Genomic DNA, 241,176 nt, shown 5'->3' with positions numbered 1-241,176 from the left:
TATGGAGATACTTGACACTATTTTTCCGTCATATTACTTCGCAAGTCTTCGGTTGGGATTAATGTAACATTGAAAACATTGTCCCGAGAAGGCTTAGATTACGAAGGCAACACTTTTTTTGAAAAGAAGTAGATGAAGCAGTCAGGGAAGTACGTAACCCGAGCCTACATTCGATGACAAAAAAAATTAATGTTCCTAGGCGCTACATAAGCCGAGATTCTCTTCCAATTTCCGTATTGCTAATTTTTAAATTTTCGTTCAAATCTTCAAGCAGATGAAGCTTTTCATAGCAGAAAAACAATTGAAGCTTTCCCAAACCACTGCCGAGTGGCGGCCTCGCTCAGAAAATTGGGTTTCGAAATGAAACAGTTTTTTTTTTAAAGATTTTAATGTTGTAGCAGTGGCCCCATCCAATAGGTGCGGCCGATCACAAATTGTCACCAATATCCTCTAACGGGAGTCCAAGGAAACTTGCTGTTTCAACAGGGGAGGACCATAATGAGAGGGGTGTTAGAGGCGTTGGTTTCACATTACAATTAAAGAGATGGTATGTGTCATGTGAGGACACATTGCAAGCGGGGCATGCATTTTGTATGTCATGGTTGATTCTGGATAGGTAAGAGTTTAACCTGATACAGATCGAAGTTGCGCTAGAGTGACTCGTGTTTCCCTGGGGAGTGTGCGTTCCTCTTCCGCAAGTTTTGGGTACTGTTCTTTGAGTACTGGATTCACCGGGCAATTCCCGGCGTAAAGGTTCAACGCCTGCTTGTGGAGTTCACTGAGGACCTGCTTGAGTTTTTTGGCTTCATACGGCTGAGTTCTCAGGTCCGTATTTCCTCATAATGCTTACGGAGATGTCTCCTTAAGCCCCTAGGCGGTGTTGGCTCATTAATCAGATACCTGTTGGGATGCCCAGGTTTCTGGATATTCAACAGGAACTGTTTGGTTAGCATGGGATGGGGAGTTTTCGTGCCTCATTATGTAGATGGTGCTCTGGGGACATAAGAAGACAGCCCGTTGCGATTCTGAGGGCAGTATTTTGGCAGGCCTGTAGCTTCTTCCAGTGAGTAGTTTTAAGGCTTGGCGACCATACAGGGGACGCGTAGCATGCAATCGACTGGCCAATTGCTTTGTAAGTAGTAATGAGCGTTTCTTTATCTTTTCCCCAAGTACTGCCAGCAAGAGATTTGAGGATTTTATTACGGCTCTGGATTTTCGGTACAAATGCGGCTGCATGCTCTCCAAAATGTAGATCCTGATCAAACGTCACACCCAAGATTTTGGGGTGTGGGACAGTCGGTAGCGTAGTGCCATCGACGTGAATGTTCAAAATAGTCGACACTCGGGACGTCCAAGTTGTAAATAAGGTCATCGATCTGTGGGCCCCGTTCCTGTGGCCATTATTGTGCAGTTATCGGCGTAAGAAACGATAGTAACTCCTTCCGGTGGCGAAGGTAGTTTTGATATGTAGAAATTAAACAAAAGTGGAGATAGGACACCACCCTGTGGCACCCATTGTTTAATTCTTCTTGGCTTTGATGTTTCGTTTCTGAATTGCACCGATGCCTGCCGACCACCCAGATAATTTGCGGTCCACCTTTTAAGACATGGGGGAAGAGTAGACCCTTCCAGGTCTTGCAGTAACGTGGCATTGTTGACCGTATCAAAAGCTTTTGATAGGTTTAGCACAACGAGTACTGTTTAAACCACAATTTATCTGGGTGCTAATGGCTTTTAGCGCGGTGGTGGAGCTATGGAGTTTTCTAAAGCCATGCTTATGACAGGCTAGCTGCAAATTTGCTTTGAAGTAGGGGAGCAAAATGAATTCAAGCGTCCTGGCTACTATATCTATATCGGGGGATATGACTCTCCTATGTTAGCTGGTTTCCCAGGCTTTAGTAGCGGGACCACCTTGGCCATTTTCAATTTTTCGGGAATGACAAAGGTGGAAAGAGACAGGTTGGAGGCATGTGCTAAATATTTGAGACCCTCTTTCTCTAGGCTTTTAAGCATCGGCATGGCTATGCCGTCTGGGCCCACTGCTTTGGATGATTTAGCATGACCGATGGCATCCTCAACCTCTTTGGCGGTGATGGTAATCGGAGACGCGCTGAATTTATGCTTATGTGCGTGTCTGTTGGCCCTCCGTCTATCTTTGTCGACCGTAGAATGCATTATATATTGTCGGCAGAAAGCGCTCGCGCATTTTTTCGCATCCGACAGCACTTTATCGCCAAAGGCGATGGAAATTTTGTCATTGTGCTTAGACGGATTTGATAGGGACTTTACGGTGGACCAAAGTTTACCTACACCGGCAGAGAGGTTACAACCACTTAGGTGCTCCTCCCATTTCGCCCGCTTGTGTTCATCCACAATCAGTCTGATGCGTTGGTTTATATCCCTTATTTGGGGGTCGCCGTGATCGATCTGTCTTATAAGGTCACGTTCCCTCGCTAAATTTGCGGCCTCCGCCGGAAAGTGAGGCCGAATTTCGGGAATTCTACCGGCAGAAATGGAGCGAGCCGAGGCGGATTCAATGACCTTGCGGAAAGTACGCTCTCCTTGGCGAGCATCAGTCGGGATTGGGAGGGCAGCAAAGCGGTTGTCTTTAAAGGATTTGTATTCGTCCCACTTTCCTTTTTTAAAGTTTATGAAAGTGCGTTTTTCTGTGACAATGAAGTCGGCGGTACGCTCGAGCGAAATAAGTATAGGTAGGAGGTCGGATGCTAATGTTATCATCGGCTGCCAGTTGACGCAGTTTACGAGTCCTGCGCTCACGATAGATATATCCGGCGAACTGTGACAGCTTCCTACAATACGTGAGGGGGCATCTCCGTTTATTGTGCAGAACGTCGTTTCTTCTATTTGATCCGCCAACATCTCACCCCTACTGTCTGACTGCAAGTTTGTATGCCATAGATCGTGATGGGCATTGAAGTCGCCTAAAATAATGCGATTATTGCCAGTGAGTAAGGCGTTATCCACTGTTGCAACAGGTGGCAGGAGGGATGTAGATGATTTCTAGGTTTGCATCGCCTGACCGGACAGATAAGCCTTGCCGTTCTAAGACACTGTCTCTGCGGCCGGTGTTGGGATCAAATAAATGATATTGCACTACGCTAGGCCGCTTCCATTTCTGCTCTCACGATCTTTTCTGTGGACATTATACCCAGAACAGGCATGCAGACCAGATCTTGCTGTGAGTTTAGTCTCTTGAATCGCGGCGATGCGGATGTAGTGCCGCTTCATGAAATCGACTATCTCCGTGATCTTCCCAGTTAATCCATTGTTTAACTGCAGAATTCTGAAGTGCAACGGGGAGACGTCGTCACTTTAGGAGTAAAGCCCCCATTACTGATAATTAGCATAGACTTGACTTGACTTGGCGTAAACTTGGCAACTTAGCCACGATTATACTCCACTTGGCGCATACAATCTGGCATTATAATCAGCGTTGAAATTTATTTTTAAATAAATGTCAATTTGCATCGCAAAATGTAAACGTCACTTAGAACTTACATAGAAAATCAAAATTCAACAGACTTCTTCACTTCTTAAGTGTTGCCAAATTTTGAGTAATCAGTAACATCCAATGTTCATTTAACAGAACTGTAAGTGACAGTTCTCAAGTCAAGTCAAGTCTATGCTAAAGGCTCCATTACTGATACTTAGCATAGACTTGACTTGGCTTCCGAACTGTCACTTACAGTTCTGTTAAATGAACATTGCATGTTACTGATTACTCCAAACTTAACTTGACTTAGAAGTCTGTTGAATTTTGATTTTCTATGTAAGTTCTAAGTGACGTTTACATTTTGAGATGCCATTTGTTTGTTTCCATTTCATTTTGACATTTTGTCATACAAATTGACATTTATTTAAAAATAAATTTCAACGCTGATTATGATGCCAGATTTTATGCGCCAAGTGGAGTATAATCGTGGCTAAGTTGCCAAGTTTACGCCAAGTCAAGTCAAGTCTATGCTAAGTATCAGTAATGGAGCCTTAAGTATCAGTAATGGAGCCTTAAGAGATGTGTTTGCGCCTAATTGACATCTCTATATGTAATCATATCAAACGTCAATTAGTGGCATTGACAGCACTGACTGTCAGCTGTCAATGGCTACTTCCGTTTATCTTCAAAGTAATTAAACAAAGACACTTCGTTTTGTAACGTCGTCGCGTCAAGTTCGATTTTCCCCACAGCTCAACCGTGTGTTATTAAAGGACTATATTCATGCGGTTCAGAACAAAATGGCGGATAGTGTGGGAAACGAAATGGCAGAAATCTAATTAAAAATACTAAATAATTGAATCAGAAAGTATAAGTGAAAGCATTTGAAAAATTGGAATTTATAACCTGGCGTGGGCCACATAATACCAAATCGATTTACAAATAACTTAATGTCGGAAAAATGGCGTGGTACCAATAAAAAACCTAACCTTAAATTTTAACATACATAAACTAACGGAATATCTGGCATGACTCCATAAAAATTAAATGTGTTTTATACAAATAACGAAATTGAAAGATAACCTGGCAGTATAAGGGCTCTTTAAAGCACCTTGCCCACCGACGCTTGCGTATGCGGTGTCAATTAAAAAAAAAAAAAAAAATTAAACAAAAAACAACAAGTGCAAGTGTTTTTTATAATCGGCTATAATCCTCGCGTAAATAAACCTTACAACCCGCAACCCGCATTTTAACGCTAACATTTTGGTCCATCGACCCGGATCGCGCAATATTTCCGCAAAATACAGTCCACATCGCTTTAATTAAAACATTTCATAAAAACCCGCAAATAAAAAATGTCTTCGCTGAAAGTTCGCGATTCTGCTTTAAATGCATTAAAGCGGCATTTGCAATCGATGCAGAGGCTGCAACCACATATTTGCAATTGCTAGAGGAGCAGTGGGAACGTTTCTGCAGAGCACAAGAAGAAGTGGAGGTGTCGTGTGGCGACGAAAACACAGCAGTAAAAGAGCAGGCACGAATTCAAGGTGAGGAGTGGTATTTGATCGCTAAATCAAATTTTAAGCGCATTCTTGCGCCACAAAAGCAACCAACTCCTACAGTAACTCCGACTGCACCTGCACGCGTGCCGCTACCGAAGCTTCAGTTACCATCCTTTAATGGCGATCCAACAAAATGGATCACTTTTCATGGCGCATTCTGTTCACTAGTGAATTCCAATGCAAGTTTGTCGGACGGATAGAAGTTGCAATACTTTCGCAATTGTTTAAATGGTGAAGCATTGGAATTAGTTAGTAGTTTTGTTGTAAGCGACAGCAACTACAGTGAAACTTGGGATATGCTGACAGCACGCTATAAGGTTATGCGTATCATAGTGGACAGCCATATAAAAGCATTATCATCGATTGAAAAGGCATCGAAAGACTCCACAAAAGCAATTAAATACGTTTTAAATTTAACATTGCAGCACGTTGGTGTGCTACGTGCCCTCAAACGCCTGGTTAAATTTTGGGACGATTGGCTTGTCTATTTAACTGTTTCGAAATTAGCATACGAAACGCGAAAACAGTGGGAATTATCGCTTGTAGCCGACGATGTGCCATCGTATACATCGCTTCGTGATTTTTTGGAAACGCGAGCCCGCTCTTTGGAGATGGTGCCCGCTGCCGCAAACGCACGTACAACTGCAAAGAACGCTTTGCATACAACATGCAACCAATTAGTACCAAAAAATCATCCATCATCAAAAACCGCTAAACCACATCGTGTACATACTGCAAAGGTGAGCATCGAATCTACACTTGCGAAAAATTCAACCAACTCGACGCGAGAGCAAAGCTATCCACAATCAAATCAGATGGTGCATGTCTAAACTGCCTTAGTAAAGGACATGTTTTCGCTAACTGCCGTAGCTCGTCATCGTGCCGCATATGCCAACGCCGCCACCACACGCTTCTTCATGCTGGTCTCATTACAAAGGAGGCAGCTCCTGCTATGCAAAATGCCGTTCAAAACAACGTAACGTCGCACTACGCCGATGCTGAACGCGTAGTATTACTAGCTACTGCTGACATTTTATTGCAAGATAACTCCGGCCGCTGGCAGCCAGCCAGGGCACTGTTCGACAACGGCTCACATGCTTCGTTCATCACGGAGCTCTGCATTCAACGACTTCGTTTACCACGAAATACGTCATCAGCTTGCGTCACGGGTATTGGATCCGTACAAAGGGTGAGGTCAAGTTATCCATAGCGCCAAGTCACTAAACTCTAAATTTCACGTGAGTACGCTTATTTTATCTAAAATTACTAACGACCTACCAACAAACGCCTTGTCCGAATCACGGTGGCCGCATGTCAGTGGCTTACCGCTTGTTGGCCCTAACTATTTCAAACCTGGTCCGATAGATGTCTTCATTGGCATGGACGAAATGGACAAGTTTTTACTCGACGGCCTAAAAAAGGGTGAAAATGGCACTCCGATGGCACAGAACACCGTGTTTGGGTGGGTGCTGTTGGGCAACTCGACTCCCTTACAAATAAAATCCCGGGTAATCCCAACGCATTATTGTAATACGCAACTAACTGACCTCCTCGCTAAGTTTTGGGAGCTGGAAGAGCTACCACCTAGAAAGTTTTACACGCCCGAAGAGTTATATTGTGAGAAGTTATTCGACGATACAACACAGCGCGCAACTGACGGCAGATTTATTGTACGTTTAGCGCTAAAACCCGAGGTGTTGATTGGTGAGTCGCGTAACGCAGCCGTTCGGGCATTGTTGCGAATGGAAAGTAGGTTCGCCACCAACAAAGACCTTCACGAAGAGTACTGTAAATTTATGAAGGAACTTCTTGACTTGGGTCATATAGAGCTAGCTACTCCAACAACGCAAACCGCATACTATATGCCACATCACGCAGTGGTAAAAGACACAAGTTCCACTACTAAGCTTAGGGTCGTATTCAACGCGTCAATGAAGACGTCGTCAGGGCATTCGTTAAACGACGCGCTAGTGGTTGGCCCTCAGCTCCAACAAGATCTCTTCCCGATTTTAGTCCGCTTCCGCACCCATCGCAATGGTATAATTGTGGACATCGAGAAAATGTATCGACAGGTCTACGTCGATAAACGGGACGTCGACTATCAACGCATTGTATGGTGTGAGCATTCATCGCAGCCAATACGCGACTATCGTCTATTAAGGGTTACCTATGGGGTAGCATCCGCTTCTCATCTCGCTGTCAAATCGTTGCATCGCGCGGCACAACAAGCTGGCGAGTTATATCAAAATATCGCAAATATCGTTACGTCAGATTTTTACATGGATGACTTGCTCTCCGGTTCCGACTCTTTCCAAGAACTGACAGCGCTTCAAGGTAACATCTCACACGTCTTATCTCAGTGTGGATTCGATCTCCGGAAGTGGGCAACAAATTGCGAGCCATTGAGACAACAGATGCCGCATGCGTCTACACAGGTGTCTCATCTCTTGGCTGATGGAAGTGATATCCGAACTCTAGGATGTATTTGGCACACGGATACCGACTCTCTTGCGATAGCCTTCAATATAGAGCCACTTCAGTGCGAATTAACAAAACGCATTTTCCTCTCCGATACCAGCAAGATTTTCGACCCTCTCGGCCTCATATCTCCATGCACCATTCGCTCAAAAATTTGGTTGCAAAGAATTTGGCGTTGTAATGTCGATTGGGATGAGTTAGTTCCGCCTGAGATAGCTACAGAGTGGTTAACGCATAGAAAGGAGCTCAAGCTAAATCGCTGGCTTGGTACTAGTCCAAACGCCGACGCAGAGTTCCATGTTTTCACTGACGCATCAGGGGCTGCCTATGCAGCCGCTATTTACTGCCGCACTCAGTCATCGGACGACGAGATAAACGTCGTGCTCATTGCTGCGAAAACCAAAGTAGCTCCGCTAAAAACAACTTCGTTACCTCGTCTGGAACTCTGCGCAGCTCATCTAGGCGCTAAACTCGTCCGCCTAATTCAACAAAGTTTTGGTCACAAATTTGAAAAGCTGTACGCGTGGGCAGACTCAACGATAACGTTAGCATGGCTGCAATCAAATCCAAATCGTTGGGCAACGTTCATTGCAAATCGTGTAGCTGATGTACAAGAAGTCTTGCCATCATCGCATTGGAGACACGTCATCTCAGAGCATAACCCTGCAGATTGCGCTTCTCGGGGTCTCACACCTGCACAGCTCCTCGATCACCGCTTATGGTGGCAGGGGCCACACTGGTTGTCCGAAACCGATCGTTTTTGGACGCAGCACATAACGAAACATACTACGAATTTGGAACTGAAATCAATCAAAGCTAGTTCTCATGTAACGCAAACGCGCGAAGATTTGGATTTACTAACGAAATTTCACTCTTACAACAAACTCAAATGAGTAACCGCACATATACTTCGCTTCATAAACAACGCTCGCATATCTGCTCAGAAGTCGAGTGCACACGAACGGCTGTCCGGACCGTTAACATGCTCTGAAATCCGCAAAGCCAAATTATCTTTTGTAAGGTATTCCCAAGCTAATGTTTTCCAACAAGAAATTTCTAATTGCAGGTCAGGGAAGCCAATACCGATACGTAGTAGACTCGTTCGTCATCAGCCGTTTTTAGATGACGTAGGCATTTTACGAGTAGGAGGCCGAATTAAGAACGCATCGTGCACGAACGATATAAAACATCGGATTATTTTGCCTAAAAATTCACCGCTCGCTAAAGCAATAGCCGCTGAAACTCACATCGGTATGTTGCACGCTGGCCCGCAAATGATGTAAGCTGCTATACAATGTAAATTTTGGATACCTGGCATTCGCAATTTAGTTCGAGATACATACCGCCATTGCGTACGATGCAAACGCTTGAACCGCAAACCGCTACAGCAGCAGATGTCCGATCTACCACCTAGTCGCGTTACGATTACGCGATGCTTCCTTCAAAGTGCGGTCAATTTTGCCGGCCCATATAACGTAAAATTTACTCATGGTAGAGGCGCGAAATCAACAAAGGCGTACATTTGCTCATCTATATGTATGAGCACAGGTGCCATGCACCTAGAATTGGCCGGAGGCCTCACGTCTGCAAGCTTTATCGCCGCATTCAAACGTTTCACCAACCGAAGAGGACATTGTCAGCATATGTTCTCCGACAATGGCACGAACTTTGTCGGTGCCAAAGGGAGCGACGTGCCGCGTTTGAAAAGTGCGTTAACGACGACAAGTTGGCATCTTACTTCGCCAACACCCAAGTCACCAGGCATTTTAACTCTTCAAGCGCTCCACACATGGGCGGCTATTGGGTAAGCAATTAAGCGCATAAAGCATTATTTAAAACGCGTACTAGACTCCGCGTTACTATCTTACGAAGAGTTTTCAACAGTCCTAACCGAGGTGGAAGCATGCGTCAATTCTTGACCACTCTGCTGGATACCTTCTGACATATAAGACTTCGAAGTGCTAACACCTGGGCACTTTATGATCGGCGAACCAATAAAGGGGTTACCGGAGCTTGACACAGAACCTTTCAAGGGCACAGAACCTTTCAAGGACGAACAGCAAGGAGCCACAAAAGATTTATAAAAGTTACGTGGACGTCGGGTTTTGGGATCAAGCCTAGAACAACCTGTCCGATGCAACCATCCCTTACACGAGACACACTGAACAGAGTATGACCGTCCTAAAAAGATTCTTTACCGGCAGATGCAGCAAAACCATTTCTCAGGACCGGGGTCAGGAGATGGACCCGGATTGGGTTCGATACCTTCCCGGAGCAAGAGAATATGGAGCAGTCCCGCTGCAAGGAGCTGCTGGGAGGATGAAAATTTATGGGAGGGATGTAACAAATTAAATGGCGTTACACTGAAATGACAGTCCTTGGTCGTGAAAAATCCCGAGTCGCTCCGGTACATAGAACCGACTGCCTTGGGAAGCGATTTTAATGTTGTTCTTCCCAGGGCTTGAACTAAGGACCTTCGGTGTGGTGGGCGAGCACGTTACCACCACACCTGCCGCACCTGCACCTGCACCACAGCCGCCCCAAATGTCTTTATAACAGGAAAGCGGGCGTGGCATCACCCCTTTTTTTTTGACGGAACACGTATGTAGCGAATTTCGGTACACGGATTTAAATACTTTATAATAGCAACTGTTTCTGATAAAATTGGACAAGGTTGGATAGATTAACCACGCCCAATTTTATGAACAGGTTTTTAAAATAACAACTATTTCTGATACAATTGGACAAAGTTGGATAGATTAACCATGCCCAATTTTTTTAACAGGTTTTTAAAACAGTCGCAGATTTTCTGCCAAAGAGTATCAAAGAAGTGAAAGAATAACAAATTTAGGTGTGGCGCCTTATCTTTTGTTACTGTTTCGCGAGCTGTAACTTATCATTTCAGAATTTGGTACACACATACATACATATCTCCTGGAATGGAAATTGCTTTATATTGTGAAGAATATTAGCATCACTATGCTGTTAGTAAATAATCACAACACAAAAACATTAGAGCAAGCCACACTTGTGTACATGAACGAGTCAATCATCATTTACATACATCAATGGAATGCAACGAGAAGTACATGCACACACTTAACCAGCAGATCGAAGTGAAGAGGTATCTCACACACACACGTGTAGTCATCAGCCAAAGTTCTTACTCACACATACATACGCATATAACTAAATTACCAAGCAGGAGAAGGTGAAATGTCTAGATCTTTGGAGAAATATGCGGACGAGGCAATAGAGGGTATAAAAGCAGCACAAGCTGAGTAATAACTAATCAGTATTTTTAAATACGCATTAGTTGTGAATTACGTGATATTGAAGTATTATTGTACTACTCCCAAAGTAGAATAAATAAAGACCATATTGCAATACTGAATATTGGAATTATTTATTCGACAGTTCAGCAATACGAACGTTAGCAGAAGGTGCAAAATAGCTGGAATTCCCCGAAATTCGTTACAATTGGTGTCAGAAGAGGAATTGTTGAATAAATTCCAAAGGACAACAACCACATGGCCAAGCTAAGTGATTTGAAGAGCCAGCAGCTCAAAAAGGAGTTGGAGAACAGTGGATTGAATACAACCGGCAATAAGATCGAACTTCATGCACGGCTACGAGACGCTATGGAGTCGGAAGGAATTAATGTTGAACAGTACGTCTTTCATCTTGATAGCGACGAGACAACAACAAAATGGAAGAAAAAAACAAAACACCGCAGACAGTGACGAACACAGACTTGAACATGATATTGGCTGCAATATCTGCACAAACATCGACAATGGCATCTCAACTAGAATCCCAGGAGAACCGCATAACATCCAACATAGAAGCATAGGAGTCACGTATTTCAGAAATTTCGTCGCAAAAATCAACTCAACTGTAAGAACAGAATACATACATATATGGCATCCCAACTGGAATCTCAGGAGACACGTATAACCAGAGATGTCGTCAGAAATAAAATTTAAAATCGAAGCACAAGAGGCACGTATATCCGAAATATCGGCGCAAATTTCACCACAGGTATCATCGCAGATCTCTGCACAACTGGAAGCACGTATGGAAGAGAAACTAACGCAGTTTCAGGAAGGGTTCAGTGGTCGACAAGATAAAATAGAGGCCGAGATTGATGCTTTAAAAGATCGTATTCAGGAGTTACAATTGAACCGTCCAATCACTTCAACGTCTTCTATGAAGGTAAAATCCCCAACGTTTAATGGTTCCTTTCCAGGTATTTAAGCTCCAATTCGAGAAGATGTCAGCAGCGAACAACTGGAATGCCGAAGATAAAGTTGCAGCATTAACCTGCTGCTGAGATCTTACAGACCATTCCAGAGGGAAAGGAGATACGGAAGCGAACACAGGAAGCAAATACGCCAAATAGAATTGCAAAACCAGTACTAAGCTTTGCCAGTGTAGCCTATAACATTCACGAGCTTACAAGAAACAATAAAGTTTTGAATGGAAGAAGGAGCAAGAAGTGGCTTTACAAACATTGAAAGAGCGTTTGTGCACTGCCCCAATGTTGGCATATCCGATTCCAGGAGCAACGTTTATTCTAGATACAGATGAGAGCGGATATGCTATAAGAGGCGTTTTGTCACAACTGGTCGATGGACAGGAGAAGGTAGTTGCATATTACAGCCGATCAATTGGAAAACCAGAGAGGAACTATTGCCTTACACAGAGAGAGTTGGCATTAACAGAGTGCATTAAACATTTTCACAAGTACCTCTACGGCCAGCGATTCCGCGTCAGGACAGTTCACGCAGCGTTGAAATGGTTTCTTGAGTTCCGTAATTCAGAAGGATAATTGGCACGGTGGATCGAGCGACTACAAACCTATGATTTTTCCATTGAGCATCGAAAAAGTAGTACCCATGGAAATGCCGATGCAATGTCACGAAGAGCACGTAATTTGGAATGTAAACACTGTTCGAAAGCTGAGGCTAAGAAAGACATCATAGCTGTTCGGCTTATGACTACGACGTGTTCGGATGAATGGGACATGGAGCAACTAAGAAGTGTCAGACAGAAGATGCAGATCTGTCACATGTTATGCACGGGCTCGAACGAAACGAAAGACCAAATAAAGAGATGTCAGTAGAGAGCCCTATTGCGAAGTCATATTGGGCCCAGCGGAACAGTTTAAAATTGATATCCGGTTGCCTGCATCGAATATGGGAGAGTGAGGATGGCTCGTGCAAGAAGAAACTGCTAGTTGTTCCCAGGAAAAGGATTCCTGATGTTCTCAGCGAGCTACATAATGGTCTAAGTGAAGGTCATCTTAGAATCACGAAGAATCGAGAAAATTAGGCATGGGGTTGGTTGCCGTCAGTCGGTCACTGAGTGGACTTCCAACCGCGAGGTCTGGAGTAGATCGAAAGGGCCCAAAACCCGAAGTCATGGCCAGATGAAGAAGTATAACTCAGGTGCGCCATCTGAAAGGATCGCTATGGATGTCGCAGATACATTTCCTACTAGCAACTGCGGAAACAAATATGTACTGGTAGTTATGGATTATTTCAACAAATGGCCAGAGGTATACCCAATCCCAAATCAAGAAGCGGAAACAGTAGCAGAAGTGGCTACAAACGAGAGGGTTGCAAGGTATGGTGTACCAATGGAGTTACATTCTGACCAAGGCAGGCATTTTTAATCAGTGGTGTTTCAAGAAATGTGTAAGAAATTGGGCATTCGAAAAACACGGTCAACTGCATTGCATCCTCAGACCGATGGTATGTTGGAACGGTTCAATAGAATCTTGGAGGAGCACTTAAGGAAAGTAGTCGACAAGTTCCATAAAGAGTGGGATACACACATATCATTATTCTTGATGGCTTTCCGATCAGCAGTGCATGAGACAACAGGCCAAGAGTCCGCAAAGGTAATTTTTGGCAATGACCTTCGACTTCCAGCTGATTTGAAGTTTGGGATAAATGCCGATGCGGAGACAAATGCCAAGAAACCCACTGGTGTCTTGGAGGAAGAGATGAGGGAAGTACACGATCTTGTTAGACAACGAACCAAGATTATGAGTGACAAGATGAAAGTCATTACTATAAAGCAATTAATTCGGAATGTTTTCGGGAAGGAGATTTGGTGCTGTTATATAACCCACAACGAAAGAAAGGTTTGTCCCCGAATTTTCAGTGTAACTGGGAAGGCCCATACAAAGTCGTAAAGCGGATCAACGATGTAGTTTACCGCATACAAAGCATTGGCAAACCACGAAACAAAATGGAAGTGGAAAGGCTGGCAGCATTTAGATCGGAAAATTTGTCTGATCGGGGCGATCCGACTTAGGTGTTACTAAATAATCACAACACATAAACATTAAAACAAGCCACACTTGTGTACATGAACACATCAATAATCATTTACACACATACATGGAAGGCGACGAGAAGTACATGCACACACATAATCAGCAGTTCAAAGTGAAGAGATATCTCACACACACACGTGTAGTCATCAGCCGACGTTCTTACTCACACATACACGCATATAACTAAATTACCAAGCAGGAGATACAACAGTTCTAGAAGGTGAAACGTTTAGACTTTTGGAGAAATATGCGGACGAGGAAACAGAGAGTATAAAAGCAGCGCAAGCTGAGTAATAACTAATCAGTTTGATTTAAACACGCATTAGTTGTGAAGTACGTGATATTGAAGTATAATTGTACTACTCCCAAAGTAGATTAAATAAAGATCATATTTTCAATACTGAATATTGGTTCAGCAATACGAACGTTAGCAGAAGGTGCAAAATACTTGGAATTCCCCGAAATTCGTTACAATATTAACGATTTAATGAAAGTATTTAATGGGTGGTTGTAGCGTGCTCCGCCTACCACACCGAAGATCCCGGGTTCAATTCCCGGGAAAAGAAACGTCAAGAATTTAGAAACAAGTTTTTCAATGAGAAAAACGTTTTTCTAAGCGGAGTCGCCCCTCAGCAGTGATTTGGCAAACACTTCGAGTATATTTCTGCCATGAATAGCCCGATCTTAGACTCCCTTACTGTTTTAAATAAGTTTAACGATGAAACATTGAATTCAAACACAATTTATTATAGTCGCTCTAATTTGATACATACCCAAGTACATTACTAAAGTGCATTTTTACAACTTAATTCAATATTCACAACTAATTTATTGAATTAACAATTCGAATAATTACACTCTCCATAAAATTAAAAAAGTTTGTTGATTCAAATCGGTGTTCCATATGTAAAGTAAAAGTTTCAAAACTAAAACAAAATGGTATGTAAAAGATTCTGAAAGTGATACTTTTCGAATGGCACGTCGAAATATTAAAGATTTTAGATTAACAATATGTGAATACGAGTCATCATAAAGCGTTAATGGTTATTATGGGTATAAAATGAAAGATATTAACGTTATGCGTTTGATATCACAGCAGGTTATGTGGATTTTCGCGTCTGATAGCAAACAAAAATGTTTATTATATATCGACACCTCTAAGCAAAGTCGTTATTTTGAAACTCCTTGGACTCCAGTTAGAGTAGTTCGAAGCGTATTCGTGAGTGGTTGTGCCCGTTGGATGTACTTATAGCAAAGAGGATAAATATTTATCCTCTTTGCTTATAGTACATAAATACAACAACAAAACCTTTGAAAAGCTGTATCTCAAAATTTTGCTAAGGAATGCCTTGTCTCAAACTATTTTCAAAATACCCCGTTTTAAAATTTGGTTGACCTACCTTATGAAATTGCGAACGATTAGGCTGTTCCATCGAGCCGTTCAGCTCCGGATCACGATCAAATCTCATTGGAACCATCCGGATCAGTACTATGAGGGTTGGCAACACTCAACCAATGTGTACACATAGTATGATGAGTGTTGTTTTCAAACTTTTTTTCCGAATCGCTCCATAAAATTTTACTCAAAAACTTAAAACAAATTATCCAACTAAAAAAAGCGTAAGCTTGCACTTAAAACAGATAGAGTACTAATGCTTAACAGTTAAAATACATCCAAAAATGTTGGGACAGCACAGTGGTCGGTCTTATATGGAGTTGGTGGCCAAAAATACTTCCAGTAGAGATATCAACGTGAAACTTTGGTCACGGCTTTACAAATATGTCAGAATTATTTTTTCATAAAATTGGTGCGGGTGATACCTTCATACCGACCCACAACCACCCACTTTCACCGCATGCATACAAAAAGTGATGATGTGTCTATCGCAAATACAATGTTTAATAGGATTAAATAAAGAAACTAAAGTTATTAAAATATCTTGCATACATAAAAATAACAAAACAACAAACACACACAAAAGTCTACATTTGCATATCGTCGACTGGATGAAATAATATCGTATTGTTACGAATATTAGCAAAACTAAGGGGTGCTGCTAGTTCTAAGCCGATGCTAAACAGTGATGTCATGTACATCCATAGATCAATCATTATGTATCTACATAAACGCAACAATAATTGCGTCTACACCTATGTACCATGTACGTATACGAGCAGCGGAGAAGCAATGCACAAACACATGCATATATCTTATCTGAATTGCTCACAAGAGAGGACACTAATTTGTGCAAGTATTACTCAAATGAGAAGTTATAAACGTAGTTGTGGCTGGCGATTTTGTAGCTGAAACTAACTAGTAAGTTCTGGAATGGAAAAGCCTGGAAGTATCAATGAGAAATCAAAAAGTATAAAAGGCGCGACAGTAGAGGCGAGGAGTGAGTTTCATTTGAGCTATCAATCAGTTGGTTGTTAAGCAAGCTAGTTGCAAAGTATAAGTGTTATTGTGAAGTACTTTAATAAAGGCCATTTTTTCCATTATTCAATATTAGAGCTATTTATTCAACAGTTTAGTGGTTCGAACTTAGCAGAAGGGCAAATAAGAGGATTTGCAAGTAAAATCGTTACAGTATGTTACATGTGAGCACATATAATAACATACGAAAATAATTTATCAGGCTGACGCTATCAGAAAACTGTCGCAAAACATAGTTAAGCTGCAGACATTGGTGCTTTATCGGTAACCGTATCGGTAACCTTATAACAGCTGATTCGACCAAACTTATGGGAATCAATGCAATCGATTATTGGTGCCGCTAAGGTCGTAACCGTATCGCAGCCAACCAATTGGTTTTTGGTTTACCGTCGTAACTATAAACAGCTGATTACGTTAGGGATACGACTACAGCGATACGACATACGGTACCAATGACTCCCGCTTTAAGCTAAGGCCACACTGAGCTGCACTACACTGCGCCTCAAAATATTATTTGCATGTATTATTATGGAACAATTCACACCTAGCGGCAGCAGCACTACGCGGCGTGGCCATGAGCGGCAATGTTGATCAAATAGGCAAAAAAGTGAAGCGCCGCTGCCGCTAGATGTCGCGCCGCTTAGTGTGCACGCACCTTTAGTGGCAGAAAGTCGTAGCTGATATTAACACTATAGAATCTTAAGACTTTGACTAATAATAGGATATGAGTCCCAACGTTAGGATCGGTGATAAGCCTAGCTAAAACTTTAGCTGAAATTGAAATATTTGTGCAAATAAACACTAATAAAGGCACTGGTGAAATTTTAAATAAAAAAAAAAAAAAAACACAACAAGCTAAAGACACTAAATTATTTCAAAATGAAGTACCTTGGACTTCAATATTCATTTTTACTTATTTCAATACCATGATATTTTATGTATTTTTAAATAGCTTAAGCTTGCACTATATTTCTAACTTGCTCATAAACTAATACCATAACCTCACTTTTGAAGCTACTCTTAAAGAGTACAGTTCGAATACAACAAAAACAAATATAAGTTTTAAAACGATATTATAATAAGAGATACTAATGACACATTTGGTGACAAACTTTTCACTTTGATTTTTTTATTTCTGGCCTATGGAACCGACCACTGTGGTATCAAAAGAAGCATTTTGAACTAAACAACTATCTTCCCAAGGCTGATATTAAACATTCCAAATTTGATCCAGATAGATATCAGGATAACAGCCAGTGGTGTCAGAACTTTTCAGGTTATAGTTAGACAAAAAATAAAAACTAAAAAGGGCCAAGAAATTAGCTTAAAGTTTAAGGCAACTTTTCAACGGTTCTATTCATTTTTTCATAAAAAACATAATAGAATAAACATTTCATACATCTAGTAAAAAAAAATTAAAAGTAATGTTAACTTCAATATGATAAAAAAAATAAATAAAATAATTTACAGATGCCATCCTTGTTTTATAAAAAATGTTTAAAGTGACCACTCTTCTACTACTTCAATTATTTCAGTGCTAGCAACAGTATATCTACATATGTACATAGAAGTTAATATGCGTAAGATAATATTTAAAAAGACCCTAACCAACAGATTTTTCGAAACTGCGTTTCTCGCAGAATTTTGTATGATATATTACATATTTTTGCTCCTCCTGTAAAATTTACATTTTTTAAGATAGGCAAATACCAAATGAGATCCACCACCAACAGAAAATAAATATGGCCAGACTATTTCTATCACATCTTTTTATGATGGAAATTATATGATAGAAATTAGATGGTTTATTGTTTCTCCTTATCTAAGTTATAGAAATATGATATCAAAAAAAGGTTATTTCGGTTTTGTTAATTAGACTGTTTTACTAAGAAAATATAACACCTTTGCTTTACATAGTTGCGTTGTTCAACCTAAAACTATATTTGCATTGAATAAAATGTATAAGAAACTTTGGAAAATGGAGTTTTTATAAATTGCCTCTACCAGAACACTGCACAAGATTTTTTAATAAGCAAACGGGCACTTGAAATTCAAAAACCTTTCGGATGTTATTTATATTGTTTGTACTTCTTTAAAAAAAATAAAATATTTTTTCCTGAAATAAAAAACAGTGTATATAATAAATTTTATTTCGCTGCTTAGTATTACGTTATTCATAGTACTTAAAATTTGCTCCACTCCTGGAAAAACTAAGCACATCTGGAAAGACTGGTAAATGGATTATTCCCGAAGGCATTTTTATATTCTCGAACCTGTCCCCAAAACTCAAATGTGGAATCTGTGTTATCCCATTAGATGCAATAGTCCTAACTGGTTATCTGAAATTTCCAAAATTTTGCAAAAAAAAAGCTGAAAAAAAGCTTAAAGGTAAATCGCAATTTTTCAAGCTAAACGGATGAAAAAAGAGATAAATTAAGTTTGAAAAAACTAAAATGACAACACTGACCACAGCGTTTTTGTTGCATTTGCATGTTAATTGGCATGATATGTGCCAATAAAATAGTCGAACTGAAAACTATACCCCACGTGAACACTTTCGCTTGATACCCCTATTGCACATTAATATCTTTTTTTTAAGATAGCCCGAGTCAACGTATCTGAATTACCTTTAATATATATGAATGTACAACGTCGCATTACTGAACTTGGTCAGTGTTATGAAAGGCCTTATTTTCTAACAAATTATTGTTTGTTACGATAGTTATAAATATATAACTATTCCAAGGTGTGTATATAACATTCTATATGTAAGTATTGTAAATGTAATTTTTACATTAATTGTAATAAATAAACTTAACTTTTAAATAAAAATACATGTACAGTATTCAATTTATGTCTTCGTGATAATTTAATTAAAAATAAGTTACAATTATATATCTTATATATATCTTATATATGTATATATATATACTCACTTAACGACTAGTATTTATGTATGTATATGTAATACATATAAGAGTTCATAACATATACTTAAATATAATCTAAATAATGGTTTATATTTTTTAACAATATCTCCTCATTGTTAATACCAAAAGGCTACTGACCTAACTCTTGATTTTTCCCTATACATCAAATTACAATAGGAAAATCGCCGCAGCGCTTGCAAAAATTGTGTTTTTTTGCCAAACTATTTTTTTTTGCCAAGTTTTTTTGTTTTTGTTTTTTTTTCGTATATGCCGTCATCCAGTGAGTTTTACAGCTCCGGCTCACGCTCAATTCTCACGGGAATCCTCTGGATCTTTGAGAGACTTGAGAAGCAGATGTCGTGATATTTTCGCACACGTGAAATGTGATGGGCAGATGTTGCCGCTATTTTTCATTTAAGTCATACGGCGAAAGGCTAAGCAGCGACATCTATTTTGAAAAAAGTAGGTTTATTAAAGGCAGCGTTGCCAAACTAAAGACAAGTAATTAACAAATTATCTGGCTCACAAATTGAGCCAGACTTCTATCTGGATTTATCTGGCTCAAATCGTTGTTGTTGCATTTACATGCAAAATTATTTATCTGGCTCACGCTCTTTGCCACCGGATGATGGCTATAGTATTGCACATTTCATCATTTGCAACGTTTCGATACATTTTTTTTTATTTGGAAGTAATCAAAGGTTAAAGTATTATAAAGAAAACAGCTTTTTTGATCTCTTGAAGAGTTACTGAAAAGTAAAAAGGTATTTTTATTTAAACTGCTGAGTGGAATAACGCCCTATACCAGAATTCGTTTGAAGAACGCCCTTTTTCAGAAGTCGGTTGAAGAACGCCCAATCTCAGATTTTTTTTCATAAACAGCCCAGCTTATGTCAAAACGTATTGAATTTGAGTTCAGGTAGGGCGTTTTTGAAACAAAAGGTGATGTTCCACTCAGCAGTCGATTTAACACATGGGAAAAATTGAAACAACGCACTTCTGCGATAGTTGAACTGTTTATTGGCTCAGCGACGACATTGTGAATGATAACTAAGTTGATATCTTCTGTATAGACGTCAAAATTCCAAAGTGATTGGATCACCTGATTTGTAATTGACTATCGCTGTCTCATTCTGTATCTCTTTCTATCACCCGCTGAAGATAGGCGCCGCCATATTGAACACTCTGTCAAAACGCTTAAAAGTAGCCATATTGAACATCCTATGAGGCAGTTGACAGATAAGATATCACACTTAGTCATCATTCACAATGAGCGACGATTTGTAGGCCAGGCGGATTGTTAATTTAAGACATTTTTTTAATGTTAATATTACTGTTATTTAATAGATTAAAAGTAGAATAACAAATACTATGAACTAGGGCGTTTATATATATTATATTTCTATGTATATATTTATGATCCATACTATTGCGCATAATTTGAAATTTTCGACATCGTTATTTCTTCTTTCAGACGATTATCATTTGGATATTTAAAAAAAATAAGTTCTTATTCCCGAGCATTATATCAACGGGGTTAAGTTAGGTAAGTGTGTTGGTGGTATGCTATTTTTTATTGTTTTCTACAAATTGGCGAATCTATATGTTTTATTGAAACTCCTATCGGCATCTGCTAAAGGAATGCATTTTTTGCTAGGAAGATTACTTGGATCTCGTACCTTCGGTATAAACTTGCGTAGGTTAAACTAATTGATTTTAAGACAAATCACCTGCTCAATTAAAATTATAGAGCGAAGTTACATAATGTAAATTAATTCTGTTTTAATTTATGTACAAATTCTGAATCGAGCAATCTCTACGCTTATTGAAAATTGCCACTTGCAAATTTTAACAAATTGGTAGAAAATAGGGTCTAAACTCAAAATTATTGCTCTCTTCTAAAAAAATGCATGCATGGAACCTAAGCTCAAAAGTTTTGTTTAGATGCCAAAATATTTCTCTAAAATTATGAGCCGCTGACATTGAGATTGTTCGCAACACTGTTATCACTTTCCCATACAAAATGTATGGGCAATTTGGCTTTACATCTTCTGCTTTGCATTACTATCTAACGGGTTATTAACAAAAAAATAAATCTGTTGACATATTTTTATAAAAATATCTAAAAAGATTTTTCCTATAACAACCAGTTTGATAGTTATAAACCCTAAAGAACAACTCTGAACTTAATTCCGATGAAAAAACAAAGATATTTTTTTTTGAACCGCCCCATTGGGCTCCCTTGGACGTATCTGAGCTCAAATTTCACCGAGATTTTAAGGAAGCTAACTACCGAATTTCAAATTTGAACCTACATATGTAGCGAGGATATGTTAATAGTTACATATCAACTGTTGAATGGAATATCAACCTATCTCAACTGCCGTTAGAAAACTATTTCAGAACTTTTTTTTATGAACGCCAAAATTTGTTTCAAGGCATAAATTCAATACATTTAGACGTGGAATAAGACTTTTATGGAACAAATTCTGAATATAGCTATTATACTCAGCTATCGACCGCTGAGTGTAATGTGATTGTCTCTGCCAAATATAAAATTTGGCCCTAAGCTAAAGATTCGTATTTGGTTCGCGAATGTTCTGTTTTACCGTGTCTATATGCACGATGTCGGTAACATATTTTGCCAAATGCATGGCGAGAGTCGCGCTATCTCCCACAAGTCGGAAGAAAAGAAATTTGTTGGCGCGAATTTATATCCATGTATGAACAGGGACAATCGAAATTATATCGAAAATCAAGAGGTTCAAGTTGCTCAGTTTTTTTGTCAACTGGTAATTTAAGTCGGCTCATTTGTAACGTTTCCAATATATTAGTATTATATAAATTATTAGTATTAACGCAACTAAACATTTGATAACGATTTAGGTTACAGGTAACTCACTTCTGCTCACTCTCTATCGATCAACATATGTGACCCGGCCTATGAAAAGGTGGCTTATGACTCAAAAAAGAAATTGGGAGAAACAGCTGTTAAAGATAAACAATGAACTTCTTCAGTTTCTTAGTAGCAGTAGTTTTTTTCGAGTCATAAGCCACCTTTTCATAGGCCGGGTCACATATTTTATTGATTGAAAAATATCCCCACTACTCTACATACAATTGCTTGATAAAAACATACAATTCCACCAAAGTAGAAGATATCAGCTTTTCGTTTTTTTCAAGCAACATGTTTTTTGGAGTTAATCGTTGCTTAAGTCGAGGTGAGGTATATATACCTACCTATACCTATGTATACATAATAACAGCTGAAGTAGACAAATGCATGCATACGTAGATATCTCTTAAAAGCGTTAATTATATTTTTTTACAACTTTTCTTTTGAGCGGATGCACTTAGATAGAATTAAATGTAATAATTGATTATTATTAAATGATTTCTAAAGAACGAGTTAAAATATCGACTTTATGTTATGCCCACTTAAGCTGTTACTACAGACGGACACATTTATGAACTACATATTTTGTTCTTAATTAAATACATACATACGTACATAAGTAATTAAATTCATTTCACATAATAACTACTTGGAGCTCTTCCTGACGTGTATGTACTCATCGGTATTCCTTGTGGTCCTGGTATATGATTATTTCCACTGTGTGAATGCGTATGTGAATGGGAAGATGACTGATTTTGTGATCCATACAAATGATCTACACTGGTATTGCCAATGCCATTGCCAGATGGCTCATAGTCCACATCATAATAAATGCCTGATTGATTCTGTGTCGAAAATTAAAGAAAAACAATTTATTGATGTACCCAAAGAGATTTTTCTTCCTGACGCTTATTTATTTCAATAATGAATTTTCTTCTTGCATCTTTAGTTAGTGTCTCTATATAAAAACCTTGGCTTGGAGGACTTGTGTATATTTATTTGTTTATTCAAACGCTAAAATTATAATGTAATTTTATTACATTCACATATCAATTGCAGTTCAAGTCGCGACTAGTCGATTAGCAACTTTAGCATTGATTAAAATTCGACTAGCTTGTATTCGATTTCAACATAGTGTAACGAATATTAGCAGCACTAAGGGATAATATCATATCTATGCCGATGCTAAGCAGTGACTGGGATGCACATCAATAATTCAATCATTATGTCTACGCATATGTACATACACGCAGCGGAGAAGCAACGCACAACCACATGCATAAATATGAGATACTCCCGAAAGTATGCAATGGTTGTGCTAGTGTCGCTCACACATACAAACACATGCAGATATCTTATCTGAGATGCTCCCAAAAGTATGCAATTATAATTGTGGAAGTGTCGCTCACAAATACACGCGCATATGAGAGCTATACACGTACATCTGTAGTTATATTTATATAGCACTAACTAAGTAAATTCTGGAAGAGCCTAGAAGTATGTAAACGAGAAATCACAAAGTATAAAAAGCCGCCACAGTAGAGGCGCGAGATTATTTAAGATAGCTATCACTAAGCGAAGTATAAGTGTTATTGTGAAATACTTTAATAAAGGTCATTTTGCATTATTGAAGAGTGGAGTTATTTATTCAACAGTTTAGTGATTCGAACTTAGCAGACGTTTGCAAATAAGGGGAATTGCAGTAAAATCGTTACAATTGGTGTCAGTAGAGGAATTGTTGAATAAATTCCGAAGATTTCGAATACAACAAGGACATGGCAAAGTTAAGTGAATTGAAGATCCAGCAACTGAAGAAGGAGTTGGAGAGCCGTGGATTGAATACAAGAGGCGTTAAACTCGAACTTCAGGCACGGCTACGAGAGGCAATGGAAGCAGAAGGAATTAACGTGGAAGAGTATGTCTTTCATCTCGATGTCGACGAGACAACAACAAAAATTGAAGAAAAAAAAACGATACATCGCAGACAGTTACGAGCACAGACTTGAACACGATTTTGGCTGCAATATCTGCTCAAACATCGACAATGTCATCTCAACTGGCAGAACAGAAGATATATATGGCATCACAATAAGAAACACAGGAGGTACGCATTTCAGAAATGTTAACACAGATAACATCCAAGATGGAAACTCAACTGGAAGAACAAAAGACAAGTATAGCATCCCAACTGGAATCACAGGAGACACGTATAACATCAAAGATGGAAACACAACTGAAAGAACAAGAAACACGCATAACAGTGCAACTAGAAGCACAAGAGGCGCGTATATCATCAAAACTCGAAGCGCGCATGTACGAAAAAATAATGCAGTTTGAAGAAAAATTCGAGGCAGAGGTGGATGCTTTGAGAGGTCGTATACAGGAATTGCAACTTAATTGCCCGGCTGCTTCAGCGAGTAATACGAAGGTAAAAACTCTATCTTTTGACGGTTCTGTTCCTTTCCAGGTCTTCAAGCTACAGTTTGAGAAGACCGCAGCAGTGAACAACTGGAGTGCGGAATATAAAGTTGCTGCACTGTTCGTGGCATTGAAAGGGCCTGCAGCGGAAATCTTACAGAGGATTCCAGAGTACGAACGGAACAGTTATGAAGCATTGATGGCCGCTGTCGAGAGACGTTACGGAAGCGAGCATAGAAAACAGATATACCAAATTGAGTTGCAAAACCGTTACCAAAAAGCAAATGAGGCATTACAGGAGTTTGCTTCGGATGTTGAAAGATTGGCCCATCTTGCAAATGCGGACGCACCCGTGGAATACACTGAAAGGGTAAAGATTCAGAGCTTTATAAACGGCATACGGGACGTCGAAACGAAGCGAGGCACATACGCGAACCCAAAGCAAACATTTGTTGAAACGGTATCCCATGCATTGACTCAGGAAACGGCGTCACTATTGAGTAAACCAGCATACAAAGTTCATCGTGTGGTAGTAGAAAGGACAGAGTGGGTAGACACTATTTTGGAAGCACGGAAGGGATCACAACAGAAAGATGCGGGAGTTATGAAATGTTTCAAGTGCGGCAACCCAGGTCCCATTGCACATCATTGCAACACCGGTCCTAATACTTCCAACAATGTGGGTGGCCGTAAACGCAGAGCTGACGGAGATGAGCAAATCTCAAAATCCACTCAATCGTTAAACTAAAGCGAGTCAGCCGCAAAGGCCGACAGCTGGCTCCCTCAATTGAATGCCCCATAATCTCTATCTCGCAAATTGGAAGAAGGTCGAACAATCTTACTGTCGGAGGATATGTGGATGGAAAGAAACGTTTACTGACTGTAGATACGGGTGCATCCCATTCCATCATTCGATCAGATTTAGTCAACAAGAAGATAAGACTATTGCTTGGAGCAAGATTACGTACAGCCACGGCCGAGGACACCCAGGTAATTGGAGAAGTAGCATGTGAAGTAGCAATTGGGAACGTCACGGCACTACACAATTTTACAGTGGCAGAGATTGTTGATGAAATCATAATTGGAGTAGACTTCTTAATCGACCATCAAGATCAATATGCAAAGCAAGACGATGCCATATAAGAACATGGATGTGCCACTTAATTTCAGCTACGAGAGAGGCTACAGCAGTAAACGAGTGCTGGTTGAACAGAGTCAGGAAATACCACCAAGATCAGAAGCAGTAATCTGGGCAAAGGTTGATGGAGATTGTGGGACAAACAAATTGTAGGTTGTCGAAGCAGCAAATAAATCAGCACCGAAAATACTTGTAGGAAAAACCCTGGCTATGACAAAACAAGATGGACGTATTCCGGTAAGAGTACTCAATGAGTTCAAGTCACCACTCAAACTGACCAAAGGAGCTATTTTGGGAAGATGCCAAGAGGCTGAAGTAGTTATTAACTGTGAACAGCTCCAGGAACACGTTTCAACTAGCAAGACTGATCTTTCAAATGACATCACGGCATGGACGGAGGGGCTAGATCAAGATTATCAGAGTAAGGCAAAGCAATTGCTCCTAAAGCACGCAAACATATTTGACCAGGATGGTTCCAAACCAGGCCGCACCAATGTTGTGAAACATCAAATTGACACTGGAGACGCGAGGCCGATACGTCAAGCTCCTCGTAGTGTTCAATTGGCGAAGCGGGAAGTTGTGAGTCAAATCTTACAAGAAATGAGCGACAGCGGCGTCATCGAACCATCAGCTAGTCCATGGAGCTCACCGATGGTATTTGTGAAGAAGAATGATGGGAAAATGAGGTTTTGCGTGCACTACCGCAAGTTGAACGACGTCACGAAAAAGGATAGCTACCCATTGCCAAGAATTGACGATACTCTGGACTGGCTATTTGGTACGAAATGGTTTTCCACACTGGACTTGAAAAGCGGCTACTGGCAAGTTGAGGTAAAGGAGGAAGATAAAAAGAAAACAGCCTTCAGTGTCGGCGATGGTTTTTGGCAATTTGCAGTGATGCCTTTTGGACGTTGTAATGCACCAGCTACTTTTGAGAGGCTCATGGACCAGGTACTGAAAGGACTACATTGAAAAACATGCTCGGTGTACCTGGACGACATCATCGTATTGGGCAAGAACCTTAATGAACATCTTAAGAACTTGGAGGAAGTTTTCCAGAGAATAGCTGGCGCTGGCCTGAAACTAAGTCCCAAAAAGTGTTCGCTGTTTAAAAAGGAAGTAAATTATTTGGGTCAAAATGTAACGACAGAAGGCATCTGTACTGCGAATGAAAAGATAGAGGCAGTAAAGGATTGGCCAATACCACTGAACCTGCATGAGTTGAGAAGTTTCTTTGGGCTGTGCACATATTACCGCCGATTTGTGCCAAACTTTTCCAGCGTAGCCCATAGCCTCCATGAGCTTACAAGAAAAAATGAAGCTTTTGAATGGAAGAAGGAGCAAGAAGTAGCTTTCCAAACATTGAAGGAGCGATTGTGCACTGTGCATATCCGATTCCACGAGCAACATTTATTCTAGATACAGATGCAATTGGATATGCTATAGGAGGCGTTTTATCACAACTGGTCGATGGACAGGAGAAGGTAGTTGCATATTACAGCCTTTCGATTGGAAAACCAGAGAGGAACTATTGCGTTACATGGAGAGAGCTATTGGCATTGGTAGAGTGCATTAAACATTTTCACAAATACATACCTCTACGGCCAGCGATTTCGCGGTAGGGCAGATCGCGCAGCGTTGAAATGGCTTCTGCAGTTCCGTAATCCAGAAGGCAATTGGCACGGTGGATCGAGCGGCTACAAAGCTATGACTCTTCCATTGAGCATCGGAAAGGTAGTACCCATGGGAATGCCGATGCAATGTCACGAAGACCATGTAGTTTGGAATGCAAGCACTGTTCAAAGGCCGAGGCTAAAGAAGACATTATAGATGTTCGGCTAATGACTATAACGTGTGCGTATGAATTGGATAAGGAACAACTAAGGAAGTGTCAGCTAGAAGATACAGATCTGTCACATGTTATGCAAGGCCTCGAACGAAACGAAAGACCAAATAGAGAGAAGATCTCAGCACAGAGTCACATTGCGAAGTCATATTGGGCACAGTGGAACAGTTTAGAATTGATATCCGGTTGCTTGCATCGAGTATGGGAGAGTGAGAATGGTCAATGCAAGAAGAAACTGATAGTTGTTCCCAGAAAGAGGATTCCTGATGTATTCAGCGAGCTGCATAATGGCCCAAGCGGACGTCATCTTGGAATCACGCTCGAGAAGACTAAACAGAGATTCTATTAGGTTGGTTGCCGTCAGTCGGTCACTGAGTTCCTACTAGCAAATACGGAAAAAAATATGTACTGGTGGTTATGGATTATTTCAGCAAATGGCCAGAGGTATACCCAATCCCAAATCAAGAAGCGGCAACAGTAGCCGAAGTGTTTATAAACAATTGGGTTGCAAGGTATGGTGTACCAATGGAGTTACATTCTGACCAAGGCAGGAATTTCGAACCAGCTGTGTTCCAGGAAATGTGTAAATCATTGTGCATTTTAAAAACACGGACAACTGCATTGCATCCTCAGTCTGATGGTATGGTGGAACGTTTCAATAGAACCTTCGAGGAGCATTTAAGGAAAAAAGTAGACAAGTACCATAAGGAGTGGGATACCCGCATACCATTATTCTTGATGGCTTACCGATCAGCAATGCATGTGACAACGGGCCAAACCCCTGCAAAAGTAATTTTTGGCAATGACCTTCGAGTGCCAGCTGATTTGAAGTTTGGAATAGATGCCGATGCGGAGAGAAATGTCAAGAAATCCAATGGTGTCTTGGAAGAAGAGCTGAGAGAGATACACGAAGTGGTAAGGCAACAAGCAAAGATTATGAGTGACAAGATGAAAGCGAGATACGATAAAACAATTAATTCGGAAGGGTTTCGGGAAAGAGATTTGGTGCTGTTATAAAACCCACAACGAAAAAAAGGTTTGTCCCCAAAATTGCAGCGTAATTGAGAAGACCCATACAAAGTTGTAAAACGGATTAACGATATAGTGTACCGCATACAAACCATTGGCAAACCACGAACCAAAATGAAAGTGGTTAATTTGGAGAGGCTAGCAGCGTTTAGATCGAGAGATTTGTCTGATCGGGACCATCAGACTTAGGTGGAGGTCAGTGTAACGAATATTAGCAGCACTAAGGGATACTATCATATCTAAGCCGATGCTAAGCAGTGACTTGGAGGCACATCAATAATTCAATCATTATGTCTACACACCACCGTCGTGTGATGGTAGCGTGCTCCGCCTACCACACCGTATGCCCCAGGTTCACACCCCGGGCAAAGCAACATCAAAATTTTAGAAATAAGGTTTTTCAATTAGAAGAAAATTTTTCTAAGCGGGGTCGCCCTTCGGCAGTGTTTGGCAAGCGCTCCGGGTGTATTTCTGCCATGAAATGCTCTCAGTGAAAACTCATCTGCCTTGCAGATGCCGTTCGGAGTCGGCATAAAACATGTAGGTCCCGTCCGGCCAATTTGTAGGGAAAATCAAGAGGAGCACGACGCAAATTGGAAGAGAAGGTCGGCCTTAGATCTCTTCGGAGGTTATCGCACCTTATATTTATTTATTCTTATGTCTACACATATGTACATACACGCAGCGGAGAAGCAACGCACAACCACATGCATAAATCTGAGATACTCCCGAAAGTATGCAATGGTTGTGCTAGTGTCGCTCACACATACAAACACATGCAGATATCTTATCTGAGATGCTCCCAAAAGTATGCAATTATAATTGTGGAAGTGTCGCTCACAAATACACGCGCACATGAGAGCTATGACAGTAACTAAGTAAATTATGGAAGAGTCTAGAAGTATGTAAACGAGAAATCACAAAGTATAAAAATCCGCCACAGTAGAGGCGCGAGAATCAGTTTGAGTTAAGCAAGCTATCAGTAAGCGAAGTACAAGTGTTATTGTGAATTACTTTAATAAAGGCCATTTTGTATTATTGAAGAGTGGAGTTATTTATACAACAGTTTAGTGATTCGAACTTAGTAGAAGTTTGCAAATAAGGGGAATTGCAGTAAATCCGCTACAATAGCATGCAATCGACTAAGTGTCATTTCTCGCATGCTGATGGTTTCATAAAAAGTTACATCTAAAAAAAATTTCATAAACTTAATTTTATGAAAAAAGAAAAAAGAAATTGTTTAAAGTAATTTGTTGGAAAATGAGTTTCTGGAAACGTAGCCGGGTATGGAATTACTTTTCTAGTTCTGAGGTTGTCAAAGAAGCAAAGTGCAACATGCATATTTGAGCAGCAGATGGCTAAGAATAATTCCATCACGCCTTACGAATCGCAGAACTCATTAAAGATTGCAAATAAAATTATTCGTATAGTCAAATCTGTCACTTATTGAATGCAACAACTATTCGATTAGTGATAATGGGACTTACGTTAAAGGTTATTGATGACATTTAGGGAGCGATCGCACCCATTGGATAAGGCCAAGCCTCGTATAGTCGACTCTGTCACTTATTGAATGCAACAACTATTCGATTAGTGATAATGGGACTTACGTTAAAGGTTATTGATGACATTTAGTGAGCGATCGCACCCATTGGATAAGGCCAAGCACTCCCTTTAGGGAAAATCTCTAGTTCAATGCGCTTCTAATGCATTCGGAACCACTACTAGTTCGCCTTTTATCTCTTTTACATGAGCCCAGATCCCATCGAAAAATCGATGACTCGATATCGGTTAATAAATCGACCCAGTCTAACATACATACTCAAATTTAGCAGTACTAACCCCGAAGGGAAGTCGTCCTAGAAACAAAATGTAGAATTTCAGTCCGGTTCGTAGCCAACGAAATAGTACCAGGAGACTGCGCTTCCCAAGGCAGTCGGTTCTATGTACCGGAGCGACTCGGGATTTTTTCCGACCAAGGACTGTCATTTCAGTGTGACCCCATTTAATTTGTTTCGTCCCTCCCACAAATTGTCATCCTCCCAGCAGCTCCTTGCAGCAGGACTGCTACATATTCTCTTACTCCGGGAAGGTATCGAACCCAATCCGGGTCCGTCTCCTAACCCCGGTCCTGAGAAATGGTTTTGCTGCATTTGCCAGAAAAGAATCTTTTTAGGACGGTCATACTCTGTTCAGTGTGTCTCGTGCAAGGGATGGTTGCATCGGACAGGTTGTTCTGGGCTTGATCCCAAAACCCGACGTCCACGTAACTTTTATAAATCTTTTGTGGCTCCTTTCTGCTCACGCCCAAGGGCGTCCCGTAGTCTACGCCTAAGCGTATACCCACTACCTTCCAGCAGCTTCGCTGCTCAGCAAGCCACAACAAGTACCCGCTGCTGCTCGCGCCCCACGGCGCCAACAACTCAAACAGCTGATACCACTCATAACTACTACCTTCGTAGTAGAGCTGGTAACAATGCTGAGCATCAGCCCCTGCCCCCGTCTTCTTCTCCCCCCCTCTTTTCTGGCAGCAATCGTACAGGTCAGGGAAACAGACTCTTAGTCCCTGCCTCCGTTTGCACCGTCTGCCAGCACAGAATATATAGGTTTGCGACATCCGCTCAATGCAGCTCCTGCCTTGGGTGGTGCCACTTTCCTAGATGTTCTGGTCTCCGCGACGGCAACCCCCCAACGGGTTTCATCGCGGCATGTTGCCAGGTCGCAAATCCAAATCATCCGGGTACCCCAATGCTTGCCCAAGGATGCCCAGTCCCAGGGCCACAACAGCAATTGCCTCCTGGCCTTCCACAACCCAGGCGTAGTCACCCGTCACTTACCCCCAGAGTGGCGGCGTCTCCCCTTATGCACTTCAGAATTCTGCAGTTAAACTGTAATGGACTAACTGGGAAGATTACGGAGATAGTCGATTTCATGAAGCGGCACAACATCCGCATTACTGCGATTCAAGAGACTAAACTCACAGCAAGATCTGCATTGCAGACCTGCTCTGGGTATAATGTCCACACGGAAGACCGCGAGAGCGGAAATGGAGGCGGCCTCGCGTTTATTATACACCACTCTTTGCAATATCATATATTTGATCCTGGCAGCGACCGCAGTGACAATGTCTTAGAACGTCAAGGCCTATCTGTCCGGTCAGGCGATGCAAATCTAGAAATCATCAACATCTACATCCCTCCTGTCACCTGTTGCCCCAGTGGATACCGCCCTAATATCGAGGCCTTACTCACTGGCAACAATCGCATTATCTTAGGCGATTTCAATGCCCATCATGACCTATGGCATTCAAACTTGCGGGCGGACAGTAGGGGTGAGATGTTGGCGGATCAAATAGACGAAACGACGTTCTGCACAATAAATGGAGACGCCCCCACACGTATGGTAGGAAGTTGCCATAGCTCGCCAGATATCTCAATAGTGAGCGCAGAACTCGTAAACTGCGTCAACTGGCAGCCGATGGTAACATTGGCATCCGACCACCTGCCCATACTTATTTCGTTCGAGCGTACCGCCGACTTCATCGTCACCGAAAAACGCACTTTCATAAACTTCAAAAAAGGAAAGTGGGAAGAATATAAATCTGCAACAGACAGCAGCTTTGCTGCCCTACCTATCCCGACTGATGCCCGCCAAGGGGAGCGTGCCTTCCGTAAGGTCATTGAATCCGCCTCGGCACATTTCATTCCCGCCGGGAGAATTCCCGAAATCCGGCCCCACTTCCCGGCGGAGGCCGCGAGCTTAGCGAGGGAACGCGACCTTATAAGACAGCTTGATCCAGGCGACCCCCAAATAAGGGATATAAACCAACGCATCAGATTGCTTGTGGACGAACACAAGCGGGCGAAATGGGAAGAGCACCTAAGAGGTTGTAACCTCTCTACCGGTGTAGGTAAACTTTGGTCCACCGTAAAGTCCCTATCGAATCCGACTAAGCACAAAGACAAAGTTTCCATCGCCTTTGGCGATAAGGTGCTGTCGGATGCGAAAAAATGCGCGAGCGCTTTCTGCCGACAATATATAATGCATCCTACGGTCGACAAAAATAGACGGAGAGCCAACAGACACGCACATAAACACAAACTCAGTGCGTCACCAATTACCATCACCGCTAGAGAGGTTGAGGACGCCATTGGTCGCGCTAAACCATCCAAAGCAGTGGGCCCAGACGGCATAGCCATGCCGATGCTTAAAAACCTAGGGAAAGAGGGTTTCAAATATTTAGCGCATGTCTTCAACCTGTCTCTTTCCACCTTTGTCATACCCGAGAAATGGAAAATGGCCAAGGTGGTCCCGCTACTAAAGCCTGGGAAACCAGCTAACGTAGGTGAGTCATATCGTCCGATATCTCTCCTATCGCCAGTGGCAAAGACGCTTGAAGCCATTTTGCTCCCTTATTTCCAAGCACATTTGCAGCTAGCCCCTCATCAGCATGGCTTCAGAAAACTCTATAGCACTACCTCCGCGCTAAATGTCATTAGCACCCAGATAAATTGCGGTTTGAATCAATATCCCCACCATAGAACAGTACTCGTAGCGTTAGACCTATCAAAAGCTTTTGATACGGTCAACCATGGCTCGTTACTGCAAGACCTGGAAGGGTCTACCCTTCCCCCATGTCTTAAAAGATGGACCGCAAATTATCTGGGTGGTCGGCAGGCATCGGTGCAATTCAGAAACGAAACATCAAAACAAAGGAGAATTAAACAAGGGGTGCCACAGGGTGGTGTCCTATCCCCGCCTTTGTTTAATTTTTACATATCTAAGCTGCCTTCACCACCGGAAGGAGTCACAATCGTTTCCTACGCCGATGACTGCACAATAATGGCCACAGGCCCAGGCCCAAAGATCGATGAGCTATGCAATAAAATAAACGGCTATCTCCCTGATCTCTCCAGTTTTTTCGCCTCGCGAAACCTGGCATTGTCACCGACTAAATCTTCCGCAACCTTATTTACAACATGGACGCCCCAAATGTCGACCATATTGAACATCCACGTCGATGGCACTACGCTACCGCCTGTCCTACACCCCAAAATCTTGGGTGTGACGTTTGATCAGGATCTACATTTTGGTGCGCACGCAACCGCAATTGTTCCAAGAATTCAGAGCCGTAATAAAATCCTCAAATCCCTTGCTGGCAGTACCTGGGGAAAAGATAAAGAAACGCTCTTGACCACATACAAAGAAATTAGCCAGCCGATTACGTACTACGCGTCACCCATATGGTCGCCAACCCTAAAAACCACCCACTGTAAGAAACTACAGGCCTGCCAAAATACTGCTCTCAGAATCGCCACGGGCTGTCTTCTTATGTCCCCAGAACACCATCTGCATAATGAGGCGAGAATACTCCCCATCAGGGAGAGAAATGAGATGCTGACCAAACAGTTTCTGTTGAATACCCAGAAACCTGGGCATCCCAACAGACATCTGATTGACGAACCAGCACCGCCTAGGGGCCTAAGGAGTCATCTCCGTAAGCATTTTGAGGAAATACGGCACCTGAGAACCCAGAAGCGGAAAAACACAAGCAGGTCCTTGGTGAACTCCATAGACAGGCGTCGGACCTTTATGTCGGGAATTGCCCGGTGAATCCAGTACTTGAAGAAAAATATCCAGAACTCGCAGAAGAGGAACGCATACTCCCCAGGGAAACGCGCGTCACTCTTGCTCAACTTCGTTCTGGATACTGTAACAGGTTAAACTCTTACCTATCCAGAATCAACCCCGACATACAGAATGTATGCCCTGCTTGCAATGTGTCCCCACATGACACCAACCATCTCTTTAATTGTAATGTGGAACCAACGCCTCTAACACCCCTTTCCTTATGGTCCACCCCTGTTGAAACGGCAAGTTTCCTTGGACTCCCGTTAGAGGATATTGATGACAATTTGTGATCGGTCGCGGCTATTAGGTGGGGCGAGCATTGCTACAACAACAACAACAGGAGAAGAACCAGATCTTAGCTGTAAATTTTTTACACCGGCTCGGAACTATTGAAAAAGTGCCAATAAACAACTAGTTCCAAAGTGGAACCTTCATCTGGCTCGGAACTAGAGAAAATGTAATGCGGCGGCTACAATTTTGATCGCCTAGGACATCGCCATGTTAAATTCGCCAGTTGAAAGCATGTAAAAGCGATAGATGGCAAACTAGTAGTGGTTCGGAATGCACTATAAGCGCGCAAGTTTTGAACTATAGATTTTCCCTACGGGGTATTTTTTACGCGATACTGCTAAAGTACATACGTATACAACAACACAGCTTATTTGAACGGACGGCAATAACAATGCATTTGTTATATTTTGAAATCAAACACCGTGACATCATGACGGTCAATGCGACAGCTGTTTCGATTATAACACTTCAAATCCTTTCCCCCCAGGAGTGGGACTCGAACACGCACTCCGGCGATAACTGAATTGTTGATAAGCACACTCGCCCAAAAACATACCTTTGCTGTTGTGCTACTTTTTCCAATTTCCTTCTTTGGATAGATTTATTTTTTGAACAGTCATACTTTGTATGTTAGTTTGTATCAAAGCCACGTTTTTGTTGCTGCCGGTTCATTAAAAAAACTGGTTTGGTTTGTTGTAGTTGTAGTAAAACAAATGTATTTGTCAACAGTTCAATCATCGCACGAGTGCGAGTTCGAATCCCACTCCCGGAAGAAAAAATTCACAAGGTATAATGTTGTTGTTGTTGTAGCGATAAGGTTGCTCTCCGAAGGCTTTGGGGAGTGTTATCGATTTGATGGTCCTTTGCCGGATACAAATCCAGTACGCTCCGGTAACATAGCACCATTAAGGTGCTAGCCCGACCATCTGGGGAACGATTTATATGACCACATTAAACCTTCATGCCATTCCTCCCTCCCCACCTCCAAGTTCCATGAGGAGGATGGGGTCGCCAGAGCCTCGTCTGTTAGTGAAACAGGATTCGCCGCGGATAACAACAGTTGGGTTTGGAGAAGCTATATATTGCGCTGGCAACCTGAAGGGTTGCGCCACACAGACCCCTGAATCTGGTATTTTAGTCGCCTCTTACGACGCATACCTACCGCGGGTATATTCTGACCCCTAACCCGCTGATTGTCCTGATGTCACGTTGTCTCAATTTTTCCCAAATTATTAAACTAATTAAAAATAAAAATTGTTTAAAAAAAATGTTTTCATGCACTAAAATCAATAAAAAGCACTCCCCGCTTACAATAAAAAAAAAAAAAAAAAATGGATTTATTTTATGAGTGAAAACAACAATTTTTAAAACTCACCGCTATGCTTCCGTTACTTCTACTCTTTGGTCGTGGTACTTGAAAATTTCGTCCAAGTAAATCAGCCCGATCCTCTTCTTCACTCGAACTGGAATTTTCCAACGTTCTCATGCCATTCGATCTCGAACTTAATCCCAGCCTTCTAAAAAAAGTACATTATTTTTTATTATGAAGTTATTTGGATAGAATTAGAGCAACTTTTTATATGTATTTGAGGAAGAGTCTGAGGGGTAAACGCACTCATACCGTGGCAGGGGAACCGGTGGTGCCATACTACCAGACTGATGCATCTGCATTGTACTTTGCATCGACATGCCACCTAGGGTACCAATACCCATTCCCTGTAAATTTGGATAGGCAAACATTGCCGAGGACGGACGTGTGGGTCCAACTGGTTCGGCCTGAAAAAAATTGAATGTCTTAAAAACTATTTTGTATATACAAATATAATTTGTTTTCAATTACAGATTCAGCCTTAGTAAACCTAAATACCATCTTAACCCTTCTTTGAGATATACTCACAATCGAACTTACCCCGTAATGGTTTGTTTGTGCCATTACATCGGCGATTTGCGCCCAACGCATACGATCTTCCAAAGTCATGTGATAACCCGACTGACCCGGCATACCTGCCGATTTCATTGGTGCTGCATTCATATATCCAAAGACCGGTGAGCCCAAAGCATTTTTTTGTTCACGTTGCCAACGTCGTGACCACATTATCAAACAAACCAAAGTTAATACGATAATAAGGACAGCAGCTAATGAGGCCCCAATCGCCACACCCAGCACTTCACCGTCAATTTCACATTGTCCACCGTAATAGCTTGAATCACAAACGCAAACCTGATTTGCTTCTTCATTGTAGCTGCAAGTTCCACGATTATTGCAATATGAATCCGGACACGACTGACAATCGCGTCCAGCACGTGATGGCTGATCCGCCCATGGATCGCGAAGACCACTTTCACAAGTGCACCGGAAGGTACCCCATGAATTTGTACAGCTGGCACTCGCATGGCAATCATTTAACTCACGTGACTGACATTCGTCCAGATCATGTAATGCAGTTACTGCTCCCTCAGGAGACGTAACGAATAGAACCGAGTTACCAATGTTATTGTTTCGTCGATGAAGAACTCCCAACAAATGTTTTTGTACATCTGTGCGCAAGTTCGGTCTAAGAGTTTCAACGCTTTCGTCGAGCTGGAAGAAGTTTTGTTTAACGGAATGCCAGCTTGTCATTATATAAGTACTTACTTTTATTGTCAAATTTACAAATACGCCGCTGCCTCCGAGGCTTGGATCTGCGGGATAGATATTGTTTACTCTGGCATCCAAAAACTCATCTGAATATGGTGTCATCGACATGGCTGAGTCGATCTAAAAGTAATAGAAGGCAATAGTAAATCATGATTTGCATTGTGTAGAAGTAAAATGTATGTATGTATGAACGATATTTACAGCTCGTATAGATTCATAGCTCAACTGTCCATAGGGCTCACTATGCGTATCCATCAACTTGTTGTCCCATACAATGCGATGCTCATAAATCCGATCCACACGCATGCCCAAATAGAAAGATATGACTCTTTTGCAAGGTTCCCGATGTTTACGGCGTGAATAACCTGAAATAAAAACATTTAAAATTAAAGGAAGCTACGAGAACCATGTTCCGATGGGATACGGAAGTATATCACTGAAAGCGTAGTGGAGTGATATTTTAGGGAATGGATCTCAGTTGGGATCCTTATAGATTGGAAAAGCTGTTTATGAAGTGATCAAATAATATCACAACGCCTTATCGTTCCACAGGCACCTACAAATATGCTCTTAGTGATATTTCCTAACTTAGTTTGAGTCCCGTGTTTGAACAGCCATGCCAGTGGGACAGCCATTCTCAGTTCCGACTCTGTAGCGGTCGTGGCAGAAAGAGAGGGCAAGGTTAGATGTTTTTGTTGTTATCAATATCCTCCAATGGGAGTCCAAGGAATCTTGCTGTTTCAACAGGGGTGGACCATAATGAGAGGGGTGTTAGAAGCGTTGATTCCACAATACAGTTGAAGAGATGGTTGGTATCATGTGGGGACACGTTACAAGCAGGACATATGTTTTGTATATCGGGGTTGATTCTGGATAGGTAAGAGTTTAACCTGTTACAGTATTCAGATCGAAGTTGAGCTAGAGTGATTCGCATTTCCCTAGGGAGTGTGCGTTCCACTTCTGCAAGTTTGGGGTATTGTTCCTCCAGTACAGGATTCACCGGGCAATTCCTGGCATAGAGGCCCGACGGCTGTTTGTGGGGTTCACTGAAAACCTACTTGTGTTTTTTGGCTTCATAAGGCTGTGTTCTCAGGTGCCGTATTTCCTCATAATGCTTACGGAGATGACTCCTTACTAGGCGGTGTTGGCTCATCAATCAGATGTCTGTTGGGATGTCCAGGTTTCTGGGTATTCAACAGGAACTGTTTGGTTAGCATTTCATTCCTCTGCCTAGAGGGGAACATTCTCGCCTCATTATGTAGATGGTGTTTTGGGAACATAAGAAGACAACCCGTGGCGGTTCTGAGGGCAGTATTTCGGCAGGCCTGTAGCTTCTTCCAGTGAGTAGTCTTTAGGCTTGGCGACCATATCGAGGGCGCGTAGCATGCAATTGGCTGGCCAATTGCTTTGTAAGTGGTGATCTTTACCCCAAGTACTACCAGCAAGAGATTTGATGATTTCATTGCGGCTCTGGATTTTCGGTACAACTGCGGCTGCATGCTCACCAAAATGTAGATTCTGATCAAACGTCACACCCAAGATTTTGGGGTGTAAGACAGTCGGTAGCGTAGTGCCATTGACGTGGATGTTCAAAATGGTCGACCTTTGGGACGTCCATGTTGTAAATAAGGTCGCCGATGATTTAGTCGGGGATAATGTCAGTTTTCTCGAGGCGAAAAAACTGGAGAGATCAGGGAGGTAGCCGTTTATTTTGTTGCAAAGCTCATCGATCTGTGGGCCTGGGCTTGTGGCCATTATTGTGCAGTCATCGGCGTAGGAAACGATAGTAACTCCTCCTGGTGACGAAGGTAGCTTTTTATTTATTTATTTATTTATTTATTTATTATTTAAAGTCGACGACAAACTATGGTCGACTGCATAATATAAACGATATATAAATATACAACTCAAAAGATAAAATTTAAGATATATCGAGCTTTCAACAATGTTATATTACAAACAAAGAAATATTAATGAACATTACTATTTAATTTCAGAATATAATAATAATAAGAAATATGAGCAGAAATAAGATCTTATGCCGAAATCTTATACTGGCGGAATGGATCAGATTCCGCTCAGCATGATTTCGGAATGCAGTGGATTCCAATCTCCCTGTTGGAATGCAACAAGATTCCAATCAGCATGTCATGGGAATCCGGCAGTGCTAAGAGTAGTGTAATGAGGATACGCCATCACAAGGCATAAAAAAGTAACATGACCTGTGTTGTTGGAATGCACCGGATTCCAATCAGCTCGATGCCTGACCCATAAGATTATACTGCCGGAATGCATACGATTCCGGTCAGTGACTCATGAAAAAGCATGTTTTTTACGTTGTTGGAATGCACCAGATTCCAATCAACACAGGATATGTAGAAGTTAAACAAAGTGGGGATAGGACACCACTCTGTGGCACCCCTTGCTTAATTCTTCTTGGTTTTGATGTTGCGTTTCTAAATTGCACCGATGCCTGCCGACTACCCAGATAATTTGCAGTCCACCTTTTAAGACTAGGGGGAAGGGTGGACCCTTCCAGGTCTTGCAGTAACGTGTCGTTGTTGACCGTTTCAAAAGCTTTTGATAGGTCTAGCGCAACGAGTACTGTTCTGTGGTGACGTGCTGTGCTATAAAGTTCTCTAAAGCCATGCTGATGACAGGCTAGTTGCAAATTCGCTTTGAAATAGGGGAGCAAAATAGCTTCAAGTGTCTTGGCTACTGGCGATAGGAGAGATATGAATCTCCTATGTTAGCTGGTTTCCCAGGCGTTAGTAGCAGGACCACCTTGGCCATTTTCCATTTTTCGGGAATGACAAATGTGGAAAGGGGGCAGCTTGAAGACATGTGCTAAATATTTGAAACCCTCTTTACCTGGGCTTTTAAGCATCGGCTTGGCTTTGCCGTCTGGGCCCACCGATCTAGATGGTTTAGCATGAACGAGGGCATCTTCAACCTCTTTAGCGGTGATGGTAATTGGGGACGCTCTGAATTTATGTTTATGTGCGCGTCTGTTGGCCCGCCGCCTAACTTTGACAACCGTAGAATGCATTATATATTATCGGCAAAAAGCGCTCGCATCCGACAGCACTTTATCGCCAAAGGCGATGGAAATTTTGTCATTGTGCTTAGACGGATTCGATAGGGACTTTACGGGGGACCAACGCTTACCCACACCGGCAGAGAGGTTACAACCACTTAGATTCTTCGCCGGATTGTGTTCATCCACAAAAAATCTGATGGGTTGGTTTATATGCCTTATTTGGGGGTCGCTGGGATCGAGCTGTTTTAAAAGGTAACGTTCTCTTGCTAAATTTGCGGTCTCAGCCGGAAAATGAGGCCGAATTTCGGGAATTCTTCCGGCGGGAATAAAGCGAGCCTCAGTCGGTATAGTGAGGGCAGCAAAGCGACTATCCGTAAAGGATTTTACTCTTCCCACTTTCCTTCCTTAAAGTTTATGAAAGTGCTCGAGCGAAATAAATATAGGCAGGTGGTCGGACGCCAATGTTGCCATCGGCTGCCAGTTGACGTAGTTTACGAGTCCTGCAGTCACGATTGATATATCTGGCGAACTGTGACAGCTTCCTATCATACGAGTGGGGGCATCTCCGTTTATTGTGCAGAACGTCGTTTTTCTATTTGGTCCGCCAACATCTCACCCCTGCTGTCCGCCTGCAGTGTTGAATGCCATAGATCGTGGCATTGAAATCGCCTAAGATAATGCGATTATCGCCAGTGAGTAGGGATATGATATTAGGGCGGTATCCACTGGGTCAACAGGTGGCAAGAGGGATGTAGATGTTGATGATTTCTAAGTTTACATCGCCTGACGGGACAGATAAGCCGTGACGTTCTAAGACACTGTCCCTGCGGCCGATGTCGGGATCAAATATATGATATTGCACTGAGTGGCGTATGAAAAACACGAGACCGCCTTCATTTCCGCTCTCGCGATCTTTTCTGTGGACATTATACCCAGAACAGGTCTGTAGAGCAGATCTTGCTGTGAGTTTAGTCTATTGAATCGTATGCTGTGCCGCTTCATGAAATCGACTATCTCCGTGATCTTCCCAGTTAATCCATTACAGTTTAACTGCAGAATTCTGAAGTGCAGCCGGGGAGACGTCGTCACTCTAGGAGTAAGTAACGGGTGACCACGCCTGAGTTGTGGAAGGCCAGGACGTAATTGCTGTTGTGGCCCTGGGACTGGACGTCCCTGGGTAAGCATTAGGGTACCCGGTGTAGTTGGGTTTGCGGTCTGGAAACATGGCGCATTGAAGCCCGTCGGGGGGGTTGCCGTCGCGGAGACCAGAACATATAGGAAAGTGGCACCGTCCAAGGCAGAAGCTGCATTGGGCGGATGACGCAAACATATATGTATATTCTGTGCTGGTAAACGGTGCAAAAGGTGGTAGGGACTAAGAGTCTGTTTCCCTGACCTACACGATTGCTGCCGGAAAAGAGGTGGGAAGAAGACGGTGGCGGGGGATGCATCTCGGCATTGCTACCGACTCTACTACGGAGATTGTAGTTATGAGTGGGAGCGGCCGTATGAGCTGGTGGCGCCGTAGGGCGCGAGCAGCGGCGGGTACTTGTTGCGGCTTGCTGAGCAGCAGAGCTCCTGGAGGGTAGTGGGGGAGGGGGGGCGCTGAGGCGTAGACTACGGTACCCCTTGGGCGTGAATAGCAAGAAGCCACAAAAGATTTATAAAATTTACAAGGACGTCGGGTTTTGGGATCTAGACCAGCACAACCTGTCCGATACAACCATCCCTTGCACGTGACAAACTGACAAGAGTGTGACCGTCCTAAAAAGATTATTTTCCGGCAAACGCAGCAAAACCATTTCTCAGGACCACAGACGGACCCAGATTGGGTTCGATACCTTCCCGAAGCAGGAGAGTATGGCGCAGTCCCGCTGCAAGGAGCTGCTGGGAGGATGACAATTTGTGCAAGGAACGCAATAAATAAAATGGGGTTACACTGAAATGACAGCCCTTGGTCGGGAAAAATCGGGAAAGGTGCTCCGGTACATAGAACCGGCTGCCTTGGGCAGCGGTAAGGTTAGATGGAACTGGCCGGCCAATAAAGACCTCACATAGACTGAATGTGTCCACAGTGTTACCAGAATTTGTTCGACGACCAAACGGAAGAACCCCAATCAGATGCCAGTACTAATATTATAGAATAACTCCGTCCTCTTGCAAAATACTAGAAGTTTTCTGTGACCTTGATTAGATGGCGCTATACTATTAAGGTCATATGGCCTGCGCTCAAGCTGCTCCGAGGCCTTAGGCCTTGTTGGAGTTGCTAACGAGAAAGAGGGGGAGTCTAGCGGCACCACTGAGTTTCTAACTTCTTATCAATCCTGTTATTGAGATTTGCACCGTTCTCAGAATCCGCCACTTAAAAACATTTCCGTGGTAGAGAAGCCTCGAACAAGAACTTTAAATTCTGATGTCGGTAACGTCAGTCGCCTTAAGGACTATGATTCCAGCATATTTAAATTTTAATATTCGAACTCTTCCGATGAAAGGTAGCAATGCCTTCAAATTACTGCCTTACTGAAAACACAATGGCGGGCCAAGGCAGAAAGACAATAGGGATTTACGGCATCTATCACGGTGGCTTGAAGGAGCTCAAGATCTAGCTACGGTATAGATTTCTTGATAGGAAAGATACTTCATGGCAAGGTGCTGTGTACTGTGAAAGAGCGCCTCAACGCCACCCACATCAAGGCAATTGAGATACAAATCACTCACGTCGTGATAGAAGAGAAGCATAGCACCATAACAACATAAGAAATGTTTGCCGTCGAAAAGCTGCTAACGCAACAGACAGTTGATGGCTATTCCTCTGACGAGATAATCAGTGCGGAGGACCTAATCTCTATAGAAACCAGCATTATCAGTGAAAACTATATAAGCTTAAAAATCCAACGGATAATCACTTTTGGTCACAAGTGCTATTTTGGACTAAGTAGTGGGCAATCGAACGAACATCACGCTCGGAATCACGGACGGCATCGGGAAGAGATGGGATTGAAAAAACTTGGCAGGGCTCCAATAGATATTCTGTTTAAGTGTAAAAATCTCTGGAGAGAGTAAATACTTCAATACTAAGTTTGAAAGCTTCTGTGCAAGACCGAACAATCTCATCTAAATAAAAAAGTTTGATGAATGGACAAACCTGCATCAAAATTGCTTCGGCAGTTTAAAGTTATCCAATTCCTTTGCGATTACTAAGAACGAGACACCTATTGGAGCGGAGCCCTGCAAAAGAGCCAATGGTTTGTAAAGGCAGTTCTGACTGACGTCAAAAGTAATATTTTCATAAAAAATACTGGGAACTCTTCCATATATGAAGGCAATGGGTGGTTTCGGGACTACATCAAGGTGCAAGGATGGGAGCTAAACTGTGAGATCCTGGAAAACCTGCTGAGGGCGACAGCTGAACCTGTAGCACTTTATTTCGGCATTGTAAGTCACCTTGCTACTTAGGTCGTTAAAAAACTTCGTTATATATATCGATGTGTTCTCCCCTTCAAAAAGCACTTACCCGGTCGACAATGACAACTGGAGACACCATTTTCCGTTTTACAACGCTCATGTTGCGCTTGATCGCAGGTCGAGTCATCTCCCACAATGCAAGTATCTATCCGTACAGGTGGCTGCGTCGGTCGCGAGCGATAATGTGGTCTCGTTGGTCTAGCATTAGTTGTAGGCGACTGCGTTTTAACACTATGTGACTTTGTTGACTCCAATTCTACAACTTCCGTCTCCGGTATGCCGTATCCTGAGCCCAGGCCAGGTATAGAGTGTTGAGTAACTGCATGACTACCACCGCTAGCACTATTTCCACTACCACCACTTATTGTCGTAACTCCACTACCAGGTAATTTTGGCAACACCGTTGCTGGTGTAGTGGAGATCCCAGTTGGCGCATCTGTTGAATCGCCAAAAAGATTGATGTAAGTACGCTTACCATCTATAGAAACAAAACCATCATCACCTGTAGCAGAAACTATTATATCGCCTTGTTGACCACCACCGTTAGGGTACGAGCCATAAGGTTTGATTTTGATCGTCTGTTGTGAACCACCCACCGATCCAGGTCCTTGTATGGCCGAAAGTGTTACATCGAAGATTTCACCATAGCCAGGAGGCAAATGTTGTCGTGTGGGCTGAATAATAATTGGTGGAATATGCTGCTGATCAAGGGGTCGGGTTTGCTGTGGCCTTGGAGGTCGTGGACGCCCGCCAGGTTTGAATTCAGGATCATCCAGAACTATGCCTGGACGTGGTTGATAATCTGTGGGAGGTTGGGGTTTTGAAGATGGAGTGGTTTTAGCTGAGGTCAACACTGTCGTATTGACAGAGCTGGAGGTAGTTGAGTTATTAGTTGTGGCATTATGATTACTGACGTTGGAGGTGGTAGTGGAAAGTGGTGTTTGGGTGGTATTGGATGGAGTGGGTTCAATAGTTGCTAGCAGTTCGATGCCATTTGATGGTATTAACATATGTGAGCTAGCAATTGTGCTTTTTGACGCTGTCGTCACAATTGAGCTCTGTGCCCTTGTTGGTGTAGTAGAAGTACTTGCATCTATTATATTAGTGCTAGTTTCTAATGCTGGTGTTTTACTTTGGGTTAAGAATATTACTTCCTCTCTAGACGGGTCGAGAGTTACACCCTCATTATGCATAGGCATTGGCACATAAGAAGAAGACAAGGGCATTTCATTTTGGGCAACGGAACTTGATGTAATTGTTGTTAAATTAGCTTCTTGAGCATGCTTCTTCTTCTCAACTGTTTTATCTGTTGTCTTATGTTTCGTGGGTTTCTTCTTGCTGTTGTGTTCGTCTTTTTTCACAGGGGGCGGAGATGCTAGTTTTGGTGCGGACTCTTCCTCGTCCTCAGGCTTATCAACAGCCGTTGGGGATGTCCCGGCAGTTTCATTAGATTCTTGATCGGAAACCTCAATATATTGAGAGTTGGTATCTTCGTTTGAGAACTCGGAATCATAGGAAGCGTCCGTTGGTTTTGGTACTTCCCCATTTGCGTCGTTGTAGTCAGGAGGCACAGATATTTCTGTTTCTTCAGAATGTTGTAAAGTAGGTGAATCTGGAATCTCTTTTTCTGCATTCGTAGATTCCTCTGTAGATGGCGGCGATAATTGAGGATTAGGTAAAGGCTTATACTGCGGAATTGGTCGTCTTCCAGCGACGGTTGTTGTTATAGGTGGTCGAGGTTTTTGCAAATGCCACGGCGGCCTTTGGCTTATAAATCCTGGTCTCAAAGGTACAATTTGCTCTGGTATAGGTACACCTGTTATAAAAGGTCTCTCTGGACGATCAAAAGGACCCGTATAAGGAGGTGGGCGAATTGATGAGCCCAATGGTTTCTTTTGTATTTCATATTCAACTGGTAGTGTCTGTACATCAGAAATACGTGGTGGTCCTCGATTATTGATGCGACTAGCAGAAGGCCGACGTAGTCCCTGTGTGTTTGCGTGTACATTGACATTGCCATTTAATAACTTCACTATACCGGTTATAATATCCTGTATATCAGGATTCGAGTTTTGTCGCGGACTATGGGGCGATGTCGTGGCAGAGGCTGTCTTTAATGTAGCAATGCTGCGCGACGGATTGATTGGGGACCCCGACATAATGGGTCGCAGCCCCCCTTTCGCTAAAAAAGACTCCGATGGTGGAGCTATCAATGCAGCAGGGGTGGCTGAGATACTATCGAGAGACGATTTAAATGTTTTTCCTGCACGCTCGCGTGGCGTACGCTCTGGTATTTCGGAAGCTGCACTCATAACTGTACTTGTCGGCTTAATATTATATTGAAAGTATCGTCCAGCGCCAGCCTCCTTCTCTGTATCACTCGAAAAGTGCACATCATTCGGACCAGCTTTAGGATAATTCTCATTTAATATGGGAAAAGCAGAGCGTTCAATACGATTATGTTTGTGAATTTCGTTATCGTCGTTGTCCAAATCTTCATTTGTGGGAATTGCATTATCTACATTGTCGGATATTTCGGGAATTGTGCTCTGAAGGACAAAATTTGACGTTGTGTGCAGCAGAACGACGTCATTAGGTGATGATTGACTGCTGGATTTCGGTGATATTTGCGAAATGGATGGATATGCGAACTCGTCTTGCCAACATTCTAAAAATGAAAGGAGGAATTGAGGAATGTTAGATTGATTGAAGAAACGAAAAGATGAAACATAAAACTTGCTGGTATGTATATTTCTACCCAATGCGGAGACAAAAAACTATGAGGTAGTAAACTATCCTTTAACCGGAAGTAAAGACAAAATTAAGTAGTCAATGTTATATCCAAATCAGTTTTAGATAGACAGATAAATACTTAGGTTTCCGTGTTGGCAGACCCTGCCACGGAGTCAGTACTTTCTCACCCTAGCAGGTTTGCGGTCACAGATAGAACGGTTCGAGGGGTCGAAAAAATCGTAGCTCAGTCGCGCTAGTACCATATTGTGCTAGTAACGGAGAGTACCGGATTCGTGGTGGCAACGGATTGTCCAAATCTATAACACTACTAATGCCTGCGAGGACTCGTTTTGCAGTTAACACCATTGTACAAATATAAACAACAACAAGTAGCATCACACGTTTTCATCCTCTAATTATTAGACTTAAGTAGCAGTAATTCACTCGGCAGGTAATCGCTTACCTCGACCACCTTAACTTCCAAAACAATCGTCATTTATACACATACATACAAGGCAACGAAGAGATACTCACAAATACATGTAGTCATCAGCCAAAATTGGTTCTCATACATGCACACGCCTATAAGTATGTAGCTCATTTACCAAGCAGGAGATACAGCAGAAGGCGAAATGTCTAGATTTTATTAGAAATATGCCAATGAAGCGACGGAGAGTATAAAAGCAGCACAAGCTGAGTAGTTAGTATTGAGTTTGATTTAAACACGCTATCAGTTGCAAAGTATAATTGTGAAGTATAATTGTACTACTCCCAAACTAATCTAATAGATCATTTTGCAATACAGAATATTGGAGTTATTTATGCGAAAGTTCAGCGATACGAACGTTAGCAGAAGGTTTCAAATAAGCGGAATTTCTCTAAATTCGTTACAATATTCATTTACACTTAGTTTAAAATTGCTGCGTTGATCCAAAAATAAACAGACCCTACGAGCTGCCAGAACACTGTAGTGTTTTCAGGCAGAAGTAGTAGCCATAACCAAAGCAGTGAAACACCAGGGAAAAATAGCTTAAATTGTCGACGCGTCAATTTTTATATTGACAGCCAAGCAACAATTAAGGTAATAAACCCGCACAGCACAAAATCTTAAAATGTATTAGTAATCACTAGAACGACTCGGGATTGGGAAAAGTATACATCTATATTGGGTCCTCATATCCAGAAAATAGATGAAAATGAAAAGAGTGCATACCTCGAAACCTGTACCAACGATGTCTCAATCAGATTAGCCGAGATTAAGAGAAGACGAGAGTTGCACATGATCCATCAAGCAGGAGTGATTTCATGGATCATGATTAACAAAGCGTTTGGCTGCAAGGTATAGAAGACCATCAGCAGGTCTTAAAAACTTAGACTCTGCCTTTTGGCGTCATCATCAACATAATTATTAACTGGCGCTTAACCGCCTAAGCGGTTTTGACCGTTTTGTAACAAGTCATGCCAGCTGTCCCTGTTTCATTTGCGAGCATCAAGGTCTCCCCCTTCCTTGCTCCCAAACTGCGGCGATTCTCTCTTTGATGACTGCAAGTACTTCGTTTTGTCCTCATTTAAATCAAGACCCACTTTTTTTGCTTCTTTATCTAATGCCGAGAAGGCAAAACTCACAGCGCGCTCTTTCAGGCCAATAATATCATTATCATCAGCATACCCCAGCAATTGCACGCTCATATAATAGATTGTACCATCACGGTTTTGTTATGCCGCTAAAACTATCTTCTCCAGCATTATCTTAAAGAAATTGCACGAAAGGATGGCGCCTTGTATGAAACCTCGTTTGGTTTCGAGTGGCTCGGCGAGATGGCCTAGTCAGGGGGCTTAGGATATACCCGCGGCAGGTTTGCCTGTCGTAAGAGACGACTAAAATACCAAATTGATTCAAGGGGTTGTGTAGGGTTGTGCTCCTTATCGCTACAACAACAACAACCGTTTTCCGATTCCACCGGAAGCTTTGGCATTATCTACAGACTCCACTGTTGTTCGCCCGTTTTCCGGTGCCTTATTAATATCTGGTTTACCTCTCCACCAATCGGACTACTCACAGCTCTCTACCGCGGTGAGTTTTTGTGACTGACTCAAATTACACAAGTTAATTAAGGCGCCTCCTTAGTAAAGGAAGTGATAACCTTCCCCATTATGTATTGGATGAGTGCTACCCCAGCATTCCAATTTATACGATACGTTCCGTTTGACCTTATACAATACTGAGGTTGCTCATAGAAATACTGACTTCTTTGTAGCTAGCGAATTTTACATTCCAGTATACACTCAACACTGACTTAAACCGTGGAACTGCGGCATATTGGCTTTTCTCTCGCAGGCTTTTCTCGTTGTGCCTCGCTTTTTCCTAATTACGCTAGGACCATTTTACAGCTGGAGTCTGCCGTGGTTTAGTAGGTGATGTTCTTGCCTGGCTCATAAAAAATCTCATCGATGAGGCAATTTCGATCTAAAAGCACATTAAAACCGAAGGTCACAGAAAGAAACATTTTAGGTGGCACACCGTGAGAAGCTCGGCCCAAATCTTATAGAAGGAATGTCAATTCAAATAGACATTACTACATACATAATTACCAGAAACGGCTGCAAACAGAAGGGACTACGAAGCACATAGGACTAGAATTTGTTTTCCGATCTTCGTTATGTGGGCCAAAAGTCGGGGCAGCAAGACGAAAGTGCGAGTTGCTAATGGTAATCTTATTTCGCATGAATTTGACTGCCACTAACTTTGACTTTTGGTTTTCATTCCCGCATCCCGCATTCCGCATTCAATCCAAATATAACAGATCTAATGCCAGTCTGTACTTCTTGCAAAGTTTATACGGCTATGTTAAATAACGCTAAGAAATAGCAAAAGTTTCATGTCAAGGATGTCTGCTTATCTTGCCGAATGCACAAAACAATCTATTAAACAAAAAAAAAAAAAAAAACATTGTCGAAAGAAGATGAGTTGGCACTTGTAGTATTTGAGAGTAAATTTTTCCAAAAGATTTATGATCCTCTCGTCCGTGAAGCCAAAGGCGTATATCGAATAAATTTTAGTATTGATCTGTCCAAGCTTTATGCACGCATAAACATTTTGAATCGAACAAAGGCCTAAAGATTGCTTACTTAAGTCACGAAACTCGAATGCGAGGAAGACAATCCGTCACAGAAAATATGTCTATTAAAACCAGAATTCACTATCAGAGAAAGGAAATACCTTCTCTTAGTTGAGATAAACAGGTGCAGATAGATTTGTTCTCTCTTGGTGCCTAAATATCTTTGGCGGCTTAGCCAATTGATGATGATGATGTTAGTTGATAATATGCTTTTCGCTAGGCCTTAAACTGCAAACTATGCAACATAAATTGTCATCTAAAGCAAACACAATCACCAAAGCTGTAACCTTCCTCTTTACTGGGTAAATTAGTAGAGAATTTCACGGTGTACTGCTTCAAAACAAAAAGAGCTCCATCAACCATTGCTACACGTACTACTTATTCTCACTGAGTTTCACCTTGTATCTTACGTAGAATTACAAGCCGAACATTGAACTTGATATCCCTTTTTCCTATTGCTATTGGGACCTTGTCAATAAGTTTATTTGAAAAAAGATTTTTAGTTCAACTAAATTGTGTCTCGGCCAAGACTTTGAAGCACAAGGAAAGTCACGCTAAAGAACTCTGAATGAGTTGCGTTTAGCAACGAAAAGTGAAATTCGATGCTTAAAAGAATGTAATTTTTACGATTCTGCTTTGTACATACATTTCTATTTATTAAAGAAAAAAGTCTGCAATTTCGCTTTTGCAGATACCGATCAGCACAAACAAGGTTTCTGTGTAGTTCTGGCAGGTATGTCATTAGCGTTAAGATAAGTTTACTTATATATTTGAAAATCTACATATGTACATACGTAATAAGTATAATTATAGCCTTTACTTTCTCTGACTGTTCTGGACTTGGTTTGCTGTTTATCTACGCGATACTCTGTTATGTGCATTAGGGTGAGGCGATTTGCATGTCGGCCAATTGCAAAATCCAAATTAAGATTCCTCTTGTTGGTGTATTTGAGGTTGCGCAAATTTATTTGGATGTGTAAATATTTTTGCTCACGGTATGGGGGAATCCTGAATTCAAGCTTAATATGTAAATGTATGCAACAAATTAAATGGGGTTGCACTGAAACGACAACCCTTAAAAAAATATATAAAAAAATGTAAGGCGCGATAACCTCCGAAGAGATTTTAGGCCGAGCTTCTCTTCTAATTTGCGTCGTGCTCCTTTTTAATTTTTCCTACAAATTGGCGGGACGGGACCTACTTGTTTTATGCCGACTCCGAGCAGCATCTGCGAGGCAGATGAGCTTTCACTGAGAGCTTTTCATTGCAGAAATACACTCGGAGTGCTTGCCAAACACTGCCGAGGGGCGACCCCGCTTAGAAAAATTTTCTTCTAATTGAAAAACCTTATGTATAAATTTTGATGTTGCTTTGCCCGGGGTGTGAACCCAGGTTGTTGTTGTTGTTGTTGTAGCAATGCTCGCCCCACCTAATAGCCGCGACCGATCACAAATTATCATCAATATCCTCTAACGGGAGTCCAAGGAAACTTGCCGTTTCAACAGGGGTGGACCATAAGGAAAGGGGTGTTAGAGGCGTTGGTTCCACATTACAATTAAAGAGATGGTTGGTGTCATGTGGGGACACATTGCAAGCGGGGCATACATTTTGTATGTCGGGGTTGATTCTGGATAGGTAAGAGTTTAACCTGTTACAGTATCCAGAACGAAGTTGAGCAAGAGTGACACATGTTTCCCTGGAGAGTATGCGTTCCTCTTCCGCGAGTTCTGGATATTTTTCTTCAAGTACTGGATTCACCGGGCAATTCCCGACATAAAGATCCGACGCCTGTCTATGGAGTTCACCAAGGACCTGCTTGTGTTTTTTCGCTTCATACGGCTGGGTTCTCAGGTGCCGTATTTCCTCAAAATGCTTACGGAGATGACTCCTTAGGCCCCTAGGCGGTGCTGGTTCGTCAATCAGATGTCTGTTGGGATGCCCAGGTTTCTGGGTATTCAACAGAAACTGTTTGGTCAGCATCTCATTTCTCTCCCTGATGGGGAGTATTCTCACCTCATTATACAGGTGGTGTTCTGGGGACATAAGAAGACAGCCCGTGGCGATTCTGAGAGCAGTATTTTGGCAGGCCTGTAGTTTCTTCCAGTGGGTAGTTTTTAGGCTTGGCGACCATATGGGTGACGCGTAGCACGTAATCGGCTGGCTAATTGCTTTGTATGTGGTCATGAGCGTTTCTTTATCTTTTCCCCAGGTACTGCCAGCAAGGGATTTGAGGATTTTATTACGGCTATGAATTCTCGGAACAATTGCGGTTGCGTGCGCACCAAAATGTAGATCCTGATCAAACGTCACACCCAAGATTTTGGGGTGTAGGACAGTCGGTAGCGTAGTGCCATCGACGTGGATGTTCAATATGGTCGACATTTGGGGCGTCCATGTTGTAAATAAGGTCGCGGAAGATTTAGTCGGTGACAATGCCAGGTTTCGCGAGGCGAAAAAACTGGAGAGATCAGGGAGATAGCCGTTTATTTTATTGCATAGCTCATCGATCTCTGGGCCTGGGCCTGTGGCCATTATTGTGCAGTCATCGGCGTAGGAAACGATTGTGTCTCCTTTCCGGTGGTGAAGGTAGCTTAGATATGTAGAAATTAAACAAAAGTGGGGATAGGACACCACCCTGTGGCACCCCTTGTTTAATTCTCCTTGGTTTTGATGTTTCGTTTCTGAATTGCACCGATGCCGGCCGACCACCCAGATAATTTGCGGTCCACCTTTTAAGACATGGGGGAAGGGTAGACCCTTCCAGGTCTTGCAGTAATGAGCCATGGTTGACCGTATCAAAGGCTTTTGATAGGTCTAGCGCTACGAGTACTGTTCTGTGGTGGGGGTATTGAGTCAAACCGCAATTTATCTGGGTGCTAATGACATTTAGCGCGGAGGTAGTGCTATAGAGTTTTCTGAAGCCATGCTGATGAGGGGCTAGCTGCAAATGTGCTTGGAAATAAGGGAGCAAAATGGCTTCAAGCGTCTTTGCCACTGGCGATAGGAGAGATATCGGACGATATGACTCACCTACGTTAGCTGGTTTCCCAGGCTTTAGTAGCGGGACCACCTTGACCATTTTCCATTTATCGGGTATGGCAAAGGTGGAGAGAGACAGGTTGAAGACATGCGCTAAATATTTGAAACCCTCTTTCCCTAGGTTTTTAAGCATCGGCATGGCTATGCCGTCTGGGCCCACTGCTTTGGATGGTTTAGCACGACCAATGGCGTCCTTAACCTCCCTAGCGGTGATGGTGATTGGTGACGCGCTGAATTTGTGTTTATGTGCGTGTCTATTGGCTCTCCGTCTATCTTTGTCGACCGTAGGATGCATTATATATTGTCGGCAGAAAGCGCTCGCGCATTTTTCCGCATCCGACAGCACCTTATCGCCAAAGGCGATGGAAACTTTGTCTTTGTGCTTAGTCGGATTCGATAGGGACTTTACGGTGGACCAAAGTTTACCTACACCGGTAGAGAGGTTACAACCTCTTAGGTGCTCTTCCCATTTCGCCCGCTTGTGTTCGTCCACAAGCAATCTGATGCGTTGGTTTATATCCCTTATTTGGGGGTCGCCTGGATCAAGCTGTCTTATAAGGTCGCGTTCCCTCGCTAAGCTCGCGGCCTCCGCCGGGAAGTGGGGCCGGATTTCGGGAATTCTCCCGGCGGGAATGAAATGTGCCGAGGCGGATTCAATGACCTTACGGAAGGCACGCTCCCCTTGGCGGGCATCAGTCGGGATAGGGAGGGCAGCAAAGCTGCTGTCTGTTGCAGATTTATATTCTTCCCACTTTCCTTTTTTGAAGTTTATGAAAGTGCGTTTTTCGGTGACGATGAAGTCGGCGGTACGCTCGAACGAAATAAGTATGGGCAGGTGGTCGGATGCCAATGTTACCATCGGCTGCCAGTTGACGCAGTTTACGAGTTCTGCGCTCACGATTGAGATATCTGGCGAGCTATGACAGCTTACTACCATACGTGTGGGGGCGTCTCCGTTTATTGTGCAGAACGTCGTTTCTTCTATTTGATCCGCCAACATCTCACCCCTACTGTCCGCCCGCAAGTTTGAATGCCATAGGTCGTGATGGGCATTGAAATCGCCTAAGATAATGCGATTGTTGCCAGTGAGTAAGGCCTCGATTTTAGGGCGGTATCCACTGGGGCAACAGGTGACAGGAGGGATGTAGATGTTGATGATTTCTAGATTTGCATCGCCTGACCGGACAGATAGGCCTTAACGTTCTAAGACATTGTCCCTGCGGTCGATGCCAGGATCAAATATATGATATTGCACAGAGTGGTGTATAATAAACGCGAGGCCGCCTCCATTTCCGCTCTCGCGGTCCTTCCTGTGGACATTATACCCAGAGCAGGTCTGCAATGCAGATCTTGCTGTGAGTTTAGTCTCTTGAATCGCAGCAATGCGGATGTTGTGCCGCTTCATGAAATCGACTATCTCCGTAATCTTCCCAGTTAGTCCATTACAGCTTCACTGCAGAATTCTGAAGTGCATGAGGGGTGACGCCGCCACTCTAGGGGTAAGTGACGGGTGACTACGCCTAGGTTGTGGATGGCCAGGACGCAATTGCTGTTGTGGCCTTGGGACTGGGCGCCCTTGGGCAAGCATTGGGGTACCCGGATGATTTGGGTTTGCGACCTGGCAACATGGCGCGATGAAACCCGTCGAGGGGTTGCCGTCGCGGAGACCAGAACATCTAGGAAAGTGGCACCACCCAAGGCAGGAGCTGCATTGAGCGGATGTCGCAAACCTATATATTCTGTGCTGTCAGACGGTGCAAACGGAGGTAGGAACTAAGAGTCTGTTTCCCTGACCTGCACGATTGCTGCCAGAAAAGAGGGGGGGAGAAGAAGACAGGGGCAGGGGCTGATGCTCAGCATTGCTACCAGCTCTAATACGAAGGTAGTAGTTATGAGTGGTATCCGCTGTTTGAGTTGTTGGCGCGGTGGGGCGCGAGCAGCAGCGGGTACTTGTTGTGGCTTGCTGAGCAGCGAGGCTGCTGGAAGGTAATGGAGGGGCGCTTAGGCGTAGACTACGGGACGCCCTTGGGCGTGAGCAGCAAGGAGCCACAAAAGATTTATAAAAGTTACGTGGACGTCGGGTTTTGGGATCAAGCCCAGAACAACCTGTCCGATGCAACCATCCCTTGCACGAGACACACTGAACAGAGTATGACCGTCCTAAAAAGATTCTTTTCTGGCAAATGCAGCAAAACCATTTCTCAGGACCGGGGTCAGGAGACGGACCCGGATTGGGTTCGATACCTCCCCGGAGTAAGAGAATATGTAGCAGTCCTGCTGCAAGGAGCTGCTGGGAGGATGACAATTTGTGGGAGGGACGAAACAAATTAAATGGGGTCACACTGAAATGACAGTCCTTGGTCGGGAAAAATCCCGAGTCGCTCCGGTACATAGAACCGACTGCCTTGGGAATCGTGTGAACCCAGGTCATTCGGTGTGGTAGGCGGAGCACGCTACCATCACACCACGACAGCCCTTGGACGGGAAAAACCTCGAGTCGCTCCGGTACATAGAACCGGCTGCCTTGGGAAGCGTACACTGCTACAACAACAACAACATTTAAGTGTAAGCGTAGTCTTTCGAAGAGGTACGCTATATGGGGAGAATATGCAGAATGTAAATGCAGGCGTAATATGTAATATTGCTATATGTACTGTACGGAGTAATAAAGAATGAGAGCGTAAGTGTTCTCACAACACTGTAGCGTAGTATGGGAGCAAGGTACGTGGTAGAGTTGATATGAGTTGGATTACACAGCAACTTAAGGCAAACATGGCACCGACATATAACGTAAAACTTCTGAGTATATACATAATTTTTGCATGCAAGTAGTCGAACAGTCGAAATTAAGATCCGGATAAAACGAGATTTCCGCAATTTTTTATTACGGAAAGTGTTTACAAAAACATAGCGTGTGTTTTCAGGTTGAAGTTGAAATTAGTTTCCTTATATAAAGAAATAAAATGCAAACATAGAAAGAAATAAGGTAGTTAAAATAAAATAAAATCAAATTTAAGATATAAAATAAAAAATTTTAAATTAAATAAATTAAATTAAAATAAAATAAAATAAAATTAAAAAAATAAAATTAAATAAAACAAATTATAATAAAATAAAATATGATAAAATAAAGTATAACTAAATTTAAAAAAATTAAAATGAAGTAAAATAAAATTAAATAAAAAAATTTTATATTAAGATAGCATAAACGAAATAAAATGAAATTAGATAAACAAAAATAAAATGACAGAAAATAGAATAACAATAAATAAAATAAAACAAAATAAAATAAAATAAAAGTAAGTTAAAATAAATTAAATTAAAGGAAAACGATTTTATTCGATGAGATATCCGTTTGTTATTGAACAATTTTGGACTTATCATCGAAAATTTATGCATATTGTCACGGATATTACCATCACTAAGCTATACCATCACTAAGGCGATGCTAAGGCCATGCCAAGCAGTATTTACGTCAATAATCAAATCATGTATACACATATATAAGGCAGCCGAAAGAGATGTCACACACAGATGCATTTACTTATGCCTATGTGTACTCGAGAGACTGTAAACTACAAACATTCACATCAATAATTCAATCATTATGTATCTACATAAACGAATAAATAATTGCGTCTACACATATGTACGTATACGAGCAGCGGAGCGGCAATGCACAAACACAAGCATATATCTTATCTGAGTTGTCACAAGAGAGGGCAATAATTTGTGCACGTAGTTGTGGCTGGCGATTTTGTAGCCGAAACTAACTAGTAAGTTCTGGAAATCGAAGAGCCTAGAAGTATGCAGCGTAAACTATAAAAGCGGGGCAGGCGAATAAGAAGTAATTCAGTTTGATTTAAGTTGTCAAGCAGTTGGGATTAAGACGATATCTAACGAGCAATAGCAGTATTATTTTGAATAGTAGAGTTTCATTGAGCTATCAATCAGTGTGGTTATTAAGCAAGCTATTCGTTGCACAGTTTGAGTGTTATGTGAAGTACTTTAATAAAGGCCATTTTGCATTATTACAAATTTGAGTTATTTATTCAACAGTTTAGTGATTCGAACTTTGCAGAGGATTGCAAATAAGAGGATTTGCAGCAAATTCGTTACAATATGTAATCGACTTACAATTGAATTTTTACCAATCTGTTATCGGAGGCAAAAAATTTGTTATCAAAAAGCTATCGATTATTAATTGAAAAGGATATCAATTTATTTTAGGAAACTTATAGATTTCTTATCGGAGTGTTACTGATTTGGTATTGGAGTGTTATCAAAATGCTATCGATTTGTTATCAAAAATTTATCGATTTGCTCGCGAAAAGTTATCGGTTTCTTATGGGAGTGTTAGCAGTTTGTTATTGTCATGTTATCGATTTGCAAACGACGGCTCATCGGCTTGTTATGATACAGATACCCATTAAACTTTAATAAAACGCTTCTATGGCATGCCAATTACAAAGCGATAAGAGGACGATAACTATTCGTTATCGATAATAAGCCAATTGTAAGACCATATGAGTAGTTATCAAAACGAAACCGACGACGCTCCTCTCAAAAAGCCCGGAACTATTTGTTTCTGCTGAAGTTTCTTCTGTTGTGGGTTAAATTCAACCTCTGGGCGAGCTCTAGTTATAATAAAAAAATAGTTTTTAGATGTTATCAGAATATAGAAGAGACTCGATTCGTATTTGCGATGCAGTCAAATTTTCGCTTTTAAGTCCAAAACAGAGATTCGTTCACCTAAATGGGTTCATCTATATATTTAGTTGACATGCTTTAAACTATCTTACGAATTTCTTAGTTCAATGAAGTACCCTTAGCTGCAATAGGAACCGCTCTCCGACACATTTGGAAGTTAAATGTTGAAGCTATTTGGTTCCAAAAAACTCCAGTGAATGAACCTCTCTCTGTTTTGGGCAAAAAAAAAAAATAAAGCTGGGTTAAAGGTAGCTTAAAAACCACTCCAATCTTCAAACAACGTAATAACATATTTAGATTCGGCATTAAATTCTATTTCATATGTTTATTTTTTTGCCAATAAATGCCATGGAACAATCTAAAAAACATTGAAATTATACCTAAAAATGTATTTGGGCAACTTTTATTATAATATTTTATGCATAAGAACAACTTTTAAATACGATGTCACGCTTTTCTAATCAGACCAGCCTAATGTGTATAGTGTACACTAGACTGGGTCGGTCCCCATACAAACAAAAAAAGTTGCTAATGTCCGCCCCTAAATTTAAAGATTATGTTGAGAGGATTTCGGAAAAATTTTTTTTTATTTTTTTTTTATCCTTCGAAATACAGCCGAAAAGTTTTCTCGTTGTAACATGGTTATTTGATGTCTGATTTTTTAAATTTATATGTCATTATTTTGGCATTGATAAGCTTCACATTTCCGTTTAATGCCCTTTTAAGCTATGAAGTCGTTTGTACATGATTAGGTCGGCTAACAAAAATTTACTCCACGCTGTGTGGTAAAAGGCAAAAGAACGGAGGTAGCCCTTGCTATAAAGGTTATAAGACTTTTCTTGCAGAACTATTGGAAGGTGTTTTGAACTTCATTATATGCAATATATACATAGCTTTCATCGTAATTACAAAGATATCAATAAAGTATACTGGATAGTTTTAATAAAGGTGACATGATATGTATAAGTCGAAGTAGTATAGTCCCAAGAAAAAAGAAGCAATCCGAACGCATACTTTAAAGCTGTAATTTGTCAAGGTCTTACTCCTGACTAAAAGATCCAAAGTATTTTCAAACAAAAAACCTTTCATTGTGAGCGGTGCGCAGATAATTTTTCGCACATGCGATTCCTCAGTGCTTTCAATGCCCTACTAAGCCCTCTTCTTGATCGATGGCCGGCTACGCCCATGTGTACTCACATATTTACATATACGTGCGTGCAACTCGAAATGTAATATTCTCAGCATTCCATAATAAGAAGATGAAAGGAATAGCTTTAACAATAAAAAATTATCAAGATACGCATGTAGCAGGTGAAATATAAATATGTAATACGTAGGTATGTATGTATATCTAATTAGATTGAAAGAAAGTGTGAATTGTTTGGGTTAAATAACTTGCTTAGATCACGTTTACTTGCCTGACTTTCACTTAACTGTAATTCTTTTATTTTCAAATGTACACATTCTAATTGACGTTAAATATTTAAATTGGAATTAGTTTGATTTTCGTTAAGATATTTTATAGGAAATTTAAGACTTTGTTGCGGAGAAATCATTATGACTGTGACTTCTGATCAATTAAAAATAAGGGAATTAAGCAGAGTAACCATCTCCACGCAGAAGTTTAATGGACTCACAATTTTTTTCAATGAATGAATAACACTGGTGGCCAAAGGTTCTAGTGAATTGGATTTTATGCATGATTGTTAAATTACATTTTACTTTAATTTAAAATGTAGAAGCCGTTTTTTCCTAGCAGGTCTAGTTTCCAAAATATTTAGTAATAAAGTTTTTAATAAACATAATTTTTTTTGTTCAACAAATAAACTTTATTACTATCAATTACAGTGCGAAAATTTTTTTTAGAGTTTTTTTTATGGGTTGATTCAGGTGCACTACTCTGAATGCTCTAGCAGTAATCAGCTAACATATGCGCGTTCCAGTGTCCTTGATGTAGCCCTCCCATAGTGCGGACATCCTGGTGAAAACGCTCGCCCTACTCTTCACTGAGATCGCCTAAATTTTCTGTAAACAGTCCAGAAAATGTATCTTGATACCCATGTTTACATCCAGATCTTGAAAGTGATTATAGCGCATCCATTTTATATTTAAGCTTAATAACAAACCGATGAGTCTTCGTTAACAAATCAATGGCATCGAAAACTTTTCGATAGCATATCGACACTTTTTCGATAACTTTATGATAAAAAAATTGGTAACACTCCGATAACAAATATTATAACTGCCGAAAAAAATGATACCATTTTACATATATCATTTTATACAACACATCAATAAATTTGCGGTAAGTAATCGATTACTTTTTGACAACGAATCGATAAGTTTTGGATAACTCCTATAAGAAACTGTTAACTTATCTGATTGCCAAATCGTTGGATATATTGATAGCACATCAAATAATTTTTCGATGAAAAGTCTAAAACTTTCCGATAACAATCGAATAAGTCGGCCGTTAAAATATATTTAATTTAATTTAAACTAATTTAATTTTACTTAAAGTAATTTAATTTAATTTAACTTAATTTAATTTAATTTAATTTAATTTAGTTTAATATTATTTAATTTAATTTAATTTAATTTAATTTAATTTGATTTAAATTAATTTAAGAATTCAAATTAATTTATGAATTCATGTTTTCTAAGAGAAACTGAAAAGAAAGAAACATTTACTGGCATATTGCGATGGACCCATTTCGAAAACCGCCAACGTAATCACACATCAGGCAATTTTGTAATGTTATCAAAGGTTTCATCGGGACTCGAACCGTGAATCAAATGGTGAAACTGCAGTAGCCTTTAACCACCTGCTGGTATTTGTTTTCATGCTTAATTCAGTTTTTCTCATTTCTACACTAACAACACAATTGAGACATTTTGTCTCTATATTGATTTGTGTGCCATGTAGATTTGTTTTTGTAAAGTTCTTCTTCGTTGCGAATGAGAGGCTTTGGAAACTCGGGCTACAGCAGGATGGCCTAGTGGTTAAAGGCTACTGCAGTTTCACCATGTGATTCACGGTTCGAATCCCGGTGAAACCTTTGATAATATTACAAAATTGCCTGATGATGATTACGTTGGCGGTTTTCGAAATGGGTCCAACGCAATATGCCAGTAAATGTTTCTTTCTTTTCAGTTTCTCTTAGAAAACATAATAATTGAAATTCAATTATTATAAGCCGGTGTTAAGCTAGTGAATTTTTATACTCAGTTGAGCAGAGCTCACAGGGTATATTAACTTGGATTGGATAACGGTTGGTTGTACAGGTATAAAGGAATCGAGATAGGTGTATGGAAGTCTAATATATCAAAATCATCAGTATAGAAAAAAAATTTGATTAAGCCATGTCCGTCCGTCCGTCTGTCCGTTAACACGATAACTTGAGTAAATTTTGAGATATCTTGACGAAATTTGGTATGTAGATTCCTGAGCGCTCATCTCAGATCGCTGTTTAAAATGAACGATATCGGACTATAACCACGCCCTCTTTTCCGATATCGAAAATTTCGAAAAATCGAAAAATTGCGATAATTCATTACCAAAGAGGGATAGAGCGATGAAACTTGGTAGGTGCGTTGAACTTATGACGCAGAATAGAAAATAAGTAAAATTTTGGCAATGGGCGTGGCACCGCCCACTTTTAAAAGAAGGTAATTTAGAAGTTCTGCAAGCTGTAATTTGGCAGTCGTTGAAGATATCATGATGAAATTTGGCAGGAACGTTACTCCTATTACTATATGTATGCTTAAAAAAAATTAGCAAAATCGGAGAACGACCACGCCCCCTTTTAAAAATTTGTTTTTTTTTTTTAAGTGAAATTTTTACAAAAAATTGAATATCTTTACAGTATATAAGTAAATTATGTCAACATTCAACTCCAGTAATGATATGGTGCAACAAAATACAAAAATAAAAGAAAATTTCAAAATGGGCGTGGCTCCGCCCTTTTTCATTTGATTTGTCTAGGATACATTTAATGCCATAAGTCGAACAAAAATTTACCAATCCTTGTGAAATTTGGTAGCGGCTTAGATTCTAGGACGATAACTGTTTTCTGTGAAAAAGGGCGAAATCGGTTGAAGCCACGCCCAGTTTTTATACACAGTCGACCGTCTGTCCTTCCGCTCGGCCATTAACACGATAACTTGAGCAAAAATCGATATATCTTTACTAAACTCAGTTCACATAATTACCTGAACTCACTTTCTATTGGTATAAAAAATGGTCGAAATCTGACTATGACCACGCCCACTTTTTCGATATCGAAAATTACGAAAAATGAAAAAAGTGCCATAATTCTATACCAAATACGAAAAAGGGTTCAAACATGGTAATTGGATTGGTTTATTGACGCAAAATATAACTTTAGAACAAAAACTTTGTAAAATAGGTGTGACACCTACCATATTAAGTAAAAGAAAATGAAAAAGTTCTGCAGGGCGAAATCAAAAGCCCTTGGAATCATGGCAGGATTACTGTTCGTGGTATTACATATATAAATAAATTAGCGGTACCCGACAGATGATGTTCTGGGTCACCCTGGTCCACATTTTGGTCGATATCTCGAAAACGCCTTCACATATACAACTACCACCACTCCCTTTTTATTCTTCACCTTCTTATTAACACCTTTAATTTGACACCCATATTGTACAAACACATTATAGAGTCACCCCTGGTCCACCTTTATGGCGATATATCGAAAAAGCGTCCACCTATAGAACTAAGGCCCACTCCCTTTTAAAATACTCATTATCACCTTTCGTTTGATACTCATAATGTATAAACGCATTCTAGAGTCAACCCTGGTCCACCTTTATAACGATATCCCGAAAAGGCGTCCACCTATAGAATTAAGGCCCACTTCCTTTTAAAATACTCGTTAACACCTTACATTTGATACACATATCGTAAAAAAATTCTAAAGTCACCCCTGGTCCACCTTTATGGCGATATCTCGAAAAGGCGTCCACCTATAGAACTAAGGCCCACTCCCTTTTAAAATACTCATTAACACCTTTCGTTTGATACCCATATTGTACAAACGCATTCTAGAGTCATCCCTGGTCCACCTTTATGGCGATATCTCGAAAAGGCGTCCACCCATAGAACTAAGGCCCACCCACTTTTAAAATACTCATTAACACCTTTCATGTGATACCCATATCGTACAAATTAATACTAGAGTCACCCCTGTTCCACCTTTATAACGATATCCCGAAAAGGCGTCCACCTATAAAACTAAGGCCTACTCCCTTTTAAAATACTCATTAACGCCTTTCATTTGATACCCATATTGTACAAACAAATTCTAGAGTCACCCCTGGTCCACCTTTATGGCAATATCTCGAAAAGGCGTCAACCCATAGAACCAAGGCCCACTACCTTTTAAAACACTCATTAACACCTTTCGTTTGATACCCTTATTGTACAAACGCATTCTAGAGTCACCCCTGGTCCACATTTATAACGATATACCGAAAAGGCGCCCACTCCGTTTTAAAATACTCATTAACACCTTTCATTTGATACCCATATCGTACAAACAAATTCTAGAGTCAGCCCTGGTCCACCTTTATGGCGATATCTCGAAAAGGTGTCCACCTATAGAACTATGGCCCATTCCCTCTTAAAATACTCTTTAATACCTGCCATTTGATACGCATGTCATACAAACACATTCCAGGGTTACCCGAGGTTCATTTTCCTACATGGTGATTTTCCCTTATTTTGTCTCCATAGCTCTCAACTGAGTATGTAATGTTCGATTACACCCGAACTTAGCCTTCCTTACTTGTTAAATATAAGTATAAACTGAACACACCATTAAACAAACATACATAATTATGTAAAACTGAGCCCGAGTTTACAAAGCTTCTCATTCCCAACGAAGAAGAACTTTACAAAAACAAATCTACATGGCACACAAATTAATATAGAGACAAAATGTCTCAATTGTGTTGTTAGTGTAGAAATGAGAAAAACTGAATTAAGCATGAAAACAAATACCAGCAGGATAGCCTAGGGGTTAAAGGCAACTGCAGTTTCACCATGTGATTCACGGTTCGAATCCCGGTGAAATCTTTGATAACATTACAAAATTGCCTGGTGATGATTACGTTGGCGGTTTTCGAAATGGGTCCATCGCAATATGCCAGTAAATGTTTCTTTCTTTTCAGTTTCTCTTAGAAAACATAATAATTGAAATTCTATTATTATAATCCGGTGATAAGCTCATGAATTCTTAATATAAGTATAAACTGAACACACCATTAAACAAGCATACTTAAATTAATTTAATTTAACTTCATTTAATTTAATTTAACTTAATTTAATTTAGTTTAATTTAACTTATTTTATTTTATTTTATTTTATTTTATCTTATTTTATTTTCTTTTATTTTAATTTATTTTATTTTATTTTATTTTATTTTTTTTACTTTATATATTTATGTTTGTTTCTTTTAATGGTGTGTTCAATTTATACTTATTATTAAGAATTCATGAGCTTAATACCGGCTTATAATAATTGAATATTTAACTTTTTTTCTAAGAGAAACCGAAAAAAAAGAAAGAAGCATTTACTGTCATATTGCAATGGTACCATTTCGAAAACCGCCACGTAATCATCATCAGGTAATTTCGTAATGTTACCAAAGGTTTCACCGAGATTCGATACGCGAATCACACGGTGAAACTGCAGTTGGCTTAACCACTAGGCTATCCTGCTTGTATTTGTTTCCTTGCTTAATTCAGTTTATCTCATTTCTTACTTTCTTTTCATTTTCCTTAGAAAAACATAATAATTGAATATTCAATTATTATAAGCCGGTGATAAGCTCATGAATTCTTAATAATAAGTATAAATTGAACATACCATTAAAAAACAAACAAACATCAATATGAAAAACTGAGCACGAGTTTACAAAGCTTCCCATTCCCATTGAAAAAGAGACTTTACAAAAACAAGTCTACAAATAAACTGAAATAAGCAAGGAAACAAATACAAGCAGAATAGCCTAGTGATTAAGGCAACTGCAGTTTCACCGTGTGATTCGCTGTACGAATCTCGGTAAAACCTTTGATAACATTACGAAATTGCGTAATGATTATTACGTGGCGGTTTTCGAAATGGTACCGTCGCAATATGCCAGTAAATGTTTCTTTCTTTCTTTTCTGTTTCTCTTAGAAAAACATTATAATTGAGTATTCAATTATTATAAGCCTGTGTTAAGTTTATGAATTCTTAATAATATTTTATTTTATTTTAATTTAATTTATTTTAATTTAATTTATTTTAATTTAATTTAATTTAATTTAATTTATTTTAATTTAATTTAATTTAAATTCGTTGAAATTTATTTAATTTGATATCAATTCACTGTACTTTATTTAGGTTTTTTTATTTTATTATATTTTATATTATTTCATGTTTTTTTTTTAATTTTACGTAATTTAATTTAATAAATATTTATTTTTTAATTTTTTTGTTGCTATTTATAATTTCATATAAATCTAACCAAATAATATTATAAGATTTGGTTGTAACACCCAACCCTAAAAAGGGGAAAAAACTGTCAACATAAACCTAAATACCTTATCGTGTGCTTTAATTTTGTAAACATTTTGTGTGTCTGAAATAGAAATCACGCATTTGATCTTGCTCTTTATTTTCAACGAAGAAGCAGTGTATACATCTCTTCACGCATTTGCCTGCAGGAATATTGTTGCCAACAGCCGCACCTGTCAAATAGAGCTACGGCCCACGTCACGCAATAAAAACGACATATACACATACACATTTTTGACGAGTGGCACGAGAGATTGAAAATTTTGAATTGAATATAGAAAACGCACGACGAACTTGATTGTGATTCCTTTTGAAAAAATAAAAATGAAATTGTGAAAAACTAGAATTTTAAAACTTTTTAAATGGGTGTTTGGCGAATAAGACCGCCCCACTAAGAAATCCAAAGCAGGATATGGCCACCATATGGAGGAGGCGCCCTCCAAGGTCTAGCAGCACGTGGGGTAGCAAGACGGCGTACCACATCGGTAAGTCGGAGTTTATATGGCGACCGTGAGGCTGGAGCCTCACTGCGTTCAATTTTGGCAACGCAACGAATCGGACGTCTTTTTTAACAGTGGTGAGTGGAAACATTTTTTTCAAGTGGACGAAAAGCGAAAGTGTGTGTGGTGCGAAAAAACCTACGGCGTAATTTTCTAAATAAATTCAACTAAATTTCTTCTAAATAAATTTTCAATAAACTACAATGCAATTTTCCAAATAAAATTCAACAAAACCTCAATATACAATTGTCTAAAATAAAATTATACTAAACTACGATATAATTTCCTACATTAAAATTTAACAATAAAAGTACAATACATAATTTTCTAAATAAATTCTACTAAACTACGATATAATTTCTTAAAATAAAATTTAACAAACCTAAAATATGTTTTCTAGTACAACTTTAAACAATTCTACGATTCAATTTTACAAATTAAATTTAAAAACGACAATACAAATTTTCTACATTGAGTTTAATAAACCCTAAAACAATTCTACAAATCAAAATTTAACAAAAGCAAAATTCAGCAAAATTAAAATACAATTCAACGCAAAATTTTATAAATTCCATAAATTTTACATAACGGCACTCGCACCACGCTACGCCACGCATAACGGCGAAGGTAACGGCACCCAAATACATACACATACACAATTCCAAAAATTGTCCACCACCACCAACTCTAACATGCGAAGACACATACCAGCAGCAGCAACAACACCAGCAGCAACAACACCAGCAGCGATCCAGGTCTGCCAGCGCAGCAGCAGCAGTGACCAGGAAAAATAAGTATAAATATATGTATTTAATATGTTGCCTACGGGTATTTTTCTTACGCTTTATGTATGCATATTAAAATATTTATGAAACTTGTATAAAATTCGGTGTTTTCGCATTTAAATCAAAAATTTTAAGTTTCAAAATTAAAGGAAAAAGTAATTTCGCATTCATATAAATTTTGGATTTTGATAAACGGTGGGTTGTTAGAAAACCAATTAATTTTTTTTTGATACATACGGTGGTTTTCGAAAAAACCAATTAATTTTTCGGTACATGCGGTGGTTCCGTTAAAAACCAAGTAATTTTTTTCTTTTTGACAATATGCGGTGGTTCCGTTAAGAACCAATTCAATTTTTTAATACATGCGGTGGTTCCGTGAAAAACCAAATTGAGATTTTTTTTGAATAAAGCGGTGCGTCCGTGAGTACATTTTAAGACTTTTACCAATTAATACTTACATGCTTTTGAGCCATTTTGAATTCAATTACTTTTTACAAATTTTTCATAAAAATTTACTGCAGTTTCAATTAATTCTTCTAATAAATTGTTAAATATTTCTTTAATTTTTTCCTTCGCTCTTTTTCCTCGACAATTTAACTTCAAATATAAATTCAACATTCAAACAAGTGCTTTAGTAATTTCATATGTAAAACCTTAGAAGTGGTAGACAAGTGCAAAAAACTTCAGATTCAGAATCCGATTCAGATAAATCAGGCTCAAGCTACGAAAGTTCAGCTTCATCTTCGACCGAAAAAGTCACAAACCAGGAAAATAGATTTTCTTTATTAACAGATTTTCCAGGCTTCGAAAATTCTTCCATTAAAAATTTAACTTCTAATTTAGTTTTAAATCTTAACGATTCAAATAGTGAAATTTAACTTCTACTCTAAAATCAGATCCTAACGATCCAAATAGTACAAACTTAGTTAACCCTTCTTCTAACGTAAACCCAGATCTTAACGATCCAAATAGTACAAACGTGGCCTCATCTTCTTCTAATTCAGCTCCAAATCTTAACGATCAAATCATGTCAACTCCAGAGGAAAAGAGAATTTTTATTAACACATGTGCTAATTCTATTAGAGAAAACTACAGTGGTGATCCACTAGCACTTGATTCTTTTATAGACAAAATTGCATTACTTGAACAATTCGCTACTGTAGATTTAACCGATGCTTTTATAGCGTTCTTAAAATCAAAATTAGAGGGTAAAGGTCGTGAAGCAATACCAACACAAGTAACTTCAGTTAATAAAATTAAAACAGCTCTGCGTAATAAGATGAAACCAGACAACTCGAAAGTTGTAGCAGAGAGAATCGCAGCGTTGCACGTTAACGGTAACAATTATACAGATTTTGCCAAAAAAGTTGAAGATTTAGCTGACTCACTTGAGCGGTCTCTTATTATTGAAGGGATCACTCAAACAAAAGCTCATGAAATGGCAGTCGAACAAACGGTTAACGTGTGTCGTTTAAATGCAAAATAAAATTTAGTAAAAACCATTTTATCCTCAACGGCATTTACAGATCCGAAAGACGTGGTAGCAAAATTAATTGTAGAACAAAACAATGAAGTAACTGAGCGTCAGGTTTTAGCTTTTCGATCACGTGGTAACAGTACATTTAGAAATTCACGTGGTAGTTATCGAGGTTTTTACCCAAACCGCGGCTATACTGGTTATAGAAATAATAACAGTTCATTTTCATACAATAGTAACTATAACGGTAATAATAATCAAAGATATAGGAATTATAACGGAAATAGATATCAGAATAATCACAATAATAATACGCGTCCAAATACCAATCCTAATCCAAACAATAGTAACAATAGAAACAACAATTCAAGATCGTCAAACGGTAGAGGTCGAAACGCAAACGTTCGCGCTTTAAACGCCAGTGCCCCTCAGGAGCGAACACTGAGGGAGGACGAATTAAGCGAGTAAGCGAACTTCCCTCACCAATAGCCATCTAATGTTTAAATTTAAATTACTCAGATTTTATAGAATTACAACTAAACGAGTCAAAAAAATTGTGTTCTTTCCTAGTAGACACTCAAGGGGACATTTCCTTAATAAAAATATCATGTCTAGACAGAAATATTTCCTTAAATACGAACGACATTATTAACATTACCGGTGTCACTTCAAATTCAGTTTCCACTTTAGGTAAAATTACAGTAAATTTAAATTTTTCAAACTTTTCTATTAAACATACTTTACATGTAGTAAATGAAGACTTTAATATTCCATCCGATGGCATACTGGGTAAAGATTTTCTGAAAATTAACAAATGCATTATTAATTATTGAAGAAATAGTATTTCCTTTTGGGTAGGTAATGAAAAAGTCGCGATACCAATCCTACACGGAACAGAAGGCGACAGTTGTATCATTCCACCAAGATGTGAAATATTCAGACTCTTTGATTTAGGAGATTCACCCGAGCCACTTTTCGTGGACTCGCAGGAAATTGAAAAAGGTGTTTTCACAGCTAGGTGCATTGTTAATTCCAGTAACCCAATTATTAAAGTTATAAATACCACGGATGATATAAAGTATGTCAAAAGAAAAAGTATTTGGACAGAAAAACTTTCAAACTACACGTTTATACAATTAACAAGACAGAAACAGAAGACAAACGTACCAAAAAACTAATTTCGATTTTGAAAAATCAAATACCTCAACATGCTCATAGTAAATTAATTGACCTTTGCATAGATTATGCCGACATTTTCGCTCTTGACACGGACAAAATGACTTTAAATAACTTTTACGAACAAAAATTAAAACTGACAGACAACGAACCGGTATATGTTAAAAACTATAGATTGCCATACTCTCAACGCGAAGAAATAAATCGACAAATAAATAAATTGTTAGACAATGATTTGATTGAACCCAGTTATTCAAATTACAATAGTCCTTTGATTGTAGTCCCAAAGAAAGATACTAAGGGTCAAAAAGCATATCGTATGTGCGTAGATTTTCGCGCAGTAAACAAAAAACTCATTGCTGATAAATTCCCACTAGCTAGAGTTGACGATATTTTAGACAATCTCGGTAGAGCAAAATATTTTTCCACATTACGTCTTTCAGCACTGACCGTGGCGCATTTAGATGGAAAGTGCTTCCATTCGGCTTAAATATAGCACCTAATTCATTCTCGCGAATGATGCCCATAGCTTTTTCGGGTATACCACCCAATGTCGCATTTTTGTACGTCGACGATATTATCGTCATAGGGTGTAGCGAAGCACACCACATTAAAAATCTTTCAAAAGTCTTCGATACTTGTAGATCTTTTAATCTCAAACTTAACCCAAATAAATGCAACTTTTTACGAGCAGAAGTTACATTTTTAGGTCATAAATGTTCAGCCAAAGGCTTGTTGCCAGACGACTCTAAGATAAACGCAATTAAAAAGTATACGAAACCGACTGACAAAGACGCGGTACGACGATTCGTCGCGTTTGCAAATTATTACAGAAGGTTTATACCTAATTTTGCGTCTCTGGCAGCGCCTCTAAATCGATTAAGCAGGAAAAGAGTTGAATTTGTATGGGATGTTGAGTGCGAAAGAGCATTTTTATCTTTGAAAGCAGCGTTACTTTCACCAAAATTACTTCAATATCCAGATTTTACTAAACAATTCATTATTACCGTTGATGCCTCCACAACTGGATGTGGCGCTATTCTGAGTCAAGAACAGCAAAGTAGTGATTTACCAATTTGTTTCGCTTCTAAAGCATTTAATAAAGCCGAACAGAAAAAACACATTATAGAATTAGAGCTTTTAGCTATTTACTTTGCAATCAAGCAATTTCGACCATATGTGTATGGTACCCATTTCTTTGTAAAATCAGACCATAGACCTCTAGTATACTTATTCAACATGAAAGACCCATCTTCAAAACTTTCAAGAATAAGACTGGAGCTATCTGAATATAACTTTACTATTGTATATATAAAAGGTAAATCAAACGTTTGTGCTGATGCAATATCGCGTATAACAATCGATGAGATTAAAGAAGCTAATAAACAAATTTTGGCAGTACAGACAAGAGCCATGACAAAAAAGGCAAACGACAAAAATTTACATAGGAAAACAGACAAAAACGATGAAAAACAACTTACGTTACATGTCTACGACAAATTTTCATTTAATTTTTCTAAAAAAGTTCCACAAATAAGATCTGCAATTACGTACGATAAATATAATAAAACAACAAATTTAAGAATTTTTGCGCATATTAAACATAAGAAACTCGAGTTACTTAGTTTTGAGCTTGTTAACGAAATAATGACTTTAGAGAAATTATTTTCGAGGCTTGAATCAGAAGCCGGCAAACGCAAAATTAAGAAAATTGAATGGCCTAAAAACGATATTATGTTCGAACATTATACTATTACAAATTTCAAAAATATTGGAAATAAAATTTTAAAATCTTTAGAAATTATGCTAACAGATCCAGTGGAGACAGTAACAGATGAAGATACAAAATTAAAACTTATGAAAATTTACCATAATGATCCCATTTCTGGTGGACATTGCGGAATGAAAAGACTTTACGCAAAATTGCGAACAAAATTTTATTGGAAGAACATGACTCGTGATATATCGAAATATATCAAAAATTGTAAAGATTGTCTTTTAAACAAGGTTAAACCTAAAACAAAAGAAAAACTTGTTTTAACGCCAACTCCTTGTAAACCATTTGATATACTAGTAATTGACACAATAGGACCCCTACCTGAGTCCAAATATGGTAACAAGTTCGCACTTACCATGATTTGCGACATGACTAAATACCTGGTAACAGTCGCTGTACCAGACAAATCGGCAAAAACAATCGCTTCAGCAATTTTTGAAGGATTCATTTTAACTTACGTCACAATGAATGCCATAAAGTCAGATTTAGATACTGAATTTAAAAATGAATTATTCGAAGAATTAACAAAGCTTTTAAATATTCAACATAATTTTTCAACTGCATACCATCATGAAACTGTTGGCACGATTGAACGCAACCATAGAGTTTTTAATGAATACTTACGTGCATATTTAAAAGAAAATTTTTCTGATTGGGATGTTTATTTAAAATATTTTACCTTCCTACACAACACTACGAGTAGCACAGTTTTCGACAATCAATTTTCGCCTTACGAGTTAGTCTTTGGGAAAAAGGCAACATTGCCTAATGAATTGACAAAAGAAACAATTGACCCAATTTATAATGTCGAGAACTATGCCAAAGAAGTTAAGTTTAGGATGCAGAAAACGCACAAAATGGCACAAAATCTAATTAATAAAAATAAGTTTGAAAGTAAAAATCTGTACGATAAAACGGCACGACCTATAGTTGTAAAAATCGGAGATAAAGTACTTTTACAAAAAGAACCACATCATAAGCACGAAAATATTTACCAAGGTCCTTTTATTATAACTAAAATTAACGAACCTAATGTAACTATTTTCGATGAAGTTAAATACAAAGAAAAAGTAGTACATAAAACCGCCTAAGTAAAGTAAACTAACATTACCTCAATACGTTTACTTTAAATTTGATTAAAAAAAAAAAAAAAAAAAATCCAAGTTTTACTTATTAGCATCTAAGCAGCCACGAAGGCTTAAAACCTGTTAAACCAACAAAAAGCAAAAAGAGAAAATAACACAAATTCTGTATATTCAAAAAAAAAAAAACTTTTTTTATAAAATTGTCCGTAACACAAAAATACGTACTCAATATGTAATACAAAATGTAAAACTTTAAATTGATTATGTAAAGCAAAAATATTTACAAAAAAAATATTCAACATATTTTGTCGTAAATTAAAATATTAGTAATATTTATACCTTTTATTTAAGTTACAGTTAAAGGGTGGGGCCGTGTGTAGAAGTCCACGAAAGTGGGGAAAGCTTCTGACCGCCATTCACCTGGGAATGGCCAGAGCGATTCTTTTGCATGCGGTTCAAGCAGCTCACTACTGCAGGTCGCTTGCGGCCAAGTATCCTCTGGGTAGCCGCTAAACACCCGTTTAGCGGTGAGCTAATGTGAGAAGGCGACAACCTGGCTAGGCCACTCTGACATAATCGGTTTAAGGGCTAGCCGGGGGAGATTTCATCGGCAGCGTCTGTACACCTCTAGGTGCGGCTGCAAGCGGGCGTCTGTCTTGGAGCAAGCGGCTCGCTATATAAACGTGCCAAGTAATATTTTCACCCTCGCTGAGCGGGTTGTGCGCTGGGCTTGGGACCCGCCACGTAAAACCATACTCCAATGAAATATAACAACAAGCCTCGGATAAATACACTCTCTATTGATGACGACCATGGCAAACGTTTGAAGGACAATGAATTGAGGGCATGCACCTGGAACGTCCGCTCCCTGAATGGGATTGGTGCGGATGCCCGGCTGGTTGATGTCCTCGTCAAAGCAAAATCTGACATCACCGCCATCCAAGAAATGCGTTGGACGAAGCAAGGAAGAAAGAAGATCAAAAATTGTGACATATATTGGAGTGGCCATGCGAATAAGCGCAGTTTCGGCGTCGGATTCGTGGTGGGAGAGAGACTTTGTCGCCAAGTGCTGGCGTTCACGCCTGTGGACGAGCGTCTCGCCGCTATTCGAATAAAAGCAAAATTTTTTAATATATCATTCATCTGCGCCCATGCGCCGACAGAGGAGAAAGACGATGAGGTGAAAGACACTTTTTATGAACAATTAGAACGCACATACGAGCGCTGCCCCCGTCATGATATAAAAGTCGTGCTTGGCGACTTTAACGCCAGGGTGGGCAAAGAAGGTGTTTTTGGCCCTACAGTCGGAAAGTTCAGCCTACACAATGAAACTTCTCCTAACGGACTGAGGCTGATTGACTTTGCCGGTGCTCGAAACATGGTCATATCAAGCACGAGGTTCATGCATAAAAAGATACATCAAGCTACATGGCTGTCTCCTGATCGAAATACTCGCAATCAGATCGATCACGTTGTGATAGACGGACGGCATGCCTCCAGTGTTTTAGATGTGCGAACGATCCGAGGACCTAACATCGATTCGGACCATTATCTCGTTGCAGCCAAAATACGCACCCGCCTCAACGCGGCTAAAAACAAGGAACAAAAAACACAAGGAAAGCTAGACGTCGAAAAGCTTCAATCACAACAGACTGCCAATGATTTCGCAACTCGACTCTCACACCTGCTCTCTGAGGGCACAACTCATCCTGAAGGAATACAGGAGCAGTGGGAGCATATCTCCAAAGCACTTCATACTGCCGCCGAGGAAAAAATTGGTTACCGGCGGCCACGAAAAAACAACTGGTATGATGAAGAATGCCGCGTTGCAACCGAAAGAAAAGACGCTGCCTACAGGGCTACGTTAAAAGCGAGCGCGACAAGAGGAGTGTGTGAACGCTATCGTGAGTTGAAAAGGGAAGCGAGACGCCTTTTCAGGAAGAAAAAAGCAGAAGCATAAAGGCGTAAGTGCGAGGAGCTTGAGCTGCTAGCCACCAGGAATAACGCCCGAAAATTCTACCAAAAAATACGGCGACAGACGGAAGGTTTTAAGACCGGGGCAAACTCCTGTAGGAATGAACACGGCGACCTTGTAACTGATGTCCAGAGAGTGCTTAGATTATGGAGGGAACACTTCTCCGCTCTCCTAAATGGAGGCAGCAATTCACCGCGCAGAGATGAAGAACCCGATCCCGCAATCGATGATGGTGGAATATATGTCCCCCCGCCCGATTATGACGAAGTTAGAATAGCAATAACCAGATTGAAAAACAACAAGGCCGTGGGCGCTGATGGATTGCCTGCGGAGCTATTCAAGTTCGGCGGCGAGGAGTTGGTAAGGCGCATGCAGCAGCTTCTTAGCAAAATATGGGCGGACGAAAGCATGCCCGACGGTTGGAATCTAAGTGTTCTTTGCCCAGTCCACAAGAAGGGGGATACTGCAAAATGCACCAACTATCGTGGAATCAGCCTTCTTAATATCGCATATAAGGTCCTTTCAAGTGTATTGTGCGAAAGATTGAAGCCCACCGTGAACCGGCTGATTGGACCTTATCAGTGCGGCTTCAGACCTGGTAAATCTACCATCGACCAGATTTTCACAATGCGCCAAATCTTGGAAAAAACCCGTGAAAAGAGAATCGACACACATCACCTCTTCGTCGACTTTAAAGCCGCCTTCGACAGCACGAAAAGGAGCTGCCTATATGCCGCTATGTCTGAATTTGGTTTCCCCGCAAAACTTATACGGCTGTGCAAAATGACGTTGAGCAACACCATCAGCTCAGTCAGAATTGGGAAGGACCTCTCCGAGCCGTTCGAAACTAAACGAGGTTTCAGACAGGGTGACCCCCTATCGTGCGATTTCTTTAATTTGATGCTGGAGAAAATTATACTAGCTGCAGAATTTAACCGCACTGGAACAATATACTATAAAAGCGTGCAATTACTGGCATATGCTGATGACATTGATATCATCGGCCTAAACACCCGCGCTGTTAGTTCTGCTTACTCCAAGCTGGAAAAAGAAGCGGTAAAGATGGGTTTGATGGTGAATGAGGACAAAACGAAGTACCTGCTGTCATCGAGCAAAGAGTCAGCGCATATGCGCCTTGGCAACCACGCTACTGTTGGCAGCCATAATTTCGAAATAGTAAAAGACTTCGTTTATTTGGGAACCAGCATCAACATTAGCAACAACATCAGCACTGAAATCCAGCGAAGAATCAATCTTGCCAATAAATGCTACTTTGGACTAGGTAGGCAATTGAAAAGTAAAGTCCTCTCTCGGCGAACGAAAATCATACTCTACAAGTCACTTATCGTACCCGTCCTGCTATATGGGGCAGAAGCATGGACCATGACAACAGCAGATGAAGCGGCTTTGGGAGTGTTCGAGAGAAAAGTTCTTCGAAAGATTTATGGACCTCTACGCGTTGGCGATGGCAAGTACCGAAGAAGATTTAATGATGAGCTGTACGAGCTATACGCAGACATCAACATAGTCCAGCGAATTAAAACGCAGCGGCTGCGCTGGCTAGGCCATGTTATGCGAATGAAAGATGATGCTCCGGCCAAGAAAGTGTTTCTATCGGAACCCGCCTATGGAAGCAGAGGTAGAGGGCGGCCCCCACTCCGTTGGAAGGACCAGGTGGAAAACGATTTAAACTCCCTTGGTGTGACCAATTGGCGCCGGTTGGCGGAGCGAAGGAGCGACTGGCGCGCCTTGTTGGACGGCCATAACCGTTTAGACGGTTAAGCGCCAATTAAGTAAGTAAGTAAGTATTTAAGTTACAATGAACTATAAAAATGTAACTACAATTTAAATATTCGATGTATAAAATCTTTTTCGATTATTAATAAAAATGGTTCCGAACCAACGAATTAAAAAGGGGAGGTACACCCTAATATAAATATATTCGTTTGTTCGCAACAATTTTTATAAGTTTTTGGCCAAAGAAGAATTGACAAAATTGATCACTTTGTCAATTCTTCTTTTCCCCAAAAAGGGTGATATAAGGAAAATAATCATTAGTTATAATGTAGTTTATGTGCGTGGAGCTTTAGCTGTATTTGACATGCGCGTTTCTAACTGCCCGCGCCTGTCAAATAGAGCTACGGCCCACGTCACGCAATAAAAACGGCATATACACATACACATTTTTGACGAGTGGCACGAGACATTGAAAATTGTGAATTGAATATAGAAAATGCACGACGAACGTGATTGTGATTCCTTTTGAAAAAATAAAAAGGAAATTGTGAAAAACTAGAATTTTAAAACTTTTTAAATGGGTGTTTGGCGAATAAGACCGCCCCACCAAGAAATCCAAAGCAGGATATGGCCACCATATGGAGGAGGCGCCCTCCAAGGTCTAGCAGCACGTGGGGTAGCAGGACGGCGTACCACATCGGTAAGTCGGAGTTTATACTCCCTACAGCATACCAATAAAACATACTCCTACACTTACACATTCTCTATTACTCCATGCAGTACATATGCCAATATTACACACAACGCATGCATTTACATTCTACATACATACGCTTACGCTTACATTCCTTGAGCAAAGATGTTTACACATCAAAATAGCATTTGAAAATTTGCCCTAGTCCACATATTTATTCGTAAATTATTATGACCACTTAAAACAAATGATTTTTAACGTTATGTTCACTTAGCCGGCTAAAGTGAAGTAAATAGTTGAAGCGTAAGAAAAAGTTAAAGCGAATTTCAACCATAAAAGGTTGAAGCGGACTGATGCGTTTCAAAACGCAATTATTTGTTAATGAAAATCTATTCGATCTTTTCGATACAAATAAAAAACTATAAAAAAAATCATTGATGCAGCTAAATAATAATCAATGGGAAGGTGACCACAAGCAGGTTAATGCGATTGTAATAGTAATGCAACAAGTTTTGCTCGTCTAAATTTATAGTTGCATTTTCTTTTTGATTAGGAGGAAAAACATTGATTGGAAATAAAAATAATAAATCAAATGGTAGATATGTAGTATACTGCATAAAAAGTATTATTGTCATATAAAAGGTAAACAATTTCACATAATCACTTCCAATGTCGATAAATATTCGAAGAAAAGTGGTCACTATGACAAATATTCACCGATTAAAAAAATTACATTTTTTTTTGATAAACATGCTCTTACAAGTGTAACATTTACCGCTTGAAAAGACATGCATGCATACAATATATGTACATACATATATACAAAAAAAGGTGGTCTAATTGTTCACTAGCCAGTTCTGCTCTCTTTTCAATGACGGTAAAAGTATTTGGAGGCTGCATAAATATATTTAAGTTATGCCAAAAAAAAAATATTTATAAAAAATACCGCAGCAACTTTTACTTTCTTTCCGACGTTTAACGAGTTAAAAATATTATAAATAAACATATGTTTGTATGTTTGTATAACATATTAATCTACATATTGTGACGAATATTAGTATCACTAACCTGATACTAAGCAGCCACTCGTATGTGCGTAAACAAATCAATCATCATTTACACACATATGTACATACAAATCAAGGAAGAGATACTCGCAAACACATGTAATCATCGAAGTAGTACTCACGCATACACCCGCATATGGCTATAAGAGAAACATAAACTAAAAATAGGAATACATGTATATAGCTAATAACCAAGCAAGGGATACAATTGTTCTGGAATACAGTTTCGCGAAATGACTAGACCGTAGGAGAAATGGATGAACGAGAAAACTGAGAGTATAAAAGTAGCCCAAGTTGAGGAATCAGTAATCAGTTTTGATTTAAGCGCGCTATTGGTTTTGAAGTATAAGTGTTATTGTGAAGTACTTTCAAAGTAGACCATTTTGCATTATTAAATATTGGAGTTATTTATTCAAAAATTTAGCGATTCGAACGTTAGCAGATGGTTTGGAATAAGCGCAATTTCCCAAAATTTGTTACAAATGGTGTTCAGAAGAGAAATTGTTGAATAAATTCCGAATACGACTTGGACATCGCAAAGTTAAGTGAATTAAGGAACTAGCAACTGAAAAAGGAGTTGGGGAACCGGGGATTGAATACAACCGGCTATAAGATAGAACTACAAACACGACTACGAGAGGCAATGGAATTGGAAGGAATTAATGTTGACGAGTATGTCTTTCGTCTTGATAGCGACGAGACAACAACAAAATTGGAGGAGAAAAACGAAACATCGCAGACAGTTATGACCGCAGACTTGGACATGATATTGGCACTATCTGTACAAACGTCGACAATGGCATCTCAACTCGAATCACAGGAGACACGCATAACATCGAAGATTGAAACACAAGAAACGCGTATTTCAGGAATGTCGACACAAATTACTTCTAAGATGGAAGCAAAAGAGGAGCGCTTATCATTGCAGGTGGCACAAATGTCTTCGCAGTTAGAAGCACAGGAAGCAAGGGTAACATCAAAGCTGGAAGCACAGGATACAAAAATTGTACAGCTCATATTAATATATTCATATTTATTTTAAGTATGAGGGTGTATATGTAAGACTTCAGTCTTTTAAGATACATCAACAAGGTGGAAATTTAACAAGTATATAAACTTAAATCTAATACAATTTTGTTTAAATTAATAGAATGAAATTAAATCAAATTAAATTAAAGTTTTACAGCGGGTATCAATCAAATTTATGTACGTTTCAAATAAAATTTAGTTTTAATTTCAAATTTAAAAGTATAACAAGTAAGGAAGGCTAAGTTCGGGTGTAATCGAACATTACATACTCAGTTGAGAGCTATGGAGACAAAATAAGGGAAAATCACCATGTAGGAAAATGAACCTCGGGTAACCCTGGAATGTGTTTGTATGACATGCGTATCAAATGGCAGGTATTAAAGAATATTTTAAGAGGGAGTGGGCCATAGTTCTATAGGTGGACACCTTTTCGAGATATCGCCATAAATGTGGACCAGGGCTGACTCTAGAATTTGTTTGTACGATATGGGTATCAAATGAAAGGTGTTAGTGAGTATTTTAAAACGGAGTGGACCTTAGTTCTATAGGTGGACGCCTTTTCGGTATATCGTTATAAAGGTGGACCAGGGGTGACTCTAGAATGCGTTTGTACAATATGGGTATCAAACGAAAGGTGATAATGAGTATTTTAAAAGAGAGTGGGCCTTAGTTCTATAGGTGGACGCTTTTTCGATATATCGCCATAAAGGTGGACCAGGGGTGACTCTATAATGTGTTTGTACAATATGGGTGTCAAATTAAAAGTATTAATAAGAATTTTAAAAGGGAGTGGTGGTAGTTGTATATGTGAAGGCGTTTTCGAGATATCGACCAAAATGTGGACCAGGGTGACCCAGAACATCATCAGTCGGGTACCGCTAATTTATTTATATATGTAATACCACGAACAGTAATCCTGCCATGATTCCAAGGGCTTTTGATTTCGCCCTGCAGAACTTTTTCATTTTCTTTTACTTAATATGGTAGGTGTCACACCTATTTTACAAAGTTTTTTTCTAAAGTTATATTTTGCGTCAATAAACCAATCCAATTACCATGTTTGAACCCTTTTTTCGTATTTGGTATAGAATTATGGCACTTTTTTCATTTTTCGTAATTTTCAATATCGAAAAAGTGGGCGTGGTCATAGTCAGATTTCGGCCATTTTTTATACAAATAGAAAGTGAGTTCAGGTAATTATGTGAACTAAGTTTAGTAAAGATATCTCGATTTTTGCTCAAGTTATCGTGTTAATGGCCGAGCGGAAGGACAGACGGTCGACTGTGTATAAAAACTGGGCGTGGCTTCAACCGATTTCGCCATTTTTCACAGAAAACAGTTATCGTCCTAGAATCTAAGCCGCTACCAAATTTTACAAGGATTGGTAAATTTTTTTTCGACTTATGGCATTAAATGTATCCTAGACAAATCAAATGAAAAAGGGCGGAGCCACGCCCATTTTGAAATTTTGTTTTATTTTTGTATTTTGTTGCACCATATCATTACTGGAGTTGAATGTTGACATAATTTACTTATATACTGTAAGGATATTAAATTTTTTGTAAAATTTTCACTTAAAAAAAAAAATTTTTTTTTTAAAAGGGGGCGTGGTCGTTCTCCGATTTTGCTAATTTTTTTTAAGCATACATATAGTAATAGGAGTAACGTTCCTGCTAAATTTCATCATGATATCTTCAACGACTGCCAAATTACAGCTTGCAAAACTTCTAAATTACCTTCTTTTAAAAGTGGGCGGTGCCACGCCCATTGTCCAAAATTTTACTTATTTTCTATTCTGCGTCATAAGTTCAACGCACCTACCAAGCTTCATCGCTCTATCCCTCTTTGGTAATGAATTATCGCAATTTTTCGATTTTTCGAAATTTTCGATATCGAAAAAGAGGGCGTGGTTATAGTCCGATATCGTTCATTTTAAATAGCAATCTGAGATGAGCGCCCAGGAATCTACATACCAAATTTCGTCAAGATATCTCAAAATTTACTCAAAATATCGTGTTAACGGACAGACGGACGGACGGACGGACGGACAAGGCTTAATCAAATTTTTTTTCGATACTGATGATTTTGATATATGGAAGTCTATATATATCTCGATTCCTTTATACCTGTACAACCAACCGTTATCCAATCAAAGTTAATATACTCTGTGAGCTCTGCTCAACTGAGTATAAATATATAGGATATATAGGATTTAGATAGTATAGGATAGAACAGACACTTAGCAACATGAACCAGTTAGATTGCAATCATACTCACTCCGCAGAACTAAAGTAATTGTGAATTACCCTTTCGTGATTATACCTACTCATAGCAGCTTTGACATGTTCTGGAATAGAATTCCACAGCCTCACAGCATTAATGAAAAAAAGTCTTGATGAGCGCAAATAGGTATATTTCGGAACGATCAGGTTATGATGTCTTTTAGACATTGCGAATTTCAGTTTCTCATAAAGATATTCGGGAGTTTTATATTCTATAAGCTTGTAAATGAATATACAATTTCTTGCTGCCAGGTAATCTGAAATGGTGCATCCCAGAATTTTAGTCTTCCAAGCCGATATGTGGTCATATCTTTTAATACCATAAACATATCGCGTTACATTGTTAGATGCAACATTAATTTTGTGAGACGAAATAGAATCGAGTTTGCTGTATACGAGCTCCGAGTACGTAAAGTGAGGAAATATTAGTTGAACAGCTAACTTTTTTCTAGTATTTAAAGGCGTAAATGAGGCTGACATTCTTATACTGTTTTCACACAGAAACTTAATGATCTCATTTCACCTGCTAATGAAATCGTAAATTTTGTGCTTTCACACAGGAGTAACTGCTCGATTAGTATGAAGGATGAGACAGACAATCATGGCGGAACGATACAAGGTGGGAGCATGGTGACATACCTACAAACAAAAAAAATTACATGTACTTGTAAATTCGATGGACAAATGTCAAAATCGAACTGCGCCGGCAGTTGATGTATCAAATCAAATAAAAAAAGTTACAATCAGCTGTTCGATGCGGCCACCTTGTATCGTTCCGCCATGCAGACAATGACATTTGCTTTGACAAATGACATTTTTAAGCACTGAACACACCAAAAACTAAGAAGCGGAAACGGAAGCGGAACGCTGCCAACAGAGTTGCATTGTGCTTTTGACTTCATTAGGCATTCGATTAGCTACTAATGAAATAATAATAGATTCGAATTTGTAGGGAAGATTGAGCTCAATAAGCGTCTTAATGTAGAAAACTGCCTTTATTATTCAATAAGCCGTCTGTGTGAAAACATTATTAATCTTCGTAGAACAACATACACCTTACTAACAATTTTATTTATATGGTCTGAACAGGTTAGCGAGGAATTCACTACAAATCCCAAGTTCCGTATCTTCTCAGTAAACATTAAGACGCTATTACCAATATAAAATTCTGAAATGTCTTCCACATTAACCACACTATTACTGATATACAATACATACGACTTAGCGGCATTTAGACAAAGACAATTATCGGATGCCCATTGGGAAATTGCCAAGAGATCACTGTTAATTTTCAAACACAAATCGTCAACAAGACCAACGCGACTGGACAAATACAGTTGAATATTATCTGCATAAGCATGAGCTTTGACGTACTGACATACAGAAAATACATCATTGACAAAAATACTAAACAAAAGGGGACCAAGAACAGATCCTTAGGGCACACCAGAGGTAACACTACTAGACATAGAAGACTCAGCATTGCAGGCAACCCTTTGTGTTCTTCCAGTAACGTAGCTTGTCATTAACTTAAGTAGACAAAGGAGCGTAAGATGACTATCGTCGAGCTGTAACCTTATGTCGTCCATTCTTTTTACCATAGATGTAGAACAGCTGTGTTTAGGCTTAAACCCTGATTGTAATGGGGATAACAAATTATTTCGCTTATTTACAGCTGATAGCCTCTGATTTTAGCGCTGCATGTATTTTAGGTTGTACATATGTTAAATAACATTGTATAAGCTTTTATAAATAAATAAAAATAAAAATAAAAATTCGCTTAATAGAAGTAGAAATTTGCGTTGCCATTAGGGACTCACACACTTTTGAGAAGGCTGGCAGAATACTTATTGGTCTATAATCACAGGGATTAGTGGCATTATTCTTTTTTGCCCTGGTATAATAACAGCCTTTTTCCATTCCGTTGGAAAATGCGCAGTGGTAAAACAGTGATTTATAATATGTGTTAGAGGTCACAGAACAAAAGCAACACTAGTTTTACAAATTTCAGGGATAACCCATCATTACCTACTGCATTTGATTTAATCATGGTGAGTGATTTTAAAACATCAAACTCAGATACTCCCTCGAATTGAGGACAGAATTGATGCCGAGATAGAAGCTTTGAGAGGTCATATACAGGAGTTGCAAATAAATCGCCCAGCAGTTTCAGCGAGTAATCCAAAGGTAAAGACACCATCCTTTGATGGTTCTGTTCCTTTCCAGGTCTTTAAGCTACAGTTTGAAAAGACCGCAGCAGTGAACAACTGGAATGCTTAAGATAAAGTTGCAGCTCTATTCCTAGCATTGAAGGGGCCAGCAGCCGAAATTCTACAGACGATTCCCGAAGGAGAGCGGTACAACTATGAAGCATTGATGGCTGCTGTAGAACGACGTTACGGAAGCGAACACAGGAAACAAATCTACCAAATAGAATTGCAAAACCGTCACAAAAATCTAACGAGACTTTGCAGGAGTTTACTTCAGACATTGAAATATTGGCTCATCTTGCAAATGCGGACGCACCCGTGGAATACACTGCAAGGGTAAAGATTCAGAGTTTTATAAATGGCATACGGGACGTCGAAACGAAGCAAGCTACGTACGTAAACCCAAAGTAAACATTTGCTGAAACAGTATCCCATGCACTGACTCAGGAAACTGCCTCACTTTTGAGTAAACTAGCATACAAAGTACATCGTGTGGAAGTGGAAAGACCAGAGTGGGTAGACGCAATTTTGGAAGCATAGAAGGGAACGCAGCAGAAGAATAATGATGCAGTCAAATGCTTTAAATGTGGAAAGCCAGGGCACATTGCACGTTATTGCAAAACCAACCCTAATAGCTCCAACAATGTGGGTGGTCGTTAACGCAGAGCTGAAGGAGATGAGCAAATCTCCAAATCTACTCAATCGTTAAACTAAAGCGAGTCAGCCGCAAAGGGCGACAGCTGGCTCCCACAATTGAATGCCCCATAATCTCTATCTCGCAAATTGGAAGAAGGTCAAGCAATCTTACTGTCGGAGGACATGTGGATGGAAAGGAACGTTTGCTGATTATAGATACGGATGCAACTCATTCCATCGTTCGATAAGATTTAGTCAACAAGAAGATAAGACCATTGCTTGAAGCAAGATTACGTACAGCCACGGGAGAGGACACCCAGGTAATTGGAGAAGTAGCATGTGAAGTAGCAATTGGGAACATCACGTTACTACGTATTTTTATAGTGGCAGAGATTGTTGATGAAATCATAATTGGACTTCTTTATCGACCAAGGCATCAAGATCGACATGCAAGGCAAGACGATGCGATATAAGAACATGGATGTGCCGCTTAATTTCTTCAGTTGCGCAGGGATCTTCGCCTGCATGGTCGGCGATCGTTGACCATGCAGAAATGCCTGCCATTGCACTACGGGAAAGTCAAGTAACCTGGGCAATAGGGTCGTTCAAGCCCTATAAGCCTCCGGGCCCGGATGGAATCATTCCTGCGCAACTTCAAAAGTCTTTAGGGATTTCCTGCCGCTGGTTGGCCATCATCTACACTAACTGCCTCAGGCTTAACTATATCCCGAAGTCTTGGCACACGGTTAGGGTCATCTTCATTCCGAAGGCCGGCAGAAGCTCTCATGTATCGCCTAAGGATTTCAGGCCAATTAGCCTCTCGTCGTTTCTTCTTAGACATTTGAGCGGTTGATTGACCTGTACCTACGGGAAAGGATTCCTCGGGGGTTAATGTAGGCTTCACAGCATGCGTACTGCAAGGACAGATCGGAGGAAATGGCTCTCCATTCGATTGTAAAGCAAATGGAAGGGTCCCTAGAACACAAAGAGTTTGCTCTAGGTGCCTTCCTAGACATCGAGGGGGCTTTTAACAATGTCTTACCGGGAGCAATTGAAAGAGCTCTGGTGGGCTTAGGAGTCGAGGCGGCTCTGCTTGAATTTATTAGCAAACTTCTATGCGGCAGAATTGTCGCAGCGGAGTAGGGTGGGGCCATAATTGAGAGGAAGGTGTGCAGGGGCACGCCACAGGGAGGTGCCTATCTCCTCTGCTCTGGGTTGTGGTAGTCAACGAGCTTCTTGTGGAGCTGGAAGCCAATGATTGTCGGGTGGTTGCCTATACAGATGACCTCACTATCCTAGTCAGAGGCGAATTTATGGGCACCCTGCGCGATGTTCTGCAGGTATACCTGGATACTGTGGCTAGGTGAGCTGAATCATGTGGATTGGCTGTCAACCCAGAAAAAACGGAATTGGTTCTTTTTACAAGGAGATATAAGATGCCCGATTTCAGAACTCCCTCGATTGGAGAGCTACCGTTGGTACTTTTTGATAGGGTTAAATATTTGAGGATTGTTTTGGAGAAGAAACTGTACTGGAGACCCAATGTGGAAGATAGGACCAGGAAGGCCGCGGTTGCCTTGTACTGCTGCAGAGGGGCTATCGAAAAGAGATGGGGACTCTCGCCAGGAGTAGTACACTGGCTTTATGAGATGGTGGTCAAACCGATTGTGCTATTTGGGATGCTGGTCTGGTGGAAAGCACTGGAAACGGCGAGCACCTCCAAAATATTAGTCTCAGTGCAACGGACGGCGCTGATCGGTATCAGTGGCGCTCTCAGAACAACCTACCTTGTCATTGAACGTCATGCTGAACATATATGCAGTAGATATTGCGGGAAAGGCGGCCGCGGCCCGGTCGTCGGTCAGGCTTCGTGATATGGGCTATGTGCTTTCTGACTTCGGACACTCTAGCCTTCTTAGCAGTTCCGACTTTATCCCGGACAATTGCATGCCGATAACTGCTCCTTATACAACCTTCATCCTAGTCATTCCACCGAGAGAGGAGTGGGGAAGAGGAAATATCTGGGGCATGGAACCGGTTAACTTGTTCACGGATGGGTCGAAGTTGGACGGAAAGATTGATGGCGGGTCTTTTTTCAGGAGCTAAATGTAAGCCGCAAGTTTAAGTTGGCTGATCACTGCGGTGTATTCCAAGCGGAAGTTCCTGCGATTAAGGATGCGGTGGATGAAATGCTATCCAGTGCTACTACTCTGATAGCCAAGCGGCTATTAAGGCCTTGAGCTTAACTACAGTGCGATCGAGGGTAGTCTGGGAGTGCCTGACCTCGCTTGCGATTGTATCGAATTTTTTTACAATTAGGATTATCTAGGTCCCGGGCCATAGTGATATGCCGGGTAACTGTCAAGCGGATATCTTAGCCCGCATCGGTACAACTGAACGGGATGAGGATGGCTGTAGGGATTTCGGGATTCCGCTGGCCATTTGTGGATTGCTCCTCCATAGCTGGGCCTCGAGTAAGCTCAGCAAACGTTGGGCGGACACCACGTCTTGCAGGGTAGCAAGATCTTTCTGGCCGAAAGTGGATGGCAGGAGGTCTGCTGAAATAACTGGGTTCACTAAGGCCCACCTATCAATGGTCATTGGGGTTTTGATAGGGCACTGTCCCATGGGTATCCATGCGGTACGTCTCAATATACTGGAAACTCCATCCTGCTGCAGCGTATGGAAGATGATGAGGTGGAATCACCAAACTACTTTATGCCTGAACTAGGCGAAAGTACTTCGGTCGCGACTCACTTGGGTCTCCCAATGATTTATCCAAAGTTGAGATCGCTATCATTCGGAGCTTTATCGTTGCTACCCAACGATTCTCTAAGTAGCTAGATCCAAGTCACAGTTATTTTTGTTGTATGTGGTATCACAACGGACCTTCGTGTTGTCCAAGTGAGCTTTATTTATCAGGGCAGCTACCACCTAACCTAACCGAACCACTTAATTTCGGCTACGAGGGAGGCTACAGCAGGAAAAGAGTGCTGGTGGAAGAGAGTCAGCAAATACCACCAAAATCAAGCCAGTCATCTGGGCAAAAGTTGATGGAGATTATGAGACAAACAAATTGTGAGTTGTCGAAGCAGCAAAGAAATCAACACCGAATGTACTTGTAGGATATTGGGAAGATGCCAAGAGGCTGAAATAGTTATTAACTGTGAACAGCTCCAGGAAAACGTTTCAACTAGCAATATTAATCTTTCAAATGACATAACGGCATGGACGGAAGGGCTAGAGGAAGGCTATCAGAGTAAGGCAAACCAGCTGATCGTAAACTACGCAAATATATTTGACCAAGATGGCTCCAAACCAGGCGGCACCAACGTTGTGAAACATCAAATTGACACTGGAGATGCGAGGCCGATCCGTCAAGCTCCTCGTAGTGGTCCACTGGCGAAGCGGGAAGTGGTGAGTCAAATCATACAAGAAATGAGCGACAGCGGCGTAATCGAACCATCAGCTAGTCCATGGAGCTCACCGGTGGTATCTGTGAAGAAGAAGAATGTAAAAATGAGGTTTTGCGTGGACTACCGGAAGTTGAATGACGTTACGAAAAAGGATAGCTACCCATTGCCAAGAATTGACGACACTCTGGACTCGCTATGTGGTACAAACCGGTTTTCTACACAGGATTTAAAAAGTGGCTACTGGCAAGTGGGGGTGAAGGAGGAAGATAAGGAGAAAACAGCCTTCAGTGTCGGAGATGGTTTTTGGCAGTTTACAGTAATGCCCTTTGGACTATGTAATACACCAGCTACTTTTGAAAGACTCATGGATCAGGTATTGAAAGGACTGCATAGGAAAACATGCTTGGAGTACCTGGACGACATCGTTGTATTGGGCAAGAACTTTGATGAACATCTTAAAAACTTGTAGGAAGTTTTCCAGTGAATAGCTGGCGCTGGTCTGAAACTAAGTCCCAAAAACTGTGCGCTGTTTAAAAAGGAAACAAATTATTTGGGTCACAAGGTAACGACAGAGGGCATCTGCACTGCGAACGTAGAGATAGAGGTTGTAAAGGATTGGCCAAGACCACAGAACCTGCATGAATTGAGAAGTTTCCTTGGGCTGTGCACATATTACCGCCGATTTGTACCAAATTTTTTTAGCCCATAGCCTCCACGAGCTAACAAGAAAAAATAAAGCTCTTGAATGGAAGAAGGAGCAAGAAGTGGCTTTCCAAACATTGAAAGAGCGTTTGTGCACTGCCCCAATGTTGGCATATCCGATTCCAGGAGCAACGTTTATTCTAGATACAGATGCGAGCGGATATGCTATAGAAGGCGTTTTGTCACAACTGGTCGATGGACAGGAGAAGGCAGTTGCATATTACAGCCGTTCAATTGGAAAACCAGAAAAAAACTATTGCGTTACACGGAGAGAGCTGTTGGAATTGGTAGAGTGCATAAACATTTTCACAAGTACCTCTACGGGCAGCGATTCCGCGTCAAGACCAATCACGCAGCGTTGAAATGGCTCCTAAAATAAAAAATAAATGTAAGGCGCGATAACCTCCGAAGAGATCTAAGGCCGAGCTTCTCTTCCAATTTGCGTCGTGCTCCTCTTGATTTTCCCTACAAATTGGCCCGACGGGACCTACATGTTTTATGCCGACTCCAAACGGCATCTGCAAGGCAGATGAGTTTTCACTGAGAGCTTTTCATGGCAGAAAAACACCCGGAGCGCTTGCCAAACACTGCCGAGGGGCGACCCCGCTTAGAAAAATTTTCTTCTAATTGAAAAACCTTATTTATAAAATTTTGATGTTGCTTTGCCCGGGGAGCGAACCCAGGGCATACGGTGTGATAGGCGGAGCACGCTACCATCACACCACGGTGGCCGCCAAATGGCTCCTGCAGTTCCGTAATCCGAAAGGTCGATTGGGACGGTGGATCGAGCGACTCCAAAGCTATGACTTTTCCATTGAGCATCGAAAAGGTAGTACCCATGGGAATGCCGATGCAATGCCACAAAGACCATGTAGTTTGGAATGCAAACACTGTTCAAAAGCTGAGGCTAAAGAAGACATTATAGATGTCCGGCTAATGACTATAACGTATACGGATGAATGGGACAAGGAACAACTAAGGAAGGGTCAGCTAGAAGATACAGATCTGTCATATGTTATGCAAGGGCTCGAACGAAACGAAAGACCAAATAGAGAGGAGATATCAGCAGAGAGTCCCATTGCGAAGCCATATTTGGCACAGTGGAATAGTTTAGAATTGATATCCGGTTGCTTGTATCGAGTACGGGAGAGTGAGGATGGTCAATGCAAGAAGAAACTGATAGTTGTTTCCAGGAAAAGGATTCCTGACGTACTCAGCGAGCTGCATAATGGTCCAAGCGGAGGTCATCTTCGAATCACGAAGACGCTCGAGAAAATTAAGATTATTGGGTTGGTTGCCGTAAGTCGGTCACTGAGTGGATTGCCAACTGCGAGGTTTGTAGCAGAGCGAAAGGGCCCAAAACACGAAGTCATGGCCAGTTGAAGCAGTATATTTCAGGTGCACCATTTGCAAGGATCGCCATGGATGTCGCAGGTTCATTTCCTACTAGCAACCGCGGAAAAAAATACGTACTGGTGGTTATGGATTATTTCAGTAAATGGCCAGAGGTATACCCAATCCCAAATCAAGAAGCGGAAACAGTAGCAGAAGTGGTTACAAACGATTGGGTTGCAAGGTATGGTGTACCAATGGAGTTACATTCTGACCAAGGCAATGGAGTTACATTTTGACCAAAGCAGACCAAACTGTCGCAAAGGTAATTTTTGGCAATGACCTTCGACTGCCAGCTGATTTGAAGTTTGGCATAGATGCCGATGAGGAGAGAAATGTTAAGAAATCCACTGGTGTCTTGGAAGAAGAGATGAGAGAGATACGCTATCTTGTAAGGCAACGAACAAAGTTTTTGAGTGACAAGATGAAAGCCAGATACGATAAAACAATTAATTCGGAAGATTTTCAGAAAGGATATTTGGTGTTGTTATAAAACCCACAACTATCACCACCGTGGTGTGATGGTAGCGTGCTCCGCCTATCACACCGTATGCCCTGGGTTCAACTCCCGGGCAAAGCAACATCAAAATTTTAGAAATAAGATTTTTCAATTAGAAGAAAATTTTTCTAAGCGGGGTCGCCCCTCGGCAGTGTCTGGCAAGCGCTCCGATTGTATTTCTGCCATGAAAAGCTCTCAGTGAAAACTCATCTGCCTTGCAGATGCCGTTCGGAGTCGGCATAAAACATGTAGGTCCCGTCCGGCCAATTTGTAGGGAAAAATCAAGAGGAGCACGACGCAAATTGGAAGAGAAGCTCGGCCTTAGATCTCTTCGGAGGTTATCGCGCCTTACATTTATTTATTTTTAAAAAAAGATTTGCCGAAAGTGCAGTGTAATTAGGAAGGCCCATACAAAGTTGTAAAACGAATCAACGATGTAGTTTACCACATACAAACCATTGGCAAACCACGAACCAAAATGAAAGTGGTTCATTTGGAAAGGCTGGCAGGGTTTAGATCAAGAAATTTGTCTGATCGGGACGATCAGACTTAGGTGGAGGGCAGTGTGACGAATATTAAAATCAATAAGCTGATACTAAGCAGCCACTCGTATGTACGTAAACAAATCAATCATCATTTACACACATATGTACATACAAATCAAGGAAGAGATACTCGCAAACACATGTAATCATCGAAGTAGTACTCACGCATACACCCGCATATGGCTATAAGAGAAACATAAACTACAAATAGGAATACATGTATATAGCTAATAACCAAGCAAGGGATACAATTGTTCTGGAATACAGTTTCGCGAAATGACTAGACCGTAGGAGAAATGGATGAACGAGAAAACTGAGAGTATAAAAGTAGCCCAAGCTGAGGAATCAGTAATCAGTTTTGATTTAAGCGCGCTATTGGTTTTGAAGTATAAGTGTTATTGTGAAGTACTTTCAAAGTAGACCATTTTGCATTATTGAATATTGGAGTTATTTATTCAAAAATTTAGCGATTCGAACGTTAGCAGAAGGTTTGGAGTAAACGGAGTTTCCCAAAATTCGTTACAATATGATAAGTGGCCTCCATGGTGTGGCAGTAGCGCGATCTGCCTACCACATTGGAGATCCTAGTTTCAAGTCCCGAGCAAAGCAACATTGAAAATTTTGAAAAAAGTATTTTCAATAAGAAAAAAGGTTTTCTTAGCGGAGTGGCCACTCGGCAGTGATCTGGTAAACAGAAAGAGTGAATTTCTGCCTTCTCGGTGAAAATTCATCTGCTTTGAAAATTAAGAAAAACCACGACGCTCGGCTTAAATCTCTCCGGAGGTAAGTCCCACCAAGTATTTATTTTCATGGTACACAGCCAAAATTCTTTAGTCTGTTGTTTGTTATACCCAACGATAGTATCCCACATCATATCATAACTGTCTGTGTATCTGTGTGACTACTTCTTTCTAAAGTAGATAGGAAAGATAAACTCGCAAGCAAAATATTTCTTACAAAAACGCATTCATTCTTAGGAAAAAATATTTCTTCTGGGAAAAAAAGTAAAAAACAAGCTACCCGGCGGTCAGGCATATCTGCCCACTCTTTCACAGAATTTCAGGCAGACATCAGGCTTCGACAGTATCTACATGAAAATGCTGGAACATTCCGCGCCAGAGAGATTAAGTTTCTTTCTTTCGTTTCTTCCTCGACGATGAGAGAAAGAGCTCCAGAAATATGCCCTTTTCTGATGCACATTAAGATGTGCTCTCAGAGATCAAGTATATAGTTTTCCGACATGTAGCTGGATGGGTACTGATACGTTTGGTGCTCGACCGAAGTGTTCGTCGTGGAGTATGGATTTTATCGAACTTCTCTGTTCGAGTGGTTAGTTTGTTTAGATTATTCGAATTATCGCGACTCAACGATTATTCGAATATCTTACCAAAATCTAATATTTATTTTTATAAGGCGTTATTTGTCACAAAAAAAATAAATTTTATGTGTTTTATTTTTATTTTTTGAAAAATAAGCGGAAAAAAGGAAGATTGACTGAAGCTTTTTTATAAAATGCAGTGATGGCAAGAAAATTGCTTGCTCCAATTGTGACGCTATTTTAAGTTTTCCCAACTCTACGACCTCCCTTATCAACCATTTACGACAAACTCATAAGAAGAAAAATAATTAGTTTGGTTGTAAATTTAAAATCTAACAAATTATGTCTGATGTAGTGGCTAACATCGTTACAAATAAAATATATAGCACATTTGCAATAAACTTAGATCCATGGGTCTGTTTATATTAGCTCTGGCACAATATAATTCGAAGTGCAAATGTGAAAATTAATAGTATTTTGTTTTCGCATACATACTTTGAAATCAATGGTACTTAGATTATTCTTCTTCAAAGACCAACCCAACGCAGAAAATATTGCTTCGGCATTTTAAGTACCTCTAGCGGAATTGAATATACTGAACAAAATGCAGGCCATTACGCACGACTGCGCATCAGTAATTAATGCAGCATCTTGAAAACTTTGAACTGTAATAAGAGACAGCATAATATGTAGTGCCCACCTCTTACAGCTTGTAATCAAAGATGTCCTAAACGCTGAACCGAGTTATAATAAAATATACAAAAAAGCACCAAATCTAATATCATATTTTCATCGCTCGAACATTCTAAAAACCGCACACCTTCGAACAGGCAACTTCAGAGTGAATGACAGAGACAATAGCCGTGTTTTTTAACACGCGTATATCCGTTTACGCTTAAACTTTATATCGACTGCTAAGCGACAAACTTTAAATACAACTCTGAAATTGCTGCGTATAAATTTTATCCTACTAAATTTCAATACGCATTATACTCAGATGTAACTGAAATATGTGTCTTTGTTTCACCCTCTACACTAATTCTATGTATTCTATGTGTGTCCACAATTCATCGCAACTGATTCAGCTATGTGTTATACCCTACGGCCATCAGGGCGTTGAGTCTCCGCTTTTCGGTACACCCTGTTTCTGTAGCTAGTTGTTTAACCACAGCCGCTAGATGGGTCTCCTAAGCATTATCTAAGCGAGGATAGGCGATTTTTTTACGCGCAAACGAAACGTATCAGCGTGTAAAAAAAAACACGGCTAATGTCAGGGTTCCAGTGCAAGTTTAAACTCAAGTCAAAGTTGACTAGAGTTTTACCTTGCCATTTTCTTCGCTTACATAAAATTTTGCGGCTCAACTTTAACTGTAGTTTAAACTCGCACTGAAAAGCCGAGCCTAAGTGTGACGAAATCGTTTGATGCGCTCAAGCTACAAAGGCAAGAGAGGAAAGGCGAAGAAATGAGCAATTATGATTAAATTTTAAAGCCGCTGGACAAAGCACCTGCTGTTCTATGTGGAGATAGAAATGTGACATGTCTTTCGTTCGTCCTTTGGTTCATCGTCTTATTAATATTCATATGGCAACATCCCCAGAAGACTAAATTTAAAGAAGCTGAACGTAACTCTCTCTATAAATGTAGCGCATACATCGATTTGATTCCCGCGATTACATTGAAAACACATGGAAAAATAGTTTTTAAAATCGCTTTGAAAATACGAAACGGCACGAGTCGGCTTCACAAGCACCTTTCTTCAAACACCCTTTGGACTCAATTAGCGGTTCGCCAAAATTGCTGCACTTGAATAATCAGGGCTGCTCAACCCCTATACACTCTTAGCACTTTTGTTATACTCAGCTGAGCAGAACTCACAAAGTATATTAACTTTGTTCGCATAACGGTAATCCGTAACGGCATAAACTAATCGACATAGATATAGACTTCTATATTTGAAAATGATCTGGGTGAAAAAAGAAATTAATTTTGCCATGCCCGTCCGTCCGTCTGTAAACACGAGTACTTGAGTAAATTTTGAGGTATCTTGATGAAATTTGGTATGTGGGTTCCAGGGCGCTCATCTCAGATCGCTATTTAAAATGAACGAAATCGGACTACAACCACACCCACTTTTTCGATATCGAAAATTTCGAAAAACCGAAAAAGTGCGATAATTCATTACCAAAGACGTATAAAGCGATAAAACTTGGTAGGTGCGTTGACCTTACGACGCAAAATAGAAAATTCGAAAAATTTTGGACAATGGGCGTGGCACCGCCCACTTTTAAAAGAAGGTAATTTAAAAGTTTTGCAAACTGTAATTTGGCAGTCGTTGAAGATATCATGATGAAATTTGGCAGGAACGTTACTCCTATTACTATATGTGTGCTAAATAAAAATTAGAAAAATCGGATGACGAACACGCCCACCTTTAAAAACATTTTTTTTTAAGTCAAATTTTAACAAAAAATTTAATATCTTTACAGTATAAAATTAAATTATGTCAACATTCGACTCCAATAATGATATGGTGCAACAAAATACAAAGATAAAAGAAAATTTCAAAATGGGCGTAACTCCGCCCTTTTTCATTTAATTCGTCTAGAATACTTTTAATGCCATAAGTCGAACAAAAATTTACCATTCCTTGTCAAATTTTGTAGGGACATATATTCTATGACGATAACTGTTTCTTGTGAAAATGGGCGAAATCGGTTGAAGCCACGCGCAGTTTTTATATACAGTCGACCGTATGTCCTTCCGCTCGGCCGTTAACACGATAACTTGAGCAAAAATCGATATATCTAAACTCAGTTCACGTACTTACCTGAACTCACTTTGTATTGGTGTAAAAAATGGCCGAAATCCGACTGTGACCTTTCCGATATCGAAAATTACGAAAAATGAAAAAAATCCCAAATTTCTGTAGCAAATATGAAAAAAGAGATGAAACATGGTAATTGGATTGGTTTATTGACGCAAAATATAACTTCAGAAAAAAACTTTGTAAAATGGGTGTGACACCTACCATATTAAGTAGAATAAAATGAAAAAGTTCTGCAGGGCGAAATCAAATGCCCTTGGCATCATGGCAGGAACAATGTTCGTGGTATTACATATACAAATAAATTAACGGTACGCGAAAGATGATGTTCTGGGTCACCCTGGTCCACAGTTTGGTCGATATCTCGAAAACGCTTTCACATATACAACTAAGGACCGATCCCTTTTAAAACCCTCATTAATACCTTTAATTTGATACCCATATCGTACTAACACATTATAGAGTCACCCCTGGTCCACCTTTATGGCGATATCTCGAAAAGGCGTCAACCTATAGAACTAAGGCCCACTATGTTTTAACACCTTTCATTTGATACAGATGTCATACAAACACATTCCAGGGTTACCCTAGGTTCATTTTGCTAAATGGTGATTTTTCCTTATTTTATCTCCAAAGCTCTCAGCTGAGTATGTAATGTTCGGTTACACCCGAACTTAGCCTTCTTACTTGTTTTTGTTTTGCCCTGAATCATAGGCACAGATACAAATTCACACTTTGAACATAAAATAAAATTTTCAAAGCACTCCCGTATGCCCGGGCATATAAATAAAATTCATATGGAAGTTTTTGATTTTCATATGAAGGGCTCAGAACCAAAAGGATCTAAGTGACATTTTTGTTTAAATTGAGTTATACCCATATTTGTATATTTAATATAGTGTCTATTTGTTGACAATGAGATCCAAGCCATTTTGGACATTTTAGTGCCATGTATTTGCCAGGCCAAAAACGTACTAAATTTTATTGCATTAATGATTGGAGCCAAAAGGATCTAAGTGCCCTCCTCCAAGCAATACTATTTAAGTGCTCGGCCAAAAGAACATGCAGAATTTTTTCAAGTATGCAGTTTTGTAGCCCATTTAATTTTAGTATAATAAAGTGCTAAACTTAAGTTCGTAGGAAGTCTCGCTGATTTGAAAGAGGTGAGGAAGCCTCTCCCCTCTCTCGTCTGTGACGTGCAAACATAATATTTGGCATCGTGTATTAGCAAAAACGAAACAAAAAGATATAAAGCGCATGCAACGCATCACAATCATTTCTACGTTGTTGTTAAACTGTTAGGCCTTCGAGTGTGTAAGGAATTATTTTTAAAGACCTTTGATATCACAAACAAGATATATAGAACTGTATGCTTGAAAAAAGATAGCGAAGGCTTTACACAATGTGAGAAGCGAGGAAGGCATACGCCAGCAAAAAAAATTGATGATAACAAACGAAATAGTGTATTAGAGCACATTAATAAATTTTCAAGATATAAAAGCCATTATTCGCGATCGCAAAATTTGTACACTCAATATTTACCTGAAGATTTGAATGTGTGTAAAATCTACACGCTGTATACTGAGTGGCGCGCACAATCACAAAAGGAGCCTGTGAAAGAGTCATATTATAGACATATATTCTGTACCAAATTTAACTTGAAGTTCCACAAACCCCACTCAGACACGTGCCATACTTGTGACCGTTTGACTAATTTGATAAAAAATGATACGCAGTCCCAGAATCAAAATCATGCATGAGCATGAGTTGCATATTTGGGAAATGTTGAATGCGTAAAAAATCAAAAAAAGCTAGCCATAGAGTATGGGACACAAAATCAAGCAAAGGCTCGAGTGATTTGCTTTGATCTGCAAAAAACCTTATCCACACCAGTAGTTACTACGAGCAAGGCTTATTATTTGCGGCAGTTGTGGACATTCAACTTTTGCATCCACGATATGGTTAGTGGAATATCTCACATGTATATTTGGAATGAAACTATAGCTCATAGAGGTCCACAAGAGATTGGTTCTTGCATACTTAAGGTAAGTTTTGCAAAACATTATAAAGACAAGTCCCTATTTGTATCCTTTTTTGTTTTAGTATGTGAATGGCCTCCCTGATACCGTCCACCTGTTTGATTTGTTTTAGTGATCAATGCGGAGGCCAGAACAAAAACAAAAATATTCTAAATTGTTTATGTATCTTGTCCAATCTATTAAATTGGAAAAATAGATCACATTTTTTTTTTGAAATTGGGCATTCATATATGGATTGTGACCGCTCTTTCGTCCGCAATGAAAAAGCTAAGAACTCCTTATTATCTGTTTTTGTTCCAGAAGACTGGACAAGAGTTATAAAACAACATCAAAAGAATTCACTGTGTATGAAATGAAACAAACTGATTTTGTTTCATTCGATTATCTAAACAGCATATTGATTGACCCAAAAAAGGATGCTGAAAAAGGGCCAATAAAGTGGCGTGAGATTGTACGGCTTCAATACAAGAAAGAGAACTTCTTATATTTTTGCTATAGTTTAGTAAGAAATGTTGATGCTTCCGTGAACCAAAGCGAAAAATTCTCAGCGCTTAAAGTCGGAAGACCATCTTTCCTGCTAAACGAAGATGTGTTTAAGCCGTCACACCCAACTCCGTTGAAGATTCCATACCTAAAATGGGAAAGCTTGACCCAGCTTCTTCGGTACATTCCACCTGTCCACCACGATTTTTATATGAATATTCCCCTTGAGACAAACATCAAAAATTCACAAAAAAAGTCAAACTAAGAAGGAAGATGAAAATGCACAACTTGATAAAGCCCACGACACTCTTTTATCTGATTACGATAATTAGACACACGGTGGTTCACAGCCCAAATCGTCCACCATGAAAAATGCAAATTTCAACAAGAACTACTTCTTTTGACAAGATAGAATGGTTTATAAACAAAATATTATGATATTGATAAAATTTTTGCAAAATTACACGATTTTGTTGCCAAAAATCGCCACAAAAAATTTTTGGTGTCCTGTAATAAAGGACGGCTTATAAAACCGATTAAAATTATCCTTTTTTAAGTTTCTTTCCGGATTTGCTCTAATATCTAAGTATCGTAATTAAAGAAAAATTTAAAGATTTTTTGTAACAATAAGGCTTTAGGCATTGGATTAAAAATAGCGAAATTTTTGCTGAACTGCAACTGTACATTGTATATTTTCTGTAAATACTTAACATAATGTCACTATGCCTAATGTATGCCAAATTCGCGAAAATTTGCCGAATTTTCAAGTTTTTCTCAAGATTTTTAGAACTCCTTTGAGTAAGCATTGCCAATGCCAAAAATCAGCGAGAATTCCTACGAACTTAAGTTTAACACTTTATTATACTAAAATTAAACGGGCTACAAGTCTGCATACTCGAAAAAATTCTTCATGTTCTTTTGGCCGAGTAATCAACGTTCGAAATTTTATTGCAATAATTTTTAGAAATTTTTGCAATAATTTTTGGAAATTTACAGTTATTTTCCTACTGCAGATGGACCTTCCCTGAACATCCTTTGAATTAGCTGACTAACCTGCATTCATTTAGACAGGAATCATTTCAAACGCATTTACCCAGAATTTACCATAAGTAATTTACATTAACCTTAATTATCTCAATTCAACGTCGATGTTACTTAGATCCTTTTGATTCTAAGCCCTTCATATGTAAGGGCAAAAAAACAACAATTTCGTATGATGAACGAGCACTTGGATATGATATAAAAATTTGCAAAAACAAATTTACTATGGAAAAAATATAAAAAATGTAACAGCACTGAAGAATAATTGTATAACAAAAAGTTTTCATATATTTGGTGTGTGCGAATTTTGAAATTAATAGCGAGTATTAAAAATGTCCTTTAATAAAGAATGGGAGCATGAGTTCCTTTTTTGCGAAAATTTCGAGTGCGAAGCACAATGTATGTTGTGCTTTGTAACTATGAAAAAAATTTCGAGATACCAGTTGAAACGACATTTCGTCACGTGTCACCAACATTTTTTTGAAATGTTCAAAGGGGATGAAGAAAGGCTAGAAAAAAAGTACGAGCAAAGACAAGTATCCGATTTTAAGAAATGAAATATTAAAATACTTGTCAATGTTTAGTAGTACATATATATGTAAGAAAGCATTTTCCAGCTTTAAATTAATGAAAACGGATCTAAGAAACTCCTTGACCCAAGACCATTTAGAAGCCGTTATACAATTATCCACATATAGTGCAACAATAGACATTGAAGATGTTATCAAAACATTCAAATAAAGTTGTGACAGGCAACATAATTATATTAAGTATACACATTATGAACTTGTTCCTGCGTTTATTCCATTTAACTTAATACCTATTCTGTGTTTGTTGTATTATTTGGTCTATACATACATAGATCTATCTTAATATATAAAAAAACACGTGCCACAAAATTTTTGGCCGCGATGGATTTTGAATTTGTTTTGCACCCCGTGTGTAGTTTGATCTAACTTGAGAGATAGGATAGGTTATATCTCAGTTTATAGTCGCAATATTATTTTATTGCAAATTTTTTTATTTGTTTACACGTAATAATAAAATGTTACGTATACGCAGTGGCACTCATATTTTCAGGTGGTGCGGATATAAAAAAATAAAATAAATGTAAGGCGCGATAACCTCCGAAGAGATCTAAGGCCGAGCTTCTCTTCCAATTTGCGTCGTGCTCCTCTTGATTTTTCCCTACAAATTGGCCGGACGGGACCTACATGTTTTATGCCGACTCTGAACGGCATCTGCAAGGCAGATGAGTTTTCACTGAGAGCTTTTCATGGCAGAAATACAATCGGAGCGCTTGCCAGACACTGCCGAGGGGCGACCCCGCTTAGAAAAATTTTCTTCTAATTGAAAAATCTTATTTCTAAAATTTTGATGTTGCTTTGCCCGGGAGTTGAGCCCAGGGCATACGGTGTGATAGGCGGAGCACGCTACCATCACACCACGGTGGCCGCCACGGTGGTGCGGATATACTTCCGTGTAATTGCTTGGTGTTTAATTAAACAACCTGCTTATCAATAAAAAATATTATAGCGAATGATATTAAGTATAGCACATCACCAGGCCCACCAAGAGGGGGGAGGGGGGGTTGGGTTTTCTGAAGGGGCCCGCGATTTAGTGGTACTATGACATTTTTTTAATTCAGGAAGGTCTTTAGTTGTGTAGAGGGTAAGAATGAGAAGAAATTGAGAGAAGAGAAAAGAGAGAAGGAGATTGAGAAAGAGATAGAATGAGACGAAGATGGAGATAGATGAAGCGAAAAAGACGGAGGGTGAATAAAAGGATTAGGAAAAAGTGAAGAGGGGGGGAGGGCAGAGTCAGACGGAAAAAGCTTATTAAAATGTATGCAGATAGGCCAAATTTAGGGCAGGACAACGTCTGCCGGGTCTTCTAGTACATACATAAAATTACTTGAACTGTATTACAATATTATTTACAAAAGAATAAATCTATTTAAAAAAAAAAATATTTTAGTTTTTCTCAGTGCACTTATAATTTTTGTAGGTGTGTTAGTATTTGCACTTCAATACAAAAATTTTTGAGCAGCCCTGTGAATAATACTTAATATGTTGAAATTTAGTTGGCGGCCACCGTGGTGTGATGGTAGCGTGCTCCGCCTACCACACCGGATGCCCTGGGTTCAAACCCCGGGCAAAGCAACACCAAAATTTTTAGAAATAAGGTTTTTCAATTAGAAGAAAATTTTTCTAAGCGGGGTCGCCCCTCGGCAGTGTTTGGCAAGCGCTCCGGATGTATTTCTGCCATGAAAAGCTCTCAGTGAAAACTCATCTGCCTTGCAGATGCCGTTCGGAGTCGGCATAAAATCATGTAGGTCCCATCCTGCCAATTTGTAGGGAAAATCAAGAGCAGCACGACGCAAATTGGAAGAGAAGCTCGTCCTTAGATCTCTTCGGAGGTTATCGCGCCTTACATTTATTTTTTTTTTATGTTGAAATTTAATTGGGTTTTGGGAAATGAAAGGCAGAAAAAAATTTTTTAAAGATATTTTGCAATTTACATATATGTGCATATGTATATATTGCTAATAGAAAATGTTCGCATTGTGTTTTGAATTCGAAATCAAAACAAGGCAGCCTATAAAATTTTTCAGATTGTAGCAGCATAAGTGTGATAATAAAAAATTTAAATTTAGGTACTTTCGATTATTGAATACAAAAACAAAAACGTTTAAACAGCAATATATCGGCACTCTGATGTTTGTGAATTTACCAAGCCTTTTGCCTAGGTAGTGTTGCCAGAAGTTTGTTTTAACGACCAAACTGAAAAACACTATCAAAAACCGGACCTATGTTATAAAATAACTCCGTCCTCTTGGCAAATACTAGAAGCTTCCTAGGATGTAAACGACATGCTGCTCCTAGATCTGACAGCTGTATCACTTCGAATAGCTGGAGTCTTAGCCTGACAAGCGCAGGGCAAGAGCACAGAACGTGCTCGATCGTTTCCTCCTCCAGCCTGCACTTCCTACATCTCCTATCACTGACCAAGCCTAATTTAAAGGCATGTGACGCCATAAGGCAGTGTCCAGCCAGAATACCCGTCATGAGTCTACACTCCTCTCTTTTTAATGATAGAAGCAACTTTGTTAGTCTAAGGTTGTAAGACCTGCACATAATCTTCAACACTTTACAGCCCCGCGCTTGAACCCACGCCTTTCCTGCTTGGTCGATCATGTGCACCTCTCGCCTTCGCTTAATTTCGCCCAGTCTAATTGGGACGTCTAAGGAGCGAGCTTCAAGGGATGCGCCCTTTTTAGCTAGTTCATCCGCTTTTTCATTCCCATCTATTCCCATATGCCCTGGCACCCAATATAGATGTATGCTTCTCCCTGTCCCGATTCTCTCCAGGGACTGCCTACACTCTAACACGCATTTAGATGCTGTGCTATGCGACATTATTGCCTTAATTGCTGCTTGACTGCCAATATAAAAGTTAACACGATTGCAGCTTGGACTATTTTCTTGCATGGTTTCTAATGCTTTGGTTACGGCTACTATTTCCGCTTGGAAAACGCTACAGTAATCCGGCAGCCTGTAGGATCTATTTATTTCCGGATCAGCACAGTATACCGCAGACCCTACTCTTTCAACTACTTTGGAACCATCTTTGTACAGGTGTATCGCCTTGTCCGCCATTTGAGCACCCTTGCGCCAACCGTCCACCTCTATTGTGGCGTTAAGATCGTCCTCGAAGCACAGATAGGAAATCAGGTGGTCGTTCGTCTTGTGATTGATGACGCTATACTACTATGGCCGTATGGTCGGCGCTCAAGCTGCCCGAGACAACGAGCCTGGTTGCAGTTGTTAATGCTATGTTCTTTGCTACCAGGTCTACAGGTAGAATGTGCAGAATGGCATATAATGCAGCTGTCGGGGTTGTTTTCAGGGCTCCCGTAATGATAAGCATTGATAGTCTGCCTATCCCCTCTAATTTTTTGAGGTAGGTTGCTTTTTGTGTGGCTTTCCACCAAACAAGAACTCCATAGTATAGGGTAGGGCTTACAATGGCTGTAAAAACACAATGAGAAAGACAGGGCAATAAGCCCAACGTACACCCCAGCATTCTTTTTCATGCATAAAGTGCCGTTGAAGCCTTGTTCACCCTCTCCTCTAAGTTGAGCTTCCATGACAGCTTACTGTCTAGGATGATTCCTAGATGCTTTGTGCAAGGTTTCTCCTGTAGGGTCACCCCTCCTAACTTAGGCCTGATCCAGTTTGGGACCTTGTACCTCTTTGTAAACAAGACCATATCCGTCTTATTTGCGTTGAATTTCAACCCGACATTTGATGCCCATATATGAGTATTCCGAAGCGCCCGATCCATCAAAAATCTAATCGTTGGAAACCACTTTCCACTAATGACAATTGCAACGTCACCCGCGTAAGCCGTAACTTTTACGGGTCCCTCATTAAATCACCTGAGCAGTTGGTTGATGACCAGCGTCCACAGCAGAGGTGATAGCACCCCTCGCTGCGGCATTCCCCTGTCCACTGATTTCGTGGCCTCGTACAATCCCCATTGTGATGTAATCTTCCTGCAATTTAACATGAAGCCCATCCATCTCGTTAAGGCTGGATGTACTTTAATGTAATTAAGACCATCCATAATCGCCCATTTAGAAACTTTATTGAAAGCCCCGGCAATGTCCAAGAGGACTCCTAGAGCATATTCCTTATATTCCAGGGCTTTCTCTATATTATATAGCAATATAGAAGTATTACATATATGTGAACCGGCCTACGAAAAGGTGGCTTATGGCCCAAAAAAGAAGTTGCGAGAAACAGCTGTTAAATTCTGTTTTTTTTTTGAGTCATAAGCCACCTTTTCATAGGCCGGATCACATATGGTAATTTAAGTCATTCGGACAAAGAAACTCCCCGAAGATTTTGGGGAGTGTCATCGAATATAGATCCGGTACGTCGGATATAGATCCGGTACGTTCCGGTAACAAGCACCATTAAGGTACAATCCCGACCATCTCGGGAATGATTTAATATGACGAAATTGAACCTTCTAGGCCACCCCCCCAAATCGGTTTAGCCATTCTTGAGTTATGATTTTTTTTTAGAAAAAATTCAAATATGTATATAAAAGAAAGTGGTGTTAGTTACACTACGCATAACTCAAGAACGGATGAACCAATTTGGCTGAAAATTGGTGGAGAGTTAGCTGAGAACCAGGGAACGGACATGAGATACTTTTTATCCCGTTCTGGCTAGGGTCTTGAGATCAAAACGTGGACCTGGGTAATCCTGGGATATGTTTGTAGAGTATGGTGTCAAATGGAAGCTGTTTATGAGTACTTTAATACTGGGTATTTTTCGTACCGCTGGGTGACTAGGGTCTCGAGATATAGGCCAAAACATGGACCCGGATACCCCTAGAATGTGTGTGTATTATGGATATCAAATGAAATCTGTTGCTGAGAGCTTTAAAGTAATTTTCATTGTGATATTCGGTTTAGTCGCATCAACCTGGCAAAACTGATAAATTTGCATGCGAAGCCGTAATAAAGACATGAATTAATAATACCCACATACCAATTTACATACATCCTATTCGATTTGCCTGAAATTTGGTATATACATTTGCCTATATTAGTACTTACGATGTTTTTTTCCGGGAAGTGGACTAGAGACGGACTGGGACTGTGATTAGGACTAGGACTGGGACTGAGGCTGAGACTGAGACTCGGGGTGGGACTGGGACTGAGACTCGGAATGGGATTGGAACAAAATACATACCACCAAGAATGAGAAAAACTTGAGAGAAGAGAAAAGAGAGAAGGAAAAGACTGAGAAAGAGATAGAATGAGACGAAGATGGTGATAGATGAAGCGAAAAATACGGAGGGAGGAGTGAATACAAAGATTAGAAAAAAGTGTAGAGGGGCGAGGACAGAGTTAGACGGAAAAAGCTTATTAAAATGTATGCAGAGAGACCAAAAATTTAGGGCAGAACAACATCTGCGGGTTCTGCTAGTTTTTTTATAACAATAAGCGCTTTGTGAAAGATTATGTTGATAAAATTTTATAAACTTTCTTATTATATAAAATTACTTGTTTATAACATAAATAATTCTTATATTTAAGAATTCATGAGCTTAACACCGGCTTATAATAATTGAATTTCAATTATTATGTTTTCTAAGAGAAATTGAAATAATAAAAATAATTCTAAATTGATAACGCATTCAATGTATATTTAAACCCTGCGTATGAATGTTCGTAGTAGCTTTTAATATCAAGTTTTCAAAACAATTAACCAATTCAAAATAGTATCGTATTCACGTTAAATTTTACGGTTTGGGTTGTTTCCATGATTTCGAATACAAAATTTAATTAAAGCATATACGGCGAATAGGAGATCTTGTGATTGCCTAAATGATATGTTGATATGTTATTTTGTACTTTTTGCTACTGCTCCGGCTCTGAAAATTAGTATAACATAAAGCAGAACGTTAACTTAAAGAATGATAACAATGCTGTACTATAAGCTGAATTGGTGTCTATATCAGGGTCCTTTCGTGATGATATTGTAGACTATTTTAGTGTAACCCAATTTAACTTGTAGTCCCTCCCACTATTTTGGGGCCTTATGGGGTTATTTCTTGATAATTTGAAGGTCCAAAATAGTCCCCGTAATGATCACAAAATTAACCTGGTAGAACGGCAAAATAAACCAAAAGATTATTCCGTAAAGCCAAAAATAAACCGCGAAGTGATCCGGAAACTACTCTTGAATTATCTCGAAATGACCCTGGAAGTAACCTGAAATAGCCCCCAAAATGATCATGAAGTGACCAAAAATTTACCCCAAAATAACCCCGAAATAGTCTCCAGAATTATCCCCCGAGGAGCTCCCAAGTGATACGAAAAAATGGCCCAAAATTTATCCCGAAAGTATCTCGAAATATTCTCTATAAGCATACCGATATTACCCCGAAGTGATCCCTAAATGACCACGGGATAACACCGAAATAGTCCCTAAGACCATCAGGAAATTACCACAAATTCGAAACTACCCCGGAAATATCGCGAAATATGATCTTAAAGAGCTCTAAAATTATTTCGAAATAACCCCTAAATAGTCCCGTAAACCATCCTCATGTGGACCTGAACTAATCACGGAATAGTCCTTACAACCATCCCAATATAACCCCGAATGGCTCCCAGGACCATCCCGAAATGACAACGAAATATTTCCTAAAATCTTCCGGGAGTGACCGAAATGACCATGGAAGGCAACACGCAACCTACCCTACAACTCCGCTACAAATGGCATATCGGTCACAGTTTTTATCTCTTATTTGCTGCGCTGTAAACTACGACGTTTCTTATAGCAGCGCCAGAGCATTACTACCACTTCCTATGAAATGCCTCCACTCTATACTCTATTAAGAGCCGGAGCAGTAGCAAAACATTTTTTCTTTGCTACTGCTGCTCTGAAGTAGCAAATATAAGCATTGGTTTATCTATGTATATTTCAAAAAGCGAATAATCGTTTAGCAGCGATTAATCGACGATGTATGATTATTCGATTTTAGCTAATCAAATTCTAAAAACGAATATACGAGTATTTAAATATTCGATTAATCGAATATCACGAGCTCTAGAAGTGGAGTGGGTGTGGGAGCTGGAACGGGAGTGTGAGTGGGAGTGAATAAGGGTGTGGGACTGGCAGTTGAAGTTGGAGGAGGGGTAGCATTGGGAGAATTAGAATGAGATTGGGAGAGGAAAAGATGAAATTTGCCACAAATACATATGTGCATATTTAAAATATGGAAGCTGAATAAATTACTTAATAAACGAACCTTAAACGTATAATGTTAAAAAAATGTTGGCAATTTCAAACTAATTTTTTTTTATTAAAATACCTAATATAACAGTACTGTTGTTAGCCAATAGGTGTAACAAGTTGTTAAGCTGCCAACATTCGTCAACGTCAAACTGTTTACGAATTAGTTCCACTATATAACTTAATTAATACCCACGTCATATGCAAAATGTAAGGGTTTTAACGTTATCATACAAACCTACGTTGTTACTACTCGTAAATATGCATGTATTTTATTTAACATATAAACGCCCGCATTAAATTAAAAACAAAACAAGTAAGGAAGGCTAAGTTCGGGTGTAACCGAACATTACATACTCAGTTGAGAGCTGTGGAGACAAAGTAAGGGAAAATCACCATGTTGTAAAAAGAACCTAGGGTAACCCTGGAATGTGTTTGTATGACATGTGTATCAAATGGAAGGTATTAAAGAGTACTTTAAGAGGAAGTGGGCCGTAGTTCTATAGATGGACGCCATTTAGGGATATCGCCATAAAGGTGGACCAGGCCTGACTCTAGAATTCGTTTGTACGATATGGGTATCAAATGAAATGTGTTAATGATAATTTAAAAGGGAGTGGGCCTAAGTTCTATAGGTGGACGCCTTTTCGAGATATCTCCATAAACGTGGACCAGGGGTGACTCTAGAATATGTTTGTACGATATGGGTATCAAATTAAAGGTACTAATGAGGGTTTTAAAAGGGAGTGGCCCTTAGTTGTATATGTGAAGGCGTTTTCGAGATATCGACCAAAATGTGGACCAGGTAAGTACGTGAACTGAGTGTAGATATATCGGTTTTTGTTCAAGTTATCGTGTTAACGGCCGAGCGGAAGGACAGACGGTCGACTGTGTATAAAAAGTGGGCGTGGCTTTAACCGATTTCGCCCTTTTTCACAGTTATCGTCCTAGAATCTAAGCCTCTACCAAATTTCACAAGGATTGGTCAATTTTTGTTCGACTTATGGCATTAAAAGTATCCTAGACAAATTAAATGAAAAAGGGCGGAGCCACGCCTATTTTGAAATTTTCTTTTATTTTTGTATTTTGTTGCAACATATCATTACTGGAGTTGAACGTTGACATAATTTACTTATATACTGTAAAGATATTAACTTTTCTTTTAAAATTTGAATTAAAAAAATTTTTTTTTAAAAAGTGAGCGTGGTCGTTCTCCGAATTTGCTAATTTTTATTAAGCAGACATATATAGTAATAAGAGTAACGTTCCTGCCAAATTTCATCATGATATCTTCAACGACTGCCAAATTACAGCTTGCAAAACTTCTAAATTACCTTCTTTTAAAAGTGGGCGGTGCCACATATTGTCAAAAATTTTGCTAGTTTTCTATTCTGCGTCATAAGTTCAACTCACCTACCAAGTTTCATCGCTTAATCCGTATTTGGTAATGAATTATCGCACTTTTTCGATTTTTCGAAATTTTCGATATCGAAAAAATGGGCGTGGTTATTGTCCGATATCGTTCATTTTAAATAGCGATCTGAGCTGAGTGCCCAGGAACCTACATACCAAATTTCATCAAGATACCTCAAAATTTACTCTAGTTATCGTGTTAACGGACAGACGGACGGACGGACGGACATGGCTCAATCGAATTTTTTTTCAATACTGATGATTTTGATATATGGAAGTCTATATCTATCTCGATTCCTTTATACCTGTACAACCAACCGTTATCCAATCAAAGTTAATATACTCTGTGAGTTCTGCTCAACTGAGTATAAAAATATTCATTACATTATCAACACAAAACAGGAAAACAGTTCAACGACCACGATATGTGTAATTTGTATATTTAGATACATACATAAATACTGTAAACGCTATTTTTAAGCGGTCGAAGGTAAATACTTTCTATTTCCTTGAGTCGACGTCGCCGAAATGAATTTACAAAAATAGCAACGTAATCCATGCGCTGGCTGACAATTGCCATTTCCTGTGTCAGAAAACCATAAGCACAATAAATCAAATTCGAATGTCTTAAAACTGAGGGAATCGTATATACATATGGATGAATATACATACATATGAACTGAAATTGCAAAAATAAAGTTGGTAGAAAGCTAAAAAAAAAAGACTACGCAAACATATCAAACGTCGTTGAGGTGGCACCATAGAAAACCCAACGAAATTGAAACCAAAAGTAACTAAAACTCAAAACCCAAGCACTGTCAGGTAAATGGCACGACCGAAGCAGCGCACAAACAGCAATTAGTCACAATTCAGCTCGCACAGTTGGCGCCAAAAGGTGCAATGCGCAAATTTATACAAATAAATGAACAATAAAATTTGTAAATACCTTTGGCGACAACAACAATTACGACATCACGACTTATGCTCAGCAAGTTTGTGCATTTTGCATATTAAGCACTTTTATATTTAAGTGTGCACATGGATGTACATATGTATGCACAATCGACTGTTTGTTTTTTCTACAAAACACTTTTGACCTAATTTCCTGACCTTCGTGTTCCATATGACATTTTCATGTGACCAAACTGAAAAACCCTATCAAAAACCAGCACGTTATAAAATAACACCGTTCTCTTGGCAAGTATTAGAAACTTTCTAGGACATATCCCACTTGCTGCTTATAGATCTGCCAGCTGTATCACTGGCAAGGGCAGGGCACGAACACAAAACGTACTGATCATTTCCTTCTCTAACCCGCACTTGCATAACTCACCAAGCCTTATTCAAAGGTATGTGACGTCAGAAGGTACTGTTCAGTTAGAATACTCGTTATGAGTACAGAGCCCTCTCTTGTTAATGATAAGAGCAAATTCTTTAGTCCAAGGTTGTAAGACCTAAACATGATCTTCTTAACTTTACAGCCACGCGATTGGGTCCACACCTTTTCCGCTTGATCGATCATGTGCAACTTTCGCCTTCTCTTAACCTCTAATTTGGACTTTGGAGATCAAGCTTCGAGGGATTCGCCCATTTACCCAAAGACCCCACTTCTTCGATTACTTTGAAACCATCGGTGTACATGTGTATCGCCTCGTCTGGCATTTGGGCTCCCTTGCTTCATCCATTCACCTCTATTGTGGCTCTAAGAGCCCCTTCGAAGCTTACATACGGAATCAGGTACTCTGTTCGTCCTGTAAATGATGACGTTATACTATTATGGCCGTATGGTCTGCGCTCAAGCTGCCCCGAGGCACTAGGTCTCGTTGCAGTTGTTAACGCTATGTTCTTTGCGACCAAGTCTACAGGTGAATTGTGCAGAACGGTATACAGTGCAGCCGTCGACATTGCTTTCAGGGCTCCCGTAATGCCGTGCTGTGCGGAAAATTTGTTACAATTTCGTTTTTGCTTTTTAGGTATGTTTACGTGTAAGATGCTCAAAAAGTTAACACAATTGAAAATAAGATGATCAGAAAGTGAAATGTCACGAACAGACGGCAAATCGCAGCCTAGCTCTATCTACGGCAAAAATTCATAGAAAGTTGTCCCGAGAAAAAACGCCGAATCCAGCTTTTCAATCAAAAATGTTAAGACTGATTGGGGAACGCAATTATTTTTCTGAAACGGTGCAATGCACATAGTTATATGTGTGTATATGTAGGTAAGTTGCTTCATGTGTAAATATACGAGTAAGCACATATCATAGATGTATGTATGTATATTTAGTACGTGTACTAATTATACATTTATATACATTAGCAACTGCCTTATTTGCACGAAGACAACTTTTGTTTTGGAAATGTGAACCTTCCATCAGGTGCGTCATTTATAATATTAAATTTTGTTCACCAAAAATGCAACTTTCCAGCAACAATTAGTTAATTGTTACGAAATAAATAAACGCGACTAGACTTCAGATTTTTATTAACTACTTATATACTCTTTACAACAACTAAGTATGAATGTAAGTAAACACCTACCATTAAAATTTCAAGTACATGCATACATATGTGCATATATACATAGTTACGTAAAAAACAGGTAGTAACATTACGGTAGTTACAAATAGGACGATATTACGGCACTTCTTTTTTCGTTGCGACAGTCATTGACTTCTTTTGCTTAGTTTGAAATTAATGTTTGTAATAAAAAAATATTACGAGCTTTTTTTTGGTAACATCTTACTGTTTTCAATTTTTAAATTTACACCTGCTCGGAAACCACTATCAAAACAATTGAACAAAGTTACGGTATTTAATAATTAATAATAATAATAATAACACAAGTTTACAAATTCAGGTAAACTTTTGGATCTGAGAAGATAAGAACGATTCTTAACTACATTTGATATGCTGAATTCGAATCTGCATTCAGTTTTTTAAGATTGATTCTAGTTTCCGAGTTCTCGCATGATAGCACCATTATGCTGTTATAGCAGCTTTTAAATAATGGCACTGCTTGATAAGTAATTTCAACTGTAACTGTAAAATAATATAAGTGATTAGAGCAAATAAAAATGCAGAGACAGTGTTGCAAAGTTGATTCAAAGTGTTTTTGTTACGTTTGTGGTTGTTATATGATTTAAAAAAGTGGCAAAATAATAACAAATGTGCTCAAAGATGCGTATCTGCACTACTTTGGTTTCATAGTAGCAGACACTCATAAGTAATGGATACCGAAATTTATTTCAACAGGTAGTTGGTATCTTAAATGGGATGCAATCTGGATTTAACAAATTTTCTTGTTTTTTATGCTTGTGGGATAGCCGCGCAACTGAACATCATTATGTGAGAAAGAATGGCAAAGTCGTAAACAATACAAAAGGCAAAGTTCCACCAATCTTCATTTCTGATTTGTTACGTTTAAGTTAATAAAATTAATATTATTTGACAAAAATCTTTAAAAATGAATTTATTGACTGTATTAAAAACTAGAATCAATCTTAAAAAACGGAATGAAGTATCGGATTCAGCGTCACAAATTGTCTTAAAAACCACTTTTAGCTGCCTAGATCCAAAACCGTGTATATTTGTGTAATTGGACGTTGTGACAGAGCACTGCCCTCAAGTGGCCCAATGACACCAGGCTAATCCTGTTCATTATTATTTTTTATTTATTAATTTTATTACATATTTATATATATTTTTTTTGGCGAGTCATTGATGGGCAGTGGTTTGTCAAGCGTCGAGATCTAAAACTGCTCAGCTACAGAAGAAATATCATCAGCTGAGGGTAAAAATTAAATTAATAGAATATAGAAACAAAAATATATTAGCATTAACGATTAAGAGAGATAAGGACAGTCTTTTTTATAGAAAAAAGGGAGTCCGACTTATCAAATGTGTTGTGAGTGAGAGTCATAATCTTGGTACAAACTTCGGAAAGGTTCATTAAGTTCGAAATTCGTTCTAAATTGTTATAAAAGAAGAGGTTTGTAGTGTCTCTTAGTGCGACACGGAACACTAAAGTTCACTTCGTTCAGAAGAAATGGGCTTGAAATCGATCCATTCAGTAGTTTTGTCATAAATATTACGCCAAGCATTTCTCTACGACTAGCAAGAGTTGGATGATTGATAAGGTTTAATCGATTAGTATAAGGTGGAAGATTAAATGAAGAGTCCCATTGAAAATTCCTTAAGGCAAATAGTAAAAACAGTTTTTGTATTGATTCGAGCCTGTCAGTATGGACTTAAAAACGTGGATTCCAGACTATTGAGCCATACTCTAATAACGGTCTAACCAATGTTGTCAAGAGGGTTTTCGTAGCGTAGGGGTCGCTAAACTCTTTTACCCACCTTTTCACAAATGCTAAGACACCTTTAGCTCTATTTACAGTGACACTTATATGAATGTTGAAGTTAAGTTTGCAGTTCATTGTAACTCCCAAGTAAACAAAAACATTAACACTTTCAAGGTTTTGGTTGTTAATTGTGTTAGAAGCTGGTTGTAAAGTCCTACGCGAAAAACACAAAAATTTAAATTTCTGAAGATTAGGCGGCATGCGGTTCACATTGCACCAAGCAGCTAAGCAAATTATATCCCTCTGAAGTAAAGAACGTTCTCCAATCGACGCATAAGTCTTAAAAAGTTTTACTTCATTAGCATACATGAAGATTTTAGAATATTTTATAGTTGTAGAGATATCGTTTATAAATAGCAAAAACCGAATTGTTAATTGTAAAAAGAGTTTGGCGCTGATTTATTGGATCTTATTTTCTTGCTTATATTCAATTATAATTTCATAGATATTTCTTTGGCAAAAATCTAAGCAGAATAGGTTAGTAGATACCCAAGGGACATAAAGCTTGAGTCCCACTAAAGCTCCAGTTAAGTACTTACATACTTCTGAATTATCAAGCGTTGTTCCTCAACAGTCGCTCAATTCTCAACAAAAAAGGGCATTTTTTATAATTCAAAAAGTAACACATAAACAAAAAAAAGTATAGTCCTCACTTGTATTTAAAAGTGACTAAAATGCAGGACTCAAAGCCTGCAGTATATGTATGGAAAGAAAATTTAATCTTAGTTAATTTAGCTTCGAGTCAGATCAGTAAGCATGGGCGGACACGAACTCTTGCAGGGTAGCAATATCCGGAAGTAGATGTCTAGAGGTAGGATCAAATAAGGCTCATCTATCAATGGTCGTTAAGGGTTTTGACAGTATTTTATATATTTGTGTATATGGTATCACAACGGACGTTCATGCTGTTCAAGTAATCTTCCCCTACCAGGGCAGCTACTTCCTGACCTAACCTAGCTAATGCTACCAACTATTTGTCTATTTTTGCATAGTAAAAAGCCGTTGGCTTTGGTGATGTCACTGGAGAACATTGTTATTTTTAACTTCATCTCAATTCGAATGTGGGATATATACTACGCATCTTTCAAAATTTCTCTAAGCTTGGAGAATGATTGGCGGCCACCGTGGTGTGATGGTAGCGTGCTCCGCCTACCACACCGGATGCCCTGGGTTCAAACCCCGGGCAAAGCAACATCTAAAATTTTAGAAATAAGGTTTTTCAATTAGAAGAAAATTTTTCTAAGCGGGGTCGCCCCTCGGCAGCGTTTGGCAAGCGCTCCGGGTGTATTTCTGCCACGAAAAGCTCTCAGTGAAAACTCATCTGTCTTGCAGATGCCGTTCGGAGTCGGCATAAAATCATGTAGGTCCCGTCCGGCCAATTTGTAGGGAAAATCAAGATGAGCACGACGCAAATTGGAAGAGAAGCTCGGCCTTAAATCTCTTCGGAGGTTATCGCGCCTTACATTTATTTTATTTTTTTGGAGAATGATAGGAGAAAGAAAATGGATATCACCTTGAAAACTATATGGCAATAAACAAAAGTGTCATATTCAAGTAAAATTTTAGGATTTGAGTGAAGCAGATGATAGAACTATTGAACATTCCCGTCGATGGCATTTTGCTACCGACTTATTCGACTGACGTTCGATAGTAATCTTACCTTCCCTGACATGTAACTGCAATTGCTTATGAAACAACGGAGCCAAAATAAAATTCACAAGAGTCTTGCAGAACTTGGTGCAAAGGCAAAGAAACGCTGCGCATAACTAAAAAACCAAATGGTCAGATTCTCATGTTGAACGCGTTTCCGGCATTGTCACCTAACTTTAAATACACTGGGGATGGCTACAAGTCTGCCAAAATACCGTACTGAAATGTTTAGTGATGTCTTCTTATGAGACCTGAACATAATTTGCACAATGAACTTTCTAGTTTCAATAATCTGCCTTTCTTTCTTCTTCTTCTTCTCCCTTAACTATCTCTTCACCTTTTCTCATATTTCTATACAGAACTCTTTCGTCTCCTCTTGCTTTTGCTCTTCGTACTACACTTCAGCTTTCTGCTCCACCTTTTCTTCTTTACGTATGTTTTCTCCTCATAATGTAAAATATGTTTGCCTAATTCTTCTTCTTTCTTTTCATACATCTATTCACAGCATTTTCACTTTGATTATGATTCACGTGATATGTGGCAATATGCAACGCCCATGTTTCGAAGTTGCTCTCTTAAATTTTATAAGCCTGAAACAGCATGCAGAACAAGAATATCGTTTCGGAGTTTCTTTCTCTATTTATAAATAGCATATGCGTTGGGGATTTTACGAACCTCGATTTCGATTCGGGAACGCTGAATCTTCCGATTTATCTATGCCTCGGATTCCTACTTAAACTTCGACTGAAGTGTTTTATATTAACGTGCGGCTGTAAATGTCAAAACAAGCCAAACCAACAACAAAACACCCCATCGGATTAAGGGGTTTAATATATTTTCGGCAGTAAAAAGTGTTAGTAACGGATTGTGCCTCATTTAATCCGACAAATGACTACCCGAACCTACAACACTTCATAATCCTTCGGATATGTTTCTTTGCGGGTAATACAACAACAATATATTCACGCAAATACTACCCTTTTCCATTAATTGCATATATATGGGGTATTCCATCCCATTTCGGACAATTTTGAACCCGACTCCTTTAGAATTGGCTGAAAGTTTTTCTTCTTTTTCTAGCTTACGAAAGACATTTTTCAGAATTTTTTCAAATTTTTTCATCCAACTCAAAAAAAGTTATGAATTTTTGAAAAAGCACCGTTTTTGTTTCCAAAATGCTATAACTTATTCAAAAATTGACCGTTTGGGATCTTTTTTTTTTTTTAATTTGTTTTTAAATGTACTTTTCGGAAAAAATACAAAAAAATGTTTAAAGTTTTTTTTTTCAATTAAATAAAAAAAAAAAAAAAATTCTCGCCCCACTCCGGGATTAGTGGGGATGATTGCAGAATTGATTGAAGTTTTTTATGAGAAAAAAAAAAATGGCGAAATTCGAAAAATCTCGAAAAACTGAAAAATTAAAAAAAAAACTTTAAAAATTTTTTTGTATTTTTCTCGAAAAGTACATTTAAACAAAAATTAAAAAAAAAGATCCCAAACGGTCAATTTTTGAAAAAGTTATGGCATTTTGAAAAAAAAACACCGTTTTTTTTAAATTCATAACATTTTTTGAGTTGGATGAAAAAATTTGAAAAAATTCTGGAAAACGTCTTTCGTATAAATTCTCTAAAAACATGCATTAAAAAGTTTGTTGCCTAAGTCTTTTGTTACACAACTATTACATTTGTCTGTCAGTCGTATGTACATATCTATATATGCAAATGAGGTAGTACTTAGGAAGACATTTTTTAGCGCTGAAACATACCTCATTATAGTTAATTTGTTAATAACACAACAACAACATCAAACAAAATAGGAACAGAGTCATATGCAAACACTCGCACCTTCGCTTGTACGCTTGACGTGGTATTTTTATTGGCTTCATAGCAAAGCATCAAGTTTCTGAGAAAGCGGAGAGCCTAGCCTCATCCAAGCCTTATTTGAACATGTCCAATACACAAATGCATACATACATTTAATGCCTAACTGAGTGTGGGTAGAAATATGTTAATGATATTTTCAAATATGCAAAAGAGTTCTCAGTTATGAAGAACTGAATTAGCTTTAGGCCTGGCTTTCAATTGAGAATTGTGGATGCAGGTTTGCTTTTAAGATACGCTGCAGTGAATACAAGTTGCTTCTCGACAGGGAATAAAAAACGGGCTTGCAACAAATTAAATTACACAAATTTTCAATGCAAGAAATTGGCAGTTCAACAACACCAACAATGGCCAGCCAACATGCACATTATACTGGGTCGATTTATTAACCTACATATATCGCGCCATCAGGAAAAAAAGTTCCACTACGCATACCCAAAAAAATAATCTTCGAGCCTGCGAAATTTCATCGATTTTTTCGATTTTTTATGCATTTTTTTCATTTTCAAGGCTCCAAATCATTTTTTATGTATTTTTTTCGTGTCAATTGACAAATGCAAAATTGAGGGGATGTGTGGAATAATGGTATAAGTCGAGTTACACCATTTCTCCATAAATCAACTAAATAAAAAGAGCACGATTACATACACATACCATATTAATCTTAGAAAATAATAGTGATATTTAAACAAAGATATTAGCTTCATTTATGGAAAAACGGCATAAATCTCTAATAAAATTTTGCAGTAGTGAAGCATCGAAATGGTATGAAAATATATTCAATGTCGTAGACCAGAAAGAACTGAAAAATAAAAGCATTGAAGTGGTTTCAAAAACGACTAAGCAGACAGAGAAATTCATTGTTAAAAATAGAAAAAAGGTTAAAAATGATAAAAGTAGTAAAAAAAAAGATTGCTAAGAATAACAAAAGGAAATAACAAATAGTTATAAGCATTTATAAATAATATAATATGATGTATTTAACAATGGTTATTAATGTATCTACTATTTTGTTTAATAAAATATCTCAATAAATATATTTGATATTCGATCTATGGAATAACGGTATAACTCAAAATCACTTTTCTCAAAAGGTTGATTTTTGAGTTATACCGTTATTCCACACATCCCCTCAATTGGTAAATGCAGTTTTTTGAAAACTCGATAATTATTTATTTGGGTATGCGTGTTGAAATTTTTTTTTCTGCGCCCAAATCCTATCAAAAAATCGATGGCGCGATATAGGTTAACTTTCGTCCATACAAATCGACCCAACCCAATACTCGTATACATATTTTGTTGATTTGCCAACTAATACTTTAAACATACTTTTTTGTATACTTTGTATATTTCTAAGACCTTTTATCATGCTTCTTATTTGCTTTGTAGGTGTTAAATGCATGGGGGTTGTAGTGCTGAGTTATTGAGCTGATGTCGATATTGCACTTGTATATGCTGCCGTACCACAAGTGCATTCAAATGAACAATGGGCGCATTTCGAACAAACAACTATTGCTCAACTGTTAAGTGATCATATTTCGAACGTACCCTACAGTATTTTCGGTGCTCGGTTGGACTTTACTGATCAACAATTTGTTTGCGCTACATCCACTGTTGTTGTTGTAGCAGAGTTTCGCCCCATCCAACAGATGGGACTACTCAAAAATTGTCATCAATAACCTCTAACAAGGGTCCAAGGAAACTTTTAGTTTCAACAGGGGTGGACCAGAGTGAGGGGGATTCTAACATCGGGTGGTTCCACATTGTAATTAAAGAGATGATTGGTGTCATGCGGGGATACGTTGCAAACAGGACTTACAGTATTTCCGTAGGGGTTGATTCTGATACAGCATCCAGATGGAAGTAGAGCCAGAGTGACGGCCGTTTACCTAAGTATAATGCTTTCCTTTTCTGCGAGTTCAGGGTATTTATCTTTAAGGACGTGGCTTGCCGGGCAAGGTCCGACGCCTTTTTGTGGATATCACTGAGGAAGATCTGTTTGTGTTGTTCTTCTAAATACGGCTGTATTCTCAGGTGCCATATTTCCTCATAATGCTTGCAGCAAAATGATCTTCAGTATTTTTTGAATAGCCTTCTTCTTTAGTGTTTATGAAAGTACTTCTTTCAGTGTTGATGAATTCGGCTAATCGCTCGAATAAAAGGAGTATGGTCGGTGGCTAATATTACCAACTACTGCAAATTGGCGCAACTAACGATTTCTGCGCTCACAATGGGGATGGTTTGCGAACTATGCCAGCTTCCCACCATACCGTTTTCCCGTTTATCGTGCAGAACGCCATTTCTTCTATTTGGTCAGCCAGCAGCCAACCCCTGCGTTTTTTTTCGTAAAAACTTGTATTTCATACATAATTAATCTGATCTGATATCACTACTATAACTTAGTAATGGAATTTACGAACAACCGTCTTTTTTACGTTGAAATGGCTTCTGAAATGTAATCAAGGGCGGACTGAAATACAATTTAAAATTTTCTGTTCAGTTTGACGCAGATAAATTTGAAGTCGTTGGTCGCTTCAAAGCAAAGAATGCGCCAAGGCGTACATCAGTACATCAGTCTACAGTTTTCGTTCTCAATACTCTTGCAAATTTTAAGAAACTCTCGATGATTCCACTAATAAATAAACGGTAATGTTCTCTATATAAAATTATCTTCATTAACATCACTACTATGGTGGTAGATCTTCACAATTTAATGTTTTAGCGTACTTCACTTATAGCGTGTTAAAATCAAACTGATTGAATCTTTTTTGGGTTGTGCGGGTGTAGAATTTTTGGGATCCGCCTTCTCGATTATTTGCTTATTATCTCTCATAAGTCTTATGTTCACTGCTGTCTTCTATGTATGTATGTGTGTATAGGTGTGAGTAATTCGCGCTCTTTATTGCTGCGTACATACATATTTAGTTGTTTTCTATTTCTTGCCTTGCTATTGTTGTTGACCAGCATTTATTACTAGTGGCATAGTGATATATGGAAACAGCTAAAATTCGCAACAATACGAACGATATCGGGCAGTGAAGACAAGTAATTTTTATTTCCTTTAGGTTCACTTGCAGAACGGCAAAATTATTTTTTTAGCTCAGGTTTATTTGACGAAATGTTTCAAAAAAATATGTGTTTAACCCCTAATGTCAGGTTAACTCTGAGCTAAAATGTTAACTTGTCTTTCTGCAAGTGGGCCTTAACAACCATTAATTACCATTTACTCGTAGCCACCACAAAACATCTATCACGTTCCCGACGGATCTTCAGCTGGGGATGCTTTGGTTCGCATAAAAATTACACAAGAAATTATTGCAAACCTTTCCTAATACCGAAAATTGAAATTTATGACCTTATAAATACCTAAGGCATTATCTTTGAAAGGTATACACGTCCTTTTAACGAAGTGTGAGGCTAAGTTGAATTGGCCAACCAGACCTCACATAGACTGATTTTGTCCATGGTGTTACCAGAAGTTCACTCGACGACCAAACTGAAGAACTCCCTAAAAAACCAAGGCCTACGTTATAAATTAAATCGATGCTCTTGAAAAATACTAGAAGCTTCCTAGGGCCTAACCTACTTGCTGGCTCTATATCTAATAGCTGTATTACTTCTCAATAGTTTCCTCTTGCAAGCCGCATTTTCTACATCCGCTTTTACTGAAAAGGCCTCATTTAAAAGCATCTAATACGCGAAGGCAGTGTCCAGTCAAAATACCCATCATAAGCTCACGGTCAATTTTTTAATTATAACAGAACATTTTTTTTGTCTAAGTGTATAACCCGCACATGATCTTCGACACATTGCATCCCTGCGCTTAGCTCTACGCCTTTTCTGTGTGACCGATCATGTGCAAGTCTCGCCTTCTCATAGTCACGCCTAATCTGACTGGGACGTATGCGGTACATGCTTCGAAGGAAGCGCCCTTTCAAGCTATTTTTCCATATATTCCCATATGATCAGGGGCCCAATGTAGATGTTTAATTTACCCTATTCCGATTCTTTCTTACTTACACTTTAACATACTTTTTAGATATTGCGCTACATTTATCAGGCAACTCGACCCTACATCCTTGGTTTTGAAAAATTGGTGTACAAGTGTATCGCCTCGTCCGCAATTTCTACTTTTCTACCTACATCTACAAGCTTTTAACTGTACTGAAGCTCTAAGATCCCCATCGAAGCGAAGATAGATAAGGCAGTCTGTATACCCAGTATTAGATGACCTTATGCCACTATTGTTTCTCATTGCATTTGTAAGCGCTACGTTTTTCATAATCAGATCCACGGGTGGGATGTGCAAAGCTTGGACTCTATAATATAGGATAGGCTTCAGAGTCCCCGTCAGCAAAGTGCTTACAGTTATATGGAGAAACGCGTTCAGTTTACGCGATTGCAAAGATTCCTAAATTTTGGGCTGTCCGATCACTGCAGGTGGAGGTTGCCGCTATAAAGTATGCGTAAGATATCCGCCGCTATAACATGAGGCAAGGGTAGTAAGAGATTGCTTAATCTACTTTTAAATACTTTTAAATAAAAAATATCTGGTTGTCATGGCTTAAGTGTATTCCTCGCAACTTTCAAACTGATCTCTTAGTCTGAGCAATCACCGGCAAATTGAACGGGCCTGCCAGTAGAGACTTAGCAATACCGCTGGGTACTATTCTCTCTTTTTGCACAAGTCGGTTTTGAGCTAGCTTAGCAAGCGCTGAGCTGTCTCTTGCCGTGTGTCGAGGTCTTTCTGGCCAGCTACGCTTCCAGAAACTATAAGGGTTTGCTAACTTTTTCTATCTATGATTATTGGAGTCTAGGGAGGGCAATGTCTAACGGGGTCCCCTGCGATGTGCCTGAATAATTTAGTCAACTCCAGTTATGTTAACTGCTTAGTGGGTGAGAAGAGGTAGAAACATCCAGCACAATGTGCTTAGCTGCTCAGCTTTTGCGAGCACGATACTTATATGTCTTTGTTGGGAAGTGTCCTGCTCTCCGGAGAAAATATCCAAGTTCGGTATATGCTTTATTCGTAACTTAATCATGGCAAGGCAGCAGTTCACCAAAAACCTAACCGGTTTTAAGGAAACTTATCTAACTAACTAAAAAATGAAAAAGTAGTCCTCTTTATTTCTTTCCTTCTATTTTATATTATTCCTTCAATTCAATGTCGGACTTTTCCGTTTTGCCACACTCTTCGGCTAAACGTAGTGAAATATGCTCAAAAAAGGCCAATTCAATTTAATTTGCGCCATTGTTATGTCAAATCGCATTATTACACTACATTCGATGTTATCTTCCCAACGATAGGTAATTCGATATATTGCTACGACAGGCTAAACCGATCAGGTACACAGGCTGCATGCCAATGTTAACAACAACAACGATTTGAAAATATGCTTGGATATTTATAATAAGAAACACCACGATTGCATCAGCTTGCTATTTTACTAATACCAACAACTAAAACTAATACTGATACTTAAAATATATATATATGTATGTATATGGCAGTAGTAATCCTTTGTTTGCTACCAATATTTATTTTCACATTGCAAGTGAAGCGAATGACCTTAATCAAGGTCTTTTCTAATATGAAATTCTACTCCGTTGAAGCATTTCATTTGCTGATGTTGCCTCAGCCATCGCTACTTGTGTTGTTTCAAGTGCTTCTGTTGCTGCTTCTACCAACAAATACATATCGCTTTTATCTTAGTGTTGCGGCAAAAGCAAGTAATTTAGAGTCAAATAGCAGCCAGCATTGTATATCGCAACGGACATCATGGCGCATAACTAAGTTAACATTACACTTGAACACCAAAGCCTGTTGCAACGAGCATAAATTCTGTGTCTTCTGCTCAGTTTGTAGCTACTTAAGTCCAATAGTTGCAGCTACCCTTTCCGCACTGAAATACGCTGCATATTGAGGCGCAATTTATTAGGCGGCTAGCACGCATTATATGTACATGGCGCAGTGTTTTGTTTGTATGAATTTTATCAGTGCCAAGAGAAGCAAACAACCACACAAAATCTGGTTTTCAACTGCAAATATTAACTTTTTTTCCGAAATAGTAAACATTTTCTTATTTCAGTTTGCTATCCACGTTAAATTAAAAATGTACAACATTTTTTTGTTTACTGCTTTCAGTTTTATTTTTTTCCTTTTCTTTTGATTTATCTATTTTTTTTTTTTCACATAGTTACTGTTGTAATTTCTAGTATTGTGCGGCAATTCAAGCATGCAACACGAATTTCAAATAACTTTGTCGAGTAGCGCGCAAAGAAAGCAAGTTCGTTGTTTGAGTCTTTCGTTTGTAAAATCTTAATTTCTGTTTAATTGTCTTCGAGTTTTTTGCCATGTTGACTTAACGACTTTATTGGTAGATCTACCAACTTTTTAGCCCATTTTCATTTTCTACCACTTCTACCACCAAAGCCCAAAAATCTACCAACATTTCAATATACGTATTCATTGCTATTTCAAACGAAGATTACATTTATTTCGGTTTTTATTTTGAAAAGTTTGTGCACGAATTCAAACAAGAAATAATTATGAAATAAATGTGGTAAATAAGCACGCAAATATTTTCCTGCGCTATTTTCATCAGTTTTTTGTAAATAATTATAAACGAAAACAAAAAAAGGTTTAAGTAAATACCAAAGTCGGTTATTTTGTGGCAGTATTCTTGTTACATTGGAAAAATATTGTTTTAATTAGACGTTTCGGTAAATTTTCGTCAGTATTTCAAGCTCGAAATACAGCAAGCAAGTATCATATATGCATAAGCTATGTATACACAAATTTAAATGTTTTTTTTTTATTTACATGTTTTTTAAGTGTTATTTCCGTGACATGTGCTTTATTTGTTTTACAATAAAACATGCATTGTTTTGTGCAAATATAAACTGTAGCTATTTTTTTCTTGGAAAAAAAATCTACCAACCTCTACCACTATTTTACATTTTCGTCTACCAACATCCTCTTTTTAAAAGTCCGTGCATTGGGTCTCACCAAAGATTTATACTGTTAATTTTAGTAGTTTTTTTTTGAAATATTTTCAGGAAAAAAAGAAAATATTTTAATATTTCTTCCCCGGGCTTAATTTTGATACGAGAAATGTTAGCTTGGAAAATTCTAATAACATTGTTGTAGTTATTAATATATTGAGGGGACCAGTACAAAAAAGAGATGGAGGAGAGAAGGAGGAGTTAAAGTAAGTGATGTGAGATAAAAAGTTGGAGGGGTTGAAGATAGATTGAAAAGAAAGTGAAGAAAAAGTAGGAGGAAGATTGATGTTAAGGGAAGTGGCGGAAGAGAAAAGAAGTGAGCGATTTGTCTCCAAGGAGATTAAGATCGAGCTTCGCTTCTAATTTGCGTAGTGCTCCTTTTTAATGTCTTCATATCATAAATTCAACTATTTCTTATTAATTATATCTTAATTAAAATAAGTTAACTATATCCACCGTGGTGTGATGGTAGCGTGCTCCTCCTATCACACTGTATGCCCTGGGTTCGCAACCCGGGCAAAGCAACATCAAAATTTTAGAAATAAGGTTTTTCAATTAGAAGACAATTTTTCTAAGCGGGGTCGCCCCTCGGCAGTGTTTGGCAAGCGCTCCGGGTGTATTTCTGTCATGAAAAGCTCTCAGTGAAAACTCATCTGCCTTGCAGATGCCGTTGGAAGTCGGCATAAAACATGTAGGTCCCGTCCGAAATCAAGAGGAGCACGACGCAAATTGGAAGAGAAGCTCGGCCTTAGATCTCTTCGGAGGTTATCGCGCCTTACATTTTTAACAATATCTCATATTCTAATTAATTATTCCACAGTTTATTTGGTTCAGTGAGTAGGAAAAAATTTTACACTTTTGTACTAAGTTTATAATTTCATTAAAACATATATCCCTTTCCCGCGCGATTTCTTATTTAAGTGCCATCAAAATCAAAAATAGAAGAATTGGTGGATTTTTTCATATGTGGCGTTATTCTTGTTTTTCTGCGCTGGGATTTTCGCTTCTACTTGAAAGTTGAATACTTCTTCTGCAGAAATAAATTATCAATACCTAAAAGAGCTTTCCTATAATCAAGGCGAATTCAGTACCAGCTGTTGTTATCCCAGAAGCTGATTGCTTCTTCTAGATTATTTTCATACAGCGCCTTGTACTTTAATATGCCAGCTAATTGAAATCAATTAAAATTTTCTTTTGACTTGACATTATACTGCACGACGAATTGGTTGAATTCGCTTTGCCACCACCTGGTATGGATTCGCCTTGCCTATAATTCACTTTTTGCAAGACTCTGAAAATAACATCACTTTTAGTTCACTACAAAAAGTCAGCTACCAAATGGTTAAAAAGTAGTACAAGGTTGCCATGACAACCGCTGTAACTCTGAACTTAATAAAATCAAATCGAAATACTTTTAAGTACTAAAGTGTTTTTTTTTTTTACTAAAAACTTTAAAATTTTAGGAAATTTTCGGATTTCAAATAATAATTTCGAGTGTGTCCAACAGTTTTGTAAGAACGGGCTTACTTATTTGAAGACTGATATAAGTTGACTAATAGCTAGTTGAAAACAATACAAATATGACCAACTCTACATATTTTTCGGTCGAATCCATACAAAATTAGTTAGCTTTTTTTGAGAAAAAAACGTAAACAGATAAAAGCCAGGTTTATTTTACATTTATATACATCAACATTTGTAGCTAAAAAACGCTCAGGGAGAATTACGTATGGTAGTAGTGTATGGAGAGATAGTTTAATCACAAAATTTTTAGGTCATAGTGTATAAAGCATACCAATATTGAAAGTGGAGAATAATGGAGATACATACTGTAGCGAATATTAACATCACTATGATGTTAATAAATAATCACAACACCAAAAAAATAAAGCAAGCCACACTTGTATACATGAACAAATCAATAATCATTTACACACATACATACAAGCCATCGAAGAGATATCTCATACACACACATGTGGTCATCAGCGAAAGTAGTTACTCCCACATACACACGCATATGGCTATGGGAGAGGCATGGACTACAGATATACATGTATATATATGGTAACCAAGCATGAGATAAAATTGTTCTCGAACACATTTTCACGAAATTACTAGACCTTAGGAGAAATAGGTGAACGAGAAAACCGAGAGTATAAAAGCAGCGCAAGCTGAGGAATCAGTAATCAGTTTTGATTTAAACACGCTATTGCTTGTGCAGTATAATTGTGAAGTACTACTCCCAAAGTAGTCTAAATAAAGCTCAGTTTGCAATACTGAATTTTGGAGTGATTTATTCAACAGTTTAGCGATTCGAACGTTAGCAGAAGGTGCATAAATATCAGAAATCCTCAGAATTCGTTACAGTACTTTTACTACTAAGCGTGCTTTCCACGCAGAATATATTAACTTTGGTAACATAATCGGTGATCGTAACGGGCAAACGTAGAATTCCATACATAAAAATGTGCAGGATGAAAAAAGAAGTTATTTAGCTATGTCCGTCCGTCCATCTGTCTGTCCTTCTGTCTGGGCACACGATAACTTGAGTAAATATTGCGATATTTTATTGAAATTTGGCATATAATTTCCTTAGCACTCATCTCCCATTGCTATTTAAAATGAGCGAAATCGGATGATAACCACTCCCACTTTTTACATATACAAAAATGTTGGAATACACCAAAAACCTGATTATTTAGAAAATAGGTCAGCTAGAATGTTGAAATATGATATGTGGATTGATATTGAGACTCTTGATCTCTTGAACTCTTTAAGCATTTTTTGAAAATGGGAGTGGCGCCGCCCATTTGTGATAAAATCAATTTTATAAATATTGTTAATCATAAGTCAATGGCCGTTAAAATCTATCATAACGAAATTCGGCAGAGAGGTGCCTTTACTATAACATATCAATGGTGTTTCATTTCCCAAGTGGAATTATAACAAGAAAATGGAAAAAATTTTAATTTTCCAAAATGGACGGAGCACCGCCCCTTTTCTGACTAAAAAATGTTCTATGTTTCGGGAGCCATATGTAACTCGAAGAAAAATTAACGTAACTCAGGAATATACTCTTTATAGCAGGAAATATTTCTATTAAAAATGGACGGGGTCGGTTAAGGGCCACGCCCACTTTTATTTAAAATATGTTTAAATGGGTCGTAGACTTTAATTATAAGCTCTACCTTTATCTTATCTGAACTTAGACACCCTTACTTGTTAGTATTAATTTTGTGCGCTACAATTTCATAAGTGCGGATAAAGTAATACACTTAGAGGTCCATATAAAGATCATATAACATATGCACTTTATACATGTAAAAAAAACATAGCCAATTGTACACCCTGGTTGATTGAAAAGCAGGTTCTAGTTAGCTTATACTAAGCTACTTTTCTCCTATGTAATTTCAACGAAAGTTCTGAATTCAATGTTAGCAATTTTCATAAGAGGATAGATTTTAAAACTTAATTTTTGTTTTTTATACCTTTCAGGATTTCTATCTATAAGAAGTTAAAGATAGCCCAGCCTTCACCGCATATTTGTTTATAAATAAGATCCAACCCAGTGGCGGATCCAGAAAACCCCTCGAGGATCCGCCCTGATAGATTTATAAGAAATTAGTTAGCCTTTCTGTTTTTAGATACCACTTTCAAATTAATTACCAAATATGTTTTTCTTTGTTTCTATTTCTTTTATACAGTTGATGCATCTGAACAGTTTAACTACCTGTCATTTAATTGAGCTCTTATGGGTGTGAAAATGTTTCCAACATACAAATTAATTATTTTCACTATTGCTTTCAGTAAACTATAAATTGTTACAAAATTTGCTTTTTGTGAACTGCTTTCATTGCGAAAATAATGTTGAATTGCTATAAGAATTCGAAAAGTGGAGATATCATTCTAAGTTTTAAATTAAGCCTCAGCATTAAAAGCTCCTTTCATCTATGTGATTTTGTAAAGGGCATCGTGGAGGGCTGCGTCGTGTGTACATGCAAGCGGGGAAAGATTCTAGCCGTCATTCACAAGAGAATGGGCAGAGCGATTCTTTTGCAGGCGGTTCAATGTGAGAAGGCGATAACCTGGCTATATCAAACTGACAAGGGCTAGCGGGAGGATTTCATCGGCAGCGTCTAATCACCACACGGTGCGGCTGCAAGCGGGCGTCGGTCTTAGATCGAACGGCTCGCTATATAAACGTGCAAGTGATACGTTCATCCCCACTGAGCGGGGGACTTGGGGGACCCGCCACGCAACCACACACCAATGAAAAAAAAAATTACTGATTCCGACCCCTGAAAACGTTTAAAGAACTATGATTTAAGGGCATGCACCTGGAACATCCGTTCCCTTTTTGGGATTGATACAGGCGCCCGCAGGTTGATGTCCTCGTGAAAGCAATAGGCGACATCACCACTATACATGAAATGCGATGGATGAAGCAACGAAAAAATAAATTGTGACATCTACTGGAGCGGCGGTGCAAATAAGTCAGCACAGTTTGGTGTCGAATTCATGGTGGTAGAGAGACTTTGTAACCAAGTGCTGACGTTCACGCCTGTGGACGAACGTCTCGCCGCTATCCGAATAAAAGCGAAATTTTTAAATATATTATTCATCTGCTCCTATGCAACCACAGAGGATAAAGACGATGAGGTGAAAGACGCTTTCTATGAGCGCTTAGAACGCACACACGAGCGCTGTCCCCGCCATGATATAAAAATCATACTTGGCGAAGGTAATTTTGGCCCCACGGTCGGAAAGTTCAGCCTGCACAATGAACCCTCTCCTAGTGAACTTTTGCTGATCGATATCGCCGTCGCTCAGAACTTGATCATATCCAGTACGAGATACGTGCATAAAAAAATACATCAAGCTCATGTAGCTGTCCCCGGTCGATAAATGCAATCCGATCCAGCACACTGTGAAAGACGGACAGCACATAACATCGACACGGATCACTATCTTATCACAGCTAAAATACACGCCCGCCTCTGTGCTGCTAAAGCCGAGGAAGAAAAAGCGCACCGAGACCTTGACGTCGAAAGGTTGTAATCACAACAGACTGCTAATTATATCGCAATTGACTCTTACACCTGATCTATGAGAGCACAAGTCTACCCGACTGAATGCAGAAGAAGTGGGAGCATATCTCTAAAGCACTTTGTGCCATTGCCGAGGAAAAATTTGGACCACGGAAAAACAACGGGTATGATGAAAAATGCAATCCATTGCCACCGACCAAATAATCGGCGACCTTATTTACAACATGCACACGGCAAATATCGACCATGTCGGTGGCATTACGCTACCGACTGCCGTTGCGTCGCCGATATGGTCGCCAAGCCTAAAGGTTACTAACTGGAAGAAATACAGGCCTGCCAAAACACTGCCCTCGAAACCGCTACGGGCTGTTGAATACCCAGAAACCTGGGCATCCCAACAGACATCTGATTGATGAGGCCACACCTCCAAAGAAATTAAGGACTCGCAGAAGAGGAACGCACTCTCCCTATGGAAACGCGCGTCACTCTAGCCCAACTTCGATCTGGGTACTCTAACAGGTTAAACTCTTACTTATCCAGAATCAAAATCAATACAAAATGTATGTCCTGCTTGCAATGTGGCCCCACATGACACCAACCATCTCTTCAATTTGTGATCGGTCGCGCCTATTGGATGGGGCGAAGCACTGCTACAAAAACAGCAACTGAAAAAAATGACGCTGTCTAGAGGGCTACATCAAAAGCGAGGGAAGAAAATACACATTTACATGAGGAATAAATCATTGCCAGAAATATGTTAGTGCGAGGAACCTGTCTATGGAAGCAGAGGAAAAGAACGGTCCACACTCCACTGGAAGAACCAGGTGGAAAACGATTTAAATTCCGTTGATGTTATCAATTGCGGCCAGCTAGCAGAACGAAGAAGCGACTAAGGCGCCTTCTTGGACGGCCGTAACCGTTATAACAATTAAGTAAGTAAGTAATATGAATTAATTCTTAGATCTATCGGGTAGATGTACGTATGAATGCATGCTCATGCAAATTTCCTGGTATATAATTTATGCTTTTAAATTTTATAAACTTTTCGTATAATTTTAAATTTTTTTGGTGGTTCTAATATGTCCATATGACAAATATATAAACAAAACTATAAACGTAACAAAACTTTATCTATAACTTTAATGAAACCATTCAGCATAAACAAATTTCATTGCCTTACTGGAGAGTATAGCCGCGATTGTGATTGATGAAAAGTGGAGAGCGTGTTTTCGAAAAACTTTCCCTTTTGTGCATTTCGTAGCACTTTAACACCGCACGCACTATTAAACTTCAGCATTCCATATTCATTTGAGTGTGTGCGTAAACATACATACATGTTAGGGCGGGTCGATTTAAAAATCGCTCATTGGTCTGTGAAAATCGTATTCTAGGGATCAAAAGAAGACACTTTTCCGAAGGAACCATACCTCTAAAACGAATTCTGATGTACCTCCCCCCCCCCCCCCCCCCCTTTGGGTCGAACTTTAGGGTAGGGGCAATTTCAATTCTACCTGCTGTGTCTTGTGGTGGCTTAAAAAAAACAACACAAGCAATTTTACGATCGTTTTTTAAAAGGGTCGAATAAAAAAACCACACAACTATGTTTACGACATGCAAATGCATCACAGTGATGCCTTGGTTTTAAAAAGGGGTTGTAAAAACGCTAATTTCTAATAATTTTTTTTAATTTCTTTCCTACTACTAAGTTAAATTCATTTTTTCATTTACATATGTTCTGACTAAATAAATTTCTAAAGAGAAAAATAAACTCCAAAAAGAAAAACATAGGCATTTCAAAGTGGGGTTTTTCAAAATTTGCCCCTACGACCCAAAGGGGGGACATCAGAATTCGTTTTAGAGGCATGGTTCCTTTGGCAAAGTTTCTTATTTTGATCCCTCGAATATGATTTTCACAGAGCAATGGCCGATTATTTTGCCTCCCCACAAATCGACCCGGCCTAATACATATTCACGAAAAAAGCAAAAATAAGCAACCTGCTTGGACAACATTTACCTAAAATATAAAAGCAAAAATGCACCATTCCCAAGGGCTGCTCTAAAACACAGTAAATCTTGAATGAAATTCGGTTCAAGTTCATTATTTATTGCACGCAATGGCATTCTATTATTTTCTTCTGTATGTATGTATTTTCTTGCATACGCAGTATAAGACTGATCAGAAATAAAATAATTAAAAAAACTTGTTTAAGTTAAACTGTTTTATTGAAAACAATACTTACATGAAGTAATAATAATACTAAAAGCTAGAAAATAATTAGGTTGGTCGTAGGTACTAGTCATCACATCAATCTAGCGCGTTGATTAGACAATTAAATAAAGGCATTGGACGCGTGAAATTTCTAAAAATGTGAGTCGTAGCATAATCTTATTAAGGTTCAGTTGGTATTACTTATGACTATCAATAGAAATTTCACGCGGCAACGCTTTTATTTAATTGTCTGATCAACGCCCTAGATTGATGAGGAGTGTGATGACTGTTCCTCCTCGATGTATTATGTGTTATGTATTATGTGTTCCAAATATGAGCCAAATCGGACCACAAATACGATTTTTTTGAATATCTCGATCCTTGCGCCACCTAGTGGCACATTTTTTAAAGGTCGCTTTCTATTCGTGTATGTATTATGTGTTCCAAATATGAACCAAATCAGATCCATGCGCCACCTATCGGAGTTATTTCTCATTATTGCATTGTAATCGGGTTCTGAACTATATTCAAAGTTTCAAGCTTGTAGCTTATCGGGAAGTTACTTAAATTTCAATTACAAAATTCGTGCCGGCCAGCGGTCCACCCTGTCAAGTCAAGCTAAATAAACCCGTTTAAAAAATAAAATGTATTTTCCTTTTGAGGGCCATTACTTTTCAAGTATCATTATGACTTAGAACAATCGTGACAATAGAGGAATAGTAAGGCAGCTATTTCGGATTGGTTGGCGATATATGAGACATTGGTCAAATTGCAGATATTGTATATTGAGTGGAACATGAAGAGGCAGCGGATATATGATGCCAGAAATAAATAAATATTTATTTTCGTACACTTCAAATTAAGAAGCAGTCTTTTGTACTTTTTTTTACGACCCAGTCTAAGGCTATCGCCTAGCCACCCATCAACATGGCTTCCGCAAAATTCATAGCACTAACACCGCCTAAACGCCATAAACACTCTGATAAATTACGGACTAAAACCGGAAAAACCCCATCATAGGATGGTGCCCGTGGCACACGACGTGTCAAAAGCTTTTGGCGCAGTCAACCACGGCAGGCTACTCTCAGATAAAGAAGGTTCACCCCATCCCCTTAGTCCAAAAGGAAGGACCTCAAATTATGTGAATGGTCAGCAAGAATCGGCTCAATTTGGAAACGAAACCCTAAAGCCTGGGAAAATTAAACAGGTGATACCACAAGGTGGTGTCCTAGCCCTTCGTCTGTTTAATGTCTACATATTAATAGTCATATTATGTATAACGACGTGACAGTTTGCCACATTCACATTCACCACTATATAATGCCAACAATTTCAACAAAGCACTCAGGTTTACTGTCACTCACTGAAGTGAGTGAATGCTCTTATATCATACGAATTTTGGATTTTGGTGTTACGCTACCGACTCTCAGTTACCCATAAATCTTGGGCACTCAGAACTGACAAGCATACATCTCTATCGGGTCCCAGGGCAATAGATGGGAATGAAAAAGCGGACGAACTAGCTAAAAAGGGCGCATCCCTTGAAGCTTGCTCCGTAGACGTCCCAATTAGACTGGGCGAAATTAAGCGAAGGCGAGAGGTACACATGATCAACCAAGCAGGAAAGGCGTGGGTTCAAGCGCGGGGCTGTAAAGTGTCGAAGATTATGAGTAGGTCTTACAACCTTAGACTAACAAAGTTGATTCTATTCATTAAAAAGAGAGGACTGTAGAGTCATGTCGGGTATTCTGACTGGACACTGCATTCTGGCGTCACATGCCTTTAAATTAGGCTTGGTCAGTGATAGCAGATATAGGAAGTGCGGGCTGGAGGAGGAAATAATCGAGCACGTTCTATGCCCGTGCCCTGCGCTCGCCAGGCTAAGACTCCAGCTATAAGGAGTGATAAAACTGCCAGATCTAGAAGCAGCAAGTGGCTTAAGTCCTAGGAATCTTCTAGTATTTGCCAAGAGGACGGAGTTATTTTATAACATAGGCCCTGGTTTTTGATAGGGTTTTTCAGTTTGGTCGTTAAAACAAACTTCTGATAACACTACGGACTTATTGAGTCTATATGAGGTCCTCATGGACTGGCCAGTTCAACCTAACCTAACCTAGAACTGACACGGGTTGTCGCTTTATGACCACAGAACATCACCTACATAGCGAGGCCAAAGAGATCACAATTGAAGAGCACAGCGATATGCTGAGCATGCAGTTTTTGCTTGATTGCCACAAACCAGGAGACCCTAGTAAACAACTGCTTGATCTAGCCCCGTCTCTAAGAGGGTTAATGGAACATCTCCATAAGCATTTTGATAAGATCCGGCACCTGTCAAACAGCCGTTTAATCTGGACGAGCATGAGAAGGTCCTAGACCAAATCCACACAGAATCGGTGAATGCTTTTGCCAGGACGCGCCCGGTGAACCTCGTTATCAATATGCAGTAACCTGCTCTTACAGAAGAAGAAAGCACACTACCAAAGGAGATAAGTCCCCCCGCCTAACTTCGTTCTAGATATTGTAACAGGTTAAACTCTTGCTTGTCCAGAATGTGCATGCGATTTGTCCCCATATTACACCAACCATATTTTCAATTGCAATGTGAAACCTACGCCTCTAACGCTAACTTCTCTGTGGCCCTCCTCTGTTGAAACTGCTAGTTTCCTTGGACTCCCGTTGGGGGACTTTGATGACAATTTGTTAGTGGTCGCATCTATTGAATGCGGCGAAGCACTGTTAACACAACAACAACAACAATCGATGCGCTAAATAAAAAAAAAAATAAAAAACATTCAACATTTTTTACAAAGAAATCCTGTTTAAAAATTTTGAAAGCTTTACTTGCGTTTGGCACGTCAATATATAAATTTTTCTCACACAGCCCAACGCAGATCACTGAGTTTAAGGAATTCGAGGACTATTGTGGTGTTAAGCCACGAAAGATACTTGAAAACTAAGTATCTTAGCACAAGAAATATTATTATTGAAAGAAATGCAGAAATATTTCCTGAAAGCGATACTTTATTAATGTGCAACGAAACGCGATTAAGAAAATTGTTTTTATATTCAGCTTTTGAAGCAAATTCGAAAAAGATTTGATTTCGGAAGAAGTGCTTTGTGTAAAATTATTAGGTGCCCGCAGAAACTTTGAAGTCCTTTGATTTTTAATCTGAGGTCCGGGGTTAGATCCAGTAAATATTAGTTTTAAAATGTTTACTTTTCTTTCATGCACATTATACGGAAAAAAGTGTAATTTCAAACTCTCACCTACTGAATTTAAGCCCTGGTAAAAAGTTTATATTTTACAAATAATACGATAGTCTTGTGTATTACCGAATGGTTTGAATACCAATTAAATAAAACACAAATTTAGTCCTTTGAATTTTGGTCCTAAATGAAAACATGGTGTGGCAAGGAAGAAAACTTGATCCTCAAAACATCGATACAGTTTTCATAGATCGAAGTAGCAATTTAAAATTATCTCAAATCCAAACATATGTATTTAAAGACTTAGACCTTCCTTGACCATTTTCCAACCAACTAGGGTTTGTATAACTGTAAATAGTACAATTCTTCAGCTCTTTTGTCAGCTAATTCTGCATCTGATATTAAACGAAAGACAATAACACAGCTTAGAAGCTTAAGGACGGTGCATGCATAATTTGTGGATGCCGAAGAATATTACCTCGGAACACAAATGAATTTATAACTCCAGGGCCTGGCGAAGTAGAATCAGTTTTGAAGCCCCAAGATAAGGTAACGTTTGATTATAGTGACAGTAAAGTAGAGTAGGTACGGTATGGAAAATTATATCAGCGCTAAGGCTTGCACAAATTTAGTGAGTCATCAACTTTTGAAGCTGTGAGTTTTGTTTAGTTTGTGTAATAAAACAATGGCAACAAAGCCAAAAATATCATCACAAACACTCAAAATGATATCTAATATCTCCCTTATTATGACATTTGCTGACGACAGAGTGGAAGCGAGAAGCGTTGCTATAATATAAATATCTCTGCAAATTACTTCGTATGGAAGTTTCTAAAAATTGTCAGACTTAGTAACGTTTCAAGCTCCTAAAATATATGCAAATAAAATTCGCTTCTCGTCTTGCATAGCTTATAAGCGAGCACTCTGCCGTCAGCCTTCGAACTTTTATTTCGAAGAAAGCTTAGAGGCAAAGTAACAAGCAAATTTCTATATAAATTGTTTCTTACGGACTAATTATATATAACGCAACAATTAATGTTTTGTCGTATGATGTAAAGGTATTCACTCAAAGCCCCGTCACATATGCAGTTTTCACAATCTTATGCATGATGAGTAGATTGCAAGTATTTTTATAGAGAACGGCATATAGAGCGCACTGGCACCGTATGCCATAAAAAGTAGCTAACTTTCAACTTTTGTTGCAAGCTAAGCATAAGAAGAAGATTTAGACATTTGCTTTGGCTAAGGGTGCTTTCACACTTTGGAAGTGAAATAATTTGTCCCATTCGTTGGTGCTTTTTTAACATTTGTCACAGTTAAATACTACAATTTAACAAATGTGTAAGAGGCAAAATATGTTATAAAGTATTTTTCTTGTATAGTGAGAATATTTATAAAAGTGCTTCGCAAAATTTTGTATGTAAACTTCAATTGAAGTTCTTTATATTTACAAACGTAACATGCATAAGATTGAGTCGAACGCAGTGCCTTTGTGAAACTTTTCGTACTATATATGTAGTAGTGAATGAGAACATGGTGGACTGCGGCGCAAAGTGTCACGGCGTCATACATAATCTGGTACGTAAGGTTAAACAATAAATATTAATGCCTTATGAGCATCAAAAACGGAAGACATTTCTTTTTATCTGAACAGTCTTATGTTTGTATATACATACATATATGTAAGTAGTACATATATGTATGAATTTATTGCACCTTATGCATTCCCACGTATGCCTGGCATTTTTCGTGCATTACGACAAGTGCAAAAGGTTCGTCGCTTTTAGTTAATCAATCTCTTTAATAAACTTCTTTCACAATTTTGGAGGCGAGTTCTGCAAAACAAGTTCTTAAGATAAATTTTCAAAAAAGAAAAATTACTTTTTGGGTATTGACAAGAGTTCGATAAAACCAATTCAATGCACTTCACTTCTTTATTTGCGTTTAGCAGTTCAGACGAATTTGATCGAGCTCCGTAAATTGTGACAGCTGTACAAATATGATTAATGGCCATGTACTTTAAAATCTCAATCGGCTTATTCTAATTTTGTTCTAAAGCTTTTCACACTATTGATTTTCCAACTGTTTCCACTGTTTTAAGTCGCCATCTAAACGATCGATGGTGGGATGACATGGCTGAGGCACTAGATCGCTCTTTCAAGGTAACACAATACCGGCTAGATATTTTGATGGACTAAGTGAGAGTTCGAGATCTAATGCACGATACAACTGAGGGTCAAATATAAGTTAAGATAATTTCGTGTCCGATTGTTATCGGAATCGGATTTGACCTATAAATATTTCTGCTATGAATTATGAAATTTTTGATTTGATGTTCAAATTAGATTTATAGGCCAAAAAGAAACATTGATTTCAAATCCTATTCCGACTACAATCGGATTCCATGATATCCCTGAATAGGTGGAGCAGTGCTGGCGTTAGTGCTAGGCCCAAATCTCTGGTTTGTTATTTACGACAGTTTTCTTCGCTTGAACGTTCCCAAAAACACATTTTCGCAAATGGTGAGACCGCTTAAACTAGCCTAGGCTAGACTCATCCATACTAAACACAACCTTCAGTTGGCTACAGAACAAAGCGAACGTGTTTCACCACTAACGTGCATTGGACTATTAGGGACCACCAAATAGAACTGTGCCGCTCAACGAAATATTTGGGGGTAAGGATAGACACAAGCTTAGCTTAATGTTCAAGAAAGCTGCTCGCATCACCCTAGTATTCCATTCGCAGGGTGCAACGAAGTACTATAAGCACAGAACCGCTGTCAACTTGATCCAATATAGCAGCGGTACTGATTATTGCGACAATACCGACATATTTTCTTGCTAAGAAAAGAAAATTAATTTACAATAGAAGGGTATAGGAATATTGTTGCCCAAGAGACACAAGAATAGCACATCCTACGCTGGCAATAGCTGTGGAACAGAAGTGCAAGGAACTAGACCATGAAGTAAATTTGCGAACTAGACCCATGGTTGAAATTATGCCCACAATGGGATAGGGTGAACTGCCTATACTTCGGACACATTAACTACTTACTGCACATCTTCTTAGAATGGAAACATTTAGCTCAGCGACAAAGGAGTGTAGAAGAGACACTTGGCGAACTATCAATCGTAAAAATCAGCAGATACGTGAGACGTATTCCTCTTACCCAAAAAAGAAGGTAGTCTCGCCTGGCCGATTAGCGTGTGAGTAGCCATAGCGTGTGAGTAGCCAAGTTCTTTTATATGGTGATCTCCGCGATAAGCCATCTTCAGTTGGGATGCAAATGTAAAACATATTCAACAAATAATCTATCCTTAAAGTGTTTGAATCGGAGTAGCTGGTATGCTATTGAAAACTGAGCATGGTGGACAATTGTGTAAAGATAATCCGTTAAAATTGCGCATTATATAATAATATGGATCAACTCATACTCCGGTCGAACCATTAAAAAAATAATATTAAAAAACGTTTGGAAGCTTTTTTCACTGTGTTGTTGACGTTTTCGTTGTTAATGGTGATGCTATTAGCGTAAAAGTTGAAAACCGCTGTGCGATAGCAGTGAAAGAAAAAATTATTCTAACCGTCAAGCGACAAAGACATCAAAAAGAACTGCTCCTCAATAGTAGATATGGGATGGAGCGTGACTAGTGGTAAATTAAATTCACAAAATGTGTGGAATACTCATATGATTGCACAAACATACATACATACAATCGAAACAGGAGTTCGGCTGAAGTCGAATGTTCGGTATTGTTTATATCTTCGGCATTTCATTGATGGTATTTCAAAACTGGAATTTGAACGTTTGTAACGGTGATTAAAATAATGATTTGCAGTAAAATTTTCCCTTTAAAATACAAATTATTTGCGGAATTTTCGTCGAAAGAAGATGCACAAAATAAGCTTTTTTTCCATGTTAATCCAACATCATTTAATGTAAATTTTGCATATAATTTAAATCTGCACAACTTTCTTTCTTATAATAAGTTACTGAAATAACTATGGGATCGTTTGGGCGCTGTTTCGGGATGATTTCTAGATCGCTATCGGGACCATTTCGTAATCGTTAACTCAGACAACAAATATTCTGGTGGTATTTTGAGACAACCTCGGCGTTATTTTCTGAGCTTTTTCGGGACTATCTACCAATCATTTTGCCGTTTTATTGCAGATTGTAGATTCTTTATTTTCGGAATCATTTTGGGATCATAACGTGGCTGTTTTGGCATCATATTCAGGACTTTTTAGGGATAAATTCGGGATCATTTCCGGGCTATTTCAGCGTGTTATCGGGATTGAGTTTTGATATAGAGGGGATTACTTAAAAGAGTGGTTATTCTATTCCATAAGTTCGATACCATAGCTTTCGCCTTTTCATATCTAATACATCACATCTCCAGTAGGTCGGTGACTTTAGACTTAACATTGCCGAAGTCATCAACCTCGAAATAGTTCGCACATGGTGAGTCGAAAGCCCAACGCAGAACCCAGATTATTGAATTGGGAAAGATATTTACACACTTAAATAAATGAAAAGTTACGGCTCAAGGCACATTTTCAGTGAAGCCTTAGTGTGAGTATGCCGGAGTGGCCAAATGGTATCATGCTCTCTTCCTGAAGTAACCCAGAGCTAGAGCGGCCGCGCAACTACATAGCCTCGTCGCACTACATTCCATGATTACAGGCCGTTATTTGATACACATAATATATGCTCTACACATTTTTTTAATAAAGGAGTTTTCACCATATCAGACCCTTATGAGATAATAAATAAATATCATCGTGCACGATCCAAAAACGCTTGCATACGTCACGTAGAACTACTCCATTATATTAAAAAAAATTGCATTTGGATATAACAAGATAATTTAAAAAATCTTTCAAATCGTAGTTGTAGTTGCAAAGATTTTTTACGAAGTTATCCTTCTTTTACAAACGTCTAGTTGCGCTGCGATGAATTCAACGTCCTTTTTTTCCTATTTGGAAACGATTCCAAGATATTTGGAAGAATGTACGACTCACAGTAAATATCAAAACTTTAATAGATATGGTGTTGCGACCGTTACAGGAAAAAGTTTAATAAAATGAGAACTGGAATTATCGCAAATTAAATTATTTGCATACGTCCAGCAACATCTAAGTATAACAATACCAAAATTTCATTAAGAAAGGTTACAGGTCCGTCACACAAGCAGTTTTTCATATAGATGTGTTTAACACAAGCTTATGCAATATGAGTACATTGGACGTATTTTTATGGAGAACGGTAGATTGAGCGACACCGACGCCATCTGATATGGAAAAGTAGCCAACTCCCAAATTTTGTTGCAAGCAAATCGCAAGAAGAAGAATTTGACATTAGCTTTGGCTAAGGGTGTTGGCACACTTTGCAAGTAAAATTATTTTTTCCACTGGTTCGTCTAACATTTTTCGCAATTAAAAACTGCAATATAACAATCGAATACGACACAAAATATGTTAGCAAGCATTTTTGTTGTAAGGGGAGAATGTTTATAACAGCGCTTTGCGAAATTTTGTATGTAAATGGGCAGGGCGAAATAAACTTCAGTTGCCAAGTCTGAAGTTACTTCATATTTACAAACGCAATATCTTGGTTGATTGTAGCGACGTTATTGGAATGCATAAGCTTGTATTAAACGCATCTATGTATATGAAAAATTTCATTGTGCCGCGGCTTTTAAACCTTACCCTTACGCTTACTTTCTCGAATTCTTTCCTTGATCTTATTGTAGCTGGAGTCCAGGCTTAATATACTAGAACCACCACTGTGGTTATCGCCATCTCTATATCAAAAAATTCCGTCTTAATGACGCATTGTAACGTCAACTAACCAGTACAGAAGTTATATTTCGTCGCCTTTTTCTACAAACAGAGTTTATATTTAATCAAAAATTACTAATGGGTATTTTATTGTGCAAACCGCTTTATCTAAGGCTATCACAAAAGGATTCTCAAGCGAGAATGAAATGTGTATAGCGAAATATTTTATTAACATCGTTCTTTACAGAGTCATGGAATTTTAAGAAAAAAAAAACAACTTGAAAAAAAGCACTTTTCAAGTCTTTGCAGTTCCGAAAAATGTATGTAATTTCATATGTATTTAAGTCCATCATATTCGGTCGAACATCAATATTGAAAGAAGAGAAGACCACAATCAAGACAAACTTTCGGGCGAACACAAATACGTACTTACATATGTACATATGTATTTATTTTTTATATCAGTATGAAGTAGATTAGTAAGCAATAGTCCCAAGCTAATTTAGTGTCTGTTCTGGTTTGGGTGCTGCCTAGCGGACGTTGCTGTTAAACGGTCTTTATTTGTGTTTTTTTTACGTTTTTTGGTTACGTATGACTGGCAGTGATCTAAATATATGTACATATGTATGTGCACATTAGTTTACTAGACCATTTCTACGCGCTTGTTAAATCTGTTCAGTATCAAAGGTAAATTGCACTTACACTGCCCATCAACAAAATATACCAAAAAAAGTTTCTTCATTACATATATTTATTTATAAGTGTTTTTCCAATAATTTAATAATTAAATTATAAAGTAACCCATAATATAAACTGCATACATCGAAATTGCCAAATTCCGAATTTCAGAAAAATTAAACAAAATTTGGAAAGCTGTCATAAAAATTTAAAATTTTTGCAGCCAGTATTTTGTGGTTTGCGGTTTACGCAATATTTTATATGAAATTTTTTTTAATATTGGTTTCCGATCTGTTTGATTGTTTTGCATATATTTATCGTAAGATTTTCCGATCTATTCGGGAGTAGTGCAAATAAAATAATTTATTTCGGCTTCCAGCTCGACGTTTCGCCAAATTCCCTTACGGCATTAAGAATAAAAAATAAAAAATATGGAAGATTAAAAAATATATAAAATAAAACGATACCATCTACTGTGGTAAATTTGGTTCCTGTTCAGTTGACAAGCAGTGTTGAGAGTTACATATTTACACATCGGCCGTTACCTTTCCAGCTGATGTGCTTGAGTGAAGTTAGCCTAATTACGCTAGAAATGCTGGCTATTCCTCAACTCGCAACCAGTGTTGGGTAACTCTCAAGTTTATTAAATCTATTCTACCGTTTTTGTGTTTATAATATTTGGCTTATAAATTCTTTGACCCATTTATCAATTTTTCTCTTTATCGTTCTACATTTTATTTTCTAAACTTTATATTTATAATCCTTTCTACGTAAGTTCTATTCCATACATTCCATACAAAGTATGAAAAACATACATAAAATATCGGAAATATGGGAAAAAATTGCAAAAATTTTTTTCAAATTACGACAAACTTCAAACGTGTATTTTTTCGAACAAGAAAAAATCGGATTACAAAAGGGCATACTCAAAAAATTATAGTTTTGGAAAGTTAAATGAGGATTTTTTTTAAATCATTTGAATTTTTTCGAAAACTTTTTTGAAATTGGCTTATCCACATAGTTTTCTTTTATTTAATATATATATTAGAAAAAAAAAAATAAAAGATTGGCACACGCCAATGGTTACTAGGATATATGTCTGAATTTCACTTCTTCATCATCAGGTGCTGAGTTTCGAAATCGGTTTCACCTGCATTGATACTGGTGTTATGGCAGATGCCTCTATCCACTTAACCTTTTGGATGCCCCGCTGCACGCTTTGAAATTTGTCTCTAAGTAATACCTTTTGGTTGCTATTCCTTTAATATATAATTTGGTATATATATATCGTTAGCTTAAGTGAAAATGTGCTAAGTCACCTTTTTTGAAAAATTGTTTTTTAATGCAGTTTTAAACATGAATTCAAAATACATCGATCACAAGAAAAAAAATATTAAAATTTTGAATTTTTACGTGCTGTGGGCAATGATGTGTAAATGTGCTAAGTCAACCTGTCAATAATATCAATTTGAATTACCAGTCATTTCTTTGTGCGCGCATGCTTTGTTGTTGTTGTATTAACGATAAAGATACCATCCGAAGCCTTTGGGGGATATTACCGATGATGATGTGAAATGTTTGGAGAAAATGAGAAGAAGTTACGACTTCGATGTGCAAACATTAAATCTCTGTTTATTCAATAAATTCTTTGTCTTATATAGTAATTTACTTAACCTATGCATTCATAAATATCTTAATACTAATAACTAAAAATATGTACATTGAAAATGGGGTATGAGTACATGTAAGTTTGTATACAGTCTTTGTATACATGTAGTTTTGTATGCATGACTCTATACATGTAGTTTTGTATATGTTATTTAGCTACGTCAGCAGATCAATGTGAGTATTTTGGTTAATGCTATGCATACACGTAAGTTTGTAAGTTTGTATGCCTGTTCGCAACGTTGGAATATCGATGTGAGTATTTTATTTAGTTCCCATAATGGGCTGTATGTAATAAGTAATTTATTAGCTGTGAGCGGATAAGGGTTTCATATTCGGCATTCCATTGATGTTAGTTAACCGTCTGGGTTAGTTCAATAATTTATGTTGGAAAATATTGTAATACGATTATTACTAAAATATATTTGCAGTTCATGATACGTATTATTGCAAATGTGTTACAGTGGGTATGAAGCATAATGCTACATTACAGTGGGTATGACGTATAATGCTACAGATGGCCCTTTGCCGCATATAGATCCGGTACGTTCCTGTAGCGAAGCACTATTAAGGTACTAGCCCGACCATCTCGGGAACGATTTATATGACCACATTAAACCTTCTAGGCCCCTTGAAATTGTATTCACCCATTGGAGACATGCCTTTGGTGTTTGGTAAATGCTTTGCTCTGACCATAATCTACTTCAATTCTTACATGTCGATAACTACATGCTTTCTTACAGACTAGTTAAAAATAGACAACAATTCACGCTTCAACTTACATATTTATTAAAATTAATAGTAGTGTTATTTCGATCAATCGATTTGCTAGATGTAGAGTCCTAGTTATAGGTTCATTCATAGCATAATTCGTTTTATGAGTTATTTAGATACATAATCTATTATGCCGAAGATCGCGCAGTGGAATATATGGAATGAACAAATTAGATAAATCAGAGCAATTCGTGCTAACGTTTATTACATTATAGGCAAGCATGAGTGAGATTCAAGTTTTTCTGTCATGCAAAGCCTGAAGACCAAGCAATTTGAACCTGCTGGTATATGATGGGAGGCCGTCTGGCCAGTGAAGCATATGTAAAGCAATTTTTGTAAAAATTTTTTTAACTTTCTCAATTTTATAGGAGTTAGATTCATAGAAATGATTCCATATTATTGAGTAATATTCAAGACCTCTTCTGACCAAGGATATATAAAGTGCCTTCAACGTCATAGGGACCTTAAAGTCACTTGTGTTACGTCTACTGAACCCAACCATCACAACAAATTTTGAAACAATGAAGTCAATGTGACTAGAAAAAAAAGAGTTTGAAGACAAAAATTGGACCCAAGTCCTTACTCTCTTGACAACGATTAAGATATTTAGCATTTAGTTTGTAGATAAAGTATTTGGCAGTTGTCTTTTTGGAATAAGACACAACACAACATTTGTTTGAATTAAAAATAAATTATTGTCTGCGCACCATCCGGCAAAAGAGTCCAGATCAGGACCGTTAGAAATAGTCTGACAAATAAATATTATTTTTTGTGAAATATATAGTTTTAGTGTTATCTTTCAATCATTAAAGGGGAGGAGTAATGGGGGAACATATTGAATAAAAAGTGCTAAGTCGGGAGAAAAAGTTTGTTTTGAGTGCGGAAATTGTGCTAAGTCCTAAAATAGCTGCTGGGTTAGCATACATGATTTTTATTTATCTTTTTCAAAGCTTCTACACTCAAAAGTATTGCAACTAAGTTATCCTCATTCACAATTTTGAAAAAAAATTGTTATTTCAAAAATTATTCATTTTTTTCGTCTCCTGTAAAATTTGTAAAAAGTGACTTAGCACATTTTCACATTAAGCTAACGATATATGTTTTTAAATCCCAAATTGTGTGGAATATTTTTAAGCTCGTTGAACAGAACTTGATCAGTGACATCGCATTTTATAGCAATGCCTTAGTAGTAATGCTTCTGCAATAGCAACAAGAAGTTAATACTTAGAGACAAATTACAAATCGTACAGCGGAGCCTTCAAGTGGCTAAGTGGATAGAGGCATCTGCCATAATACCAGTATGAATGTAGGTGAACTCAACTTCAAAGCTCAGCACCCGATGAAATGAAATTCAGCAACATGTCCTAGTAACCATCGTCATGTGAAAATTTTGTAAATTTTCTCTAATATTAATATCAAAGAGAAATTTGTCTAAAGCCATATGGAAAATTCTTATTTGTATGGGACTAGAGCCCGAATCTAATATTGGCTGAAAATCGATTAGTCCTTGGTTGCATTACAACTCAAAAGATAAACAACTTTTACCACAAATACATACTTTCTAAATACGTCGGGTTATTATCATTTTTTAATTAGTTATTTACACAAACATTTTTAATTAAATCTTAGTCTGCAAAAGCAAGCTTGGATACTAATTTTACTGAGATGCCGTGAGTTGGTTGTACCGCTAAGTATTACACTTCTCACACAAGACGCATCAACTTCTTCAGCTTAAATAGAGCTTCGTGCTGATTAACTGTGTTCAATTCAATGTTGCCCACATTAAGCATATAATTAATAGCATTGTTGACTCAACTACTCAGCAAAGACTGGAATATGCGGTTTTAAGCAGTAAGGAATACTGGTTTCACTCCTGACAGATAAACCTTAAAATAAGGCCTATTTACGCTACAAATAAGCCTCATCCCTGAGGTAAATAAAAATAAAAAAATGGTACCCAGACTTAAACGATACATTATAAATAAACCCTAATTGAAGTTGATAAATTTTCGTCATATGTTTCAAAAAAATTTCAAAAAGTAATAGGGACAAGCGTAACTTGAACGTAGGAACTGAAAATGAATTTTCGATGATAGATTACCATTCTATTCTTAAATAATGTTTTGAAAAAGGTGATTATTAAGATGAATCAAGAAATTTAGAGTCAAATGGGGTGTTTTTAGGAACCCTATGAAAGCCTGGTTTTAGCTATATGAGCAATTAGACTCTTATTTAGGTTAAATTATGGCTAATACGCCTTATGTAAGCCTTACTCTGAGTGGTTATAGGCAGGGCCGTAGAGGGAAAATCCGGGCCCGGGACTAAACAACTTACGGGCCCCCTATAAAAAATCCACTAACACATTTGATTAACTTGAATTTATGACGTCTCATTCATGAATCATTATTGATGGATTACATCAAACAAAATTTTTCCCACATCAACTAAATGATTTTTGGACTAAGAGCTGACAATAAAATTAACACAGAATATTTACTATTTAAACTATTTTATGTAACGTAGAAATAAAATTCTCTTGTATTTCAAATAATATTTTCTAGTTATTTGGTAACATTTTAATACATTTCTGATAAATTTAATGATGATTATAAATTTGAATTATTCAAGATTTTTAAGAATTAATGAGCTTAACACCGATAAATGATAATTGTTATTCAATTATTATTATGGGGTTTTATTGGGAAAAACTGAAAAGAAGGTAACATTTAGCATTAGCCAAGAAAGCAAATATAACACAATAGCCCAATGGTTAGGCGATTGTGATTTCAGCAGTTTGACCGCGGTTCGATCCCCGGTGAAACCTGTTGAAATAAATAAAAACATAACGAAATTGCCTGACGATGATGACGTAGCGGTTTTAGAAATGGTACCATCGCAATATGCCAGTAAAAGTTTCCTTCTTTTCATTTTTTCCCAATAAAAACCAAATTGAATAACAATTATCATTTATCGGTGTTAAGCTCATTAATTCTTAAAAATCTTAAGTAAAAATTGAACACACCATTAAACATACAAACATTTAATTACTTAATATAGGAAGTTCGGATATCAAATAGTGGCTTTACTTGCTTTTTGCGCTGCAAAATTTTTATAATAATATCAAAATTTCACTGTGTTGCCAAAACGGGTTCAACACAAAGCTTTTGACCGTTGAAAGGCCGTTGAAGGAACGTTCTGCACTAGCTAGAGTGACAGGTATAGTGCAAAAGATACGTAAAGCAGCACAAATGTTGGGAAAAATCGTATACAGATTTTGAACATATGTAGATGGCATTTAGCAATTCCAACGATGACAGACCTTTATCAAAATTTGCTTCGTAAATGTGTTTCAAGTGAATTATTTCGCATTCGAAACTTTGAGAAATATCCGACTTGTATTTTTCGACAAATTTTGCTGCGCTCGCCCGAACCGTAGTTTCATCAATGTCTTCAAAAGGCCACAAAGAGCAAAACGTCTCGTTCTAATTTCTCATAGCTGCAAATCGTTCAGTAATGCCAGTAATTACTGAATCTACGATTACCAAGAATGTATTGTTTTTAAAATCAGACTCTGAATCATCCGTAATCATCTCATTTAAATTATCTTCAGAACGTCTTTTGGGTTTTCTCCTTCGAATGTCTGGAAACTTTGGCGAGATGTTCAATTGAATATCAACTGTTTTGCCTTCATTTAAAATTGTTTCCCATTGGTTCCTGATCAACTTCAAATCAGCTAACAAGGCATCTAGATGTCGGACCTCAACATCTATGGTGGCGTATCTAGCTTGGAGGACCACGTTTCTTTCATTAATGGTAGTCAGTATTTTAAACCAAATTGAAGACAGCAAGATACATTCGAACTTGTTGATGTACTTGAGAATGCCGGTAACATCTCCGTATGCTTGCACAGTCAAATTTGTCTTTTGTCTGAAAGACAATGAAGAGAGCCCGGTACATTTTTTGGAGGATGTCCCATCGTTGTGGACTGCTGCTGAAAATAGTAAAACATTTTTGTACAACTCCGAAGAAAGTAATTGCAGCCGTACAACATTCTGCAGCATCAACACCACATAAATTGAGACTGTGGGTTGCACAAGGCGAGTAATCAGCATTCGAGTTTTTGTCGAGAATGCGACGTAGTGCTCCGTTGTAAGCTAATTTTATATTGGCGCCGTTATCGTACCCTTGTGCACGACAATCTTTTAATGGGTTTTCATGTTTACCTAGAGTATGGCAAATTAGATCAGCGATTTTCTGACCAGTTTTTTGGTTACAATTCACGAAAGCCAAAAACCGTTCTTGAATTGTAAAATTTTTTCCTTTGCTTTCGAATTGAAATGGAGTTAGCGAAAAATAAACGTAGTCGACGTGATTAGCATCAGGCATAGCATCAACGATAATAGCAAAATACTTGGCTTTCTTGCCTTGGCCTAATATAGCTTCTCTCAGTGCTTTGCACAAATTTCTATAAACTCGTTCTGAATATCTGGGGAAAGATAGTGAACTTGCAAACGTTTGTGCTGCTGTTGTGAAATCCTAACTTTTTCAAAGATCTTTAAGTATCGGATCATAATGGCTTATGAGATCTTAGATGCCCAAAAAACGTCCATTGTTTCGTTCACCAAGATATATACTTTCGCCTTTAAAAGCTTGGCCTCTTTCACCCAAAGATAAAATAGTGTCCAAAATTCTATATAAAATTCTTTCCACTTTTGAGTTTCAGTGATCAGCTGTTCATTGATAAGTGTATCAATTGTAGCCTCCTTTTGAATTAGATTTTGTAAAGATCGCCATTGAATATAACACTTAATGTGATCTTGAGTATTTTCGTGTGATGGCAATTTATCGTATAGCTTCTTCCATACCTGGAATTTCGAGTATCCTCAGAATAAATTTTAGGTCGATTTAAAGTATTGGTGCTTACATGGCGACATGGTAGGCAATAAAAATCATTGCTACTGGCACTTCACACTAACCAGTCACGCTCCACTTTCTCTCCATTTGGCAAGATTCTGTTTAACAACGAGGTAGGAAATGTTTCGTCATGACAGTCACCTGGAAAAATAACAGGACACTTTTGATGAACTCGACGAATTATTTCGTTGACTTCTTCAGATCGCAAAAACTCATTATTCACGGTAACGATATCGAAGTCGATTAAATAATCTGGAATTTGATACAGAGTTGGTGGTATTGTTGGAAGACTTTTTGAAGATCAGTGTCACCACGAAAACTACGATTTCGGATTCATGTAAACATGCATTTTTGTTTGATGTTTTTATTGTCTCCTCAGGTCCAGGCAAAAACGCATTATCAATATTCGTTGCTTTTGAAATTCGGCCTAAAATATGCACATGGAACAACTAAAGACTCTACTGAATTAAAAAAAATTTCTTAGTACCTCTAAACCGCGGGCTCCCTGAGAAATCCCGGGCCCGGGGGAATCCCCTCATCCCCCCCCCCTAGACAATCATATATATTATTTCTAATTGCTGCTTTTATGTACGAGTCCCTTTTTCGCTCTTATTTGGAATCCAAATCTATAAATAAAGTTTTTGTTGTAAAGATGCAGATTAGGGCTATTAGCGAGCTTTGGACAATTATGGTCGTAGTGCTTTTGTTTAGCTATATTTTGTTAAAATAAATTGTTAAAAATAAACGATTGTGAGCACACTAATAAATCTGTTTGTACTATGGCAATATTGTGAATATTTTCACTTCATTACCGGCAGTTGCTATCATACGCTAGATGGCAGCGCAAGCTGTAAGTTTTTTTGATAGAACAGCTGATTTCTGTTGATATTTGATAAGAGACTTTTATATTGGTTGCGCAAGATGCGCACGGGCTCGGCTCGTATTACATATTATATATCCCAATGTAAAAAAACTTTTGTATATCAGTTTGAAAAAGCCATAAAGTATTTCTGTCACTAATATAACGGTCCTCAAAAGAGATACAGCGGAAATGTGGTAAATACGTAAACAACTTTACTGAGAAATTGAAAGCACTCTTTTCAGTTTTCGTTATTACTTACAAAATTCTTTTTATCTGTAGGTCCATCTTCTAAAATAAAGAAAACGAGAAGGTGAGAGACAGAGGCACAGTGTGGAGAAACCATCTTAAAAGTCATGCAGATAATTCAGGGTTAGGGCACAACAACGTCTGCGGCTCTGCTACAATAATAATACCCTTAAGAAACTCTGAAATTAAATGGATAAGTTAAAAGGAAAACATAAACTTCACTGTTTTATCAGGGTGTTGAAACATATTTTTCAATCATTATAACCTTCACAACATATATATTTGAGACTAGAGAAACTATGTTCAAACGTTCTTCATGATCCAATCTAATGCCCATTAATTAGCGTTGAAAGTAAGTCGATAGTATTATGTATACATATATGCTCATATATATATATATATATATATATATATATATATATATATATATATATATGTGAGTACATACACTAATGCATACATTCCAAGCAAACCGGCAACAATTGGCCGTTTGTCAGGTTCTACTAGACATTTGGAGTATTGAATGCGTAAAAAGAGGTTGACATGCCTTACTGAACTCATTTAAGTCATCAATGCTCCAATTTGCGATTCATAACAGTATTGAACTTTTTAACGTCCAGTTACGAGTTTTAAAGTGATTCCTTGTAACTACAATAGAGAGGATTGCATTTATATTTACACTCAGGGCGAATGAAATGCATAGTTATAAAAGTAAAATGTTAAAAGTTTGCGAGTTACGCATTTTTTTTAAGGCTCAAATTAGTTTTGCCATTTATATGCAAAGCTTTATTTAAGTTATTGAATGAAAACTATAAGAGTTAGAGAGGGAAAAAATCTTTACCTCTACTTCGTACAACTTCAACAAAACGTTGGACCCAATAAAACATTACCTTCAGGCACATAATACAGGTTTACGCCGATCACTCGGTGGTGTAGGCTCTATTATATACCGGCAGCGGCGGCGTGGGCGGCGCGCCGGCATACGCCGGTGTTCTTACTTTAAAACGCTTGATTTTTCTATTTAAAAAAAAAAGATTTATGAAAGAGTTTGTTTGTATATATTTAAGGAAATCAACGGGGTATTAGCCTGAAAATCTCGCAGATCGTTCAAAAATTTTCAGGAGTAGCTCCTTGCGGAGGGATTGTCCCTCGTTCACTTACTCCAGAGAGGCTTCGAACCTAGCGCCGGTCTTTGGAATTGGTACTGCTGCGTCTGCTGAAAAGAAATAGAGATACATAAAATAGTCACACTTTTGTCTGTATATCTCGTGCAAAGCGTAGTTTCACCTGGGGTTAACTCCTAACAATCGTCGCGAAAACAATTTCTTTAAATCATTTGCGGCTCCTTGGCTGTCACGCACAAAGGCGACTTACGGTTGCTATTAATGGTCTATCAATACTCATGACTCTCGTGGCACAGGGCGCATCCAGTTTTTTCGAGCTACAATTCCCGATGTGCGAACAGTAGCAATCCCGACCACCAGTTGCTACCACGCCTCCTAATCCTCACACCATATGCCAGCACAGAAGCTATAGGACTGCGCTTTCCACCTCATACCTTCGTCGACGTCACTTCCCTAGAAGCTCTAGGTGTAGCTCCTAAGACTTTCTAACGGATGTTTTTGTCGCGCTATGCTGCCGAGCTACACCAGGGAAACACCTTGAAACGTTAGGGAGTGACTATTCGGACAAGAATGCCGCCCTCGAAATCATAAGCAGTCTAAGTGGATGTCATTACGTAACTCATGGGGGAAAATCGTATAATCCTCGGCACATCTACATAATTAAAATTTTACAAGGTTAAGTCAGATGAGGACCTCACATAGACTCAATGAGTCAGAAGTGTTACCAGACGTTTGTTTTAACGACCAAACTGAAAAACCCTATGAAAAAAAACTTGCTGCTTCTAGATCTGACAGCTGTATCACTCCTAATAGATGGAGTCTTAGCCTGGCAAGCGCAGGGCACGAGTACAGAATGCGCCCGATCGTTTCCTCCTCCAAACCGCACATCCTAGGACTCTGGATAAAATGTATAAAATATAGACCAAAGTTTGCAGACGTTTGTGTTGACAACATAGATTTCAATAGTCTTCGTTAAATCAAAACGAAATTTTAAAATGAAATTCGACCGATTTTAAGTTGAAAGATGTTAACTGCTGTTTTCCGGCCTTATGATGTAAGAGCTCATTATGGATGACCGCGCAGCTTCAGTTTTTATACTAGTTCGACTGTCCACTACGTTAGGGTAGTAGCGCACACGGTCATTAGTTCTACTATATTGGGAAAGCTTTTGCTTCACCACTTTGGGTGTTCTTGCGAAGGACAAAGCCTCACATGGTAAATATATTTGCTTAAGTATTTTGCTTACGTATTCACAAAGGAGCCGTAACGTGTAGGTCATATTTAGACTTGGTTTATAGTCTATAATCAATGTGATTCGCTCCAAGGGACTAGTTTTGGATAGGGCCGCCAACATTAGGAAATGTCAAGCGGGGAGACTTGGGTGTTGAAGGATGAAGTGTGAAAATCAAAATTAAAATTTCAGACCCTATTGTATAGTTTCGCAAATAAACAACAGATGTTTGAGTGTAAGCCCAAGTGATTTTTCAAACCCTTCTCATTAGTACATATATCCTCAACTTAAGTATGAGGTAAGAATCATTTCAAATGAGTGTTTATGCCCCTAGAACCTACGAACGGATTTTGCATCACTGATTTCGTTTTTCTTTCAGAAAATCGCAATATAAAATTTTTTTAAAAATCGGCACCTTTTTTGGGTAATTTGCTTTTTTCAACAACTTGAGGGGACAATTTGAAAAAGAATTCGTTGTTCACTATTAATTTTTTGAAAAAAATATGCAAAGTGAGCATACCTATAAATTTATTATATAACTTTTCTTTTAATGTTTTGTTTTAATAACTTGGTGAATTGGGTAATGCAAAGTCCATGTTCAAGCGCCTGTTTTTTTAAATAACTTTTGAACAGTTAGAAAGAGGTAAATTTCTCAATTAGTTTCTTATAACTGGCAGTGATGCGCATTCCTTGATACCCCTTTCGACCATATCCGACCAATTTTCGACATGAATAATAAATAGCCTAAGCAGTCCTAAACGAGTAGAAAATATATTAACGCGCTGGACGCCGCCACTGCCGCCGCCGCGCCAACGTTTTTGACATTCGGCGACGGCGTGCGAAAAACGACCAAAATCGGCGGCGGCGGCGGGGTTTATCGGCGGCGTATATCTCTAGCACATAAGCCTGAATAAAGTAGAAGTTGGTAAAGGCGATGTTAGGTTAAGGTAGTTTAGCTTAGGTTGTGTGGATAGACTACATAAGGTCTATTGTGATACCACATAAAATAAGATCTAATTACTTAGTGAATTGGTGCCTGGCGAACATCCGCATCCGGCTCAGTTGTGCCTTTCCGGGTAAAAAGATCAACGAGACAGTTGCTTTGGAATACTGTTGAAAACATGGAGCTCCTGACAAAAAATCCATACCAATATTCCTTTTCAGCTTCAACCCATGCCTGACTAGCCTACCTCAGTTGGGTATCTTACCACATTCCGATATGGAGATAATGAACACATACCCAATAAGAATAGTGCAGGTTTATTGATTATTTTCAAACCTGACACGCTTAACTTGTGAGAAGAGCACGCTCTCCCAATCTTTGTGATTTCCTCTCATTTCTACTTATAAGATTTTGTATAACAGTTTATGTGTGTGTCTCTTTTAAAGGTTAAAACTGACTTGAAAAAAAACACTCCGGTTTTGCACGCTTGACTTTCAATCAAGATTTGCTAACATGTTAATGGTATTTCCTGCATGGAATAAAGTCAAAGTTGACATGAATGCTGTAGTAGTCGAAATCATAGAGCCCATATCCCATATAAAGAAGGTTAATTAACTTCCTGCGCACAACCGCATTCCCAGCGACCGATGGTGAATCATATGAATAGTAAGTATAATGAATGAGTATACAGCGAATATATGTTCAGTATTATAGTAATGTTCGCCGTTCAACCAGAACAGAATTTCACATAGGGGTTTCGACTGGTTGGAGACTCCAGCTCTTACCAATGGCCCCCGTATAGCGGTATAATGCAACCGACGCACAGTGGGCTGGATTTGGCTTTCAGTGGACTTTGGGAAATGAAAAAAATATTAGTTAATAACACAAAAACTTTAATGGGGATAGATTTTAAGTCTCATTACATGACGTTTTTATATATGAGTATTTTTTCATAAAGTCTTAAACAAAAAAGTTATAGCAAATAAAAAAATTTAATGTATGGGAAAAATCACATTTTACCGTTAACTCATTTTCCTCACATTTCCTCAAAACTTCATTAATCTATTGATATAGTTAGGGTTATATACTATGCAATGTACTCGGTTTCATGGTTCGAAAAGGTTCGCGTTTTTTTTTTTTTTTTTTGTTTTTTTTTATTTTAGTATTGCGAATCACTTTTTAATTCGGGGTAATATTTAAAAAAAAAAAGTTGATAATTCATATTATGCATTTAATTTTTTATACTCAGTTGAGCAGAGCTCACAGAGTATATTAACTTTGATTGGATAACGGTTGGTTGTACAGGTATATAGGAATCGAGATAGATATAGACCTTCCATATATCAAAATCATCAGTATCGAAAAAAAATTTGATTGAGCTATGTCCGTCCGTCCGTCCGTCTGTCCGTTAACACGATAACTTGAATAAATTTTGAGGTATCTTGATGAAATTTGGTATGTAGGTTCCTGGGCACTCATCTCAGATCGTTATTTAAAATGAACGATATCGGACTATAACCACGCTCACTTTTTCGATATCGAAAATTTCGAAAAACCGAAAAAATGCGATAATTCATTGCCAAAGACGAATAAATCGATGAAGCTTGGTAGATGGGTTGAACTTTTGACGCAGAATAGAAAATTAGTAAGATTTTGGACAATGGGCGTGGCACCGCCCACTTTTAAAAGAAGGTAATTTAAAAGTTTTGCAAGCTGTAATTTGGCAGTCGTTCAAGATATCATGATGAAATTTGGCAGGAACGTTACTACTATTACTTTATATGCGCAAAATAAAAATTAGCAAAATCGGATGAAGAACACGCCCACTTTTTAAAAAAAAATTTTTTTAAGTCAAATTTTAACAAAAAATTTAATATCTTTACTGTATATAAGTAAATTAAGTCAACATTCAACTCCAGTAATGATATGATGCAACAAAATACAAAAATAAAAGAAAATTTCAAAATGGGGGTGGCTCCGCCCATTTTCATTTATTTTGCCTAGAATACTTTTAATGCCATAATTCGAACAAAAATTTACCAATCCTTCTCCAATTTGGTAGGGGCATAGATTCTATGACGGTAACTGATTTCTGTGAAAATGGGCGAAATCGGTTGAAGCCACGCCCAGTTTTTATACACAGCCCACCGCCTGTCCTTCCGCTCGGCCATTAACACGATAACTTGAGCAAAAACCGATATATCTTTACTAAGCTTAGGTCACGTACTTATCTGAACTCACTTTATCTTGGTATAAAAAATGGCCGAAATCCGACTATAACCACGCCCACTTTTTCGATATCGAAAAATACGAAAAATGAAAAAAATGCCATAGTTCTATACCAAATACGAAAAAAGGGATGAAACATGGTAATTTGATTGGTTTATTGACGCAAAATATAACTTTAGAAAAAACTTTGTAAAATGGGTGTGACACCTACCATAATAAGTAGAAGAAAATGAAAAAGTTCTAAAAGGCGAAATCAACAGCCTTTGGAATCTTGGCAGGAATACTGTTCGTGGTATTACATATATAAATAAATTAGCAGTACCCGACAGATGATTTTCTGGATCACCCTGGTCCACATTTTGGTCAATATCGCGAAAGCGCCTTCACATATACATCTAAGGGCCACTCGCTTTTAAAACCCTCATTAACACTTTTCATTTGATACCGATATCGTACAAGCACATCCTAGAGTCACCCCTGGCCCACCTTAATGGCGATATCTCGAAAAGGCGTCCACTTATAGATCTAAGGCCCATTCCCTCTTAGAATGCTCAGTAACACCTTTCGTTTGATACCCATATCGTACAAACATATCCTAGAGTCATCCTTGGTCCACCTTTATGGCGATATCTCGAAAAGGCGTCCACTTATACACCGAAGGCCCACTCGCTTTTAAAATACTCATTAACACCTTTCATTTGATTCCCATATCGTACAAGCACATTCTAGAGTCACCCCTGGCCCACCTTAATGGCGATATCTCGAAAAGGCGTCCACCTATAGACCTAAGGCCCACTCCCTCTTAAAATGCTCAGTAATACCTTTCATTTGATACCCATATCGTACAAACACATTCTAGAGTCACCCCTAGTCCACCTTTATGGTGATATCTCGAAAACGCCTTCACATATACAACTAAGGCACACTCCCTTTTAAACTACTCATTAACACTTTTCATTTGATACCGATATCGTACAAGCACATTCTAGAGTCCCCCCTGACCCACCTTAATGGCGATATCTCGAAAAGGCGTCCACCTATAGACCTAAGGCCCACTCCCTCTTAAAATGCTCAGTAACACCTTTCATTTGATACCCATATCGTACAAACAAATTCTAGAGTCAGCGCTGGTCCACCTTTATGGCAATATCCCTAAATGGCGTCCATCCATGGAACCATGGCCTATTCTCTTAAAATACTCTTTAATACCTTCCATTTGATACACATGTCATACAACCACATTCCAGGGTTACCCTAGGTTCATTTTCCTACATGGTGATTTTCCCTTATTTTGTCTCCGTAGCTCTCAACTGAGTATGTAATGTTCGGTTACACCCGAACTTAGCCTTCCTTACTTGTTTATATTGAATTTGCATTTAGCAATCCAAAAAAGGTTCAAATCAAAAATTTAGCTATTCCAGCTTGTTCGTAAATTTTTTTTTTTATATGATGCTTACTATTCCAGCTTGTTCGTTAATTAAAACAAAAATTGTTCGATCGGTCAATAGTCCATGAAATCTCCAAATATACATATAGGTATATGACCAAAAAAAAAAAAACTAAAAAAAAAACAATTTTCATTATTTTAAGTATATATTGCGTTTCATATGTAGTATGTATATTCGTACCCAATTAAAATTGAGAAACTAAAATATTAAATTTTCTGGATCATAGTCGAGGTTTTGCGGTAGGAGCAGTAGAGATTTCACTTCTTCGGATATTTTCTCATGCTTACTAAGTAATTTCGATCTCCTCAATGAAATAAATGGGTCAGAAGTAACTAACAAATTATTAAAAATGTCCTCATTTGTGGCTTTGCGGCAAATTTTTCTTCCATGGTCTCGACGATATGCTCTAAAATCTTTATTTCTGGATTCAGCGGCTTCTTCGGACAACTTTCCGATAGGAATGGAACCAAAATACTCTATTATTGAAGCTCCGTGTACTAAAATTGTATGTACACTTGAAGGCATGTAATACCATTCATATAGTTCGACGTAAACTCGAATGGTTTCTCTGGCCTACATGTTGAACTTTTGTACATTTATTGGACACCCACAGATTTTCACTAAGAGGGGCATGTCAAGGAAAAATCGTTTAGCGGTAATTCTATCATTCGTTGTATCGTGCCCTTGCTTTACCAGTAAACATTATTTTAGTGAAGCCAAAATTGCTGGAAATTGGAAAAAATACCTAGATGTACACATATGCTCATTAGGGTATGTCGATATGAAACCCGGTTACTAAAAGTGTCATAACTTTCTTAAATTAGGTTTTACAAATAAATACTATATAACAATAAATTATGGAAAAAGATCACAGAATACGAAAATGTACATTTAAAGTCCTAAGTCCCAAATTTTCAATTTCGTTCCACTGTGCGACGCCTTTCTAACGCTATTTTCAACTCCGAGTTTTGCGGAAAGCTTCTTGTCTAGTTTAATCGCTGGATATTTAACGAGGGAAACCAAAAAGCAATTATCTTAGGAGTGGATAATGAAATGTCAAAGGCGTGGCGTCACGGCCTGAAAATGTGTACCAACATTTGTGTTTGGATACCTGACTTTGTATAATTGGTTATGAACAAATGAAGAGTTATCTCGAAAAACGTTATTAGCGCCAATGATAATTTTTGTGGAAAAACAAAGCTTATCAGAAACTGTTATATTAGGTTTAAAATACTGTATTGGCTCAATTGATGTTTTAGTAATGGAAGAAGACAAAAAGATAGGTTATGTCGAAGAAGTAATTGCTTTCAGAAATCGAAGCTTATAACGTTTTTCGCAATTACCCTTCAAATATCTGTTTTAAAATTTTATTTTACATTTTACCTAACATTAAGTGCAACCTTATTCACAGTGTATCGCCCAATCAATACAACTTTCTACTTTTAATTAAAAAAATTGTTCGAAAGGTTTATATAAATGTTGTAAACAAAATTTATTATTTACGATTCAAAGTAAATACACAAATATTAAGAGAACTTAACAAAATGATATTACAAAAAATTTGCATTTTTTCTTCATTTTTCTTCTGCTCACAACTTTATGCCATAATCTACCTAATGCTAGCACAACTAAAGTTTTCTTATAAAAAACGCAAACACGCATTTACACCGTTAAGCATCCATCCAATAAATAATTTTGTTTCAGCTTAAGTGGGTCAAACAAAAAATATGTTTTTGGACACGAAAGATGCTTTAGATACCTAACGCCAATGCTTTTGAAGTAAGAATGTATGTTAGTATAAAAATTTCAGCTATGTGGCTATAAAATGGTAAAGCACACATTGAGACGAAAGAGAACGCCAAAAGCAGACTCGATAAATTCTTAAAAGAAATTGATTGTTGTCATGTAACCGACCAACAAAAGACTTACCAACATATATACAACACCGTTTTGTTATAGCAGGTGGTTTTCATGAATATGAATGCTGATATCAATACCACAAACCCAACATACATACATGCCTACAGTATATACATATATATGTAACGGCTGTTGAGTTAGCCAAAGTTATTTTCATTCAATCAGTTTTTCTAGGTTGAGTAAATATTTGGTTGTGTCAGTGAAGCGTGCATAGTTCCATAGTTTCCTAAACAAACTCAATTAACAACAAAAATATATTTAAATGAAAAATTTACTATTTCTTTGGCGAAGTGAGCCCTGTAGCTTTTTACGAAAAAAAAAAATTGCTTAGCTGCCTTTTATAAAATTCAATCTACTGAATGCTAGTATTCAAAATTGTATTTTACTGGGAGGGTACCTGGCGTTGCTGAGGTTGGGCAAATACTAATATAAATTAGAAATTTTATTCGCACATTTCTTCCCATTCGCACAAAGTCAAGCAATCAGTACAAAACCTTTCCTCCCTTCTCATTAATAATTTCCTTATCTCATCTAAATTTTCATATCCATCACCCTCTCTATCTCCATTAGACTTTCTGTGTCTATATTCATCCCTACCGGTATCTCAAAGTCTATCTCCTCCTCGTTCCTATCCCTATCTTCGTGTTTCAGTAAAGCTGTCCCCTTACTCATTGACTTACTGAATTTTCCCTCCGAAAAACCTTCTTAATCATCCCAGCCATTACCTTTCTCTGCTCAGAGTCTGTCGCCATATTTTTTTTTTTTTTCATCCTAGACCTAAGTGCTATCTTCACTATTGCCCTTAGTTTTTCACTTTAAAGATAGGTGCCTTGAACACCAAAGTGCTACATATAGAAGAACATAGCATTAACAACTGCAACGAGGCTCAATCCCTCCGGGCAGCTTCGGCGCAGACCATACGACGATAGTAGTATAAGGTTATCAAATACTGGACGAACAGATTATCTAATTTCGTACTTGCGCTTCGAAGGGGTTCTCCGAGGCAAGCCAAAAAATTAAGGCAATCTCACATAGCACAGCATATAAAAGCGTATTAAAGTATAAGCAATCCCTGGAATCTGAATAGGGAGAAGAATGCGTCCTTATTGAGTTCCAGGGCACGTCCAGGTCTTACAACCTTAGACTCACAAGGTTTATCTTATTATCTATACCTATAAATCTTATAAAATAAAGTCGCTAAATGCTATGTATGCACATAACTTCACACAGAATGTTCCGCTTTTTAAACGGTTTTTTGCATTTGAAAGCTTAGCTATGTCAGATGGTACAGTTAATATAATTTGAAGATATATATTATAGGGGCGTGGCAAATTACCCAAATGTAGTAAAAAATCATAAAATTTTTGTTTACACAGCTATAACTCATAAACGGATGGATGGATTTAAAAAATTCTACTTTTTATTAAAACTTTGAAATATTTGCCTTCGATCTGCATCAAAAAAATACGTGATTCATTTTTATAACAGCCAAATTGTTTAAACAAAAGTAACATTTTTACCAAAAAATGTGTTTGTGTGGTTGTTCGCTGAGAACTATGTGCGCTAATTGCTTTTGAGTGAGGTATGATGCGACACATACATACGTACATATATAGCATTCGCTGCGTTATTTAACTTCGGACGTAGGTTTATAGGTATGTATGGATGTACATCACTAGATAGTATAAAACAAAGTCGCTTTTTCTGTCGCTATGTCCCTTTAAATGCTTAAACTTTTAAAAATACGCAACGGCTTTTGATGCGCTTTTTTTTAATAGATAAAGGGTGATTGAAGAGGAAGGAATGGATGAACATATTTGGTTAAAAATTGATGGAGGGGTAGCTTAGAACCAGGAGAGAGACATAGGATAATTTTTATCCCGTTTTGGCTAGGGTATTGACATCAAAACGTGGACCTGGGTAATCCTGCGATATGTTTGTACAATATGGGCATCAAATGGAAGCTGTTTATGAGTATTTTGATACGGGGTATTTTTCGTACCCGCGGGTACCTAGGGTTTCGAGATATAAGCGAAAACGTGGATCACGGTAACAGTAGGATGTGTTTTTACATTATGGTTATCAAATGGAAGCTGTTGCTGTGAGCTTTAAAGTAATTTTCATTGTGATATTCGATTTAGTCGCATCAACCTGGCAAAACTGATAAATATGCATGCGAAGCCGAAATAAAGACATGAATAAATAATACCCACATAACTATTTACATACGTCCTATTCGATTTGCCTGGCAATAAGGGATGAAGAAGAATGGGAAAAACTTGAAAGAAGAGAAAAGATGGAAGGAGAAGGAGACTGAGAAAGAGATAGAGTGAGACGAAGATAGAGATATATGAAGCGAAGAGATGGAGGGAGGAGTGAATAAAAGGATTAAGAAAAAGTGAGGGGGGGGGGGGGAGGTTGAGAGCAGAGTTAAACGGAACATGATTATACTTCTGCCCTAATCCATAGTCTGGTGCTTTAATATTTTCCTACAAACAGTTGGACCTATAATTTTTATGCTGACTTTGCAAGAGTTGGGCAAACTATTGCGGAGGAGCGATGTTAAAAAAGGTATGGTAGGCAAGTTTTATGTGTACAGATAAAAACATAGACAGTCATAAAAATGGTGCAGATGTACTCTACTACACTCCTTGCGTCACCATCGGTATTTATTTTTAAAAAATCTTCAATGTACGCTTCGACTCTTTAAGGCCCACTTGCATGACGGAAATTAACTTATTTTCTCAGAGCTAATTTTGAAATTCGTCAAAAATTTATGAGTTTCACCTCCCCTTCAGCAAGTTGGCCTTAGAGTTTTATTAAAGATAAGAACATTTTAGAAATTTCCTAAACATCCAATCAGTACATCCAACAGACAAAGAAAAATTTAGAAATGATCCAGATATACTCAATTACGCCCTCTACACCACCTTCGGTAATTAAAAAAAAAATTATATTTCATTTACTCTATGAATTTTCTAAAGTTTTATTAGTACAGATTAACAACTTTAATTGACGGCTTGTTTCTCGTATCAAGAGGCCTGCCTACATATATCAATTGTATTGCATATTTCATGCAGCTGAAGGGAAAAAGTTCGTTGCTTAAGTCTTTCGTTTACCGCCAGCTTCTGTAATACAAGAACATTTGTGTGGGAGAAAGCAGTGTAACTAATTAAATGACTGTGATTTCTTTCTCACAGTTATTAAATTGTTTTTGTTTGCATATGTAATGAAATCTACCCTTTTCTAATTAAAATTTGCAACCATCCATCTATGCGTATTTGTATGTGTGTTTAAAGGTATTTATGTATTACGTATTTCTTGTTACATAAAATTAAATCAATTAAAAATACACACCGCGTTTTTTGTTATTTATAAACAAAGTTATGTAGCTTTTAGCGAGTTTCTTCACATTCGCAAATGTAGTTTTAACGGTACTCTTCATTAGTGTTATGTATGCAAAAAAAAAAATATATATATATATTTCTGCTCACACACACACTTTTTTTCAATTCCAGATCAATTCCAAATGAGTATCAACGAACGGCGAATTTGCTTTAAACTAAAAACTGTGGGGGAATTTGAATATTTTTGAGATTATATAAAAGTAAGGAAATGCTAATTGCTATTTTATTTTGATGAGCAGTGCAAAAACCGACTCAAATGATCAAATGTTATGCGTGACTCAAGCAACCCAATTTTACTGATCAATACACGGCCGCTATGTTATGGTGGTAGCGTGCTTCGCCTATCACACAGAAGATCCTGCCCTGCAGATTCCGTTCTGAGTTTGCATAAAACATATAAATCCCATCCCACCAATTTGTAGGAAGAATTAAAAAAAGATCACGACGCTTGGAAGAGAAGCTCAGCCTAAAATCTCATCGGAGGCTATCGTGCCCTATATTTATTTTTTTATTTTTTAATACACGTTGTTCAAAATATACCGAAGGCGTTGTTAAAAAATTGCCTACCGAATCCAAATAGTTGAGCCACACCATCAGCTTTATATGGATTGGGAAGCAGCAGAGATAGCATCGAATTGAGAAAAAAAATCGAACGAAATTGTATCTATGTTTCCATTTTCCCCTTATTTGTGCGAGAAAATTCCACAACTTTTTCGACAAAAAAAATGTTCCATGCAGGAAAAGACGCCAAAAAAGTTTGTTCATTTTCAAAGAAACTAAAAGATGAACTTATAAGCAAATCCGAGGAACGAAGTACAACAAAAATTCCATTTAAAATTGGACTCTCTCTTAAATTTACATACAGGTTTCAATGAGTTGTACCAGTATCGCTAGATTTTTATACCTTTCATGAACATGAAATGATATATTAACTTTGGTCCGATGTTTGTAACGTTGAGAAATATAGAAGATAGACTCACCATTAGGTATACCGAATTGATCAGGCAACGAACTGAGTTGATATAGCCATGTCCGTCTGTCCGTCTGTCTGTCTGTTTGAATTCAAACTAGTCCCTCAAATTTTGAGATATCTCAATGAAATTTGGCAAAAGGATGTATTTTTGTATTATATTAGACATTTGTCGGATCAGGTAGGATCGGACCACTATAACATATATCTCCCATACAACCGATCGTTCAGATAAGGCGATTTTGGTCATTCCTGCCGCAATTTAGAAATTATAAACGTGAAACTCGTTGATATATTCTAATATATCATAGAAGATATCCTGAGAAAATAAGTTTGATCGGAGCTATATATGGTATGTATCCCATACAACCGATCGTTCAAATAGAAAGATTTTTGGCCATTTCTCCATTAGTTTCCAATATAAAAACATGAAACTTGGTGATATATATTCTAATATATCATAGAAGAATTCCTGTAAAAAACATTTCGTTCGGAGCTATATATAATATATATCCCATACAACCGATCGTTCAGATAAAAACCCCCTTTGCCATTTTTTTTTTTTTAAATGGTTTAGGTATGTTCACTATATATTTCTTATCTTTTACAGCGCATAATTTGGAGATTACGAATGGGATAAGATTATTGTTCAGCCCCATTCATGAAAGGTATGAAGTCTTCGGCACAGCCAAAGCAAGTCCACCCTTATTTGTTTTTTTTTGTACTTCGTACATTTACTTCGAGGAAGGAACCGACATTAGAAAAGATTTCAAATCTTCCATTTTTCTTTCTCTAGATTATTTTCGATGAATATTTAAGCCAAAAAATATTGATTTAAAAAAGTAAGATGATTCTTGTGAATATATCCAAACTTTTCAAAACAAAAAACTATAAGAAAAATTTTATCAATTTCTGTAATGTAACCTTTTAATATTAAAAAAAATGGTTGCTATTTTGATTTTTTTTGTTTGTGTGTGTTGTTCCTTTGTTACTCAAAAAATATGCATTGGTCATCTTGCGGCGCCACCCCAATTTGTATGTTTTCTTGGATTTCGAAGCAGTAGGGGTGCGTTCTTTTACCCTTTTGCAAAATTTTTGTTAAAAAATCCCATAAATGCGAAAAATTCCCACGTTTTAGCATCAAAGGTAGAGGTTCTTCGAGAAATTTCCCGGATAGATTTAGAAAAGCGTTTCTTTTTCGCATATCAATCCTATTTTTTTCTTCCTTTTCAGAAAATTTTAGGAATTTGGTTTTATGACTCAAAACATAAATTCCAAAAATTTGGCCGCTAAGATATTACATTGAAATTTGGCAAATACAGTATTCTTTCCAAATTATATAGACTGAGTGAAGATGATCAAAATCGGTTAAAGACCACGCCCACTTTTCCTAAAGTTCTAACGTTAACAAAGTTTGCAATAACTCTATGGTATTTAACTACATTTGACTGATATTCTACCTCATTAGTGGTATTGTTGAGCTAAGAAAAAAACTTAAAAAAATTTTGAAAATGGTCGTGACCCGCCCCTTTTCTGTCACTCTTTTCAAAATACTTTTAATGCCAGAATGGAACCATATATATATGTATAAGTGCACAGCCTTATAATGCTATTAACCGCACAAAGCAAACAACAACAGCGTTTCAAGGGCACAGCTGAGTGTGCAATGTTCGATTTCATCCGAACTTAGACTTTCTTACATCTTGAAATACAATAATAGATAATTCTTAAGAAATATTTTCTTATGACCAAAAAAAATTAGTTTTAAGAAAATTACTTGCCTAGATTAATGGAATGATTTCTATGGCGCAAATATCTATTTTTCTCACTCTTTTTTAGGAATTTTTGTTTAGTGTAGGCACGACCAATCCCAACAAGTCGACATTAGTTCACAAAATCTCGCCAAAATTAATTACGCATTCCACGGTGGGTATGGGACAAATCGAACGAATTTTTTCAGTTTCCGACCTTAGCTAAAAACAAAGAAAACTATAACCTTTACAGAAAAAATATTTTGTACATTAATATCATGTGGTACATGCATAAGGGTTGGTGCTTATTTGATTTTTCAATTTTTACTTTTTCTTATTTCCAAAACAACTTTTTTTTTAGTTTTTGCAAAGTTTTTTGAGCTGATGCTGATTTAAAATTTTTTTCTTGGTCCGTTGTAGTGTTTTATACTTATAAATTATTAGCATTGAAAATTGAATGAGATAAATTCAAAAATCGACCAGAAAACCTGTTAAGATTCGCCATGTAGGCAGATTTGTTTTTCTGGATATTGAATTGTCAGGATATTGTAATGACTATATTTTGGCATGCCAGGAGTTTTAAATATTTCGCAGTAACACAGAATTTTTAAAGGCGAAGACAGATGTTCACTTCAACATAACATCCTTATATTAGCTTCACCTCTATGTTTGTATATAACCGACTCCTTTGGACTCAATTTTGACCCACTTTAAATGAACAATTTAACTCAAACTATATACACTTATCAAAGATGAATGGCGATGCAATAATATGATGGTGGGATGACTCAAAATCAACGGATACAAGGTCAACTGACCTCATGGCAATTATAACTTTGCACACGTTTCAAGGGCCAATGCAATAATTGATGGTGGCGTGCGCCAACGGTCATGAGACCAATTTAACTTATTGGCATATGAATTGGTCATTTAAAGTGGTCATAAGGTCAACTGACTTTTTGACTTTTCAAAATTTGGTGTAGTGACCATTTAGGAAATTTCCTTTTGACCATATTACTATTTCGGTGAAAAGGCTATAACCACATTTTTAATTAATAAAAACCAGCACAATAACAAGAACTAAAAATAAAAGCCATCGTAAATTATTCGACCTTCACCTACTGTAACATTAGCTATTTGTGATTAAAAATTATTTTCTAATTTTCAGTCCGGTTAGCTATAAAAGTGTGGTTTTTAAGTTTTTTCTAACAGTTATTTATCTTTAAGTTATTTTATTTACATACATTAGCCATTATAAAAGCAGGTCATTGGTGTCTCTAATCTAAAATGGCAGAAGCATCTCAAATTAAATATGCAACGCAATACACAAAAACAATTAATTTGTATGCGTAAAGGCACCCGGCTATCTTAAATTTTCCGCCCACATTAAAATTCAATAGGTGACATCTTTTGCGAGCAAAGGTTTTTTATGGCCAAATTTTTTTCACAAAGCCGGGCTTAATTTTTGTATTTAACAAATGCCAATTGCTCTACAAATGTTTAAAATTATTTTTGTTTTCGTTTTACTTTTCCGGTACATTAAGTAGTGCTTTCTCTGCACTGTAAAATGCGGGCGCTAACTCATCAATAATAACTCGCAAATATGTGCATGAGTGTATTTGTTATACATCCAAGTTCTGCGGAGTACTTCACTACTTAGAGAATGACATTAAGGTAGCCAAAAAAGGTATTTCTTATGTGTGAATGGTACGAAGGAAGCCATAATGTAAATTTATTTACATGATTCAGTTGATAGATGCGCAATCAAACGCAAAATCAGTTAATGGAAATGAACGAAATGAGAAAACAATTTCAGAGTATTTAGGTAAAAGACAAAGGGAAAGGTAACTATGTAGAGTTTGAAATAGAAGAAGAGGAGGCAGAATAATGCATCCCAGCGGGTTGGTTGGCTTAGAATACGCCCGCGGCAGGTATGCCTGTCATAAGAGGCGACTAAAATACCCAAACGATTCAAGGTTTGTCAGCGCAATTAACAGCTACCCCAATTCAATTGTCAACCTCAACTACCCATGGCGAATCTTGTTTCCATAGTAGTCTGGCGATCCCAGGTTTCGATGACGATGAAGGAAAGTAAAGGAAAGGAAGTTCTTTCGACCCCACGCTCTCTCTGACACAGCTCATATGAACACAATGTGCTTATTTAAATACTGTTACATTAGTAAAGTAAGAGGTTTCTTACCAATATTACGTGTTGCCAGCAAAAGTAACTGTAGCGTTAGCAATCCCAGGTAGTATAGTGTACGCGACGTTCCGCTATGTTGTCTGAGTGCCCTCGACATCGACCAACTTGAGGCCTTCATTGATAGTCTATTTCTCGATGAGGCATTTTGGTTTTTATATATTTTGTGTACTGCTTTTAAAGTCATAATCTTTGTTGTAGCTGTCACTGTAGCCAAATGCTGCAGCGTGCTATTATGTTGCTCCACTTTGCGCCTCATCACCAATCTTGGAATGAATTTTGTAGCTTTAATCTTGCTTTGCTGTAGCACTTTTCACCGATTCACTAAAAATAGTGTCGATTTTTTTCCTCAAACTATCTATTTATTAGCTTGTTATAGAAAAATCTCATTTTTGTTCAAATTAACTTCGATTTCGCTGCTGTAAAAGAAAAAAGAAATTTTAGAAATTTAAATTTAGTGAGAAGAAAATGTTTTCAATCAGTGCTGCTCAAAAATGTTTATATGGAAGTGCGAATCACAATACATGTACAAAATTGTATGTGCACTGAAACTTTTTTATATTTAAAAAATTATTTAAAAAATTTTAATTGTTTGAGGCCAGAAAATGTTGAATATTTGGTTTCAAGTTACAAAATATTTGTTTAAAATATTACGTCAATTGTTAACTATATCACCAACATACAAGAGCCAATAAATTTAATTCTGAAAGTAGCGAAAAATGACATTGACCTCTAGCCTCAATTTGTGGAAACATATTTTATATACATATATCGTCGGAATTTGGGGTTCACTAATGTTGCATTGGAAATTGAATTTGAAAACTTTTCAAATGCTTAGTTAGAGGGCTCCGCGTGGTTTGTTTTAAATTTTTGTTCAAATTTACATACATATACAGAGATTACTGAGGTGCTGAAATGCCATTTGAATTTAATAAAATGTTTAACAAGTAAAGGATAGGCCTGGTTACTTTACGGTTCCCCCAGTCAAAAAATGTCTTATAACCAAGAAAAATAATATACCGAATTGAAACAAAAAGTCACAGAATCTACCCGTAAGTAGAATATCTAGTTCAAAATAAGTGCATTTCTACGGCACTCTGAACCACTAATAGTTTGCCATCTATCTCTTTTACATGTTTTCAACTGGCGAATTTGACATGGCGATGTCTTAGGCGGTGGAAATTGACCCCGCTGCTTTAACTTTTCACGAGTTCCTAACTATATAAAAATTTCTTTTTGCTACTTTTTCGATAGTTACGTACTGGTGGAATAGTGTTGAGAAAGAGGCATACTCATATGTAGCCGCTGCTCGTTAAAGCTGGTACTAATTTTTTTTGTCGATTTTATAACTGAAAATCTAGTTGTCAAATTGTTAGTGTAAATTTTTTATCATACACAAGTGCCTGATCTTCATATGGGAGTGCTTTTTCTTGGCACTTTCATAAGAAATTCAAGCATTTTCATATGATTCAAAATTATATGTGAGGGCATATGGGAGTGCTATGCAATTTTTTTTTTATATTCAAAGTGTGAATTTGAATCTGTGCCTATGTTTCAGGGCAAAACAAAAACAAAAGTGCTACATGTGTATAGGTGTTGGGCAGCTCTGATTTCAACAGAATACAAAAAAAATGTGATTGAATAGAAGCTTCATATAAATACATACAAACGTAAGAGGCAATCATAATTGTTAAAGAATGCAAATTACAACCTTTACATTGTTTTTCGAGCCGCCCATTCATAGTATCACTAAACCAAGTTAAAAGGAGCTCGCCAATAACCAATAGCAATAATTACGTAATCTATAGCTACTTTGTGCAATTTGTGGACCGAGTCACCCCATTTTTTCTCCACTCTTCTTTTGCGATAACTTAAAGGCCGTAGGATGTGAAAATTTGAGCCTATATGAAAGTTTTGGGAAATCAAATGAGATTTTGATAGCTAGCGACAAATTTGACCAAAAATATAAATGTGTTTCAGTAGTGAATAATTAAAAAAAAAATAAGAAATTGAATGAAAGCGAAAGCATTGGCGTCATACAAAAACGAAAAGATACATCAAAGTTGCTGCTTTCCTAACATGCTGGATATGATATACTCGTATTAACTTTTTTTTTTTTTTTGACATGTATATACATATGCACTTAAACTTTATATGGACTACTAAGTGCACAGCTTCACTGCAATTATGAATATGTTGCGCATAAAATAATTTATAAAAAGAGTGTGTCTCCATTTAAAAATAAATAAATGTAAGGCGCGATAACCTCCGAAGAGATCTAAGGCCGAGCTTCTCTTCCAATTTGCGTCGTGCTCCTCTTGATTTTCCCTACAAATTGGCCGGACGGGACCTACATGTTTTATGCCGACTCCGAACGGTATCTGCAAGGCAGATGAGTTTTCACTGAGAGCATTTCATGGCAGAAATACACCCGGAGCGCTTGCCAAACACTGCCGAAGGGCGACCCCGCTTAGAAAAATTTGCTTCTAATTGAAAAACCTTATTTCTAAAATCGTTGATGTTGCTTTGCCCGGGGTTTGAACCCAGGGTACCGGTGCGGTAGGCGGAGCACGCTACCATCACACCACGGTGGCGGTCATTTAGGCTCTCATAATTTATGAAGCAAGGCTCATATCGAACGACAATCGAAGGAAGGGAAATGCGTTCATTTCGGACTCAAAAATGAGCTCATGAAGAGCGTAACTTCTGACTCTTTTACACCTCCGAATGTTTGGTGGGTCTAAATTTGTATGGTTGTGTGTGTATTTTTCCTGCTTGGGGCACGTGGCAATTAAACCCCGATATATAAATTCCATCAAAGAGTAAAATGTCAGACTTTCTTTTGCGAATTTTTGCTGTATTTATACATATAATACAGATGCACATACATACATATGTACATCAATCAATCAATAAGCATAAAAAACTTTATGTAAATAACGTATATTGATGCTGTGAAACCTGTTTTGTTATTTTGGAAAACTTTAAATTAGACGCTATTGAGTCACTCATTTCCAAGTATACTAAAGCAAATATCTTTGACTTTTAAAACGAAGAAAAAGTACAAAAATTATTTGCATAATATTTGTATCAGAAAGAGTTGATGGATACAAATCACTGGCAGTTCGTTTAGTACCACCTTGAAGTTAAGCATGTTAAGTTATGTTAAGTTGTGTTGAATTGGCCGAACAATAAAGTCCTTAACATATACTGAATTTGTTCATTGTGTTGCCAGAATTTGTTTTACCACCAAACGGAAGCCCCGAATTAGGTACCCAGATTTACGTTATCAAATAACTCGGTCCGAGACTGTACCGATGATAGAAGTACTAACGCTGAGTGCAAGCTAAATACTGACTTTATTGAGTGAGAATTGTGTTAATGGCCGAGACACAATGATTGCGTTGAACGCAATCTTATGCATGCCAATAACATCGCCACAATCACGCAACATGTTACGTTTGTTAATATCTTCGGACTGGGCAATTGAAGTTTATTTCGCCTTGCCCATGCACGTACAAAATTTTGGGATTCACTGTTATAAGCATTCTCACTATACAAGAAATATACTTGCTAACATGTTTTGTGTAATCATTTGTTAAATTGCAGTTTTTATCAATGAAAAATGTTACACAAGTTACCGACGAGTGGGAAAAAGAATTTCACTTGCAAAGTGTGAAAGCACCTTTAGCCAAAGCAAATGTCAAATTCTTCTCTTATGCTTTGCTTGCAATGAAAGTTTCAAGATGGCTATATTTTCATATCAGATGGCGCCAGTGTCGCTCCATCTGCCGTTCTCCATAAAAATACGTGCAATCTACTCATAATGTATAAGATTGTGTTAAACGCTAAACTATATGAAAAAAACTGGTTGTGACAGGGCTTTAAGCATTATCGAAAGTACATGTACATACATATATATATGTGGAACTCATATGTATGTATTTTAGGGTACAAATGTATAACGTCATTTGCAATTGTATGTATGATTTGTAAGGTGTGTTCCCATGACACTTGAAAAGATACGTAAGGGGTTTTTGGAACAATCTCACAAACAAGCATTGTCCATCCTCAAAAGGCCAAATAAATGTACCGCTATTAAGCTCGCTGAAATTACTCTAGTAAGAATAGGAGTGGTGTGCAGCAGCCTGTTATATTCCCATCTATGTTTTCTATATCTTGCGATTCTGGCGCAAGCATACTTATACGACGAGGTGCTGGGTTGTTGTTCCATAATGAAATTCTTGAGCTGAATTATATACCGGGAACCCTGTGATGGACATTCTATTTTCACCATGCCGTCGAGCGATTCCGTCAATAATTCCAGCTACTCAGGAAAATGATAGGTGGAATTATAGTCCTCGGTGTACGGCATCGCAGGCAGCATGCGCTAGTTCTATCTGGGCTTACGCACCCGTTCCTATGCTGCAAAATGAAGGTCTCTTTCACGTCGCTCTTAAAAATACAGCAACATAATTATAATTTACGAACTGGAAAGATTGCGGGGATATCCGAAATTATGATGCAAAATACAAACTTCACCGTAAGATAGGAGTCCACAGAAAAGACGGCGCTGCAGGAATCAGCGTCATTTATTGCACACCAAACTTACAACACCTAAAAATTTCTAGTCAGGCGATTGTTCTTTGTTCGGATACTTCAGCGCACAATACAACCGTCGGCATTCCAATCTGGGAACATCTTCAAGAACCACAATTACTTTGCTTTTTTCAACGCCGAAATCTTTTTGTTTAACCAGAAATCGAGACGCAACATATTAAATGGAGTTGAACTGAACTGAACGCCATTGGTCGGAAAAAAATCCGAGTTGCGTCCGTAAATATAACTGGGTACCTTGGGAAGCCATGTCAATGGCACCGACTGTCTTACATCCAAAAATTCACAATTGTACCAGAGCCGTAATAAAATCCTCAAAATCTCTTGCCGGCAGCACTTGGCGGAAAGATTAATAGAAGCTCATTACCACTTACAAAGCAATTTGTCGGCCGCTTGCATGCTACTCACTGGAAGCAAATTCATGCCTGCCAAAAGACTACTCTCAGAACTGCTACGGGATGTACATACATATATACAAAATATAAATATAAGTTCTACTATCTACCCGAAGAGGACTTGGTAAAAATTAACAATTGAATGGGTGAATAAGGAGAAGTCAACCAGTATTTTGCCTTTCCTGATCATTTTTGAGTTGATCGCTGCTTTGATCTGGGTGTGGGATATATTCCCTAGGTGCATTGAAAAATCCGGAAAAGCAAAGCTAGTCACATAAGAAGTTTACTATTTTATTATGTTTATTCAAAGAAACAGAAACTTTACAACCGCGAAACAGTGGAACTATGCTGAAAGTTCGTTAGCTCTGCATTTATTTCTATACGAAATTAAATACCATTTTGTACTTTTGTAATTTTTTTTAATAAGCTCACATTTAAAACCGGTTTTGGTTACACCATAGTCAGCTGTCTTCAAAACAAGAAGCCTAAAATGAAAATAAAACTTCACAAATTACCACATAATTGTACACCCACACAATAGCAATTTTCTTTTTCCAAAATAATAAATGCAAAAGAAAATAGATTTGCCTGCAACGATTTGCCCTTAACAATACACGAGCGTACTCAGAACTAACGCTTCAAAGAGAAACCCAACAAGGGAATTGAATTTCAAATCAAGTTAGATTGAAATAGAGAAAAAAGCACAAAACAAAACAGATAATAAGTAAAACTTTAAATACAACAACACTGCTTAGAGGCATAAGAGGTAAAACAAAGTAGAAGAATCAATTGAAATTGAAATAAGCCTAAACAAGTAAGGAAATCTTATGTGGGTTCAACAAGACATTGTAAACTGATGTATATTGGAACGATTTTCCGTCATCCCTTGTCAAATTTGGTTTTGAGACAAACCGGTTTCGGCGTTGTGCCATCATCAGTGTCGATTTTCGTTCTGATCTGTTGTTGTCATTTGTCCTGTATTTATAGTTCGTAGGTATATGAGCAGGTATTGTCAAATTGATGCTTGTGTATATTTAGTTATGTGTTGTGTGTTCGTTCAGAACCGAGGGTGGTTTACTAATCGATTTGTGTGGCTGACTGGGGTAGGTAGAAATCTGTGATTTTAGCCGTTTGACCTTCTTTGTCGGTTTTTTGTTTTGGTGTGTTAATTGTTTTGTGTTTATTTGTTGTTGTGCGTTTGTCTGTTGTACCTGTGTGATTAAGTTGTTTCCTGTAAACAAGTTTTAAAGGCTCGAATATTGTGTCAGAAATGGTGTTTATCTGTTCGTTTATTATTCTACCGTCGAATGTTTTCTGTTTGTAGATTTCCATGTTTTCGAGTACGTTGAGACGTCGGCCCTTTTCTTGTATGTGAAGAACCCTAACTGTTTTATTGATGTTTGCTGGGGAACATTCATTCTCGACCATGTGATTCGCGAAGTTAGACTCGGCTATAATGTTTGGATTCCGTATTTTTTTGTTGTAATCTCTGATATGTTCTCTGAACCTCGTTCTTATTTGCCGTCCTGTTTGTCCTATGTAACTATGCTGGCATCCGCAGGTAAGCTTGTATACGCCGTGGCTTCTAAACGGATCCTCTGAGTTAATTTTAGTTCTTAGTTTTCGCCCTAGATTGTTCGATGTTTTGAATGCTGTGTTAATGTTGTATTTTTTAAAGAAATTTGCCAATTTATATGTTGCTTTTCCAGTATATGTCATAGTCGTCCAGCTATTATTTTCTTTTTCATTATTTCTTTTTGGTTCTCCATTTGTCCTTCTGAGCTTATCTACTAGTGCTTTTTTATATCCGTTGTTTGCAGCGATATTATATATGACCTCAAGTTCTCTCTTATATGCCTCTTGTGTAAGAGGTGTTCTTTCAAGTCTATGTACCAAGTGCCTTAATGCTGCATTTTTATGATGTTGAGGGTGATTTGAGGTATTGTGTATTATTGTGTCGGTAGCCGTTGACTTTCTATATATGTCATAGTTAAATCTTTTGGCTTCTTTATCAATATTTATCGTGAGGTCTAGATAGTTGATTCCTCCGTCTTTTTCGGTTTCCATTGTAAATTTTATATTGCCGTGCTGTTTGTTGAGGTACTCCAGTACGAGCTCTTCGTTATTAGTAGTTAAAACGCATATTATGTCATCCACGTATCTAGCATAAAATGACACGCCTAATTTGGACTTCAGCTCCTGTATGTACTTTTCTTCCAGATTTTGCATGAACACTTCCATAAGAATTGCTGATGTGGGGCTTCCCATTCCAAGACCGTTTGTTTGTCTATATATTTTATTGTTGAATTTAAAATAGTTTTGACGTAAAGTGGTTCTTAGCGTATTTGTGATTTGCATACTTTTTACTTTGTTTTTTTGTGTTATGAACTATTGTTGAGCTAACTATGTCCAAAGTCTCCGATAGTGGTATAGATGGGTATAGATCTTTTATGTCAAAAGATACCAATTTGCTGTTTCTTGTTAGCTCTACGGTCTCGAGTCTCTCTATTAGTTCTGTTGTGTTAGCTATTGCATATTCGTTCCTTAGCTCCAGAGTGTCTATCAATATCGTTTTTAAATATTTGGACAGTTTGTAACATGGTGCCGATTTAAAATTAATGATGGGCCTCATTGGCGTGTCCGGCTTGTGGATTTTTGGTAGCGCAACCAGTGGAGGAGCCGAAGGGTTCATTTGGACCAATCTATGTGCCATGTTAGAATCTACTATATTTGTTGCATTTTTTATAGCAACTTTGATTTGTTTTTGGTATTCATCTGTGGGATCCTCTCTCATTCTACGACATTTCATTTCCTCTATGAGATCCTCGGTTTTGGATATATATTTCTCTTTTTCGATTGTAAACTGTTTGCTTTGGTGGAGCTTTACCGCCGACAAATGAGAAGGAAGAATTTTTATTTCGAGATCTGGCTTGACTTAGGAATTTTAAGTTAGAGCCCTGTTCCTCATACCAAAAACACGAGCATTACACTTTTTTTTTGTATTCTGTGAAGATTTTACAACGGCGGACCCCGCCCAATAAGTTTACGTTCTTTTCGTAATTTTAAACTATCATATCACTACTAATACGAGTGATTAGTAATAGAACGATACTGAGTATGTAGTATCGACACTTTTTCAAAAAATACTCGAGTATTTCGTACTCGATACTTTTCTCCAAGTACTGAGTAAAATATCGATACTTTATCTCGATACTTTACCAAGTGCCGATGGTCTACATGTTTAAGATCAACAAAGTTCAGTCCATTAACACCATAACTTGAGTAAAAAATGAGATTGTCGAGAATACTGTAAAGCTCCGCACTCAGTTTAAACCGATTTTTTGATAATGGTTGAATGGGACACGATTTCTGCATATGGTGTAAAAGGAAAGTATGTGTTTATGGTCCAAAAACACTAGCCCCAACAAAATAATGAAAACCTGCCAGCTCCATAAAATTGCAATACATTTAAACTTTTCAAGCAATACAGCTTTTTCCTTCTTCTATGAAACTTTAGTGGATGGAGCTATTACAGCATCGTTGATGATCTATTGGTATTGAAAATGGTCGAAATCAGATTATATCCACGCCCAATGGAAAAAGAGAACAATGCTTTAACAAATACTGATGAAGTAGGGAAACTTGACGAATGGATACAAAAAAGTTACGATGTACAATATAAGTTTATTACAATTTTGTAATAAAGTAGAAGACAATTTAAAAGTTTTGCAAGCCGTAAATCAAAATCTATTGATATCGTTTTGCAAATTGGCGGAATTGTGGTCCTTAATATTATATATAGATTCGATCAAAAGCGGATAAAGACCACGCCTGCTTTGAAAAGAAGATGCTTACAGAATTAATCTTAAAGAAATTTCCAATATATATATATATATATATATATATATATATATATTGGGTACGTAACAATACTTCCAGTAGAGATAAGGTAGTACAAAGTATAAAAGTTTAAAAATGCGAAAATCGTTATGATTCCCTTCTAATTTGCGTCGTTCTCTTTTTATTTTCCTTACAAATTGAGGGGCAAGACCTGCATATTTCGTGCCGATTCCTAACGGCATCTTTAAGGCAGATGAATTTTCACGTGGAAGCTTTCATGAGAGAAATACACCCGTTCTTGCGAAACTACTGCCTAGGGGCGACCCCGTTTAAAAAAACTTTTTTTTACTTATAAAAACTTTTTTTAAATGCCATAAGTCGATCAAAAATCTTTTAAATCATTTAATGTTCGTGACGTTTCCTTAAAATATATCTAAGAGCACACAATTAGGTATATAGTGTTCGGTTTCGTCCAAACTTTAACTTTTTTTTTTTGTTTTCTACTAAATTCAAAATATAAGATCTCATTTAAAAAAAGGTAATTCTTTACGACAGCATGACACTGCTAATACGCGTCAAAAAATATCGAGAGAGGTGTCAAAAGACGAGTATTAACCTCGAGAACAATAATCCGAAATTTTATATCTGTCCGGAGATATTTGCAGTTAAAGTTGTTGGTTTTCATGTGGTTGTTGTAATGTTGTAATATAAAATTGTCAACATAAGTGTTTTGTGCGGATATAGTTTTGGTCTCCAAACCGGTGTTGGACCCACCCAGGGTAATTTTTTATAAGCGCGGCTGAAGGCCGCCAACGCAGAAAGGTGTTGTGCGCAAAAATACTATGGATACCACCCCCAGTGTCGGTGGTACCCGCGGGTCTTTTTCGGTTTTTCATTAATATCTTTTGAACAAGTTAAAATTTGTCCGCCTTCGGATTATTAATACTGATCTCAAGACGCGTCGTTTGATACTTCTCTCGGTATTTTTGGACGCCTATTAGCAGTTTCATGCTGTCGTAAAGAATTATCAAAAAAAAAAAGTTTTTCACTTTTGATAAAACTTCCAAAGTACTCATTTGGATCGAGTATACTCGATACCTTTTACTGAGTATGAGTATGAGTATGATGCTTTGATCCGAGTATTTTATACGAGTACCAGTATCGATACTTTTTTTAAAGTTCTATCACTAATAATAATGCGGTTACGTATTGTGACGAATATTAGCAACACTAAAGCGTACTATCATCTCTAAGCCGATACTAGGCAGTCACTTGTATCTACATAAACAAATCAATCATTATGTCTACACATATGTACATACAAGAAGCGGAGAGATATGCACAAACACATGCATATATCTGAGATACTCACAAAAGTATGCAATCATCGATGGAAGTATCACTCACATATACACGCGCATATGAGGAGCTATAAACGTTCATTTGTAGTTTATAGCTGGTGAGTTTATAGCTGGTAAACAAGTACTAAATTCTAGAAGAAGAAACGCCTAGAAATATGCGAACGACACAGCAGAGAGTTTAAAAGGAGCAAAAGCTGAGTAAGCAGAATCAGTTTGATTTAAGCACGCTATTGGTTGCGAAGCGGCCACCGTGGTGTGATGGTAGTGTGCTCCGCCTGCCACACCGTATGCCCTGGGTTCGCACCCCGGGCAAAGCAACATCAAAATTTTAGAAATAAAGTTTTTCAATTAGACGAAAATTTTTCTAAGCGGGGTCGCCCCTCGGCAGTGTTTGGCAAGCGCTCCGGGTGTATTTCTGCCATGAAAAGCTCTCAGTGAAAACTCATCTGCCTTGCAGATGCCGTTCGGAGTCGGCATAAAACATGTAGGTCCCCGTCCGCCCAATTTGTAGGGAAGCACGACGCAAATTGGAAGAGAAGCTCGGCCTTAGATCTCTTCGGAGGTTATCGCGCCTTACATTTATTTTTTATTTATTGGTTGCGAAGTATAAGTGTTATAGTGAAGTACTTTAATAGAGACCATTTTGCGTTATTGAATATTGGAGTTATTTATTCAACAGTTTAGCGATACGAACGTTAGTAGAATGTTGCATATAAGCGGAATTGCACTAAATTCGTTACAGTATCATATATATATTGCACATCTTGTTAAGGCTAGACCTTTAAACAATTTCAAAAAAAAAAATAAAAATTGGGACTGATGACCAACCGATCTTGCTCAGGTCTACATAAATCACCAAGCACCAAACTTCTTCCGAATTGCAACATGATATCAACGGCTTGGAAAACTTTTAGAATTTCTTCTTTTGAATATAGGCGGTACCACGCGCATTTCCCAAAATTTTACTAAATTCCTATTTCGTGTCATAAAGTCTACCCCTCAACAAGTTTCATCACATTAACGGTCATTAGCAATTAATTAACGTATTTTTGCCGTATTTTTAAATGTTCGATGTCGAAAACGTGGGCAGGGTAATTATACCATTTTGACCATTTCCAATACCAATCGAATGTGGGTACAGATAAGCCGGTGTACAGAATTTGGTAATAATATTTCAATTTGTGATAAAATAATCGTGTTAAAGTTTGGACGACATAATTTCGAGGATGTCTGTATCCAAATCGATTCCTTTATGCCCGCAATCGGCATCAAATAACGCTGAATTTGTCTGCTTTGTATCGCATGTAAGGTTTAATGTAGCATGTTGCGCGAAATAAAATAAAAAGTCCATACTCAAATAACTGATTGTTTACCGCATTGCATTAGTCTGCTATCGATCGGACTTTTACGATACGCCCCAAATCATGAAGAGGAGACACGATATGAGAATCGACACACATTGTCTTTTTTGACAACTTTTGCCACCTGGATAGTACTATATCTGAAAGATAAGGAGCAACACCATCAACTCTGTGAAAATAGGGCAGAGCCTATTCTAGTCGTTTAAAACAAAAGGAGTCCTCAAATGCGCAATACGTTTTGCTTTCTCTGAATTGGATAAAAAGTCGAAAAAAAATGGGTCTTAGGATGAATAACAACAAGGCAAAGTACTTGTTGTCGTCAAGGAAAGAATCAGAGCATTCGAGACTTGACAGTAACGTCACTATTTACAGATATAAATTAGGAAATATGAAGAGATTCGTTGGATCCTATGGAAGCAATATTAGACAAAAAATCTATTGAATAATTACTCTTGTCATTAAAAAAAAAGGCGTGAGTACTAAATATTGGGAAGTCCAATGTTTCAACATTCAGTCGCACTTCTGGAAAACTAATGTTTTGAGGTTAACTAGCGAAATGAGCTGAAGTGAAACCACAACATAGACAATTTTACTATGAACAAATAATTTTTGCGCTTTCTGAGAAGAGTTTCGACGACTTCTTTTCTCTGACAACGATGCTGATAAGTTATTTACTTATTATATTATCGATGGAGAGCTATTATTAAAGACGGGTTGTCGGTTTATTCTCGACTTGTCAACGCCGGCTTCGTATTGCTTTCTTATCGGTTCGTTAGGGCTGGTTGACATGTGTGTCATCGATTTTAAAGTTAATTTTTATCAGTATCTCGTTCATAACAAACTGTTGACTCGTCGATAACAAATGGATATCACGCCGATAACAAACTGATACTACTCTGATAGCAAAACGATAACTTTTCAATAAAAAATTTATAACCTATTTACATAAAATCTTTAACTTCTCGATTACTTTTTGTTAACAAATAAATAACGTTTTGATAAATTTTTGATAGATTTTCAATAACAAACCGAAAACTTGTCGATATAAATCAGTATCTTATCGATTACCTTAGTTATCTATGCCATATTTATTACACTTCTAGAACAAATCGATAACTCGAATATATCTCGTCGATAACACACCTATATAAATCGATAACCCATCGATCACAAATCGTTAATGCTCCGATAACAAGTTGATAACAAACCATTTGGTTTCGGTTTCGTTTTCAATTTTGGCTTTGGTGTTGACTTCTAATCTTACCTTTCCTCTCACCTCCTTTTCTGTTTTTCTCTCCTATACCTTTCTTTCCTTTCATTTCCTGTCCATTGTTATTATACTGTTCCTTTTCCTCCTTCTCTTCTGTTCCGTCTTCTTTACATAAACTTCGTTTTTCGCTTCACTTTCTCCTTTATACATAAAAAATAGATTTGCTTTTATGTCTCCGTTAATTTTCGTCAAAAGATTTTCTGCCTGACTTCGCTCATATTAACTCTACCACGTACATTTTCCCACACACACATTTTCCAACACATTATGATACAGTGTTGTGACTGAACTTACGCTTACATTCTGTATTCCCCCATACAGACCACACCATCATAGTACATGATGATGGCGCAACGCCGAAACCGGTTTTTCTCCAAACCAAATTTGACAAGGGTTGACGGAAGATCGTTCCAATACACATCAATTAACCACCCTGCCGGGAAATCGACACAACAATAAGAACCTGTACTATGCCTTACGCTTACTTTAGACTTCTTGATACCGTGAGCATAGATGTTTACACATAAAAAAAATCTTCTTTCCACGAGGATAAATAACAACCTGTGAGTCCCTCAACGTACGAAACTATGAGCAATTGCGAGAGAAGATCAAATGAGCCTTAGATTATCCGATAGAAAGTCATCCGAAGGAACGGCGCATTCTGCTATGCAACTATCAAAATCGCCTGAACGTATTAGCGACGACAACCGGGTATAACAAAAACAAATAGAAGCAAGTCAAAATTGTTGGCAAAATGGGTATCAACCCCTGCGGAGCAAAAAAGTAAAACAATGAATATAATAATTAGCACTACATGAAAATGAGTTCAGTAACTTCAATTTACTACGAAAACAACAAGAACCATAGTTGAGTTGAAGTTGAAAAATCACTTCTTTGTTCGCCAATACAGTTTACAACGAAAGCGAAATCACGAAGAAAGTTTGAACTTCCACAAAAAATACTGCATACTTTTTTTCGGTTTTGTCTTTCGTTATTTTGTATTGCGAGTACCTTGGTTTTTGCTACCCAACCAACTGCGACAAAATTTTTTGGTTTTTCTTTTTGATGATAAGTTTAATGGAGAGCAAAAAAGGTGAGAGTATTCCTTGATGCTGTTTGTTAAAAAGGAAATAAGTTTTTTAGATTAATGTGTTTTTATTTGGGAAAAAATTTGCATTATCAGCGTAATATGACTCCAATCCCCTTAATTGGGGATCCGCGATTTCATGACGATTTTACAAACTGTGCTAAACTAGTCCGCCTAGTATTGCCTATTATGTTCTGTCTAACATGTTGGGCAAAATACTTAAGCGTAAACGAACTGATTGGCTTTCATTCGTATGGGTTTTGACCTGATATATCCACTATCGAAAAGGATTTCACTCTTCCCCAAATTTGGCAGAAGACGCGAGGTAGGAAAATCGACACTTATCATATTTTATCAATTCCAAAGCAGCTTTAGACATTACGAAGGAAGTTGCCTTTTGCTGCTATGTCTGATATTTGCGTTCCCTGCTAAGCTTATATGGTTCAACTAAATGGCGTTGGATCACCATCAACTGTGCAATGATTTGGTAATACATTCCGGGTCATTCAAAACCAAAGGAGTCTTTCGGCAAGTAACTCCATTTTATGGGATTTCTTTAATCTTAGACTAAGAGCATGCAATTTCTGCCATATAATGATGATATTAATGTAGGTTGTGCCTTCTCCGATTTGGATAGAAAGGCGAAAAGGGCGGTCTTGCGGTGGATAAAGTTAGAGAGACGCCAATGTCTGTTTTTACTTTGACTAGATTTTTAGGATCTATTTAAAATTTTAGGAAAGATTAATTAGACGGCGGCCACCGTGGTGTGATAGTAGCGTGCTCCGCCTACCATACCGTATGCTCTGGGTTCACAGCCGGGGCAAAGCAACATCAACATTTTAGAAGAAAGGTTTTTCAATTAGAAGAAAATTTTTCTAAGCGGGGTCGCCCCTCGGCAGTGTTTGGCAAGCGCTCCGGGTGTATTTCTGCCATGAAGAGCTCTCAGTGAAAACTCATCTGCCCTGCAGATGCCGTTCGGAGTCGGTATAAAACATGTAGGTCCCGTCCGGCCAATTTGTAGGAAAATCAAGAGGAGCACGACGCAAATTGAAGGGAAGCTCGGCCTTAGATCTCTTCGGAGGTTGTCGCGCCTTACATTTTTTGTTTGTTTTAATTTGTTTATTTATTATTCGAGAATATGAGAAAATGAGTAAAATAATGAATACCGTTAAGTTGAGCAAACTCAACTCCCGTATGTTGAAAAAAGTTTGACAAGTCATTACACATACGCCCTTGCACACAAATCGATATAACGCATCAGACTATGTCAGCATAACTTAATTTTATTTATTTTGCATTTTTTTTTTTCTTTTTTAGTTAAAACGAGTTCGCAAAAGTACTTTTGCTTTCGCTGAAGGGCACTCACCGGTGGAAATTTTTTAGTAGCCTTCATCTGTGGTTTCATATACATTCGTTTCGTTTTATATTTCTGTCTTTTATTTTACTCTGGTCAGCTTCTTGGCAATCATCAACACACATGCAAACATATCTAAAAGCAGCTAACTTGTATACATGCATACATACATACATATATGACTCACTAATACTTTTCGCTGAAAACACATAAATAGTTGAATACGCGAATCAGCTCTGTCAGAATTGCCTTGCTTTCATCAAGCGTTGAAGACACATTTAGTAAAATATATTTAACATATTCATATATACATAAATACACATATATGTACATGCATACCAACATACATACATATGTTTATGAATAAGCTCTATATAGCGTAAGCAAATGTAGTTTTAGGTGAACATATTGCCACACGGTTTTACCACTATTATGCAATCATAATAAATGTTTACTACGTACTTTTGAGTCAGAGCCGATTGCGAAACTAAAGACTTAAGACACGAACCTTTCACACATGGATTCGAAGAGATAGATTACACATACATAAGCAAAACTTGTAAGAAATTAGCAATTTTTTTTTTAGATTTCAAAGTCAAAAGTAATGAAAAATGGTTATAATGTTTTCTTTTACAGAATATCTTACAACTGTTCAACTGTTGTGTAGGGAAAATCCAGCGAAAAAGACACTGGGTAAAAAATTGGATTCAAGTGATTGTCTTTCAATTCGTTAATAAACTGAGACAGGTATACTAATCCGCTAGGAATCCAAGTATGCTTACTTTTCTATTTTATCAAAGATAAAATATATATTCGCGGTGTTTTTTTTTTGTTTTTGCGTGTATATACATTTACATTTGCGGGTAAAAAACAAAAGACGCTTATCATCACTTGGGTAATGTTGAGTAGACCATTATTGAAGACTCGCTAAAAACGTGTTGCGCTTGTTACCGGAGATAAACACCTCCGTTGGCCATAGTGTATTACCTAGAGCTGAATCGGTTGCGATGAATCGTGGACATACACACTTTTTAGTCATAGAAGTGGAGAATAGTGTAGATATATAATTGAGAGACACATTTCTGTTGCAACTGATTATAATGCAACTGAAATTTAGCAGTACTAATGTTCAGCGCAACAATCCTCGTGTTCCAGTGGTACATGAACCAGATACGGAAAGAAATTTAACATGCAAATGCAACAACAATATCAACCATATATATCACATTGTTGTTGCATTTGCATGTTAAATCTCTATCCGTATCGGGTTCATGTACCATTGGAACACGAGGAATTTCATAAGTGTAGATAAAGTTATGCACTTAGCAGTCCATATTAAATTTAAATGCATATGTATATACATGTAAGAAAACACAGCTATTATGTGCTTCCAGTGTGATTTGCCCCATCCTTCACGAGTTAAATAGACTTATATCTTTTCTTTGTCAAATATACAAGTTAGGCTAAAGTAAAAACTGGACGTTAATTTCTCTTTAAAATGTATGGTAAAGCCAATTATGAAGAGATTTTTCTTGTTTGTTTGAAATGGAGAAAATTAAACATCCGCTTACATGGGCGGGTGATTTCGCAGTCCCACCTATTAGTCTTACAAAACGGTAATCCTTCGTGGAAATTATACCCCTATGTTTTATACTTCATTGGCATCGTACTTAATAAATATTTACGTTTTACTTATTGACGTTAGAGAAAAATTGCTTACTAGGACATGTTTCTGAATTTCACTTCTTCATCAGCTAGCTTTCCGGAGCTGAGTATTGAACACGAAATCTCCAACATTCATACTTAATACTAGTGTAAAGGCAGATGCATTTAACCACTCAGCCATGTGAATGTCACGCTGCTCGCTTTGAAATTGGTCTCTAAGTATTGCCTCTTTGATGCTATTCCTTTATACGCCGTTATGTATGTACATACTAATTCCACAGGGTATTATAACTTTGATTGGATAACGGTTTGTTGTAAAGGTATAAAGGAATCGAGATAGATATAGACTTCCACATATCAAAATCATCAGTATCGAAAAAAAATTTGATTGAGCCATGTCCGTCCGTCCGTCCGTCTATCCGTCTGTCCCTTAACACAATAACTTGAGTAAATATTGAGATATCTTCACCAAATTTGGTACACGAGTTTATCTGTATCCAGAATAGATTGATGATAACCACGCCCACTTTTTATACATATAAAATTTTGGAAAACACAGAAAACCTGATTATTTAGTAAATAATACACCTAGAATGTTGGATTTTGACGTGTGGACTGATATTGAGACTTGAAATTAAAAAAAAAAAATTCAAAATGGGCGTGGCACCTCCCACTTGTGATAAAATCAATTTTACAAATATTATTAATCATTAATCAAATATCGTTGAACCTATCGTAACAAAATTCTGTAAAGAGGTTGCCTTTACTATAAGGAATTCTCTGAAGGAAAATTAACGAAATCGGTTAAGGACCATGCCCACTTTTATATAAATATTTTTAAAAGGGTTGTAGACGAAAATAATAAGCTATATCTTAGCGAAAAAGAGCTTTGTATCAATAGAATTTTACTTTCTAAATTGAATTATAACATTAAATTGGAAAACACTAAATTGTTGAAAATGGGTGTGGGAGCGCCCCTTTTTTGTCTAAACAGTTTTCAATGTTTGGGGATCAATAACATACATGTTTTCCCTAATCCCATTTTGTGATATGAGTTGTAAATTCAAGTAAGTTCGTAATAGTTGTTTTTCCTTTACAAAAACCATGTAGAAATCGGAACTGTGACTTGATTGGTAACAATAGCTTCAAATAATTTTGGAATAGCGGAGAGCTTATCGCCACAAAAATATTAGAACATGGTTCCGAAAAATACTCAAAGTACTTCCGAAGTAGACCGGAGATGATCTCGCATATACTATTTCATCTGTTCCCGAAGTACTACCTACTTCATTAAGAAAGGTTCCAACTTCGTTACAAAATTGTAACAGTCATGCCAAACAGATCGCAAAATAACTTCAAAATACCACTGAATTATTTCGATATGATCCCCAATGGATATCTTAAAAGTCTAGACATTATTCTTAAGGGGATCCATAAAAAATTACAACATTTTTTTGTGAAAGTAGCCACAAAATATACCCAAGCTGACTAAATCAACCTTATTTTATATCGACCGGTTCCAGAAATGAAATCCAGAAACAGTTCTAGAATTGTTTCGCAACTAAGCTAAAATGTTTGCCCTGCGAATATATAAAACAATACATCAGTGTAATTAAATATTTTGCATTGTGTTTTGTACCATGAATTGTATACCAATGAATCTTTTTGTATTGTTTGGATGCACACTCTGACCATTACGATTTAATATTTTGAGCCAAAAAAATGCCACATTAAAATTACTAAGGAGTAGCTCCGGAAACAATAATGATTTTGAACTCAGTAGAACTTGCAAATTGCGAATCCGGATGTCACCCGCAAGCTTCCTGGTAATTTAATATTAAATATTAAAAGTTATAGGAGCAGAGGTCTACGTATTCTGCACACTCTCCAATCTTTCATTGGGATAAGTTTCACTATAAAAAATTGTATCAAGGTTCAGTGATCGCAAAAGATAGTCTGATGACGTCTTCATATTGGAAAGCCTCGCTCTAAATCCAGGTTATCTATGTCTTTAAGCTGGGAAAGTTGAAGTTTCCATAAAACTTCCACTCCCGCAAAATTCGCACCACATTTTACAATTATACTATGTATCTAGATAATTACTATTTCAGATGAGGCTTTCAAGGTGTGGAGGAGTGGTCAGGCTATAAAGGGGCTGACAACTTGTTCAGTTTTTTGCTCTTTTGCGTTTCTGGCTCTGACATCAGAATGGAAATAAATGGACGGAAGCTGTGATCTTCGCCTCTGTAACCATTGACACCACGAAAAATAGATTTCAGGATGGATTATAAAGGACTTAAATTTCATGGTATATAATGTTTGTAATAAATACAAAAGACGATTGAGACAAAAGAAGAAAGATGTATGCGATATACAGAATTGAGCACCTTCAGATAACTAAGCTCTGTTTTAAGATTTTTGAGAGAATTTAAAATAATTACTGGTATACGTACATATGTTGATATATACCACATATATACACAAGAAATTCTAAATCCGGCATAAATACGATATTTCGCATAGATTGAGATTTCACTGCTAGACTTTTACGAACACACTCACAATTACTTACACATTCTTAAACAGCTTAAGTATGTACAAACAAAGTATATACTTAAGTTAGCCTTTCCATTGAGGCAACAACCGTTGCGCTTTCTATTATTTATGTTGCGTGAAAAACTCACCTTCACTTTATAGGCGCGTCTCATTACAGCAGATCGGCGGCTGCAACAGCAAAGTAATCCACAAACACTGTTCAAACTTGCAGTAAATAGTGTAGTAGACGTGTGTAGAAGGCGATGGATGTAGTAGAACAGCAAATCACAAAATGCAGTTTGTAAACAGTAAAGCACCATTCGATTGAATAAGTAGGAAATACGCATGCGCCTCAAGACACCACAAATAAGAGAGCAGAGTGTTTCAAAAATGCATTAGTCGTTTCAAACACATTCACATGTGGAAGGGCGGTAGTGAGTTATATTAATTTTGGAACGCTGAAAGTAAGCGTAAGGTGTAATGTGTAAGCGTAAACGTAAGCGTTGTTGTTGCTGATGTAGCAGCTGGGGTTACCAGATTTTTATTTCGGGTTCCCGGGACAAACCTCAAATTTGAGCCAAATTCCCGGGATTTTTAAAATTTCCTGGGGCATTTGAAAAATAAGAAACCCCTATATATTTGTATGGGTTGCTCATTCGGCGAAATAATTTTTAGATAGAATTAAACTTTTTAAACTCATTTATTTAAAACAAATATTTTTTATGAAACAAGCTTGCAAAATTAAGGTTTAGGTGTGCGAAATATCAGACATTGACAATATCCAGAACCACAGTTCCCTGCAAAAACTCTGACTAGTAACACAAATCACACACACAAGATTGCGTATTGCGCATGTAAACAAAAGATAAGCTATTTTTTATGGGCAATTTTACGTCATTTTCCTCTAGCTCTTGTTTTTTTCTCTCTTTCTTTCATTCGCTCAAGCAGTCAAGTGTGACGTAGATGCGCAGAACGAAGCAATTTTGAACTCGTGAATGCGCAATCTTCTGTGTGGGATTTTTGGACTAGTAATTTACGGTCATTGTAGTAGTCATATTCATAGTCACATTTGCATGGGCGAGAGTAGATTTTTGAACAACTTTTCTGTTTCGTTCCAATTAATGTGATCGTGTCGTGTGCCATTTTTGCAGGGTAGGGATGAATTTTTCTTCTTTACATAGTTGCATGCAATATGCTAATGAGCTGAATACAATCGAAGCCGCAAATATGACCATGTTTCGTAACAGTTTATGGTTTATTAATTTTAATAGGGTGAAAATGCCGGGACATAGCATTTCCCGGCGGGACACATTAAAATTTGTAAAAAATACGGGATTTCCCGGCCAATACGTTACATTTGGCTACGCTAGTAGCAGTGCTCCGCCCCCTCCAATAGGCGCGATCACTCAAAAATTGTCATCAATATCCTCTAACTCGCGTTTCCCTGGGGAATACGCGTTCCTCTTTCGCAAGTTTTGGGTACTGTTCTTTGAGTACTGGATTCACAGGGCAATTCCTGGCATAAAGGTCCGACGCCTATTTGTGGAGTTCACTGAGGGCCTGCTTGTGTTTTTTGCTTCATACGGCTGAGTTCTCAGGTGCCGTATTTCCTCATAATGCTTACGAAGATGACTCCTTAAGCCCCTAGGCGGTGTTGGCTCATCAATCAGATGTCTATTGGGATGCCCAGGTTTGTGGGTACTCAACAGGAACTGTTTGATTAGCATCTGATTTCTCTCCCTGATGGGGAGTATTCTGACCTCATTATGTAGATGGTGTTCTGGGGACATAAGAAGACAGCCCGTGGCGGTTCTGAGAGCAGTATTTTTGCAGGCCTGTAGCTTGTTCCAGTGAGTAGTTTTTAGGCTTGGCGACCATATACGGAACGCGTAGCATGCAATCGGCTGGCCAATTCCTTTGTAAGTGGTAATGAGCGTTTCTTTGTCTTTTCCCCAAGTACTGCCAGCAAGGGATCGGCTCTAGATTTTCGGTACAATTGCGACTACATGCTCACCAAAATGTAGATCCTGATCAAACGTCACACCCAAGATTTTGTAGTGTAGTACAGACGGTAGCGTAGTGCCATCGACGTGGATGTTCAAAATAGTCGACATTTGGGACGTCCATGTTGTAAATAAGGTCGCGGAGGATTTAGTCGGTGATAATTCCACGTTTCGAGAGGCAAAAAAACTGGAGAGATCAGGGAGGTAGCCGTTTATTCTGTTGCAAAGCTCATCGACCTGTGGGCCTGGGTCTGTGGCCATTATTGTGCAGTCATCGGCGTAGGAAACGATAGTAACCCCTTCCGGTGGCGAAGGTAGCTTAGATATGTAGAAATTAAACAAAAGTGGGGAAAGGACACCACCCCTTGTTTAATTCTTCTTGGTTTTGATGTTTCGTTTCTAAATTTCACCGATGCCTGCCGACCACCCAGATAATTTGCGGCCCACCTTTTAAGACATGGGAGAAGGGTAGACCCTTCCAGGTCTTGCAGTAACATGCCATGGTTGACCGTATCAAAAGCTTTTGATAGGTCTAGCGCAACGAGTACTGTTCTATGGTGGTTGTTTTGATTTAAACTGCAATTTATCTGGGTGCTAATGGCATTTAGCGCGGTGGTGGTGCTATGGAGTTTTCTGAAGCCATGCTGAGGCTAGCTGCAAATTTGCTTTGAAGTAGGGGAGCAAAATGGCTTCAAGCGTCTCTGCTACTGGCGATAGGAGAGATATCGGGCGATATGAATCTCCTATGTTAGTTGGTTTCCCAGGCTTTAGTAGCGGGACCACCTTGGCCATTTTCCATTTTTCGGGAATGACAAAGGTGGAAAGAGACAGGTTGAAGACATGCGCTAAATATTTTAAACCCTCTTTCCCTATGCTTTTAAGCATCGGCATGGCTATGCCGTCTGGGCCCACTGCTTTGGATGGTTTAGCATGACCGATGGCATTCTCAACCTCTTTGGCTGTGATGGCAATTGGCAACGCGTTGAATTTATGTTTATGTGCGTGTCTGTTGGCCCTCCGTCTATCTTTGTCGACCGTATAATGCATTATATATTGTCTGCAGAAAGCGCTCGTGCACTCTTTCGCATCCAACAGCACTTTATCGCCAAAGGCGATGGAAACTTTGTCATTGTGCCTAGGCGCATTCGATAGGGACTTTACGATGGACCAAAGTTTACCTATACCGGCAGAGAGGTTACAACCGCTTGGGTGCTCCTCCCATTTCGCCCGCTTGTGTTTATCCACAAGCAATCTGATGCGTTGGTTTGTATCCCTTATTTGGGGGTCACCGGGATCGAGCTGTCTTATAACGTCAAGTTCTCTCGTTAAACTAGTGGCCTCCGCCGGAAAGTGGGGCCGAATTTCGGGAATTCTACCGGCGGGAATGAAGCGAGCCGATGCGGATTCAATTACCTTGCGGAAAGCGCGCTCCCCTTGGCGGGCATCAGTCGGGATAGGGAGGGCAGCAAAGCGGTTGCCTGTAAAGGATTTGTATTCGTCCCACTTTCCTTTTTTTTAAGTTTATGAAAGTGCTTTTCGATGAAGTCGGCGGCACGCTCGAGCGAAATAAGTATAGGCAGATGGTCGGATACCAATGTTACCATCGGCTGCCAGTTGACGCAGTTTACGAGTTCTGCGCTCAAGTTTGATATATCCGGCGAAATGTGACAGCTTCCTACCGTACGTGTGGGGTGTCTCCGTTTATTGTGCGGAGCCTCGTTTTTTCTATTTTATCCGTCAACATCTCACCCCTGCTGTCCGCCCGCAAGTTTGAATGTCATTGATCGTGATGGGCATTGACATCGCCTAAGATAATGCGATTGTTGCCAGTGAGTAAGGCGCTGATATTAGGGCGGTATTCACTGGGGCAACAGGTGGCAGGAGGGATGTAGATGTTGATGATTTCTAGGTTTGCATCTCCTGACCGGACAGATAAGCCTTGACGTTCTAAGACACTGTCCCTGCGGCCGATGTCAGGATTAAATGTATGATATTGCATAGAGTCTGGTATGATAAACGCGAGGCCGCCGTCATTTTCGCTCTCGCGATCTTTTTTGTGGACATTATACCCAGAACAGGTCTGCAGAGCGGATCTTGCTGTGAGTTTATTCTCTTGAATCGCAGGAATGCGGATGTTGTGCTGCTTCATAAAATCGGCTATCTCCGTGATCTTCCCAGTTAATCCATTACAGTTTAACTGCAGGATTCTGAAGTGCATGGGGGGAGACGTCGTCACTCTGGGAGTAAGTGGCGGGTGACTACGCCTGGGTTGTGGAAAGCTAGGACACAACTGCTGTTGTGTCCCTGGGACTGGACGTCCTTGGGTAAGCAATGGGGTACCCGGAGTATTTGGGTATGCGGCCTGGCAACATGGCGCAATGAAACCCGTCGGGGGGTTGCCGTCGCGGAGACCAGAACATCTAGGAAAGTGGCACCGTCCATGGCAGGAGCTGCATTGGGTGGATGTCGCAAACATATATATTCTGTGCTGGCAAACGGTGCAAAGGGTTGTAGGGAATAACAGTCTGTTTCCCTGACCTACACAATTGCTGCAGGAAAAGTGGGGGAATAAGGCGGGCTGATGCTCGGCATTGCTCCCGACTCTACTACGGAGATTGTAGGTATGAGTGGGAGCAGCCGTATGAGTTGGTGGCGCCGTGGGGCGCGAGCAGCAGCGGGTACTTGTTCTGGTTTGCTGAGCAGCGGGGCTGCTGGATGGTAGGGGGGAGGGGGGGGGGGGCTAAGGCGTAGACTACGGGATGCCCTAGGGCGTGAAAAGAAAGGAGCCACAAAAGATTTATAGAAGTTATGTGGACGTCTGGTTTTGGGATCTAGCCCAGAACAACCTTTCCGATGCAACCATCCCTTACGCGAGACACACTGACAAGAGTATGACCGTCCTAAAAATGGTAGATGCAGCAAACCCATTTCTCAGGACCGGGGTCAGGAGACGGACCCGGATTGGGTTCAATACCTTCCCGGAGCAAAAGAATATGGAGCAGTCGCGCTGCAAGGAGCTGCTGGGAGGAAGTAGGTCCCGTCCTGCCAATTTGTAGGAAAAATTAAAAGGAGCACGACGCAAACTTGAAGAGAAGATCGGCCTAAGATCTCTTCGGAGGTTATCGTGCCTTACATTTTTTTATAAATCAAAAACCGTCAAGTTGCCATCACAAAATTTATCAGAAGGATTTATCTTGTCATAAGGAATGTTTCGGGAAACAACTGACGAAATCGATTTAAATAAAATATTTTGAAATATATCGTAGACGAATGTAATTGCCAGTATCTTTGCGAAGAATAACTTTTGACCAATAATTATTTCATGTTTCGGGGCCATAACTCGAAGCGAAATTAACGTATTTTGACATAATTCGGCTCTAATATTTTGTATTTAAAAGGTAACTATTTTAAGAAATAATTAGCGAAATCGGTAAAAGGTAGCGCCTAAAAAAGTATGTGTCTAATGTCCAGCATCGCTAAAAATTACTAAAAATAAAACTTGCTAACTTTAACAAAATTATGAAAAGCTGCTCTCACTCCAAAAATTTTCAACACATTTCGAAATTTTCGCCAATTGAGTTTTTTCGTTCTATTGTAACATTTTTTTTTGTATGGAGTTAGCAGCTTTTGTCGCCTTGTTGACGATATATAGGGATCGTAGAGTAAAATAGTTGCTAATATCTATGCGAAAAATATGTTTGCATCAACTCTATGTGACTATGTTATAAGTGCCATTATAATACGAACAGCGAAAAAATTTCATTTTTAAAATTGTGCGTGGCGCAGCCCCTCTTTTTAACAGCTCGAAAAACGTTTTGAGCACCAATCATAATTGTTCAGGAACCCCACGGTGGGTTTTAAAAAATTTTAATTTTTCTGGCGACCACCTGGGAAATATTTCTGTGGGCTTGTTCCAGGAGGTGCCTAGTGTCAAAAAAAGCCAACTGCGAAATCGTATATTCGGCACTTTTTTTTTAGTCATTTGAATTTTTTAAATTTTCAATTTATTTTAACGCAATAATAATCATGCTTCTTTGCAAAAAATAATGTAAACATTTATTTTATGTAACGTTACATACAATGCAAACAGTTATTTTAAACAAAATTTACAAAATAATGCATATTTTTGTTTGAAACCACAAAAGTTCGTTAATTAGCTCCTCCTATTTATTTGAATCACAAATGGCAACTATTGTATTCGCAAACTGCTCTCAATAAACGACAAGAGTATTCTGGATGAGATATTTCAACACTGTACTTAACCCACGTCTTTTTAAAATCTACATGCACAGATTCAAAAGCTTGCTTGCTCCAAAAAGCGAGTCCTTTCAATGTTTTAAACAAAAGTAAGGTACGAGTTCAATTACAGCATGAACTTTAGGTGTAATACTAATTTCTAAGTCCTCATAACTTGTTTAAAATTTATTAATATGTGTATAAAAACTTCACTAAGCACTGTTCAAATAAAAGAGGGCACGCATGAGTTTAATGCTGAACTATTATTTTCTTTATTATCTTACTTCACTGAAGAGTTATATTAAAATTTAACACAAAATCAAAATAAATATGTTAAAAAATGCTCGGCGTGCGAGCGATATCATAAAAACGATCGAACGGCTCGGGCGATGCGTGTAGGCGCATAGTTTTAGACATAGTACAGGTCATAGTACAGGTTTACAAGTATGATATGTATGAGAAGGAAGCAACTCCTTTCTCTTTCTAACACATTGCAGTTTGACACTTCGGTCAGTGTCAAACTATTGTGGAACTCAGTGGAACCTGCGTGGAACATGCGTTTGGCACTGAACGAATTGTCAAAATTACCGGGGTTGCTGTCGTTGGAAGCGACGCAGGGAAACAAAAAAAGGAGCAGAATATCAGATATGGGTTGCTGTGATGGTAAATTTGAACGAATTTAGTATGAAAATGTAGTGCACGTATATGGGTCCTACAGAAAATTATACAAAAGTCTTGAATTGGTATATCTGAGGACGCGTAGTTATTCCAGTATTAAGAATACAAATACGGGTGCTAAGTTTTTCTACCCGTTCAAAAGTTCTCCGCGAAAAACAGTTTTAAACCGAGGTTGACTGCAATAACCCGTCCAAAAATGTGGAAAGAGAAATGAAAATACGCGTTTTGTCCTTTTATCAATAGCCCAAAGGCGAAAAAGTATTCGAATTATTGGAAGCGTGCAAAAACGCGTCTATTAATAACTCCCCCGACGGTTTTGGTCGTGTTTTAGCAATCGTCCTGAGTAATAAAGTATCACAATTTGTTAATTAAAATTGTCGAAAACGTATGGATTCTAAAGAGGGGTGTAATTAAGTGCTCGTTTCAAAGTAAATAAGGGCATTTCTTTGTAATTTTACGATAAAAATTTTACACAGTTTTCGTTAGCAGCTAGTACACTTTTCTTGGACCTAAGAAGTACAACAGTGCCAAATAGCATCCACAAAAAAAACGAACAAGAACAAGCTTTTTATCAGGTGAGCGTGGCTGTGTATGTGCGTGCTGCTACATGTCCTACTTGTAGACCTGTACTATGGTTTTAGATAAACTAACTTGAGCGTGAGCGCAGAGCAGAAATCATCTTTTCATCGTTTTTAGGAAACAGCAAAACCTCCTACGGTTTTCCATGCATTTGTGAGAGTGATATGTTGCCATCTGAGCATTGTTTGCATTGTATGTAACGTTACATAAAATAAATGTTTACATTATTGTTTGCAAAGAAACATTATTATTATTGCGTTAAAATTGATTTCCCTATCAATAACGCGTATGAAAGCTTTAATTGCAAAATTTAAAAAATTTAAAAATTCAAATGACTCTAAAAAAAGCGCCGAATATGCGATTTCGCGGTTGGCTTTTTTTGAAACTAGGCACCTCCTAGAATAAGCTCACAGAAAAATTTCCCGGGTGGTCGGCAGAAAAATTTAAATTTTTTAAAACCCACCGTGACCCAAAAACCCCTTTATTAGAGACCAAACCAATACTTTTTTAATATTTCTTTCAAATTATAATAAGCTACGCACATATAAGTAAAAAAATTTATTTCAAATATTCAAAAAAGCCTTTTTTTCCAAAATCAAAAAATTTGTTTGAGCAACAGAAGAACAGAAATCAATATCAGCTATGCCGTTTCAAATTTCAAAAGCTTTCATTTATTACTGAACCACTGTTGGACGAAGCCAACCGTAAAACCAATATTCATCGTTTCCCATTTCAGCATTATAAAATCTGAATTTGAATCCAAATATGTACATACTTCCAATTCCTATTCAGAACATCTAAACACACTAGAAATATCGTTGATTTAATTGGAATTTTTTTAGTTTTATTTTCGTAACCGCAATTTTTGAACTTATGACTTTTTTGCAAATACCTCGAGATGTTGAGGGCGAAAAATAATACATAATACATACATCCCATATACATAGGAGTTTTTATTTATTTGTTTTTTTTTTGTGCCAGTTTTATTTTCTGTCGATAGTGAGTTTATCAGATAATGTTATTTAAGTTTATTTTCAACATACATTTCTTGCATTTCTTAAAGTTCATTTTTATACTCAGTTGAGCAGAGCTCACAGAGTATATTAACTTTGATTGGATAACGGTTGGTTGTACAGGTATAAAGGAATCGAGATAGATATAGACTTCCATATATCAAAATCATCAGTATCGAAAAAAAAATTCGATTGAGCCATGTCCGTCCGTCCGTCCGTCTGTCCGTTAACACGATAACTTGAGTAAATTTCGAGGTATCTTGATGAAATTTGGTATGTAAGTTCCTGGGCACTCATCTCAGATCGCTATTTAAAATGAACGCTATCGGACAATAACCACACCCACTTTTTCGATATCGAAAATTTCGAAAAATCGAAAAAGTGCCATAATTCATTACCAAATACGGATTACTTGGTAGGTGAGTTGAACTTATGACGCAGAATAGAAAAGTAGTAAAATGTTGGACAATGGGCGTGGCACCGCCCACTTTTAAAAGAAGGTAATTTAGAAGTTTTGCAAGCTGTAATTTGGCAGTCGTTGAAGATATCATGATGAAATTTGGCAGGAACGTCACTCTTATATATAGTAATAATAATAAAATAAATAATAAATTAATAAAAATTAGCAAAATCGGATAACGACCACGCCCACTTTTTAAAAAAAAAAATTTTAATTCAAATTTTAAAAGAAAAGTTAATATCTTTACAGTATATAAGTAAATTATGTCAACATTCAACTCCAGTAATGATATGTTACAACAAAATACAAAAATAAAAGAAAATTTCAAAATGGGCGTGGCTCCGCCCTTTTTCATTTAATTTGTCTAGGATAATTTTAATGCCATAATTCGAACAAAAATTTACCAATCCTTGTGAAATTTGGTAGGGGCTTAGATTCTAGGACAATAACTGTTCTCTGTGGAAAAGGGCGAAATCGGTTGAATCCACGCCCAGTTTTTATACACAGTTTACCGTCTGTCCTTCTGCTCGGCCATTAACATGATAACTTGAGTAAAAATCGACATATCTTTACTAAACTCAGTTCACGTACTTATCTGAACTCACTTTGTATTGGTGTAAAAAATGGCCGAAATCCAAAAAAAATGCCATAATTATATACCAAATACGAAAAAAGGGATGAAACATGGTAATTGTATTGGTCTATTGACGCAAAATTTAACTTTAGAAAAAAACTTGGTAAAATGGGTGTGACACCTACCATATTAAGTAGAAGAAAATGAAAAAGTTTTGCAGGGCGAAATCAAAAGCCCTTGGAATCTTGGAAGGAATACTGTTCGTGGTATTACATATATAAATAAACTAGCGGTACCCTAAATATGATGTTCTGGATCACCCTGGTCCACATTTTGGTCGATATCTCGAAAACGCCTTCACATATACAACTAAGGGCCACTCCCTCATTAACACCTTTCATTTGATACCCATATCGTACAAAAAATTCTAGAGTCACCCCTGGTCCACCTTTATGGCGATATCTCGAAAAGGCGTCCACATATAGAACTTAGGCCCACTCCCTTTTAAAATTATCATTAACACATTTCATTTGATACCCATATTGTACAAACAAATTCTAGAGTCAGGCCTGGTCTACCTTTATGGCGATATCCCTAAATGGCGTCCATCTATAGAACTATGGCCCACTTCCTTTAAAATACTCTTTAATACCTTCCATTTGATACACATGTCATACAAACACATGCCAGGGTTACCCTAGGTTCTTTTTACAACATGGTGATTTTCCCTTACTTTGTCTCCACAGCTCTCAACTGAGTATGTAATGTTCGGTTACACCCGAACTTAGCCTTCCTTACTTGTTTCTTCTTATTTTTATTATTTGCTGATCCGTATCAAATTTTGACAGCATTTATGTAGTGTAGGATTTTTATTGCTGCTGTAACCGCAAAAACACAACCGGAACGAGTAGTTTGAACACCGAAATTTCGAGACGCCTTACTTTGTTTATGTGCTATGTTTTGGAGGCCTTGACATATGTACTTATATATGCGTGCTTCTGTACGTACGTAGTCCTTATAAATCAAATAAACTATTTTTTTAGGCTTCACCATTTCAAACGGTAATACGAAGGCCTCTATCAAAAAAATCGTGAGTTTGACCCATGTGCGACATCTCTATACCGTCTTCAACCAATACCGAAATATGCATGTGATATATTTGACCCTGTAATTACCATATAAATACATAAGACTCGGGAGGTAGCTCCTCCACTTTCGAATCTTTCCTAGGTTTAATTTGAAATACGCCAAGAATTTGCCTTCTTCCAAGCAAATATCTCTTATAAGCAGCAACAAAATTTGAGCAGCTAACACACATGTACCTACTATGCACACGTAAAGTCACATAACTTGTGAAGAGGAAGAAAAACTCGTCATTGCAGTTGCTTAGAAAATGGCACAAAGAAATGGCACAAGTAACCGTTTCTTAACTGCAATTTTTTGGAACGCAGCTGAATGTCAAATGCATCAGAGACAAACAGCAGGTAATATAATAATAAGCAACAAATTCTTTTAACAAGAACATCCAACACGAGTCGCGCTCGGTTTCTGACATTGGCCTCCTGTAAAAAAGTAAAAAAATGTTCTTGTTATTGTTATTTCACAATTTAAAATTTGTGAATTTTGGGTTTTTTTGTTTGAACTAAAACAAGCTACGTCTGCATATTAGCCACTATGTATGTATGTATAGATTGTGTAGATGAACACAAGTTTTGGTATGTATGTATGTACGCATTTGTTTATGCACCGAACTAGAATGACTTTGGCGATTTAGCAGTTGTTGGTTTCTTGCAAGGCCTGTCATTCCTGTTTCATTTCATCTGAGTGTCCGGTTGACGTTTCTGTTGACTATGAATGCCGTACAAGTGCATAAAATAACAAAAACAAAAGCAGTGTTATCAAGCTGATGAATGCGTTCATATGTCTGTATGCATATGTACAAATACATACGTATTTTAAATGTATGTATGCATGCATTTGCAACGGTATAATCAGTATCGTGTAACCGATTTTCACCAATAACAATAAATTGTAAAATACTAACACACTAACACATGTGTACATACATTCTATCTAATGTATTCCATGTGCCGTGCAGTTGCATAAAGAAAAATATAGGAATTTCGTGTATTTAGAACTTTAAATAAAAATAAGTGCGGTCCCAATTATATTCATGATTGAATATTTAGATACGAAGTTTCTGTACAAAACTATTTTTTATTCTTTACTTTAAAATAGTCTTAAAATGGCAACATATGTATATAGGGGTGTCTTTGAGGCACCACATAATTACAGCAATATTACAATAATTTTTTTGCTCTCGCTCTACTACAAATAGCATTTCGTTCGTAGTTTTTATTCTGCTATCGAATCGTAACATACGATTAGGGATCGAAAACAGTTTTCACACAAGCGATAAAAATAAGGCTATCCAACTATTTAATAGAAATAATAATATATTATGGATTTAATGAGAACGCGTTGTCCCTAGTTCACACATTTCATTAATCCAATGCACCATTTCGGAGCTATAGTGATTTGATAAACGGCATTCGATCACGGATCGTATGTAACGATTCGGCCCCTGCTGCTTTTTGCTTCCGCTCTAAAACACGACATAGCTCGCAGCAGAGCACACGAAATGATATCACTTTTTTATGCTACAGCTCTGCTCTATGCTCTGTTCAGACTCCAGAGTAATATAGCATTTTCAGTGACTGCCAATAACATTTTTTGTTTCTGAATTATAAATAGCTATAAAACCTCAGGATGTTCGTTCATGGAAACCAAACGAGTTTGTATCCGGAATATTTAAAATATATATAATGTAAGCATATGCGAGTAAGTTATATGTACTAGAGTTCACCAAGTGGTTTAAATTCAACCAGCTACAGACATCGCTATACCTTTGCTTTTTTTTTGCTTTCTTTTCCTTTCCTGTTATTTTATTCTCTCTTCTTTCTTTTCTTTCCTTTCCTTTTCTTCTCTTTTCTTTTCTTTTCTTTTCTTTTCTTTTCCTTTCTTCCTATGTTCTAGATAACGAAAAGTCTGAGGTAAAGATATATTAAACAGCGTCAAGGGTTAACTATAAAACATCTTTGTCTACTTTAGCAGTTTATGTATGCACATATTTTACATTTTCGTTGTTTTTTTCTAGGTTTTTATTTTATTGTACACATAATTGACTTGTCAATTTCCCAATCGTCGGAAATAGAAAAGAAAATCATTGGTTACAAAATTATTATTATGCCTAAGAAATCAGCAACTAAATCCATCCTAAACCATCCACGCATTTCAACGATCATTCACAGTAATTGGCAAATTACCAGTTCCAACTGCAATTTTGTGAGCAGAAAAATCACGCATTAATAAACTTAGTCTTGCACCAACTTTGAGACCTTTGAAGTTCCATTGGAGCTCGTTAGTAAATAAATCACACTCAATAGTGGAAGCGGTAATTGTTGCCGGGAGATGGGTGGTTTTAGATAAGTAATGTGACGTTGCATGCTGTTACAATATCATAGATATAAAGGGAGTTAAATCAAAGTTGTCTGCTTTTGAGGTTATACATGCGGCCAGGTTCCGTAATTCAACACTGGCATATGTACATAGTTGCATACTCGACTGAATAATAGCTACAGTACTCACCGAGAGAATACTTGGTAGAAATTAAAAAATCGTTCAGCCTTTATGGGAGACGCGGTGAAGAGCTTTTTGGAGCTGATCGCTGTTTAACTAAACATATGACAAGTACCGAGCGAAAACTAAAAGAATGGCTAAGTTCGGAAAAAATTTAATATTATATACTCAGCTGCAGGCTCTCGCACATGCATTAAAAAGATACTCTTATAGTTATGTCACGAACATTAAATAAAATTAAAGCTTAAGTATATTTTTATTGTAGTCTTATATAAACAATAGTCGAAATTATTCCAAAATATTGTATAATATTTTCCTCTGCCGATTTTTCTGTCTCTGCCTATTTCTTTCCTTTTTAGCTTTATTTTGTGCTTATACTCGGAACACTACGGACTCAATCAGTCTATGTGAGGTCCTCATGGACCGGCCAGTTCAACCTACTCGCTGTTCTACTTCTTTTTCTGCCTCTTTTTCTACCTTTTCTTAACACTTTACCGTTCTCCTCCGCCCATTTATGTGCCTTTCGCCTTCTCCGTTTTCTCTACTTCCATTCCCTTTCTTGCTTTCTTTCCCTATATCTTTAATCGCCCCTAATTTTCTCTTGTCTTTCAGCATCTTTCGCCTTGCTTTCCTTTTTGCCCTATCTCTGTCCGGCGTCCTTATATCTTCCCTTTTTATTCTTCTACTTTTTATTCCCTTCTCTTTGTTTTATTTTTGCTCTCCATCTAATCCGCTCTCCCATTACTCCCAACTCTCATCCTTACAAAAGTCCTTAAACAATTTATAATTTCCAGATTTTCATTTTTAATCGGAAAAAACTTACTAAATCCAAACTTTTATTTTTTTAAGTTCGAATATGAAAATTTAATCCGAACTTTTATTTGTTAAGGGCAGAATAAAATTCGGGGCCCATAACAAAGAAACGGCTCAGTCCAATTAAACAAATTTTATAGCAATGGATTTTTCTATATATCTGGATTTGAAAACTATAAGGGCATTTCACGATTTATTTAATTAATTCTAGAAATTTATCAAATTGAACCAAACTCATAGTATTCATAATAGGGTTAGGTTGAATTTGCTGGTCAATAAGGACATCCCATATATCAGGATTAGTTTGAGGACCAAATAAAACCACAAATAAGATACCAGAACTTATGTTTTAAAATAACTCCGTCATCTTTGCAAAAACTAGAAGTTTTCTAGGACGTAGCTTAATTCCTACCTGGCATTGCGAGGGCAGTACAAGAACAGAGGACCTGCTCAATTATTTCTTCCTGTAGCCTGTACTTTACTATATTCGCTGTTACTGACGGGGTACAATTCATACTGTCCACTTGGTAGGCCCATCATGCGCTTAAAGTCTTCTCTCTTTAAAGATACGAGCAACTTCTTAGATTTTAGAATTTTTGCAATCAATTTGAAACACAACTTTCTGTTATAATAGCAAGGTTTATAAATTAAAATAATAATTGGTCAGTAACAAAGCTCACTTTGTATAAGATGGGGGTTCATGGGTCTAAAGTGAACAAGAGAATTAAGGATAATGCGAATAAAAGTAGGAATAAGAGGTTAACAGAAATAATAACATCATTGCAAGATTAATCTATAGATGAGAGTAAAAGTGAGATTAGGGTTAACGGTCAAACCTAAACAAGAGGGACAGCGGCGTGTTTTTCATTGCAGCCCACATATGTAGTTCCCTACAGAGAAGCGAGACGCCATTTTGGTTTGGTTCATACAAAGAGTAGGGGCATGAGATTATAACAGATAAGTACCGTCGCCGCTATTGTTTGAGATTGACTGTCAGATAAGATAAGTAATAGGGATATGGGGAAGAAAAGGAATAGGAACATTTAATGGAACGATTAAGGCAAACAGCAAAGATACAGACGGAAGAGAAAACAAGGGAAGAAATCTGTTAGACAGAGAAAAAGTGAGTTGGCAAAGCTGGGATTTTCTTTTTAGTTTCGCCGCTAACGGAATGTTCAGCCAGAACAATATCTGCCAAATTTGATGTTAAGGCTAGAAGTATTCCACGTTGTTTTACTAATTTCCAGGGTTAGTCAGTACTATTAAAGGACCTTTTAAGCAAAAAACATGTTTTTTGTCATCGGGTTAATAAAATCGGATTTTTTTAAGCGTCGTTGCTATAAATCCTCTTGCTATTACATGTTTTAGAGCTTACGATTTCTTATCGAACACAACCGAGATTTTCGAGACCCCAGAAATCGAGAACTCGACTTCTCGCGAGATTCTCGTGTCTCGAAGTACTCGTAAATCTCGCAAGCTTATCGACATAAATTTAATTGCTGTATGGACAGTATTTATACACTTGTTATACTCAGTTGAGCAGAGCTCACAGAGTATATTAAGTTTGATTGGATAACGGTTGGTTGTACATATATAAAGGAATCGAGATAGATATAGACTTCCATATATCAAAATAATCAGGATCCAGAAAAAATTTGATTGAGCCATGTCCGTCCGTCCGTCCGTCCGTTAACACGATAACTTGAGTAAATTTTGAGGTATCTTGATGAAATTTGGTATGAAGGTTCCTGAGCGCTCATCTCAGATCGCTATTTAAAATGAACGATATCGGACTATAACCACGCCCACTTTTTCGATATCGAAAATTTCCAAAAACCGAAAAAATGCGATAATTCATTGCCAAAGGCGGTTAAAGCGATGAAACTTGGTAGATGGGTTGACGTTATGACGCAGAATAGAAAATTAGTAAGATTTTGGACAATGGGCGTGGCACCGCCCAATTTTACAAGAAGGTAATTTAAAAGTTTTGCAAGCTGTAATTTGGCAGTCGTTGAAGATATCATGATGAAATTTGGCAGGAACGTTACTACTATTATTGTGCTAAATAAAAATTAGCAAAATTGGATGAAGAACACGCCCACTTTTTAAAAAAAATTTTTTTTTAATTCAAATTTTAACAAAAAATTTTATATCTTTACTGTATATAAGTAAATTAAGTCAAAATTCAACTCCAGTAATGATATGATGCAACAAAATACAAAAATAAAAGAAAATTTCAAAATGGGCGTGGCTCCGCCCATTTTCATTTAGTGTGTCTAGAATACTTTTAATGCCATAAGTCGAACAAAAATTTACCAATCCTTTTGAAATTTGGTAGGAGCATAGATTCTGTGACGTTAACTGTTCTCTGTGAAAATGGGCGAAATCGGTGGAAGCCACGCCCAGTTTTTATACACAGTCCACCGTCTGTCCTTCCGCTCGGCCGTTAACACAATAACTTGAGCAAAAACCGATATATCTTTACTAAACTTAGCCCACATACTTATCTGAACTCACTTTATCTTGGTATAAAAAATGGCCGAAATCCGACCATAACCACGCCCACTTTATCGATATCGAAAATTACGAAAAATTAAAAAAATGCCATAATTCTATACCAAATACGAAAAAAGGGATGAAACATGGTAACTGGATTGGTTTATTGACGCAAAATATAACTTTGGAAAAAACTTTGTAAAATGGGTGTGACACCTACCATATTAAGTAGAAGAAAATGAAAAAGTTCTACAAGGCGAAATCAACAGCCCTTGGAATCTTGGCAGGAATACTGTTAGTGTTATTGAATATATAAATAAATTAGCAGTACCCGACAGATGATTTTCTGGATCACCTGATCCACATTTGGTCGATATCGCGAGAACGCCTTCACATATACATCTAAGGGCCACTCGCTTTTAAAACCCTCATCAATACCTTTAATTTGATATCCATATCGTACAAACACATTCTAGAGTCAACCCTGGTCCACCCTAATGGCGATATCTCGAAAAGGCGTGCACCTATAGACCTAATGCCCACTCCCTCTTAAAATGCTCAGTAACACCTTTCGTTTGATACCCATATCGTAAAAACATTCTAGAGTCACCCCTGGCCCACCCTAATGGCGATATCTCGAAAAGGCGTCCACCTATAGACCTAATGTTCACTCCCTCTTAAAATGCTCAGTAACACCTTTCCTTTGATACCCATATCGTACAAACATTCTAGAGTCACCCCTGGCCCACCCTAATGGCGATATCTCGAAAAGGCGTCCACCTATAGACCTAATGCCCACTCCCTCTTAAAATGCTCAGTAACACCTTTCGTTTGATATCCATATCGTACAAACATTCTAGAGTCACCCCTGGCCCACCCTAATGGCGATATCTCGAAAAGGCGTCCACCTATAGACCTAATGCCCACTCCCTCTTATAATGCTCAGTAACACCTTTCGTTTGATACCCATATTGTACAAACATTCTAGAGTCACCCTTGGTCAACCTTTATGGCGATATCTCGAAAAGGCGTCCACCTATAGAACTGAGGATTACTCCCTTTTAAAATACTCATTACCACCTTTCATTTGATACCCATATCGTACAAACACATTCTAGAGTCACCCTGGCCCACCCTAATGGCGATATCTCGAAAAGGCGCCCACCTATAGACCTAATGCCCACTTTCTCTTAAAATGCTCAGTAACACCTTTCGTTTGATACCCATATCGTACAAACATTCTAGAGTCACCCCTGGCCCACCCTAATGGCGATATCTCGAAAAGGCGTCCACCTATAGACCTAGTGCCCACTCCCTCTTAAAATGCTCAGTAACACCTTTCGTTTGATACCCATATCGTAAAAACATTCTAGAGTCACCCTTGGTCCACCTTTATGGCGATATCTCGAAAAGGCGTCCACCTATAGAACTAAGGATTGCTCCCTTTTAAAATACTCATTACCACCTTTCATTTGATACCCATATCGTACAAACACATTCCAGAGTCACCCCTGGCCCACCCTAATGGCGATATCTCGAAAAGGCGTCCACCTATGGACCTAATGCCCACTCCCTCTTAAAATGCTCAGTAACACCTTTCGTTTGATACCCATATCGTACAAACACATTCTAGAGTCACCCCTGGCCCACCCTAATGGCGACATTTCGAAAAGGCGTCCACCTATAGACCTAATGCCCACTCCCTCTTAAAACGCTCAGTGACACCTTTCATTTGATTCCCATATCGTACAACTAGAGACACCCCTGGTCCACCTTTATGGCGATATCTCGAAACGGCGTCCACCTAGGGAACTAAGGATCACTCCTTTTCAAAATACTCATTAACAGCTTTCATTTGATACCCATATCGTACAAACATATTCTAGAGTCACCCCTGGTCCACCTTTATGGGGATTTCTCGAAAAGGCGTTCACCTATAGAACTAAAGCCCATTCCCTTTTAAAATACTCATTATCACCTTTCATTTGATACCCATATCGTACAAACACATTCTAGAGTCAGCCCTGGTCCACCTTTATGGCGATATCCCTAAATGGCGTCCATCCATAGAACTATGGCCTACTCTCTCTTAAAATACTCTTTAATACCTTCCATTTGATACACATGTCATACAACCACATTCCAGGGTTACCCTAGGTTCATTTTCCTACATGGTGATTTTCCTTATTTTGTCTCCATAGCTCTCAACTGAGTATGTAATGTTCGGTTACACCCGAACTTAGCCTTCCTTACTTGTTTTTTTTTTTGTACTTGTGAATTTTTTTTGATTATATTGCTTTTCAATGACATTTAACTCAAAACATATTTATTATACATATAATTTTGTTCACAATATTATATTTTTTTAACGAGACATCGAGAACACGGTTTCTCGCAAGATTCTCGAATCTCGAAATACTCGTAATATTCGCGAGCTTCTCGATTTTCAATTCAATCGCTGCATTGGCATTATTCTATACATTTCGGTGTTTTTTACTTGTGGTTTTGCGGAAATTTTCGCTTTCAGACAAAATCTTAAGCTTTATATAAAACAGCCAATGAATCGATTAAATTGAATGTCGAGAAACTCGCGAGCCTTACGAGTATTTCAAGATTCGAGAATCTCGCGAGAATTGAAAGTTGAGAAGCTCGAGAGTATTACGAGTAATTCGAGATTCGAGAATATCGCGAGAAGGCGGGACTTGCGAGAAATCTCTTCTCGAACAAGTTCGAGAAATCGTAAGCTCTAATATATTTTTATAATTGTCAAATATCACTCCATTTTCGAATACTGACTTCAAATGTTTTTTTTATTGCAAGAGCCGACAGCATTCAACAAACGAAAACGAGTTTTCTTTTACTAGAACAAGAAACACGGGCCTTTATTTTGTTTATTGACATCATATAGAAGTTAATTTGAAAATATGAAACCCTTTGCATATCTTCTGTTACGGGAACACTGTTGTAACCGGTCAGTACGCCATGCTTCCGATAAAACGAGTCCACAAAGCACCGCCACGCGTTTTTTTGCTGCGTATGTAATGCAAACACACCTTTCACTGTTCTAATATTGACATGGTTTGTTACTTGTACCAACGGCTTAAGACCCCCAATTTCCCATTTTCTGTTGCCGCTAAGGGCTAAGAAAGTTTAAGGAATTGAAGATAACTTTCGTTCTTTTAACTTTTAAATACAGTTTATGTTAGTGCATGATTTTTTACCTGTTTTACATAATTATTAATATTTCACAATTCCCGGTGCTGAATTTGTTAATATGTATATGAAATTGACTTGCAATCAAAAACAATGATACACTTTTATTTTTTCTTGAACCATTTTCCACGTCGACTTTTCATATATAAAAGTTTTGCTTTTTTATTTATTTTCTTTTGTTTTTTATTTTTCTTTTTCAATTTCAATGCAACACAGAGACAAATAAACAGAGGTAATTTTCAGTTAATATTTTTTATTTTTTTTTTTGTGCAATAACTTTTCCACTTTTTCTGCAATTTCTTTTATTATTATTTTTTCCACTTTATTATTTTTAAATACATACATACATAAAGTAATTTATGTATATATTTAACAGTCACACATGAATTTTGCGCACTTGCGTTCATATGCGCGCAAGCGCTGACAACGTACACACAAACACACACATAGCAAGCACATACACGCAAACATACTTATCTCTTCAGACAATTGAGCGAATGCTGACGAAAAAGAAAGTTTTTTAAGCCATCTTGCTATTTAATCTCACATACATATATTTACGAGGGTTCGAACAAAAGTTCGCTTAGATGGAGCTCTCAAATCAGCTTATAAATGAGCTTTGTTTCCTGTCCTAAATGAGTAGAAACTCGTTCCATGCACACACGTTGAAAGAAGTCGCAAGAATTAATCAAAAAATTATCGATTTACTATCGAAAATTTATCGTTTGTAACAAAATTCTTGGCGTGATTTACTTCCGAAGAGATTAAGGCTGAGCTTCTCTTCAAATTTTGGTCGTACTCTTATTAATTTTACTTACGAATTGGTGGGACGCGACCTACATGTTTTATGCCGACTTCGAACGGCACCTGCAAGGTAGATAAATTTACACTGAGAAACTTTCCATGGCAGAAATATTCTCGGAGTGTTTGCCAAATTACTGCCGAGGCACAGCCCCGCTTAGAAAACCCTTTTTCTAATTGGATAAACTTTTTCTAAATTTTATATGTTGCTTTGCCCGGGTAGGCACGCTACCACCCCACCACGACGGTCGTTTATTAAGTGAAAAATTATCGATTTTATATCAAAAATCTATCGATTTATTATCAAAAAGTTATCGAAAAGTTATCGATGTATTATGGAACTGTTTCCAATTTTTAATCAGTGTGTCACAGATCTGTTATCGAAAAGTAATTGATTTCGTTGCTAGGGTCATATAAACTATCCAGTACTATTTTGCATGGGTGATAGCATGGTACATATCCGCCTTCCGCCTAGGAGTATGCCACAATTTTAGTTATTCGTACACCTTCTTAAGAAGCAAAGGCTCATATTAGGATAATATTGCATATCTAAAGCCACAATTTTCCTTTTTCAATATCCGTCTTATTTTTATCACGTTCTTTGCACAAATAATTTGAACAAGAATACCCTTAGTGAAATTTATATTTCTACATGGAGTAAGAATTATTCCGCTACCAGACAATAACTCTCAAATTGTTGCACAACTTTTTTAAAATAAGTTGATGTTTCATATATATATATATATGTACATTAACGTGGGTCGATTTGTATGGACGAATTTCGCCATCGATTTTTCGATAGGATTTGTGCTCAGGAAGAAAAGCTCCACTACGCATACCCAAAAAACTAATTTTCGAGCCTGCGAAATTTCATCGATTTTTTCGATTTTTTATGCATTTTTTTCATTTTCAAGGCTCCAAATCATTTTTATGAATTTTTTTTTTCGTGTCAATCGGCGTAGTCCCAAGTGAATTCATGCGCTAAAGATGATTGTAAATGCAGTTTAAAGAAAAACAAGTAAGGAAGGCTAAGTTCGGGTGTAACCGAATATTACATACTCAGCTGAGAGCATTGGAGACAAAAATAAGGGAAAATCACCATTTAGCAAAATTAGCCTAGGATAACCCTGGAATGTGTTTGTATGACATAGGTTTCAAATGGAAGGTATTAATGAGTATTTTAAAAGGGAGTGGGCCATAGTTCTATAGGTGGACGCCATTTCAGGATATCACCATAAAGGTGGACCAGAGGTGACACTAGAATGTGTTTTTACGATATGTGTATCAAATTAAAGTTATTAATGAGGGTTTTAAAAGGGAGTGGCCCTTAGTTGTATATGTGAAGGCGTTTTCGAGATATCGACCAAAATGTGGACCAGCGTTACTCAGAACAGCATCTGTCGGGTACCGCTAATTTATTTATATATGTAATACCAGGAACAGTATTCCAGCCAAGATTCCAAGGGCGTTTGATTTCGCCCTGCAGAACTTTTGTCATTTTCTTTTACTTAATATGGTAGGTGTCACAACCATTTTACAAAGTTTTTTCTGAAGTTATATTTTGCGACAATAAACCAAGCCAATTACCATGTTTCATCTCTTTTTTCATATTTGGTATAGAATTATGGCTTTTTTTCATTTTTCGTAATTTTCGATATCGAAAAAGTGGACGGCCATTTTTTATACCAAGATTAAGTGAGTTCAGATAAGTACGTGAATTCAGTTTAGTAAAGATATGTCGATTTTTGCTCAAGTTATCCTGTTAACGGCCGAGCGGAAGGACAGACGAACGACTGTGTATAAAAACAGGGCGTGGCTTCAACCGATTTCGCCCATTTTCACATAAAACAGTTAACGTCATAAAATCTATGCCCCTACCAAATTTCAAAGGGATTGGTAAATTTTTGTTCGATTTATGACTTTAAAAGTATTCTAGACGAATTAAATGAAAAAGGGCGGAGCCACGCCCATTTTAAAATTTTCTTTTAGTTTTGTATTTTGTTGCACCATATCAATTCTGGAGTTGAATGTTGACATAATTTACTTATATACTGTAAAAATATTAAATTTTTTGTTAAAATTTGACTTAAAAAAAAATTTTTTTTTTAAAGTGGGCGTGTTCGTAATCCGATTTCGCTAATTTTTCCTTAGAACACATACAGTAATAGGAGTAATGCTCTTGCCAAATTTCATTATAATATCTTCAACGACTGCCAAATTACAGCTTGCAAAACTTTGAAATTACTTTCTTTTAAAAGTGGGCGGAGCCACGCCTATTGTCCGAAATTTTACTAATTTTCCATTCTGGGTAATAAGGTCAACCCAACTACCAAGTTTCATCGCTTTATCCGTCTTTGGTAATGAATTATCGCACTTTTTCGGTTTTTCGAAATTTTCGATATCGAAAAAGTGGGCGTGGTTATGGTCCGATTTCGTTCATTTTAGAAAGCGATCTGAGATGAGTACCCAGGAACCTACATACCAAATTTTATCAAGATACCTCAAAATTTACTCAAGGTATCGTATTTACGGACAGACGGACGGACATGACTAAATGAATTTCTTTTTTCGCCCAGATCATTTTGATATATAGAAGTATATATCTATCTGGATTAGTTTATGCCGTTACAGATTACCGTTATGCGAACAAAGTTAATATACTCTGTGAGATCTGCTCAGCTGAGTATAAAAATATTTTATGGAGATTTAGAAGAATTTTTAAAATGAAATTTCGCAGGCTCGAAAATTATTTTTTTGGGTATGCGTAGTGGAACTTTTTTTCCTGAGCCCAGATCCTATCGAAAAATCGATGGCGCGATATCGGTTAAAAAATCAACCCAGTCTAATGTACATACATATGTTACGTATCCGTCGGGCATATTACGCACGCACATGCATGTATGCAATTTTGAAGTTGTGCACTTTATTTTAATAAATTCGATTATAATTAAATCTAATCTTATTTTATGTTTTTTTAACTCACAACTTATCACTTGATTAATTCAAAATATTTTTATATATAGTTTTGGTATTTCAGTTTAATAGTTTATAAATTTTTTTTTTTTGATAAAATTCACCTTTTTTGCTAACCGTTTGTTTTAAATATAGAAAACGCTGATTTTCACCTGTCTTCGATAAGCCTTTTGAAGCATACCATATTTGGGTATGTATGTACGTATAAATATATTTATGGGTATAAGCCTGCACGGGTAAATAAATGCATTTCTATGATGTGCGCAAATCTTAGTAAAGTTGGTACTGTTAATTATTTGATTTTATTTTTTTTTTTTTTTTATATCTACAGCTCAGTACAGCTTTAACAACCACTTTTATATTCGTTTTCAAAAACACTTCTTTCTTGAAATTAAATGGCAAGTTAAGTACACACACACATAGCTAATTCATTTATTAATTCCTTTTCACTCTCCTTTCAGTTTGAGTACTTGGCATTTATTTCCCGCATTTATCACGTAACAAAGATAAATTTTAACGTCTTAACGCAAGCACGATACACCTTTAACTGATCGTTCAGCACCAAGTCAAGTTAGTTGGCTCCAATCAAGTCCAAAGCTACACGAATGTGTGGTGAATTAAGTGAAGACAGGTAAAGAGCAAATACAAAGAAAAGCCATCAACCACCAACAACAACAAACATATCGAATTTCTTCATTATTGCAGACAAAGCATGGCTGTATATTGAGATAAATTAAACAAAGAGTAGACAAAGCCACAACAAATAATCAAAAAAAAAAAAAAACAGCAAAAAAACAAAAAGCAAATGTTTGCAAAAGTAGTTATGGAGCTTTTGTAAGAGCTTTCGAGGCTCAGGTGTATTTCGTTTTCTACAAATTAGGTTAGGTTAAACTGGCTGGTCCATGAAGAGCTCATATAGACAGAATGAGACCACTGTATTACCAGATGTTTGCTCAACGACCAAACTGAAAAGCACTATCAGAAACCAGTACTTATGTTATAAAATGATTCCGTCTACTTGGCAAATATATAAAAGTTTTCTAGGACCCATGCTACTTGCTGCTTAATGATCTGATAGCTGTGCCACTCCATAAAGCTTGAGTCTTAGCCTTGCAAGTGCACGGCTCTAGCTCGATCGGTTCCTTCGCTAGCCCTAAGTATATCTGCTATCACTGAGAAAGCCTAATTCAAAAGCATGTGGCGCCGGAAGGCAGTGTCCAGTCAGAATACTCATCATGAGCCTTTAGTTCCCTTTTTTCTGTGATAAGAGTAACTTTGTTTGTCTAAGGTTGTGAGACATGCACATGATTTTCGGCAATTTCCAGCCTCGCACTTGCCTCTACGATTTTCCTGCTTGGTCGGTCATGTGCAGTTCTCACCTTTTTTTTAATCTCGCACAATCTGATATTAACTTCTTCGGTTCACACTTTGAGCGATGCGCTCTGTTTAGCTAGTGCATCCGTTTTTTTCATTTCCAACTTATCCCATATGTATATAGATGTACATTTCCTTCTATCCCAATTCTTTCCAAAGATTGCTTACACTCCAGTATATTTTTAGATGTTGTGCTATGAGAGATTAAAGCCGTATTTGCTGCTTGTCTGTCAATGTAAAAATTAGTCACTGCTACAACTTCCACCCGAAAAACACTTCAGTGATCTGGCAGCTTGGAAGATATTTCCCTATCTCCGCAGTATACCGCAGATTATTCTCCTTCCTTTACTTTGGAAGCATTCTTCCACACGTGTATCACCTCGTCTGTCATTTGAGCACTCTTGTCGCACTCTTCCACCTCTATTGCGGCTCTAAGAACCCATCGCACAGCAGGTAGGGAACTAGGATGTTTGTCCGTCAAATATTTGATGACGCTACACTACCATGGCCGTATTGTCTGCACTAAAGCTGTCATGAGGCATTGACTCTCCTTGCAATTGCTAACACGGGGTACTTCCCAACCAAGTCTACCTGTGGAATGTGCAGAATAACAGTACAGACTTCGGGGTTGTTTTCAGGGCTCCCGTTATTGATAGCTTACATACACTCTCTTCCAATTTGACCGTCCACTAAATAAGATTTTCATAGTATAGGATAGGCTTAACAATCGCAGTAAATATCAACTGAGAGAGAGGGCGATAGACCGTGCGTACGCCCCTGCATTATTTTACATGCATAAAGTGGCTTCGAGGCTTCTTCACTGGCTCCTCCATGTTGAGCTTCCACGACAACTTACTCAAGATTTCTCTTGCAGAGTCTGTCCTCCTAGCTTAATCCTAGACCAATCCGGTACCTTATACCTCCTAGTACACAAGACCATATCCATTTTCTCCACTTTGGCGCTCGACATCAGGTACTCAGGTATGTTTATCCCGAAGCGCCGAATCCATCAAAGATCGCTAATTGTTGGAGGGCATTTTCCACTTATAACCGTAGAAACGTCATCTGAGTGCGCCATAAGTTTGAGGGATCATAAAAACCGTTTCCAAGCAGTCGGAGTAGTACTAGAAACCGCCTGCCGCAAAGGACTACCCACATCAGTAAAACACCGTAAGTCTTCACGGTGCTTTTTGCGCTTAAAGCAGCAAGATCCGTTAACCAAGATTCAGAGCGTAATCGAAATTCTGGGCAGTTTTCGGTGTTGTTGTAGCTATACAATAACTCGTGCACTCAAACACTTAACATTCATAAATTAATAATTGGCACGATTCACCTCCGAAGAGATTGAGGACGAGCTTCCAATTTTCATCGTGCTCCTTTTTAATTTTGCCTACAAATTGGCGGGACTGAGAAGCTTTTCATGTCTTCTTATGTCCCAGAACACCATCTACATAATGAGGCGAGAATACTCCCCATTAGGGAGAGAAATGAAATGCTAACCAAACAGTTTCTGTTGAATACCCAGAAACCTCCGTAAGCATTATGATGAAATACGGCTCCTGAGAACACAGCCGTATGAAGCCAAACACAAGCAGGTCCTCAGCGAACTCCATAAACAGGCGTCGGACTTCTATGCCAGGAAATGCCCGGTGTACTCAAAGAACAACACCCAAAACTAGCAGAGGAGGAACGCACTCTCCCTAGGGAAACGCGCGTCACTCCAGCTCTTCGATCTGGGTACTGTAACAGGTTAAACTCTTACCTATCCAGAATCGATATACAAAATATATGTCCCACTTGTAATGGGCGGCCACCGTGGTGTGATGGTAGCGTGCTCCTCCTACCACACCGTATGCACTGGGTTCAAACCCCGGGCAAAGCAACATCAAAATTTTAGAAATAAAGTTTTTCAATAAGAAGAGAATTTTTCTAAGCGGGGTCGCCCCTCGGCAGTGTCTGGCAAGCGCTCCGAGTGTATTTCTGCCATGAAAAGCTCACAGTGGAAACTCATCTGCCTTGGAGATGCCGTTCGGAGTCGGCATAAAACATGTAGGTCCCGTCCGGCCAATTTGTATTGAAAATCAAGAGGAGCACGACGCAAATTGGAAGAGAAGCTCGGCCTTAGATCTCTTTGGAGGTTATCGCGCTTTACATTTAGTTTTTATTTTTTATTTTTTGTAATGTGTCCCCACATAACACCAACCATCTCTTTAATTGTATTGTGGAGCCAACGCCTCTAACACCCCTGTTGAAACAGCAAGTTTCCTTGGACTCCAGTTAGAGGACATTGATGGCAATTTGTGATTGGTCACACCTATTGGATGGGGCGAAGCACCGATGCAACAACAACAACAACAAGAAACAAGGTTTTGTTAGGATGGCTTCAAGGACATGAAGGTAATGAACAGGCAGGCAGACTACTGAGCCAAGCAGGATGCTATAGCAGCATGGTCTATGGTCCAGAGCACTTCTTTAGACTCACAAAGGCACACACTAGTGAGATCAGAAGTAACTGGGAAACAAAGAAGTTCAAACAGCATTGAATTTAGTGCCCGGGGCAAAGACAGGCAGAATTGTATAGACTCCCAGCAACGAAGGATCAGCCAAACTCATTTTTCTAAGCAATCTCTCTCTGGGTATTATATAGACGCTGTAGTCTACGATATCACCTAAGTAAGTTAAATCTGTCGGATGCACAAATCTGTCGCTTTTGTGAGCTGGAGGAGGAAACGCCGGATCACATTCTTTTCGAATGCATCGCTCTGGCAAGGCAGATACTCTCACATCTATGTGGCCTGACTCTTAATGCCTTCGTGATATGGATTAAAAAGGCTAAAATGGTACTTAAATACATTAAAAATATCTACATACAGTAATGGATAGCTATTGCGTTAGTACAACGCTGCCATTGCGCACTGCTACCAATTCATGTCCGTGGTGGGGAAATATCTAGTTCTGAGCAGGTGGAGTTCTAGTGCATTCGGAACCTTTACTAGATCACCCTCAATCTCTTTTAGACGCTTTCAACTAGCGAATTTAACAAAGCGATATCCTAGGCGGAGGACATTGTCTTACGCTGCATTGCCTTTTCTATGGTTGGGAACTAATGATAATCTAGCTACTATCGAACTAGTTTTTACTTGGTACTTTAGGTGTAGTTGTGTAAAACTATATACTTTAAGCACGATCTTTAAAATTTTTAGTAGGGCTTCTATTTCTAATCCTAAGCAGTTTTTTCTGCAAGTTTGCAAAAATATATCTATGGCCTAAACTTTTCCCAAAAATTTAATATTTCTCATTTTATGGCAAAATCATTGCGTAAATATTTCCATAGTATTTCAAAAGTATTAGTTGTATAATTGCAACACCCTAAAATATTGTAACGAATTTAGTGCAATTCTGCTTATTTGCAACCTTCTACTAACGTTCGTATCGCTAAACTGTTGAATAAATATCTCCAATATTCAATAATGCAAAATGGCCTGTATTCAAGTATTTCACAATAACACTGATACTTCACAACCAATAGCTTGCTTAAATCAAACTGGTTCCCATGCCTCAGCTGGCGCTGCTTTTATACTCTTCCATTTCCTCGTTTGCATATTTCTAGACGTTTCTAGAATTTACTACTTGTTTACCAGCTATAAACAACAGCTATAACTACAGATGCACGATTATAGCTTCTCACATAGCCATATGCGCGTGTATATGTGAGTGATACTTCCACCGATGATTGCCTACTTTTGGGAGTATCTCATATATATGCATGCGTTGGTGCGTTTCTCTCTGCTGATTTTATGGACATATGTGTAGACATAATGATTGATTTGTTTATGTACATACCAGTGACTGCTCAGTATCGGCTTAGAGATGATATCCCTTAGTGTTCCTAATATTCGTCACAATGTTGTACCTAAATATTTTAGCGACATATTGGTTGGGTGGGCGTGTGGGTAATAGCGCTATTGGGACAAGTTTGACTACCAACTGTCGCGCTCTGCATCCGATTAACACCAGTTCGTTGTTGGTCATTAAAATTGTAGTGCGAAACTGGTGCTTTGCGTGATTGTATCCCAAAATCGCTGTAGGGTAGCTACTGACGCCTTTATAGGGCTCTTATTCACAACATACTTCATAACTTAAGAATTGCAGATACTTAAGCTTGTAATACCGAAGCATACTACCCAAAATAATAGTAAAATTCGTCACCATCCATTCGTCATGATCCATAGTCAGACTTGGTATTAAGCCAATATCTGTACACCAGATTAGAAGAAAAATCCCGCCAGCTTGGAGGCTAATACTTTTTTGTGCTGTTATCATTGCTGTTGTAATAACATCTCTCCCCGTTCAATACGCACGATCACATTTATGTAATTATTAACGAAGTATTTTAAAGGAAATCCGGGAAAGAAGCAATTTCAACAGGGTTGGATCACATTGAAGTTGAAAATATGGTTTGTGTCATGTGAACACACCGCATACAGGGCTTATGTCATCTATTCCGGGGTGGATTGTGGATGGGTAAGAGTTTAACTTGTTATGGTATCCAAATCAAAGTTGGAACAGAGTGACGTCAGCCTTTCCGGGAAGTCTGCTTTCATCTTTTATTGAAAAAGGAAGCCACCTACTGTGTATACGGCTGCGAGCCGCACGTTTTCTTTTGGATCTAACGGGAGTGGAGCTGATCAGTTGTCTGCTAAGATTTCCCTGTAGGGTACAATTAAGCCAATACTGCTTTCTTCAGCATTGAATTTTGCTAACTAATGATTGGCTCGTCGTCTGATCTTATCAACGGAACGATGCAGCACAAGTTGCAAGCAGTAAGCGCTTGGATTTCGGATCTCACAAAACGTTTTCGTCAAACACTTACCAAATCAGATGAAAGGTTACAGTTTTGGATGTGTCCGTATACAAGCTTTCTGATTTTCGCATTTTACTCCCTGACTTTGTAGTCTTGCGGGCTTTGTGGTCCCACAATATAACGTTCTTTTGTTAGGGCTGGAGTTTCAGCTGGGCAGTTTGACGGGTTCTTCTTAGACTCTACCAGTAGGGATAAAGCGAGCCGGAGCCGAATCGATAATGTTTTAGGTTTATTTTGCCGGGCATCAGTAACAATAGCAGCCAAAGAAAGCTCCATAAATTCTTTGAAGACGTCCGAATTACTTTTTTTTTTTTCAAACCATTTCTTACGACTCCAGTGGAATTGTCCATTCACTGCGCCAATAGTCATATCATTTATTATTGTACCCTGAAAAATATACTAACACTAATAACAAGGAGTGACGGGACGTATAAGATTAGATATGTGTAGTAGAGTGAGTCGATTTATTAACCGATATCGCGCCATAAATTTTTCGATAGCATTTGGGCTCAGGAAAAAAAGTTCCACTACGCATACCCAAAAAAATAATTTTCGAGCCTGCGAAATTTAATTTTTTTTTAAGTTTTTTCGACTTTGATTTTTAAGGGTTTTTTTCATGACCTACTAAAAAAAATTTTCATTTGATTGTATAATTTTCATGTATATTTCAATATTTTTTTTTTTTTCAAAAAACTGATATTGGTTAACTTTCATCCATACAAATTGCACACGTTAATGTATATGGTTTCGAGTTCGGCATCGCCTGACTGGACAGTTATACTATAAGTGGTAACGAATGCGAGATCGCCCTTTCTGCAAACATTGTAGCAACCTCAGTTTCGAAGACCGAACTGGCGATTAGCTTTGTCTCTTGTGCTTCTCCATAAAATCAGTTGTTTGCTGCGTAGCTCGGCACGGCAAATACATCCTGCTATTGCTATTAAGCCTTGAACGCCTACGTGAGTAATTTTGACCACACATGCATTGCACGGAGTTTGGAGCTCTGCATTACCGGGGCTCTCGGCTCCACTCCGTCTGAAGTACTCAACACAATGCTATACCTTCCACCTCTTGACCTGGTGGCGAAGGAAGTAGCGGTCATCGCCGCTCTACGCATAAGGGAAACAGGTCTCTGGTCAAATGGATCTAGTGGACACGCAACAATCTTGGGCAAGAACGCCCCATTCCCAATACCGGTACGCACTGACCTCACTGCACGCCAAAGAACGTCTTCGTTAAAAAGTATAGTATATATATACCATCGCGACAAGACTGGAATTCCAGACAACATACGGTACCGGGTGCCATCAACATATTCACGGATGGTTCTAAGCTTGACTGGAAGGTGGGAGCAGGCCTCGTTTCACCGGATCTAGGTCTAGAGGTCTCTTTTCGCCTACCAGATCACTGTAGTGTTTACCAAGCGGAAATGCTGGCAATACACAGGGCTGTGAATCATCTCGGGTCTATGCCTAAGGATGGTAAACGGATGTTTATTTTCTCAGACAGTCAGGCCGCATTAAAGGCCCTGGACTCATTCATCGACAACGCAAAGTCGGTCAATGAATGCCGCAGATCTCATAACGAGATGGCTCAGCACTGCAGTATCAACCTTATATGGGTACCTGGGCACAGGGATATTGAAGGCAACTGCAGAGAAGACGAGCTGGCCAGAAGAGGCACCAACGACCATATCCTTCCGGGAAATGATTCGGTAGGTATACCGATGGCCACTTTCAGGCTTCGTGTAAACACAAGCACTATAAGAATAGCAAATGGACTATGGTCAGCCATATCATCGTGTGAGACATCGAGGCTAACCTGGCCCTCATATGGCAAGCGGCGCAAAAGAGCGCTTCTGATTTTAAACAAATCGGTTCTATCGTCCCTGATAAGGGTTCTAACAGGGCATTGTTTAATAGGCACGCATGGTGCAGAATGGAGGTAACGACCTTCGACTATTGTCGCAGCTGCAGATGTACAGAAGAGGAGGAGAGTGTCCAGCACCTTCTCTGTCATTGTCCAACGCTTAGTAGGCGCAGGTTGGCATTCCTTGGTAAACCTTTTCTACCTGAACTTGCTGAGGTCTCTAGCTATGAAGTCAAGGCTCTAGCAAAATATATAAATTCCACGAAGTGGTATGACTCGCTTTAGGCAGGGTAGGGGTCCTCCTTGAGACCGTATAGGGTATTACAATGGGCCCATTGGTGGCCGAAGTAGTGAGCTGTTACCATAGTGTCCAGCTCAGCCCTCGCAACCTAACCAAACCTAACCTGCATTGCATTGAGGTTAGTGTTGTCTGAAGCATTGTTTGGTCTCGAAGGGCTCGGAGAGGTGCTTCCCAATCGTTACGTAGCTGGTGGTGATGCGCAACGTAATTTGGTAAAGCCTTTGCACAGAACTTAAATTCACATTTCTTCAAAGACGACGAAAATTTGGTGAGTGCTGAATCGTTTATCGGCTTCTGCAATATTTGCTGTCTGAAAGGGCACTGATAGAGTTCAATTAGTTCGCTGACTTTGGGCTTCAGTCTTTTGCACAATTAAGCCAACTGATTGCGGCTTGCGTAAACGCCTTGTCGTGGATTGAGCCGAGGTTGTATGCGTTCTTTACCTTCACTTCGCCTCCTCTTTACTTAACAGATCGGCTCCATAGCTCCTCGCCTTCGCGCAGTTCTATCTTATGTGCCTTTTTTTAAAGTACGATATGGACACAAATAGGAAGCTGTGAAGGATTCCCTCTATGTGGGAACTAGCCGGTACAATATCAACTAGAAATCAATTGCATAATAATTATCGCTCTATAATTATATCCTCAAACGTATCCCTATGTATGGCTCGGAGCCATGGACCGTGTCGAAAGAGAATAATGTGGCTCTTTTTGTGTTGGAGAGAACAGTTTTCCGCAAGATGTATGGTCCAGTCCATATTACCGATGGCAACTATCGAAGGAAGTACCATGGTAAGGTGTATGCGCCTTACGCAGATATAAATTTAGTGGCAGATATAAAGATAGCTCATGTAATGCAAATGGATAAAGACGCTCCGGCCAAGAAAGTAATTCTATGGACACCCGTAGTTGAAAACTTGAACACCCTTGGCGCCTTCAATTGGCGGTTAAGTAACATTTTATGATGATGGCAGCCGTTGTTGTTGTTGTTGCAGTCCTTCGCCGCATCCAATAGGTGCGACCACTCACTAATTGTTGTTGTTGTTGCTGTTGTAGCAATGTTTCGGCCCACCTAATAGCTGCGACAGATCACATATTGTCATCAATATTCTCTAACGGGAGTCCAAGGAAACTTGCTGTTTCGACAGGGGTGGACCATAATGAAAGGGGTGTTAGAGGCGTATGTTCCACATTACAATTAAAGAGATGGTTGGTGTCATGTGGGGACACATTGCAAGCGGGGCATACATTTTTGGGTACTGTTCCCTGAGTACTGGGTTCACCGGGCAATTCCCGGCATAAAAGTCCGTTTGTTTGTGGAGTTCACCAAGGACCTGCTTGTGTTTTTTTGCTTCATAGGGCTGAGTTCTCGGGTGCCGTATTTCCTCAAAAAGCTTACGGAGATGGCTCCTTAAGTCCTTAGGCGGTGTTGGCTCATCAATCAGATGTCTGTTGGGATGCCCAGGTTTCTGGGTATTCAACAGGAACTGTTTGGTTAGCATCTCATTTCTCTCCCTGATGGGGAGTATTCTCGCCTCATTATGTAGATGGTGTTCTGGGGACATAAGAAGACAGCCCGTGGCGGTTCTGAGAGCAGTATTTTTGCAGGCCTGTAACTTCTTCCAGTGGGTAGTTTTTAAGCTTGGCGACCATATAGGAGACGCGTAGCACGCGAACGGCAGGCCAATTGCTTTGTATGTGGTAATGAGCGTTTCTTTGTCTTTTCCCCAAGTACTGCCAGCAAGGGATTTGAGGATTTTATTACGGCTCTGAATTTTCGGAACAATTGCGGCTGCGTGCTCACCAAAATGTAGATCCTGATCAAACGTCACACCCAAGATTCTGGGGTGTAGGACAGTCGGTAGCGTAGTGCCATCGACGTGGATGTTCAAAATGGTCGACATTTGGGACGTCCAAGTTGTAAATAAGGTCGCGGATGATTTAGTCGGTGATAATGCCAGGTTTCGCGAGGCGAAACAGCTGAAGAAATCAGGAAGGTAGCCGTTCATTCTGTTGAAAAGCTCATCGATCTGTGGGCCCGGCCTATTTGCGGTCCACGTTTTAAGACATGGGGGAAGGGTAGACCCTTCCAAGTCTTGCAGTAACGTGCGATGGTTGACCGTATCAAAAGCTTCTGATAGGTCTAGCGATAGGAGTACTGTTCTATTGTGGGGCTTCTGATTTAAACCACAATTTATCTGGGTGCTAATGGCATTTAGCGCAGTGGTGGTGCTATGGAGTTTTCTAAAGCCATGCTGATGACAGGCTAGCTGCAAATTTGCTTTGAAGTAGGGAAGCAAAATGGCTTCAAGCGTCTTGGCTACTGGCGATAGGAGAGATATCGGGCGATATGACTCTCCTATGTTAGCTGGTTTCCCAGGCTTTAGTAGCGGGACCACCTTGGCCATTTTCCATTTTTCGGGTATGACAAAGGTGGAAAGAGACAGGTTGAAGACGTGCTAAATATTTGAAACCCTCCTTCCCTAGACTTTTAAGCATCGGCATGGCTATGTCGTCTGGGCCACTGCTTTGGATGGTTTAGCATGACCGATGGCATCCTCAACCTCTTTGGCTGTGGTGGTAATTGGTTCGCGCTGAACTTATGTTTATGTGCGTGTCTGTTGGCCCTCCGTCTATTTTTGTCGACCGTAGAATGCATTATATATTGTCGGCAGAAAGCGCTCGCGCATTTTTTCGCATCCGACAGCACTTTGTCGCCAAACGCGATGGAAACTTTGTCATTGTGCCTAGACGGATTCGATAAGGACTTTACAGTGGACCAAAGTTTACATTCACCGGCAGAGAGGTTACAACCGCTTAGGTGCTCCTCCCATTTCGCCCGCTTGTGTTCATCCACAAGCAATCTGATGCGTTGGTTTATATCCCTTATTTGGGGGTCGCCGGGATCGAGCTATCTTGTAAGGTCACGTCCTCTCGCTAAACTTGCGGCCTCTGCCGGGAAGTGGGCCGAATTTCGGGAATTATACCGGCGGGAAGGGAACGAGCCGAGGCGGATTCAATGACCTTGCGGAAAGCACGCTCCCCTTGGCGGGCATCAGTTGGGATAGGGAGGGCAGCAAAGCGGTTGGCTGTAAAGGATTTGTATTCGTCCCACTTTCCTTTTTTAAAGTTAATGAAAGTGCGTTTTTCTGTGACGATGAAGTCGGCGGAACGCTCGAGCGAAATAAGTATAGGCAGGAGGTCGGATGCCAATGTTACCATCGGCTGCCAGTTTACGCAGTTTGCGAGTTCTGCGCTCACGATTGAAATATCCGGCGAACTGTGACAGCTTCCTACCATACGTGTGGGGCACAATAAACGTGCAGAACGTCATTTCTTCTATTTGATCCGCTAACATCTCACCCGTACTGTCCACCCGCAAGTTTGAATGCCGTAGATCGTGAGGGGCATTGAAATCGCCTAAGATAATGCGATTGTTTCCAGTGAGTACGCCGCTGATATCAGGGCGGTATCCACTGGGGCAACAGGTGACAGGAGGGATGTAGATGTTGATGATTTCTAGGTTTGCATCGCCCGACCGGACAGATAATCCTTGACGTTCTAAGACACTGTCCCTGCGGTCGATGTCGGGATCAAATATATGATATTGCACAGTGTGGTGTATGATAAACGCGAGGCCGCCTCCATTTCCGCTCTCGCGATCTTTTCTGTGGACATTATACCCAGAACAGGTCTGCAATGCAGATCTTGCTGTGAGTTTAGTCTCTTGAATCGCAGAAATGCGGATGTTGTGCCGCTTCATGAAGTCGACTATCTCCGTGATCTTCCCAGTTAATCCATTACAGTTTAACTGCAGAATTCTGAAGTGCATAGGGGGGACGTCGTCACTCTGGGAGTAATTGACGGGTGACTATGCCTGGGTTGTGGAAGGCCAAAACGCGATTGCTGTTGTGGTCCTGGGACTAGACGTCCTTGGGTAAGCATTGGGGTACCCGGTGTATTTGGGTATGCGGCCTGGCAACATGGCGCAATGAAACCCTTCGGGGGGTTGCCGTCGCGGAGACCAGAACATCTAAGAAAGTGGTACTGTCCATGGCAGGAGCTGCATTGGGCGGATGTCACAAATGCATATAGTCTGTGCTGGCAAACGGTGCAAAGGGAGGTAGGGACTAAGAGTCTGTTTCCCTGACCTACACAAATGCAGCCGCAAAAGAGGGGGAAGAAGACGGGGGCAGGGGCTGATGCTCGGCATTGCTCCCGACTCTACTACGGAGATTGTAGGTATGAGTGGGAGCAGCCGCGTGAGTTGGTGGCGCCGTGGAGCGCGAGCAACAGCGGGTACTTGTTGTGGCTTGCTGAGCAGCTGGAAGGTAGCGGGGGCGCTAAGGCGCAGACTACGGGACGTCCTAGGGCGTGAACAGCAAGGAGCCACAAAAGATTTATAGAATTTACGTGGACGTCTGGTTTTGGGGTCTAGCTCAGAACAACCTGTCCGATGCAACCATCCCTTACACGAGACACACTGACAAGAGTATGACCGTCCTAAAAAGATTCTTTTCCGGCAGATGTAGCAAAACCATTTCTCAGGACCGGGGTCAGGAGACGGACCCGGATTGGGTTCGATACCTTCCCGGAGCAAGAGAATATGGAGCAGTCCCGCTGCTAGGAGCTGATGGGAGGATGACAATTTTTGGGAGGGACGCAACAAATTAAATGGGGTTACACTGAAATGGCAGTCCTTGGTCGGGAAAAATCCCGAGTCGCTCCGGTACATGGAACCGACGGCCTTGGGAAGCGACTCACTAATTGTAATATATGTCCTTGTATCAAAAGCTTTTGATAAGTCTAGTGCTACGAGCACTCTTCTATGGTGGAGTTTTTGATTCAATCCGCAATTTAGCTGCGTGTTAATGGCGTTTAGCGGGGTGGTAGTGCTATGTGGTTTTCAAAAGCTATGCTGATGATTGGCAAGACGCAAGTTTGCATTGAAGTAGGGAAGCAGAATGGCTTCAAGTGGCTTGGCTACTTGCGATAGGATTGATATCGAACTATAAGACTCTCCTACATTAGCTGCTTTTCCAGGCTTTAATAGCAGAACCACCCTGGTAATTTTCGGACAGGGACAGGTTGAAGACATGCGCTAGATAATTAAATCCCTCTTTGTCAAGTGAATGAATGTTACATATTGCGCTCGCGCATTTCTTCGCATCCGACAGCACTTTGTTGCCGAAGGTGATGGATGTTTTGGTGCTGTTGTAGCGATAAGGTTGCTCCCCGAAGGCTTTGGGGAGTGTTATCGATGGAATGGTCATTGCCGGACACAGATCAGGTACGCTCCGGTACCACAGCTCCATTAAGGTGCTAGCCCGACCATTTCGGGAACGATTTATGTGGCCACATTAAATCTTCAGGCCATTCCCTCCCTGTTGTTGTTGTTGTTGTAGCAATGCTCGCCCCACCTAATAGCCGCGACCGACCACAAATTGTCATCAATATCCTCTAACAGGAGTCCAAGGAAACTTGCCGTTTCAACAGGGGTGGACCATAAGGAAAGGGGTGTTAGAGGCGTTGGTTCCACATTACAATTAAAGAGATGGTTGGTGTCAAGTGTGGACACATTGCAAGCGGGGCATACATTTTGTGTGTCGGGGTTGATTCTGGATAGGTAAGAGTTTAACCTGTTCTAGTATCCAGAACGAAGTTGAGCAAGAGTGACACGCGTTTCCCTGGGGAGTATGCATTCCTCTTCCGCGAGTTTTGGATACTTTTCTTTAAGTGCTGGATTCACCGGGCAATTCCCGGCATAAAGGTCCGACGCCTGTTTATGGAGTTCACCAAGGACCTGCTTGTGTTTTTTCACTTCATACGGCTGGGTTCTCAGGTGCCGCATTTCCTCAAAATGCTTACGGAGATGACTCCTTAAGCCCCTAGGCGGTGCTGGTTCATCAATCAGATGTCTGTTGGGATGCCCAGGTTTCTGGGTATTCAACAGGAACTGTTTGGTCAGCATCTCATTTCTCTCCCTGATGGGGAGTATTCTCGCCTCATTATGCAGGTGGTGTTCTGGGGACAGAAGAAGACATCCCGTGGCGATTCTGAGAGCAATATTTTGGCAGGGCTGTAGTTTCTTCCAGTGGGTAATTTTTAGGCTTGGCGACCATATAGGTGACGCGTAGCACGTAATCGGCTGGCTAATTGCTTTGTATGTAGTCATGAGCGTTTCTTTATCTTTTCCCCAGGTACTGCCAGCGAGGGATTTGAGGATTTTGTTACGGCTGTGAATTCTCGGAACAATTGCGGCTGCGTGCTCACCAAAATGTAGATCCTGATCAAACGTCACACCCAAAATTTTGGGGTGTAGGACAGTCGGTAGCGTAGTGCCATCGACGTGGATGTTCAAAATGGTCGACATTTGGGCCGTCCATGTTGTAAATAAGGTCGCGGAAGATTTAGTCGGTGATAATGCCAGGTTTCGCAAGGCGAAAAAACTGGCGAGATCAGGGAGGTAGCCGTTTATTTTATTGCATAGCGCATCGATCTTTGGGCCTGGGCCTGTGGCCATTATTGTACAGTCATCGGCGTAGGAAACGATTGTGACTCCTTACGGTGGTGAAGGTAGCTTAGATATGTAGAAATTAAACAAAAGTGGGGACAGGACACCACCCTGTGGCACCCCTTGTTTAATTCTCCTTGGTTTTGATGTTTCGTTTCTAATTCGCACCGATGCCTGCCGACCACCCAAATAATTTGCGGTCCACCTTTTAAGACATGGGGGAAGGGTAGACCCTTCCAGGTCTTGCAGTAACGAGCCATGGTTGACCGTACCAAAAGCTTTTGATAGGACTAGCGCTACGAGTACTGTTCTATGGTGGGGGTATTGATTTAAATCGCAATTTATCTGGGTGCTAATGGCATTTAGCACGGTGGTACTGCTATGGAGTTTTCTGAAGCCATGCTGATGAGGGGCTAGCTGCAAATTTGCTTGGAAATAAGGGAGCAAAATGGCTTCAAGCGTCTTTGCCACTGGCGATAGGAGAGATATCGGACGATACGACTCACCTATGTTAGCTGGTTTCCCAGGCTTTAGTAGCGGGACCACCTTGGCCATTTTCCATTTCTCGGGTATGACAAAGGTGGAAAGAGACAGGTTGAAGACATGCGCTAAATATTTGAAACCCTCTTTCCCTAGGCTTTTAAGCATCGGCATGGCTATGCCATCTGGGCCCACTGCTTTGGGTTTAGCACGACCAAAGGCGTCCTCAACCTCTTTAGCGGTGATGGTGTTTGGTGACGCGCTGAATTTGTATTTATGTGCGTGTCTATTGGCTCTCCGTCTATCTTTGTCGACCGTAGGATGGATTATATATTGTCGGCAGAAAGCGCTCGCACATTTTTTCGCATCCGACAGCACTTTGTCGCCAAAGGCGATGGAAACTTTGTCTTTGTGCTTAGTCGGATTCGATAGGGACTTTACGGTGGACCAAAGTTTACCCACACCGGTAGAGAGGTTACAACCTCTTAGGAGCTCCTCCCATTTCGCCCGCTTGTGTTCATCCACAAGCAATCTGATGCGTTGGTTTATATCCTTTATTTGGGGGTCGCCTGGATCAAGCTGTCTTATAAGGTCACGTTCTCTCGCTAACTTTGCGGCCTCCGCCGGGAAGTGGGGCCAGATTTCGGGAATTCTCCCGGCGAGAATGAAACGTGCCGAGGCGGATTCAATGGCCTTACGGAAGGCACGCTCCCCTTGGCGGGCATCAGTCGGGATAGGGAGGGCAGCAAAGCGGTTGTCTGTAAAGGATTTATATTCTTCCCACTTTCCTTCTTTGAAGTTTATGAAAGTGCGTTTTTCAGTCACGATGAAGTCGGCGGTACGCTCGAGCGAAATAAGTATGGGCAGGTGGTCGGATGCCAATGTTACCATCGGCTGCCAATTGACGCAGTTTACGAGTTCTGCGCTCACGATTGAGATATCTGGCGAGCTGTGACAGCTTCCTACCATGCGCGTGGGGCGTCTCCGTTTATTGTACAGAACGTCGTTTCTTCTATTTGATCCGCCAACATCTCACCCGTACTGTCCGCCCGCAAGTTTGAATGCCATAGATCATGATGGGCATTGAAATCGCCTAAGATAATGCGATTGTTGCCAGTGAGTAAGGCCCTGATATTAGGGCGGTATCCACTGGGGCCACAGGTGGCAGGAGGGATGTAGATGTTGATGATTTCTAGGTTTGCATCGCCTGACCGGACAGATAGGCCTTGACGTTCTAAGACATTGTCCCTGCGGTCGATGCCAGGATCAAATATATAATATTGCACAGAGTGGTGTATGATAAACGCGAGGCCGCCTCCATTTCCGCTCTCGCGGTCTTCCGTGTGGACATTATACCCAGAGCAGGTCTGCAATGCAGATCTTGCTGTGAGTTCAGTCTCTTGAATCGCAGTAATGCGGATGATGTGCCGCTTCATGAAATCGACTATCTCCGTAATCTTTCCAGTTAGTCCATTACAGTTTAACTGCAGAATTCTGAAGTGCATAAGGGGAGACGCCGCCACTCTGGGGGTAAGTGACGGGTGACTACGCCTGGGTTGTGGAAGGCCAGGAGGCAATTGCTGTTGTGGCCCTGGGACTGGGCGTCCTTGGGCAAGCATTGGTGTACCCGGATGATTTGGATTTGCGACCTGGCAACATGGTGCGATGAAACCCGTCGGGGGGTTGCCGTCGCGGAGACCAGAACATCTAGGAAAGTGGCACCACCCAAGGCAGGAGCTGCATTGGGCGGATGTCGCAAACCTATATATTCTGTGCTGGCAGACGGTGCAAACGGAGGTAGGGACTAAGAGTCTGTTTCCCTGACCTGCACGATTGCTGCCGGAAAAGAGGGGGAAAGAGAAGACGGGGGCAGGGGCTGATGCTGAGCATTGCTGCCAACTCTACTACGAAGGTAGTAGTTATGAGTGGTATCAGCTGTTTGAGTTGTTGTCGCCGTGGGGCGCGAGCAGCAGCGGGTACTAGTTGTGGCTTGCTGAGCAGCGGGGCTGCTGGAAAGTAGTGTGGGGGGGGGGGGGGGGGGCCCTTGGGCGTGAACAGCAAGGAGCCACAAAAGATTTATAAAAGTTACGTGGACGTCGGGTTTTGGGATCAAGCCCAGAACAACCTGTCCGATGCAACCATCTCTTGCACGAGACACACTGTACAGAGTATGACCGTCCTAAAAAGATTCTTTTCCGGCAGATGAAGCAAAACCATTTCTCAGGACCGGGGTCAGGAGACGGACCCGGATTGGGTTCGATACCTTCCCGGAGCAAGAGAATATGGAGCAGTCCCGTTGCTAGGAGCTGATGGGAGGATGACAATTTTTGGGAGGGACGCAACAAATTAAATGGGGTTACACTGAAATGGCAGTCCTTGGTCGGGAAAAATCCCGAGTCGCTCCCGTACATGGAACCGACGGCCTTGGGAAGCGACTCACTAATTGTAATATATGTCCTTGTATCAAAAGCTTTTGATAAGTCTAGTGCTACTAGCACTCTTCTATGGTGGAGTTTTTGATTCAATCCGCAATTTAGCTGCGTGTTAATGGCGTTTAGCGGGGTGGTAGTGCTATGTGGTTTTCAAAAGCCATGCTGATGATTGGCAAGACGCAAGTTTGCATTGAAGTAGGGAAGCAGAATAGCTTCAAGTGGCTTGGCTACTGGCGATAGGAGTGATATCGAACTATAAGAATCTCCTACATTAGCTGCTTCTCCAGGCTTTAATAGCGGAACCACCCTGGTCATTTTTCATTTTTCCCAAATCCCTCTTTGTCAAGTGAATGAATGTTACATATTGCGCTTGCGCATTTCTTCGCATCCAACAGCACTTTGTTGCCGAAGGTGATGGATGTTTTGTTGTTGTTGTAGCGATAAGGTTGCTCCCCGAAGGCTTTGTGGAGTGTTATCGATGTAATGGTCCTTTGCTGGATACAGATCAGGTACGCTCCGGTACCACAGCACCATTAAGGTGCTAGCCCGACCATTTCGGGAACGATTTATGTGGCCACATTAAACCTTTAGGCCATTCCCTTCCTGTTGTTGTTGTTGTTGTAGCAATGCTCGTCCCACCTAATAGCCGCGACCGATCACAAATTGTCATCAATATTCTCTAACGGGAGTCCAAGGAAACTTGCCGTTTCAACAGGGGTGGACCATTAGGAAAGGGGTGTTAGAGGCGTTGGTTCCACATTACAATTAAAGAGATGGTTGGTGTCATGTGTGGACACATTGCAAGCGGGGCATACATTTTGTATGTCCGGGTTGATTCTGGATAGGTAAGAGTTTAAACTGTTACAGTATCCAGAACGAAGTTGAGCAAGAGTGACACGCGTTTCCCTGGGAGTATGCGTTCCTCTTCCGCGAGTTTTGGATACTCTTCTTTAAGTGCTGGATTCACCGGGCAATTCCCGGCATAAAGGTCCGACGCCTGTTTATGGAGTTCACCAAGGACCTGCTTGTGTTTTTTCACTTCATACGGCTGGGTTCTCAGGTGCCGTATTTCCTCAAAATGCTTACGGAGATGACTCCTTAAGCCCCTAGGCGGTGCTGGTTCATCAATCAGATGTCTGTTGGGATGCCCAGGTTTCTGGGTATTCAACAGGAACTGTTTTGTCAGCATCTCATTTCTCTCCCTGATGGGGAGTATTCTCGCCTTATTATGCAGATGGTGTTCTGGGGACATAAGAAGACATCCCGTGGCGATTCTGAGAGCAGTATTTTGGCAGGCCTGTAGTTTCTTCCAGTGGGTAATTTTTAGGCTTGGCGACCATATGGGTGACGCGTAGCACGTAATCGGCTGGCTAATTGCTTTGTATGTAGTCATGAGCCTTTCTTTATCTTTTCCCCAGGTACTGCCAGCGAGGGATTTGAGGATTTTGTTACGGCTCTGAATTCTCGGAACAATTGCGGCTGCGTGCTCACCAAAATGTAGATCCTAATCAAACGTCACACCCAAGATTTTGGGGTGTAGGGCAGTCGGTAGCGTAGTGCCATCGACGTGGATGTTCAAAATGGTCGACATTTGGGCCGTCCATGTTGTAAATAAGGTCGCGGAAGATTTAGTCGGTGATAATGCCAGGTTTCGCGTGGCGAAAAAACTGGAGAGATCAGGGAGGTAGCTGTTTATTTTATTGCATAGCGCATCGATCTTTGGGCCTGGGCCTGTGGCCATTATTGTGCAGTCATCGGCGTAGGAAACGATTGTGACTCCTTCCGGTGGTGAAGGTAGCTTAGGTATGTAGAAATTAAACAAAAGTGGGGATAGGACACCACCCTGTGGCACCCCTTGTTTAACTCTCCCTGGTTTTGATGTTTCGTTTCTAAATTGCACCGATGCCTGCCGACCACCCAAATAATTTGCGGTCCACCTTTTAAGACATGGGGGAAGGGTAGACCCTTCCAGGTCTTGCAGTAACGAGCCATGGTTGACCGTATCAAAAGCTTTTGATAGGACTAGCGCTACGAGTACTGTTCTATGGTGGGGGTATTGATTTAAACCGCAATTTATCTGGGTGCTAATGGCATTTAGCGCGGTGGTAGTGCTATGGAGTTTTCTGAAGCCATGCTGATGAGGGGCTAGCTGCAAATTTGCTTGGAAATAAGGAAGCAAAATGGCTTCAAGCGTCTTTGCCACTGGCGATAGGAGAGATATCGGACGATTAGGGATGCAAACGATACATCGATGTTTTTGAAACATCGATAGTATCGGATGAATATCCGATGTTTAACATCGATGTTTCAAAATTACTCAATATCGAAAAATTGCCGATACATCGATGTCAACTTTGACGATGTTTCGAACATCCACATCTCTAAAGTTGCATTTATTCAGACCAATTCTAAATATTCTCGCGGAATTTTGTTCTCGCGGATTCTTTTATTCCCGCGAAAAAATTCCTCCAATTCTTTTCTCCTAGGGAGAAGAAAAATTGGGGAATAGGAATTTCGAATTTTCGAAGTCAGCTGTTTTGTCAATTGAAATTTCGTTGCGCATTTCTTATTTTGTTTAAAAAATTGAAAAGTTTAATTATTGTTGCGAATTTGTTTGAAATTAAGAAATAAGGTATAAACAATGCACATTATTGCATTTCATGTGGTATACACTGAAATGAGTATTGAATTGGTGCCACAGCAACATCAACAGAGGAGCATAAGACGAAGACGGCGGGTTAACACAAATCCGCCGTAGTTACCTGCTTTCATTCTGCAAAGCAATTTTCTGGCGGCCACGTCGAGTTGAGTTCGTCTTTCGCCATATGCCAAAATCTAATTAAGCCTTCTTAAAAAATCCTTGCGCAATTTCTGGATGGCCGCATCAAATATACAAAGAGATCTTCCGTTGCTTATGATATACTTTTCGACTTAAAATAAAGAATATTGTAGTTGCTGTTGTTGTTGTATTAACAGTGAGAATATTGTGGTAGAATGTAAATACATATTTTAGCGCAAATTTGTACAAATAAGTGTTCTTTCTTAAAAGAACCAATTTCCTTCAACTATTTTGATGCATTCCCTTTAATTTAACTAGTGAAAAAACTCCTATGAAATGGCAAAGAAATCTCCCTCTCCCTCACGTTCATAATACCTACTATTACCCCATAACCGGTTTCCGGAATTTTTATTTAGAATACGAGGAATGGGAGAAGGGAAAAAACTCGCACGGAATTTTCGTTTAGAATTGGGCTGATTGACTCCATTCCTTTTTTTTTTGCTAAGTTGCTGCAAACTGATGTAAAAATGGTAAGTTATTAATAATAATTGTTTTAAATTATGATGTGACTTGTAATGAATATTTTATACTAAATAAATAGGTGAATATCTTAATCGAAAGTGCAGTATGCCAGTTCAAGGGCGTGAGGTAAATATGTAGATCGTGAAGTAGTATCCCGGGCTTTTTGGAATAATTTTATTATGTGGATAATAATTAATTTTTACATCGCCTTTGATTACCTTTGGTAACAGCGTAATAGTTTTTATTTTCAGCTACTTTGACCAACATTGCTTTTATTTAATAATGGGCTGCTTTTTGATTACTTCTAAAAGGAAGTTGCTTGCACTGCTTTCATTTGCAAATATTAATATTAAATTAAAACAAAATTGCACATTTTTAATAATTTCTATTTTCCACCAGCTTCTTGCCGAAATCAATACGCCGAACAAAAGTAAGGTGTGGCGCTATTTTAAAAAATTAAGTGCCAACTCCGCAAAGTGTCTATTTTGACTTTGGCCGGTAACTGCATACATATATAATAAAACCTCTGCACATTGTAAAGGGGCCTTTAAAATACATTTCTGGTCGAATTTTCTTAAAAATTCCTCGATTTCGGGGTGTGAGCTAATGTTACAAACTAGGCGACTATAAATATCACCCCACCCACTAGAGCCACGTAGTTATTCCTAAATTGAATTCTACTGAAAAAAACATCGGAAAACATCGATGTACCGATGTTTTTCTTCCGATGCTTTTTATCATCGATGTTTCGATGTATCGATGTTGCTCCTCAAAATTTGCATCCCTACGGACGATACGACTCACCTGTTAGCTGGTTTCCCAGGCTTTAGTAGCGGGACCACCTTGGCCATTTTCCATTTCTCGGGTATGACAAAGGTGGAAAGAGACAGGTTGAAGACATGCGCTAAATATTTGAAACCCTCTTTCCCTAGGCTTTTAAGCATCGCCATGGCTATGCCATCTGGGCCAACTGCTTTGGATGATTTAGCACGACCAATGGCGTCCTCAACCTCTTTAGCGGTGATGGTGTTTGGTGACGCGCTGCATTTGTGTTTATGTGCGTGTCTATTGGCTCTCCGTCTATCTTTGTCGACCGTAGGATGCATTATATATTGTCGGCAGAAAGCGCTCGCACATTTTCTCGCACCCGACAGCACTTTGTCGCCAAAGGCGATGGAAACTTTGTCTTTGTGCTTAGTCGGATTCGATAGGGACTTTACGGTGGACCAAAGTTTACCCACATCGGTAGAGAGGTTACAACCTCTTAGGTGCTCCTCCCATTTCGCCTGCTTGTGTTCATCCACAAGCAATCTGATGCGTTGGTTTATATCCCTTATTTGGGGGTCGCCTGGATCAAGCTGTCTTATAAGGTCACGTTCTCTCGCTAAGTTTGCGGCCTCCGCCGGGAAGTGGGGCCGGATTTCGAGAATTCTCCCGGCGGTAATGAAACGTGCCGAGGTGGATTCAATGACCTTATGGAAGGCACGCTCCCCTTGGCGGGCATCAGTCGGGATAGGGAGGGCAGCAAAGCGGTTGTCTGTAAAGGATTTATATTATTCCCACTTTCCTTTTTTGAAGTTTATGAAAGTGCGTTTTTCAGTGACGATGAAGTCGGTGGTACGCTCGAGCGAAATAAGTATGGGCAGGTGGTCGGATGCCAATGTTACCATCGGCTGCCAATTGACGCAGTTTACGAGTTCTGCGCTCACGATTGAGATATCTGGCTAGCTGTGACAGCTTCCTACCATGCGTGTGGGACAGAACGTCGTTTCTTCTATTTGATCCGCCAACATCTCACCCGTACTGTCCGCAAGCAAGTTTGAATACCATAGATCATGATGGGCATTGAAATCGCCTAAGATAATGCGATTGTTGCCAGTGAGTAAGGCCCTGATATTAGGGCGGTATCCACCGGGGCAACAGGTGGCAGTAGACTACGGGACGCCCTTGGGCTTGAACAGCAAGGAGCCACAAAAGATTTATAAAAGTTACGTGGACGTCGGGTTTTGGGATCAAGCCCAGAACAACCTGTCCGATGCAACCAACTCTTGCACGAGACACACTGTACAGAGTATGACCGTCCTAAAAAGATTCTTTTCCGGCAGATGAAGCAAAACCATTTCTCAGGACCGGGGTCAGGAGACGGACCCGGATTGGATTCGATGCCTTCCCGGAGTAAGAGAGTATGGAGCAGTCCTGCTAAGAGGAGCTGCTGGGAGGATGACAATTTGTGGGAGGGACGAAACAATCGTTCCCGAGATGGTCGGGCCAGCACCTTAATGGTGCTGTGTTACCGGAGCGTATCGGATCTGTATCCGACAAAGGACCATCACATCGATAACACTCCCCAAAGCCTTCGGGGAGTAACCTAATCGCTACAACAACAACAGGAAGGGATATACGTAAAAGTAAACAAAAGTGAGGATTGAGGCATCCACTTTTTAATTCTTCTGGGTTTAGATGTTACGTTTCCGAACTGCACCGATGTCTGCGGATCAAACGTATAATTTGCAGTCCACTGCAGACTGGGAGGAAGGGTGGACCCTTCCGAGTATTTCAATAACGTGGCAAGGTTGACTATATCAAAGGCATTTGATAAGTCTAGTGCTACGAGTACTACCCTATGATAATTTATCTGTGTTGATGGCGTTTAGCGCGGTGGCGGTGAATTTCGGAAGCCATGCTGATTATTGGCAAGCCGCCGATTTGCGGTGAAAAAATGAATCAGGACGTCTTCTAATGTTTTGGCTACTGGCAAAAGAAGAGATAAGAGAAGCACGATATGAGTCTCCTACGTTAGCTGGTTTGCCAGCCTTCAGCAGCGGTTTCACCCACGCTATTTTCCATTTTTCAAGAATGACGAAACTGGACAGAGGCAGCATAACGAAGACAACCACCACCGGTACACCAAAATAAATTGGACTGTACCTTGGACTAAAGACAAGCTTACTTTTGGATTCGTCTCAGTGGTTCAATATTTTATTTATTTTGCTTAATTGAAATTGGTTTTTAAATTTTTAAAAGCATTAGAAATAAAATTAGTTGGAATATTTTTATGTGGAGATTAAGTTTCCTTTAAGCTATTCTGATCTATTTCGTGAGTGTGAATAAAAACAAGTTTATTCCACGTTGGGGCCGTTAGGGAGCTTAAAGGAAACTTAATTTCCACATATGACATACTGATCGTAAGAACATTATTGTATATTTTTAGTTTTATTTTCATAACAAAAATTTTTGGACATTTGACTTTGTTGCAAAAATCTCGCGGGTATATTGGGAAATCTAACTAAAAAGTCGCAATCCGCGCACCGAAATACATATAGATACACGAATCTAGTCCAATGTACACATCACTTAATTTCTTTTGTGCCAGCGTAATCGTTGACCTCCTATTACAATCATTGAAGTTTCCCAACAACAATATCAGTGTAAATTTATAAATGTATTTTAAAGCAATATGTTTATTTAAATATTTAATATGTATAAAATTGTAATGAATATGTCGATGAACAAAACCACCAAGAAATTGATAATGAATTATTAAATTATGTATACTGGAAATGCATTCCCAAATTTAAAAATCGATGCAAGCATATTTAGCAACAAATACAAAAACAATACATAAATGTTGAATCTGATAAAGCAGCTTATGCAACTTGTACCACCACTCTCATATCAAACCAACAAACATACAGATCACTACATTATAAGTGATATATCTAATAAACATTATAACGAATTCTTTTCCAAGCTAAATTTTCGTATTAATATTTTGGCAGCTCTGAGTAACGCGGTGGTGTTGACCATAAAACGCTAGAATTTCGTTTGAGATGATGTGAACTAATATTAGGAAATATTAGACGCAAATCAGGAGACATTGGCTGAACGGAAAAGAAACTGTCAATAATTTGTGTAGGCCAGTATTGTTGCATACGTATAGCCGGACCACGAACATGACCTGTTGCACAGACAAAAGGAAAATTAAATAAATATATATCCTACAATTAAAATATTTCCGTCATACTTCGACTCCATGTTGGTGGCGGTGGGCGTTTATATGAAGTCTTATCCTCCTCATCAGTCGAGTCATCTTCATGTAACATCTCAAACGTGTATTTGGATCGTACTTTAGGTGGTGGTGGTAACATTTTTGTCGTTGCAGCACGAGCACTCTGTGGCTTCATCTGTTTCAGTAATTCACGTTCTTGTTCTGCTTTTGCTTTGGACGCCTTCAATTTGGCAGCTTCCTCTTGCTGACGTATATTACGTTGAATGTCTTCGAGTTCTTGTTTCTTTTGTTCGGCTTCTTGTTGTTTTTTAAGACGCTTCTCTTCACGTTCCTTTACTAATTTGGCAGCGCGTTCAGCGCGCTCACGTTCTCGAGCTTCTCTTTGCTGTGCCGCAATCAAATGTTTCTGCTCTCTTTGCTTTTTGCGTTCTTCAGCCAAACTATGCAAACCTTTACGGAAATCTTCGGCACTATTTTCGCGTGACAAAGTTTTAGTAGAAGTAGAACTGGAACTTGTTTTGACACCTGCCATGAGCTTTGGATATGGCAATGCTTTGGATGCACTGCTTGTCACTTTCTTTTTTTCTCTTGTCGCAGAGCCTGTGAGATTTGACGATTGTGTTGGTGTAAGAAAACGGCCTAGCGCTGGTGCTGAAGCAAGTTTTCCAATGGTAGGCGTAGTTAAACTTGACTGAAATTATAAAGACAAATAATTACAATATCGAAGGGTTATGTTTTAGGAAGCAAACTATTACCGGTGCAGTATTTTCTTTAGTTCGTTTTGGACGACCCGTATTAGTCAACTCGATATTATGCGCAGCTATAGCTGCATTTTCAAAAGCTTCGACTTTTTTCTTTACCGGGCTTTGAACAAGTGGACTAAGGTATGGAAAAGTTAATTTTTTTAGTTGCAATAATATTTAGATACGAATCAAGTCAAATGCTCCAAAATTAAAAAAAAATATATATAATTACACTTACTTAAATAGCTCATTGGTTCGCGTTGGCATTTTGAATGCCTTTGTAGATGCTAATTTAGATGAAGCTGGGCCAGGTTTTGGCAATGTTGCTAATTTACCATTCGGTTTTTCCTTTTCAAAAGACTCATCCTCCGTTATAAGACTATCTTGTTGTGCGTGTGTACAATCCTTTGCAGTTTCCATAGATTGATGAGACGATGCAGCTGAATTATTAGCACCAATGTTGGGTACATTGTAGGTAGTGTCGCCAACCGTTGCACATGTACCTCCCGATTTCTTGTCCATAGTAACAGTCACGTTACCAATTTGATTGTCTTTAACAAAAGTAGTCTGTCCAATATCAACTTGAAAGGTTGTTTGCGCTGCATTAGCGCAATAAGTTGCATCGTTTACTACCGCACTGATAATAGTCGTACTTCCAATTTTATCTGGTATTGTAACATTGTTCATTGTCGATTCCAAACCCGCGGCTACAGCCACATGAGGTGGCACAATGGACACTCGCGTTGGTGGCGTATTTGTACCTTCAGTTGTTATTGGTTGATCAACTGCATCCTCATATACGGAGGCAGCAGAAACACGTACTTCTTTCCTACCTTTACGTTTAGGTTCACTCACTTCAATGTCGCTAAACCGTTCGACCTTGATGGGTTTTGGTACAGCATCCTTTTTTCTTCGACGTCTGGTGTTAGCAGTTGTTGACATTGTATTGGCTGATATAGACGTAGACGTCAATGTTGAGTCGTCGCTTCCTTGTTCGGACTTAATGGTCATCTAACCGATATTTGATTATATAATAACGTAGGAGAGTTTATGAAAAAAAAACGTTCATTAAACCATGTTACTAAAGTTAATTTATGCAGTTTTAAAAGCATCAGCCAGAGTACTTAGTCCATTTCAAAAAAACAATTTTGACTTATCAAAACGACCTTTTTTTTTTTGAATTTGCTGTGCATAAGGTACGAACAATATTTGGAACAAGCACACCTTTTTAAATGTAAACTGATGGCCCAATGAACGTTATTATTATGATGTGGAAAAATATATATATTGTTTTAGAAATATACCTTCGGCATTGGCACAGAAAGTTGGGGGCCAGTAGTGTTACCTACAACTGTAGACTTTGTGGAAGAATTAGCACCTTCTGTGCCATCAACACTACCAGTACTACTTTTCTCACGTTTAACTTTTATGCGCAACCCACGCACCATACCATCCTCAGAAGATGTTCCTAAAACATCAAAACAATTATTTAGAAACACCTAAAAAAAGACGTAACTTACTTTGCGATACTATATTATCTGTTAATTGCTCATCTTCAGAGTTTATTTCCACCACTGATGGAGCTTTTGGTGGTATGGCTATTACAGAATCTTCTGACCTAATGCTTGCTACAGATTTAGTGTTTTCCCTATCGGTATCTCCATCATCAGTATGATGCATTTGCGATGGCCGTTGCTCATGCTCCAACTTCACCTGAGTTGCATTCTCGCTGTCAGGACGACGTAACTTGTAATTAAGTTTGGGCTCTTTTAAGTTCTTTTCCGATCTTAATTTTGCTGCTCGTTGTGGCCGAGCAAACGATGATTCATTGTTATCATTTATATCATTTTGCGCAGACGCAATGGGCGCAGGTGGGGGAGGCATTAGTTCCTCCTCCGTTTGCTCTTTACTAGATTTTGCACTATCTGGGACCCTTGAATTGACATTTTCAATATCTTCAATAGGCTCCGATTCCATAGCAACTGCAGAGGCCAGTAATTGAGTATTACTTATACGCACTGGCCGAGTTGGCGAAACTTTTTCTGGCAAAGCTTCGGCTAATTTATGAAATTAAGTGCATATTCAGATATATTTAAAGTAAATGCGACGTATTAAAATCTTACCAACACATTCATCGAGGTCAGATAAGCGCTTTACCCGCTTTTTTGTTTGTTGCGGCGTTACACTCGGTGGCAGAACGCTCTCTGCCTCAGGTAGTGTAGGTTTCCGGCCGTTTAACTTTGCACTCAAATCATCCATAAATTTCTTGAAGGGTAATTTATTTAATAAAAATATGAAATCCCTAATATTTTTAAAAAATACCTCTTTCATTAGCTGCAATTCTATGCAGTATTCTTCACTTGTCTCGAGTATTTTCAACAATTCTTCCATTTTGTTTCTTTATCCAGGAAAGCAAGCTCGTGGTATTTAAGTTTTTTTTTTATCAACTACGCTTTGCTCAACCCCGCTATTTGTATAATAAATATCTTTAATTTCAAGCTTAATCAATAGCCGATCAAAATAAATAAAATTGTATTCACATTCCTCACGTTAACAGCGTTTTTCACAATTTTACATAAACATCTGCCCCAAATGATATGAAACACAATTTGAAATCCGTTAACAGACGCCCGCTATGTAGTACATAAATCAGTATTGCCAACACATGCAACACACGCGACATCTAGTGTTATTTTTTTTGACGTCTTTAACACTATAATGCTAGACTTAAGGCTCCATTACTGATACTTAGCATAGACTTGACTTGGCTTGCGAACTGTCACTTACAGTTCTGTTAAATGAACATTGCATGTTACTGATTACTCAAAACTTAGCAACACTTAACTTGACTTAGAAGTCTGTTGAATTTTGATTTTCTATGTAAGTTCTAAGTGACGTTTACATTTTGAGATGCCATTTGTTTGTTTCCATTTCATTTTGACATTTTGTCATACAAATTGACATTTATTTAAAAGTAAATTTCAACGCTGATTATGATGCCAGGTTGTATGCGCCAAGTGGAGTATAATCGTGGCTAAGTTGCCAAGTTTACGCCAAGTCAAGTCAAGTCTATGCTAAGTATCAGTAATGGGAGCTTTACATAAAGCGCTTTTTCGCGTTGGTTTGCTTGACAGATGAGTTTAATATGTAACGCACGTTTATATTGCTTCATAAATCTTGGTGATGGTAAACAAAAATTTGAACAAAGTACAAAAGATGTTAGCCGTGTTTTTTTTAGACGTAAACGTCTATACGCTTAAACTTTATATGGACTGCTAAGCGTCAAACTTTAAATACACCTCTGAAATTGCTGCGCATAAAATGTGTACTACTAAATTTTAATACGCATGTTATTGAATCGCATCTACGATGGAAGCAGTAAGGAAGGCGGTCGGCATGATATGTTGGTGCACAGTGGCTAGTCATTGTCGGCTGGGGCGGGTCCTTGCCAACCTTACTGTTCCTGCGCCATAAACAGAAAAATGTTCCTATCATGCCTATCAAAACTAGCAGCTGTCAAATTCAAAAAACCTGGCAGAAGCGCAGAGACCGACTCAAAACGCTTATAAATTCAAAAGAAAACAACATCCGGCCGAACCGGATGTCACGGACAGACCGTTAACATTCAAAGATTTAAATTCAAATTCAAAAGAAAAGAAACTCAAAAGAAACTAAACGCAACAAAAATTACCGAACCGGACATGACCGGTTACTAACTCTAAAATCAAAATTCAAAAAAAACTGCTGAAAAATAAAATTGCAAAAAAAAGCTGAAAATTAAAATAAATAAAAAAGGAAAGGGCCGAATATACATAGGGGGCGCCGCGGGTGTTGTTGCGACGCCCGGTGCTTGTCCCACCCTCAAAATCCATGGCCACCGACGCACCTAAATTTCGGTGGCCCCTTACCTGGTTCCCTAAGTGCCTTCTAAATGAGACGAATCATCAGCATTCCCATTTTTTTTTTTAAATTTATTGACAATTCATTATAAATTCCTTATAACCGTTCGATATAATTTCTTAGGTGGTTATTGCCAACCAAGCTGTCCTCATCTAAGAACTTATTTGAAATGTCTACAAACTCTTTGTTTTATTTTAACTTAAATTGCTAATACTGGAGTTACTCCACAGGACGCCAGTCATTTTGTTTTATTCAATGTTAAATAAGAAGATCAATAAAGTCGATACTTAGATTAAACTATTAATATTCGGAACGTATAATGAATGAAATTAATCAAAGCTGTCATGTCTATATTTTAATCTACTAGAACGACGAAGACCACTTTGAGTCACACTATTACCAACAGCTTATAACTATCAAGAAGACTTGGAAATCCAGAACATGAAGCTTTAGTTTGAGATTCTTCTTTAGAATCTTCATCATTAATTTCTGTTAAATTTTCATTAATATTTCCCGAAAGTTCAATTTCTTCACATTGAAGGTCTTTACTAGGAAGAATTTGAACAGTAATCTCAACCAGGTTTTTATTAATCAAAGCATTATCATCAATATTTATCTCTTAATAATTGTAAATTAAGCAAAGCTCTAGAATAAATACAATTAGCTTAAATTTTTCTTTCTTTTGAATTATTTAAACTTTCGCATATTTTCATTTCTTTCTCATATGCTCGTATGTATGTACATCTACAACTGTGTTATATAAGGTATAATACAAAAATATGTTACGTATATGCTTAAATGTTTCTATACGTCTTTATTTTATTTGTTTGTGAGTTTTTGTTGAGAACTTTGGATATATTTTCCTTAAATTGTATATAGAAAAAAAAATTTTATTGATTGCAACCTTTTTACATTTAGTTCTTGATAACCCTCCAAACGGGGAAAGGTATTTATACTTAGTTCCTTTCTTTTTTTTTTTGAGTGTATGAAATACAAAAAAAAGAACCTTATAGGTATGCTACGACTTGTTACTTAGACCAGGACCGCATGTTAGCAGTAATTTTCGAACCAAACGAAACAAAAAAAAATTTTCGCTTGGTTACACCCAACACAAAATTGCGCTCTCATGAACGGCCTGCGTATGGTTTGAATCTTGCGTTCGCGCTTTCAAAGTAATTTTGCTAAGGTTTTATAATAAGCGTTTGTAAAAGAAATGTACTGCATATTAAGACTTAAGTGGAGTGTAGTGGTCAGTGACATGGAACGAACTCACCCATTGTTCTAAATGTTGTGGTTACTGTGAGTGGCGTTGCAACAGGCCTAGGTTCGGGGCCCTGTTGTTGTTGCGGTCCGCGTCGTGATGCTGCAGCGGCCTATAGTTGGCGGCCCGGCTGCCGTTGTTAGTAAAGCTGGTGGCTATTGCGCGCGACGATGCGCCGTCGAGTATGGTAGCGTGCGCGCGGATGGTGGCAGCGCGCGATTTCGTTGGCGCTATTGTTGCCGCACTGTAATTACGGCTCTGCTGTTGTTGTTGTAACTGGTGGTTTCTGTAAGTCTGGTGGTGGTGTTGCCAATTGAGTCGTTGTTGGACCATATAGATGGGTTGTGGCTAACATTGCCGTTTCAACGGGCACATGAGCATATAAAGTGTGTGCCACAGGTGGTTGTAACTTTACTGCAACCACATTCATGTACACCTAACCGCTTGCAAATGTTTGAACCAACTTTTCAATTGTAGTGAGACTCCTCGCTGTTTTAATGCGTTCAGCAAAATTCGTATATTTTATACTTAGTAAAAGATGACGGATTGAACATAAATGGAATAAGTTCTGCTTTTTATAGTTAATAGCAGAGAAGTATGTTATAAACGATTTTCAAATGTTGTCTTTTTAGATCACATTTATTTTTCTGCAGATTGATTGATAACGTTGCAGATATCTTTCTCGTAACTTCTGTAATATTGTTACTTCATTTGCACTTTCCTGGTGTACAACTAGTTTTCTTTGTTTTTTTTTATAGTTGAACGGAGTGCCTTTTCCTAAAGACTTAGCTGGAAAAATATGTTGGAACCACTTGTTCTGTATGAGTTTGCCGTTTTTCATAGACGACACGCAATTCCAACGATGAGACCCACGTACGCACACGTTTTGGAGTTTAGTCAAAGCCTTCACAACTCATTAGACTTTTAGGTTATGGTTGCTGATATCAATTTCGTAGTACAATTAATCGTCACTTCAACTTGTTTCAAATTTTGTTGGCTTGTACTGAAATGCCAAGTCCACACGAGTATCTATTACACACTTATTGCTGTATTCTCATTTTTCTTTTTTGGCCTTTCCGGACGCGTGCCATCCACTTAATTGAAATTTTCTTCTTTTTCGTGTCGTCTCAGAAAACGTGGTAGTTAAAAAAGGGGATCTTTTCCCTTAGTGATCGCCGGTCTGTCATTTCCTTCTTGTTTTCGATAATTTTCATCGCAACCTTCGCCACATCGCTAGGTGTGTTCCCGTGAACACGCTCCCAAGTGGATCGCAGCCATATGCCGTAGCAGCAGACCGTAACAAACCTGCTTCGCTTTGGAGACCTGACGATGAAGCGAACAGGAAACCGGGTCAGCTGTGGGAAGCTACTGCCAGGGAACTTCGACGACAAGCAACGTGGGGCACGACTCACCCCTGAGATAAGAGTCTCAAAGTCCTACTACGAGCTAGCCGGGCAACATAGGTCCATCAAAAAAAAATTTAGTCAAATTTGGGAATTAATTTCGTTTCCTAGTTTTAAAAGGGCTTTGCGGCAAGTAGACATTTGTTATGGAGAACTCGTCAAAACTCCGAAAGGTTTTAGTGGTTATCGCCCCCACAAAAGGCAAGACAAAAAAAAAGTATAGACATTTTGATGGGGAGAACTCGTCCAAACTCCGAAAGGCTAGTCCGGCTTAAGCGTGGACTGCCAGGGTGTTCACGGTCCTCGGTGAGTACGCGTGTGAACATCCTATGAGGTCAGTGCTCGGGGAGGATACTGGGCGAGATGTCCCCGACCGCCAAAACGCCCAGACAAAAGTCCAATTGGTGGGTATACAAAAAAAAATCAAATTGTAGTTCGGTAGGGAAACGTTTTCCGGTTCATTGCGGACGAATGTCCGAAGCGTGGAAGCGACCTATTAATTTCCCGTTTAGGTCCTCGAGATCATACAACGCATTGCCTACTTTTCGAAGCACGCGACACTTCAGGTATTTCGGTAAGAATTTGGCGTTAATGCCCTGTTTGAAGTTACTTAAGGCAAAGTTTCTTCTGAAAACTTCCTGACCTTCCTTGTAGTTGACTTGCCTAGAGCGCTTGTTATAGGTGATTGCTCCCCTATCCTTGGCCTGATCTAAATTTCTACGGATCTGCTCACGAATATTGGTCAACTTGTCAGCTCGGCTTTCTACCGTAACCTGGTCTTCTCGAAGGCTGTCGAGTTTCCCTAAAATGTTGTACGTTGAGGCATGCTGGACCATGTTTTGGCCATATAATACAAAGTATGGAGAACACTGAATCGCCGTATGAAAATCACTTCTCAAAACTGATAAAATTTCGGGTATATGCTTATCCCAATTAGTGTGGTCAGGTTTATCCTTCAGGAAAATCCTAATCTTAGAAACAATTTCTCTATTGACGCGTTCGGATGCGTTCGCTTGGGGAGAATATAGCCCCGTCCTCACGTGCGTCACCCCGTAGTTTGCAAAAAATTGGTTCATTTCCTTCGAGATAAACTGTTTACCATTGTCACTGTGAATAAACTCAGGGACCCCTACAGCCGGAAAAATTTCTGAAGCGAAGTAATTTATAACGTTAACAGTGGTAGCTCTCTGCATGGGTTTTAGCCAAACGTATTTGGAAAAATGGTCTAGTACTATGAAAAGAAATTGATTTCGCCGCTTGGATCTCGGATACGGCCCTAGAAAGTCGCAATACAACCGCTGAAATGGCCTTTCGGATTCAAAGGTACTCCCTATAGGTGGTCTCGACTGCTGATTGGTGGGTTTTACCGTTTTGCAGGTGTCACAACGCTGGACGTAGTCCCTGACGTCCTTAGCCTGCTGCGGCCAGAAGTACTTCTGCCTAACACGCTCTAAGGTTTTCTGCCATCCGCCATGGTAACTCCGGTTAGCGTCATGTGCTAATCTCACTGCTTCCTCAGTCAACCCTTTTGGCAACCACAAACG

General features: G+C 38.9%; 2 protein-coding genes and 1 long non-coding RNA gene across 15 annotated transcripts; 1 reads left to right on the top strand and 2 right to left on the bottom strand.

Moving 5' to 3' along the window:
• Window positions 1-14,597: 14,597 nt before the first annotated feature.
• Window positions 14,598-213,569, bottom strand: pwn (pawn). Of its 12 annotated transcripts, none has more exons than XM_067773849.1 (10): window positions 207,193-207,834; window positions 203,417-203,698; window positions 164,220-164,638; window positions 43,646-46,264; window positions 37,293-37,456; window positions 37,089-37,211; window positions 36,363-37,034; window positions 36,027-36,229; window positions 35,829-35,970; window positions 14,598-22,945 (listed from the first exon to the last, which is right to left on the bottom strand). In XM_067773849.1, the coding sequence occupies exons 3-10, from the start codon at window positions 164,476-164,478 to the stop codon at window positions 22,730-22,732; spliced, it is 4,398 nt and encodes a 1,465-aa protein (XP_067629950.1). In that variant the 5' UTR covers window positions 164,479-164,638; window positions 203,417-203,698; window positions 207,193-207,834; the 3' UTR covers window positions 14,598-22,729. The 12 variants fall into 12 exon arrangements, with proteins under 12 accessions (XP_067629950.1, XP_067629952.1, XP_067629959.1 ...); XM_067773851.1 differs by having other exon boundaries at window positions 207,335-207,834; XM_067773858.1 differs by lacking the exon at window positions 203,417-203,698 and having other exon boundaries at window positions 43,646-44,032; window positions 44,099-46,264; window positions 207,287-207,742.
• LOC137244619 (uncharacterized) lies at window positions 125,434-177,526 on the top strand. Its single transcript, XR_010951132.1, has 3 exons — window positions 125,434-127,583; window positions 159,410-159,498; window positions 177,385-177,526. It is a non-coding gene; the product is annotated as an uncharacterized lncRNA (long non-coding RNA).
• Window positions 213,570-231,757: 18,188 nt separating the features above from the next.
• Incenp (Inner centromere protein) lies at window positions 231,758-235,734 on the bottom strand. 2 transcript variants are annotated; one of them, XM_067773843.1, is made up of 9 exons: window positions 235,391-235,734; window positions 235,192-235,333; window positions 234,589-235,125; window positions 234,373-234,536; window positions 233,307-234,079; window positions 233,081-233,204; window positions 232,438-233,016; window positions 232,341-232,401; window positions 231,758-232,274 (listed from the first exon to the last, which is right to left on the bottom strand). In XM_067773843.1, exons 1-9 carry the CDS (start codon window positions 235,457-235,459, stop codon window positions 232,081-232,083), a joined length of 2,643 nt encoding a protein of 880 aa, XP_067629944.1. In that variant the 5' UTR covers window positions 235,460-235,734; the 3' UTR covers window positions 231,758-232,080. The 2 variants fall into 2 exon arrangements, with proteins under 2 accessions (XP_067629944.1, XP_067629943.1); XM_067773842.1 differs by having other exon boundaries at window positions 232,341-233,016; window positions 235,391-235,725.
• Window positions 235,735-241,176: the final 5,442 nt, after the last annotated feature.

Source organism: Eurosta solidaginis, chromosome 3 (genome assembly GCF_040869045.1).
Source record: "Eurosta solidaginis isolate ZX-2024a chromosome 3, ASM4086904v1, whole genome shotgun sequence".
In the NCBI taxonomy this organism is placed as follows: Eukaryota; Metazoa; Arthropoda; class Insecta; order Diptera; family Tephritidae; genus Eurosta; species Eurosta solidaginis.
This window is presented reverse-complemented; position numbering and strand designations above follow the sequence as displayed.

Excerpts from the sequence above, each read along its gene's own strand:
- pwn (XM_067773853.1), bottom strand. The coding sequence starts at position 164,478 with ATGAGGCGCAAAGTGGAGCAACATAATAGCACGCTGCAGCATTTGGCT. Across the intron at positions 46,265-164,219 it reads GCTGGCAACACGTAATATTG|AATGTTGGCAAGACGAGTTC; the intron begins GTAAGAAACCTC and ends TTTCATTTTTAG. Across the intron at positions 36,230-36,362 it reads CACAAACAAACCATTACGGG|GCCGAACCAGTTGGACCCAC; the intron begins GTAAGTTCGATT and ends AATTTTTTTCAG.
- Incenp (XM_067773842.1), bottom strand. The coding sequence starts at position 235,459 with ATGGAAGAATTGTTGAAAATACTCGAGACAAGTGAAGAATACTGCATA. Across the intron at positions 235,126-235,191 it reads TGACCTCGATGAATGTGTTG|CCGAAGCTTTGCCAGAAAAA; the intron begins GTAAGATTTTAA and ends TTCATAAATTAG. Across the intron at positions 232,275-232,340 it reads GCCACCAACATGGAGTCGAA|GTCATGTTCGTGGTCCGGCT; the intron begins GTATGACGGAAA and ends TCTGTGCAACAG.